Source organism: Netta rufina (assembly GCF_964035555.1).
Source record: "Netta rufina genome assembly, chromosome: W".
Taxonomy (NCBI): domain Eukaryota; kingdom Metazoa; phylum Chordata; class Aves; order Anseriformes; family Anatidae; genus Netta; species Netta rufina.
In genome coordinates this window covers 3,579,069-3,867,426 of record NC_140139.1, presented here as the reverse complement: position 1 = coordinate 3,867,426, position 288,358 = coordinate 3,579,069, and the positions used below count along the sequence as shown (strand labels likewise).

General features: G+C 44.9%; 3 protein-coding genes across 11 annotated transcripts in view; 1 reads left to right on the top strand and 2 right to left on the bottom strand.

The window, feature by feature from the left end:
* LOC311220826 (ubiquitin-associated protein 2-like) overlaps positions 1 to 14,446 on the bottom strand; it is a 114,500-nt gene extending 100,054 nt beyond the window's left edge. For 3 of the 5 annotated variants that reach the window (XM_084304452.1, XM_084304453.1, XM_084304454.1), the window contains exon 1: positions 14,223 to 14,285. The gene's annotated coding sequence lies outside the window, so the exon portion shown is untranslated. Of the gene's footprint in view, positions 1 to 14,222; positions 14,286 to 14,420 lie in introns of those variants that run through there. The other 2 variants (XM_084304455.1, XM_084304456.1) reach the window with 1 other exon arrangement.
* A 77,873-nt stretch (positions 14,447 to 92,319) lies between these two features.
* LOC311220815 (DDB1- and CUL4-associated factor 12-like) lies at positions 92,320 to 186,376 on the bottom strand. Of its 2 annotated transcripts, XM_084304428.1 has the most exons (9): positions 186,178 to 186,376; positions 176,518 to 176,772; positions 129,561 to 129,767; positions 128,384 to 128,444; positions 102,387 to 102,580; positions 101,228 to 101,293; positions 99,911 to 100,073; positions 93,286 to 93,470; positions 92,322 to 92,585 (listed from the first exon to the last, which is right to left on the bottom strand). In XM_084304428.1, the coding sequence occupies exons 1-9, from the start codon at positions 186,253 to 186,255 to the stop codon at positions 92,427 to 92,429; spliced, it is 1,368 nt and encodes a 455-aa protein (XP_084160554.1). In that variant the 5' UTR covers positions 186,256 to 186,376; the 3' UTR covers positions 92,322 to 92,426. The 2 variants fall into 2 exon arrangements, with proteins under 2 accessions (XP_084160555.1, XP_084160554.1); XM_084304429.1 differs by lacking the exon at positions 101,228 to 101,293 and having other exon boundaries at positions 92,320 to 92,585.
* A 21,250-nt stretch (positions 186,377 to 207,626) lies between these two features.
* On the top strand, positions 207,627 to 283,951 carry LOC311220814 (ubiquitin-associated protein 1-like). Of its 4 annotated transcripts, none has more exons than XM_084304425.1 (8): positions 207,627 to 207,765; positions 222,610 to 222,650; positions 248,025 to 248,149; positions 259,415 to 260,344; positions 275,842 to 275,877; positions 276,334 to 276,531; positions 277,317 to 277,418; positions 279,145 to 283,951. In XM_084304425.1, exons 2-8 carry the CDS (start codon positions 222,617 to 222,619, stop codon positions 279,283 to 279,285), a joined length of 1,566 nt encoding a protein of 521 aa, XP_084160551.1. In that variant the 5' UTR covers positions 207,627 to 207,765; positions 222,610 to 222,616; the 3' UTR covers positions 279,286 to 283,951. The 4 variants fall into 4 exon arrangements, with proteins under 4 accessions (XP_084160551.1, XP_084160553.1, XP_084160552.1 ...); XM_084304426.1 differs by lacking the exon at positions 207,627 to 207,765 and adding an exon at positions 219,458 to 219,765; XM_084304427.1 differs by lacking the exon at positions 248,025 to 248,149 and having other exon boundaries at positions 207,691 to 207,765.
* The last annotated feature ends 4,407 nt before the right edge of the window (positions 283,952 to 288,358 follow it).

The window sequence follows — 288,358 nt, the reverse complement described above, 5'->3', positions numbered from 1 at the left end:
CCACCTGAGCACACTGCTGGCTCATTCAGCCGACTATCCACCAATACTCCCAGGTCCTTCTCTGCCTGGCAGCTTTCCAACCATTCCTCTCCCAGCCTGTAGTTCTGCTTGGGCTTATTGTGCCCCAGGTGCAGGACCCGGCACTTGGCCTTGTTGAACTTCATGCAGTTGACCTCAGCCCATCAGTGCAGCCTATCCAGATCCTCCTGCAGAGCCTTCCTACCCTCAAGCAGATCGACACACGCACCTAACTTGGTGTCATCTGCAAACTTACTGAGGGTGCACTCGATCCCCTCGTCCAGATCATCGATGAAGATATTAAAGAGGACCGGCCCTAATACTGAGCCCTGGGGAACGCCACTACTGACTGGCCTCCATCTGGATTTGACTCCATTCACCACAACTCTTTGGGCCCAGCTATCCAGCTAGTTTTTAACCCAACAAAGCATATGCCAGTCCAAGCCAAGAGCAGCCAGTTTCTTGAGGAGAATGCTGTGGGAGACGGTGTCAAAAGCCTTGCTGAAGTCAAGGTAGACCACATCCACAGCCTTTCCCTCATCCACCCAGTGCGTCACTTTGTCATAGAAGGAGATCAGGTTCGTCAAGCAGGACCTGCCTTTCATAAACCCATGCTGACTGGGCCTGATCGCCTGCTTGCCCTGCAAGTGCTGCATGATGACTCTCAGGAGGATCTGCTCCATGAGCTTCCCTGGCACTGAGGTCAAACTGACAGGCCTATAGTTCCCCAGGTCCACGCTCTGGTCCTTCTTGTAGATGGGCGTCACATTTGCTAGCCGCCAGTCAACTGGGACCTCCCCCGATAGCCAGGACTGCTGGTAACTGATGGTAAGCGGCTTGGTCAGCTCCTCTGCCAGTTCTCTCAGTACCCTTGGGTGGATCCCATCCAGCCCCATCAACTTGCGTACATCTGAGTGCTGTAGCAGGTCACCAACCATTTCCTCATGGATAGCGAGGGCCACATTCTGCTCCCCATCCCCTTCCATCGGCTCAGGGTACTGGGCATCTAGAGAACAACTAGTCTTGCCGCTAAAGACTGAAGCGAAGAAGGCATTAAGCACCTCAGCCTTTTCCTCATCTTTTGTAACTAGGTTTCCCCCTGCATCCAGTAAAGGATGGAGATTCTCCTTAGTCCTCCTTTTTGTGTTGATGTATTTATAAAAACATTTTTTGTTATCTTTAACGGCAGTAGCCAGATTGAGCTCCAGATGAGCTTTGGCCTTTCTAATTTTGTCCCTGCACAGCCTCGCAACATCCTTATAGTCCTCCTGAGTGGCCTGCCCTCTGTCATAAACCCTCTTTTTTCTTTCTAAGCTCAAGCCACAACTCTGTTCAGCCAGGCCGGTCTTCTTCCACACTTGTTTGTCTTTGATCCTTATTTCATCCCCATCCCCCTTCTTACCTAGTTTAAAGCCTTATATATCACAATCTTATACTGTATACAGTCTTTGGATCATCAGTGGGAAAACAGATATGTATCACCTTTCCTGAGGAGCAGTCCTTGATGCCCAGCCTCCTGGATGCTTGTTATCATTCACTTGTTATGAAGAAGGACCTTATAAATCTTTGGAGGTGCTTTTATCAAACAGGAAAGGAAGGTATTATCAACCAACATCAGGACAGTTTGCCTACCGCAGCATACATCTATCTAGAAGTCATCTGGTCATCTTAATATTTCCCTTTCACAGGCCAAACATGTAATATCCACCCCTCCTCTACCAACAGCCCTACCTTGGAAAGGCTCGCTTCCTCCACCAGCTCATTAACTCAATGCAGGTCCTGCATGGGGAAGAAGCAGCAAGCCAGACATTTGTCTTGCAAGACAGGGCCGGCTGCCTTGGAAGATCTTCACATGGCTCCTTCCACCAAAGGCAGCTTACTGCAGACTAATAATTTGTACAGCTTTCTCTGAAATGAGCTCAGGGGTCAGCTAAAAGCCTGGGTGAACTCAGGACACACGCACAGAGGTGAGGAGATAGCTGTAGAGTATGAATCAAACAAGTTATGGAGGTTCTCTTCAAAGACTACATGGAAAGGACATATGATCTCAGGTCACGCTCTGGTTAAGCTATCAATACCACAAGGAAAAAAATATCTAAGCAGCCAAAGTACTTCAAATAAGACTGGTGTCGACCACTAAAGCTGCACCGTGGTGTGTATTCTTCTATTAACCGCAATTGACTTGTCTCAAAACCCCTGTTCCCCACACCTCTAGTAACAGTGTCAGGAAGATACGTAAACCACAGTTAAACTGTTCTGAAAGTATGTACAACACTAGACATGTGCACGCATCAAGGACATGTCAGGCTTGCATCTGTCAGTCCCACCAACTGGAAGGCACAGGAGTTAAAACCAAGCTTTCAGTGTATCTCCTACCTATCAATCACTACCATTACCACCAGGTTAGCTATACCCACAAGATGAGTCATCCATGCAACAGCAAAAACAAAACGTCAGCTATTAAATCACACAACAAAAAAACAACTTACTAGGAAAGTTAATCATAGTTTAAACTGGTACCAGAACTAAAGATGCTGAACTGCCGGGGTGCAGCTTTGGCTACTGAACTAAAAAAGGTGTATTGCAGCGATTTGCTCTGGTATAACCACCCATATCTACACAGCCCCCCCAGATTAACCCCATTTTACACATTCAAACAGCCCCGTAAGATTCAGGCTGAAAGCCAGGTGCTCCAAGCAGCAGAAATCAACAGCTAACACAAGCTGGGAGACAGGCCACCATGCAGACCCCAGCATTTGCTCTGAACAGGGTCCCATCACCACGGTGGCACACAGAAAGCGGCACTGGGTGCAGGGCATGGTAAAATCACAACCTCACTCCCTTCTCCCCCAGCTCCCTCCCACATCACTGCACTTCTCCTGGAACAGCTTCCAAAGGAATTCTCTGAATAGAAACAGATACAAGCAGCAGGGCTAAAAATAGCCAAGTAGGAGCTGAGACATTTATGACATCCTCAAACTGGTGGAAATGCACTCAACTGCCTCAAAGAATGGCACCAAGTTGTTTCACACTATGGCAGACACTGAGGAACAAAGTAGGGAGTGCCACCACGAAGCAAACTGGAAGGGGAGGGGGCAATTCTGACTTGCAACACCATCATCAGATCACATTACAGCACTACAAAAAGCAATGGTTAGATTACAAGCCACAAATGAAATAAAAGCAAATGCATGAAGTAACCCGTAAGGCTGCTCCTCTGAAAAGGCATTAAAACCTCCTAATATCAGATTTTGGAGCCTACTTTCAGAGTTTTGTTGGCAACACTGAAGAGCTCAGATACCATTCCTATGCTTCTACCAAGCCCTGCTTCTTGAACTAGATCCTCAGGGAAAAAACTGCAAGACTGATAACTTGTGGACACTCGCATTGACAAAAACAATGTAAACCAGAAGTCTCACTGACATAAAAATCCTTTAAATATAGCAGGATATTCCTGAATATCTTCCTGTAACTTCCCCAAGATCATATTTCACAGGGTTCATCTTAAGCAAGATAAGAATCCACCAAAATAAAAACTTTTGACTGACATATACCATACGTCACTCAATAAAAAAATAAAGTAACAGTAAAAAGTTTTACCATCTGGAATAAAAAATTCTAGAAAGAAGAAACAATAGTTTTAAGACAGCATTGAAAGTTCCCTTCCTTAACCATCTTAAGTTTTTACTGTGCATAAAAACTTGATGAAAACTCATGGCTGTTTGATCCAACTGGAAAAAAAAACACCACCTTTGGGAGTCTTTTAGCTGTCTTTCAGCCCCACACTCACTGTTCCAGTCTCCCACTATTTTTATTTATTTTACCTGGCTTGGCTGCCACTCACTTTCTGCCAGCAGCAGGAGGCTCTCACTCCCCTCACCAAACCTCCCAGAGCCGCACCAGTTTATAATACAGGTGAATCTGCACAGAATCTCTTATGATTTTGAAAAACATGTTTTTCTTCCTTCCAGAACATCCTTCCTATCAATGGACCATTAAGAAATCTGTTTTTGCATTAATTTATTCACTTGTTTTCATAAAGCTTACTTTTTATTTCAAATGTGTCTTCTCGTATTTCGCAGGGTCATTTATCACTGTGCTGTACTAAACAGCCCCTGGTTCTGCAGAGGTATGCCAACTTCTCACTGTACAACACATTAGAAACCCCCAAAATGTGTTTTCTGGAATATCCTCAGAAAGCATTAGCTACCTGTCTATTTTACCAACCATCCAAGAGACCAAGCACTGCGCTGCAAGATCAAGTCACTTTTGACAGAAGTGGGCTCTTCACATCTCAGTTTCTGAACCAGCTAGCTTATTTATATTAATTGTAGCACCTCACCCTTAGTGCACGTGTGAGCCCTGAGATTGCATCTGGAATACACACACAGCATACAACTCTAACAGCAGCATTAAAATATTACAACTATCAGCTTTAGCGATTACACTGTACTTATAAAAACACTACTGAACAAATGCTTTGGCAGTGACAGCCTTAAAGGTTTAAACCATTTCAGCAGATGTGTTGTAAACACCAATTTCACCCTAACAAAACAAAAAGCTGTATGGATGTGAGTGGCAAGCAAGGGATGAGCAAGGGATAAGATAAAACATTACAAGTTTTAGAAGTTGCATTACAAGCTTAAGTAACAGTTGTTTAATCACAATAATAATTTTCAGCCATTTACAGAATGTTACGTAGAAATCCTAGCACAACAGGGGACTGTTACTTTCTGTAAAAGCCATGATGACACTGTAAATAAATTAAGAAAGCAGCAGTAGGCAAGTTTAAAATGCAGAACATTTTAAAGATGGTCTCAATTTAACACGAGGGCCGTTTTCATATTCAATGAGCACGCTGCGCAAAACATGGGTTTTTGAAAACTAGTGAGGAGAAGCTGACACACGGGTACAAGGTGAACATAAGTCATAATCAAGAACAAAAAAACACAGCAACTCACCATTTCACATTCCTCCTCTGATAACAGCAAGAACCCTGAAAAGCCCACTCATCTAAGAGGGCAGCATTCACCCAAAGTTGCTATCAGCAGCAAGTGAACCGCTAAAAAGCCGCTCACCATCACCACTTGGGCACCTGCAGGGGTTTGGGGGTGTTCACAAGGATGGGGGCCTCTGACATGCAGGTATTGCCATTTTGGTCCCTTCGCTTTCCCTCGTCTAAAACCTGGACAACAATACTTGCCAACCCTTCTGCTGTGCTCTAAAACTACAGGGAAGAAGGTATTAGCATACACAGAGTTCTGATGTGCCCAAAAAAGAATCTTGAGTTTTTCAGATTGGTTGTCATAGAAGTTCCTGTGAGATCACAGCTACATCACAGGAAATTTCTCCCCAGGATCGAATACAAGAATGGTTGAATGCGATGAAGCCACTCTCAATACGTTGCATTTAAACGTCACTCAATACAGCACCTGAAAACAGCAATTTTAAGGAGAAATAAGTTTTACTTCCACTTATTCATGCAAGCCATTTGAAGAGTTATGAACACATCCAACAGAAACATTATGCCCTTTCCAGATTTTTTTTTTTCAGAAAAAGAAGAGAAGGAAAAAGCATGTTTAAATAGATTATCTTGTTCCCAAAGCCAGAGACATAAAATGATTCAAGGGAAGTTCCCTTAAGTTGTTCAATATTCTACACATGATGAATAAAAGCCAGAAAATTCCCAGAACGTGAAGCTTCAAGAGTAAGGCCTTCCACATGAGTTAGGCATTAACATATATTCAAATGTGCAAGAACTTTTGACAACAAAACCCTTTGTCCAGTTGAATTGTCACAATCCCCATCAAATTAAAAAAGTAAAACATAGCCCAAAGAATGCAACTGAATTGGGTCAGAAGAAAAACTAGGATTAAGCCTGAGGAGTCAAAAATCAACCTTACACACTTGTGGATCCATAACAGTCTGTAATTTTAGTTTATAGGCAACTAAAAATAATCCAATGTTTATCTGGGTCTCACTTGTCAGTGGAGATTTCAACATAGTGAAATACAAGTTGTTGTTTAAAAGCTAAAGTATACTGGTGTCAATCTAAAGTTCTTTCACTGTAAAGAAGTATTTCTTTGGCCAAACTTCCCAAATCTTCAGTCAAACATCCAATTGCTGCATAAGATTTGAAAGCCTAAGTTCAAAAAAAGTGTAATCCTCATTACCAGAAACCACCTTTTGTCATCACAAAAACAGGCATTTTAAAGGCACAATTTAATATTTGTTCTATTTTTTTTTTATTATTATTACCTTTGGTTTCAGTTACAGCACAGTACGATAGCGTTTTAGTTAGCTTTCAGATTCTTGGAGCCAAAATGTTTTGGATTTAAATACAGTTAGAAAATATTCCTGGCATCATGGAAATTTTTATTTTATTTTTTTACACCTGTACTAAGCATACTAGTCTTCATTTTATACAGCCTTAGAAAAAAAATAAATCAATGTCTTCCTTCCACTTTTTTTTTTTTTTTTTTTTTTTTTTAATTTTGGTCATTTCAAAAATAATACAACATCTGAAACAAAGGAGTAGATGCTAAATACAGCAGGTCAATATTTTCACAGATACATCCCAGAAGCTGAACTACTTGGAAATTCAATTTAAAATAGGCCCTGGAAGAGTTAAGCACGCCACTTCCCAACTGGTCTTTGAGATTTCAAGACAGTAGAGCTCCCCTCTTCTCTAGTCATAAAATCCCATACTGGTATAAATATATCCCAACGCACCTTTGGAAAAAACAGCTTAGTGTAAAGCTCTATTTTCTGTCTTTCATGCATTGCCTTCAGCTGGATGTTTTTAGACCTCAACTAAAATAAAGCAGATAGCATTTAGATATGCATTTTGGCAAAGCTTTGCAGTTTGAGCTCTGCTTATGTGAGGTCACTTCGCCTGGCAGAGAAGTTCCAAAGTACAAAGTTGAGATTCTTCAGGAAACGTAAGAGGTGGTTAAGGTCTCAGCATAGTAAACAGAAGGACTATGTGAGTCAGTCTCTAAACAGAGATGGCTTTCCCCACTACGAGAATGCCAGGAGAGAGAGCTTATCCTTTCCCTTTCAACATTTCTCCCTCAAAAGAAAACAAATATTATCTTTTATATATATATATATATATATAAAATGTATTTCACAGTATGTCTGTTCATATACAAACTTCTAGGAAAAAGGCAACTCAGTGCTGCACTACACAGACAAAAGCAGAACAAAAATGCACTTACAGGAGTACCAGGAGAAATAAGGTGCAAACCAAGCCCTTAACTTTCCAGCTGGCATTACTGCAGTCCAGCTGCTACACACTGAGCAACACCAGTTCATTGCTCTCTTACAATTACCTGAAAGGAAGGTGTGGGGAGCTGGGGGTCAGCCTCTTCCCACAGCTAACCAGGGATAGGACTAGAGGGAATGGCCTCAAGCAGCACCAGGGGAGGTTCAGGTTGGAAATGAGGAGACATTTCTTCTCAGAAAGAGCAGTCAGGCATTGGGACAGGTTGCCCAGGGAGGTGGTGGCATCACTGCCCCTGGGGGCGTTTAAGGAAAGGTTGGACGTGGTGCTTAGTGACAGGGTTTAGTGGGAGATATTGGGGGTAGGGAGGTGGTTGGAGCAGATGATCACAGAATTGTAGGGGTTGGAAGGGACCTCGAAAGATCATCGAGTTCAACCCCCCTGCCAAAGCAGGTTCCTTAGAGCAGGCTGCCCAGGTAGGCATCCAGACGGGCCTTAAATATCCCCAGAGAAGGAGACTCCACAACCTCCCTGGGCAGCCTGTTCCAGTGCTCTGTCACCCTCACTGTGAAGGTCTTTCGCATGTTGGTGCGGAACTTCCTGTGCTCTATCTTGTGGCCATTACTCCTTGTCCTCTCCCCACAAACCACTGAGAAGAGGCACTGAGAAGAGGTTGGCCAAATCCCTCTGATCCTGGAGGCCTTTTCCAACCTTACTGAGTCTCTGATTCAGAGACACAGTTGCAGGACCAAGTATTTTGCTGGGCCGACGTAAGAAGGGGTACAGAGAAGAGGTTCCCCTTCCTCCTCCCTGGATGTACCAGCAGGGTTCCCTATTCCTGTATTATTTCATTACTAACTTTCAGGGCAACTCAAAGCAGGAATTTTGTTTTCAAAGCAAATCAAAGGAGAAACCCATCCTATCAGCGCTCAAACCAAACTCTTCCCCCTTCCCAAACCTGTTGCGTAACCACCCCAAGCCACATCCTCCTCCTGTTCACCCACACTCCACAGGCCACTTTTTGCCTCTCTCCCCCAACACATTGCCTTAAGACCTGTTTAGTCAGAAGGAAAACACCATCAAAAGAGCATGCCAGCGACAGACCCCAACTTCTCTCTTATACAGTGCAGCAACTGGAAGGGGCGGAAGAGCCGCATGTCAGCATCTATTGATAAAGGGACCTATGACCATAAAACCAGTTCCCTACCACCCACCTCTCCCTCAGGTCCTGATGAGGGAACCAATGACAGCTCCAGCTGCCACGCTCTCCCATTTGTTCTCTCCTGCAGCCAGTTCCCATCCCAAACAGCCACTTAGCCTCTGCTAGGTGAAAAAGCTTTTCGTTACCACAGCCTGACTCAATGTTCAAAACCTGCTTGTTCTGGCCTGCAACGTAAGATGCATCACGCAGTGTGTTTTTATGCTCAAATTTTGCTTAGATATTAAAATCAGCTGAAAAGGGAGAGTTCTGGGGTTCCTTGCCCTATGTTTGATCATATTTTCCAATAAGCAGGTCATTTCACAACTACAGAAACTTAGAATGCCTTCTATTGACAATTTTAATGGATTTGTTTACTGAGATGAAATATACAAGTTAAATTTTCTCTTCCCTCACTCCCATGACTCAAGCATTCAAAGCACTCCCCAGTAATGAACAGAATCAGCAAGGGAGATGAGTCATAATTATTTGAGGTAAATATCCTAGCAAAAAAATAAATTTTACCGAGGTTTCGTTTCAGAAGACTGCACAAAAAGAGCTGTCCCAGCTTCTCTCAGATTCAAGATCCCCAACTATGAAATACTTTTAGCCATCTAACTTTATTTTAACCTTTGTCTACAGCTGGGGGGGGGTCTTGGGGTTTGATGGAAGACGGCTGGATTTGCAAGAACTGGAAGAATAGGTAGATCTAGTTCACTCGTATTTTACCAGGACTTGTCTAATTCCAGAAAGTTTCAGCTTTACACTCATTAAAAAGTAATTCCAAAAACCACATTGACGCACAGAGCTTCATAAAATGGACTGCTCGGTATACAGAAGTACAAAAAGACCTTTTGTGAAAGGTTAGGGTGAGTTAAGTGCACATTAAACCCTCGTTTACAATCCGTGCAATTCCTAGACAGAACATACGTGGGACTTTGGCAATATTATCACTCCCAGATGATCAAATGTTTGACCCATTTCCCTCACAGAACTGATGAATTACAGCCCTCAGTTCAGCTAGCACCAAGACACCCAATTACCCCTTATTTACAAGCAAAGAAATCACTCTGATTTAAAATACCTTATTGCATTTTCACAGCATTTCCCTACGCACATCTCCAGCGCCCACTCAACTTTCAACCTGCAAGCAGTCACGGATGACTGTTACCTCCGCCCCTCCTAAACTCCATCCCTAATCCACCGCCTTCTCAAAGGCGCGCAGGAACAGATGGCCTTGGGTTTGCCCAAAGGACTATGGATTTGTCAAGCAGTTGAACCCAGAGAAGGCAAAGCTCAAGGGGGATCTCATCACTGTGTACACAAACCTGAAGGGATGGTGGAAAGACAGAGCTAGGCTCTTTTCGGTGCCCAGTGCCAGAACAAGAGGGAATGGGCACAAGCTGGAACACAGGAGACTGTCTGCACAAAATGAAATGGGTTTTCACTGCACAGGTGCTGGAGCACGTGACCCCAAGAGGTTGTGGAGCCTCCCTGCTTGGAGACCTTCAAAAGCCACCTGGACGTGGTCCTACCAGCCTGTTGTAGGTGACCTGCTTCAGCAGGGGGTTGGACCAGGTCATCTCCAGACACTCACTGCCAACCTCAGCCAGTCTGTGGCTGGGTGAAGAAAAAAAGGAAGCAAATCTTAAAACTAGAAAGCTGTATTAGAAACACCCCACAAGCAGCTTCATTTGGGACAACTCTTAAGCTCCAGCAACTCTGCTCAGACAGTCATAAAGAAAAGTGAAAGCTTAATCATTCCTGCAATTAAACCAGGCAGTGAGAGAGTCATTAGGACTTCAATCCAGCAACACATCAAGAGATGAAACGGTAGTCAATGAAGACTGGAGTATACGTATACAGTTGCAAGCAATTTCGTGTTTGCAATCATAGCAGAGACCTATTCAATAAAGATAACATCTTTTCCTAAGATGCAAAGAGAAGTTCCTGGATATGGCTGTTATCTGAACATCAAGAAGCAGCAAAGAAACCCAACAGGTTGAGGATGTGTATCAGGAGCCAGAAACTTTTCTCAAACACTTGAAACAACTTTTGCATGTTAGTTAACTTGCCTCCACCGAGCTCATAACACTGGATTTTGATTTTAACACTGAATTTCAGACAGCTACCCCTTGGCACCTCACCACATTCAAAACACTCAAATCCATTCAGTGGCTATCGAAATGAAGCAAAACACAAGGTCGGGAAGCACAGTGCTGCTCCTCCTCATCACATTCAGGCACCCAAGGTTAACAACGATAAGCCAGGTCATTCATATTCATCTTAAAATGGATCACAAGTCAGTGCTCTGAAGAATGTGGGACTGAAAGCTAGAATTAAAGCCCAGCAGAAGACATCTGACCCTTGGGGTACCCCCCCCCTCAAAAGGATGGAGCACAATTTCTCAAATGCAGCGCCGTACATACAGCCCAATAGCAGAGCAGGGTTTAGCACCGGGATGCCTCACACATCCACATTGCTAAAACAGCATCTAAGACAATAAGCACTTCTAAAAAGTGAGGATGAAAACACAGATTTTCAAAGAAAAAATAAATCAGTGGTTGCCTCCAAGAACAGGGCAACAGGCACTGTGTGATAATACAAAATATCAGTCCCATGTTTACCATAAAACAGCCATGATTCAGTTAACATTTAAAACCAGAGAGGAAACAAAAGATTTAAGAACTATATGCTCTATTCTACATTATTTTATCCACCACTCTCAAAACACCTGTCATTAAATAGTTTTCTCAAAAGGAATCTCAATGTGGTCTCTAAAGCAGCTTCCACAAAGACAACTGGACAAAAGAGAATTATTGCAAAGGAATTGAGAGTTACAAGAGTTACAAACAACTCTGCCCAAAGGAGCTGTGCAAAGTTGGTCACATAACCTATATCTTGCCAGCTCTACAACCTGGAGAGAACACCAACAAAACAACGTGCTCAGCAAGAGTTAAGATGCAGTAAAAGCAAGCCATGAGATCTCAGGCAGAGTGTATCAGCTTTAGTCTGCCTGTCTTCAGCCACTGTTCACTCCTCACAGTATTGAGAAGTCATGGGGGGAAAAAGGGCTGAAGGTAACACACTTGTGAAACAGATTGCAAGAGCCCCCAGATGGACTGGGAGCTCTGACAGTTGGTTGGCCAAAATTAAAGAGTGTCCTTTCACATTAGAGCAAAGCAGAGAAACCTTTTGTACAATTTTTTGGAATATGTGAACCTTAAGTAATTGCAGAGGAGCTTCTTTACAACCTTTCATCCCAACTCACACTTTAAAGAGCATAAGTTGTTTAGGGAAGCTGTATGAAAAACAATACAAGCCCAAACTGGGTCCCTGAAAAGCAAAGAGGACGCAATGGGCTACCAGTGAGCAGACTGCAACAGAAAAATAAATAAAAGCTCCAGCAGAAGGACAACACTGAAGTAGGTATTACTTGTATTTCCTCTAGCACCTTCTATTCACTAGTTTTGAAGCATACAAATATAACACCAAGTTTCTTTCAATCTATCATCTAATGAAGGGGACAAGTCACTGGGCTTCTCTTTTACCAAGGTCATATAAGGCTGCTGCAAGTCTGAAAGCAGGACACACTTTTTCAGAGTCCTGCTCCTGTGCTTTTATCAAACAAGAGGCAAAGATAAAAAGATTAATAAAATATAGATATTTATTTTCTTACTCTTTGACAAATAACCTATTCCAAGTATGGTATTAAACAGTACCAAAACTATAAGTAAACATTACTAGTAATGCTAATTATCAGAATATTAACATTCTATGATACACGCATTTCTGAAGCACTATTAAACAGCTTATTATTCTGCTATGATCACTATCACTAGAGGGACATCAGCAACAAAAATAGAACAGAGCAAAAATGTGATGATTACTTCATTTAGGACCATAAGTCCATGGAAGAAATAGAGAACATCAGAAATTGCTTCCACAATTGCAAAAAAGACAGCTAATAATAATAATAATAAAAAAAAAATATAAACCCAAGAAATAGTAGATTCTAGTAACTGGCAAGACTTCGTTGATAGGATTTTTCTTAGCTTCCCCTACACTGTAGCAGCAAATTTAACTCCTATCTGGAATGGTCAAATCCTTTTGTAATTCATGGCACCAGGAGCTTTTTTGAAGCCTAGCCAAAACAATGCAAGTGAACCTGCCTAAATGTCTGAATTTCCCTGCATTTGATTTTATTACTATAAACAAATTTGTAATCAATACACTGATAGAAGTGCAGCTAGAACAAAGAAGAACAGAGATTGCCCAATTCCCACTCCTCCCTCCCTCCTTGAAGTTACCAAATGCTCACCCATTTTCCAGACTACACATCAAAATCAGTTTACACCAGTTAATCCAGTTTCTTCGTGTAACCCTCCAGGAGTCCCAAAACATCATTAATGCTACAAACTGATTTAGTTTAGCTTGCTTCAAAGTTACCTAGGATAAGATTAAAAATAAATTCTTTCAACAAGTTAGGTCAAACCACCAGAGATCAGGCTGAGGTATAAACACTGAATCAGTCAGGTAAGAATTCAAACCCATACTCCTCTGGAGAACATGATACAACTGAGAGAATTGCTGAAAGGGCCTGGTAAATACAAGAAAAAAAATAAAATTGAGCTGCTGCCCTTTGCCGTACAGGGCTCCATTTCATTGGAAAGTGCAGTTCCGCCAGGCCTGGCACATCCTCCCCCTCCCCTCTCTCACACTCAGCTCCAATTTTTTTTTTTTTTTTTTTTTTTTTGGGGGGGGGGGGGGGGGGGAGTGGACAAAACAAACAAACAAACAAAAAAAAACACACTGCTCTCACACCAGGACAGCCCCTCCATTTCGCCAGCCACCACAGAGGGGATCACCTTGATCTGCTGTTTTGTTCTGAGCAAACATCACTTAAATTGAGAGATCAAACATCACTCGAATTGAGAGATGACTGGGGCCTGAGTGCTGCTGGAGAATGGAAAAGCAGGCTGGTCTCACGACCTTCCTCAGGCAGAGCCCAGCACAAAGCCCTCAGTTTCCGTTTCACACGGCTCTGCACGCTCCTCCCAACACCACCAAGAGCCCTGTGCCTCCACACACGCCTGTAAGAGATCGACCTCACACCTAGCTCCCCCTGAACGAGCCTCATGTGCATTAGAACTGCACCACGGGCATAGCAGCACTTATTTTTTAGTATTTATTGCAGATTTTGGAGTTGAGCTCCTCACCATCACACACAGCAGGCCTGATCTCCACCCAGCCTCTTCTAGAAGGACTCACTTTCCTGCTGTAAATTTTTTTTTTTTTTAATATAACATAAGCAAGACTGACAGCAAAGCCCTGCCTTGCCGCCCCCCCCTCCTCACATAGGGGCTGGGTGAAAAGCCAGAGGAGACCCCCAGCGAGCAGAACTCCTTCCCCAGGTAACCCCCCGGTGATCGGGGACACCTCGTCGTGCCACCACCGTCCCCCTGAGCACCAAGTGGGCACCCAGCAAGAGAAACAAGGAAGGCGACACCGAGGCGAGACCAGGCACAGGCCGCCAGAACGGGTGCGGAGAAGGCCCGGATGGCCCACGGGGACCATGAGGCACAAAAGGAAGGGGGGGCAGGCAGCGGCGCGGCGCCGCCCCCGCATTGCCCCGGTCGGGCCCGAAGAGCTGAGAGCCTCCGGGCCAAGCCCGAGCGCTGCCGAACCGCCCAACGGTTACAGTGGAGGAAAAAATGGGGGGGGGGGGGGGGGGGGGGGGGTTGTTTGGCGCGCGGGCTCCCCCCCGCCCTCCGCCGGTACCTGCCCAATGTGCTCACAAAGCAGCAGCATCCACGGCCGTCACGTGACTGACCCCTACTCGCCTCCGCGCGCGCCAGGCCGCTACCCCCAACCCCCACGCACTCCCCGCCACGTGACGCCGCGGACGCCCACCCACCGCCTTTTTTTTTTTTCTTTCTTTTTCTCTACCCTCCCCGCGCGCCGCAGCCCTACACCCACCAGCAGCGCGCACCCATCCGCTAACCCTTCCACCTAATTTCCCCACCTTTCCCCCCCCCCCCACGTGAGCAGGACGAGGGAAGTCGGCCGCTTCCCCCTCACGTGACCGGGACACCGCCTCCCCGCACGGCGGAAGAGGAGGGGTGACCACGCCTACACGGAGGGAAGGGGCGCTGGAGAGGGGCTTGGCCCCGCCCCATTCCGGTTTCGAGGGGGGCGGGGGAGGGAGTTGGATGCGCGATAACCACAAAGTACGTTATCACCCGTAAGGTCAGCGTAGTTACATGCCTTCAAGAGTCCTACTTGAAACCGTTTCTTATCACTATTGTCACCACCTAAACCCTGTCCCAAAGCACATCGTCCAACCTTTCCTTAAACACCCCCAGGGACGGTGATACCACCACCTCCCTGGGCAATGTGTCCCAATGCCTGACTGCTCTTTCTGAGAAGAAATGTTTCATCATGTTATATATGGAGTGGTAATTCGTATCGAGAAAATGGTTGATGTTAATAAAGAAGGGGGAGATGTGGGAGTGTGGCCATGGGGGTCGGAAAGCCCCATGGTTGATGATAACATCAGACTTAACGATGAGGCCATCAGGAATGTAAAAGAGTTTAGAGGGAACAAAGAAGGGTGATTCAGGAGACTCCATGCAGTCTCAGGGTTGCTTGTTCTCCAGCTATTACGGCATGGAAGTTTCTGGGGGTTTGCTGTTGTTGTTACATCAAAGTTGTTTGAACAATGAAAAGTTGTTTTGAAAAGAACTGCTGTGGAGAGAAAGGTATAAGAGGGGAGCCTGCCCTCAAGATAAAAAAGGCAACACGATGAAGTTACGTCATCAATAAAGAAGCAACAAGAAGGAATGAAAAGGAACAGGCTAGCAGAACGGAGACCAGGATGGGAACAGGCACGTTGATCACCTCATGAAGATAGGTTTGGACAGACTCAGCAAACTGCTCAAAGAAGCTCGTACAGAAAGTCGTTGGAAACGGGCACACCGGAGCTGGGAAGAAGCTCAAGCTGAGAGAAGCAGACGCGCACACAACTGCCCCTCGCTGGTAAGCAGTTGTGCATTATGGGGAATCAAACGTCCTTAGAAACAAAGACTGTCCTGGTAACCTTACAGCTTATTCTTCTTATTAACAATCAGACAGTTTATGATCCTGAAATATGGGACCAAATTGAGGTCAAAGTGTGGGACTCTGCAACTAAAAATTACAAGGTTGCAGTGGGATTGGTCGGCACTGGGCGAGCAATCTCTGAGGCCTTGAAGAGCCGTGTGGGACCACAGTCAGAAACATGTGGTTTGCCAGACAGTGAGGGAGCTGCGGGCTCCTTTACTGATCCAGCTGCTACGCCATCAGCCCCTCCACTGCTACTTCCATCGAAGGCTTTTGCTGTTACGCCCCCAGGTGACCTGGACATCCCTTTTGACCCAGGCCCTATTGGCCTTGAAAAGGAGATGGATATGCATTTCTTCGATCTGGGAAGAACAGGATACATAAGGCCCGAAGACTGAGTTGCTTGACAACTTAAAGCAAGACATATTGTTCAAAAGGAATGGAAAATTGAGACTTGTTTCTAGTCAAGAAAAAGAATGGAAAATGAAGACAGTTAAGTCATGGAACTTAAAGGATTGTTTGTTACCTTTCCTGATTGTACATATGTATAGGCATACTCGGGTTTAGCATGTAAAAGCAATGTTCTATATATTTAGAATGTTTGATATTCGTGTGTGTGTGTTGGTGGAGCGTAGACTCCCTGCACACCCAGTGCTGTTTACTTGCCTTTTATACCTTTTATAAATATTTATTTTATAAATATTACTAGATTCAGATTGAGTTGAGACTTCATTTATAACAGTCATTTCCAACCTGAACCTCCCCTGGTGCTGACATGCGGAAAGCAAACTCCACAATCAGTAAGATTGTAAAGTAGGTATGTTTATTCAGCGCTGGGCAGCACAGAGGGGTAGACCCACCAAAGTCGTGTGCACCCCAACACAGCACTTGCCTTGTTTATATGTGGTGAAGAGTTACATATGCATGAAGTTTCTTGAGACTGTGGGAATAGAAATGTTGTTTTTGCAGAGTTACATTGTTTAAAGTTAAGGAATGTGGTATTGAGATATGCTTACAGTGATAAGAAAGCTTAGCAGGCGACCTTGTAAAATGCAGACAACCAGACTCCTTAGGACAATTAGGTGAAACTCAGGGTGTGTGAGAAACACTCCATAGCCAATAACTTAGGCTCAGGCGAGGATCTCAGTGAAGTAGTAATTTATTCGCGATTGCAATGGCGGGCGCCCCACAAGCAGGAGAGAGCGCATCTACTAGTTCCAAAACACAGTTTATATACCTTTTGATGGCAGGACCCTCCCCTGTTTCCCCACTGAGTGGGTAATCCAGATTCACAATCTATCTGATGCTTCACAAACAATGCATGGCCTTCAGTCGCCAGCCTGTTAAATTTCAAATTTCTTTTGACATTTTTACTGCTTGAAGTGGTAATGTTTCTTCACTTATCTGACTTGACTTGACACCATGATTTTCACCTAATTGTCCTAAGGAGTCTGATTGTCTGCATTTTACAAGGTTGCCTGCTAAACTTTTCTTATCACTGTAAGCATATCTCAGTACCACATTCCCTCCTTCTAAACAATGTAACTCTGCAAAAACAACATTTCTATTCCCACAATTCCCCCCTTTTCTTTTTTTTTATAAACTGTTGATTTTTGCAAAAACTCTTTTTATTTTTATTTATTTATTTATTTTAAGTGTAATTTGGTAAATATCTTCCTGTTCCTCACTTTCTTTGCTCTCCATTTCCTCTAATATCATTTTATCTGAGTAGGGTGGTGGATCTATGGTCATTTGTTTCAATAATGTGGTTTCAATTCACCGCTGGACAAGTCCCCTTACACAGGGGATAATGCAACAGCCAATAGCTGTCAAAACTCCTGCTACTATAATTGAGGATGTAAATATGGACATTACCATCCCTTTCCATTTACCAAACCAAGATTTCAACCATCCTGTGATGGAAGTGTCTGCTCCCGAATTTTCTGCCAATTCATTGGCAAGGGTGGTAAGCCCTTGCAATGCTCTTGTTACTGTGCCATCCGGGGCAGTATTGTTACGGATAAAAGTATAACAGTTGCCCAGCATCACGCATACACCACCCTTCTCCACAAGCATCATATCTAATGCTATCCTGTTTTCCCAAGCCATTTTGCTGATGGCATCTAGTTGTTCAACGATTCCTCTCATCGCATCCTTGGTATAATTGATGAATCTCTGCTGATTATAATAGAAATAATTAATCCAATCCACATTTTTATTGATTGTTACCCACCAGAACAGTAACTCAAACCCTGCAGCAATTTAATTTCTGGCTTTATGTTCATCCCGAACTCCTCTAGGTACCCCAATAGAATCTATGTATACTCTATCATCAAATGATATTCCTAAGCCTCCTTTACTTCTTCTGGGTATTTGTGATGTTTCTCTTTCAAATGCCAGGGTGAAGGGTATAGCTGATTGAACAAGTGCACAAGTGCCTTCCCAATTAGATGGTAGGGTGGACCGTAAGATCTTCCCTCCACCGTACCACCAGAGATCTGCCCTGGGGATCTCTAGTCTTGAGCAGTTTCCCATCAAGTCCTTGGTAGCACAAGGTAAATTCTCCCAGATGCCAGGTAGCACTCACACCCTGCCGTGAGAGGCAAGCTGTATGGTTACCTATAGCTGTAGAGAATGCAGGGGGAACTGTGATATTGTTATCATGCAAGAAACAGCAAAGAGAGACTTACAGGCCTCATTTCCCCAGGCAGTCTTTTCTTGGTACAATGCAATCATACATCGCATCCCTTGGGAGTCTTTGGTCCACCCCCATGGGAAGGGCACTATCTGGGCAATCGGTCATCCCGAGGCACAAGCATAGCAGTAGCTACGGTTGAGACTCTGGACAGTATATTTGACCCATTCTATCCAGGCATTCACGTCCCCATACCCTGTTTGAATCTCAAATGTTTGAACTGCCACATTTCAGAGGGCCTCCTGTTTACTCTCCTGTTTTCTCCTTGAGTTTCTCCCTTTCTCTGATGGCAATAGAGGATTGTTTCCATACAGCTATTCTCAATCTGGCTGTTGTGTCTCTCCCAGTTATTTGTTCTTTCTGCTCAATTGTCATTGGGCATTTAAATCTCCACAAGCTAACACCTCACAAGCATCAAACGTGACGGCTTGTGGTACATAACCCTCTGTCACAGTCACCCATATTTTGATGGGGTATCCCGTTTTTGCTATTATCTGGTCATGCCTTTTCCAGGTTACCAATTGACCAAGGCCTTCTCTGAGGCCTAGAATCACTAAAAACAAAATTAATAATCAATTTTCCTCTGTCATTATTTTTAAACCTTAGGTTTCCAAATAATTATCGATACAAAAATAAGATGTACACTACTACTATAACAACCCCCCCTTGGGAGCACTGAAATTTGCTATAGGTCTGTCCTTTCTCTCAATCACAAGTCACACTCGTTAGTTACCTGTGAAAATAAAAGGTTAGTTTACAATTGTAAGCTCTTATCCTGCTCAGAGTCCACTATGAGATTTTTCTCTTCAATTTCAACTTCCAACAAGTCTTTTGTAGGAACAGCTTCCCAGGTACTTAGCGTCGATGGATGCCTTCACTCGAGTATAGTGAGTCCAACCTTTTTCCACAATTCTTATGGCTGTTTCAGTGGTCAGTAATTGTCCTTCCCATTCAGGCCGGAGTTGACTCTTTCCAGGTCCGAATCAGGACCCGGTTTCCTGGGTGATGGTGGTGAATGGGGAATTCCAAAGGTGGGGTTTGAGCCAACAACCCACAGGTCCTGAGAGATGACAAAGAAGAAGACAACCCCAGAATACAGTTCTTAAGGAAACTCTCTTATTTTGAATTGTGGTATCTCATCCCTTCTGCCCAGATAGGGCAATCTGAACAGCATCTCATATGGTGAAATTCCTATATCCTTTCTTGGTGCTGTTTAAACCTGTAGGAGTAAGCATTTTACCCAAGGAAGTTGGGTTTCTAACACTAGTTTAGTTAATTGCTTCTTTAATGTCTGATTCATTCGCTCCACCTTCCCAGAAGGGGAGGGGTGCCAGGGGCTGTGAAAATCCCACTCAATCTCTAAGGCCTGCTTTAACCCTTGCAGTAAAGCTTACACCCATCTAGTCACGTGGTCAATTAGGACAAACAAGTAACTCAGTAAAGTTTTCCTGTATACTTTGGAAAGGTCAAAGCCCTGGCTCCCGTCCCCCTCTAGATGGGTTACAGAACACCTTTTTATTTACCTTTTGACATATGGTACATCCTCTACATATGTGCTTCCCTAAAGTGTATATTCCTACACAGACATACTTTCTTAGCACAACATCACACATTGCTTGCACCTCCCAATGACTCTTCTGATGTAAAACAGTTAATATTTGCCTCATTATCACTTTATTCAGCATTTCTCTCCCATCAGGGAGTATCGATTTTCCTTCAGACTTCATGGCTCCTGATTCCTTAAAAAAAAATCTTTCTTTTAAAACTTTTTAGTTCTTTCTTAATTTTCAACAATTCCCTGAATCCTCTCTGCATTTATTCTGTTTTCCTTCAGACATTAGATGCCTTAAATACCTGACTTCTTTCTCCATATTGTAATTTATTTATTTATTTATTTATTTAATACTCCCAAGCCCTGCTTTCCCAGAAAGTTGAATAGCTTGTTAGTAGCTTTCTTCACAACTCTTTTCTCCTGTCCTGACAATAGAAAACGATCCACGTATTTGTTAACATTAATACCTCCTTGGGAGGTTGTAATTGCTCCAAAATCTTTTTTTTTTTAGAACTTACCCAAATAGATAGGTGGCCCTGTAAACCCCTGAGGTAAAATTGTCCACCTATATTGTTGCTTCCGCCCCCATTTCAGGGTCTTTCCAGTCAGAGGTGAATATACATGTATGTTTGCTCTCAGGGCCAGAGAGCACTCCATTAATAACACTGTTATTCCAGTCTAACAATTTACTATTTGAATGCCCAATTTAATCATCAAATCCCTTCCCAACAAATTAGTCCTTGCCTTGGGTACATACAATAATTACCCAGTGATCATTTTATCCCCTAGTCTCAGCTTGGTATCCCCCCCAAAGTGGCACTGTTATCCCAGCCCCACTTTTTAGGGTTTCATTAGTTAATTTAATCCCTGATACTTTACAGGTCAGTAATGACCTAGCTGTTCCCCAGTGTATTGGGTTTGATGGCAAGGTTCGGGGGCTGTGAGCAGGGGGGTGGGAAACTGCAGTGGCAGCCCCCGTGAGAAAAAAAAACCCGGAAGCCTCCCCGTGGCAGATAAGGGACAATTTCATCTGGCCCTAAGGGGCCCACTGCTGCCCAGAGCCAAGCCATGAGCAACACAGTCCGTGCCTCTGTGAGAACACATCCACGAAAACAAACAAACAAAGAAACAAACAAAAGCCTGCTGCTCAACAGCAGTTGGGAGAGCGAGAAACCCCCCCGCAGACACCAAAGTCAGTGCAGAAGGAGGGGGAGGAGGCGCTCCAGGCGCTGGAGCCGAAGCCCCCCCTGCGGCCGCTGGAGAGGCCCCTGGCGGAGCAGGCTGTTCCCCCCTCCCCGATGCTTGGGAAACTGAACAAACACCACACCAAATATGCAAATATACCATAACTTCTAGACTGTTACTTAGATAATGCCTACATCCTCTTTCCCTGCTCATTCAACTTCAAACAGCTCTGTTAAATATTACATGCCACACCTTTAACACCTTCAGCAACTCTTTTAACACTTCCTTTATCTTTTTCCAGCCTGTACTTTTCTAATACCAGCACCAAAGGCTCAGTCAGGGTCCAACTTAATTCCATACCTTTTCCCTCCAAGATACTGAAACAACATATCAATATAGCATATTTCATCCCATTTTCCTTCTTTCCTCCTTCTTCCGCTCCAGATATTCCCATTCGAAGTGGCCAGCCTGGCCACACTTAAAACATCTTATCAAAGCCTGTCTCTGCTAGGACTCGGGCCACAACACAGGCAGCCTTCTTTGCCTGCCATTCCTTCATCTCTCTTCTTCTCCTTTCCATCCTGGCCCTGACTCCCCCTGAAGATTTTCTTCATCTTTCTCCAACCCTTTGCCTCACTACCCGCTGCACTGTCAATACCATTAGTTTCGATCTTTTTTTTTTTTTTTTTTTTTTTTTTCCCTTCTTATCTCCCCTCCAGACACACCCCTCCAGGGCCTCCCGCAGGAGGGTCCCCCAGTGACTGTTCACTACATTCCCCCACCTTCTGAAGCATTTTCTGCGTATTTTGCCAGGCTTTAATCACACAATGAACTTTCAAGAGCCCTTGGGATACTGGGTCCTCAGGTCTCATCCCCAAGTACTTTCTCATTCTGACACTAAGTCTCTCATATAATTTCTGTGTTGCACACTATTATTATTCCAGCCAGGATTGGCAAGTGGGTATTTCTGCCCTGCCGGTATTAGCCCTGGTCCTGGAGGATGAGCTCTTTCCCATTCTTGTATAGCAGCTCTCCTCCTGATCATTCCCATTTCTTTCCCTGTAAACAACATACTTATAGACATAATTCCCTCCCCCAAGAGTATAAATCAGGTCGTAGGAACTGGTCTAATTGTTCAGCTAGGCTGTTGGGGTCCTTGAATAAAGACTTCCTCTCCTTCTTAAAAGTCCTAACCTCTCTGCTGGTAAGGAGGAGGGGGTAGTTCACCTAAGAGGATACACAGTTAGTGTTAGTACTGTTAGTATCAGGGAAGGCAAAATTCTCAACATATCTTCTACCTTGTTCTAATTCTTGCCAGAGCCTAGAGTACGATCCTTCTTTAGGGACAGTGTTAATTCCAGTCCCTGTCTCCCTTCCTGGAGTGACTGCTGCTGCCACCAGTTCAATATTAAGATTATAGGGAGCATAACTTGGCTCCTTCTCTGAAAAAGGAATCTTATTGTTTACACATAAATTTAAAGCCTGAATTTTCATCAGACCCGTATTTTGGCCAAAATACTGCTGTTTCCTTAATTGATTCTTTTGTCCAGACTGATACACAATGTTTAACCTTTTTTTTTTTTTTTTTTTTTTTAATTACTTTTATTTTACAATCCCTCTAATTTTGGGATTATGTTTCCAATTTCTTATCATTTTTCAGGAAGAACTATTAGTAGGCACTCCCCCAGGGATATCTCCCTGTCCCCTGGAACTCATATTTTCCCATTTTTCCTAACCCTCGCCAGTATTGATTTAAAGATCAAAGCCGAATTTCCTTAAGTGGTATATTCTTTATTGCAGCGCTGGATGCACGGGGGATCCTTCCGCCTATCGTGCATGTTTGAAGTGACAAACTATCTCGTATTTATACAGCGAAACAATGAATATTCAATCAGCACCTATACATATTCATTACCTAACCCCGCCTACCCTCGCTTCGTATGCTAATCAGCTTATCAGTCCTTGCGCTTGTGCAAAGCCTTCCAAGAATTGTGGGCCAGGGTCTCCAGGATGTGGGCAGTGGTCTTTGGGAGGAAGGCCGTAGGTCTTCCTCGTAATGCACTTTCTTAATCAGTTGTTTTCCAGGCTGTAAAAATGCTGAGTTGTCTTTCGGTTTAACTGGGGGGGTCGGCGGATAACAGGATGTCTCAATTAACAAGACATAACAGACAGTTGACTCAAGTTATCTCAAGTCTTAGCCTGACTGAGTGTTAACGGATAATGGGGTGTTTTCAAATAACAAAATGCTTAAACATAACAGAAGGTCTACAGATAACAAGATGTTGTTTACTTTGTCCTTGCTAACTTTTAATCACAAGTTCTATTCTATCCTAAAGTAAGTTTATACAATATCAAACCACAAGCTTTATTCTATCCTAAAGTGAGTTTATACTATATCATTCCCCCCTTTTCTGGAAAATCTAGTAAATTCTTTTACTTAATACGAAAATTTTCTTCCCAGTCTTTATGATATGTACCCCTCAATACCTTACCATGCACATTTGTCAAGGAGGTTAACATGGACATTCGTCGTAACAATTTCCAATTCCAAACAAGTAACACAAAAGACAATATTAAACTTATACCAACTAATATCAATAAAACAATAATTGGGTGACTCAATGTGTTCAAAATTCCAGTTACAGTTGGCGACCATCCAAAAAGTGTATCCCACCAGTTGTGACTTGTGTCCCGTTTTACCCTTTGCAAAACTCTGCTTATTTCCTTTGTATCATGATGGACAGTAATTAGAGTCTTCTCTCCACTTTCCTGAATACCTTTTAAAATTCTAATCAGGTCTTGGTGTCTAACTAGTTGCTTCACTAGTGTGAGGTTTATCCCAATAGGTGTAGGTAGTAACTTATGATACATTGTGTTGTTAGACTTGATCAGCTGGTGGGATACCACTGGTGCCAAATATAGAAAATCACACCCGACGATTCTAACAAAGTTACAAATACAAAAATTAGAATGATTTCTGTTATGGAGAGTTATATTCTCCTTGTCTATTTCTACAAAATCACAAGCAGTTCTTAAACACACGCACCCTTGACCAACATATACAAGCACAGTCTTTAGACTAGTATTTGGATGAATTTCAAAGTGGCAGATACCTTGCTCTGTGTCAAAACATACATCCTGAGCATCAATTGTATTACTTTCACAAATAAATCCTTGTTGTTCCCGTGTAACACATGATTCTAGATTTACAGACTGCCATTTCCCATTCTCCATCCGTGCCCATGTTCTATGCTCCGAAGGATAAAGCACTGTCTTCTCATGGTTTAATCCTAGTGCAAGGATCGGGTGAATAACATGAACTGTGGCATTACGTATAGTAAGCACGAAGGCAGTAGCCATGTTAACAACGGGATCATAAGTAAAATTCACCAGGGTCCACCAAGACTGGAACTTCTTTTCAAAATCATTGGTATTGTCCCAGACTGCCTTTCGGACTTCAGCTGGAAAAATGCCTTCACTTCCTTCCCTAATGATCAAGGCAGCCATTGCCTGTAACCATAACTGTGCTTGCATACAACTAAGAGCTAAGGATACATTATCTTGTGCTCCTAATTTTTGCCATTCTGATGGTTTACATAAATAGTTACCATTTGTTCGCCAGATGACCATAACTGCTAACTTTCCATTAAAGTTCTTATCCTCTGTTGTTACGGCTTTAGTTCAAGGCTACCCTCCATTCTCTATTATCACAGAGGCACCTTCTTGAATCACAATTACAACTATAAGCCATAAAAACAAAACAATTCTATGAACAAATTTTCTGCCAACCATATTACCAAATACTCCCGACCATAATGTCCTCATTTTGTTCGACTAAGCTTTAGTTTCAGTTCATCGTCACCTAGTGTTACTTTCCAAGGAGCTCCTGGAGCCTTCTTCACTCGGGAATAGTGGATCCAAGCAGCTTGTTCTCTAATCTTGATAGCAGTGTGAGTTGTCAGCAACACTTGATACGGTCCATTCCATTTTTCCTCTAGGGGTTGTCCTGAAAAAGTCTTTATATATATATAGTCCCCAGGCTTAAAGGGGTGGATTGGTTGATCCAACCCTCTAGCCCTGGTCCCTAAAACAAATTTATGTACTTTATTTAATTGTTTTTGAAGTGCAGTTATATAAGTATATAAATATTCTGATCCCAGCTGCGTTAGATCCTCTCCGCTAAACAGAAATTGATATGGCCTTCCATACAAAATTTCAAAGGGGCTCAAATTCTCTTTTACTCTAGGTTTAACTCTAATTCTGAGTAATGCTAAAGGGAGGGATTGAGGCCATGACAAATTAGCCTCTTGTCCAATTTTAGCTATTTGTTGTTTAATTAAATGGTTCATTTTTTCTACCTGTCCACTTGCCTGTGGTCTATAAGGAGTATGCAGTTGCCAATCTATCTTTAAGATCTTACTTATCTGTTGCACCACTTGTGCACAAAAATGTGAACCTCTATCAGAAGACATTGCTACTGGAATCCCGTAGCGTGGTATTATTTCATTTAACAAGACTTTAACCACTTCTCTTGCTTTATTTGTTCGACAAGGAAAAGTTTCGGGCCATCCTGAAAACGTGTCAGTCAGAACCAGAAAATAACAATACCCCCCTTTTCTAGGGAGTTTCGAAAAAATCAATTTACCACTGTTGTCCCAGATAAATTTCCTTTACTGATTATTCCAAATTTTATTCTATTCCTGGTATTGGGGTTATTAAATAAACAGATGCTACATTGTTGAGTTACTTGTTTTCCCCAATGTGTTTTATTGTGTTCCGTAAGAACTATGGGCCATGTCAAATTAGAGGGTATTATTACACAGTTATCTTTTAAATATACTCATCTATCTGGTTTCATTTTACCTTTCAAATGTTCATGTATATAGTTTGGATTTTACTGTCTGGTATTAAAGACGATGTCTTCACCTCAGTTATTTCAGCTGCCTGTTTAGCCTCCTGATCTGCCAATCGATTTCCAATTTCAAAGTCAGCGTTCCCTTTTGGTGTCCTTGACAATGAATGATAGCTACCTTTTCTGATTGTTTTACAGCCTCTAACAATTTTAAAATTTCTTCAGCATGGGTTTTTTTTTTTTTTTTTTTTTTTTTTTTTTCTGTTTTCCCTGAGCAGTCAGCAATCCACTTTCTTTCCAAATTGCTCCATGAGCATGTACCACGCCGAATGCATATTTAGAGTCTGTCCAAATATTTATTTTCCTTCCTGCTGCTAGTTCCAGTGCTCGTGTAAGAGCAATTATCTCTGCTTTCTGGGCGGATGTCCCAGGGGGTAATGGTTTAGATTCGATTACCTGTTGAGCAGTTGTAACAGCATATCCTGCCTTACGTTGTCCTTGTTTTACAAAGCTGCTCCCATCAGTATACCAAGATTCATCAGCATCTTCTAAAGGTTCTTCCTTAAGATCGGGTCAACTAGAATACACAGTCTCCATTGTTTCTATACAATCATGAGTTATAGGTTCATCCAGAGTTCCGCTAAGGAAAGAAGCTGGATTTACGATGTTAGTGACCACAATTTCCACATCATCTTGTTCTACTAATATTGCTTGATAATTTAAAAATCTTTGTGGTGAAAGCCAATGGTTTCCTTTTTGTTCCAAAAACTGTTGAGACCATATGGGAGACTAACACTGTCATTTTCTGTCCCATTGTAAACTTCCGAGCTTCTTGTATATTGATAACAACAGCTGCAACAGCTCGAAGGCATCCGGGCCATCCTTTACTTACTTCATCTAATTGTTTAGAGAAGTAAGCTACTGCTCGTTTATAGGGACCCAATCTTTGTGCTAGTACTCCCAAAGCTATCCCTTGTCTCTCATGAGAAAACAACCAAAAGTGTTTCGAGAGATCCGGTAATCCCAAAGCCGGAGCTTGCGTCAATTCTCGTTTAAGTTGTTTAAAGGCATTTCGTGCTTCTCCAGTCCAGACTAACTTTGACTGATTACTCTTTATCAATTCATATAGAGGCTTTACCATTAGTCCATAATTATAAATCCAAAGGCGACACCAACCTGTCATTCCTAGAAAGGTTCGTAGCTCCTTTACCGTTTGGGGTTCTGGAGTCCGGCAAATGACTTCCTTATGTTCAGTTCCTAGTTCTCGCTGACCTCCCGAAATTCCAAATCCCAGATAGGTCACACTTTGTTGAACCAGCTGGACTTTCTGTTGAGAGACTCGATATCCATTTAAACCCAGAAAATTAAGGAGACTTATAGTCCATTGAATACAACTCTCTTTAGTCTTGGTAGCTATTAAGAGATCATCTACGTATTGTAACAAAGCCCCTTCAGTGTCCGGAGGTATCCAAGTTTCAAGTTCCTTTGCTAATTGGTTTCCAAAAATAGTGGGGCTATTCTTGAATCCTTGAGGTAGCACTGTCCATTGTTAGCTGCGTCTTTCTGCCTGAGTCAGGGTTTTCCCATTCAAAGGCAAATAGATTTTGGCTTTCAGTGGCTAAAGGCAGGAAGAAGAAGGCATCTTTTAAATCCAGTACGGTAAACCAGACTTGACTATTCCTTAATTTAGTCAGCAAAGTATAAGGGTTTGCCACTACTGGATGTATATCCTCAGTGATCTTATTTATGGCCCTCAGATCCTGAACTAGCCTATATCTTTTTCCATCTGCCTTTTTAATTGGCAATATGGGTGTACTATATTCTGATTCACATTCAATCAATAATCCATACTGTATAAATCTATCAATTATCTCTTTAATTCCTTTCCTATCTTCTATCCTCAAAGGATATTGATTAAACTTAACAGGTTTCTCTCCTGGCTTTAATTTAACAATTATTGGGGTCACATTTTTAGCTCTTCCAGGAACTTCAGTGGCCCAAACTCCTGGATATACTTTATTTATGATCTCTAAGGGTATTTCACTTTTAAGGTCTGTTTATATTAGTGCCAGGCTTAACACATTTATTAGTTGTTCTTCTCCTATCCTTAATTCCATTTTCCCTTTTTCAAAGATAATTTCTACTTCTAATTGTTCTAACAAATCTCAACCTAATAGAGATTTTGGAGATCCAGGTGGATATAAAAACCTATGTATCCCCATTTGTTTCCTGTTATAAATGAGGTCTGAATTTTGTAATATTTATAAAACAAATATTTCTAAAAGGTATATAAAAGGCAAGTAAACAGTGCTGGATGTGCAGGGAGTCTATGCTCCACCAACACGCACACACAAACATCAAACGTTCTAAATACATGTATACAGAGTATACAGATATTATATATTATATATTATTATTACAATATATTATATATATATTATATATTGTTTATATATTATATAGTATTATTGCAGATTATTATTATATAATATATATATCATATAATATACAATATACAATCATATATATATATATATAATTATATATTATATATTATACATCACATATTATACATTATATATTGCTTTACATAATAACCCGAGTATGACTATACATACATACAATCAGGATAGGTAACAAACAATCCTTTAAGTTCCATAACTTAACAGTCTCTATTCTCCCAGCCTGTTCCTCTTCACTTCTTTTTCCTGCTTCTTTACTGATGTAACTTCATAGTGTTGCTTTTTTTTTTTTTTTTTTTTTTTTTTTTTTTTTCTCCTTTGAGGGCAGGCTCCCCTCTTATACCCTTCTCTCCACAGCAGTTCTTTTCAAAACAGCTTTTTTTATTGGTCAAACAACTTTGAATGTAACAACAACAGCAAACACCCAGAAACATCCATGCCTTATGGACTGGAGAACAAGAGAACCAGCTGGAGAACAAGAAACCGGAGACTGCATGAAGTCTCCTGAATCACCCTTCTTTGTTAATATCAACCATTTTCTCGACACGAATTACCACTCCATATATAGCATTTCCCCAAATTGTACTTCAAAGGTTCACGAAAATAAGCCTTTTTGGTTGCACCCTTTTGCCCTAACATAATCATTCCATAAAGGCATTAATGCTTGATTTAGAACTGAATACGTTGCCCCATATCAATAAAAAATTCACTTCTGTTCCTCTCCTAACTTCATTATAATCAGTGGAGGATTTGCTAGGGTAGATACCCCAGGTCCCCCTTAGACCTGTTGAAATCAGGGGCCGATGATTACCCTAGAAACAGGCTAGTCAATTTGTCGTCCGAAGCCAGGTCCAAACCATTGTTTTTTTGTTGTTGTTGTTGTTGTTTTTTTTTTTTTTTTTTTTTTCTCCTCCTTCCCCATTATATTTCAGAGTTGGTTCAAAAATTCCACAGGGGTTTCTTTTAGACCTTATTGGAAGCATATTCTCAATTCCCAATTCGTCCAGATTTTAGTATTTACTTAACTGTTCATAATTTTCAGGATGATTAGGGTTTTAGTGGGGGTCGGTCAGGGAAATGCAATTGTCCACAGTTCCCTGAGCGATCCCATCGGCAATCTGAGCTCACACATGAACTCAGGTTGTTTTAAGAGTTAACTGCTTTTCTGTTTCTGTGACAACTCTCTGGGACCCATCATGATCCCTTTGCCCCAGAGGGCTAACACCCAAGATTTTAAGATCTCAGCCCCGGGCTGAGGCAGAACTGTTAACATTCCTACATCCTCTTTCCCTGCTCATTCAACTTCAAACAGCTCTGTCAAATACTACATGCCACACAACCTTTACCACCTTCAACAACCCTTTTAACACTTCCTTTATCTTTCTCCAGCCTGTACTTTTCTAATGCCAGCACCAAAGGCTCAGTCAGGGACCAACTTAATTCCGTACCTTTTCCCTCCAAGATGCTGACAACATTCCATTCTATTTTCCTTCTCAAAAACAACATTGACTGTAGCAACGTATTATGGTTTAAGGCTCCATTAAAAGGCCACTTTTTTCCATATTACAACTTATAAAGCAGCCACCATTGATAACAATATTTTATCAGAGTTTTCTTATTTTCACCTCCACCCGGGACCCCTCCTATATCCTTCCAATGACTTAAAATACAGCCCAACGTACTTTTCTTAGGAATTTCACTGCTTTCTCGCCCCCCCATTTTCTAATTCACAATTTCAGAATATATGTATCACTTACAAAAATGTGGGCACGCAGGTATCTTTCAATAGCGATGTCACAAAACTACTATTATTACCAGGAGATATTGCCAAAGTCACAATAACAATAATCAGAGTCAAATTCCACATGCGATAGGTCAGAAAACCAAAATATGTAACACTGTAACGATATCTTTCTTATAACAACGTCACAAAACTTATTATTATCACCAAGAAAATAGACAAAATCGCAGTAACAATAACCAGAGTTAAATACCACATTCCATGAGTCAGAAAACCAAAATAGGCAACACGATTCCAGATGGACCTTAAAGCGAGCTCTTTCCTTAAGGTCCCCAAATATACTTATGGTTCTTACCACAAAGTATATACCAAATACTGCCTTGCAGAAGATCACCTTCCGACTTACAGACAGTTCCAGATCCAGATGGACCTCAAGGTCCCCAGATATACTTGTGGTACTAACCACAAAGTATATACCAAATACTGTCCTGCAGAAGATCACCTTCCGACTTAACGGACAGTTCCAGATGACCGGTCTACCAGAAAACCAAACCAGAATAAAGAATATACTCACTTACAATGATGGGGTCCTTGTCTGCCTCTGCAGTGATCCAGTGAGTCGAGGAGTCCCTCCGGGAAATCCCGGGGGTACCCTAGGGAGTCCTGTCCCCAGCGGGTCCTGCAGACTGGCAGAGAGGTTGTCCCATCTGGGGTGCCAAATTGATTTAAAGATCAAAGCCGAATTTCCTTAAGTGGTATATTCTTTATTGCAGCGCTGGATGCACGGGGGATCCTTCCGCCTATCGTGCATGTTTGAAGTGACAAACTATCTCGTATTTATACAGCGAAACAATGAATATTCAATCAGCACCTATACATATTCATTACCTAACCCCGCCTACCCTCGCTTCGTATGCTAATCAGCTTATCAGTCCTTGCGCTTGTGCAAAGCCTTCCAAGAATTGTGGGCCAGGGTCTCCAGGATGTGGGCAGTGGTCTTTGGGAGGAAGGCCGTAGGTCTTCCTCGTAATGCACTTTCTTAATCAGTTGTTTTCCAGGCTGTAAAAATGCTGAGTTGTCTTTCGGTTTAACTGGGGGGGTCGGCGGATAACAGGATGTCTCAATTAACAAGACATAACAGACAGTTGACTCAAGTTATCTCAAGTCTTAGCCTGACTGAGTGTTAACGGATAATGGGGTGTTTTCAAATAACAAAATGCTTAAACGTAACAGAAGGTCTACAGATAACAAGATGTTGTTTACTTTGTCCTTGCTAACTTTTAATCACAAGTTCTATTCTATCCTAAAGTAAGTTTATACAATATCAAACCACAAGCTTTATTCTATCCTAAAGTGAGTTTATACTATATCAGTATGTGCTACAGAATTTTCCCTTCTGCAGTGTGCCACACACCAACGTACTGAAAAATGGGGGTGTACCGCAAAGCACTTCCCCGTGCAAGCGTTACCGCACACCTATGAGTTTACCAGATTCCCTGGAACTCGTACTTCCCATCTTTCCTAACCCTCGCCAGTATGTGCTACAGAATTTTCCCTTCTGCAGTGTACCACACACCAACGTACTGAAAGATGGGGGTGTACCGCCAAGCACTTCCCCGTGCCAGCGTTACCGCACACCTGAGTTTACCAGATTCCCTGGTGTACTTCCAAGCACTTCCCCGTGCAAGGATTACCGTACACCAGATTCCCCTGGTGTAGTGCCAGCACTTCCCCGTGCAAGGGCTTACCATACACCAGATCACCCGACCCCCAAGGCAATACTTAATATTTCTTACCTTGGTCTGTGCACAGAGTTACCGGATCGATTCTTAAAAACCCGGAGTGCCTACCTTCTTCCTTTCCCCACTACTTCACGGATCCTGCCTCTTTAACCAGTCTCGGGCCCTCTGTCAGCTTTCCGCAGAACCGCCACCGTCGATGCACAGGACCGCTGAAATCAGCGGGGCATGCCTTCCTGCTGCTGCGGCGGTGGGGCTCCCCAGTAGGTGACCGGATCCCGGACGAGCCCCCAAATTGTGAGAAACACTCCATAGCCAATAACTTAGGCTCAGGCGAGGATCTCAGTGAAGTAGTAATTTATTCGCGATTGCAATGGCGGGCGCCCCACAAGCAGGAGAGAGCGCATCTACTAGTTCCAAAACACAGTTTATATACCTTTTGATGGCAGGACCCTCCCCTGTTTCCCCACTGAGTGGGTAATCCAGATTCACAATCTATCTGATGCTTCACAAACAATGCATGGCCTTCAGTCGCCAGCCTGTTAAATTTCAAATTTCTTTTGACATTTTTACTGCTTGAAGTGGTAATGTTTCTTCACTTATCTGACTTGACTTGACACCATGATTTTCACCTAATTGTCCTAAGGAGTCTGATTGTCTGCATTTTACAAGGTTGCCTGCTAAACTTTTCTTATCACTGTAAGCATATCTCAGTACCACATTCCCTCCTTCTAAACAATGTAACTCTGCAAAAACAACATTTCTATTCCCACAGGTGTCAAGTCAAGTCAGATAAGTGAAGAAACATTACCACTTTAAACAGTAAAAAAGTCAAAAGAAATTTGAAATTTAGCAGGCCAGCAACTGAAGGCCATGCATTGTTTGTGAAGCATGGGATAAACTGTGAACCTGGATTACCCTCTCAGTGGAGAAACAGGGAAGGGTCCTGTCATCAAAAAGTATATAAACTGTGTTTTGGATCTAGTAGATGTTATAAGTTAGACCACACAATTTACTGGTCTATTGAAATTATTTTATTAATCAAATAAGCAGACACAAGCAAAACAGCGCTGGGGGAGTCTCCGCTCCACCACGGCACGCAACTTCCCCTTTCCAGTGTTGCTGTTTCATAGCATTGAAGTTCCGGCTTGTCAAGACTTGTCGAGACCTGTCGACTTGTCGAGACCTGTCCTGAGACTGCGCAGTCTGTTGTTGGGGGTCGTTATTCTTCCTCCGGTGATCATGCGTTGTGCTTGTGTTCAGGTGGGGGCAAAACAGGATATCTTGCGGTGGGTGGGTGGTATCTTACAAAATCTTTGTTTTAACAAGGATGTTCACCCAACCCCCCTTCCCCATTTGTCCCCATGTTACAATGCCGTGAGTTGTGAAACCTTATCTCCTCAGTAGATTCTTTAAATTCTCAAGGACAATGAACAAACCCCTACTAATTTATCACAATCCCTCCTTTTTCTTTTTCTAACATATTTTGTTCATTGAATTTTTGCAATATCTGCTTGCTGAGCATCAAAGTTTCTGCGTCGTCCTCCTCCTGCTCAAGAGATTCATACTTATCATGCACGAGCATAAGATGAGCAGCTTCTAATCGACTTTTCACAATTGCGATTACTTGATTGAATATACATGGTCCAAAAGTCAGTGTTAATATAAGTAACAACAAGGGGGCCCTGCTATGGTTGATAGCAGGGTAGTAAGCCAAGGTGAGTAATTAAACCAGGATTCATACCAATTCTGACGAGCCTCATTTTCCCTTTTGCGTTTTTCTAATCCTTCCCGCAATTTAGTCATTGTATCTCTTACCACCCCAGTATGATCTTTACCAGATGGTATTCAGCCACTGTGTGATGGGTATATGTATACTCTTCAGTGTGGTATAGAATCCTTGGTATAATGACCACCTGTACACAAAAATCATGAGATGTGTTAAAAAATTTTAAAGATAGGCAAGGAATGACTCCCAACAATGAACATACCCACCTAGTGTTATTTGCAGGAATTTGTGTGTTTGGTACTTTTTTTTTTTTTCAGTGGCATGGTGCAGATCATTTTTATCTCTTGGAACTGTGCCGATACATCTACCTTTTCCCGTAACTTGGGTCAAAGTTATCCCGATTTCCTGACCCCAACTGCACTTGGAAGAATTTGAATATGGGGGCTTAACACTTACACATAGCCAGCACCCTTCAGTTATCTCCTCGGGTACAACCCCTTTCTTTTTTCACAATGCTTGGAAGCAGCGTGGGAAAGGATAACTCTGTCGACTTATTAGAAAACACTGTAGTAGGTTGGGCAGTCCCAGGTATCTTTACAGTCTGGACAACCAAACCTTCCCCTATTAACTCTTTATTAGGCCCGACTACCTTGGAAGTCTCAGGTTTTTCCTTCTTTATTAGTATGAGTCCTCCCCTATCTGTTCCGTGTTTGTAAAATCTGACATTTTTCCTAGTACTCAGCTAGTATCGTCCGAGTTTGTTATATTTATATATAGAACCTTGCAAATTTCTTTATTTCCGTGGAAGGTTCCTGTATACCCTATACCATGCCCTCGCCACCTGTAACAAGGATCCAATTGTTGGTTACAACCTTGCAGCCCATATTCCACTTGTAAGAATTTATCCCGACCAGCCCCGAGTGTCCAGTCTGTAGCAATGGTTTCACACCCCCGGTATGCACAATAATACACGTTCAGGCATTTACAGTATCCCTTTCCCGGGTTAGAACTTGGGCAGAAATAAAATCCCATATATTCCCAGCATCGGGGCCTCGAGATCAGCTGACATAGTGTAGAAGTAAAGCTTGCCCCCCCCCCGATGTTATCTGGGTTGCAATAACCTGTTGATCTTCGAATCGACTTAAAGTCCATTTAAAAGGTTGGTGGGGGTGGTGTTGAGTCGCTATGCAGGATGAAATTACTGCGAGAACCCCCAAATACCGATAGGAATGGCTGAGGCCCATTTCTTTCCCCACTTATTCACTCCTCTGCCTCATTCGTCAGTTGGGTTGCAGCCAACTACGAGGTTTTAGTTCTTCTCGGCAGCAGTAGTGATCTTCAGGGGAGAGCCTCTACCTTAACCCATGATACCTATCGAGTTCGTCGCAATGTGAGCTTCAGGTCTTTGTTTCCTGGAGCGATCTCCCACTTCTCATCACAGATGGGTCCTTTAACACGGCTGGCATGTGTCCATCCTTTCTCCGCAGTCCGGACGACTGTTTCTGTAGTAAGCAAAACAACATAGGGGCCTTCCCCATCGTGGTGTTAAAATAAAAGTCTCTTTCCAAGTCTTAATTAGAATTGAGGGTGATCAAGTGGCAATTCCAAGTCATAGGGCATACCATATAGCATTTCAAAAGGAGAAATTCCTACATCAGTTCTGGGCTGCATCCATATGTTTAACAGTGCAAGGGGTAAGCATTTTACCCAAGAAGCCTTAGTTTCCAGCATAAGTTTTGTTAGTTGTTTCTTAATTTCACCATTCATTCGCTCTACCTTCCCAGAAGAGGAGGGGTGCCAGGGGCTGTGAAAATCCCACTCAATCTCTAAGGCCTGCTTTAATCCTTGCAGTAAAGCTTTACACCCATTCAGTCACGTGGTCAATTAGGACAAACAAGTAATTCAGTAAAGTTTACCTGTATACTTTGGAAAGGTCAAAGCCCTGGCTCCCGTCCCCCTCTAGATAGGTTACAGAAGACCTTTTTATTTACCCTTTGACATATAGTACATCCTCTGCATGTGTGCTTCCCTAAAGTATATATTTCTACACAGACATGCTTTCTTAGAACATCACACATTGCTTGCACCTCCCAATGACTCTTCTGATGTAAAACAGTTAATATTTGCCTCATTATCACTTCATTCAGCATTTCTCTCCCATCAGGGAGTATCGATTTTCCTTAAAATGATCCACATATTTGTAACATTAATACCTTCTTGGGAGGTTGTAATTGCTCCAAAATCTTTTTTTAGAATTTACCCAAATAGATAGGTGGCCCTGTAAACCCCTGAGGTAAAATTGTCCACCTATATTGTTGCTTCCGCCCCCATTTCAGGGTCTTTCCAGTCAGAGGTGAATATACACGTATGTTTGCTCTCAGGGCCAGAGAGCACTCCATTAATAACACTGTTATTCCAGTCTAACAATTTACTAGTTGAATGCCCAATTTCATCATCAAATCCCTTCCCAACAAGTTAGTATCCGCCTTGGATACATACAATAATTGCCCAGTGATCATTTTATCCCCTGGTCTCAGCTTAGTATTCCCCAAAAGTGGCACTGTTATCCCAGTACCTTCTACCCCCATCACATTTAGGGTTTCATTAGTTAATTTAATCCCTGAAGCTTTACAAGTCAGTAATGACTTAGCTGCCCCAGTGTACTGGGTTTGATGGCAGGGTTCGGGGGGGGGGGGGGGGGGGGGGGGGGTGAGGGGTATGGGAGTGGGAAACTGCAGTGGCAGCCCCCGTGAGAAAAACCCAGAAGCCTCCCCGTGGTAGATAAGGGACACTTTCATCTGGCCCCGAAGGGGCCCACTGCTGCCCAGAGCCAAGCCATGAACAATACAGTCCGTGCCTCTGTGAGAGCACATCCACGAAAACAAACAAACACAGAAACAAACAAAAACCTGCCGCTCAACAGCAGTTGGGAGAGCGAGAAACCCCCCCCACCCGCAGACACCAAAGTCAGTGCAGAAGGAGGGGGAGGAGGAGCTCCAGGCGCTGGAGCCGAAGCCCCCCTGCGGCTGCTGGAGAAGCCCCTGGTGGAGCAGGCTGTTCCCCCCCTCCCCGATGCTTGGGAAACTGAACAAACACCACAGCAAATATGCAAATATACCAAAACTTCTTAGACTGTTACTTAGATAATGCCTACATCACCTTTCCCTGCTCATTCAATTTCAAACAGCTCTGTTAAATACTACATGCCACACCTTTAACACCTTCAGCAACCCTTTTAACACTTCCTTTATCTTTCTCCAGCCCGTACTTTTCTAATACCAGCACCAAAGGCTCAGTCAGAGTCCAACTTAATTCCATACCTTTTCCCTCCCAGATACTGAAACAACATATCAATCAATATACCATATTTCATCCCATTTTCCTTCTTTCCACAAAAACAACATTGACTGTAATATGGTGTTATAATTAATAGTTCCATTTAGGGGCCACTCCGCTCCATCCTCTAGTTTATAAAGTGGCCACCATTGATTACAATATTTGATAAGAGTTCTTTACTTTCTGTACCCTCTCACCCCACTATATCCCTCCAATGTGTTAGTATACATCCTAGAAGGCTTTTCCTCGGGATTTCTTTGCTTTGAACTTTTCCTATTGTAATCTACAGTGGTTAATATTCCACTGTTTTCCTAGAAGCTCTTTACTAGTCAATCCCAATCCCTCCAAAATCCACAATATATAGATACACAAGTAAAATCAGACCACTGTAAATTAACTGCCTGTTGACAATTATACTGAGGACATTTAAACCTGATGAGCCGATAATATGCCTGGGCAAATTTTGTTCCCTTAGATATACACCTCAATGGCAGTTCTTATATTTACATATTTACATATTAACATATGAATAAAAGAATACTTTAACAAATATGCCCGGGCTTTTATATATATAATATAAAATGTACAGTTATTATTCCAGTTAGAATTATTCCTCAGCAGCTGCAAACATTATGCCAGTTGCCATTAAAGCTCACTTACCCTCCTCCTGTCCTTTTCTTAAAATCTCGGACATCCCCAGAGTTAATGGGGATGGCCACATATTCCATTCCTTGCTGGGGTCCCCCCATCGCTATTTCTCGTAGGGGATATAATCCCTCCCTTAAAGCAGATTTCTGATTTCTTGCCCTGCTTCTGGTTACCGGCCCCTGTGTTTCATGATCCGATTCCAATTCTCCTGGGTTAGCTAATTCGTGGAGTCCATTAAGGACGGGAGCCGTTGATGTGGGCGGTGGAATATAGGGCGGGGGCGGTGTCGGGACTTCCAAGTCCTTTCTCTTTTTATCCCGCCCTCCTTTTTCTTTTAGAGGACATAGATGCATCCTCGTATCTGAATTTATCCAGAGGTGCGCATACTCACTTTCTTCCAGACTAAAGGGTTCCTTTGAGTTTACATAAATATTTAGGCCTGACAAACCCAATCTTTAAAAGACCCAAATACAGGCCAGTAAAGGTGGTCTCCTTGAATCTGTTTACCACCCCAAACTTCAACACAATAATGTATCATTTTTACTTTATTCCTTCCCCGCCTAAAAGGGGAATCCTCCCAATTTTTAATCATTAATCCCGGGGTAACCTAACATCAGACGTTACCCCACCCATGGGACCAGAAGGCTTACTCTTCTTCTGTCCCATCTTCCGGAACACCTTCACACACACACACATGGATCGCTTCCCCCTTTTCGTGGCCCAGTCCCTCGCGGGATGTGGGAACCGCACTACCGAGGGGTCCACACTCGCTTCGTCCGCAATTGGACGTCTCGTTTGTTGTGTTCCGGGATACCCAACCCCAACCGAATGGATCACCGGCCTATACTTACCCACCCTGTGGGTCTTCGTTCGGGCTTCGTGTACAAAGGTTGCCTGGGGTTTACCGGTTTTATTTGCTTGTGTCTAATTTTGGGTTTGTCGGTGAAGGATTTGAATGAAAGTAGTCCTAGCGAAGGCCGCTGAAATCAGCAGGGCGCCCCCTCCGAAGATCTTTCAGCACACTGACAAGGGCTGGGAAAAATGGGACATATGAGTTCCAGGAGACAGGGAGATATCCCTGGGGGAGTGCCTACCGACAGTTCTTCCTGAAGAATGATAAGAAATTGGAAAAATAATCTCAAAATTAGAGGAGATGATAAAAGAAAAAAAAAAAAAGGTCAAATATTGTGTATCAGTCTGGACAAAAGAACCAATTAAGGAAACAGCAGTATTTTGGACAATATATGGGTCTGATGAAAATTCAGGCTTTGTTGCAGGAAGAACAGCCAAAAACACAGCAGACACCAGTATGGTAAGATCATGCTCTTTCTTTATTACCCTAATAGCCTGACTATTTTTATAGCCAATTTAATAGGGGCGGATAGTGTCTCACACAAGATTATTGGTCAAAAGCACTCAGACAAACAACTGCAAGAAAACAACCCCACCTGCAAGAAAACAACCCCCTTGTGATTAGCAGTCACGTAGATCTTGTCCTTGAAGCCAGCTGCTGGCAACAATATTTTTTAATTCCTCAATCGGGTGATATGGGAACACTGTCATGGGAACTCCTCGTAGTCGTCCAGGTAGCTTGGTTTACTCAGCTGCAGCAAGTCATGGCCTCCTTGCTGTTTCAAAAATCCCTCAACAATTCCCCCTTTTTCTTTTTGAGCAAACCAAGCCCGATGTAACACTTTTGCAAGTAACCTTTTAACCACATTTATTACAATACAACACGCAATGATGATTAACACCACAACAAACAGAATCCTTAATCCGTCTTTGATTAATCCCAGTAACCATCTAGGCATCGTTCCAAACAAATCAGTGAGCCATTGATTGAAAGGATTGATATCATATTGAATCTTTCTCATGTGCTCTTTCAGGAAAGTAATGGATTTGTGAATTGACTCATTATGATCAGAAAGGTTCATGCAGCACATTCCCTCAAAGTCATCACACCCATGCCCTTGAGCCAAGAGCAAGAAGTCAATAGCAGCTTGATCCTGTAAGAGCGCATGGCGCAGACTATTTTGATCTGGTAACATCTCCTCAAGTATCTCTGTCATGGCATTGGCTTATTTCTTGGCCCAGCATGCCAATTTTTCTAAAGTATCAAGTGCGGCCGCAGCTGCTGCTCCTAAAACAAAAATTGCCAATGCTGCTCTAGCTGCAACACCAAGCAACTCAACATTATCATTGCAATCTGGTGTGAGCAATGCCTATTTATGTGTGGTGATATCACGCAACTGTGAAAAGCTAGGAGCAAACATAGTAAGTTTACCTAAGTAACATGGACCTCCGATAGCATTTGCAGGGATACCTTGTGTGTTGGGTCTTTCTGAGTGTTGTGTCTATTGCTGCGTAGTGCTGGCACAGCATCAGGACTCCTTCCAAGCCCCCAAGAGCCAGCAGGCTGGGGGTGGGCAAGTGATGGGGAGGGGACATTGCTGGGGCAGCTGACCTAAACCAACCAAAGGGATATTCCATAACACCTGATGTCACACTCAGCAATAAAAGGGGGGGGCTCTCGTGGGGGAGGGGGCTGTTCCTCCTGAACAACCACTACGCGTTTTGAGGCCCTGATTCCCAGGACGTGGCCGAACACCGCTCACTGATGGGAAGTAGAGAATAATTTTTTTCTCTCTCTGTGCTTCCGCGCGGACTGATTGTTTCTTTTGTCTCTGTTTTTCCTCCCCATTCCCTTTTCCTTTAATTAAACCTTTCTCATCTCAAACCTCGAGTTCTCTGTGTTGTATTTTCTCCCCCTTCCTCTTTGAGGAGAGGGGGAGTGAGAGAGCGGTTGTGGTGGAGCACGGCTGCCCACCTGAGTAAAACCACCACAGTCCTTTTTGGCGCCCAACGTAGGGCTCGAGGGTTGAGATAACAATAGCATTGATTGAAGGATTTACAACTAACATATTGGTAGTCATAATGCTCGGTTTTCTGGTAATACTTTTCTGTGTGGATATGTTGTATGTAGCCCACTCTCTGTTTTCTTTTTTCCTTTACATCCGATCGGAGAAAGTGTTGAAGTCTGTGCTTGTTTTTTTTATCATGTTGTGCTGTAACATACTGGCCTTCAGTTTTGTTTGGTATTCAGGCCCGGCATTGTTATCCTCCCGGTCTCATGGAGATTATCGTATTGAAAATATTAAGAATTACAGCGCCTTCTTTTTTGCCCCCAGCAGTCAATCAGTGAATAATATCGGGTGTGGTGCCTTCTACTTTTCTCCCTGTGGGCTAATTACAGCAGCCTTTCAGTATCTTGGATACCCCTGGTCAGATATTATCCTCCTATTACTAGGTCTAGTGTTTGTCTTCTTCCCCAAGGTAAAGTAATTTATTAAGAATATTATCCAAGGACCTGTCCCCAGACAAAGTTGTGGGTGGCAAGGTGTGTGTGGGGATTTGGGCAGGTACCTATCACGGTTTTCTCCTCCAATGGTTCTAAATTTCACCCCTGAACAAGTACAAAATCCAAGAAAACTGGTGGAATGTTTGAAAGACGTATGCCCTGACCCTGGCAATACTAGAGAACTCCACCAGCTTGCTGCGCTCTGCTGGGGTCTGGCTTATGCCTATCAGATGTCAATTAACATTGCCCAGCACTCTCAAGGGGATAGGGAGGTTCTTGAATTTGATGATGAGACAGCACACATTGTGACCACCCCAGAGGACCGACCATCTATGGTATCAGTCGCCCCTATAGTAAAGACAAAACAGTGGAAATGGAGATCAGGTCGTTTAGTAAGGGAAGAAGCTCCTCCTACAGATGAGGGAGAAGAGGAAAAGGCAAGCGGCTCTAAAGCAGCGTTATCACGGCAACATCACGAAGAAGAGACTGAAATCATAGATGAATCAGAAACTACTCGGTCTCTATCCTTGAGTGAGCTGCGAGAAATACGAAAAGACTTCAGTCGTCATCCAGGTGAGCACATCCTCACTTGGCTGCTTCGATGCTGGGATAGTGGGGCCAATACCCAACAGCTAGAAGGCAATGAAGCCAAGCAGCTGGGATCCCTTTCTAGAGAAAGGCTCATTGATAGAGTAATTGGAAGAGAGGCACAAGTTATCAGCCTCTGGAGGCGAATCCTAACAGCTGTGAAAGTGTGTTGGGTCTGTCTGAGCTGGAGTCACCTTTTCCCTGCAGCAGCCCACACAGTGCTGTACTCTGCACTCATAGCTGGAACAGCACTGATATCACTCCAGTGTTGTGTCTATTGCTGCATAGTGCTGGCACAGCATCAGGACTCCTTCCAAGCCCCCAAAAGCCAGCAGACTGGGGGTGGGCAAGTGATGGGGAGGGGACATTGCTGGGGCAGCTGACCTAAACCAACCAAAGGGATATTCCATAACACCTGATGTCACACTCAGCAATAAAAGGGGGGGCTCTCGTGGGAGAGGGGGCTGTTCCTCCTGAACAACCACTACGCGTTTGGGGCCCTGCTTCCCAGGACGTGGCCGAACACCGCTCGCTGATGGGAAGTAGAGAATAATTTTTCCTCTCTCTGTGCTTCCGCGCGGACTGATTGCTTCTTTTGTCTCTGTTTTTTTTTCTCCCATTCCCTTTCCCTTTAATTAAACCTTTCTTATCTCAAACCTCGAGTTCTCTGTGTTGTATTTTCTCCCCCTTCCTCTTTGAGGAGAGGGGGAGTGAGAGAGCGGTTGTGGTGGAGCTCGGCTGCCCACCTGAGTAAAACCACCACAATCCTTTTTGGCGCCCAACGTGGGGCTCGAGGGTTGAGATAACAATAGCATTGATTGAAGTATTTACAACTAACATATTGGTAGTCATAATGCTCGGTTTTCTGGTAATACTTTTCTGTGTGGATATGTTGTATATAGCCCACTCTCTGTTTTCTTTTTTCCTTTACATCCGATCGGAGAAAGTGTTGAAGTCTGTGCTTGTTTTTTTATCATGTTGTGCTGTAACATACTGGCCTTCAGTTTTGTTTGGTATTCAAACCCGGCATTGTTATCCTCCTGGTCTCCTGGAGATTATCTTATTGAAAATATTAGGAATTACAGTGCCTTCTACTTTTCTCCCTGTGGGCTAATTACAGCAGCCTTTCAGTATCTTGGATACCCCTGGTCGGATATTATCCTCCTGTCACTAGGTCTAGTGTTTGTCATCTTCCCCAAAGTAAAGCAATTTATTAAGAATATTATTCAAGAACCTGTCCCCAGACAAAGTTGTGGGTGGCAAGGTGTGTGGGGGGATTTGGGCAGGTACCTATCACGGTTTTCTCCCCCAATGGTTCTAAATTTCACCCCTGAACAAGTACAAAATCCAAGAAAACTGGTGGAATGTTTGAAAGACGTATGCCCTGACCCTGGCAATACTAGAGAACTCCACCAGCTGGCTGCACTCTGCTGGGGTCTGGCTTACGCCTATCAGATGTCAATTAACATTGCCCAGCACCCTCAAGGGGATAGGGAGGTTCCTGAATTTGATAATGAGACAGCACACACTGTGACCACCCTAGAGGACCGACCATCTATGGTATCAGTCGCCCCTGTAGTAAAGACGAAACAGTGGAAACGGAGATCAGGTCGTTTAGTAAGGGAAGAAGCTCCTTCTACGGATGAGGGAGAAGAGGAAAAGGCAAGTGGCTCTAAAGCAGCGTTATCACGGCAACATCGCGAAGAAGAGACTGAAATCATAGATGAATCAGAAACTACTCGGTCTCTATCTCTGAGTGAGCTGCGAGAAATACGGAAAGACTTCAGTCGCCATCCAGGTGAGCACATCCTCACTTGGCTGCTTCGATGCTGGGATAGTGGGGCCAATACCCAACAGCTAGAAGGCAACGAAGCCAAGCAGCTGGGATCCCTTTCTAGAGAAAGGCTCATTGATAGAGTAATTGGAAGAGAGGCACAAGTTATCAGCCTCTGGAGGCGAATCCTAACAGCAGTGAAAGAAAGGTATCCCCACAAAGAGGATATTGTCTACCAAGTAAACAAATGGGCCACTATAGATAAGGGCCTCCAGCAGCTGCGGGAATTAGCTGTGCTGGAGATGCTTTATAGTGATTTAAACAACGCCCAGACACCTAAAGACCCCGATGAAGTGCAATGCACAACGTCCATGTGGCGGAAGTTTGTACGAGCTGCACCCCCAACACATGCCAGCACACTGGCAGTCATGGGTTGGGACGAGGGGATGGGGCCAACTGTGGATACCGTGTCCAACCAGCTTCATAAGTATGAAGAAAATCTCTCTCCCCCAGTACGGGGCTGCATTTCAGCTGTGGAGAAACTGTCCCAACGGTTAGATGAACACATAGCTTCGTCCTCACCTAAACGGAAAAATCTTTCGGCCATCAAGCGCCAGCAGTCCCCAGCTCAAACAAGGGAGAATCCGGGACGCACACCGCGAGGTACCTTGTGGTTTTATTTACGTGACCACGGGGAAGATATGAGGAAGTGGGATGGTGAACCGACCTTGGCCCTAGCTGCTCGGGTACGTGAGCTACGGAAAGATACAACAGCAACAAAGAGGGCCCCTAGGAGGATTGCTGCCCCAGTTTCTGTTGAACAGTCCCCCAGAGGCAGTAGAAGGAATAGTATTACTCCTGACCCTGATGAAGAGATTTCTGCTTCACGTTTGGAAGAAATAATTGATAGATACTCCGACCAGGACTAGTGGGGCCCTGCCTCTGGCCAGGTAGAGGAGAGGGACAACCGGATTTACTGGACTGTGTGGATTCGATGGCCTGGCACACCGGAACCGCAAAAATATAAAGCTTTAGTGGACACAGGCGCACAGTGTACCCTAATGCCGTCAGGCCACCAAGGGGCAGAACCCATCTCTATCTCCGGAGTGACGGGGGGATCCCAAGAGCTAACCATATTGGAAGCTGAAGTGAGTCTAACTGGGAATGAGTGGCAAAAGCACCCCATCGTGACTGGCCCAGAGGCTCCGTGCATCCTTGGCATAGACTACCTCAGGAAAGGGTACTTCAAGGATCCAAAAGGGTACCGGTGGGCTTTTGGCATAGCTGCCTTGAGCACAGAGAAGATTAAGCAGTTGTCTACCCTGCCTGGTCTCTCACAAGACCCTTCTGCTGTAGGATTGCTGAGGATTGAAGAACAGCAAGTGCCAATTGCGACTACAACTGTGCACCGGCGGCAATATCGCACCAACCGAGACTCCCTGATTCCTATCCATGAGTTAGTTCACCATCTGGAGAGCCAAGGAGTGATCAGCAAGACTCATTCACCTTTTAACAGTCCTATATGGCCAGTGCGGAAGTCCAATGGCGAGTGGAGGCTAACAGTGGACTATCGGGGCCTGAATGAAGTCACACCACCACTAAGTGCAGCAGTGCCAGACATGCTAGAACTCCAGTACGAACTAGAGTCAAAGGCAGCTAAGTGGTATGCTACAATTGATATTGCTAATGCATTTTTCTCTATCCCTCTAGCAGCAGCATGCAGGCCACAATTTGCTTTCACTTGGAGGGGCATTCAGTATACTTGGAATCGACTGCCCCAGGGGTGGAAACATAGCCCTACCATCTGCCATGGACTGATCCAGACGACACTGGAACAGGGGAACGCTCCTGAACACCTGCAGTATATCGATGATATCATCGTATGGGGTAACACAGCAGAAGAAGTTTTTGGGAAAGGGAAGAAAATAATTCAAATTCTTCTGAAAGCTGGATTTGCCATTAAACAGAATAAAGTCAAGGGACCTGCACAGGAAATCCAGTTCTTGGGGGTAAAATGGCAGGATGGACGTCGCCACATTCCGACGGATGTGATCAACAAAATAACAGCAATGTCTCCACCAACTAGCAAAAAAGAAACACAAGCTTTCCTAGGTCTTGTGGGATTTTGGAGAATGCATGTGCCAGGCTATAGTCAGCTTGTGAGTCCTCTATATCGAGTGACTCGAAAGAGGAACTCTTTCGAGTGGGGCCCCGAGCAACAACAGGCCTTTGAACAACTCAAACAAGAAATAGCTCGTGCAGTAGCCCTTGGGCCTGTCCGTACTGGACCAGCTGTGCAAAACATACTGTACACTGCAGCTGGGGAGCATGGGCTCACCTGGAGCCTCTGGCAGAAGACCCCAGGAGAAACTCGAGGCCGACCTTTGGGGTTCTGGAGCCGGGCCTATCGAGGATCAGAAGCCAATTACACCCCAACTGAAAAGGAAATATTAACAGCATATGAGGGGATTAGAGCAGCTTCAGAAGTTGTTGGTACAGAAGCACAACTTCTCTTGGCCCCACGGCTACCTGTGTTACATTGGATGTTCAAAGAGAAAATCCCCACTACACATCATGCAACCGATGCTACGTGGAGTAAATGGGTAGCGTTAATTACACAGCGGGCTCGAATGGGGAAACCCAATCGCCCGGGAATCCTGGAAGAGATTATGGACTGGCCAGAGGGCAGGGATTTCGGAGCACCGACAGAAGAAGTAACGCGTGCTGAAGAGGCACCACCATACAATGAGTTGCCAGAAGACAGAAAGCAATATGTGTTGTTCACTGATGGATCCTGCCGTGTGGTAGGGAGCCATCGGAAGTGGAAAGCTGCTGTGTGGAGTCCCACACGACAAGTTGTGGAGGCCATGGAAGGGGAAGGTGAGTCAAGTCAGTATGCAGAAGTGAAAGCTATACAACTGGCCCTAGAAATTGCTGAAAGAGAAAAGTGGCCGGTACTGTATCTCTACACTGACTCATGGATGGTGGCAAATGCGCTGTGGGGGTGGCTGCGACAATGGAAACAGAACAACTGGCAGCGCAGAGGTAAACCTATCTGGGCTGCTACCCTGTGGCAAGATATTGCTGCCCGGGTAGAAAACCTGGCTGTAAAGGTACGTCATGTAGATGCCCATATGCCTAAGAATCGTGCTACCGAAGAACATCAGAACAACGAAGAAGTAGATCGAGCTTCAAAAATTGAAATAGCTCAGGTGGACCTGGACTGGTGACATAAGGGTGAACTGTTTGTAGCTCGATGGGCTCATGAAACATCAGGACATCTGGGGAGGGACGCCACATATAGATGGGCTCGTGATCGAGGGGTGGACCTGACCATTGAGGCCATCACACAGGTTATCCATCAGTGTGAGACCTGTGCTGCAATTAAACGAGCCATGAGGGTAAAGTCTCCCTGGAACAGGGGGAGATGGCTTGGATTTCGATATGGTGAGGCCTGGCAGATTGACTACATCGGACCACTTCCACAAACCCGCCAAGGCAAACGGTACATACTCACCATGGTAGAAGCAACTACTGGGTGGCTGGAAACATACCCTGTAAACCATGCCACGGCCCGAAACACTATCTTGGGCCTGGAAAGGCAAGTGCTGTGGCGACATGGTACACCGGAGAGAATAGAGTCCGACAATGGGAGTCACTTCCGAAACAATTTGATCACTTCCTGGGCCAAGAGACATGGCATTGAATGGGTGTATCACATCCCTTATCACCCACAAGCCTCTGGGAAGGTTGAGAGGTACAATGGACTGTTAAAAACTATGCTGCGAGCATTGGGTGCTGGGACATGGAAACATTGGGATATAAATCTACCAGAGGCCACTTGGCTAGTTAACAACAGGGGGTCTGAAAACCGTCCTGGTCCTGCTGAAACAAAACCCCTACACACTGTGGGAGAAGCTAAAGTCCCTGTAGTGCGTGTGGGGAAGTGGATGGGGAAGGCGGTGTGGGTTGCCCCTGCCTCGGGAAAAGGCAAACCCACTCGTGGGATTGTCTTTGCCCAAGGACCAGGGTATACCCGGTGGGTAATGCAGAAAGATGGGGATATCAAGTGTGTGCCTCAAGGAGATTTAACACTGGGAGAAAATTAATCTGTCATCCAAGTTATGTGTTGTAGGAGGACACTGCAGAACCAATGACAGGTCAACTTTGCAAGGAACCGGGCAAGTGCAACACTGATGTGAGCTAAGCTGGTGCTGGTGTCAAGAAAACCAACTTCGCCTGCCCTGAGTGACCACTTTGACAGATGAAGGCGAAACCATCAACAGTTTTTATGAGCATTTTGGGAAAAGACCTATAGAATAAAGAGAAGTACAGACATAAAAATGCTTCAATGGACAGAAAACAATGGTGATGAGAACATCTATATACTAAACTGTACCTGATTGTGACACAAATGTTATGGAATAAGGGGTGGAAGTTGTATTGGGTCTGTCTGAGCTGGAGTCACCTTTTCCCTGCAGCAGCCCACACAGTGCTGTACTCTGCACTCATAGCTGGAACAGCACTGATATCACTCCAGTGTTGTGTCTATTGCTGCATAGTGCTGGCACAGCATCAGGACTCCTTCCAAGCCCCCAAAAGCCAGCAGACTGGGGGTGGGCAAGTGATGGGGAGGGGACATTGCTGGGGCAGCTGACCTAAACCAACCAAAGGGATATTCCATAACACCTGATGTCACACTCAGCAATAAAAGGGGGGGCTCTCGTGGGAGAGGGGGCTGTTCCTCCTGAACAACCACTACGCGTTTGGGGCCCTGCTTCCCAGGACGTGGCCGAACACCGCTCGCTGATGGGAAGTAGAGAATAATTTTTCCTCTCTCTGTGCTTCCGCGCGGACTGATTGCTTCTTTTGTCTCTGTTTTTTTTTCTCCCATTCCCTTTCCCTTTAATTAAACCTTTCTTATCTCAAACCTCGAGTTCTCTGTGTTGTATTTTCTCCCCCTTCCTCTTTGAGGAGAGGGGGAGTGAGAGAGCGGTTGTGGTGGAGCTCGGCTGCCCACCTGAGTAAAACCACCACAGAAAGAAAGGTATCCCCACAAAGAGGATATTGTCTACCAGGTAAGCAAATGGACCACTATGGATAAGGGCCTCCAGCAGCTGCGAGAATTAGCTGATGTGTGGAGGAATGGTTAAGTGAAATAGGACACGAGGATGTTGGGCAGTTAAGAGGCAATGGGCTAGTAAAGTACCGTACTCAACTCACAAGAGTCTGGGCACATACGCAGCTGGCTGAGAGACAATCAGGCTCAAGGACACGATGCCCTTGAGCGATTGGGAAAGTCCCTAAGGCGGGACGGTAGCTAAAAGAAGGAGAAACTACCTGAATGTTAGCCAATCCTGAGCTTAGTTTTTGCAATATGTATGAGTTGATTATGTTCGAACTAGATAAAAGGCGACTGAGCTATCCGTTAAAGTTGAAGTTCACTGTTCACTCATATTGAGCGTCTGTGTCTTCCTTTCGTCAACAACACTGATGCTTTATAGTGATTTAGACAACGCCCAGGCACCTAAAGACCCCGATGAAGTCCAATGCACAGCGTCCATGTGGCAGAAGTTTGTACGGGCTGCACCCCCAACACATGCCAGCACACTGGCAGTCATGGGTTGGGAGGAGGGGATGGGGCCAACTGTGGACAACGTGTCCAATCAACTTCATAAATATGAAGAAAATCTCTCTGCTCCAGTACGGGGCTGCATTTCAGCTGTGGAGAGACTGTCCCAACGGTTAGATGAACACATAGCTTCGTCCTCACCTAGACGGAAAAATCTTTTGGCCATCAAGCGCCAGCAGTCTCTGGCTCAAACAAGGGAGAATCCGGGACGCACACCGCGAGGTACCTTGTGGTTTTATTTACGTGACCACGGGGAAGATATGAGAAAGTGGGACGGTGAACCGACCTCGGCCCTAGCTGCTCGGGTACGTGAGCTACGGAAAGATACAGCAGCAACAAAGAGGGCCCCTAGGAGGATTGCTGCCCCAGTTTCTGTTGAACAGTCCCCCAGAGGCAGTAGAAGGAATAGTATTACTCCTGACCCTGACGAAGAGACTTCTGCTTCACATTTGGAAGAATTAATTGATAGATACTCCGATCAGGACTAGTGGGGCCCTGCCTCTGGCCAGGTAGAGGAGAGGGACAACCGGATTTACTGGACTGTGTGGATTCGATGGCCTGGCACACCGGAACCGCAAAAATATAAAGCTTTAGTGGACACAGGCGCACAGTGTACCCTAATGCCGTCAGGCCACCAAGGGGCAGAACCCATCTCTATCTCTGGAGTGACGGGGGGATCCCAAGAGCTAACCGTATTGGAAGCTGAAGTGAGTCTAACTGGGAATGAGTGGCAAAAGCACCCCATCGTGACTGGCCCAGAGGCTCCGTGCATCCTCGGCATAGACTACCTCAGGAAAGGGTACTTCAAGGATCCAGAAGGGTACTGGTGGGCTTTTGGCATAGCTGCCTTGAGCACAGAGAAGATTAAGCAGCTGTCTACCCTGCCTGGTCTCTCACAAGACCCTTCTGCTGTAGGATTGCTGAGGATTGAAGAACAGCAAGTGCCAATTGCGACTACAACTGTGCACTGGCGGCAATATCGCACCAACCGAGACTCCCTGATTCCTATCCATGAGTTAGTTCACCATCTGGAGAGCCAAGGAGTGATCAGCAAGACTCATTCGCCTTTTAACAGACCTATATGGCCAGTGCGAAAGTCCAATGGCAAGTGGAGGCTAACAGTGGACTATCGGGGCCGGAATGAAGTCACACCACCACTAAGTGCAGCAGTGCCAGACATGCTAGAACTCCAGTACGAACTAGAGTCAAAGGCAGCCAAGTGGTATGCTACAATCGATATTGCTAATGCATTTTTCTCTATCCCTCTAGCAGCAGCATGCAGGCCACAATTTGCTTTCACTTGGAGGGGCATTCAGTATACTTGGAATCAACTGCCCCAGGGGTGGAAACACAGCCCTACCATTTGCCATGGACTGATCCAGACGACACTGGAACAGGGGAACGCTCCTGAACACCTGCAGTACATCGATGATATCATCGTATGGGGTAACACAGCAGAAGAAGTTTTTGGGAAAGGGAAGAAAATAATTCAAATTCTCCTGAAAGCTGGCTTTGCCATTAAACAGAATAAGGTCAAGGGACCTGCACAGGAAATCCAGTTCTTGGGGGTAAAATGGCAGGATGGACGTCGCCACATTCCGACGGATGTGATCAACAAAATAACAGTTATGTCTCCGCCAACTAGCAAAAAAGAAACGCAAGCTTTCCTAGGTCTTGTGGGATTTTGGAGAATGCATGTGCCAGGCTATAGTCAGCTTGTGAGTCCTCTATATCGAGTGACTCGAAAGAGGAACTCTTTTGAGTGGGGCCCCGAGCAACAACAGGCCTTTGAACAACTCAAACAAGAAATAGCTCGTGCAGTAGCCCTTGGGCCTGTCCGTACTGGACCAGCTGTGCAAAACATACTGTACACTGCAGCTGGGGAGCATGGGCTCACCTGGAGCCTCTGGCAGAAGACCCCAGGAGAAACTCGAGGCTGACCTCTGGGGTTCTGGAGCTGGGGCTATTGAGGATCAGAAGCCAATTACACCCCAACTGAAAAGGAAATATTAACAGCATATGAGGGGATTCGAGCCGCTTCAGAAGTTGTTGGTACAGAAGCACAACTTCTCTTGGCCCCACGGCTACCTGTGTTACATTGGATGTTCAAAGAGAAAATCCCCACTACACATCATGCAACCGATGCTACGTGGAGTAAATGGGTAGCGTTAATTACACAGCGGGCTCGAATGGGGAAACCCAACCGCCCGGGAATCCTGGAAGAGATTATGGACTGGCCAGAGGGCAGGGATTTCAGAGCACCAACAGAAGAAGTAACTCGTGCTGAAGAGGCACCGCCATACAATGAGTTGCCAGAAGACAGAAAGCAGTATGTGTTGTTTACTGACAGATCCTGCCGTGTGGTAGGGAGCCATCGGAAGTGGAAAGCTGCTGTGTGGAGTCCCACACGACAAGTTGTGGAGGCCATGGAAGGGGAAGGTGAGTCGAGTCAGTATGCAGAAGTGAAAGCTATACAACTGGCCCTAGAAATTGCTGAAAGAGAAAAGTGGCCGGTACTGTATCTCTACACTGACTCATGGATGGTGGCAAATGCGCTGTGGGGGTGGCTGCGACAATGGAAACAGAACAACTGGCAGCACAGAGGTAAACCTATCTGGGCTGCTACCCTGTGGCAAGATATTGCTGCCCGGGTAGAAAACCTGGCTGTAAAGGTACGTCATGTAGATGCCCATATGCCTAAGAATTGTGCTACCGAAGAACATCAGAACAACGAAGAAGTAGATCGAGCTTCAAAAATTGAAATAGCTCAGGTGGACCTGGACTGGTGACGTAAGGGTGAGCTGTTTGTAGCTCGATGGGCCCATGAAACATCAGGACATCTGGGGAGGGATGCCACATACAGATGGGCTCGTGATCGAGGGGTGGACCTGACCATTGAGGCCATCACACAGGTTACCCATCAGTGTGAGACCTGTGCTGCAATCAAACGAGCCATGAGGGTAAAGTCTCCCTGGAACAGGGGGAGATGGCTTGGATTTCGATATGGTGAGGCCTGGCAGATTGACTACATCGGACCACTCCCACAAACCCGCCAAGGTAAACGTTACATACTCACCATGGTAGAAGCAACTACTGGGTGGCTGGAAACATACCCTGTAAACCATGCCACGGCCCGAAACACTATCTTGGGCCTGGAAAGACAAGTGCTGTGGCGACATGGTACACCAGAAAGGATTGAGTCCGACAATGGGAGTCACTTCCGAAACAATTTGATCACTTCCTGGGCCAAGAGACATGGCATTGAATGGGTGTATCACATCCCTTATCACCCACAAGCCTCTGGGAAGGTTGAGAGGTACAATGGACTGTTAAAAACTATGCTGCGAGCATTGGGTGCTGGGACATGGAAACAATGGGACATAAGTCTACCAGAAGCCACTTGGCTAGTTAACAATAGGGGGTCTGACAGCCGTGCTGGTCCTGCTGAAACAAAACCCCTACACGCGGTGAAAGAAGCTAAAGTCCCTGTAGTGCATGTGGGGAAGTGGATGGGGAAGGCGGTGTGGGTTGCCCCTGCCATGGGAAAAGGCAAACCCACTCGTGGGATTGTCTTTGCCCAAGGACCAGGGTATACCCGGTGGGTAATGCAGAAAGATGGGGATATCAAGTGTGTGCCTCAAGGAGATTTAACACTGGGAGAAAATTAATCTGTCATCCAAGTTATGTGTTGTAGGAGGACACTGCAGAACCAATGACAGGTCAACTTTGCAAGGAACCGGGCAAGTGCAACAGTGATGTGAGCTAAGCTGGTGCTGGTGTCAAGAAAACCAACTTCGCCTGCGCTGAATGACCACTTTGACAGATGAAGCTGAAGCCATCAACAGTTTTTATGAGCATTTTGGGAAAAGACCTATAGAATAAAGAGAAGTACAGACATAAAAATGTTCAATGGACAGAAAACAATGGTGATGAGAACATCTATATACTAAACTGTACCTGATTGTGACACAAATGTTATGGAATAAGGGGTGGAAGTTGTGTTGGGTAGCCCTAGTGTGGAACGCCTCTGGCCATCCTGAAAAGGTATCTTCATCACCCTAGAAGATGTGAAGAATTGGTATATAGATGGTAGCAGCTTCGTCCACCAGGGATTTCGCCTCACAGGATATGCGGTAACAAACATCAGCCCAAAAGGTGGAAATCATTGCCTTGATAAGAGCTCTTGAGCTGGCAAACATTTGGACAGATTTGAAATATGCCTTTGGTGTGGTGCATGGACACAGGTCAATTTGGAAGGAGAGTGGACTTTTATCTTGCTCAATTAAACATGCAGAAGAGGCTGATAGCAGTTATTAGGGAAGAAGGAAAAAGGAGGCCCAGACAGGAACAGCCCCGGCTAGGCAAGGATCAATGTGCCCTATGTAAGAAATTTGGGCATTGGACAAACGAATGCCCAGAACGGAAAAGAAATGGAAAAGGGAACCAGGGAAGGGAGGTGGTGGTCGCACGTGCAAAAGACGACTGAAGAGCTCTGGGGAAATCTACCCCAGCAGATCCACTGGTTATAAAAATGAAGCTGGAGAAGGAGGGAAAAGAGGTGGAACTTATGGTAGAAGCATGGGCAATATATTCAGTTTTAAATAAAGCATTAGTATCAGTGGGGAATGATTACATTGTAGTGAAGGGGGCAACTGGCCAATCTGAAATAGCATATTTCTGCAAACCATTGAAATATAAATATGGGAAACAGTGGGGCATTCACAAGTTCCTAGACATGCCCAACTCCCTGGAGTCACTCCTAGGGAGAGATTTATTGGAAAGATTACAAGCAACCATTTCATTTAAAAATGGGGAGACTATTCTGGAGGTAAATGATCAAAGATATGTGGAAGTGTTGAGTTTGATATTGACAGCTATTGAGACCAAAGAGGAAATTAGTGAGGAAATCCTAAGTCAAGTGTTTTCTGGAGTATGATCTTCTAATGTACCAGGGAAGGTGAAAAATGCACTTAAACAGTACCCCTTGAAAAAGGAAGATAGAGAAGGAATTAGCCCGATAATTGATTAACATGCTTAACACCAGAGCTAACTTGGTTTACTGTTTTAGACCTGAAGGATGCCTTCTTTTGCCTCCCTCTCCATGAAGCCAGCAAGAAAATATTTTCATTTGATTGGAAAAGCCCAAAGAGTGGGTGCAAAACACAGATCACATGGACAAGGCTGCCTCAGGGCTTTAAGAACTCACCCACCTTGTTCAGAGAACAACTTACAAAGGACTTGGAGACCTGGGAAGCCCCATCAGGAGAAGGAAGGCTGTTGCAGTATGTAAATGACCTCCTAATAGCCACCCAGACAGAAGAAGCATGTGTGGCCTGGACGGTAAGCCTCCTAAACTTTCTGGGACTCCAGGGGTACAGGGTATTGAAGAAGGCTCAGGTGGTAAAGCAGAAGGTGATCTATGTGGGTTATGAGGTTAGTGCTGGACAACGGATCTTGGGGCAAGATCGTAAAGAAGCGATATGTCAAACCCCCAAACCTGAGACAATAAAAGAACTATGAACCTTTTTCGGAATTATGTGGTGGTGCAGATTGTGGATCTATAATTACAGATTGCTTGTAAAACTGCTGTATGTGCTCATTGCAAATGGGAACAGGGACCTCCAATGGACAAAGGAGGCCACGCGAGCCTTTGACCAACTAAAGAAGGCTCTCATGTCAGCTCCAGCTCTGGGACTTCCAGATGTGAATAAGCCATTCTTCCTCTTCTTCCATGAGAAACAGTGGATTGCCCTAGGAATACTAGAACAGGACCTGGGCCCATATCGAAGGGCAGTTGCTTATTTTTCTAAGCAGCTGGATGCTGCCGCCAAGGGATGGCACGCAAGTTCACCTTGGGACAGAAAATAACTGTGCTAGTGTCTCACACAGTGTCCACAGTGCTGGAAGTGAAAGGTGGTCACTGGCTTTCCCCACAAAGGGTCCTGAAATCAGCAGAAACCAAGGGGAGCCAGTACACCATGACTGCCTGGAGACCATTGAAGCTACCTACTCCAGCCATCCAGATCTGAAGGACACTCCTTTTGATGATGTGGAAATATGGGAGCAGCTATGCCATCAGTGGAAAATGACATGCTGGGTATGCAGTTACCACTTGCAAAGACATAATAGAATCTGGAAAATAAACATCTATAGGGACTAAATAATTAGATTATTGGAAGCAGTTCAGCTGCTTGAAAAGGTAGCAATCATGCACATTAAGGCACGCCAGAAGGTGAGCTCAGCATTGGAGCAACAATTCCGGGCAACAGTGGCAAATTGACTTTTCTGAACTTCCAAGAAAAGGGGGGTGTCGATATTTACTGGTGTTAACAGATACCTTTTCAGGATGGCCAGAGGCTTTCCCCACTAGGGCTACCAAAGCCTGAGAGGTAACTAACTCTCTTGTAGAGAAAACTTTGAAACTACAGTAGGAAGGACTATATCACCTGCTTCTTACTACCTTCACTGCAATTAAGATCAAGGAACAGAGTGCCTGGATTCACCATTCTCAAGTGAAGAAAGCTCTAGAAACCCCCTGGAAAGTAAAGCTGGGTAACAGTGAACTGAAACTAAAGCTCAGTCGAGCAAAATGAGGACATTACTGTCAGGAGTATTTAGTAATATAATTTGCATAAAATTTAGTTAGCAGAATTGTTTTAGTTTTGTGGCTTATAGTCGTAATTGTGATTCAAGAATTGGAAGGTGCCTCTATGATAATAGAGAATGGTGAGTGGCCTTGGTCCAAAGCCGTAACAACAGAGGATAAGAGTATTAATGGAAAGTTAGCAATTGTGGTTATGTGGTGAACAAATGGTAACCATTTATATACATTATAAGAATGGCAAAAAAATAGGAGAAGAATGAACACACCGAAGAACCATAGGGGATGAAATTAAAATAGGGTGCCAAATGATTAACAGCCCCTACAACCATCCTTATTGGCATTGGGAACTAGCCAATGGCAAGTTTCAAAGGTGTTACTGAGATGGGATGTTGTCGACGGAAGGAAGACACAGACGCTCAATATGAGTGAACAATGAACTTCAACTTTAATGGATAGCTCAGTCGCCTTTTATCTAGTTCGAACATAATCAACTCATACATATTGCAAAAACTAAGCTCAGGATTGGCTAACACTTCCCGCTCTTTTCAGTTAGTTCCTCCTTCTTTTAGCCACCGTCCCCCTTAGGGACTTTCCCAATTGCTCAAGGGCATCGTGTCCTTGAGCCTGATTGGCTCTCAGCCAGCTGCGTACGTGCCCAGACTCATGTGAGTTGAGTACGGTACTTCACTAGCCCATTGCCTCCTAACTGCCCAACATCCACATGTCCTATTTCACTTAACCATTCCTCCACAATGGGAAAAGGCTGAAGACCGAGACCACAAACTAATGATAGATTCAATTAGTATGGTTCAAGATAACATATCTTTAGCTCTTAGTTGTATGCAAGCACAGTTATGGATGCAGGCAATGGCTGCCTTGACCATTAGGGAAGGAAGTGAAGATATTTTTCTGGCTGAAGTCCGAAAGACTGTTTGGGACAATGCCAATGATTTTGAGAAGAAGTTCCAATCTTGGTGGACTCTGGTAAATTTTACCTATGATCCCATTGTTAACATGGCTACTGCCTTCATGCTTACTATACGTAATGCCACAGTTTATGTTATCCACCTGATCATTGCACTAGGATTAAACCATGAGGAGACAGTGCTCTATCCTTCGGAGCATAGAACATGGGCACGGATGGAGAATGGGAAATGGCAGTCTGTAAATCTAGAATCATGTGTTACCCGGGAACAACAAGGATTCATTTGTGAAAGCAATACAATTGATGCTCAGGACGTATGTCTTGACACTGAGCAAGGTGTCTGCCATTTTGAAATTCATCCAAATACTAGTCAAAAGACTGTGCTTGTATATATTGGTCAAGGCTGTGTGTGTTTAAGAACTGCTTGTGATTTTGTAGAAGTAGATAAGGAGAATATAACTCTCCCTAGCAAAAATCATTCTAACTTTTGTATTTGTAACTTTGTTAGAATCGTCGGGTGTGATTTTCTATATTTGGTACCAGTGGTATCCCACCAGTTGATCAAGTCTAACAACACAATGTATCACAAATTATTACCTACACCTATTGGGATGAACCTCACGTTAGTGAAGCAACTAGTTAAACACCAAGACCTGATCAAAATTTTAAAAGGCATTCAGGAAGACTCTAGTCACTGTCCATCATGATACAAAGGGAATAAGCAGAGTTTTTCGAAGAGTAAATCAAGACACAAATAGCAACTGGTGGGACACGCTCTTTGAATGGTCGCCAACTGCAACTGGGATTTTGAACACACTGAGTCACCCAATTATTGTTTTATTGATATTAGTTGGTATAGCTCTATTAGCTTCCTTGACGAAAGTACATGGCAAGGCATTGAGGGATACATATCATAGAGATTGGGAAGAATTTATGTATTAAGCAAAAGAATTTACTAGATTTTCCAGAAAAGGGGGGACTGGAACAAGGGATTAGAAATTAGAGAGCGATTGATTAAGAATGAATAAATGCTACATTTGTGATTGTGGGAATAAAAGTGTTGTTTTTGCAGAGTTACATTGTTTAAGGAATTGTGTAAGGAATGTGGTATTGAGATATGCTTACAGTGATAAGAAAGCTTAGCAGGCGACCTTGTAAAATGCAGACAACCAGACTCCTTAGAAAAATTAGGTGAAAATCAGGGTGTCAAGTCAGATAAGTGAAGAAACATTACCACTTCAAACAGCAAAAAAAGTCAAAAAAATTGAAATTTAACAGGCCCACCACAATCGTGCACACCCACCACGGTAGTTCATCTTCTATTTTCACAACCTGTAAGGATGTAAAGTAGGTATGTTTATTCAGCACTGCGCAGCATGGGGGGGGGGGGTAGTTCCACCACAATCCTGCGCACCAACCACAGTAGTTCATCTTGTATTTTGTTGTGGTTTAAACTGGTCGGCAGCTGTTAGAGGACGCACAGCCGAAAGCACGACAGACACCAGCAGAGTCAGATCATGCTCCATTTTATTGCCCGAATAGCCTAACTTTTATAGTGAACTTAACAGGGGCGGACAGTGTTTCACACAAGATTATTGGTCAAAAGCACTCAGACAAACAACTACAAGAAAACATCCCCACCTGCAAGAAAACAACCCCCCTTGTGATTAGCAGTCATGTAGATCTTGTCCTTGAAGCCGGCTGCTGGCAACAATATTTTTCTGAATTCCTCAATTGGGCGATGTGGGAATCATTGTCGTGGGAGTTTCTCATAGTTATTCTGGTAGCTTGGTTTACTCAGCTACAGCAGGCCATGAGATTTTCTAAGGCCTACTCCTGGTTGCTTAAGGCAAGCTCAGATCGAACAATTGTTCCACGGACTCATGTCCACGCCCTGTATGCCAATTCCCAACAGGCAGCTAAACACCACATAGGTGTTCAATCACCCTCCCCCCTCCCTCTCTGGGATGGGGGACAGAAATGGGAAAGTGAAGCCTGTGGGTTGAGATAGAGACAGTTTATTAAGACAGGAAAATAATGATAACAGTAATAATAGTACTACTACTAATAATGTGTACGAAACAAGTGATGCACAATGCAATTGCTCACCACCTGCTGACTGATGCCCAGCCTATCCCCGAGCATCCGGCCCCCCCACCCTGGCTAGCCACCCCTATATATTGTTCAGCATGATGTCAGATGGTATGGAATACCCCTTTGGCCAGTTTGGGTCAGCTGTCCTGGGTCTGTCCCCTCCCAGCTCTTGCTGCACCCCTAGCCTTCCCACTGGCAGGACAAAGAGAGAAGCTGAAAAGCCCTTGGCTTGGTGTAAGCACTGCTCTGCAACAATTAAAACATCAGCGTGTTATCAGCACTCTTCTCATCCTAAGCCAAAACATAGCACCCTACCAGCTACTAGGAGGAAAATTAACTCTATTCTAACTGAAACATAGGACATATATCCACCCCTTATTCCATACCATTTATGTCAAGCTCAGATTACACTCTTTCCCATACATTCTAATTAATCACCATTTTCATCTAGGGTATATAGCAGTCATGGTAGTGATGACATACAGTATTATATAATAATTAACATGATACAATTCAACTCATGGGCTATTCTTACCCAGTATTAAATCCCCTTGAGGTACACACTGGACCTCCCCATTCTTTTGCATTACCCACCAAGTGCATCCAGGTCCGTGAGCAAAAGCAATTCCACGAATAGGTTTGCCTTTTCCTGAGGCAGGAGTAGCCCAGACTGCTTTACCCAGCATGTTTCTGACGTGCACTACAGGAACTTTGTCCCCTTCTACAGTACGTAGCAAGTTTGATTGGACAGGTCCAGCTAGGTTGGCAGATCCTCTAGAATTGACTAACCAGGTGGCCTTTGCCAAATGTGTATCCCAATTTTTGAATATCCCAGCACCCATTGCTTTCAGTGTAGTCTTTAACAGTCCATTGTATCGCTTGATTTTCCCAGAGGCTGGTGCATGATGGGAGATGTGATACACCCACTCAATGCCATGTTCTTTGGCCCAAGTGTCTAAAAGGTTGTTTCGGAAATGAATCCCATTGTCTGACTCTATTCTTTCTGGGGTGCCATGTCGCCATAGGACTTGCTTTTCAAGGCCCAGGATAGTGTTCCGGGTGGTGGCATGGGGCACAGGATATGTTTCCAGCCATCCGGTGGTTGCTTCCACCATTGTAAGTACGTAGCGCTTGCCGTTGTGGGTTTGAGGGAGTGTGATGGAGGACTCATGGTCCTGAGCTGGAGGACCATGATGGTGGGAATGACAAACTCCCAACCGACCCTGAACGTGTGCAGGATTTGCTGCTCCACCTGGATCCATACAAGTCTGTGGGTCCGGATGGGATTCACCATAGTGTGCTTAAAGAGCTGGCTGACGTCATTGTGGGACCTCTTTCAATTATTTTTCAATTATTTTTCAATTATTTTCCTTGGGAATCTGGAGAGGTCCCAATAGACTGGAAGGTGGCAAATGTGGTGCCAGTTTTCAAGAAGGCTAAGAAAGAAGACCGTAGCAATTACAGGCCTATCAGTCTCACGTCAGTGCCTGGTAAAATTATGGAGAAGATGATCCTTGAAGTTACTGAAGTTCCCCTGGGGGACAATGCAGTCATTGGTCCCAGCCAACATGGGTTCACGAGGGGTAGGTCCTGCTTAACAAATTTGATTTCCTTTTATGATAAGATTACCCATCTAGTTGATCAAAGGAAACCAGCTGATGTGATCTTTTTGGACTTCAGCAAGGCTTTTGACACAGTTTCCCATAGGATCCTACTGGACAAAATGTTCAGCATACAACTTAACAAAAATATCATATGATGGGTGAGCAATTGGCTGACAGGCAGGGCTCAAACAGTTGTGGTAAATGAGGCCACATCTGGCTGGCGGATAGTCACTAGTGGGGTCCCTCAAGGCTCCATTTTAGGGCCATTCCTCTTCAATGTTTTTATAAATCATTTGGATGTAGGACTAGAAAGTGTTTTGAGCAAATTTGCCAATGACACCAAACTTGGAGGAGTTGTGGACTCTGCTGAGGGTGGAAAGGCCTTGCAGAGATATTTGGACAGATTGGAGAGCTGGGCAATCACTAACTGCATGAAGTTTAACAAAAGCAAGTGCCGGGTCCTGCACCTGGGACGAGGCAACCCTGGCTATATATACAGACTGGGTGACGAGACGCTGGAGAGCAGCCCCACAGAGAAGGATCTGGGGGTTGTGGTTGACAGCAAGTTGAATATGAGCCAGCAGTGTGCCCTGGCAGCCAGGAGGGCCAACCGTATCCTGGGATGCATCAAGCACAGCATTGCTAGTCGGTTGAGGGAAGTGATTGTCCCACTCTACTCTGTGCTGGTGCGGCCTCACCTCGAGTACTGTGTGCAGTTCTGAGCACCACAGTACAAAAAGGACATTAAACTGTTGGAGAGTGTCCAGAGGAGGGCGACGAAGATGGTGAAGGGCCTAGAGGGGAAGACATATGAGGAGCAGCTGAGGTCACTGGGCCTGTTCAACCTGAAGAAGAGGAGGCTGAGGGGGGACCTCATTGCAGTCTACAACTTCCTCGCGAGGGGGAGTGGAGAGACAGGTGACCTCTTATCCTTAATCCTTAGGTGACCTCTCCTCCTTAATCCTTAGGACCCGCGGGAACGGTGTTAAGCCAAGGCAGGGGAAGTTTAGGCTGGACATCAGGAAGAGGTTCTTCACCGAGAGGGTGGTTGCACATTGGAACAGGCTCCCCAATGAAGTAGTCACTGCACCAAGCCTGTCTGAATTTAAGAAGCGATTGGACTGTGCACTTAGTCACATGGTCTAAACTTCTGGGTAGACCTGTGCGGTGCCAGGACTTGGATTTGATGATCCTTATGGGTCCCTTCCAACTCAGGATATTCTATGATTCTATGATGTAATCAATCTGCCAGGCCTCTCCATATTTATATTTCAGCCATCATCCTCCATACCAAAGAGGCTTTGACTGTTTGGCTTGCTTGATTGCAGCACATGTTTCACAGTCATGAATAACCTGTGCTATAGTGTCCGTGGTCAGGTCCACCCCTTGATCACGAGCCCATCTGTATGTTGCATCTCTACCTTGATGGCCTGAGGTGTCATGGGCCCATAGAGCTATAAATAATTCACCTTTATGTTGCCAGTTAAGGTCCACCTGAGCCACTTCAATCTTAGCAGCCTCATCCTCCTGCTGGTTGTTTTCATGTTCTTCAGTAGCTCGATTCTTGGGCACATGAGCATCTACGTGGTGTACCTTTACAACCAGGTTCTCTACCTGGGCAGTAACATCTTGCCACAATGCAGCAGTCCAGATGGCTTTGCCCCTGTGCTGCCAGTTGTTCTGCTTCCGTTGCTGTAACCACCCCCAGAGGACATTTGCTAATGTTATACTATTATAAATGAAGTCTAAACTCAATCTGAATTTAGTAATATTTATAAAAGACAAGTAAACAGTGCTGGGTGCGCAGGGAGCCTATGCTCTACCAACACACACACACGAACATCAAACTTTCTAAATATACAGAACATTGCTTTTACATACTAAACCAGAGTATGCCTATACATATGTACAATCAGAAAAGGTAACAAACAGTTCCTTAAGTCTATTACTATTAATGTCCATGACTGGGAAGCACAGTTGGAGTTGGTAATCCTGGTTGAAGTGCTCCCATATCTTCCATGGCTTCATTAATTTTTCTCAGATCATATAGCAGTCTCCATTTTCCATTCCTTTTCTTGATTACAAACACCGGAGAATTCCAGGGCTAGTCGTGGGAACAATATGTCTCGCTTTAAGTTGTCAAGCAACTCGGCCTTCGGGCCTTATGTATCCTAATCATCCTGGATCGAAGAAAAACATATCCATCTCCTTTTAAAGGCCAATAGGGCCTGGGTCAAAAGGCACGTCCAGGTCACCAGGGGATGTAACAGCAAAAGCCTTCAATGGCAGTAGCGGTGGGGGGGCTGATGGTGTAGCAGAAGGATCAGTAAACGAGCCCGCAGCTCCCTCACTGTCTGGAAAAACACACGTTTCTGACTGTGATCGCACAGGGCTCTTCAAGGCCTCAGAGACTGCTTGCCAGGTGCCGAGTAATCCCAATGCAACCTTGTCGTTTTTAGTTGCAGAGTCCCACACCTTGACCTAAGTTTGGTCCCATGTTTCAGGATCATAAACGGTCCGATTGTTAATAAGGAGAATAAGCTGTAAGGTTACCAGGACAGTCTTTGTTCCTAAGGACGTATGATTCCCCATAATGCACAACTGCTTACCAGCAAGGGGCAGTTGTGTGTGCAGGTCCGCTTCTCTCAGCTTGAGCTTCTTTCCACCTCCGGTGTGCCTATTTCCAGCGACTTTCTGTGCGAGCTTATTTGAGCGGTTTGCTGAGTCTGGCCGAACCTATCTTCATGAGGCGATCAATGTCCCTGTTTCCATCCTTGTCTCCATTCTGCTAGCCAGTCCCTATTCCTTCCTTATTTTGCTTCTTTATTGATGACGTAACTTCATCATGTTGCCTTTTTTATCTTGAGGGTAGGCTCCCCTCTTATACCCTCCTCCCCACAGCAGTTCTTTTCAAATCAACTTTTCATTGGTCAAACAACTTTGCATATAACAAAAACAGCAAACACCCAGCAACTTCCATGCCTTTATGGCTGGAGAACAAGCAACCCTGAGACTGCATGGCATCTCCTGAATCACCCTTCTTTGTTCCCTCTAAACTCTTTTACATTCCTGATGGCCTCATCGTTAAGAGTCTGATGTTATCATCAACCATGAGGCTTGCCGACCCCCATGGCCACGCTCCCACATCTCCCCCTTCTTTATTAATATCAACCGTTTTCTCGACACGAATTAGCACTCCATATATCACACTACCATCCATGAATCAGTGTAGAGATAGAGAACTGGCCAATTTTCTCCTTCAGCAATCTAAATCTAAAGCCAGCTGAATGGCTTTCACTTCTGCAAACTGACTCGATTCACCTTCTCCCTCAGCAGCTTCTGCAACTCGTCGTGTAGGGCTCCATACAGCAGCCTTCCATCTCCGATGCTTCCCCACAATAGGACAGGACCCATCAGTGAACAGGGCATATTGCTTCTCATTCTCTGGTAGCTTGTTGTACAGTGGGGCTTCTTCAGCACGGGCCACCTCCTCCTCTGGTGATATCCCAAAATATTTGCCTTCTGGCCAGTCTATAATCACTTCCAGGATTCCTGGGTGACTGGGTTTTCATATTCGAGCCCACTGAGTAATCAGTGCAACACACTTGCTCCATGTAGCATCAGTTGCATGATATGTAGAGGGGACCCTTCCTTTGAACATCCAGCCTAGTACCGGCAGTTGGGGTGCCAGGAGGAGCTGTGCTTCAGTACCGACCACTTCTGAAGCAGATTGAACTCCTTCATATGCTGCCAATGTCTCCTTTTCAGTTGGAGTGTAGCAGGCCTCAGATCCTCTGTATCCCCGACTCTAAAACCCTGGGGGTCGACCTCGAGTTTCCCCAGGTTCTTCCTGCCAGAGGCTCCAGGTGGGGCCATTCTCCCCGGCTGCAGTGTAGAGCACATTCTTTACATCTGGTCCTGTTCGAACTGGCCCAAGGGCTACTGTATGAACTATCTCCCATTTAGTCTGTTCAAAGTGTGATATATGGAGTAATAATTCGTGTCAATTAGATGGTTGATGTTAATAAAGAAGGGGGAGATGTGGGAGTGTGGCCATGGGGTTCGACAAGCCCCATGGTTGGTGCTAACATCAGACTCTTAACGATGAGGCCATCAGGAATGTAAAGACTTTAGCGGGAACAAAGAAGGGTGATTCAGGAGATGCCTTGCCCTGTCGGGTTGCTTGTTCTCCCACCCTTAAGGCATGGAAGTTGCTGGGTGTTTGCTGGTTGCTAAGCAAAGTTGTTGACCAATGAATAATTAGTGGAAAAGAACTGCTGTGGGGCGAAGGGTATAAGAGGGGAGCCTGGGACTACTAACAATCCCGTGCTTAATTCCTCGAATTACACTCCTTGTACAGAGAATAATCCAAGGAATGCAGTTTACCACAATCCCGGTGGAAAGTCCTCAAGAAGACAGAGTCTCTGTTATGGTTCAATTGGCCTTGGCCAAATTCGAAGCCAAGACATGAATTAGTGACATTCAAAATAAGAGGAGGGATTGTGATATTGCCGGTGTCTACTAAAGCATTATACTTCTGTGCATCTGACATGCCAGGCCATCGAATCCACATAGTCCAATAAACTCGATTGTCCCTCTCCTCCCCCTGGCTGGAGGCAGGGCCCCTCTAGTCCTGGCCAGAATCTTCTTTTCCGTGTCTAAAGGACTGCCTGCTGAAAGTTGGAGCAGCAAACTTTTCAGAGAACTCCTTTTTTCTGATTTCTTTTGCAACTCGTGTACCTGTGCCTCTAGGGTCAAGGTAGATTTTCCATCCCATTTTCTCATATCTTCTCCATGGTCACGTAGGTAAAACCACAGGGTGACATGGGGTGTGTACCCACCATATTGTCTTCCTTGCACGGATGAATGCTTACCCCTGATAGCTGAAACACCGGTTTGTACAGGTGGGGAGGAAAATAATCTCTCTTCAAGTTGGTGGAACTTTTCAGAAAGTTTCGCCACAGCCAAGACGCAGGCCTGTAAGGAAGAGGAGAGACTTTCTTTACACTGCCGGAGCTGTTTAGCCACTTCATCCACTGTGGGTTCCTCCTCCTCTTTCCAGGCCATTATTGCCAATGAGCTGGCATATGATGATGGTGTACTCCGTACAAACTTCCGTCACATGCATTGTGTACACTTGACTTTATCTGGATCTGTGGATGTTTGTCTGAGGTCTGGGTCCTCATAAATCACCTCCCGTACGGCTAATTCCCTCAGGTACTGGATTCCCTTCTCCATAGTGGCCCACTTACTGGTAGACATACAAGTTCTTCCTTGAAGGGATACCTTTCCTTCACTGCTGAGAGGAGATGCCTCCAGAGGCTGTGAGGTCGTGCTCCATCTGCAAGTGCTTTGTCAATGCCTGCGTCTCTAGCAAAGGATCCCAGCTGCCTGGATTCCCTGCCCTCTAATTCCACACAATTGGCTCCGGTGTCCCAGCACTGGAGCAGCCAGGTGACAAGCTGCTCACCTATTCAGTGACCAAAATCTTTTCGCACATCTCGTAGCTCAGGCTGGTATAGGTTTCGGGTAATTACTGTTGAAGTTTTGACATCTTCATCTTCATCCTCCTCCTCTGATGGCCCAGCCTCATCTTCTCTATACCTAGACCTAGCAGAAGACTCTTTGCATTCTAAACGACCTGAATCTCTATATCATTTTTTCACCTTGTCTACAGGGGCAACTTGCACTGCTACAGCTCATTTCTCTGACCCAGCCACAGGGCCTGTCACAGGTGTTGGAATACACGCTGGGCCCATCACAGGGGTTGGAGTGGCTGCAGGAGCTGGAGAGGCTGCGGGGTCCATCGTAGGGGTTGGAGTGGCCGTTGGGCCTGTCACAGGACTTGGAGTGGCCGCAGGGTCTGTCACTAGGTTGATAGTAGCATCAATTGCAGCTCAATAGGCATAGGCCAGACCCCCAGCACGCTACAGTGATTTGTGTCTCTTTGGAACTGCCAGAGTCACAACACCCCTTTTTCAAGCAGCAAGTCATGTCCTCCTTGCTGTTTCAAAAATCCCTCAACAATTCCCCCTTTTTCTTTTTGAGCAAACCAAGCCCGATGTAACACTTTTGCAAGTAACCTTTTAACCACATTTATTACAATACAACACGCAATGATGATTAACACCACAACAAACAGAATCCTTAATCCGTCTTTGATTAATCCCAGTAACCATCTAGGCATCGTTCCAAACAAATCAGTGAGCCATTGATTGAAAGGATTGATATCATATTGAATCTTTCTCATGTGCTCTTTCAGGAAAGTAATGGATTTGTGAATTGACTCATTATGATCAGAAAGGTTCATGCAGCACATTCCCTCAAAGTCATCACACCCATGCCCTTGAGCCAAGAGCAAGAAGTCAATAGCAGCTTGATCCTGTAAGAGCGCATGGCGCAGACTATTTTGATCTGGTAACATCTCCTCAAGTATCTCTGTCGTGGCATGGGCTTGCTTCTCGGTCCAGCATACCAATTTTTCTAAGTTATTAAGTGTGGCCGCAGATGCCACTCCTGGCACTAAAATTGCCAATGCCACTCTAGCTGCAACACCAAGCAATTCAACATTATCATTGCAATCCGGTGCAAGCAATGCCCATGTATGTCTGGTGATCTCACGCAACTGTGAAAAGCTAGGAGCAAATATAGTAAGTTTACCTAATGGACCTCCGATAGCATTTGCAGGGATACCTTGCCAGGCCCTATCCCCACAAATCAGAAAAACATCAGGAGGTAAGGCCATAGCTGTACGATTGTTCCAAATGCTGTAGTTGTTACCTCTTGTCTCCGCGCCTTAAGCCCCTAAACCCTGCCTAGCAGTGTCATTGTAACCACAGGTGTTTCTGTACCCGTATGGCCCTTTCCAAGTTCCTGTGGCAGGACCTCAGTAATTCATTCTTATTTGTGGTAACACATTTGGTGCTGCTATATTTATTGTTTGAAAATGAATACTCGCAGGAGGGTCTTCTCGGTCACTAGTCAAACATAAGTGATTCAAGACAAACACCGTCTCGGACAATCGCTCATCGATGTTTGTGGAGGAATGGTTAAGTGAAATAGGACATGTGGATGTTGGGCAGTTAGGAGGCAATGGGCTAGTGAAGTACCGTACTCAACTCACATGAGTCTGGGCACGTACGCAGCTGGCTGAGAGCCAATCAGGCTCAAGGACGCGATGCCCTTGAGCGATTGGGAAAGTCCCTAAGGTGGGACGGTGGCTAAAAGAAGGAGGAACTAACTGAAAAGAGCGGGAAGTGTTAGCCAATCCTGAGCTTAGTTTTTGCAATATGTATGAGTTGATTATGTTCGAACTAGATAAAAGGCGACTGAGCTATCCATTAAAGTTGAAGTTCATTGTTCACTCATATTGAGCGTCTGTGTCTTCCTTCCGTCGACAACAGATGTTCTTGATCTCTTTTAACCTCACTAATTGTTCCTTTAAAACCTGATGTGATTGTTCAACCATCACTTGGCCCGTGGGAGAATATGGAACACCTGTGATATGCTTTACTCCCCACATTTTCATAAATTTTCTAACCCTTTTGCTGACATACGCTGGACCATCGTCCGTCTTGATCTGCTGTGGCACTCCCATAATGGCCACACACACCATCAGATGTCTACGCACAAGGTGTGCTTTTTCTCCCCCCTGTGCCGTTGCCCATATGAATCTTGAAAAAGTATCAATACTCACATGCACATATATTTTAGTACTATATTCCGGCACATGCGTTACATCCATTTGCCATACCTCAAGTGCCTTAATACCCCGTGGGTTAATTCCCAAACCTAACCCTGGTCCATGATGACTACAGGAAGCACACGCTCTTACTATTCCTTTCGCCTCTGTCCAAGCAAATCCAAGCATTCTCCGAAGACCCTTTGCATGCTGATGGAACATTTTGTGCAACACTCGCGCATGTGCAAAATCACTCTCAGGCCCCTCTGTGACTATACTCACCTACTTGTCTGCTTGTGAATTACCTTCTATTAACTCAATTGAGAACTGGTGACTACGTATATGGATAACACAGTAAGGTGCAGTTCTCCCCTGAATGGCATCTCGCAGCTGCAGAAACAATAACAATCTGTCCCTCTTAGTTTGCCATATCAAGGCATCCTCTATCCATTTTACCATGTTGACAACATACAGAGAGCCTGAGACGAAATTAATTGGCTCATGCATCCAGCACTGACAAGCCCAAACAACTGCAGACAATGCCAATGTTTGTAATGAATCCCCTGTCTCCCCCGGAATTATGTATTTCTCCCAACTTCCGTTCTCGTACCACACACACACAGCCTTCCTACTTGCTGCACCTGCATCAGTGTATACAGTGCGACCCACCACTGGTCGGGACGAAAGCCGTGGTACTATCTGCCATTTATATGATCTTATAACTTGCCAGAGAGGCCCCTTTGGAGTTCAGGAATGTACCAATCCCGGGTAATCTAACACAGCTTCTTGTAGTGGCATGGACTGCTGTAAACACCATTCCAAATGATCCTAAGTCATCGGCAGACTAATATCTCCTGGTTCATGCCCGCTGATCTCAATACTTTGAGAGCGACCCTAACGTACTAATTCTGCAATAACTTCTGCCCATGTTTGAACACTCATTTTTGGCTGAATCGGTAGGAAAATCCATTCCAGAACTCGAAAATGCTGCCCTATCATTCCACCCTTGCCATCACCTTTTTCACTTATGCCATTCCTACTTTCAGTGCTGTTAGTGTCAGTGGCATCCTCCTGATACTGTTTCTGTCTTTGTCACCCCTTACTCTCCCCCTTTTCTTTTTGCCACTGACCAAGCACCGCAAATGGATGAGACTTGCTAATGGATGAGATTGCTAATTAGGAAGGAGAGTGCAACGTCTGCTATACATCTGCAAGCAGTGCCAGCTGCAACCTTAAAAGCTATTTGTGAAAGAGCCTGCCGGTGGTCATTTGTTAGTGTAAACTTGTCGTGGTTTAACCCGGCTGGCAGCTAAACACCACGCAGCCGTTCGCTCACCCTCCCCCCTCCCTCTCTGGGACGGGGGAGAGAAATGGAAAGTGAAGCCCGTGAGTTGAGATAAAGACAGTTTAATAAGACAGGAAAATAATAATAACAAAATAATAATAACAATAATAACAATAATGTTACAATGGTGATAATAGGAAAGTAATAATAATATGTACAAACAAGTGATGCACAATGCAATTGCTCACCACCCGCTGACCGATGCCCAGCCTAACCCCGAGCAGTCCGGCCCCCTCCCCCCGGCTAGCCACCCCTATATATTGTTTAGCATGACATCAGATGGTATGGAATACCCCTTTGGCTAGTTTGGGTCACCTGTCCTGGGTCTGTCCCCTCCCAGCTCTTACTGCACCCCCAGCCTGCCTGTTGGCAGGACAGAGCAAAAGGCTGAGATGTCCTTGGCTTGGTATAAGCACTGCTCTGCAACAATTAAAACATCGGGGTGTTATCAGCACTCTTCTCATCCTAAGCCAAAACACAGCATTCCACCAGCTACTAGGAAGAAAATTAATTCTGTTCTAACTAAAACCAGGACATCTATCCACCCCTTATTCCATACCATTTATGTCATGCTCAGGTTACACTCTTTTCCATACATTCTAATTAGTCACCTATAGTAGTCATAGTAGTGATAACATACAGTATTATATAGTAATTAACATGGTACAATTCAGTTCATGGGCTATTCTCACCCAGTATTAAATCTCCTTGAGGTACACACCGGACCTCTCTGTTCTTTTGCATCACCCACCAAGTGTATCCAGGTCCCTGAGCGAAAACAATTCCACGAATAGGTTTGCCTTTTCCTGAGGCAGGAGTAGCCCAGACTGTTTTACCCAGCATATTTCTTACATGCACTACAGGAACTTTATCCCCATCTACAGTACGTAACAGGTTTGATTGGGCAGGTCCAGCTCGGTTGGCAGATCCCCTAGTATTGACTAACCAGGTGGCCTTTGCCAAATGCGTATCCCAATTTTTGAATGTCCCAGCGCCCATTGCTTTCAATGTAGTCTTTAACAGTCCGTTGTATCGTTCAACTTTCCCGGAGGCTGGTGCATGATAGGGGATGTGATACACCCACTCAATACCATGCTCTTTGGCCCAAGTGTCTATAAGGTTGTTTCGGAAATGAGTTCCATTGTCTGACTCTATTCTTTCTGGGGTACCATGTCGCCATAGTACTTGCTTTTCAAGGCCCAGGATAGTGTTCCGGGCGGTGGCATGAGGCACAGGATATGTTTCCAGCCATCCGGTGGTTGCTTCCACCATTGTAAGTACGTGGCGCTTGCCATTGCGAGTTTGAGGGAGTGTGATGTAATCAATCTGCCAGGCCTCTCCATATTTATATTTCAGCCATCGTCCTCCATACCAAAGAGGCTTTGACCGTTTGGCTTGCTTGATTGCAGCACATGTTTCACAGTCATGAATAACCTGTGCTATAGCGTCCATGGTCAGGTCCACCCCTCGATCACGAGCCCATCTGTATGTTGCATCTCTACCTTGATGGCCTGAGGTGTCATGGGCCCATCGGGCTATAAATAATTCACCTTTATGCTGCCAACCCAGGTCCACCTGAGCTACTTCAATCTTAGCAGCCTGATCCACCTGCTGGTTGTTTTGATGTTCTTCAGTAGCCCGATTCTTGGGCACATGAGCATCTACGTGACGTACTTTCACAGCCAGGTTCTCTACCCGAGCAGCAATGTCTTGCCACAAAGCAGCAGCCCAGATGGGTTTGCCCCTACGCTGCCAGTTGTTTTGCTTCCACTGCTGTAACCATCCCCACAGGGCATTTGCTACCATCCATGAATCGGTGTAGAGATAGAGAACTGGCCATTTCTCTCGTTCAGCAATGTCTAAAGCCAGCTGAATGGCTTTCACTTCTGCAAACTGACTCGATTCACCTTCTCCCTCAGCAGCTTCTGCAACTCGTCGTGTAGGGCTCCATACAGCAGCCTTCCATCTCCGATGCTTCCCCACAATACGACAGGACCCATCAGTGAACAGGGCATATTTCTTTTCATTCTCTGGTAACTGGTTGTACAGTGGGGCTTCTTCAGCACGACCCACCTCCTCCTCTGATGATATCCCAAAGTATTTGCCTTCTGGCCAGTCCATAATCACTTCCAGGATTCCTGGGTGACTGGGGTTTCCTATTCGAGCCCGCTGAGTAATCAGTGCAACCCACTTGCTCCACGTAGCATCAGTTGCATGATGCGTAGAAGAAACCCTTCCCTTGAACATCCAGCCTAGTACTGGCAATAGGGGTGCTACGAGGAGCTGCGCTTCAGTACCGACCACCTCCGAAGCAGATCGAACTCCTTCATATGCTGCCAATATCTCCTTTTCAGTTGGAGTATAGCGGGCCTCAGACCCTCTGTATCCCCGGCTCCAAAACCCCAGGGGCCGACCTCGAGTTTCCCCAGGTTCTTTCTGCCAGAGGCTCCAGGTGGGGCCGTTCTCCCCGGCTGCAGTGTAGAGCACATTCTTTACATCTGGTCCTGTTCGAACTGGCCCAAGGGCTACTGCATGGACTATTTCCTGCTTGATTTGTTCAAACGCTTGTCGTTGTTCAGGGCCCCATTCAAACTCATTCTTCTTACGGGTTACTTGGTAGAGCGGGTTTACAATCAGACTGTAATTTGGGATGTGCATTCTCCAAAACCCCACAACACCTAGGAAAGTCTGTGTTTCTTTTTTGTTAGTTGGTGGAGACATAGCTGTTATTTTGTTGATCACATCCATTGGGATTTGACGACGTCCATCTTGCCATTTTATTCCTAAAAACTGGATCTCTCGTGCAGGTCCTTTGACTTTATTTTGTTTTATGGCAAAACCGGCTTTCAGAAGGATTTGGACTATTTTCTTCCCTTTCTCGAAAACTTCCTCTGCTGTGTCACCCCACACAATAATGTCATCGATGTACTGCAGGTGTTCAGGAGCTTCCCCCTGCTCTAGTGCAGACTGGATCAGCCCATGGCAAATGGTAGGGCTGTGTTTCCACCCCTGGGGCAGCCGATTCCAAGTATATTGGACTCCCCTCCAAGTGAAGGCAAATTGTGGCCTGCACTCTGCTGCTAGAGGGATGGAGAAAAATGCATTAGCGATATCAATTGTGGCGTACCACTTGGCTGCCTTCGATTCAAGTTCGTACTGAAGTTCCAGCATGTCCGGCACTGCAGCACTCAGTGGTGGCGTCACTTCGTTCAGGCCACGATAGTCCACTGTTAGTCTCCACTCGCCACTAGACTTTCGCACTGGCCATATGGGACTATTGAAAGGTGAATGAGTCTTGCTGATCACTCCTTGGCTCTCCAATTGACGAATTAGCTTATGTATGGGAATCAGGGAGTCTCGGTTAGTGCGATATTGCCGCCGGTGCACAGTTGTGGTAGCGATTGGCACTTGCTGTCCTTCGACCCTCAGCAACCCCACAACAGAGGGGTCCTCTGAGAGACCAGGCAAGGTAGATAATTGTTTAATGCCTTCTGTCTCTAAGGCAGCTATACCAAAAGCCCACCGGAACCCTTTTGGGTCCTTGCAATATCCTCTTCTAAGATAGTCTATGCCAAGGATACATGGAGCATCCGGGCCAGTCACAATGCGGTGCTTTTCCCACTCATTCCCAGTCAGACTCACTTCAGCCTCCAATACAGTCAACTGCTGAGATCCCCCTGTCACTCCACAAATATAGATGGGCTCTTTATATCTCGATGGCATTATAGTACATTGTGCACCGGTGTCTACTAAAGCCTTATACTTCTGTGCGTCTGACGTGCCAGGCCATCGAATCCACACAGTCCAATAAACTCGATTGTCCCTTTCCTCCCCCTGGCTGGAGGCAGGGCTCCCCTAATCCTGGTCAGAATCTTCTTCATTTCTGTGTTTGAAGGACTGTCTGCTGGAAGTTGGAGCAGCAAACTTTTCAGAGAATCCCTTTTTCTTGATTGTTTTCTTTTGCAACTCACGTACCCGTGCCTCTAGGATCGCAGTAGATTTTCCATCCCATTTTCTCATGTCCTCTCCATGGTCTCGTAAGTAAAACCACAGGGTGGCACGGGGTGAGTACCCACCATATCGTCTTCCTTGTGTGGATGAACGCCTACCCCTGATAGCTGAGACACTGCTCTGTACAGGTATGGAGGAGAATAATCTCTCTTCAAGTTGGTGAACCTTTTCAGAAAGTTTCTCCACAGTGTTCTCTTTTGGTCGGTGGACACTGGTTGGTTCAGGTGGGGAGGATGATAGATTCTCTTCAAGTTGGTGAACCTTTTCAGAAAGTTTCTCCACAGCTGAGACGCAGGCCTGTAAGGAAGAAGAGAGACTTTCTTCGTACTGCCGGAGTTGTTTAGCCACTTCATCCACTGTGGGTTCCTCCTCCTCTTTCCAGGCCATGATTGCCAATGAGCTGGCATATGATGATGGTGCACTCTGTACAAACTTCCGCCACATGGGTCGTGTACACCTGACTTCATCTGGATCTTTGGATGTTTGTCTGAGGTCTGGATCCTCATAAATCACTTCCCGTACGGCTAATTCCCTCAGGTACTGGATTCCCTTCTCCATAGTGGTCCACTTGCCTGGTAGACATAAAAGTTCTTCCTTGAAGGGATACCTTTCCCTCACAGCTGAGAGGAGACGCCTCCAGAGGCTGTGAGATTGTGCTCCATCTGCAATTGCTTTGTCAATGCCTGCGTCTCTAGCAAGGGATCCCAGTCGCTTGGCTTCCCTGCCCTCTAATTCCACACAATTGGCTCCAGAGTCCCAGCATCGGAGCAGCCAGGTGACAAGCTGCTCACCTATACAGCGACCAAAATCTTTTCGCACATCTCGTAACTCACGCTCGTTTAGGCTTCGGGTAGTTACTGTTGATTTTTCGGCATCCTCATCTTCCTCCTCCTGAACCCTTGATGGCCCAGCGTCGTCGTCGTCTCCGTCGTCTCTATACCTAGATTTGGCAGAAGACTCTCTGCGTTCTAAACGACCTGAATCTCTATACCATTTTTTCACCTTCTCTACAGGGGCAGCTTGCACTGCTACTGCTCGTTTCTCTGACCTTGTTACAGGGTCTGCCACAGAGGTTGGAATACCCTCTGCAGGGTCGACTTGCACTGCTACAGCTCGTTTCTCTGACCTTGTTACAGGGTCTGCCACAGAGGTTGGAATACCCTCTGCAGGGTCGACTTGCACTGCTACAGCTCGTTTCTCTGACCTTGTTACAGGGTCTGCCACAGAGGTTGGAATACCCTCTGCAGGGTCAACTTGCACTGCTACAGCTCGTTTCTCTGACCCCGTTACAGGGTCTGCCACAGGGGTTGGAATACCCTCTGCAGGGTCAACTTGCACTGCTACAGCTCTTTTCTCTGACCCAGCCACAGGAGCTGGAGCGGCTGCGGGAGCTGGAGCAGCTGCAGGAACCGGAGCTGGAGTGGCTGCAGGAACTGGAGTTGGAGCAGTTGCAGGAGCTGGGACTGGAGCGGCTGCAGGAGCTGGAACTGGAGCGGCTGCAGGAGCTGGGACTGGAGCGGCTGCAGGAGCTGGGATTGGAGCATCTGCAGAAGCTGGGACTGGAGCGGCTGCAGAGTCCACCGTAGGGGTCACAGTGGCCGTTGGATCTGTCACGGGACTTGGAGTGGCCGCAGGGTCTGTCACTAAGTTGATAGCAGTATCAATGGCAGCTCGATAGGCGTGAGCCAGGCCCCAACATGTTACAATGATTTGTGTTACTTTGGAACTGCCAGAATCATGACACCTTTTTCTCAAGCATTCTGCCAGTTTTTGAGGATTTTGCAGTTGTTCAGGGGTGAATTTCCAAAACACTGGGGGTGCCAACTGCTCTAGATGCCTGCCCATATCCTCCCATACTCCCTGCCACCCACAACTATACTGCCTCCGGGCAGATCTCCGGATGAGCTTCCTAAGTAGTTGTTTAACTTTAAGCAGAATCTGAAGTGCATTCAGGAGGCAGAACAACAAGACTATGCTGGTCTGAGTATCCCAAGGATATTCAATATCTTAGAGAGCTATTGTAGCAAGCTCGGAGGATAAGAGGGTGGTGAAGGAGGAAGGCATAGTGATCCAGGAGGATACAGGGGTGGTGAAGGAGAAAGGGAGAGTAATCAAGTAAGAAAAAATATCTTCCCCTTTCCCCTCCACAGATTGACTCCCTAATGGAAAAAAACAATAGGTATAATTGCTAATAGTTTCCAAGATACAGTTTCCAAAATACAGAGTCGACGATGTTACTGAGTACAAATACCAAGTTAGAGTCATGGCCAGATATCTCATCGTCTCATAAGCCATTGCTACAACACTCAGTACCATAATGATCTGAAACCAGGGCCCGGAGAGGATAAACAACATGACAGAGAGCAAATACGGAAAATAATGTACTATAATACTCAATTTGGAAAACAGGCGCAGCAGAGTTGAGATTAAAGCAATCAGCATTATGACAAGTGACTATTAAGCAGGTCTAATACTTACACCAATTTTAGTTTAACACACTGTGGTCAGATCTGCCGTTATCTCAACCTTTCGAGCCCCACGTTGGGCACCAAAAAGACTGTCGTGGTTTAACCCGGCTGGCAGCTAAACACCACGCAGCCGTTCGCTCACCCTCCCCCCTCCCTCTCTGGGACGGGGGAGAGAAATGGAAAGTGAAGCCCGTGAGTTGAGATAAAGACAGTTTAATAAGACAGGAAAATAATAATAACAAAATAATAATAACAATAATGTTACAATGGTGATAATAGGAAAGTAATAATAATATGTACAAACAAGTGATGCACAATGCAATTGCTCACCACCCGCTGACCGATGCCCAGCCTAACCCCGAGCAGTCCGGCCCCCTCCCCCCGGCTAGCCACCCCTATATATTGTTTAGCATGACATCAGATGGTATGGAATACCCCTTTGGCTAGTTTGGGTCACCTGTCCTGGGTCTGTCCCCTCCCAGCTCTTACTGCACCCCCAGCCTGCCTGTTGGCAGGACAGAGCAAAAGGCTGAGATGTCCTTGGCTTGGTATAAGCACTGCTCTGCAACAATTAAAACATTGGGGTGTTATCAGCACTCTTCTCATCCTAAGCCAAAACACAGCATTCCACCAGCTACTAGGAAGAAAATTAATTCTGTTCTAACTAAAACCAGGACAAAACTTCAGCTCTGCACTCCTGCACTGCAATAAAGGTAGTAATATAGCTAAGTTGTCATTAATAAACCGTACAATGTGGCAACCCCTCTGAATATTATTCAGGAACATTTGTACATTTATCAAATTATGTAACACCATAGTGTTATAAGTTAGACCACACAATTTACTGGTCTATTGAAATTATTTTATTAATCAAGTAAGCAGACACAAGCAAAACAGCGCTGGGCAGCTGGGGAGTCTCCGCTCCACAACAGCACGCAACTTCCCCTTTCCAGTGTTGCTGTTTTATAGCATTCAAGTTCTGGCATGTCAAGACTTGACTTGTCGACTTGTCGAGACCCGTCGACTTGTCGAGACCTGTTGACTTGTCGAGACTAGTTCTGAGGCTGCGCAGTCTGTTGTTGGGGGTCGTTCTGGCCCACCAAACCGAATGTCATCCATATAATGGTAAATAATTATGTCACACCACGCTGTCCGAATTGGTTGTAATGCCAAGGCCACATATAATTGATCTCCACCCCTCTGCTATGTGCCAACTCGCCACACGGTGGCGGTCGTCTGCCGTTTCCGCTGACGCCTCCGATGTCCCAAAGCAACTCGACTCCGGATGTCCCGCGTCTCACCGTGATACGTCACTTCACGTCTCACCGCGATACTTCACTGCTATGCGTCTCACCGCAAAACCTCTGTCTCTGCGTCTCACCACGTCTGTCCGGGTCTGTGCTCCGAGTCTCTCAGCGTCCCGCATGTAACTGCGTCTCTGTTCCTAGGCTCTCTGCGTCTCTCTGCATCTCTCAGCGTCTCTCACGTCCCTCAGCGTCTCCGTGTCTCGCCGGGTCTCAGCCTGTTCGGGCGCCATTTGTTGCAGGAAGAACGGCCGAAAAAACGACAGACACTAGTATGGTCAGATCATACTCTCCCTTTATTACCCGAATAGCCTAACTTTTATAGCAAACTTAACAGGGGCGGATAGTGTCTCACACAAGATTATTGGTCAAAAGAACTTAGACAAACAACTGCAAGAAAACAACCCCACCTGCAAGAAAACAACCCCCTTGTGATTAGCAGTCACGTAGATCCCGTCCTTGAAGTCAGCTGCTGGCCACAATATTTTTTAAATTCCTCAATTGGGAGATGTGGGAACACTGTCATGGGAACTTCTCATAGTCCTCCTGGCAGTTTGGTTTGCTCAGCTGCAGCAAGTCATGGCCTCCTTGCTGTTCCAAAAATCCCTCAACATAACACCATGCTAGTCTGAACATCCCAAGGATATCCAACATCTTGGAGAACTATTGTAAGTATCTCAGAGGATAAGAGGGCGGTGAAGGAGAAAGGGAGAGTGAACAAGTAGGAAAAAATATCTTCCCCTGTCCCCTCCACAGATTGGCTCCCTGAAGAAAAAAAGCAATAGGTGTAATTGTTAATAGTTTCCAAGATATGGTTTCCAAAGTAGAGTTGATGACAGTGCTGAGTACAAATACCAGGTTAGAGTCATGACCAGAAATTTCATCATATCATAAGCCACTGTTGCACTGCACAGTACCATAATGATCTTAAACCAGGGCCTGGAAAGGATAAACAGCACAACAGGGAGCACATACAGAAAGTAACGTGCTATAATACTCAATTTCGAAAACAGGCACAGCAGACCTGAGATCAAAGCAATCAATGCTGTGACTAGCAACTATTAAGCAGGTCTAATACTTATACCAATTTTAGTTTAACACACTCTGGTCAGATCTGTCATTATCTCAACCCTTCGAGCCCCACGTTGTGCGCCAAAAGGACTGTTGAGGTTTAACCTGGCCGGCAGCTCAGCACCACACAGCCGTTTGCTCCCCCTCCCCCCTCCCTCTCTGGGAATGGGTAGGGTGTCAGAAAGAAATGTAAACCTGTGGAGCAAGTAAGTGGAGCAGAGAGATTGTCTTCATATTTTTGAAGTTGGCAGGAGACATCATACATTGTTGGTCCCATCCCCTCATCCCAGTGAATTGCTGCCAGGGTACTGGCATGAGCTGCTGGTGCACTCCGCACAAATTTACGCCACATGGATGTTGTGCACTGGACTTCATCGGGGTCTTGAGGTGTCTGGGCATTGTCCAAATCACTATAAATCATCTCCCGCACAGCTAATTCCCGCAGATGTTGGAGACCTTTATCCACAGTGGTCCACTTGCCTATGTGATATACAATATCTTCCTTATGGGGATATCTTTCTTTGATAGCTGCCAGGAGTCGTCTCCAGAGGCTGAGGGCCTGTGCTCCTCTCCCGATTACTTTGTCGATTACCCTTTCTCTAGAGAGGGATCCCAGCTGCTTGGCTTCATTGCCTTCTAATTGTAGGCTACTGGCCCCAGCATCCCAGCATCGGAGCAGCCAAGTGAGGATGTGTTCACCTGGGCGTCGACCATAATCCTTTCGTATTTCTCGCATCTCACTCAGGGATAAGGATCGAGTGATTTCTGATTCCTTTATGATTTCTGTCTCGTCTTCCTGCTGTTTTTGTGATGGCTCTGCTTTAGAGGTGCCTGCCAATTCCCCTTCTCCCTCCTTCTTAGGAGAGCCTTCTTCCCTTACTAAACGAGCTGACCTCCGTTTCCATTGTTTTGACTTGACTATGGGGGCGACTGATACCATAGTTGGTTGGTCCTCTGGGTCAGCCACAGCATGTGTTACTTGGTCATCACATTCAGAGACTTCCTCCCTCTCTTCAAGTTGCTGGATGATGTTAAACAGTGTTTGATAGGAATAAACCAGGACCCAGCACAATGCTGCAAGCTGTTGTTCTCCGGCATTATCAGGATCAGGACATACAACTCTCAAACATTCTACCAAGTTTTTAGGATTTAGCACTTGCTCAGGGGTGAAGTTCAAAACTATTGGAGGAGACACTCGTGACAGGTATCTGCTAACATCATCCCACACACCGTGCCACTCACCACGAGACTGTTTCGGGACAGATTCCCAAATAAGTTTTCTAAACAATCGACTAATCTTAGAGAGAAAATGAAACCTGTTATTCAGAATTAGAAATAGCAATACATGGGTTACAGATGGATCTTCAAAATACTCCCAAACTGTTGTAATTATCCCACTGTGAAAGAAGGGAAAGGTACCATTCCTGATATTATTAATAAACTGGTGTCCAGATGAGAAAAGGAAGGCAGTGTAGTTCTGAATATTCTCTGAAAGATAGTTTCCATGGGACCCAAATGATAACAGCGCAGAGCCTGAATTCCAGAGTAAAACCAAGGTCAGTGCTTGGCAGCACAACGAATTAAAAAAAGTGAACACAGATTGTAGCACTTTGTCGGATCGGATATATAGGAGAAAGGAGAATATGACACGAATTGCATGACATATGAACAAAGCCATTATTATTAACAGGGCAAGGAACATGGTTACTAGCAAGCAAGTGTGTTAGTTGTATGCGTTTAATCAATTCTATTGTTATCTCAACCCTTCGAGCCCCACGTTGGGCGCCAAAAAGGACTGTGGTGGTTTTACCGTGCTGGGCAGCTAAACCCCACAACCGCTCTCTCACTCCCCCTCCTTTAGATAAGGAGGGGGAGAAGTAAAGCAAAGAACAACTCACGGGTTGAGATGAGGATAATTTAATTAAAGGGAAATAATTATAATAATTAAATAAAGACTACCATGAACTAAACAATTTAACTAAGGGGAAATAAAAGGGAAAGGGGAAAAAGGGAGGAAAACAAACAAACAAAATAAATGAAAGCGATATGGAAGTGCAGAGGAAAGAAATTACTCTCTACTTCCCACAAATGAGCGATGATTGACCACGTCCTTGAAGCAAGGCCTCAACGCACGCAGCCGGTGTTCGAGAGGAGGACCGACGTCTTCTCAACGAGAGCCCACCCCTCCCCTCTTCTTCCTGTTTCCACCTTTTATTGCTGAGTGTGACACCACATGGTATGGAATATCCCTTTGATTGGTTTAGGTCTGCTGCCCTAGTGATGTTTCTCTCCTCACTTTTTTGCCCACCCCCTAGGAGGGTTAGAGAAAGGCCCGATGCTGTGCCACTGCTGCTCAGCAGTAGACACAACACTGGTGTGATAACACTGCTGTTCCAGCTACAAGTACAGAGTACGGCACTGAATGGGCTGCTGCCGGGAAAGTTAACATTCCAGCCAGACCCAGTACAACTTCCACCCCTTATTCCATAACATTTGTGTCACACTCAGATCCCCATACTTTAGCATACAAGCATTCTCATCATTATCCCTTGTCCTTTAACAGGACAAGGATTTAACAGGACAGGATTAATAGGCAGATGTATCTTTTCATTCCATAGGTCTTTCTTGGAAAATGTTCATAAGAACTGTTGATGATTAGGTCTTCATCTGCCAAAGTGGCCACTCAAGGCAGGCGGAGTTGGATGTCTGGACACCAGCACCAGCTTAGCTCAAGTCCTTGTTGCACTGCCCGGCTCCTTGCAAAGTTGACCTGTCGTTGATCCTACAACATCTTCCTACAACATATAACTTAGATTATAGATTAGTTTTCTCTCAATGTCAAATCTCCTTGAGGCACACACTTGATATCCCCATTCTTTTGCATGACCCACCAGGTATACCCTGGTCCTTGGGTGAAGACAATCCCACGAGTGGGTTTGCCTTTTCCCGAGGCAGGAGCAACCCACACTGCCTTCCCCATCCACCTTCCTATATGCACTACGGGAACCTTAGCTCCTTTCACAGTGTGTAGGGGTTTTGTTTCGGCAGGACCAGCACGGCTGTCAGACCCCCTATTGTTAACTAGCCAAGTGGCTTCTGGTAGATTTGTGTCCCATTGTTTCCACGTCCCAGCACCTAATGCTCGTAACATAGTCTTTAACAGTCCATTGTACCTCTCAACCTTCCCAGAGGCTTGTGGGTGGTAAGGGATGTGGTACACCCACTCAATACCATGCCTCTTTGCCCAGGAGGTAACAAGATTGTTTCGGAAATGACTCCCATTGTCAGACTCAATTCTCTCTGGTGTACCATGACGCCACAATACTTGTCTTTCCAGGCCCAAGATAGTGTTTCGGGCTGTGGCATGGTTTACAGGGTATGTTTCCAGCCACCCAGTAGTTGCTTCTACCATGGTGAGTATGTACCGTTTGCCTTGGCGAGTTTTTGGGAGTGGTCCGATATAGTCAATTTGCCAGGCCTCACCATATTGAAACCCTAACCATCTCCCCCTGTTCCAGGGAGATTTTACCTTCATGGCTTTCTTGATTGCAGCACAGGTCTCACACGCATGGGTAACCTGTGTGATGGCCTCAATGGTCAAGTCCACCCCTCGATCACGAGCCCATCTGTAAGTGGCATCTCTCCCCAGATGTCCTGATGTTTCATGGGCCCATCGAGCTACGAACAGCTCACCCTTACGTTCCCAGTCTAGGTCCACCTGAGCCACTTCAATTTTCGAAGCTCGATCCACTTCTTTGTTGTTCTTATGTTCTTCGGTAGTGCGACTCTTGGGCATGTGGGCATCTACATGACGTACTTTAACATCCAGGTTTTCTACCCGGGCAGCAATATCTTGCCACAGGGTAGCAGCCCAGATAGGCTTACCTCTGCGCTGCCAGTTGCTCTCTTTCCATTGCTGCAGCCACCCCCACAGAGCATTTGCCACCATCCATGAGTCAGTATAAAGATACAATACTGGCCAATTTTCTCTTTCGGCGATATCTAGGGCTAGTTGTATGGCTTTTACTTCTGCATACTGACTCGACTCACCTTCCCCTTCCATGGCTTCCACAACTCGTCATATGGGATTCCACACAGCAGCTTTCCATTTCCGATGGCTCCCTATCACACGGCAGGATCCGTCAGTAAACAACGCATACTGCTTTCTGTCTTCTGGCAACTCATTGTATGGTGGTGCCTCTTCAGCACGGGTTACCTCTTCTGTTGGCACTCCGAAATCTCTGCCTTCCGGCCAGTCCATAATCTCTTCCAGGATTCCTGGGCGATTGGGTTTTCCCATTCGAGCCCGCTGTGTAATTAACGCTATCCACTTACTCCATGTAGCATCAGTTGCATGGTGTGTAGTGGGAATTTTCTCTTTGAACATCCAATGTAACACAGGTAGCCGCGGTGCCAAGAGGAGCTGTGCCTCTGTACCCACAACTTCTGAAGCAGCTCGAACACCCTCATATGCTGTGAGTATTTCCTTTTCAGTTGGGGTGTAATTGGCTTCTGATCCTCGATAGCCCCGACTCCAGAAGCCCAGAGGTCGACCTCGAGTTTCTTCTGGGGTTTTCTGCCAAAGGCTCCAGGTGAGCCCATGCTCCCCAGCTGCAGTGTACAGTATATTTTGCACAGCTGGTCCAGTACGGACAGGCCCAAGGGCTACTGCACGAGCTATTTCTTGTTTGATTTGTTCAAATGCCTGTTGTTGCTCAGGGCCCCACTCAAAATAGTTTCTCTTTCGAGTCACTCGATATAGAGGACTCACAAGCTGACTATAGCCTGGCACATGCATTCTCCAGAATCCCACGAGGCCTAGGAAAGCTTGCGTTTCCTTTTTGCTAGTTGGCGGAGACATTGCTGTTATTTTATTGATCACATCCATTGGAATATGGCGACGTCCATCCTGCCATTTTACCCCCAAGAACTGGATTTCCTGTGTAGGCCCCTTGACCTTGCTCTTTTTAATGGCAAAACCAGCTTTCAGGAGAATTTGGATTATTTTCTTCCCTTTCTCAAAAACTTCTTCTGCTGTGTTGCCCCACACGAGGATGTCGTCAATGTACTGAAGATGCTCAGGAGCTCCCCCTTGCTCCAGTGCAGACTGGATCAGTCCATGGCAAATGGTAGGGCTGTGTTTCCACCCCTGGGGCAGCCGATTCCAGGTGTATTGGATGCCCCTCCAAGTGAAGGCAAACTGCGGCCTGCATGCTGCTGCTAAAGGGATGGAGAAAAATGCATTAGCAATATCAATTGTGGCATACCACTTGGCTGCCTTTGACTCTAGTTCGTACTGAAGTTCTAGCATGTCTGGCACTGCAGCACTCAGTGGTGGCGTGACTTCATTCAGGCCTCGATAGTCCACTGTTAGCCTCCACTCGCCATTAGACTTTCGTACTGGCCATATAGGACTATTAAAGGGTGAGCGAGTCTTGCTGATTACTCCCTGACTCTCCAGTCGGTGAACCAACTCATGGATGGGAATCAGGGAGTCTCGGTTGGTGCGATATTGCCGTCGGTGCACCGTTGTGGTAGCAATTGGTACCTGTTGTTCTTCAACCTTCAGCAATCCTACAACAGAAGGGTCTTCTGAAAGGCCAGGCAGGGTAGACAGCTGCCTAATCTTCTCTGTGCTCAAAGCAGCTATGCCAAAAGCCCACCGGTATCCTTTTGGATCCTTGAAGTACCCTCTCTTGAGATAGTCTATGCCAAGGATGCACGGAGCCTCTGGGCCAGTCACAATGGGATGCTTTTGCCACTCATTCCCAGTTAGACTCACTTCAGCTTCCAGTACAGATAGTTGTTGGGATCCCCCTGTCACTCCAGAGATACAGGTGAGTTCTGTACCTTGGTAGCCTGATGGCATTATGGTACATTGTGCGCCAGTGTCCACTAAAGCTTTGTATTCCTGTGGTTCTGATGTGCCAGGCCATCGGATCCACACAGTCCAATAAATCCGGTTATCCCTCTCCTCTACCTGGCCAGAGGCAGGGCCCCTCTAGTCCTGGCTGGAGCGTCTGCCACTTAATTCTTGCAAATGCACAAATTCTGGCAAATGAGAGGTAGAGGTCCCTTCATCGTGGTCAAGAATAACATCAGCTCTTCTACTGCCTCTGGGGTACTGCCCAATAGAAACTGGAGCAGCATTTCTCTTAGGAGCCCCTCTTCTTGCTGCTGTATTTCCTTTCAGTTCACGTACCCGAGCAGCTAGGGTTGAAGTAGGTACACCATCCCATTTCCTCATATCTTCCCCATGGTCACGCAGATAAAACCACAAGGTGCCACGTGGTGTACGTCTTGGGTACTCTCTCTCTTGAGCAGGCGAATGCTGATTCTTAGTGGCTGAAGTATCACTCTGTCTAGATGAGGGGGAATATACTTTCTCCACAAGCTTGTCAAGTCCTTTAGACAATTTCTCCACAGCTGAGACACAGGACTGTAGTGGAGCAGAGAGATTGTCTTCATATTTTTGAAGTTGGCAGGAGACATCATACATTGTTGGTCCCATCCCCTCATCCCAGTGAATTGCTGCCAGGGTACTGGCATGAGCTGCTGGTGCACTCCGCACAAATTTACGCCACATGGATGTTGTGCACTGGACTTCATCGGGGTCTTGAGGTGTCTGGGCATTGTCCAAATCACTATAAATCATCTCCCGCACAGCTAATTCCCGCAGATGTTGGAGACCTTTATCCACAGTGGTCCACTTGCCTATGTGATATACAATATCTTCCTTATGGGGATATCTTTCTTTGATAGCTGCCAGGAGTCGTCTCCAGAGGCTGAGGGCCTGTGCTCCTCTCCCGATTACTTTGTCGATTACCCTTTCTCTAGAGAGGGATCCCAGCTGCTTGGCTTCATTGCCTTCTAATTGTAGGCTACTGGCCCCAGCATCCCAGCATCGGAGCAGCCAAGTGAGGATGTGTTCACCTGGGCGTCGACCATAATCCTTTCGTATTTCTCGCATCTCACTCAGGGATAAGGATCGAGTGATTTCTGATTCCTTTATGATTTCCGTCTCGTCTTCCTGCTGTTTTTGTGATGGCTCTGCTTTAGAGGTGCCTGCCAATTCCCCTTCTCCCTCCTTCTTAGGAGAGCCTTCTTCCCTTACTAAACGAGCTGACCTCCGTTTCCATTGTTTTGACTTGACTATGGGGGCGACTGATACCATAGTTGGTTGGTCCTCTGGGTCAGCCACAGCATGTGTTACTTGGTCATCAGATTCAGAGACTTCCTCCCTCTCTTCAAGTTGCTGGATGATGTTAAACAGTGTTTGATAGGAATAAACCAGGACCCAGCACAATGCTGCAAGCTGTTGTTCTCCGGCATTATCAGGATCAGGACATACAACTCTCAAACATTCTACCAAGTTTTTAGGATTTAGCACTTGCTCAGGGGTGAAGTTCAAAACTATTGGAGGAGACACTCGTGACAGGTATCTGCTAACATCATCCCACACACCGTGCCACTCACCACGAGACTGTTTCGGGACAGATTCCCAAATAAGTTTTCTAAACAATCGACTAATCTTAGAGAGAAAATGAAACCTGTTATTCAGAATTAGAAATAGCAATACATGGGTTACAGATGGATCTTCAAAATACTCCCAAACTGTTGTAATTATCCCACTGTGAAAGAAGGGAAAGGTACCATTCCTGATATTATTAATAAACTGGTGTCCAGATGAGAAAAGGAAGGCAGTGTAGTTCTGAATATTCTTTGAAAGATAGTTTCCATGGGACCCAAATGATAACAGCGCAGAGCCTGAATTCCAGAGTAAAACCAAGGTCAGTGCTTGGCAGCACAACGAATTAAAAAAAGTGAACACAGATTGTAGCACTTTGTCGGATCGGATATATAGGAGAAAGGAGAATATGACACGAATTGCATGACATATGAACAAAGCCATTATTATTAACAGGGCAAGGAACATGGTTACTAGCAAGCAAGTGTGTTAGTTGTATGCGTTTAATCAATTCTATTGTTATCTCAACCCTTCGAGCCCCACGTTGGGCGCCAAAAAGGACTGTGGTGGTTTTACCGTGCTGGGCAGCTAAACCCCACAACCGCTCTCTCACTCCCCCTCCTTTAGATAAGGAGGGGGAGAAGTAAAGCAAAGAACAACTCACGGGTTGAGATGAGGATAATTTAATTAAAGGGAAATAATTATAATAATTAAATAAAGACTACCATGAACTAAACAATTTAACTAAGGGGAAATAAAAGGGAAAGGGGAAAAAGGGAGGAAAACAAACAAACAAAATAAATGAAAGCGATATGGAAGTGCAGAGGAAAGAAATTACTCTCTACTTCCCACAAATGAGCGATGATTGACCACGTCCTTGAAGCAAGGCCTCAACGCACGCAGCCGGTGTTCGAGAGGAGGACCGACGTCTTCTCAACGAGAGCCCACCCCTCCCCTCTTCTTCCTGTTTCCACCTTTTATTGCTGAGTGTGACACCACATGGTATGGAATATCCCTTTGATTGGTTTAGGTCTGCTGCCCTAGTGATGTTTCTCTCCTCACTTTTTTGCCCACCCCCTAGGAGGGTTAGAGAAAGGCCCGATGCTGTGCCACTGCTGCTCAGCAGTAGACACAACACTGGTGTGATAACACTGCTGTTCCAGCTACAAGTACAGAGTACGGTACTGAATGGGCTGCTGCCGGGAAAGTTAACATTCCAGCCAGACCCAGTACAACCAATTTTAGTTTAACACACTCTGGTCAGATCTGTCATTATCTCAACCCTTCGAGCCCCACGTTGTGCGCCAAAAGGACTGTTGAGGTTTAACCTGGCCGGCAGCTCAGCACCACACAGCCGTTTGCTCCCCCTCCCCCCTCCCTCTCTGGGAATGGGTAGGGTGTCAGAAAGAAATGTAAACCTGTGGGTTGAGATAGAGACAGTTTATTAGGACAGAAAAGAAAGGGAAATGATAATAATGATAACAGTACTACTACTACTGTGTACGAAACAAGTGATACATAATGCAATTGCTCACCACCCGCTGACTGATGCCCAGCCTAACCCCGAGCAGCCGGCCCCCCCACCCTGGCTAGCCACCCCTATATATTGTTCAGCATGACATCAGATGGTATGGAATACCCCTTTGGCCAATTTGGGTCAGCTGTCCTGGGTCTGTCCCCTCCCAGCTCTTGCTGCACCCCCAGCCTGCCTGCTGGCAGGACAGAGCAAGAAGCTGAAAAGTCCTTGTCTTAGTGTAAGCACTGCTCTGCAACAGTTAAAACATCAGCATGTTATCAGCACTCTTCTCATCCTAAATTCAAAACACAGCACCCTACCGTCTACTAGGAGGAAAATTAACTATCCTATCTGAAACCAGTTCAGTATGCAGTACTGAGTGATTAAGAGAAAGCAGAAGTGTGCCACAGGATGCAATTCGGGACACATCCCTGCTGGAATTGCTTTGCTTCTCAGTTGCTAATCTGTGCTTGCCGAAGTGTTTGTAAACTTTCATTTGGAAAGGAGTCAAGGAACTTGGGTTTTGTAACGTCGCCTTCCCGTCTGTCTTTCCACAAATGAATTTATTGAATGAGCTTGATTTTGCTGTTAGAAACATACTATAATGGTGATTGATAATTGTATCAAAGTGATTATATTTGATGGTTATGTCTTCAAGACTCTTTATTCTTGAAACATTCCCTTTATTTGTGTTTCAGACAGCTGCAGTGCTATATATAAATTAAAGAACTATATAGGCACAATAGTTCTTGATGTTTCTGTTTGGTACTATTCCCTCATTTTCAGTTTTAAGTGCAGGTCTGGTTGTCCCCCTCTCTTCTACCCCATGTTAAAAAGGGAATGGTAGAGCAAGAAAAAAGACTTTGAAAGGTACTGGGAAGATTGCTTTTATGGGATGTAAGGAATAAGCAAAGTATCACAGAATCACAGAATTGTAGGGGTTGGAAGGGACCTCATGAGGTCATCGGGTCCAACTCCCCTGCCAAAGCAGGTTCCCTAGAGCAGGCTGCTCAGGTAGGCATCCAGACGGGCCTTGAATATCTCCAGAGTAGGACTTCGCAGACTGCAAAACAGAGGGTTGTGGTAGACATCTGTAAAGTTTCTAGCGAGAAAGTTCTGTGGGGAAATGAGTTCATCACTCATGCAAATATGAGTGAGGGGATATTAAATCAGTAAGTTATAGGTTCAGAACGAATGTAAGGAAGTGGTTTTAATATATGAAGTTAACCTGAGAAACTCTTTACTTAAGGTCTTGTGGATGCTGAAAATTTATATGTGGGGTGTTTTGACAAATGTATTCAAAAAAAATCACAGTAAAAAAAAAAAAAAACAAAAAAAACCCACAAAAAACAACAAACATAAAAACAAACTAACTAACCAAATTGAAAAACAATGCTGAATGAACAAGGCTGGTGAATTATGTAAATTGTTTGGCTCAGGAAGTGTCTGAGCTACAAATGGCTGAAGATCAGGATTGTGTCCAGAGGAATGGTGTTGTGGTTTCAACTCTTATACGTTTCCACAGACTTTGATGGTAGTCAATGACAAGATTGTATGTAGATCTACTTCTCGGCTTCATTCAGCACATAAATTATTAGATTCATGTGTAGCAATTCAACTCGTTTGCAAAGTGAAAGTGGATTTATCACTTGTACTTCTGTTCCTGAATTCCTTTCCTTTTCATTCTTTCAGAGCAATGTGCACATGGCAAAAATGTGGAGACCAACACCAAATTAAATCTAGCGAAACAGAAATAAAAGTGAAAGGGGAAAACATGAGGTTTTAATTTTGGATTTAAAGTACCTGACAAGGAACCTTTCAAACATTTCCTGGCTACGTAAGAAAATAGAGCAGTGTGCCTTTTTCGTAAATATCAGACTAGTCCAAATTGTGTTTGTGATAGCCTATTTTTTATCTTAAAAAGTTAAGAAGAAAAGATATCTGGAAGAAAATGAGCTTCTGTAACCAGAATTGCATATCTAAACATTTTCTTGTTTTAAAACCTTAGCACAGTTGGAAAAGAACATATTTGAATTTGCTTTGCCAGAACTAGTAAGGATGTTGGTTTTTCTAAAACAAGAATGCAGAGCAGACCTTCTTGAGGTCACAGTTTGAAGTCTGTTTAGTTTCGCTGTAGTTAGCATTATGTGATTTTTTTTTTTTGAGATTAACCAGAACTTAGGTTTAACATAGTGTGGTGGTTCCGCTCGAGTGGGCAGCCGAGCTCCACCACAGCCGCTCTCTCACTCCCCCTCCTCAAAGAGGAACGGGGAGAAAATACGATGAAAAGGGCTCAAAGGATGAGATAAGGACGAGATAAGCTTGGTTTGCTCAGCTGCAGCAAGTCATGGCCTCCTTGCTGTTCCAAAAATCCCTCAACATAACACCATGCTAGTCTGAACATCCCAAGGATATCCAACATCTTGGAGAACTATTGTAAGTATCTCAGAGGATAAGAGGGCGGTAAAGGAGAAAGGGAGAGTGAACAAGTAGGAAAAAATATCTTCCCCTGTCCCCTCCACAGATTGGCTCCCTGAAGAAAAAAAGCAATAGGTGTAATTGTTAATAGTTTCCAAGATATGGTTTCCAAAGTATAGAGTTGATGACAGTGTTGAGTACAAATACCAGGTTAAAGTCATGACCAGAAATTTCATCATATCATAAGCCACTGTTGCACTGCACAGTACCATAATGATCTTAAACCAGGGCCTGGAAAGGATAAACAGCACAACAGGGAGCACATACAGAAAGTAACGTGCTATAATACTCAATTTCGAAAACAGGCACAGCAGACCTGAGATCAAAGCAATCAATGCTGTGACTAGCAACTATTAAGCAGGTCTAATACTTATACCAATTTTAGTTTAACACACTCTGGTCAGATCTGTCATTATCTCAACCCTTCATGCCCCACATTGGGTGCCAAAAAGGACTGTTGTGGTTTAACCTGGCCGGCAGCTCAGCACCACACAGCCATTTGCTCACCCTCCCCCCTCCTTCTCTGGGATGGGGGACAGAAATGGGAATGTGAAGCCTGTGGGTTGAGATAGAGACGGTTTATTAGAACAGAAAAATAATAATAATAGTACTACTAATAATAGTACTAACAATAACGTGTACGAAACAAGTGATGCACAGTGCAATTGCTCACCACCTGCTGAACGATGCCCAGCCTATCCCCAAGCAGCTGGCCCCCCCACCCCGGCTAGCCACCCCTATATATTGTTCAGAATGGCGTCAGATGATATGGCATACCCCTTTGGCTAGTTTGGGTCAGCTGTCCTGGGTCTGTCCCCTCCCAGCTCCTGCTGTACCCCCAGCCTGCCTGCTGGCAGGACAGAGCAAGAAGCTAAAAAGTCCTTGGCTTTTGAAATGAGTTCCAGGAAATCATTTCCATTGTCTCAGTCCTGTCCTGATTAGTTCACAATACCTATAGAAATCCCTTATCTTCCAGAGCCCTCCTGTCTCAGTCCTGATTAGTTTACATTACCTATAGAAATCCCTTTAGCATCTATTTCGTACTTCAATCTCTTTTGAAGGAAAAATGGGCCTAAAAACTGTAGTTAAAACTTTAATTACGGATGGAAGACGATAGGGATTAGGGATAGGAAGAAGACAGAGTAAAGGCTCATAATCAGACCCCAAAACCAACGGAGATTCAATTGGCCTTGGCCAAATTTGAAGCCAAGACACGAATTAATGACATTCAAAAGAAGAGGAGGGATAATATTGTGATATATGGAGTAATAATTCATGTCAAGAAGATGGTTGATATAGAACAATGAAAAACACTGAGTAAACTGTTAAAATTTGTTGTTTAATGTTATATGATAATCATATCATTAGTGCAGTTTCAAGGGTTAACGAAACGTGGGAAAAGATGGCCTGGCATAAGTTAGTGTCAATCACATTTTGTTACATTCGGGAACCTTGTGGAGGGCAGAGCATGGGCAGAGGTGGAAGCTACACCCTGCAGTCTGGACAAGATCCAGGAACCCACGGAGTCTGCGCAGGAACAAAAAGTTACTAGCGGTGATGAAGAAGAACCGTGAGCCTTCATCCCCACGACCCGCAACGACCACCACCAAGAGATAATGCACAGGCGCCAAAAGGAGGAGTTTGTGAAAATACTAATTATAATACGAAGTGGGGATAGGTCATACATATGTATAGGCGTACTCGGATTTCTCATGAATATGTAAAAGTGATGTTCTATATATATATTTAGAAAGTCTGACGGTTGTGCGCGCATGTTGGTAGAGCATAAGCTCCCCATGCACCCAGCGCTGTTTACTTGCCTTTTATAAATATTACTAAATTCAGATTGAGTTGTATCTTCATTTATAACAATATAAACTGTACTATGTGACTAGTAGGCGTGCTCCTGCTTGTGGGATGCCCGCCATTGCAATCGCAAATAAAAATGCTACTTCACTGAGATCCTTGCCTGAGCCTGTTATTGGCTACAGAATGTTTCTCACACTACCACAGCAGCATACCTGGGAACCTTGTCTCACCTTCAAAATGGTTAGATACAGTTCATTTTTTAATAATAAGAAAAAAAACTCACGGTCCCTAGCCCCCCTCCCCCCCCCCCCGGTTTCTTTCATCACCTCTGCAGGCCCTCAGAGTAATGTTACCCTGCCATGCAGGACAGCCTACTCAAACTCCAGCTGCACGAGCTGATACCTGGGACAGGCAGAAAAGGAACAAAAGACTTTTTCTTTTTTTTCTCCTGGCACTGCTGAAAACTACTATTCAAATGCAAACGCACTTCTGAGAACTCCTGTGCTTCTCCAGTTTGGGCTTGATGGGCAATACCTTGGGGAAGCTGTCCCCGGGGCTCCGATGACTACAGTTTAAAATTACTGTATTCCTTTACATATAAACAGTGTCATTAGACTTGTACTTTTAAAAAATAAGATCAACCAAGGCCAGGGCCAGGCTCTGCAGATAAAGTAGTAGCTTATCTCTTACAAATATTTTTAATATTTTTTAATTACAAGTAGTCCTCTCTCCAGGTAATGTAACTGACACAAAGTACCTGCACACACTCAGCCCCTAGACTTTCACAGAAAGCCCAGGAGCAACCACTCTAGTAGAAAGGAATCCTACCTCACAGCAAAGTAGGGGAGGGGGCACATGGCCAAGATAGCATAAAAACAGGGGAAAAGTCATTTGGAGCAAATATAATAAAAAGGGATTTCAAAAACCCTTCATGTAAAGGATCAAGGAGGTTAAAGCAAAAACTGGTTCAAAAAGATGTACAAAACTGTTGGAGACCAACAGAAAACTGCCAAAAATAACTTGTGTTTAAATCATAACTCAATGGCATCACACAATTTCATAGAAAAGAAAAGAAAAGAAAAGAAAAGAAAAGAAAAGAAAAGAAAAGAAAAGAAAAGAAAAGAAAAGAAAAGAAAAGAAAAGAAAAGAAAAAAAGAAAAGAAAAGAAAAGGAGTGGAAATCTGTGTAAAGATCAGCATTTGTAAAGAGTTATCATTAGCTCCAGAGACCAGCGTAATTCCCATGAAGTCCTGATGGAAGGGGGCCTCCTGCCACAAAGAGTTTTGTTCCAGACGAGTCGTAGCAGTGGGTGTAAACAGCATTTGGGAAGAAATTAATTTCAGAAAAATAATTCCTCCAGGTTTCATCATGATTCTGTTAAAGAAAAGTTCAGACGGTTACTGATGCCAAACAAACAGGAAGCCTTGTTTCACAGAAGCAGAATGTAGTTTCCAGAGCCTAAGAGGGATCTTTTCCTTTGTTAATACTACCTGAAGCTTCAGACAGAACAACTTGAATTGGAAGATACCAGATCCTTCCTGAAGCTTTTTCTGAGGAGGTTTGAACCAAACAGTGGAGGTGGGGAGGGTGAAGGGTAGGGAAGATAGCAAGTCCGATTAATTTTTAAAGTTGCAACACAACGATAAAAAAGATAATGAAGTTAGACATAGCCATTAACTGCTTTATAGAAACATAAATGGACATTGAACTCAAGTGCCTGCCATGGCATTATTTCAGGAAACCAGAGTTTCTAAAATTGTATAAAGTTAAACTAAATCTCTCAGATTACCACATTAAATTATCACACTTTTAAGGTAGACAACATAACTTGTTTGATGTACTAACAACTAGAAGATAGACTACAATCAAAACTATGAAGAGGGAAAAAAAACTAGTTAATTTATGGATCAGTGGATAAGCAGAGTAGTCAGTACGCCTTACATTCAAGCAGCTGGCCACTCAATACCTTTGTGAAAACAATCTTGCAGCATTTCTTGATTTTCATTATTACAGATAGCTCCCATTACTATAAAAGCAGCTTGTTCAAGCCCTATAGCTACAAGCTACTACTCACCAGCCAACCTTTCCCCGTAGTCAACTTCAAAATTTCACTTCCTCCTAATTTCTGCTTCTGTCCATAGCAGGCACGTGGGGGCTTTTCATCCAGGAACCTCTGGGCTCTGATATCATAGAACAGTAAGGAGCCGTGTCCTGTTCCCACTGTGATGATGTGTTCGTAGAAGCTCACTGATCGAATACCTGACAAACAGAGAAAGGACACACAATCCAGTGAGGACCAGGCACGCTTTGGCTCTGCAGCGCTGCTGCTTGATGCCTAATGCTTTCTTCAACAAAAACTACCTTCTAGTTTTCTCCACATCAGTTTTCCCATTTCTATGGAGCAGTGTAGATAAATCCCATTTATACTACTGAAGCAGCAGCTTCAATTGTATACGTAATATAATATACATAATTTATAATATATGTAAAATTGTAAAATATAATATACATAATATATAATATATGTAAAATTGTATGTATGTATGTGTATATACACACACACACTATTCCCCTTCTCCTCTGAGGCCATCTACTCCACTGATGGTGCATAGCAAGAAGCTTCATTCTCAGCAGGCCCCAGCTCTGCCAGATAAGCAAAGATCTAAGATGTTTAAGATCAAGAGCAAGCTTGTTCTGTCTGCAACGAGCTTCTAAGTGAACCAGCAGGAGCGAGTGCATGGCAGCACATAGCGGAAAGGATGCATATTGGTGTCTCCCACGAGCTCACCCTTATCTAGCTACCTGCCAAGCTGGGAGAAAGAGCCAATGAGAAAAATTACTCTGCTTCCACCACATGCATCTTGCAGATCTAGAGCAACAAAAGTAGTTCAAAGTAGTAGGCCAAAAAAAATAATGGTCCATTGTGGCTGGCCCAGAGGCTCCATGCATCCTTGGCATAGACTACCTCAAGAGAGGGTACTTCAAGGATGCAAAAGGGTACCGGTGGGCTTTTGGCATAGCTGCTTTGAGCACAGAGAAGATTAGACAGCTGTCTACCCTGCCTGGCCTTTCAGAAGACCCTTCCGTTGTAGGATTGCTGAAGGTTGAAGAACAGCAGGTACCAATTGCTACCAGAACAATGCACCGACGGCAATATCGCACCAACTGAGACTCCCTGATTCCCATCCATGAGTTGGGAGAGTCAAGGAGTGATCAGCAAGACTCGCTCACCCTTTAATAGTCCTATATGGCCAGTGTGAAAGTCTAATGGCGAGTGGAGGCTAACGGTGGACTACTGCGGCCTGAATGAAGTCACGCCACCGCTTTGTGCTGCAGTGCCGGACATGCTAGAACTTCAGTACGAACTAGAGTCAAAGGCAGCCAAGTGGTACGCCACAGTTGATATTGCTAATGCATTTTTCTCCATCCCTTTGGCAGCAGCATGCAGGCGGCAGTTTGCTTTCACTTGGAGGGGCACCCAATACTCCTGGAATCGACTGCCCCAGGGGTGGAAACACAGCCCTACCATTTGCCACGGACTAATCCAGTCTGCACCGGAACTAGGGGGAGCTCCTGAACACCTGCAGTACATTGATGACATCCTCGTGTGGGGCAACACAGCAGAAGAAGTTTTTGAGAAAGGGAAGAAAGTAATCCAAATTCTCCTGAAAGCTGGTTTTGCCATTAAACAGAGTAAGGTCAAGGGGCCTGCACAGGAAATCCAGTTCTTGGGGGTAAAATGGCAGGATGGACGTCACCATATTCCGATGGATGTGATCAATAAAATAACGGCAGTGTCTCCGCCAACTAGCAAAAAAGAAACGCAAGCTTTCCTAGGCCTTGTGGTATTCTGGAGAATGCATGTTCCAGGCTATAGTCAGCTTGTGAGTCCTCTATATCGGGTGACTCGAAAGAGGAACTCTTTTGAGTGGGGCCCCGAGCAACAACAGGCCTTTGAATAAATCAAACAAGAAATAGCTCGTGCAGTAGCCCTTGGATGTTCGTAGGAAAATTCCCACTACACACCATGCGACTGATGCTACGTGGAGTAAGTGGATAGCGTTAATTACACAGCGGGCTCGAATGGGAAAACCTAATCACCCAGGAATCCTGGAAGAAATGGACTGGCCGGAAGGCAGAGATTTCGGAATGCCGACAGAAGAGGTAACCCATGCTGAAGAGGCACCGCCATATAATCAGTTGCCAGAAGACAGAAAGCAGTATGTGTTGTTTACTGACGGATCCTGCCATGTGGTAGGGAGCCATCCGAAATGAAAACCTGCTGTGTGGAGTCCCACACGACGAGTTGTGGAGGCCATGGAAGGGGAAGGCGAGTCGAGTCAGTATGCAGAAGTAAAAGCCATACAACTAGCCCTAGAGATTGCTGAAAGAGAAAAATGACCAGTACTGTGTCTCTACACTGACTCATGGATGGTGGCAAATGCTCTGTGGGGGTGGCCGTAGCAATGGAAACAGAGCAACTGGCAGCGCAGAGGTAAAACTATCTGGGCTACTACCCTGTGGCAAGACATTGCTGCCCGGGTAGAAAACCTGGATGTAAAAGTACGTCATGTAGATGCCCACATGCCCAAGAGTCACGCTACCGAAGAACATCAGAACAACAAAGAAGTGGATTGAGCTTCAAAAACTGAAGTGGCTCAGGTGGACCTACACTGGGAATGTAAGGGTGAGCTGTTTGTAGCTCGATGGGCCCATGAAACATCAGGACATCTGGGGAGGGATGCCACATACAGATGGGCTCGTGATCGAGGGGTGGACCTGACCATTGAGGCCATCACACGGGTCACCCATGAGTGTGAGACCTGTGCTGCAATCAAACGAGCTATGAGGGTAAAATCTCCCTGGAATAGGGGGAGGTGGCTAGGGTTTCAATATGGTGAGGCCTGGCAAATTGACTATATCGGACCACTCCCACAAACCTGCCAAGGCAAACAGTGCATACTCACCATGGTAGAAGCAACTACAGGGTGGCTGGAAACATACCCCATAAACCATGCCACGGCCCGAAACACTGTCTTGGGCCTAGAAAGGCAAGTGCTGTGGCGTCATGGTACACCAGCGAGAATTGAGTCTGACAATAGGAGTCATTTCCGAAACAATCTTGTCACCTCTTGGGCCAAGAGGCACGGTACTGAGTGGGTGTATCACATCCCTTATCACCCACAAGCCTCTGGGAAGGTTGAGAGGTACAATGAACTGTTAAAGACTATGTTACGAGCATTGGGTGCTGGGTCATGGAAACAATGGGACATAAGTCTACCAGAAGCCACTTGGCTAGTTAACAATAGGGGGTCTGACAGCCGTGCTGGTCCTGCTGAAACAAAACCCCTACACGCGATGAAAGAAGCTAAAGTTCCCGTAGTGCATGTAGGAAAGTGGATGGGGAAGGCATTGTGGGTTGCTCCTGCCTCAGGAAAAGGCAAACCCACTCGTGGGATTGTCTTCACCCAAGGACCGGGGTATACCTGGTGGGTCATGCAAAAGAATGGGGATATCAAGTGCGTGCCTCAAGGTGATTTAACCTTGAGAGAAAACTAATCTGTAATCTCAGTTATATGTTGTAGGAAGACACTGCAGGATCAACGACAGGTCAACTTTGCAAGGAACCGGGCAATGGAACAAGGACTTGAGCTAAGCTGGTGCTGGCGTCCAGACATCCAACTCCGCCTGCCCTGAGTGACCACTTCAGCAGATGAAGGCCAAATCGTCAACAGTTCTTATGAACATTTTCTGAGAAAGACCTATAGAATGAAAAGATATACCTGCCTATTAATCTGTTAAAGGACATGGAATAATGGTGATGAGAATACTTAAATGCTAAAGTATAGGGGAATTTGAGAGTGACACAAATGTTACGGAATAAGGGGTGGAGGTTGTACTGGGTGTGGCTGGGACGTTAACTTTCCCTGCAGCAGCCCACATAGTGCTGTGCTCTGTACTTGTAGCTAGAACAGCAGTGGTATCACACCAGTGTTGTGTCTGCTGCTGAGCAGTGCTGGCACAGCATCAGGACTCTCTCTAACCCTCCTAGGGGGTGGACAAAAAAGTGAGAAAAGAAACATCACCAGGGCAGCTGACCTAAACCAGCCAAAGGGATATTCCATATCATATGATGTCACACTCTGCAATAAAAGAACCCAACAGAACACTTACTTACAGAAACAGGTGGAGTATCAGTGCACATGGCATACTTTTCAGTGCTATTTATTAATAAAAAAGCGCTCTGAAATGCAGAAGTGTGGATCTTTCTCTAATAAAAAAAAAAAAAAGCTGAAGGAAACAGTGGTGTATCCATTACTAAGATGTTTAGAACACATTTTGAAGAACAGCGCTTCACATTGGCTCCTGAAGTACCACCTCAGATTATCCACAAACTAGCAGCACAACCTGTGCCTAGAACTGATCAAGGCAAGCTCTCTAACATTCCCAACACTGTACCATGGAATATTTGGGTCAGCAAATTGAGTTTTACTCCTGAAAGACAGGGAGGCCCTACATATTGCATAAGGAAATGAAGATGCGGTAGCATGTCCTAAGCAAAGAACAAGCACAGAGTCTGTGCGTCACAAGCTCTGTCCACTACATTAACATTGCTGTCTTCAGGGTGTGAAGTCAAGGGCATAAAACAATTTACTACATGCCAGCCAAGCAGAAAGCAGTTCTTGCTGATCAAGAACTAGAGTACAGGGCCCTACATATTCCTGTACAGCTAAGAAAAGCAACACTTACCAGATGCACTGAAAAGCATTAATTGCCTTCTTATGTACAGCAGCTAGGGTTACATTGGGTAAAAAAACAGATTCTAGGTTGGTAAGACTGGAAATGGTGCTCACTCTAACCTGCTCATATATACACAACACTAATAACCTGAAGTTTGTGCAAACTTCCCACATTCGTTGTGAATTCGTTTGGAAGCTGACAGCACATTCAGATAACACTTCAGAGAACTTACAAGTCAACCCAAATTTTAGTCCACAAATCACCAAACAGACTTCAATTAATTTATTTTATTTTATTTTATTTTATTTTATTTTATTTTATTTTATTTTATTTTATTTTATTTTATTTCATTTCATTTCATTTCATTTCATTTCATTTCATTTTATTTTCCTTTTCTCTTCTCCTTTCTGCAGCCTGTGCTGCCCCACAGCAAGTCCCAGGGAAAAGAAAGCCGAAGCACTCAGCAACTCAGGAAGCAATATTACTTCAGTGCCCCCACCAGTGCCCTAAGTGGCAGAATACCACAGTGAACCTGTAGAAAATGAGAAAGAGTAACCATACGCGCTTTGACTACACATGCCAGAAGGTGAAGCCATTTGATCCACATCTGTGACACATCATTTCTTTGGGGAAGTACCCTTCTCTTTGTGGGTTTTTCTTCGTCTTTTCATTTTGGAACTATGAAGACTAAAGAGCTTGGCCTTTTTTCTTTTTAAATTTGGCAGCAAGGAAGAAAGAAGATGAAAGAAGGAATGTCTTTTTGTTTTTCCACTTGTTTGCACTGTGGATTGAACATTAGTTGCACTAATTGTTGAACAAAGGCTCTGAGACACAGGCTCAAGCCAGTGTCTCAGAAATGCTACCTACACACAGATCATGCCCAGCAGGATCACAGACTCAGGGCAGAAACTTCCAGCCACCACTGATTGGGCGATACACTCCCGTGTCTTGGTACCTCTTCCCTATGACGCTGAAGAGTAACAGCACCAGAGGACCTCCAGAGAGCCCTGGCTGGCTGTGATTCAGGGCAAAGGCTGGTGCTGGAAAGCTGTTCAGGGCTGGTGAACCATTATTTCTCATTCTAAAGAAAATTCTCCCATATCTCAAAGAAACAGACCCTGACATTTATCTGGACAACACCACACAAACTCCAGTAAAGGCAGACAAGGGCTAGGGAAGTTTTATTTACATGCATCCTCTTTTGATAACTTGCCCAATGAAGAGACTGACACTCAGAGCTGAGCTAAACAAGGACTGCAACTTTTTAGCCTTAGATTAATATGTTTTAAGATGGAAAATCTCAACACAATGCCTCCTTTTCATGGTTTAATTAAAGGACATGGAAAGAAGCATATAGGATCATGCTGACAGTGCTTACATTTGGTCCTGGCATAAGGTTAAATTGAACAGACTACAGAAGAAAAAGAAACAGTACTCATATCTATAATCATTCTATGACTACTATTGTTACCTTTTTTTGAGTGAGCTTTTGTATATTTAAACAAAGACACACTGAAAGTTAGAAATCTCACTCGTCTTCAACATTAGAGTAAGCATTCACTCACAACACAGACTCCAAATAGGATAGCAAAGAGCAGAAACATGCATTTTACTTCCGGTCCCAGAGAAAAATGCAAATTGGTAGTGGTAAGATAACTGGCTTTGCTGTATGATGAAGTAAAATAGAGAAATACATTTTTAAAAAGTAGATGTAGACTTTAAAGAGCTCAGTACTATTTGGATGGTATATAGTTTGGCTGTTCTTAAGAAATCATCTAGTTTCAGAGTTGCTTTTAGCTTGTCTTATGCCAAGACAAGTGGCCTAAAACCAAAATCTACATATACTGTTAGTGATTTAATATATCACATGAAAAACCTCTTATTTGTTTAAAAAGCTTATCTTAAATTGTTACTCCTGAAAGGAAACAGTTTGAAGCACTCTTTGACAAGTTTCTTACCACTGCCTTGTTCTTTGGAACAGACGGATTTAACATTGTGAGATGGCTGCCTCGGATCCAGAAAGGAGACGTGTGCCTGCGATCCTACAGCATACACTGACCACTCCTGACCGTAAGCCAAACACACATTCTCCCTGCAGTATGGCAACTTTGTGGAGAGTAACTGGAAACAGAGGAAAGACAAAAAAAAGAAACACAACCCATTACAATAAAAGAGGAAGAAGTTACAGATTTTTTCTGTTAAGCTACGTTCAATGCAAGTTGCAGTGGGGAAAAAAAGCAGCTAAAAAAGTTCAGCACAAAACCAGAACTTTAAGAGAAAACCAAAAACCTGACCAACAGAAAAAAAAAAAAGCCATGGAAGAGATGGGATGCCTTATCAAACCAAACTAGGATGCTAAAGGCTGAAGTATGCGAAGGACAAAGGACATTTTTGGTAAATTGTTTTAAATTCTTTTAAGCTGCTGTTACTACTTCTACAGGTGTAGAGGCACCAGTTCTCTGAAAAAGCTTACCTCATATACCAGCAGAAACATGCCTGATTTTAATCTGCAATTACACTTCAACAAGTATAACTTCCTATATGAACACTTGAGACAGGGAACAAGATGAGGCATGTTGATTCCTAGGCTTTAGCTAGCACAATTGTATGTTAACGACCCCAAGGATAAGGGAGTAAAAGACTGTATGTATAGATAATAGAACCAGCAAGAACTGGCTTGATTGCTTGTCTGTCAAAGACAGGAAAGGCCAGAAGATTAGCAGCGAGGAAGACTTCTGGCCTTCATCAAAAGACCACCAGAGTACGCCAGATGACCACCCAAGGACTCCAGTACACATACAAATAGAGACAGAACCTACGTTAATGATTCTTCAGAGACCTGATGAATATGCAAGAGCCTTAAGGGAAATGAAATGAATATGTATTTGTCCCACTAATATAAGCACATTGCCAGTAACCCTTGGTACACAAGTTAGGTGGAGCGATCCCACTCGTGTCCGGTGTGTGTGTGCAGAGCCAAATAAACATACCTGCTTTATAACCATTCCAAGGTTATAGAGTCTGATTTCCGCAAATCACCCTGCTAAAAAAAGTATCCATGTTCTATGCAGCAGGGCACTCAGCTCATGCAGAGCTGGTAGAAGGTTAAGAGTAGTGAGTTTCTCTCCTCAAGTTCTATTTTTAGTAATTTTATACAAAGCTTATGTGTTTTACAAACTGCTGTTTTCTTCAAGCATTTAAAGGAAATGAAGAAATAGTGAACAGCAATAAACGCTAGGCAATTTTCCAAGTTTAACACCAAAACAGAAAAGCACCTTTGATAGCGCGTGCTCTGCTTTCCAAAGATGAAAATACCCATCTAGGGACACAGCTCCCAGCTCCTGTTAAGATTAAAAAAAAAAAAAAAAAAGTTTCTGTATTATAAATGTCCTTATAAACCTCACACTCTACTAGGCAAGCTACATCCTCCAGATTGAGCTCATCTGTAATCCTGTATGTGCTTATCAAGATAGCCTTTCATTTCACATTGATCTTGAGAGAACACAATATATCATAAAAGTGCCAGATAGAATAAGAATTATTAAAACAAATAACCAAAAATAACTTTCAATGTATGGATCTTGTTAGACAAACAAATAATGACTTATTAGGCAGTACAACCTAGTTAGCAACTAGCAGCTCCCACATTGATACTGACTCCGTAGTAATAATTTATTTCCAGGCACTACTGTATAGGAAAAAGCTGTATGAAGTCTTCATTGCAAAGGAGTAATTAACATGGTGAAAAATAAAGCCAACAGGAGCACTGTGTTGCTGAGAGCACACTTGCTTTGGCTTCAAACCTCCTCTGTTCTGTGAGGACAGAAACAAAAGCAGTAGAAGATGAATTGCTACTCCTACTTGCTCCAGTAAGTTTCATCTCTAGTAATAGAAAGAGATCAGCGTGAGGGGAGCTTAATATTTTCTGTTTGTCAAATGCCAACAAAATAACACCGGAGCAAGCACTGGTGCCTGCCCTGTGTGTCAGTTACCTCTCTTGCTGAGCAATCCAGTAACAACTCAGCCATCAAAACAGGAACTACCTGAATGTCAGCTGGTCTTCATTAAGTGTGAAGGAAAGCAACAACTGTGCCCAAGAGTGGGATTCAAGCTGCAAGGGGGTGTTTTGGTACTTTCTTTGCTTCTTGTAAACATTCCCCCTTGCTCCCTTAGAGTGCAAGTCTAAACATCAAACCCACAGTGATATTGTTCCTTTTCATAACAATACATGACTTCCCTGCCTCCAGCTTTTCTGAATTCACTTGGGGGCAGAGGTAGACATAGCAGATGAAGGCGACCATTTCACATGAGAAGGACGCAAAAGGATTGGGAAAAATATGTTAGGCTGCCTCTCCGATATATTTCATTTATATTTTTTTCTAGTACATCTGGACAGTTTCAGGACTTCTTATCTGTCTTGAGTAGCTTACTGACCTTGTTTATATTGTTGAAAGCCAGTGCTCGGACTTTGCAATTGTCAGGATTGGTGTTCTCCTTGGGGATATCCTTCAGAGCACGGTGTGTTATGTGGGCATAGACAGGAACTTGAGACAGGTTGTGCCTGGCATTGCTTTTGGACAGCACATCCTCTGTGACTTCCCAGAGACCCATCGAACCATCCCGAGAACCTGGATGAATAGTCCAAAACAGCATTTCATATAGACATAATTGCGCTTTTTTAAAGAAGGAACTGCAATAAACAATAGAGGCTGGAAACAGGAAAGCATACTACTGCTATTAGTTTAACTGAAAACACTGCTGGGCGTCATTAATTAGGATTAACAACATGATCTTCCTAAGCTATAAAGTTAGTAATATTGTGACCTCATTATTAAGGGTTTTTTTTTGTGTATGGTTTCTAAGCATTGAATTGATTTTCAAACTGAACATTAAAAAAAAATAATATCACCATTAGAGATTCACACATGGAATACACTCAGAGGTGACAGAAAAGCCAACACATTTAGCTCAGTTTACCAATTTGGGAACAAAAATGTAGTTTTTGCACAGAGTTACATTGTTTAGAGGGAAGGGATGTGGTATTGAGATATGCTTGCAGTGATGACAAAGCTTAACAGACAACCTTGTAAAATGAAGACAACCAGACTCCCTAGTGCAAATTAGGTGAAATTCATGGTATCAAGTCAAGCCAGATAAGGGAAGAAACATTACCACCTCACAGATTAAAAAAGTCAAAAGAAATTTAAAAAATACCAGGCTGGCAACTGAAAGCCATTCATTATCTGTGAGGCATCGGATAGGTTGTGAACCTGAACTACCCAGTCAATAGGGAAACAGGGGAGGGTCCCGGTCGTCGAGAGATAAAATATATAAACTGTGTTATAGGACTAGTAAGTGCACTCCTGCTTGTGGGATGCCCACCATTGCAATCGCGAATAAAAATGCTACTTCACTTGAAGCCAGGGATAGAAGAATGGGGGCTTGCTTAGTTGCATGTTGCTGAGTGTCTTTGCTTACTACTGGGCAAATCAACTGAAACAAGGAGTCTTGGGGCCTCTCACAAAGGATGGTTCTCATTAAAAACAGAGACAAGGTTGCAGTGGAATTGCTCGGCACCTGGCGAGCAATCCCTGAGGCCTTAAAAAGCCATTTTGGACTTTAGTCAGACACGTGTGGTTTGCCAGATAGTGAGGGATCTGTGGGCTTGTCCACCGATCCTTCTGCTACACCATCGGCCCCTCTGCTGCTACTGCCATCGAAGGCTTTTGCTGTTACGCCCCCAGGTGACCTGGAAGTGCCTTTTGACCCAGGCCCTATTGGCCTTGAAAAGGAGATGGATATGCTTTTCTTCGATTCGGGAAGAATGGGATACATAAGGCCCAAAGACTGAGTTGCTTGACAACTTAAAGCGAGACATATTGTTCAAAAGGAATGGAAAATGGAGACTTTTAAGTCATGGAACTTAAAGGATTGTTTGTTACCTTTTCTAATTGTACAAATGTATAGGCATACTTGGGTTTAGTATGTAAAAGCAATGTTCTGTATATTTAGAATGTTTTATGTTTGTTTGTGTGTGTTGGTGGAGCGTAGACTCCCCGCACACCCAGTGCTGTTTACTTGCCTTTTATACCTTTTATAAGTATAAATATTACTAGATTCAGATTGAGTTGAGACTTCATTTATGACATGATGAAGAAGAGTTATCAGCCTTCATCCCCATGACCCCCGGAGACCACCACCAGGAGACACTGTGCAAGCGCAGATGGGAGGAGTTTATGGAAATGATTTATTGGAACTAATTTTAATACTAAGCAGGGATATGTCATGCATATGTATAGGTACATTGGGAAACTTCATGCATATGTAACTCTTCACTGCATATAACCAAGTCAAGTTACCACGTTGGTGTGCGCATGCCTTTGGGAGCTATCCCCACATATACCCGGTGCCAAAATAAACCTCATACCTAATTTATAACTCATTTGCTTTGAGCTGTAGAGTTCTTCCATGAATCACACTGAGATCCTCACCTGAGCCTGAGCCTCTGTTATTGGCTACAGAGTGTTTCTCACACCAAGGCTGAGATCAACTCAGTCTGCCAAGCCATTGCAAAAGCCTCTCAAAAAATTTCGTTAGGTTTATGCAGATTTTGGGTCATTTGATTTCTGCCAGTATCCCAGTATCCCAGTATACACGTATATCACATATAATTGCACATGAAACTGTGCGATTTCTTGTTTAAAGAACAAAACAAGGAACTGAAGCTGAACTAGCAAAAATTCACATTTTCCTATCGAATTTAGAGATATTAAGCCAAAATACGAAACAAAAAGAGTAGGCAAAGAAGGACGAACTTCTTTGGTTCGCAGATTAGTGCAGACTTAGCCAAAGCCTCATGCCCATCCCTTCTGGTGTTTAGACAACTCAATTCCATCTAAGTCATCTCTGACAGACTTAACACATACCTCTTTCTTCCCTACACTATGAAAACCACATCCCTTCTCACACAAGGAAAGTATAAGATGTATTTCGTATCTTGAAGATGCTAGAAAAGACTAAATATCTACATCAGCCTATTTATAGACTTTGCTACCTCATAAATGTTATATATGGAGTGGTAATTCATGTCGAGAAAATGGTTGATATTAATAAAGAAGGGGGAGATTTGGGAATGTGGCCATGGGGGTTGGAAAGCCCCATGGTTGGGATAACATTACACTCTTAACGACGAGGCCATCAGGAATATAAAAGAGTTTAGAGGGAACAAAGAAGGGTGATTCAGGAGACTCCATGCAGTCTGGGGTTTCTTGTTCTCCAGATGGTTTCTTGTTCTCCAGCCCTTAAGGCATAGATGTTTCTGGGTGTTTGCTGTTGTTGTTACATTCAAAGTTGTTTGACCAATGAAAAGTTGTTTTGAAAAGAACTGCTGTGGAGAGAAGGGTATAAGAAGGGAAACTGCCCTCAAGATTAAAAAAAAAAAAAAGAAAAAAAAAAAAGAAAAAGGCAACACTATGAAGTTACATCAATAAAGAAGCAGGAAAAAGAAGTGAAGAGGAACAGGCTGGCAGAATGGAGACCAGGACGGGAACAGGCACTTTGATTGCCTCATGAAGATAGGTTCGGCCAGACTCAGCAAACTGCTCAGAGAAGCTCGTACAGAAAGTCGCTGGAAACAGGCGCACTGGAGCTGGAGAGAAGCTCGAGCTGAGAGAAGCGGACCTGTGCACACAACTGCCTCTCACTGGTAAGCAGTTGCGCATTATAGGGAATCATACGTGCTTAGAAACAAAGACTGTCCTGGTAACCTTACAGCTTATTCTCCTTATTATCAATCAGACAGTTTATGAGCCTGAAATATGGGACCAAACTGAGGTCAAGGTGTGGGACTCTGCAACTTTAGGAAGGCTCTGCAGGAGGATCTGGATAGGCTGCACCGATGGGCTGAGGTCAACTGCATGAAGTTCAACAAGGCCAAGTGCCAGGTCCTCCACCTGGGGCGCAATAACCCCAAGCAGAGCTACAGGCTGGGAGATGAGTGGTTGGAGAGCTGCCAGGCAGAGAAGGACCTGGGAGTGATGGTTGATAGTCGGCTGAATATGAGCCAGCAGTGTGCTCAGGTGGCCAAGAAGGCCAACAGCATCCTGGCTTGCATTAGAAACAGTGTGACCAGCAGGGCTAGGGAGGTGATCGTCCCCCTGTACTCGGCTCTGGTGAGGCCGCACCTCGAGTACTGTGTTCAGTTTTGGGCCCCTCGCTACAAGAAGGACATTGAGGTGCTTGAGTGAGTCCAGAGAAGGGCGACGAAGCTGGTGAGGGGCCTGGAGAACAAGTCCTACGAGGAGCGGCTGAGGGAGCTGGGCTTGTTCAGCCTGGAGAAAAGGAGGCTCAGGGGCGACCTTATCGCTCTCTACAGGTACCTCAAAGGAGGCTGTAGTGAGGTGGGGGTTGGTCTGTTCTCCCACGTGCCTGGTGACAGGACGAGGGGGAATGGGCTTAAGTTGCACCAGGGGAGATTTAGGTTGGATCTTAGGAAGAACTTCTTTACCGAAAGGGTTGTTAGACATTGGAACAGGCTGCCCAGGGAAGTGGTGGAGTCACCATCCCTGGAAGTCTTTAAAAGATGTTTAGATGTAGAGCTTAGGGATATGGTTTAGTGGGGACTGCTAGTGTTAGGTCAGAGGTTGGACTCGATGATCTTGAGGTCTCTTCCAACCTAGAAATTCTGTGATTCTGTGATAACTAGAAACGACAAGGTTGCAGTGGGATTGCTCGGCACCTGGCGAGCAATCTCTGAGGCCTTAAAGAGCCATGTGGGGCCACAGTCAGAAACATGTGGCTTGCCAGATAGTGAGGGAGCTGTGGGCTCCTTTACTGATCCGACTGCTACAACATGGGCCCCCCTGCTGCTACAGCCATCGAAGGCTTTTGCTGTTACGCCCCCTGGTGACCTGGACGTGCCTTTTGACCCAGGCCCTATTGGCCTTGAAAAGGAGATGGATATGCTTTTCTTCGATCTGGGAAGAACGGGATACATAAGGCCTGAAGACCGAGTTGCTTGACAACTTAAAGCAAGACATATTGTTGAAAGGGAATGGAAAATGGAGACTTGTTTATAATTAAGAAAAGGAATGGAAAATGGAGACTGTTGAGTCATGGAACTTAAAGGATTGTTTGTTACCTTTCCTGATTGTACATATGTATAGGCATACTCAGGTTTAGTATGTAAATATTCTGTATATTTAGAATGTTTGATGTTCATATGTGTGTGTTGGTGGAGCATAGACTCCCCGCACACCCAGTGCTGTTTACTTGCCTTTTATACTTTTAGAAATATTTGTTTTATAAATATTACAAAATTCAGATTGAGTTGAGACCTCATTCATAACATAAAGAATAAACTGCAAAGGCACATAAGGAAAACATCTTGTTGCAGTAGTGTTGCAGTACTAATGGTGCAGCACAGCAGAGATGGCTTTGCCCCCTCGCAGATGATTTGGTCATTTGCCACCATCACCCAGCAGACAAATACAAAAGGAGCTTCCTAATGGCACTGAAACAGCAGGCAGCATGCCTCATTACATCCTGCTACTCAGTTTACATGCTGATGGTTTCTAATGGCACCCAATCTTTTTATGGAGGCTGAATGCTCAGCAGTAGAATTTCTAAACATCTTGACAGACTTTAGGAGGAAGCTGTCCCTTTTAATAGCCCTAACAGGGGAAAAAGAAAATGTATGGTGTTTAACTGGTTAGCCCTGAAGCCAAGGAGAGCATCATTGGTTACCGTAGGCTCATCCTGGGAATTATTCATCTTAGGTTGAAACTTTTGACATGGAAATCATTGTCTAGTCAGTACAGCAATTGTTGCATTCTCCCTCAGTCACAGCTGCTCACCGTTAGGATTTTTCATTTTATGCTTATTGACTACTGAAATACGCTGCTGCCTGGTTTAGAGGCAAGCCTTTGCCATGTTCTGGTTGAAGCTAACATAGGCAAGAATAATCAAGCCCGTGGCCCACTTTGAACTCTCCACAGTTTTGACAGCAATGAGATAATGTACTGCTGAAGCTCAAACGTTGAGCTGTACAAGAGTGCTGTTGTCTGTCATGGGAAAAAATGCCCACCTCTTTCTTCCTGTGGCACTTGTGGGAACAAAAATGTTGTTTTTGCACAGTTATATTGTTTAAAAGGAAGGAATGTGGTACTGAGATATGCTTGCAGTGATAAGAAAGCTTAACAGATGACCTTGTAAAATGCAGACAACCAGACTCCTTAGGACAATTAGGTGGAAATCATGAGAGGACAACACCAGAATGAAGTTCTTAAGAAAAATTCTCTTGTTTTGAATTGTGGTATCTCATCCCTTCTGCCCAGATAAGGCAATCTGAACAGCATCTCATATGATGAAATTCCTATATCCTTTCTTGGTGCTGTTTGAATCTGGAGGAGTGCTAAAGGTAAGCATTTGTCTGAGCTGGAGTCACCTTTTCCCTGCAGCAGCCCGCACAGTGCTGTACTCTGTACTCGTAGCTGGAACAGCACTGATATCACTCCAGTGTTGTGTCTATTGCTGCGAAGTGCTGGCACAGCATCAGGACTCCTTCCAAGCCCCCAAGAGCCAGCAGGCTGGGGGTGGGCAAGTGATGGGGAGGGGACATTGCTGGGGCAGCTGACCTAAACCAACCAAAGGGATATTCCATAACACCTGATGTCACACTCAGCAATAAAAGGGGGGGCTCTCGTGGGGGAGGGGGCTGTTCCTCCTGAACAACCACTACGCGTTTTGAGGCCCTGATTCCCAGGACGTGGCCGAACACCGCTCACTGATGGGAAGTAGAGAATAATTTTTTTCTCTCTCTTTGCTTCCGCGCGGACTGATTGTTTCTTTTGTTTCTGTTTTTCCTCCCCATTCCCTTTCCCTTTAAACCTTTCTCATCTCAAACCTCGAGTTCTCTGTGTTGTATTTTCTCCCCCTTCCTCTTTGAGGAGAGGGGGAGTGAGAGAGCGGTTGTGGTGGAGCTCGGCTGCCCACCTGAGTAAAACCACCACAGCATTTTACCCAAGGAAGTTGGGTTTCTAACACTAATTTAGTTAATTGCTTCCTTAATGTCTTGTTCATTCGCTCTACCTTCCCAGAAGGGGAGGGGTGCCAGGGGCTGTGAAAATCCCACTCAGTCTATAAGGCCTGCATTAACCCTTGAAGTACTTGTGAAGTGAAATGACTTTCTTGATCTGAATCAATGTTTTCAACTATCCCATATCTAGGGACTATTTCACAGACACACAGGGGTTGGAAGGGACCTCGAAAGATCATCGGGTCCAACCTCCCTGCCAAAGCAGGTTCCTTAGAGCAGGCTGCCCAAGTAGGCATCCAGACGGGCCTTGAATATCTCCAGAGAAGGAGACTCCACAGCCTCCCTGGGCAGCCTGTTCCAGTGCTCCATCACCCTCACTGTGAAGAAGGTCTCTCGCATGTTGATGCGGAACTTCCTGTGCTCCAACTTGTGGCCATTATCCCTTGTCTTGTCCCCACAAACCACTGAGAAGAGGTTGGCCAAATCCCTCTGTCTCCCACACCTCAGGTATTTATACACATTGATGAGATCCCCTCTCAGTCTTCTTTTCTCCAGGCTGAACAGACCCAGGTCTCTCAGCCTTTCCTCATAAGGAAGATGCTCCAGGCCCCGTATCATCTTTGTGGCCCTCCGCTGGACTCTTTACAGGAGATCCCTGTCTTTTTTGTACCAGGGAGCCCAGAACTGGACACAGTACCCCAGGTGAGGCCTGCCCAGGGCAGAGTAGAGGGGGAGGATCACCTCCCTTGACCTGCTGGCCACACTCCCTTTTAATGCACGACAGGATGCCATTGGCCCTCTTGGCCACCAGGGCACACTGCTGGCTCATGGTCAACCTGTCGTCCACCAGGACCCCCAGGTCCTTCTCCTCAGAGCTCCTCTCCAGCAGGTCGTCCCCCAGCCTGCACTGATAGATGCGATTGTTCCTTCCCAGGTGCAGGACTCTACACTTGCTCTTGTTAAACCTCATTTGGTTTCTTCCTGACCAGCTCTCCAGCCGGTCCAGGTCTCATTGAATGGCAGCACAGCCTTCTGGCATGTCAGCCACTCCTCCCAGCTTTGTGTCATCGGCGTACTTGCTGAGGGCGGACACTATTCCCTCATCAAGGTTGTTGATGAAGATGTTGAACAAGACCGGACCCAGCACCGACCCCTGGGGAACACCGCTAGTCACAGGCCTCCAGCCGGACTCTGTGCCGCCGATCACCACCCTCTGAGCTCAGCCAGTTCTCAACCCACCTCACTGTTCACTCCTCTATCCCATACTTTCTCAGCTTTGCTAGCAGGATGTCGTGGGAGACAGTATCAAAAGCCTTGCTAAAGTCAAGGTAGATGACATCCACTGCTCTCCCCCCATCTACCCAGCTGGTGATGCCATCATAGAAGGCAACGAGGTTGGTTGAGCACAACTTCCCCTTGGTGAATCCATGCTGACTACTCCTCATAACCTTCTTCTCTTCCAATTGCTTGGAGATGGCATCCAGAACAAGCTGTTCCAACACCTTTCCAGGGACAGAGGTGAGACTGGCCTGTAGTTTCCCGGATCCTCCTTCTTGCCCTTCTGGAAGACCGGAGTGACATTGGCTATCCGCCAGTCTTCAGACACCTCTCCTGTTCTCCAGGACCTTTCAAAGATGATAGAGAGCGATTCGGCAATCACCTCTCCCAACTCCCTCAGCACACGTGGATGCATCCCATTGGGACCCATGGATTTGGGTGCGTTGAGCCCGCTCAGACACTCCCGAACCACTCTCTCGTCAACAAGGGGGGAACCCTCCATTTCCCAGACCCTTTCTCCTTCCTCCAGGGTCAAGGAGTCCCAGGGGGGAGTCCTTGAAGCAAAGACTGAAGCAAAGAAAGCACTCAGTATCTCCGCCTTCTCAATGTCTCCCATTACCAGGACACCCCCCTCGTTCAGCAAGGGACCCACATCATCCCTAGTCTTCCTTTTACCGTTTACATACTTAAAAGATAAAAAGAAGGGTTTCTTTTATCTCTTTTGCAAACCTCATCTCTAGGTGGGCTTTAGCTTTCCTCGTCACATCCCTGCAGGCTCTGACAACACTTCTGTACTCCTCCCAAGAGGACAGGCCGTTTTTCCACATTTCATAGAATTTCCTCTTCCTTTTGATCTTATCGATGAGCTCCTTGCTCATCCACGCAGTTTTCCTGACCCCCTTACCCAGTTTCCTACTCTTCAGGATGCACTGATCCTGAGCTTGGAAGAAGTGCTGTTTAAATGTTGCCCAGAATGTTTGCTCCAGTGATACCTTAGCCACCATGTTCGCAGTGGCAGATACCAAGGGGAAAGCTTACACCCATCCAGTCACGTGGTCAATTAGGACAAACAAGTACTTAAGTCTCCCTACTTCAGGTAACTCAGTGAAGTCTACCTGTATCCTTTGGAGAAGTCAAATCCCTGGCTCCCGTCCCCCTCTAGGTGGGTTACCTTTTTATTTACCTTTTGACATATGGTACATCCTCTGCATATTTGTTTCACTGAAGTGTATATTCCTACACAGACATACTTTCTTAGCGCAACATCACACATTGCTTGCACCTCCCGATGACTCTTGATGTAAAACAATTAATATTTGCCTCTTTGGTGCTTTATTCATCATTTCTCTCCCATCAGGGAGTATCCATTTTCCTTCAGACTTCGTGGCTCCTGATTCCTTAAAAATATCTTTCTCTTAAAACTTTTTAGTTCTTTCTTAGTTTTCAACAATTCCCTGAATCCTCTCTGGATTTATTCTTCATTTTCCTTCCGACATTAGATGCCTTATATACTCGACTTCTTTTTTCTGCATCTTGAGAGGAGGCTGAAAGAATTTTAGTAGATAAGACAGGTAAGGGACATGTACTATATCTTCCGCTACCTATTGTGCAAAGAAATTGAGGCAGGAAATTCTGGGATTCCTCACGAAAAACAGTTCCTGACAGAAAACAGGAAACATTTCAAGAACCAACTCAAACCGAATCTGCAGTTTAAGCAGAAGCTGAGAAGCTTATGAATCTGCGCTGAGATGAGGGATCAACCAGTGGTGACGAGGAAGACTCACTAATCTTCATCCCCATGACCCTCAGCGACCAGTACCAGAAAACACTGCGCAAGCGTGGATAGGAGGAATCTATGAAAATGACTCTCTGGAACAAAGCAGGGATAGGTCATGCATATGTATAGGCGTCTTGAGAAACTTCATGCATATGTAACTCTTCACCACATATAGCCGAGGCAACTGCCGCGTTGGGGTGCACACGACTTTGGTGGGACTACCCCCAGTGCCAGCCAGTGCTGAATAAACATACCTACATTACAATCTTACTGATTGTGGAGTTTGCTTTCCGCACATCAGTTTGGCAAGCCAGCCAGGAGACGCTCTGCTCAGCTGTGGGATTGCCTGCGGAGCAGGTGCCCCTAGGTGCACCCTGAGTATTTTCCTCGGAGGGGACTCCACTCTCAGCCGCTCACTGAAGAAGTAGACAAGGACCTCCTGAAGCTGCAGATAAATGGTATGTTTTACAGTACAGGAAGGGCCTGTAAGTCATATGCATGGCTGGGGCAGCTGGTAAATTGTGCAGAGATATCTGGAGTGCAGCATAGTCCCCATATGGGAGGAGGGTACCCTACAGGCTGACCGATAGAGCAGTCAAGGGAGATTTGGTGACCGACAGAGTGGTCAAGGGGCATTTGCTGACCGATAGAGTGGTTGCTAGCGATCTTGGGAGTAGATCGAGCAAATCCGAGCTTACTGCTGCATCCCAGTTTTGGGAGCCAGGACGGACCTGCTAATGACTATAAGAAGCAGAAGAAGGGTAAGCGGGCCTCTCAAAATTGTGATTTATTGGAGTGTTAATAATTGAATGTCTTATTTGTGGATGTCTGGGTATCTCATGTTGAAAGCATCTGTGTAAGTGTATGCGTTTGAAACAAAGTATCGTTGTGGAGTGAGTCACTCCACAAAGAACACAGTCAGAAACCATACTTGTTTGGTTGGTTATCATTCTAAATTATATATTCTTGTAGTATGAACGAGAAGTGCAAGGGGCCGCTCTGTGTGATTGCGTGATTGTGCTGTGAGTGAGACGCAGCATCGCTGTGAAGCGAGTGCGAAGTTCCAATACACGGTTCCGTATTCTCCACGAGGGGAATGGCCGGAGGCGAACGAAGTGCTGTTTTATCCAAGTTTTGGTTGGTGATGCCCAATACATGGGCCCGGTGGTGTATCTTGTAATCCTATTTTGTTCTTAAATGTTTTGAGTGTAACAAGGAGGAAGGCGGGAGCATTATCTTAGCATGTCCAAAACTGGACATGCATTTAGCTAAGGAAGGGGGACTATGTACAGTAATAAATCAGACTTGTGTATATATAAAAAAGCAAAAACAGATAGAGACAGATTTGGGAAAAATTTGTGGGAAAAAAAAAATCCTACATGCAGTAGCTCAGGATGATTCCTCTTGGGGAATTCCCCCTTGGGGGATTAGAGATTTGTTAGAAAAATCAACTTCCTGGCTACCGAATTTAACTTGGCTGAAACAGCTATTTGTCACAATAATCATAGTCGTAATTTGTCCATTGCACCCTGCAATGGACAGTACTCATTCTGTTAGTACTGTTAGTATCAAGGAAGGCAAAATTCTCAATATTCTCAATATCTCTTCTACCTTGTTCTAATTTTTACCAGAGCCTAGACTATGCTCCTTATTTTCTTATTCTCAGATAGCGGATGTCCTCTTGATCATTCCCCTTTCTTCCCCTGTAAACAACATACTTAGTACTGCCAAGCACTTCACCATGCAAGGGGTATCGTACACCAGATTTCCCGAGACTCTTCCTTTCTCTCTCTTATCTCATGCTTCATCCATCTACAGACGGGCCCCTTGCAGATCTACAGAACCACAGGTCAAGACTCCACACTTGCTTCGTACAAAAGTACGTCTCAATCACACATCACACAGAGTCTCACCCGACCCCCAAGGCAATACTTAATATTTCTTACCTTGGTCTGTGCACAGAGTTACTGGGTCAATTCTTAAAAAACAGAGTGCCTACCTTCTTCCTTTCCCTAATATTTCATGGATCCTGCCTCTTTAATCAGCCTTGAGCCCTCTGATAGCTCTCCGCAGAACCGCCACTGTCGATGCACAGGACCGCTGAAATCAGCGGGACATGCCTTCCTGTTGCTGCGGCGGTGAGGCTCCCCGGCAGGTGACAGGATCCCGGATGAGCCCCCAAATTGTGAGAAACACTATGTAGCCAATAACTTAGGCTCAGACGAGGATCTCAGTGAAGTTGCATTTTTATTCGTGATTGCAATGGTGGACATCCCACAAGCAGAAGCGCGCCTACTAGTCACATAGTACAGTTTATATACTTTGTTTCTCAACAACCGGGACCCTCCCGTTTCCCCATTGACTGGGTAGCCCAGGTTCACAACCTATCTGACGTTTCACAGATAATACATGGCTTTCAGTTACCAGACTGTTATTTTTTAAAATTTCTTTTGACTTTTTTAATCTGTGAGGTGGTAATGTTTCTTCCCTTATCTGGCTTGACTTGACACCATGAATTTCACCTAATTTGCACTAGGGAGTCTGGTTGTCTGCATTTTACAAGGTTGTCTGTTAAGCTTTGTCATCACTGCAAGCATATCTCAATACCACATCCCTTCCCTCCAAACAATATAACTCTAAACAATGTAACATCTCTAGAAAAAAAACACCTCTTTCTTACACGGTCACCTGCACCCAGTAAATGCTTTTCTGTTGAATATTTATTTAGTACTTGTCTTTCTTCCCCCTCCTGCCCCCCATACATTGGGCATTCCCAAGAAGCAGCATGTCTGGTACTTCCTGTGCTTATGTTACCAATTCTGGTGCAAAACCAACATTTTTGGTCCCACAATTCCTCCCTTCTCTTCTTTATAAGTTGTTGATTTTTGCAAAACTTCTCTAAGGTGTAATTTGGAAGATAACTTCCTCTTCTTCACTTTCTTTGCTTTCCATCTCCTCTAATATCATCATCTTATCTGAGTAAGGTGGTGACTCCATGGTCATTTGTTTCAATAGTGCAGTTTCAATTAACCCCTGGACTAGTCCTCTTACACAGGGCATAGTGCAACAACCAATGGCTGTCAAAACTCCTGCTACTATGATAAAGGATGTAAATATGGACATTACCATCCCTTTCCATTTACCAAACCAAGATTCCAACCATCCTGTGATGGAAGTATCTGTTCCTGAACTTTCTGCTAATTCATTGGAAAGGGTGGAAAGCCCTTGCAATGCTCTAGTTACTGTGCCATCCGGGGCAGTATTGTTGGGTATAAAAGCGCAAGAAGGGTTCCCAGAATCACGCACAAACCTCCTTTCTCCGCGAGCATCATATCCATTTTGCTGGTGTCATCTAGTTGCTCAGCTCTTTCTTACACAGTCACCTGCACCCAGTAAATGCTTTTCTGTTGAATATTTATTTAGTACTTGTCTTTCTTCCCCCTCCTGCCCCCCATACATTGGGCATTCCCAAGAAGCAGCATGTCTGGTACTTCCTGTGCTTATGTTACCAATTCTGGTGCAAAAAAACCAACATTTTTGTTCCCACAACTGAGAAGGTGGCTGGGCACTGGGACACGCTCCACGGGGAAGCGGTCATGGTGAGAGAGGGAGTTAAGAGAATCCTAGTAGACAGAATGCTGACTAATGAATACCTAGATTATTGTATTAAAAACAGATGCTGCTTAATGTCTTTGCTTACTACTGTGCAAATCAACTGAAACAAGGAGTCTTGGGGCCTCTCACAAAGGATGGTTACCGATAAAAACAGAGATCCTGTCTCAAGAACAGGCTGAGACCGACCCTGTGGTTTGGACAAGAGCCAAGAGCAGCTGAGTCTGCACAAAGGCAGGGGGTCAACTAGTGGTGATGAAGAAGAGTTATCAGCCTTCATCCCCACGACCCCCGGAGACCACCACCAGGAGACACTATGCAAGTGCAGATGGGAGGAGTTTATGGAAATGACTTCTTGGAGATAATTTTAATATGAAGCCAGGATAGGTCATGCATATGTATACACACATTGGGAAACTTCATGCATATGTAACTCTTTACTGCATATAACCAAGGCGAGTTCACAGAATCACAGAATCATCTAGGTTGGAAGAGACCTCCAAGATCACCTAGTCCAACCTCTGACCTAACACTAACCAGTCCTCCACTAAACCATATCACTAAGCTCTACATCTAAACGTCTTTTAAAGACCTACAGGTGACTCCACCACTTCCCTGGGCAGCCCATTCCAATGCTTAACAACCTTTTCGGTAAATCATTTTTTCCTAAGATCCAACCTAAACCTCCCCTGTTGCAACTTTAGTCCATTCCCCCTCATCATATCACCGGGCACATGGGAGAATAGACCAACCCCCACCTCACTGCAGCCTCCTTTAAAGTACCTGTAGAGTGTGAAAAGGTCACCCTTGAGCCTCCTCTTCTCCAGACTGAACAACCCCAGCTCCCTCAGCCACTCCTCGTAAGTCTTGTAAGAGAACTGGCTCTAGTACTGAGCCCTGGGGAACGCCACTAGTGACCGGCCTCCAGCTGGATTTGACTCCTTTCACCACAACTCTTTGGGCCCAGCTATCCAGCCAGTTTCTAAACTAATGAAGCATACGCCAGTCCAAGCCAAGAGCAGCCAGTTTCTTGAGGAGAATGCTGTGGGAGACGGTGTCAAAAGCCTTGCTGAAGTCAAGGTAGACCACATCCACAGCCTTTCCCTCATCCACCCAGCGCGTCACTTTGTCATAGAAGGAGATCAGGTTCGTCAAGCAGGACCTGCCTTTCATAAACCCATGCTGACTGGGCCTGATCACCTGGTTGCCCTGCACGTGCTGCGTGATGACACTCAAGATAATCTGCTCCATGAGCTTCCCTGGCACTGAGGTCAAACTGACAGGCCTATAGTTCCTTGGGTCTGCCTTCCGGCCCTTCTTGTAGATGGGCATCACGTTTGCTAGCCGCCAGTCAACTGGGACCTCCCCCGATAGCCAGGACTGCTGATAAATGATGGTAAGCAGCTTGGCCAGCTCCTCCGCCAGTTCTCTCAGTACCCTTGGGTGGATCCCATCCGGCGCCATCGACTTGCGTACATCGGAGTGCTGTAGCAGGTCACCAACCAGTTCTTCGTGGATAGTGAGGGCCACATCCTGCTCCCCATCCCCTTCCACCAGCTCAGGGTACTGGGTATCCAGAGAACAACAGGTATTGCCACTAAAGACTGAGGCAAAGAAGGCATTGAGCACCTCCGCCTTTTCCTCAACTCTTGTAACTAAGTTTCCCCCCGCATCCAGTAAAGGATGGAGATTCTCCTTAGTCCTCCATTTTGCGTTGATGTATTTGTAAAAAGATTTTTTGTTATCTTTAACGGCAGTAGCCAGATTGAGCTCCAGATGAGCTTTGGCCTTTCTAATTTTGTCCCTGCACAGCCTCGCAACATCCTTATAGTCCTCCTCAGTGGCCCGCCCTTTTTTCCAAAGATTATAAACCCTCTTTTTTTCTCTTAATCTCAAGATGCAACTCTTTGTTGAGCCAGGCCGGTCTTCTTTCACGCCGGCTTGTCTTTGGGCACGTGGGGATGGACCGATCCTGTGCCATTAAGCAGTACAACAGTCAGGAATGATGGGGACCTGGGGCATCTACCCCAGCAGGTCCACTGGTTGAAATAAAGCTAGGGAACAAAGGGAGAGGCTTGAATTTTTTGTTGGTTAAGGGAGCTTCTTTCTCTGTGTTAATTCAAAAATTGACTCTGGAAAAGCGCTGAGTCTGTAAATGTAATAGGAGCAATTGGCAAACAGGAAAAGGCATTTTTTTGCAATGCTTGAAATTTAAATTGGGAAAAATGATTGGAATTCATCAATTTTTATACTTACACAATTTGCCAAGGTCCTTCTTAGGAAGGGACTTGCTGGAAAAACTGGATGCAAAAATTTCTTTTGAACAAGGAAAACTGGAAATAACCTTTTGACAAAATTAGAGAACAGTCACGTTTGGTTCATGGTACTAGATTGAAAGGATGCCTTTTTCTGCCTGCCCGTGGCAACTGAAAGCCAGAAACTCTTTTCCTTTGAATGGGAAAATCCTAATAGAGGATGGAAAACTCAGCTTACTTGGACTGTGTTACCACAGGGGTTCAAGAATATCCCTGTGTTATATATGGAGTGGTAATTCATGTCCAGAAAATGGTTGATATTAATAAAGAAGGGTGAGATTTGGGAGTGTGGCCATGGGGTTCGGAAAGCCCCGTGGTTGATGATAACATCAGACTCTTAACGATGAGGCCATCAGGAATGTAAAAGAGTTTAGAGGGAACAAAGAAGGGTGATTCAGGAGACTCCACACAGTCCCAGGTTTCTTGTTCTCCAGCCGTTAAGGCGTGGAAGTTTCTGTGTGTTTGCTGTTGTTGTTATATTCAAACTTGTTTGACCAATGAAAAGTTGTTTCGAAAAGGACTGCCGTGGAGAGAAGGGTATAAGAGGGGAACCTGCCCTCAAGATAAAGAAAAAAAAAGGCAACACGATGAAGTTATGTCATCAATAAAGAAGCAAAAAGAAGGAATAAAAAGGAACAGGCTAGCAGAACGGTGTCCAGGATGGGAACAGGCACATTGATCACCTCATGAAGATAGGTTTTGATATTGTATAGACTCACTTTAGGATAGAATAAATCTTGTGGTTAAAAATTAATGAGAACAAAATATACGACATCTTGTTATCTGTCGACCTTCTGTTATGTTGAAGCATCTTGTTAATTGAAACATCCCGTTATCTGTCGACCCTCAGTCAGGCTGAGACTTGAGATAACTTGAGTCAACCTTCTGTTATGTCTTGTTAACTGAGACATCCCCGTTATCTGCCAACCCTCAGTTAGGCCGAAAGCCAACTCAGCTTGGAAAACAACTGATTCATCCTACCTGGCATTTTTTAAGCAAAAGGTGAAAAGTGCATCACGAGATCCCAAAGACCACTGCCCACATCCTGAAGACCCCGGCCCACAATTCTTGGAAGGCTTTGCACAAGCGCAAGGACTGATAAGCTAATTAGCATACGAAGCGAGAGTAGGCGGGTTTAAGTAATGAATATGTATAGGCGTTAATAGAATTCCCTTGGGAGAATAGAATTTTCCCTTGGGAGGCGGTTCTGAAGGGCAGAGGAGTCCAGGAAGGCTGGGCGCTCTTCAAGAGGGAAATCTTAATGGTGCAGGAACGGTCTGTCCCCACGTGCCCAAAGACGAGCTGGCGGGGAAGAAGACCAGCCTGGCTCAACAGAGAATTGTGGCTTGAGCTTAGGAGAAAAAAGAGGGTTTATAATCTTTGGAAAAGTGGGCAGGCCACTAGGGAGGACTATAAGGATGTTGCGAGGCTGTGCAGGGACAAAATTAGGAAGGTCAAAGCTCATCTGGAGCTCAATCTGGCTACTGCCATTAAAGATAAAAAAATACGTTTTTATAAATACATCAGCACAAAAAGGAGGACTAAGGAGAATCTCCATCCTTTACTGGATGCGGGGGGAAACTTAGTTACAAGAGTTGAGGAAAAGGCGGAGGTGCTCAATGCCTTCTTTGCCTCAGTCTTTAGTGGCAATACCTGTTGTTCTCTGGATACCCAGTACCCTGAGCTGGTGGAAGGGGATGGGGAGCAGGATGTGGCCCTCACTATCCACGAAGAACTGGTTGGTGACCTGCTACAGCACTCCGATGTACGCAAGTCGATGGCGCCGGATGGGATCCACCCAAGGGTACTGAGAGAACTGGCGGAGGAGCTGGCCAAGCCGCTTACCATCATTTATCAACAGTCCTGGCTATCAGGGGAGGTCCCAGTTGACTGGTGGCTAGCAAACGTGATGCCCATCTACAAGAAGGGCCAGAGGGCTGACCCGGGAAACTACAGGCCTGTCAGTTTGACCTCAGTGCCAGGGAAGCTCATGGAGCAGATTATCTTGAGTGTCATCACGCAGCACGTGCAGGGCAACCAGGTGATCAGGCCCAGTCAGCATGGGTTTATGAAAGGCAGGTCCTGCTTGACGAACCTGATCTCCTTCTATGACAAAGTGACGCGCTGGGTGGATTATTTGGAATAATCGGTAAAGGAAATTATCTGGGACAACAGTGGTAAATTGATTTTTTCAGAACTCCCTAGGAAAGGGGGGTATTGTTATTTACTGGTTCTGACTGACACGTTTTCAGGATGGCCCGAAGCTTTTCCTTGTCGAACAAACAAAGCAAGTGTTATAAATGATGAGAACTGATCTAAATGAGTTATAAATGAGTTATGAGAACTGCTTTGTATCAAAATTGCCTAGCTTTGGATTATTTACTAGCACAAGAAGGAGAAGTCTGTGGAAAATTTAGCTTTAGTAATTGCTGTTTAAAGATTGATGAAAAGGGTGTTTCTTCCTAGTAGCTGATAGAATGTTATGTTCTGGTTTAGGATGAGAAGAATGCTAATAATATGCTGATGTTTTAATTGTTACAGAGCAGTGCTTACACCAAGCCAAGGATGTTTCAGCTTCTCACTGTCCTGCCAGCAGGCAGGCTGGGAGGAGGGCCGGACTGATCGGGGTTAGGCTGGGCATCGCACAGCAGGTGGTGAGCAATTGCATTGTGCATCACTTGTTTTGTACACATTATTACTAGTAGTAATATTATTATCATTATTATTATTATTGTTTTTATTTTCTTGTTTTTATCTCAACTCACAGGCTTCAATTTCCCATTTCTCTCTCCCATCCCAGAGAAGGAAGGGGGGAGGTGAGCGAGCGAGCACAAACCTAGAAGGATATGGAATGGGATTTATTTTCATGGCAGCCTGGTGGACCATGGGTTAAAAGGGTGTTATTTTTATTGTTATGTGGTGTAATGATGTTATTGTTTATACCTTGCATGATACCTTGCCTTACATTATTAATACACCGGGTGATAAATAGTACATTGGTAATAACTTCATTAAAAAAGGAAGGGGATATGTCAATTATGATGCTTAAGAATTGGACCCTCCAAGAACGGACTGATGAAATCCAGTTATTAACAACAGAAGAGACACGAATTGTTGATATTAAAAAGAAGATAAGGGATTGTTAGGAATGTTTTAACAATTCGTGTCCATAAAGAACAGTCCTGTCTGCCTCTGGGTCCTGCACTGGCAATTTAATTCTTGAACCACAGATGCAGTGTGTCCCAGTCTCCCCCTCATTCTAGTCAATTTATCAAGTCTTCAGAAAATACTCCTCAAATTTATGGACCTGTTTGCTTTTGTTATTCCGGACTTCTATTTCTAACAGTTACAGCCTTTTTTCTGTCTTCTTCGAGATTAACTTAACACTGCTATAGGTGTGACTGTCCCTGTGAATGGCTGGTGAAGAATGTTTTAATTACTGGTGAAGTGTCAATAAGAAAGCTATTTGTGTTTGTATGAAGTCTTTGATGTCTGGGGGTTTCAGAACAACTGATAACAACTAGTGACTGTTATGGGATACTATGCAGGCCTCTGATATCTGGCCAGGTGGCCAAGAGATTAAGAAGAAGAAAAAAGAAGCTGAAGGACGGCTGGGAGACAAGACCTGCAGAAAATGTTCTATAAACTTGGTACGGTGCCAAAGGAGTACAAAGGGGAAGGACGAGAAAAAAACTTGGAGAGGAAGACTACGAGCCTTCAGCATGAAAGACCCCTAGAGACCCCCAGAGGAGACTGATGCGCATGCTCCAGTAGGAGGGACTGGACCCCAGAAGCTAATTATAATAACCTGTTTTTTTTTAGAAGTAGTAATGAATATGTATTAGTCTAGGAGCATAAAAATCAGCTACTTGATGTAACTGGTGTGCGTCCTGGTGGAGCGGAGACTCCCGGTGCACCCAGCGCTGTTTGCTTACCTCTATTCTTTTATATTCTTTTAATAAATCCTATTTTTTTATTTAATCCTATTTTGAAGATTGAGCCATTTCTAACACCCTCAATACCTTGCCATGCACATTTGTCAAGGAGGCTAACATGGACATTCATTGTAACAATTTCCAATTCCAAACAATTGGCCTCCAACTGGACTTGACTCCATTTACCACGACTCTTTGAGCCCGGCTATTCAGCCAGTTTGTAACCCAACGAAGCGTGCGCCAGTCCAAGCCAAGTGTTGTTAAATGAAATAATACCATGCTTTGGGATTCCAGTAGCAATGTCTTCTGATAGAGGTTCACATTTTTGTGCACAAGTGGTACAACAGAAAAGTAAGATTCTAAAGATAGATTGGCAACTGCATACTCCTTATAGACCGCAGACAAGTGGATAGGTAGAAAAAATGAACCATTTAATTAAACAACAAATAGCTGAAATCGGACAAGAAGCTAATTTGTCATGGCCTCAATCCCTCCCTTTAGCATTACTTAGAATCAGAGTTAAACCTAGAGTAAAAGAGAATTTGAGCCCCTTTGAAATCTTATATGGAAGGCCATATCAATTTCTATTTAGTGGAGAGGATCTAATGCAGCTGGGATCAGAATATTTATATACTTATATAACCGAACTTCAAAAACAATTAAATAAAGTACATAAATTTGTGTTAGGGACCAGGGCTAGAGGGTTGGATCAACCAATCCACCCCTTTAAGCCTGGGGAATATATATATATAAAGACTTTTTCAGGACAACCCCTAGAGGAAAAATGGAATGGACCATATCAAATGTTGCTGACAACTCACACTGCTATCAAGATTAGAGAACAAGCCTCTTGGATCCACTATTCCCGAGTGAAGAAAGCTCCAGAAGCCCCCTGGAAAGTAACGCCAGGTGACGATGAACTGAAACTAAAGCTTAGTCGAACAAAATGAGGACATTACGGTCGGGAGTATTTGGTAATACAGAATCACAGAATCACAGAATTTCTAGGTTGGAAGAGACCTCAAGATCATCGAGCCCAACCTCTGACCTAAAGTAAAACTGTTAATAAACTGATTTCCAAAAATGGCCAACGAGAAGGCTGTATTCGCCCAGGTAAATTGGACTACAACAAACTAATAATAGATGCACTTAGTATGGTTCAAGATAATGTATCCTTAGTATGTATCTCTTAGTTGTATGCAAGCACAGTTATGGTTGCAGGCAACGGCTGCCTTGATCATTAGGGAAGGAAGTGAAGACATTTTTCCAGCTGAAGTCCGAAAGACTGTTTGGGACAATGCCAATGATTTTGAGAAGAAGTTCCAGACCTTGTGGACCCTGGTAAATTTTACTTATGATCCCATTGTTAACATGGCTACTGCCTTCGTGCTTACTATACGTAATGCCACAGTTTATGTTATCCACCCCATCATTGCACTAGGATTAAACCATGAGGAGACAGTGCTCTATCCTTCGGAGCATAGAACATGGGCACGGATGGAGAATGGGAAATGGCAGTCTGTAAATCTAGAATCATGTGTTACCCGGGAACAACAAGGATTTATTTGTGAAAGCAATACAATCGATGCTCAGGATGTATGTTTTGACACGGAGCAAGGTGTCTGCCACCTTGAAATTCATCCAAATACTAGTCAAAAGACTGTGCTTGTATATATATTTGTCAAGGCTGTGTGTGTTTAAGAACTGCTTGTGATTTTGTAGAAGTAGACAAGGAGAACATAATTCTCCCTAGCAAAAATCATTCTAACTTTTGTATTTGTAACTTTGTTAGAATCGTCGGGTGTGATTTTCTATATTTGGCACCAGTGGTATCCCACCAGCTGATCAAGTCTAACAACTAATCACTGTCCATCATGATACAAAGGAAATAAGCAGAGTTTTGCAAAGAGTAAAACAAGACACAAGTCACAACTGGTGGGATAAATTCTTTGGATGGTCGCCAAATGCAACTGGGATTTTGAACACATTGAGTTACCCAATTATTGTTTTATTGATATTAGTTGGTATAAGTTTAATATTGTCTTTTGTATTACTTGTTTGGAATTGGAAATTGTTACAATGAATGTCCATGTTAGCCTCCTTGACAAATGTGCATGGCAAGGTATTGAGGGGTACATATCATAAAGACTGGGAAGAAAAATTTTCGTATTAAGTAAAAGAATTTACTAGATTTTCCAGAAAAGGGGGGAATGATATTGTATAAACTCACTTTAGGATAGAATAAATCTTGTGGTTAAAAATTAATGAGAACAAAATAGATGACATCTTGTTATCTGTCGACCTTCTGTTATGTTGAAGCATCTTGTTAATTGAAACATCCTGTTATCTGTCGACCCTCAGTTAGGCTGAAAGCCAACTCAGCTTGGAAAACAACTGATTCAGCCAACCTGGCATTTTTTAAGCAAAAGGTGAAAAGTGCATCACGAGGAAGATCTACGGTCTTCCTCCCAAAGACCACTGCCCACATCCCAAAGACCCCGGCCCACAATTCTTGGAAGGCTTTGCGCAAGGACTGATAAGCTAATTAGCATACGAAGCGAGAGTAGGTGGGTTTAGGTAATGAATATGTATAGGCGTTAATAGAATATTCATCGTTTTGCTGTATAAATATGAGATGGTTTGTTACTTCGAACATGCACGATTGGTGGAGAGATCCCCCATGCATCCAGCGCTGCAATAAAGAATATACCACTTAAGGAAATTTCGGCTTCAATCTTTAAACCAGTTTGGACAGACTTAGCAAACTGCTCAGAGAATCTCGTACAGAAAGTCGCTGGAAATGGGCGCACTGGAGATGGGAAGAAGCTCAAGCTGAGAGAAGCAAACCCGCGCACACAACTGCCTCTCACTGGTAAGCAGCTGCGCATTATGGGGAATCATACGTCCTTAGAAACAAAGACTGTCCTGGTAACCTTACAGCTTATTCTCCTTATTAACAATCAGACAGTTTATGATCCTGAAACATGGGACCAAATTGAGGTCAAGGTGTGGGACTCTGCAAATAAAAACGACAAGGTTGCAGCGGGATTGCTCGGCACCTGGCGAGCAGTCTCTGAGGCCTTAAAAAGCCATGTGGGACCACAGTCAGAAACGTGTGGTTTGCCAGACAGTGAGGGAGCTGTGGGCTTGTCCACCGATCCTTCTGCTACACCATCGGCCCCTCTGCTGCTACTGCCATCGAAGGCTTTTGCTGTTATGCCCCCTGGTGACCTGGACATGCCTTTTGACCCAGGCCCTATTGGCCTTGAAAAGGAGATGGATATGCTTTTCTTCGATCCGGGAAGAACGGGATACATAAGGCCTGAAGACCGAGTTGCTTGACAACTTAAAGCAAGACATATTGTTCAAAAGGAATGGAAAATGGAGACTGTTAAGTCATGGAACTTAAAGGCTTGTTTGTTACCTTTCCTGATTGTACGTATGTATAGGCATACTCGTGTTTAGTATGTAAAGCAATGTTCTGTATATTTAGAATGTTTGATGTTTGTGTGTGCGTGATGGTGGAGCATAGACTCCCCGCTCACCCAGTGCTGTTTACTTGCCTTTTATACCTTTTATACCTTTTATAAATATTCCTTTTATAAATATTACTAAATTCAGATTGAGTTGAGACTTCATTTATAACACCTGGAATATAGAAACAATAGCCCTGTAATAATACAATATTTGGGAAACAACTATCCTGTGACCTTGAAGCTTGAAAGACCAAACAGGAAATGAGGACACTGTTGCAATACACACAAATGATAGCTACTAAAGAAGAAAAGAAATGTGTAGCATTGACTATTATTTTACTAAATTTTTTTTCGGCACTAATACTGTGAACCCAGCCTCTTTCCTGAGTAACAGAGTTTCCAGATCACCCATTCATGATTGCATCAAGACCATGGACACAGTATACTCCAGCTGACCAGAATTAAAAGATGTACCCCTAGAAGATGCGGAGGATTGGCATTTAGATGGCAGCAGCTTCGTCTGCCAGAAAATTTTCCTCACAGGATATGCGGTAACAAACATCAGCTCAAAAGGTGGAAATCATACCCTTGGTAAGAGCTTTTGAGCTGGCAAAAGGCAAAAGAATTAACATTTGGACAGATTTGAAATATGCCTTTGGTGCGGTGCATGCATATGGGGCAATTTGGAAAGAGAGAGCACTTTTATCTTCCTCAGTTAAACATGCAGAACAGGTACTGAAGGTATTCCAAGCTGTATACCTGCCTACTAAAGTTGCCATTATGTACTGTAAACGACATCAAGCAGGGGATACTGATATTGGAAGAGGAAATAGACTGGCTGATGCAGAAGCCAAAGGGGAGGCAGAATGGGCATCTGAGAGTCAAATTTTGGCACTAGTACCAAGAACAGAAAAACAGGCATTAACAAAAGCCTTAGAAAATGATTTAGAGAACATAATAAAGCATGCTGGGGAGCTGAAGTAGTATAACAGTTTTAGAAAATGGATGGGACCTAATTTGTATACCACTGTTAGACAGGTATAAAAGTAAACCATAGACAGGAATCAAGCTCCAAACAGTGGTAAATTATTTTTTCAAACTCCCAAGAAAATGGGGGTATCAGTATTTATTGGTATTAACTAACACCTTTTCAGGATGGCCAAAAGCATTCTCAACCAGAACAGCCGAGGCTTGGGAGGTAACTAAGATATTACTACAAGAAATAATACCTCATTTTGGGGTTCCAGTAACTATATCCTCTGACAGGGGACCACACTTTATCTCAAAGGTGGTACAACAAATTAGCCGCTATTCGGGTACAGACTGGCAACTTCACATACCCCATATCGCCCTCAGTCGAGTGGCCAAGTAGAAAAAAAAAAGAACAGCAAATTGCGAAATTGGAACAAGAAGCAAATTTGGTGTGGCCTCAGTCTCTTCCTTTAGCCCTTTTGCATATACAAACTAGACCAAGGGCAAAGGAAGGGCTAAGCCCCTTTGAAATCTTATATGGACAACCCTATGGAATACAAAGAGGAATATCCATGCAAGTTGGGGATGAAATTATGACCTCCTATAATGGTGGCCTTAGGTAAACAGCTCAATGAAATTGGAAAGCATGTGAGTGGGACTCGGGGTAGAGGATTAGGTGGACCAGTGCACAATATAGCAGAACGCCTGGATCCATCACACCAGAGTGAAAAAGACACCCAAGACCCCATGGAAGGTTACTCAGGTGCAACCTGGAAGGTTACATTTTTCACGGTCTTAATGGTATCATTGGTCAAGGAAACTGAACAGTGGGAGCACAATACCTATGTGAAACTCACCCAGGCAGTGAGTGATAGTTTACCTAAGAAATGGAACATGTCCATTTGGCAAGGACGATTGTGAACATCTAGGGGAGAGATTTGAACTACTCCCATGCGAAAATGTTAACATATACACCAGATGCTAACTTGCTGTGTATATGTTAACAAACAAAAACAGACTGAGACTGACCTGGAGAAAATAATAAAATTTTGCATGCAGTAGCTCAGGATGATACATCCTGGGGATTTACACACTTGGTAGAAAAATTGACTTCCTGGTTGCCAAACCTAACATGGCTGAAGCAGTTGTTTATCACAATAATCGTGGTCATAGTTTTGTCCATGGTTCTTTGCGTGGTGAACTGATGTACCTTATGGTGTTTTAAGAATACAGGAAACTCCTACAGCAAGTAGAAAAAGAACCAACTGGAAACTGGAGTCTAACAAATACTTTGAAAGAGTGTTAGATAGGGAAACACTATATTGAACCCAGAAATAGTAAAAGAATTTATTAACTTTTTAGAAAAGGGGGTACTGCTAGAGGGAGTTAGGAGAATCTTAGCAAATAGAGATAGAGCGCTGACAGTATCAAACTAGTGGATACTGCTTAATGTCTTTGCTAACTATTGTGCATTGTACAAATTAACTAAAGCAAGAAACCTTGGGCCCCTTACCAAGGTTAGTCCCTTGATAAGAATGTGAGCCTGTCTTAAGAAAATGGTAGAAACTGGTCCTGAGGATGGACAAGAGTCAAGGAGCAACTGAGACTGCGCAAAGACAAGAGGTCAACTAGCGGTGACGAGGAAGAGTCGCCAACCTTCATCCCCACACTCCCGGCAACCACAACCAGGAGACAGTGCGCAAGCACAGATGGGAGGAGCTTATGGAAATGACTTATTGGAATTAATTTTAATATGAAGCCAGGACAGGCTATGCATATGTATAGGTGCATTGTGAAACTTCATGCATATGTAACTCTTTACTGCATATAACCAAAGCAAACGCCGTGTTGGGGTGCGCATGACTTTGGTGGGACTAACCCCCGTACCACCCAGCACTGAATAAACATACCTACCTACTTCACAATCTTACTGATTGTGGAGTCTGCTTTCCGCAAGTCAGATAAAGGTGATTCCCTAAGACTTATCAAGTGCTGCACATCAGTATAGTAAAATAATGACAAAAATATTACCAGAAACAGCCATAGTATCACTGATCCACGCAACTGAAAATATCCAGTCCTTATGTCCATCCTAAAAGGAAAAAAAAAAAGTCAGATTAGCTGTGCCATTATACTCTTGAGCAGTCTCTCAAAGCAGACAAGTATTCTCCACTTTGAATTTTAGTACAAGCACAAAAAGGACAGACGTATGTTAGAAACATTATACAGGTGAAATTCCAGTATCAGTCCGGAGCAGTTTAAGTATCCAGCAGCAATTTTAACTTTTTTGTCAGTTTGATTAAACTAAGTGTATAATTAATATATATATTGTGTATATATATGTATATATACATACATATATATGTGTATATATGTATGCATAATTAATATATATTAATTATATTAATATATCTGAGAGGGTGGTCGCACACTGGAACAGGCTCCCCAGCAAAGTAGTCACTGCACCAAGTCTGTCTGAATTTAAGAAGCGACTGGACTATGCACTTAGTCACATGGTCTAAAATTTTGGGTAGACCTGTGCAGTGCCAGGAGTTGGACTTGATGATCCTTATGGGTCCCTTCCAAGTCGGGATATTCTATGATTCTATGAATAGTTAGAGAGCAATTAAGTGATGGAAAAACAGGTCTTAAACCAAAGACAAATTGACCTTAAATCTAAGTGCTTAGAATTTCCATTTTGAAAGCAGTGTTTTTTGCAGAATAGTCACACGCTTCCTCAGAGACATGTCCTTACTATAAATGGTAACTAAAACATTATGTTTGCAATTGATAAGCTATAGAATAATTTTTCAAGACTACTACTTCAAGTACCTTTTCCCCTGGGGGGGATCCCTAAACCTGCAGTTCTGTTTGAAAAGCTGCAGGTACAGCAGCATGCTAGTGAACAGCAAGTCATGTAGATCTTCAGAGTCAAGCCTTTTCAGCAGTAGCAGATAGCCAGCTGCAGAACTCTGACCTCTGCTGTTGTCAGTAACATCTACATGAAGGCCTGAGTCAAAAGGAAGGAGAAATATTTAAGGCATCTTGTCAAGAAAGACCACTTCATCGGGAATGTTTTAAACGTTTCAGGAATTCTTCACTCTTCACCACAAGACTCCCAAATCTAACCTCACTCTGACCTTAGGCACTTCAAAGTAGTAATTCTTTTAAGTGACAGAATAAACCTTCCCCAAATATTCCCACTTACATCTCCCACACAGACAGGATCAAGTGTAGGCAGACGATAAATTGCAAGACTGTTGGGGTTGTCTCCACCTGTGGCCAGAAGGGTCCTTGAGGGGTTGAGCTCAATGGCGTGAATACCACAGCCCTGTTGGTTCACCATGCCAGGTTCACGGTCTTTCAGAATAGGAATCTTGGTAATTTGACCAGTCTGGACATCTACCACAAATAACTGGGAAAAAAACAAAAAACAAACAGAAGATGCAAGTCATTGCTGAACAAAGATCAGAAAAACAAGATGATCAAAGATGCACTCTATTATGAATTACTCTTTCTCCACAAATCCTGCAAGTATGACTGAAAAAAAAAAAGTATAAATTAATTCTTAAAATTAGTGAACTGACTTAATTACAGAGGGGTTTATTTCAATGATCCCATTTGGTTTTGAATGCAATGGAAGAGAAAGGAGAGAATTGTCATGGCATGTTTCCCATTTAACCAAACATTCAAATTTGAAGTTTATTGCCCTGTTTGTTACTTTGACAAAACAAAATTGTTTTCCAGTTTCTCTTAACACCAGGGAGAAAGACAGACCCACCTTCAAACAGTGAGTAAGCCCAAGAGTACTTCGCCCAAGTCTCCTGCAGCCCAGATAAGAATACTTATCATTAAGTTTTGGCTTTGACAAAGTGATACCTTATAAGTTTATTTAATTAGAGTTTATTTTCTGGTGTAGTGGGTTTACGTGGCAAGGTTTTGGTAGCAGGGGGCCATAGGGGTGGCTTCTGTGAGAAGAAGCTGCCCCATGTCAGGTAAGGGCCCCACTGCTGACCAAAGCCGAGCCAGTAAGTGATGTTTGTGCCTCTGTGAGAGCATATTTAAGGGGAAACAAACAAACAAAAAAACAAACAAAACCTGCTGCTACACAGCAGCTGGGAGAGTGTTCCGGAGCAGAAGTTCCCTGCGGCCTGTGGTGAGGACCATGGTGAAGCAGGCTGTCCCCCTGCAGCCCATGGAGTACCACGGTGGAGCAGGGTTCCACGCTACAGCCCATGGAGGAGACCATGTTGGAGTAGGTGGACCTGCACCGACGGAGGCTGCGGTCTGTGGAGGACCCCCACCAGAGCAGATTCCGGGCCAGACCCGTGGCCCATGGAGAGGAGCCCACACAGGAGCAGGTGACCTGGCAGAAGCTGCTGCCCGTGGGGGACACAGGTTGGAGAAGTGTGCTCCTGAGGGATGGACCCCGTGGTACGGACCCATATCTGGAAGTTCTGGAAGAGCTGCTGCCTGTGGGAAGCCCATACAGGATCAGTTTGGGAAGGACTGCATCCCATGGGAGGAACCCCATGTGGAGCAGGGGAAGAGAGTGACTGAGAAGGAGCGGTGGAGACGAAGCGCAGCCCCCTTTCCCCCATTCCCCTGCGCCGCTCAAGGGGAGGAGGTGGAAGAGGGCGGATGGGGGGAAGGCGTTTTTGGTTTCTGTCCTTTGTTTCTTGCTTCTCTAACTTATTAGTAATAGACAATAAATCTTACTATCTCCCTACTCTGAGTTTTGCCTGTCACGATAATTGTTGAGCGATCTCCCCATTCTTATCTCAACCCTTGAGCCCTCTGCATTGTATTTTCTCCCCCTTTCCCTTTCAGGACGGGTGTGGCATAAGACCACATGGACACCAGGGTTCTTTCAGGATCAGTAACTTCTACTACTTTATTGATGACATAACTTCAACTCTCTCCTATTGAGGACAGGCTCCCTTCTTATACCATTATACTTCTTATACCTCTACAACAGTACTTTTCCACCAACTATTCATTGGTCAATAACTCTGCCCAGCAACAGCAAACACAAAGCAACTTCCATGTCTTAACGACTGGAGAACAAGCAGTACATAGTTTTTGGGAAAAATATCTTTAGTTTCAAAAGTAGATATCTCACCACTTCTACTTTTTCACCAGGTACTCCAAACAACATCTCATATGGTGAAACTCCTACATCTTTTCTAGAAGCAGTTTGAATTCTGAGAAGTGCTAAAGGTAAACACTTTGTCCAGGGAGGCTTAGTCTCTGAAACCAGTTTTGACAGATCTTTCTTTAATGTCTGATTCATTCACTCCACTTTCCCAGAGGAGGAAGGATGCCATGGGGTATGAAACTCCCATTTTATTCCTAAGGTTCTCATTAATCCTTGTAAAACAGATGAAGTAAAATTACTTCCTTTATCTAAGTCTATATTTTCAACAACCCCATATCTAGGGATTATTTGTTCCAGGATTATCTTTATTGCCACACTAGCTGTTGCTGTTACTGAAGGAAAAGCTTCTACCCATCCTGACAAATGGTCAATTAATACCAGCAAGTACTTAAATCTACCTACTTCAGGTAACTCAGTGAAGTCTACCTGTATCCTTTGGAGAAGTCAAATCCCTGGCTCCCGTCCCCCTCTAGGTGGGTTACCTTTTTATTTACCTTTTGACATATGGTACATCCTCTGCATATTTGTTTCACTGAAGTGTATATTCCTACACAGACATACTTTCTTAGCGCAACATCACACATTGCTTGCACCTCCCGATGACTCTTGATGTAAAACAATTAATATTTGCCTCTTTGGTGCTTTATTCATCATTTCTCTCCCATCAGGGAGTATCCATTTTCCTTCAGACTTCGTGGCTCCTGATTCCTTAAAAATATCTTTCTCTTAAAACTTTTTAGTTCTTTCTTAGTTTTCAACAATTCCCTGAATCCTCTCTGGATTTATTCTTCATTTTCCTTCCGACATTAGATGCCTTATATACTCGACTTCTTTTTTCTGCATCTTGAGAGGAGGCTGAAAGAATTTTAGTAGATAAGACAGGTAAGGGACATGTACTATATCTTCCGCTACCTATTGTGCAAAGAAATTGAGGCAGGAAATTCTGGGATTCCTCACGAAAAACAGTTCCTGACAGAAAACAGGAAACATTTCAAGAACCAACTCAAACCGAATCTGCAGTTTAAGCAGAAGCTGAGAAGCTTATGAATCTGCGCTGAGATGAGGGATCAACCAGTGGTGACGAGGAAGACTCACTAATCTTCATCCCCATGACCCTCAGCGACCAGTACCAGAAAACACTGCGCAAGCGTGGATAGGAGGAATCTATGAAAATGACTCTCTGGAACAAAGCAGGGATAGGTCATGCATATGTATAGGCGTCTTGAGAAACTTCATGCATATGTAACTCTTCACCACATATAGCCGAGGCAACTGCCGCGTTGGGGTGCACACGACTTTGGTGGGACTACCCCCAGTGCCAGCCAGTGCTGAATAAACATACCTACATTACAATCTTACTGATTGTGGAGTTTGCTTTCCGCACATCAGTTTGGCAAGCCAGCCAGGAGACGCTCTGCTCAGCTGTGGGATTGCCTGCGGAGCAGGTGCCCCTAGGTGCACCCTGAGTATTTTCCTCGGAGGGGACTCCACTCTCAGCCGCTCACTGAAGAAGTAGACAAGGACCTCCTGAAGCTGCAGATAAATGGTATGTTTTACAGTACAGGAAGGGCCTGTAAGTCATATGCATGGCTGGGGCAGCTGGTAAATTGTGCAGAGATATCTGGAGTGCAGCATAGTCCCCATATGGGAGGAGGGTACCCTACAGGCTGACCGATAGAGCAGTCAAGGGAGATTTGGTGACCGACAGAGTGGTCAAGGGGCATTTGCTGACCGATAGAGTGGTTGCTAGCGATCTTGGGAGTAGATCGAGCAAATCCGAGCTTACTGCTGCATCCCAGTTTTGGGAGCCAGGACGGACCTGCTAATGACTATAAGAAGCAGAAGAAGGGTAAGCGGGCCTCTCAAAATTGTGATTTATTGGAGTGTTAATAATTGAATGTCTTATTTGTGGATGTCTGGGTATCTCATGTTGAAAGCATCTGTGTAAGTGTATGCGTTTGAAACAAAGAATCGTTGTGGAGTGAGTCACTCCACAAAGAACACAGTCAGAAACCATACTTGTTTGGTTGGTTATCATTCTAAATTATATATTCTTGTAGTATGAACGAGAAGTGCAAGGGGCCGCTCTGTGTGATTGCGTGATTGTGCTGTGAGTGAGACGCAGCATCGCTGTGAAGCGAGTGCGAAGTTCCAATACACGGTTCCGTATTCTCCACGAGGGGAATGGCCGGAGGCGAACGAAGTGCTGTTTTATCCAAGTTTTGGTTGGTGATGCCCAATACATGGGCCCGGTGGTGTATCTTGTAATCCTATTTTGTTCTTAAATGTTTTGAGTGTAACAAGGAGGAAGGCGGGAGCATTATCTTAGCATGTCCAAAACTGGACATGCATTTAGCTAAGGAAGGGGGACTATGTACAGTAATAAATCAGACTTGTGTATATATAAAAAAGCAAAAACAGATAGAGACAGATTTGGGAAAAATTTGTGGGAAAAAAAAAATCCTACATGCAGTAGCTCAGGATGATTCCTCTTGGGGAATTCCCCCTTGGGGGATTAGAGATTTGTTAGAAAAATCAACTTCCTGGCTACCGAATTTAACTTGGCTGAAACAGCTATTTGTCACAATAATCATAGTCGTAATTTGTCCATTGCACCCTGCAATGGACAGTACTCATTCTGTTAGTACTGTTAGTATCAAGGAAGGCAAAATTCTCAATATTCTCAATATCTCTTCTACCTTGTTCTAATTTTTACCAGAGCCTAGACTATGCTCCTTATTTTCTTATTCTCAGATAGCGGATGTCCTCTTGATCATTCCCCTTTCTTCCCCTGTAAACAACATACTTAGTACTGCCAAGCACTTCACCATGCAAGGGGTATCGTACACCAGATTTCCCGAGACTCTTCCTTTCTCTCTCTTATCTCATGCTTCATCCATCTACAGACGGGCCCCTTGCAGATCTACAGAACCACAGGTCAAGACTCCACACTTGCTTCGTACAAAAGTACATCTCAATCACACATCACACAGAGTCTCACCCGACCCCCAAGGCAATACTTAATATTTCTTACCTTGGTCTGTGCACAGAGTTACTGGGTCAATTCTTAAAAAACAGAGTGCCTACCTTCTTCCTTTCCCTAATATTTCATGGATCCTGCCTCTTTAATCAGCCTTGAGCCCTCTGATAGCTCTCCGCAGAACCGCCACTGTCGATGCACAGGACCGCTGAAATCAGCGGGACATGCCTTCCTGTTGCTGCGGCGGTGAGGCTCCCCGGCAGGTGACAGGATCCCGGATGAGCCCCCAAATTGTGAGAAACACTATGTAGCCAATAACTTAGGCTCAGACGAGGATCTCAGTGAAGTTGCATTTTTATTCGTGATTGCAATGGTGGACATCCCACAAGCAGAAGCGCGCCTACTAGTCACATAGTACAGTTTATATACTTTGTTTCTCAACAACCGGGACCCTCCCGTTTCCCCATTGACTGGGTAGCCCAGGTTCACAACCTATCTGACGTTTCACAGATAATACATGGCTTTCAGTTACCAGACTGTTATTTTTTAAAATTTCTTTTGACTTTTTTAACCTGTGAGGTGGTAATGTTTCTTCCCTTATCTGGCTTGACTTGACACCATGAATTTCACCTAATTTGCACTAGGGAGTCTGGTTGTCTGCATTTTACAAGGTTGTCTGTTAAGCTTTGTCATCACTGCAAGCATATCTCAATACCACATCCCTTCCCTCCAAACAATATAACTCTAAACAATGTAACAACTCTAGAAAAAAACACCTCTTTCTTACACGGTCACCTGCACCCAGTAAATGTTTTTCTGTTGAATATTTATTTAGTACTTGTCTTTCTTCCCCCTCCTGCCCCCCATACATTGGGCATTCCCAAGAAGCAGCATGTCTGGTACTTCCTGTGCTTATGTTACCAATTCTGGTGCAAAAAAAACAACATTTTTGTTCCCACAACTGAGAAGGTGGCTGGGCACTGGGACACGCTCCACGGGGAAGCGGTCATGGTGAGAGAGGGAGTTAAGAGAATCCTAGTAGACAGAATGCTGACTAATGAATACCTAGATTATTGTATTAAAAACAGATGCTGCTTAATGTCTTTGCTTACTACTGTGCAAATCAACTGAAACAAGGAGTCTTGGGGCCTCTCACAAAGGATGGTTACCGATAAAAACAGAGATCCTGTCTCAAGAACAGGCTGAGACCGACCCTGTGGTTTGGACAAGAGCCAAGAGCAGCTGAGTCTGCACAAAGGCAGGGGGTCAACTAGTGGTGATGAAGAAGAGTTATCAGCCTTCATCCCCACGACCCCCGGAGACCACCACCAGGAGACACTATGCAAGCGCAGATGGGAGGAGTTTATGGAAATGACTTCTTGGAGATAATTTTAATATGAAGCCAGGATAGGTCATGCATATGTATACACACATTGGGAAACTTCATGCATATGTAACTCTTTACTGCATATAACCAAGGCGAGTTCACAGAATCACAGAATCATCTAGGTTGGAAGAGACCTCCAAGATCACCTAGTCCAACCTCTGACCTAACACTAACCAGTCCTCCACTAAACCATATCACTAAGCTCTACATCTAAACGTCTTTTAAAGACCTACAGGTGACTCCACCACTTCCCTGGGCAGCCCATTCCAATGCTTAACAACCTTTTCGGTAAATCATTTTTTCCTAAGATCCAACCTAAACCTCCCCTGTTGCAACTTTAGTCCATTCCCCCTCATCATATCACCGGGCACATGGGAGAATAGACCAACCCCCACCTCACTGCAGCCTCCTTTAAAGTACCTGTAGAGTGTGAAAAGGTCACCCTTGAGCCTCCTCTTCTCCAGACTGAACAACCCCAGCTCCCTCAGCCACTCCTCGTAAGTCTTGTAAGAGAACTGGCTCTAGTACTGAGCCCTGGGGAACGCCACTAGTGACCGGCCTCCAGCTGGATTTGACTCCTTTCACCACAACTCTTTGGGCCCAGCTATCCAGCCAGTTTCTAAACTAATGAAGCATACGCCAGTCCAAGCCAAGAGCAGCCAGTTTCTTGAGGAGAATGCTGTGGGAGACGGTGTCAAAAGCCTTGCTGAAGTCAAGGTAGACCACATCCACAGCCTTTCCCTCATCCACCCAGCGCGTCACTTTGTCATAGAAGGAGATCAGGTTCGTCAAGCAGGACCTGCCTTTCATAAACCCATGCTGACTGGGCCTGATCACCTGGTTGCCCTGCACGTGCTGCGTGATGACACTCAAGATAATCTGCTCCACGAGCTTCCCTGGCACTGAGGTCAAACTGACAGGCCTATAGTTCCTTGGGTCTGCCTTCCGGCCCTTCTTGTAGATGGGCATCACGTTTGCTAGCCGCCAGTCAACTGGGACCTCCCCCGATAGCCAGGACTGCTGATAAATGATGGTAAGCAGCTTGGCCAGCTCCTCCGCCAGTTCTCTCAGTACCCTTGGGTGGATCCCATCCGGCGCCATCGACTTGCGTACATCGGAGTGCTGTAGCAGGTCACCAACCAGTTCTTCGTGGATAGTGAGGGCCACATCCTGCTCCCCATCCCCTTCCACCAGCTCAGGGTACTGGGTATCCAGAGAACAACAGGTATTGCCACTAAAGACTGAGGCAAAGAAGGCATTGAGCACCTCCGCCTTTTCCTCAACTCTTGTAACTAAGTTTCCCCCCGCATCCAGTAAAGGATGGAGATTCTCCTTAGTCCTCCATTTTGCGTTGATGTATTTGTAAAAAGATTTTTTGTTATCTTTAACGGCAGTAGCCAGATTGAGCTCCAGATGAGCTTTGGCCTTTCTAATTTTGTCCCTGCACAGCCTCGCAACATCCTTATAGTCCTCCTCAGTGGCCCGCCCTTTTTTCCAAAGATTATAAACCCTCTTTTTTTCTCTTAATCTCAAGATGCAACTCTTTGTTGAGCCAGGCCGGTCTTCTTTCACGCCGGCTCGTCTTTGGGCACGTGGGGATGGACCGATCCTGTGCCATTAAGCAGTACAACAGTCAGGAATGATGGGGACCTGGGGCATCTACCCCAGCAGGTCCACTGGTTGAAATAAAGCTAGGGAACAAAGGGAGAGGCTTGAATTTTTTGTTGGTTAAGGGAGCTTCTTTCTCTGTGTTAATTCAAAAATTGACTCTGGAAAAGCGCTGAGTCTGTAAATGTAATAGGAGCAATTGGCAAACAGGAAAAGGCATTTTTTTGCAATGCTTGAAATTTAAATTGGGAAAAATGATTGGAATTCATCAATTTTTATACTTACACAATTTGCCAAGGTCCTTCTTAGGAAGGGACTTGCTGGAAAAACTGGATGCAAAAATTTCTTTTGAACAAGGAAAACTGGAAATAACCTTTTGACAAAATTAGAGAACAGTCACGTTTGGTTCATGGTACTAGATTGAAAGGATGCCTTTTTCTGCCTGCCCGTGGCAACTGAAAGCCAGAAACTCTTTTCCTTTGAATGGGAAAATCCTAATAGAGGATGGAAAACTCAGCTTACTTGGACTGTGTTACCACAGGGGTTCAAGAATATCCCTGTGTTATATATGGAGTGGTAATTCATGTCCAGAAAATGGTTGATATTAATAAAGAAGGGTGAGATTTGGGAGTGTGGCCATGGGGTTCGGAAAGCCCCGTGGTTGATGATAACATCAGACTCTTAACGATGAGGCCATCAGGAATGTAAAAGAGTTTAGAGGGAACAAAGAAGGGTGATTCAGGAGACTCCACACAGTCCCAGGTTTCTTGTTCTCCAGCCGTTAAGGCGTGGAAGTTTCTGTGTGTTTGCTGTTGTTGTTATATTCAAACTTGTTTGACCAATGAAAAGTTGTTTCGAAAAGGACTGCCGTGGAGAGAAGGGTATAAGAGGGGAACCTGCCCTCAAGATAAAGAAAAAAAAAGGCAACACGATGAAGTTATGTCATCAATAAAGAAGCAAAAAGAAGGAATAAAAAGGAACAGGCTAGCAGAACGGTGTCCAGGATGGGAACAGGCACATTGATCACCTTATGAAGATAGGTTTTGATATTGTATAGACTCACTTTAGGATAGAATAAATCTTGTGGTTAAAAATTAATGAGAACAAAATATACGACATCTTGTTATCTGTCGACCTTCTGTTATGTTGAAGCATCTTGTTAATTGAAACATCCCGTTATCTGTCGACCCTCAGTCAGGCTGAGACTTGAGATAACTTGAGTCAACCTTCTGTTATGTCTTGTTAACTGAGACATCCCCGTTATCTGCCAACCCTCAGTTAGGCCGAAAGCCAACTCAGCTTGGAAAACAACTGATTCATCCTACCTGGCATTTTTTAAGCAAAAGGTGAAAAGTGCATCACGAGATCCCAAAGACCACTGCCCACATCCTGAAGACCCCGGCCCACAATTCTTGGAAGGCTTTGCACAAGCGCAAGGACTGATAAGCTAATTAGCATACGAAGCGAGAGTAGGCGGGTTTAAGTAATGAATATGTATAGGCGTTAATAGAATTCCCTTGGGAGAATAGAATTTTCCCTTGGGAGGCGGTTCTGAAGGGCAGAGGAGTCCAGGAAGGCTGGGCGCTCTTCAAGAGGGAAATCTTAATGGTGCAGGAACGGTCTGTCCCCACGTGCCCAAAGACGAGCTGGCGGGGAAGAAGACCAGCCTGGCTCAACAGAGAATTGTGGCTTGAGCTTAGGAGAAAAAAGAGGGTTTATAATCTTTGGAAAAGTGGGCAGGCCACTAGGGAGGACTATAAGGATGTTGCGAGGCTGTGCAGGGACAAAATTAGGAAGGTCAAAGCTCATCTGGAGCTCAATCTGGCTACTGCCATTAAAGATAAAAAAATATGTTTTTATAAATACATCAGCACAAAAAAGGAGGACTAAGGAGAATCTCCATCCTTTACTGGATGCGGGGGGAAACTTAGTTACAAGAGATGAGGAAAACGCGGAGGTGCTCAATGCCTTCGTTGCCTCAGTCTTTAGCGGCAATACCTGTTGTTCTCTGGATACCCAGTACCCTGAGCTGGTGGAAGGGGATGGGGAGCAGGATGTGGCCCTCACTATCCACGAAGAACTGGTTGGTGACCTGCTACGGCACTTGGATGTGCTCAAGTCGATGGCGCCGGATGGGATCCACCCAAGGGTACTGAGAGAACTGGCGGAGGAGCTGGCCAAGCTGCTTACCATCATTTATCAACAGTCCTGGCTATCAGGGGAGGTCCCAGTTGACTGGTGGCTAGCAAACGTGATGCCCATCTACAAGAAGGGCCAGAGGGCTGACCCGGGAAACTACAGGCCTGTCAGTTTGACCTCAGTGCCAGGGAAGCTCATGGAGCAGATTATCTTGAGTGTCATCACGCAGCACGTGCAGGGCAACCAGGTGATCAGGCCCAGTCAGCATGGGTTTATGAAAGGCAGGTCCTGCTTGACGAACCTGATCTCCTTCTATGACAAAGTGACGCGCTGGGTGGATTATTTGGAATAATCGGTAAAGGAAATTATCTGGGACAACAGTGGTAAATTGATTTTTTCAGAACTCCCTAGGAAAGGGGGGTATTGTTATTTACTGGTTCTGACTGACACGTTTTCAGGATGGCCCGAAGCTTTTCCTTGTCGAACAAACAAAGCAAGTGTTATAAATGATGAGAACTGATCTAAATGAGTTATAAATGAGTTATGAGAACTGCTTTGTATCAAAATTGCCTAGCTTTGGATTATTTACTAGCACAAGAAGGAGAAATCTGTGGAAAATTTAGCTTTAGTAATTGCTGTTTAAAGATTGATGAAAAGGGTGTTTCTTCCTAGTAGCTGATAGAATGTTATGTTCTGGTTTAGGATGAGAAGAATGCTAATAATATGCTGATGTTTTAATTGTTACAGAGCAGTGCTTACACCAAGCCAAGGATGTTTCAGCTTCTCACTGTCCTGCCAGCAGGCAGGCTGGGAGGAGGGCCGGACTGATCGGGGTTAGGCTGGGCATCGCACAGCAGGTGGTGAGCAATTGCATTGTGCATCACTTGTTTTGTACACATTATTACTAGTAGTAATATTATTATCATTATTATTATTATTGTTTTTATTTTCTTGTTTTTATCTCAACTCACAGGCTTCAATTTCCCATTTCTCTCTCCCATCCCAGAGAAGGAAGGGGGGAGGTGAGCGAGCGAGCACAAACCTAGAAGGATATGGAATGGGATTTATTTTCATGGCAGCCTGGTGGACCATGGGTTAAAAGGGTGTTATTTTTATTGTTATGTGGTGTAATGATGTTATTGTTTATACCTTGCATGATACCTTGCCTTACATTATTAATACACCGGGTGATAAATAGTACATTGGTAATAACTTCATTAAAAAAGGAAGGGGATATGTCAATTATGATGCTTAAGAATTGGACCCTCCAAGAACGGACTGATGAAATCCAGTTATTAACAACAGAAGAGACACGAATTGTTGATATTAAAAAGAAGATAAGGGATTGTTAGGAATGTTTTAACAATTCGTGTCCATAAAGAACAGTCCTGTCTGCCTCTGGGTCCTGCACTGGCAATTTAATTCTTGAACCACAGATGCAGTGTGTCCCAGTCTCCCCCTCATTCTAGTCAATTTATCAAGTCTTCAGAAAATACTCCTCAAATTTATGGACCTGTTTGCTTTTGTTATTCCGGACTTCTATTTCTAACAGTTACAGCCTTTTTTCTGTCTTCTTCGAGATTAACTTAACACTGCTATAGGTGTGACTGTCCCTGTGAATGGCTGGTGAAGAATGTTTTAATTACTGGTGAAGTGTCAATAAGAAAGCTATTTGTGTTTGTATGAAGTCTTTGATGTCTGGGGGTTTCAGAACAACTGATAACAACTAGTGACTGTTATGGGATACTATGCAGGCCTCTGATATCTGGCCAGGTGGCCAAGAGATTAAGAAGAAGAAAAAAGAAGCTGAAGGACGGCTGGGAGACAAGACCTGCAGAAAATGTTCTATAAACTTGGTACGGTGCCAAAGGAGTACAAAGGGGAAGGACGAGAAAAAAACTTGGAGAGGAAGACTACGAGCCTTCAGCATGAAAGACCCCTAGAGACCCCCAGAGGAGACTGATGCGCATGCTCCAGTAGGAGGGACTGGACCCCAGAAGCTAATTATAATAACCTGTTTTTTTTTAGAAGTAGTAATGAATATGTATTAGTCTAGGAGCATAAAAATCAGCTACTTGATGTAACTGGTGTGCGTCCTGGTGGAGCGGAGACTCCCGGTGCACCCAGCGCTGTTTGCTTACCTCTATTCTTTTATATTCTTTTAATAAATCCTATTTTTTTATTTAATCCTATTTTGAAGATTGAGCCATTTCTAACACCCTCAATACCTTGCCATGCACATTTGTCAAGGAGGCTAACATGGACATTCATTGTAACAATTTCCAATTCCAAACAATTGGCCTCCAACTGGACTTGACTCCATTTACCACGACTCTTTGAGCCCGGCTATTCAGCCAGTTTGTAACCCAACGAAGCGTGCGCCAGTCCAAGCCAAGTGTTGTTAAATGAAATAATACCATGCTTTGGGATTCCAGTAGCAATGTCTTCTGATAGAGGTTCACATTTTTGTGCACAAGTGGTACAACAGAAAAGTAAGATTCTAAAGATAGATTGGCAACTGCATACTCCTTATAGACCGCAGACAAGTGGATAGGTAGAAAAAATGAACCATTTAATTAAACAACAAATAGCTGAAATCGGACAAGAAGCTAATTTGTCATGGCCTCAATCCCTCCCTTTAGCATTACTTAGAATCAGAGTTAAACCTAGAGTAAAAGAGAATTTGAGCCCCTTTGAAATCTTATATGGAAGGCCATATCAATTTCTATTTAGTGGAGAGGATCTAATGCAGCTGGGATCAGAATATTTATATACTTATATAACCGAACTTCAAAAACAATTAAATAAAGTACATAAATTTGTGTTAGGGACCAGGGCTAGAGGGTTGGATCAACCAATCCACCCCTTTAAGCCTGGGGAATATATATATATAAAGACTTTTTCAGGACAACCCCTAGAGGAAAAATGGAATGGACCATATCAAATGTTGCTGACAACTCACACTGCTATCAAGATTAGAGAACAAGCCTCTTGGATCCACTATTCCCGAGTGAAGAAAGCTCCAGAAGCCCCCTGGAAAGTAACGCCAGGTGACGATGAACTGAAACTAAAGCTTAGTCGAACAAAATGAGGACATTACGGTCGGGAGTATTTGGTAATACAGAATCACAGAATCACAGAATTTCTAGGTTGGAAGAGACCTCAAGATCATCGAGCCCAACCTCTGACCTAAAGTAAAACTGTTAATAAACTGATTTCCAAAAATGGCCAACGAGAAGGCTGTATTCGCCCAGGTAAATTGGACTACAACAAACTAATAATAGATGCACTTAGTATGGTTCAAGATAATGTATCCTTAGTATGTATCTCTTAGTTGTATGCAAGCACAGTTATGGTTGCAGGCAACGGCTGCCTTGATCATTAGGGAAGGAAGTGAAGACATTTTTCCAGCTGAAGTCCGAAAGACTGTTTGGGACAATGCCAATGATTTTGAGAAGAAGTTCCAGACCTTGTGGACCCTGGTAAATTTTACTTATAATCCCATTGTTAACATGGCTACTGCCTTCGTGCTTACTATACGTAATGCCACAGTTTATGTTATCCACCCCATCATTGCACTAGGATTAAACCATGAGGAGACAGTGCTCTATCCTTCGGAGCATAGAACATGGGCACGGATGGAGAATGGGAAATGGCAGTCTGTAAATCTAGAATCATGTGTTACCCGGGAACAACAAGGATTTATTTGTGAAAGCAATACAATTGATGCTCAGGATGTATGTTTTGACACGGAGCAAGTTGTCTGCCACCTTGAAATTCATCCAAATACTAGTCAAAAGACTGTGCTTGTATATATATTTGTCAAGGCTGTGTGTGTTTAAGAACTGCTTGTGATTTTGTAGAAGTAGACAAGGAGAACATAATTCTCCCTAGCAAAAATCATTCTAACTTTTGTATTTGTAACTTTGTTAGAATCGTCGGGTGTGATTTTCTATATTTGGCACCAGTGGTATCCCACCAGCTGATCAAGTCTAACAACTAATCACTGTCCATCATGATACAAAGGAAATAAGCAGAGTTTTGCAAAGAGTAAAACAAGACACAAGTCACAACTGGTGGGATAAATTCTTTGGATGGTCGCCAAATGCAACTGGGATTTTGAACACATTGAGTTACCCAATTATTGTTTTATTGATATTAGTTGGTATAAGTTTAATATTGTCTTTTGTATTACTTGTTTGGAATTGGAAATTGTTACAATGAATGTCCATGTTAGCCTCCTTGACAAATGTGCATGGCAAGGTATTGAGGGGTACATATCATAAAGACTGGGAAGAAAAATTTTCGTATTAAGTAAAAGAATTTACTAGATTTTCCAGAAAAGGGGGGAATGATATTGTATAAACTCACTTTAGGATAGAATAAATCTTGTGGTTAAAAATTAATGAGAACAAAATAGATGACATCTTGTTATCTGTCGACCTTCTGTTATGTTGAAGCATCTTGTTAATTGAAACATCCTGTTATCTGTCGACCCTCAGTTAGGCTGAAAGCCAACTCAGCTTGGAAAACAACTGATTCAGCCAACCTGGCATTTTTTAAGCAAAAGGTGAAAAGTGCATCACGAGGAAGATCTACGGTCTTCCTCCCAAAGACCACTGCCCACATCCCAAAGACCCCGGCCCACAATTCTTGGAAGGCTTTGCGCAAGGACTGATAAGCTAATTAGCATACGAAGCGAGAGTAGGTGGGTTTAGGTAATGAATATGTATAGGCGTTAATAGAATATTCATCGTTTTGCTGTATAAATATGAGATGGTTTGTTACTTCGAACATGCACGATTGGTGGAGAGATCCCCCATGCATCCAGCGCTGCAATAAAGAATATACCACTTAAGGAAATTTCGGCTTCAATCTTTAAACCAGTTTGGACAGACTTAGCAAACTGCTCAGAGAATCTCGTACAGAAAGTCGCTGGAAATGGGCGCACTGGAGATGGGAAGAAGCTCAAGCTGAGAGAAGCAAACCCGCGCACACAACTGCCTCTCACTGGTAAGCAGCTGCGCATTATGGGGAATCATACGTCCTTAGAAACAAAGACTGTCCTGGTAACCTTACAGCTTATTCTCCTTATTAACAATCAGACAGTTTATGATCCTGAAACATGGGACCAAATTGAGGTCAAGGTGTGGGACTCTGCAAATAAAAACGACAAGGTTGCAGCGGGATTGCTCGGCACCTGGCGAGCAGTCTCTGAGGCCTTAAAAAGCCATGTGGGACCACAGTCAGAAACGTGTGGTTTGCCAGACAGTGAGGGAGCTGTGGGCTTGTCCACCGATCCTTCTGCTACACCATCGGCCCCTCTGCTGCTACTGCCATCGAAGGCTTTTGCTGTTATGCCCCCTGGTGACCTGGACATGCCTTTTGACCCAGGCCCTATTGGCCTTGAAAAGGAGATGGATATGCTTTTCTTCGATCCGGGAAGAACGGGATACATAAGGCCTGAAGACCGAGTTGCTTGACAACTTAAAGCAAGACATATTGTTCAAAAGGAATGGAAAATGGAGACTGTTAAGTCATGGAACTTAAAGGCTTGTTTGTTACCTTTCCTGATTGTACGTATGTATAGGCATACTCGTGTTTAGTATGTAAAGCAATGTTCTGTATATTTAGAATGTTTGATGTTTGTGTGTGCGTGATGGTGGAGCATAGACTCCCCGCTCACCCAGTGCTGTTTACTTGCCTTTTATACCTTTTATACCTTTTATAAATATTCCTTTTATAAATATTACTAAATTCAGATTGAGTTGAGACTTCATTTATAACACCTGGAATATAGAAACAATAGCCCTGTAATAATACAATATTTGGGAAACAACTATCCTGTGACCTTGAAGCTTGAAAGACCAAACAGGAAATGAGGACACTGTTGCAATACACACAAATGATAGCTACTAAAGAAGAAAAGAAATGTGTAGCATTGACTATTATTTTACTAAATTTTTTTTCGGCACTAATACTGTGAACCCAGCCTCTTTCCTGAGTAACAGAGTTTCCAGATCACCCATTCATGATTGCATCAAGACCATGGACACAGTATACTCCAGCTGACCAGAATTAAAAGATGTACCCCTAGAAGATGCGGAGGATTGGCATTTAGATGGCAGCAGCTTCATCTGCCAGAAAATTTGATGAATTGATGAGCATCAATACATCCTGAGCATCAATTGTATTGCTTTCACAAATAAATCCTTGTTGTTCCCGGGTAACACATGATTCTAGATTTACAGACTGCCATTTCCCATTCTCCATCCGTGCCCATGTTCTATGCTCCGAAGGATAGAGCACTGTCTCCTCATGGTTTAATCCTAGTGCAATGATGGGGTGGATAACATAAACTGTGGCATTACGTATAGTAAGCACGAAGGCAGTAGCCATGTTAACAATGGGATCATAAGTAAAATTTACCAGGGTCCACAAGGTCTGGAACTTCTTCTCAAAATCATTGGCATTGTCCCAAACAGTCTTTCGGACTTCAGCTGGAAAAATGTCTTCACTTCCTTCCCTAATGATCAAGGCAGCCGTTGCCTGCAACCATAACTGTGCTTGCATACAACTAAGAGCTAAGGATACATTATCTTGAACCATACTAAGTGCATCTATCATTAGTTTGTGGTCTTGGTCTTCTGCATTTTCCCATCTCGGTAACACCTTTGAAACTTGCCATTGGCTAGTTCCCAATGCCAATAAGGAAGATTGTGGGGGTTGTTTTAGTTTTGTCAAATCACTTGTTGCTGTGGCTAGCTTATTCATTAATATTTCTGAATCAATTCCATTTAAAACTCCTAACCCTGTTCCTAGCCTTCCAGTTAAGTCTCTTTGTGTCCTGCCCCTGAAGTGTGCTTGCTTTTGTGACCATATTGTCCAGTCTTCAAATTATGTCTTTAGGAAAGGAGAACAGGCTGGTTGAACTGCCGAGATGTTAATTTGTATTAGCAATTCAACACGCTTGAGTGACCATTTTGGATTAAATTGCTGTTGGCCTGTGTTCCTTACTACATATGGGCCTGTTTCATAAATTTTGGGTTCCAGTTTGATTGGAGGTGGGGCATGGGTTGTAGAGGGTCTCACTGTTGTAGGAAGTGCCGAATATGAGGCCCTCACCCTTCTTGACTTTGAACTTTTGGCCATTATTAGTCCAAAAACAGCTGATTACTACATTTTGTGTTAATATAAAATTATACCAGCAATCCAATTTACCTGGGCGAATACAACCTTCTCATTGGCCATTTTTGGAAATCAGTTTTACTAAAATCCCCGTTACTTTCTCATGGGTCATTCCATTAATCATTTGGCACTCTATTTTAATTTCATCCCCTATGGTTCTTTGGTGTGTCCACTCTTCCCCTAATTTTTGCCATTCTGATGGTTTATATAAATAGTTACCATTTGTTCACCAGATGATCAGAAATGCTAACTTTCCATTAAAGTTCTTATCCTCTGTTGTTACGGCTTCAGTCCAAGGCCACTCACCACTCTCTGTTATCACAGAGGCACCTTCCTGAATCACAATTACAACTATAAGCCATAGAAACAAAACAATTCTATCAACAAATTTTCTGCCAACCGTATTACCAAATACTCCCGACCGTAATGTCCTCATTTTGTTCGACTAAGCTTTAGTTTCAGTTCATCGTCACCTGGCGTTACTTTCCAGGGGGCTTCTGGAGCTTTCTTCACTCGGGAATAGTGGATCCAAGAGGCTTGTTCTCTAATCTTGATAGCAGTGTGAGTTGTCAGCAACATTTGATATGGTCCATTCCATTTTTCCTCTAGGGGTTGTCCTGAAAAAGTCTTTATATATATATAGTCCCCAGGCTTAAAGGGGTAGATTGGTTGATCCAACCCTCTAGCCCTGGTCCCTAACACAAATTTATGTACTTTATTTAATTGTTTTTGAAGTTCGGTTATATAAGTATATAAATATTCTGATCCCAGCTGCATTAGATCCTCTCCACTAAATAGAAATTGATATGGCCTTCCATATAAGATTTCAAAGGGGCTCAAATTCTCTTTTACTCTAGGTTTAACTCTGATTCTAAGTAATGCTAAAGGGAGGGATTGAGGCCATGACAAATTAACTTCTTGTCCAATTTCAGCTATTTGTTGTTTAATTAAATGATTCATTTTTTCTACCTGTCCACTTGTCTGCGGTCTATAAGGAGTATGCAGTTGCCAATCTATCTTTAGAATCTTACTTATCTGTTGTACCACTTGTGCACAAAAATGTGAACCTCTATCAGAAGACATTGCTACTGGAATCCCAAAGCGTGGTATTATTTCATTTAACAAGACTTTAACCACTTCTCTTGCTTTGTTTGTTCGACAGGGAAAGGCTTTGGGCCATCCTGAAAAAGTGTCAGTCAGAACCAGTAAATAACGATACCCCCCTTTTCTAGGGAGTTCTGAAAAATCAATTTGCCACTGTTGTCCCGGATAATTTCCTTTACCGATTATTCCAAATTTTATTCTATTCTTGGTATTGGGGTTATTGTGTAAACAGATGCTACATTGTTGAGTTACTTGTTTTATTGTTGTATATAAATTTTGTCCCACTATTGTCTGAGTCAGGTTCTTATGCAATGTGTCAGCTCCCCAATGTGTTTTATTGTGTTCTGTAAGAACTATGGGCCATGTCAAATTAGAGGGTATTATTACGCAGTTATCTTTTAAATATACTCATCCATCTGGTTTCATTTTACCTTTCAAATCTTCAATTAATTTTAAGTCTTCTTTTGTATAATTTGGCTTTTGGTTCATGTATATAGTTTGGATTTTACTGTCTGGTATCAAAGACAATGCCTTCACCTCAATTATTTCAGCTGCCCGCTTAGCCTCCTGATCTGCCAATCGATTTCCAATTTCAAAATCGGCATTCCCCTTTTGGTGTCCCCGACAATGCATGATAGCTACCTTTTCTGGTTGTTTTACTGCCTCTAACAACCTTAAAATTTCTTCAGCATGCTTTATCTGTTTTCCTTGAGCGGTCAGCAATCCACGTTCTCTCCAAATCGCTCCATGAGCATGTACCACGCCGAATGCATATTTAGAATCTGTCCAAATATTTATTTTCCTTCCTGCTGATAGTTCCAGTGCTCGCGTAAGAGCAATTATCTCTGCTTTCTGGGTGGACGTCCCAGGGGGTAATGGTTTAGACTCGATTATCTGTTGAGCAGCTGTAACAGCGTATCCTGCCTTACGTTGTCCTTGTTTTACGAAGCTGCTTCCATCAGTATACCAAGATTCGTCAGCATCTTCTAAAGGTTCTTCCTTAAGATTGGGTCGACTAGAATACACAGCCTCCATTGTTTCTATACAATCATTGGTTAAAGGTTCATCTAGAGTTCCGCTAAGGAAAGAAGCTGGATTTACGATGTTAGTGACCACAATTTCCACATCATCTTGTTCTACTAATATTGCTTGATATTTTAAAAATCTCTGTGGTGAAAGCCAATGGTTTCATTTTTGTTCCAAAACTGTTGAGACCGTATGGGAGACTAACACTGTCATTTTCTGTCCCATTGTAAGCTTCCGAGCTTCTTGTATATTGATAACAACAGCTGCAACAGCTCGAAGGCATCCGGGCCATCCTTTACTTACTTCATCTACTTGTTTAGAGAAGTAAGCTACTGCTCGTTTATAGGGACCCAATCTTTGTGCTAGTACCCCCAAAGCTATCCCTTGTCTCTCATGAGAAAACAACCAAAAGGGTTTTGAGAGATCCGGTAATCCCAAAGCCGGAGCTTGCATCAATTCTTGTTTAAGTTGTTTAAAGGTGTTTCGTGCTTCTCCAGTCCAGACTAACTTTGACTGATTACTCTTTATCAATTCATATAGAGGCTTTACCATTAGTCCATAATTATAAATCCAAAGGCGACACCAACCTGTCATTCCTAAAAAGGTTCGTAGCTCCTTTACCGTTTGGGGTTCTGGAGTCTGGCAAATGACTTCCTTACGTTCAGTTCCTAGTTCTCGCTGACCTCCCGAAATTCCAAATCCCAAGTAGGTCACGCGTTGTTGAACCAGCTGAGCTTTCTGTTGAGAGACTCAATATCCATTTAAACCCAGAAAATTAAGAAGACTTATAGTCCATTGAATACAACTCTCTTTAGTCTCGGTAGCTATTAAGAGATCATCTACGTATTGTAACAAAGCTCCTTCAGTGTCCATAGGTATCCAAGTTTCAAGTTCCTTTGCTAATTGGTTTCCAAAAATAGTGGGGCTATTCTTGAATCCTTGAGGTAGCACTGTCCACGTAAGCTGCGTCTTTCTGCCCGAGTCGGGGTTTTCCCATTCAAAAGCAAATAAGTTTTGGCTTTCTGTGGCTAAGGCTAGGCAGAAGAAGGCATCTTTTAAATCCAGTACAGTAAACCAGACTTGACTATTCTTTAATTTAGCCATCAAAGTATAAGGGTTTGCCACTACTGGATGTATATCCTCGGAGATTTTATTTATGGCCCTCAGATCCTGAACTAGCCTATAGCTTTTTCCATCTGCCTTTTTAATCGGCAATATGGGTGTATTTTATTCTGATTCACATGCAATCAACAATCCATACTGTAGAAATTTATCAATTATCTCTTTAATACCTTTCCTATCTTCTATCCTCAAAGGATATTGCTTAACCTTAACGGGTTTCTCTCCTGGCTTTAATTTAATAATTATTAAGGTCACACTTTTAGCTCTTCCAGGGACTTCAGTGGCCCAAACTCCTGGATATACTTGATCTGTGATCTCTAAAGGTATTTCACTTTTAGGGTTAGTTTGTAGTATTGCCAGGGTTTCTTTTGGATGTTGTTGGAAGCATATTCTCAATTCCCAATTCATCCAGATTTTAGTATTTACTTAACCGTTCATAATTTTCAGGATGATTAGGGTCTTAGTGGGGCGTCGGTCAGGGAAATGCAATTGTCCACAGTTCCCTGAGCGGTCCCATCGGCAATCTGAGCTCGCACATGAACTCAGGTTGTTTTAAGAGTTAACTGCTTTTCTGTTTCCATGACAACTCTCTGGGACCCATCATGATCCCTTTGCCCCAGAGGGCTAATACCCAAGATTTTAAGATCTCAGCCCTGGGCTGAGGCAGAACTGTTAACATTCCTACATCCTCTTTCCCTGCTCATTCAACTTCAAACACCTTTAACACTTTCAACAACCCTTTTAACACTTCCTTTATCTTTCTCCAGCCTGTACTTTTCTAATGCCAACATCAAAGGTGCAGTCAGGGACCAACTTAATTCAGTACCTTTTCCCACCAAGATGCTGATACAACATTCCACCCTATTTTCCTTCTCAAAAACAACATTGACTGTAGAAAAGTATTATAGTTTAAGGCTCCATTAAAAGGCCACTTTTCTCCATGTTCCAGCTTATAAAGCGGCCACCATTGATTACAATATTTTATCAATGTTTTCCTGTTTACACTTCCACCGGCATATCCTCCAATATCCTTCCAATGACTCAAAACACATCCTAAAGTGCTTTTCTTTGGAATTTCACAGCTTGTTTGCACCCCCATATTCCAGTTCACACTTTCAGAATACAAGTATCACTTACAAAAATGCGGGCACGCAGGTATCTTTCAATAGTGATGTCATGAAACTACTACTATTACCAGAAGATATTGCCAAAGTCACAATAACAATAATCAGAGTCAAATTCCACATGTCAGATAACCAAATATGTGATATTTGTATATCACATATTATATGTATACGGAATATGTGATAACCAAAATATGTAACACTGTAATGATATCTTTCTTATAACAACGCCACAAACCTATTATTATCACCAGGAATATTGCCAAAATCACAGTAACAATAACCAGAGTTAAATACCACATTCCATGAGTCAGAAAACCGAAATAGGCAACACAATTCCAGATGGACCTTAAAGCGAGCTCTTTCCTTAAGGTCCCCAAACATATACTTATGGTGCCAACCACAAAGTATATACCAAACACTGCCTTGCAGAAGATCACCTTCCGACCTACAGACAGTTCCAGATGACCGGTCTACCAGACAAACAAACCAAAATAAAGAATATACTCACTTACAATGATGGGGTCCTTGTCTGCCTCCGCAGTGATCCGGTGAGTCGAGGAGTCCCTCCAGGAAATCCCGGGGGTACCCTAGGGAGTCCTGTCCCCAGCGGGTCCTGCGGTCTGTCAGAGAGGTTGTCCCATCTGGGTCGCCATATTGATTCAAAGATCGAAGCTGAAATTTCTTTAAGTGGTATATTCTTTATTGCAGCGCTGGATGCACTGGGGATCTCTCCACCTATTGTGCATGTTTGAAGTAACAAACTATCTCATATTTATACAGCAAAACAATGAATATTCTATTAACGCCTATACTTATTCAATACCTAAACCCGCCTACTCTCGCTTCGTATGCTAATTAGCTTATCAGTCCTTGCGCTTGCGCAAAGCCTTCCAAGAATTGTGGGCCGGGGTCTTCGGGATGTGGGCAGTGGTCTTTGGGAGGAAGACCGTAGATCTTCCTCGTGATGCACTTTTCACTTTTTGCTTAAAAAATGCCAGGTTGACTGAATCAGTTGTTTTCTAAGCTGCAGAAATGCCGAGTTGGCTCAAGATATCTCAAGTTTCAGCCTAACTGAGGGTCGGCAGATAACGGGATGTTTCAGTTAACAAGACATAATAGAAGGTTGACTCAAGTTATCTCAAGTTTCAGCCTAACTGAGGGTCGACAGATAACGGGATATTTAAATTAACAAGATGCTTCAACATAACAGAAAGTCGACAGATAACAAGATGTCATCTATTTTGTTCTCATTAATTTTTAACCACAAGATTTATTCTATCCTAAAGTGAGTTTATACGATATCAGTGGAGAACCTGGTTGTAAAAGTACGCCACGTAGATGCTCATGTGCCCAAGAGTCAGGCCACTGAAGGACATCAAAACAACCAGCAGGTGGATCAGGCTGCTAAGATTGAAGTGGCTCAGGTGGACCTGGACTGGCAGCATAAAGGTGAATTATTTATAGCTCGATGGGCCCATGACACCTCGGGCCATCAAGGTAGAGATGCAACATACAGATGGGCTCGTGATCAAGAGGTGGACCTGACCATGGACACTATTGCACAGGTTATTCATGATTGTGAAACATGTGCTTCAATCAAGCAAGCCAAACAGTCAAAGCCTCTTTGGTATGGAGGACAATGGCTGAAATATAAATATGGAGAGGCTTGGCAGATTGATTACATCACACTCCCTCAAACCCGCAATGGCAAGCGCCACATAAATACAATGGTGGAAGCAACCACCGGATGGCTGGAAACATAGCCTGTGCCCCATACCACTGCCCGGAACACTATCCTGGGCCTTGAAGAGCAAGTCCTATGGCGACATGGCACCCCAGAAAGAATAGTCAGACAATGGGACTCATTTCCGAAACAACCTTTTAGACACTTGGGCCAAAGAACATGGCATTGAGTGGGTGTCTCACATCCCCCATCATGCACCAGCCTCTGGGAAAATCAAGTGATACAATGGACTGTTAAAGACTACATTGAAAGCAATGGGTGCTGGGATATTCAAAAATTGGGATACGCATTTGGCAAAGGCCACCTGGTTAGTCAATACTAGGGGATCTGCCAACCGAGCAGGACCTGCCCAATCAAGCCTGTTATGTACTCTATGTGAGGAATGTTTTAACAATTCGTGTCCATAAAGAACAATTCTGTTTGAATTGTTTGAATCCTGTCTGCCTCTGGGCCCTGCACTGGCAATTCAATGCTTGAACCACAGCTGCAGTGTGTCCCAGTCTCCCCCTCATTCCTCATTCTAGCCAATTTATCACTTCTTAAATTTATGAACCTGTTTGCTTTTGTTATTCCGGACTTCTATTTCTAACACTGCTATAGATGTGTCTGTGAATGGCTGGGGAAGAATGTTTTAATTACTCGTGTGTCTGGGAGTTTCAGAACAACTGATAACAACTAGTGACTGTTATGGGATACTATGTGGATCTTTGGTATCTGGTTAGGGGGGGGCCGAGAAAGAAGCTGAAGGGCGGCTGGGAGACAAGATTTGAAGAAGGTGTTTTGAAGAAGGTGTTCCGTAAACTTGGGATGGTGCCCAGTAAGTACAAAGGGGAAGAGGAAGACTGCGAGCCTTCAGCATGGAAGACCCCTAGAGACCCCCAGAAGAGACCCCAGAGGAGACTGCGCATGCTCCAGTAGGAGGGACTGCACCCCGGAAGCTAATTTTAATAATCTATTTTTTTTAGAAGTAGTAATGAATATGTATTAGTCTAGGAGCATAAAAATCAGTTGCTTGATGTAATTGGTGTGCATCCTGGTGGAGCGGAGACTCCCGGTGCACCCAGCGCTGTTTGCTTACCTCTATTCCTTTATATCCTTTAATAAATCCTATTTTTCATTTAATTCTAATTTGAATCCTGAGCCATTTATAACAATTTGGGGGCTCGTCCGGGATGGCTATAGTTCCTGAATTCTGATTTAATCTAGGAGGGGCGCCCCACCATTTGGTGGCTCCTGTTTGAGTCAGATCGGGACTAATGCCATCCTGAACCTGAATAAAGGTAAGCAAAGAATTTTGATTTTTTTGAGCTCCCTTGCCGGCTGTGTTTTTGTGCCCGTAATTCTGCGCGCGAAGATCCGGACGAAGACGACAGGGTCGTTTGGATACCGTCTGGTTGGGTTCCGGTGTCCGGGATCGAACCGGACGAAGACGACAGTCGTTTGGATACCGTCTGGTTCGATCCCAGACGAAGACGCTTGTGGATACCGTCCGCTTGGACTCTGGACGAAGACGACTGATTCGTAAGATACCGTCCGGTTGGGTAAAGGTACGGTTGCCCATGTTTGTGTGTGAGAGTGTAACTGAGGCTTCTAAAGTCTGAGGCGTAGAAGTCTTTTTGTTTTCTCACTGGTTCTAATCTCCTGTCGGGGGGGCTGGGCTGGTGAATGGAGTGATACGTGGGTGGGTGATAGGTCCTAAGCCCCCTGAAAGACACTCTCACTCGGGGCAACCAAGGGCTGTGGGAATTGCCACTAGTAAAATTCCCAGATGGTTCAGATAAAATCAAAGACCAAGGACCAGAAAGGGAGCGAAATACCAGATATACCACCAGAAAGTCCATTAGGAATAATGATTGGAAATTGGAACAATAGGGGCCCCAGAAAAGGAAAAAATAAATTAAAATTGGTTCATTACTGTATGATAGAATGGCCAAAAAAACCTTTAAGACCATGTGTTTTCTGGCCTGTTTTTGGATCTTTTGATGATTGGATTTGTCAGGCTTTGAATATATTCGTTAATTCAAAAGAGCCTTTCTGTCAGGAAGAAAGTGAGTATGCAGAATTGTGGATTGGGACTCCACGTCCAGCCTCAATATTAGCACTAAAAACAAATGAGGATTCTGGAGGGGAGGAAAAGCAGGAAAAAGGAAAGAATGATGAATGGGAGCCGCTGGATAATTTACCACCACCACCACCACCTCTGGGTCCTAATAACACACTCCCGGCTCTCCCGGCTCCCCCTCCGGTAATCTCTCCGGCAGTGCAGCCATGGTCCCTGCCTCCACCACAAACAGCACCAGAATTAGACCTGCCTCCGGCTGCATGCACAAGAAGTAAGACTGCCGTACCTGAAGAAACCTCTCTATATCCATTAAGAGAAGTACCCCTTGGAGGCAATCAGGGAGGATTTGGGTTCGTGGCAGTCCCTTTAAACACCACAGAGGTGAGATCTTTTAGGAAAGAAATGGGGACTCTGTTAAATGACCTCCTCGGAGTAGCCGAAAGACTAGATCAATTCCTGGGTCCTAACACTTATACCTGGGAAGAAATACAATCCATTTTAGGAATCTTATTTACTGTTGAGGAAAGGGGAATGATTAGGCAAGCTGGAATGAGGATTTGGGAAAGACAAAATCAAGCTGGACCCCCAGGAGATCAAAAATGGCCAAATGTGGATCCCCACTGGGATCACCAGCAACCCCAGGGAAGACAAAACATGAGAGATTTGAGAACAATGATTATACAAGGGATCAGAGAAGCGGTTCCACGAGGAAAAAACATTAATAAAACATTCAATGAACAACAAGGAAAAGAGGAATCTCCAACAGAATGGTTGGAGAGATTAAAGAAAAGTTTACAAATGTATTCGGGGATCGATCCGAATACAGCAATTGGAACCGCACTCCTTAGAACACAATTCGTAGCCAAATCCTGGGTGGACATAAGAAAGAAATTAGAAAAGTTAGAAAATTGGCAAGAGAGAGGATTAGAAGAGTTACTTAGAGAAGCGCAAAAAGTATATGTCAGGAGAGATGAGGAGAAACAAAAAACAAAAGCCAAGATCTTTGTAGCAGCAGTAAAAGAAAGTCAGAAAAAGCCCTTGTTAGGAGAGAGGGAGAAGAGAAGAAGTATAGAAGAAACCCCTAGAGGTCAGCCTTCTCAAGGGAATTCAGCGATCCCCGCTTGTTACTATTGTCAAAAAAGAGGACATTTACAGAAGAATTGTCGTAAGCGGGAACAAGACGAGAAAATGTTTAAAGAAGAATAGGGGTGTCAGGGGCTATATCTTCTGGGGACTTCAACATCAACAGAGCCCTTGATAAAACTATTAATTGGTCCCCATAAAGAAGAAGTACTATTTTTAGTAGATACAGGAACTGAAAGATCCACTATTCAAAAGCTCCCAGAGGGAATAAAAGAAGGGAAGAGTTATACGTCTGTAATAGGGGCAAGAGGGGAGCCCTTTAAGGTTCCTGTTTTAAAAGATGTGGAAATAGAAACTGATCAAAAGATTTGTCTTAATGATTTACTTTTGCTTCCTGAAGCGGGCTACAATTTACTAGGAAGGGATTTGATTTTAAAATTGAACTTAAGCATTCAGAGTCAAGGGGATAAATTGCAAATCAAATTATACACTTTAACCCAAAAAGATGAAGAAGTTATTAACCCTTTAGTGTGGTATAAGGAGGGAGAAATTGGAAAAATGGAAATGGACCCCATAAATGTTCAGATAATGGATCCACATCGTCCTATTCGAATTAAACAATATCCTATACCAATGGAGGGTCGAAGGGGATTAAAACCTATAGTTGATAGACTTTTGGAGGAAGGGACTTTAGAACCGTGTATGTCACCTCACAATACACCCATCCTCCCTGTGAAGAAATCGGATGGGTCATACAGACTGGTACAGGATCTGAGAGCTGTAAATCAGCGAACAATCACTAAATTCCCTGTGGTAGCAAATCCTTACACCCTGCTGAGTCATGTCTCTCCCAAATATACTTGGTATAGTGTAATAGATCTGAAAGATGCTTTTTGGACCTGTCCTTTAGATGAAAATTCCAGGGATTACTTTGCTTTCGAGTGGGAAGACCCGGAGACAGGACGAAAACAACAATTAAGGTGGACTGTGCTACCACAAGGGTTTACTGAGTCACCGAATCTATTTGGACAAACTTTGGAAAAAGTTCTACAAGATTTTACATTACCTGGGGAGGTAAAGTTATTGCAATATGTGGATGATTTGTTAATAGCTGGAGAGACTGAAGAAGGAACCCGAAAAGCCACTATTAATTTGTTAAATTTTCTGGGGGAAAAGGGATTAAAAGTGTCCCGATCAAAGTTACAATTTGTGGAACAGGAGGTAAAATACTTAGGACACTGGTTAAGCAGGGGAGAAAAGAAATTGGATCCTGACAGGGTATCTGGGATCCTCTCCTTAAGACCCCCACAAACTAAAAAGGAAATTCGGCAAGCATTGGGATTATTAGGATATTGTAGACCGTGGCTTGAAGGCTACAGTGAAAAAGTTAAATTTTTATATGAAAAACTAATAGATAATCGATTCAAGTGGTCCACAGAAGATGATCAAAAATTTGAAGAAATAAAAAAAGCATTAATACAAGCACCTGTATTAAGTCTCCCAGATCTAGAGAAACCCTTTTATCTCTTTGTGAACACATCAAACCAGACAGCATATGGAGTCCTTACTCAAGATTGGGCAGGAATTAAAAAACCCGTGGGGTATTGTTCCAAATTAATTGATCCAGTAAGTAGGGGGTGGCCTGCTTGTCTTCAAGCCTTGGTTGCTACAGCATTATTGATAGAAGAAGTGAGAAAGATTACTTTTAGTGCTCCCTTAAAAGTGTATACTCCACACAATGTCAGAAGTGTCTTACAACAGAGAGCGGAGAAATGGTTAACAGACAGCCGGATCCTAAAGTATGAAGCTATACTAATTGACTCCCCTGATTTAGAACTGAAGGTAACCTCTGCTCAGAGCCCAGCACAATTTTTATTCGGAAAACCCTCAGAGGAACTACAACATAATTGTTTGGAGGTAATCGAGACCCAGACTAAAGTGAGACCCGATTTGAGAGATACTGAATTAGAAAAGGGAGAGATACTATTCATAGATGGTTCCTCTCGAGTAGTAGAGGGAAAAAGAAAAACAGGGTATGCCATAATTAATAAACACCTGGAATCTGTGGAATCAGGCCCCCTGAGTCCATCATGGTCAGCTCAGGCTTGTGAGCTGTATGCCCTATACAGGGCCCTGGAACTATTAAAGGGAAAAAGTGGAACTATATATACAGATTCTAAATATGCATATGGAGTGGTTCACACCTTTGGAAAAATTTGGGAGGAAAGAGGTTTAATTAATACTCAAGGGAAGAATCTTATACATCAAGAATTAATAAGGAAAATTTTAAAAGCTTTAAGGGAACCTAAAGAAATAGCAGTAGTACATGTAAGAGGGCATCAGAAAGGATTGGAATACCACACTAGGGGAAATAATCTAGCAGATAAAGAAGCTCAGGAAGCAGCTTTAAGAATTCAGGCTGCTAAAATTAATATAGTACAGGAAGAAGTAAGACAAGAAGAAGAAAAACAAGAAGAAGAAAAGAAGTTTACTCCTGAAGAACAAACAAAACTGGAGAAAATAGGTGCTAAATTAGAACAAGGAAAATGGACATTGCCAGATGGGCGAGAAATGTTACCAAAAGCTTATGCAAGACAAATATTGGAACGTTTGCATACCCAAACACACTGGGGTACAAGAGCATTAAGTAATCACTTACTTAAACAATTTGGTTGTATAGGGGTTTTTGAAATAGCAAAGCAAATCACACAAGGTTGTTTAACTTGTCAGAAAATAAATAAGAAAATATTTCGACAGGCGGCAGCGGGAGGAAGAAAAACAGCATATCGGCCTTTTGAGAGAGTACAAGTTGATTTTACTGAATTGCCTAAAGTAGGGAGAATCAAGTATTTATTGGTAATTGTTGATCATTTAACACAATGGGTGGAAGCTTATCCTGTGGCACGAGCTACGGCACAAACGGTGACAAAAATTTTATTGGAACATCTGATACCTAGATATGGGATAATCCAGTACATTGATTCTGACCAAGGCACACACTTTACTTCTAAAATAATAAAATTATTATGTCAATCATTAGGTATTCAGTGGGAATATCATACTCCATGGCACCCACAAAGCTCAGGGAAAGTAGAGAGAATGAATCAAACAATAAAACAGCAATTGGCTAAATTAATGATTGAGACACAATTGCCCTGGACTCGATGTTTACCATTGGCACTTTTAAACATAAGAACTAAATCACACAGTGAGACTGGATTATCACCATATGAAATGTTATACGGTATGCCTTACTCACAGGGAATGCCCCTGGGGGATAATGTAGTTGAGGATCGAAGTATCCAGAAATATATAATTACTATTGGGAAGAGGTTGCAAGAACTAAGAGAAATTGGAATACTGGTTCAGACACCACCTTTAGGATTTACCATCCATCAAATACAACCAGGGGATAAGGTCTTAATAAAAACTTGGAAAGAAGAATCCTTGCAACCCCGGTGGGAGGGACCGTATCTTGTTTTACTTACCACTGAAACAGCTGTGAGAACAGCAGAAAGGGGTTGGACCCATGCATCCAGAGTGAAAGGACCAATAAATACCAAAACCTGGAAGGTTGAGTCCGCTCCTGGGGAACTGAAGTTAAAACTAAAAAGAACTAATGTTCCGGAAATAGGGCCTGCTCTGCATGAAATACCAGAAGAAGGGGACAAGCCTGCAATGAAGAAAGGGGAGAAGGCAAGACCGGGGCAGGACTCTCCACTGCGGTGTGTATAGTGTGTATAATCTACCGAGGGAGGCAACCCCTACGGGTATTGACTGCCGAGTGTGAGGGCCTCGACCGGACTTCTCCCGCACTGAAATCAAGCTGTCCCAGAAAAAGAAACAAGCGATCAGACGAAAAATGTATGTATGTAGTAAGAGGTTTTTTTTAACCTATTGTAATTAGTTTTCCAGGAGCTGAACCACCCTCGAAGGCTGAACAGTGACACCAGTTTAAGTAGATTCTGGAAGTGGATCCAACCCCTTGATTGAGGACATTTCTCACACCCCTACATACCCCCCCCAGACGACGTAGAAGGATGAGAAGGATGCTATACTTCCTGGTACTATTCTTACAAGGGCAATTGAGCCATGGGAATAACTTTTTTATTCTGGGGGAGGAAGTGGCTAAGACTTTTAATCTTAGCAATTGCTGGGTTTGTGGGGGACCAAGAGGAGCTGAAAGTTGGCCTTGGGTAGCTGGCCCAGTCGAACCTAAATGGTGGGTTAGTAATTTAAGTGAAGTTCATAATGGAACACAATTCTGGAAAGAGGAAGAAGGCCCGTGGCAATTGTATTCATCAGAAAAAGGTATATATTGTTTAAACAGAACAGGGACAGTAAAGGTGGGAGAAAGCATTTGTAAATGGACTCTGTCCCCTGGATATGAATGTACTGATCCTGAATGTAGACCTATAAACTGTACAGCAAGTAAAGGAAAATGGAATGCTACACATGTCCAGCTGAAAAATGGGACTTGGCTGAAATGCTCATCTAAGGAATTCTTTGGACCTGGGTGTAAAGCCATGGCAAGAGCACAATCAAAAGGACAATTCGATGTTCAAATCTTGAGTTGTCAGCGTGATAACACCACTAGGGAACAGCATGTGGTAAAAATCTATCGCTGGAGGTGGCAAAATGAGAACGGGACGCAAGTGTTTTTTAAACATTTCTGGTCAGCCAATAATATGACAAGTCGTGAAGGAGAAATTAGCTGTAATTGTGAGTGGGAATCTAGTGTAGGGGCTTGGAAGTGTATATATACGAGTATTAAGGAAGCAAACATTGTAACTGGGCCACTTGGTAACGAAAACACCTTGTATTTTCATGCCCCAAGGAATAGAAAAAACTGGGATGGTCCTTTTCCAAATGGGACGTGGGCTTTAAAAGGACATTATTGGATATGTGGCAAACGGGCCTATAAAAGGTTACCAAAAGATTGGTCAGGAATATGCTACGTGGGATACATAAGACCTTTATTCTTTTTATTATCTCAAATACAAGGGAATCACTTAGGAGTAAAATTATATGATGATCTCAATAGGGAGAAACGATATATTGATACCTCTTTAGCTGGAGGTAGTGCTCAAAAATGGAGAGAAAATGAATGGCCCCCTGAAAGAATCATACAGTATTATGGACCAGCTACATGGAATCCGAATGAAGTAATATCTGGAGCTCGATAACCTATTTATAATTTGAATCGCATAATTAGGTTACAAGCAGTTCTCGAAATAATAACTAGCAACAGCTCTGGATCTCCTAGCTGACCAATCTACCCAGATGAGGAATGCTATTTTCCAACATAGAATGGTCTTGGACTATTTACTAGCAGAAGAAGGGGGTGTGTGTGGTAAACTAAATTATTCTAATTGTTGCTTACAAATTGACGATAATGGGAAAGTAGTTAAAAAGATAACCAAGGAAATTAGAAAATTAGCCCACGTCCCAACACAAACCTGGAAGGATATGGAATGGGATTTATTTTCATGGCTGCCTGGTGGACCATGGGTTAAAAGGGTGTTATTTTTATTATTATGTGGTATAATGACGTTATTATTTGTACCTTGTATGATATCTTGTCTTACACTATTAATACGCCGGGTGATAAATAGTACATTGGTAATAACTTCATTAAAAAAAGAAGGGAGTATGTCAATTATGATGCTTAAGAATTGGACCCTCCAAGAACAAACTGATGAAATCCAATTATTAATAACAGAAGAGACACGAATTGTTGATATTAAAAAGAAGATAAGGGATTGTGAGGAATGTTTTAACAATTCGTGTCCATAAAGAACAATTCTGTTTGAATTGTTTGAATCCTGTCTGCCTCTGGGCCCTGCACTGGCAATTCAATGCTTGAACCACAGCTGCAGTGTGTCCCAGTCTCCCCCTCATTCCTCATTCTAGCCAATTTATCACTTCTTAAATTTATGAACCTGTTTGCTTTTGTTATTCCGGACTTCTATTTCTAACACTGCTATAGATGTGTCTGTGAATGGCTGGGGAAGAATGTTTTAATTACTCGTGTGTCTGGGAGTTTCAGAACAACTGATAACAACTAGTGACTGTTATGGGATACTATGTGGATCTTTGGTATCTGGTTAGGGGGGGGCCGAGAAAGAAGCTGAAGGGCGGCTGGGAGACAAGATTTGAAGAAGGTGTTTTGAAGAAGGTGTTCCGTAAACTTGGGATGGTGCCCAGTAAGTACAAAGGGGAAGAGGAAGACTGCGAGCCTTCAGCATGGAAGACCCCTAGAGACCCCCAGAAGAGACCCCAGAGGAGACTGCGCATGCTCCAGTAGGAGGGACTGCACCCCGGAAGCTAATTTTAATAATCTATTTTTTTTAGAAGTAGTAATGAAAATGTATTAGTCTAGGAGCATAAAAATCAGTTGCTTGATGTAATTGGTGTGCATCCTGGTGGAGCGGAGACTCCCGGTGCACCCAGCGCTGTTTGCTTACCTCTATTCCTTTATATCCTTTAATAAATCCTATTTTTCATTTAATTCTAATTTGAATCCTGAGCCATTTATAACATCTAGAAGGGAATAAAGGTCCTGTAGTGCACGTCAGAATCATGCTGGGGAAGACAGTCTGGGCTACTCCTGCCTCAGGAAAGGCAAACCCATTTGTGGGATTGCTTTTGCTCAGGGACCTGGATGTACTTGGTGGGTAATGCAAAAGAATGGGGAGGTCTGGTGTGTACCTCAAGGGGATTTAATACTGGGAGAGAATAGCCCATGAGTTACATTATATTATGTTAATTATTATATAATACTGCATGTCATCACTACCATGATTGCTATATACCCTAGATGAATATTAATTAGAATGTATGGGAAAGAGTGTAACTTGAGCATGACATAAATGGTATGGAATAAGGGGTGGATATCTGTCCTGGTTTCAGTTAGGACAGAGTTAATTTTCTTCCTAGTAGCTGGTAGAATGCTATGTTTTGGCTTAGGATGAGAAGAGTGCTAATAACATGTCAATGTCCTATTAATGGTAACAGCCATGCAGACAATGATGAATGAATTTTGATAGAATTGGACAAGCACAGTGGTGTGATGCAACGAGAAAAGGCCTCAACGTGTGACGATCCAACATCACACACCATTTCTTCTGCCCTGAAAGACTGGTGCGACAGATGGAGCACGAAGTCAGTCACAAAAGGGAGAGAAGGGACAGGCAGCACAGAAGGGGTGGTGGTGTGGCTCTCTATATTAGAGAGTCTTTCAATGTTGTAGAACTCGAGGCTGGGAATGACAAGGTCAAGTCCCTTTGGGTTAGGATCGGCAGAGACAACAAGGCTATAGACCGCCGAACCAGGATGAGGAGACGGATGAGGAGTTCTACAGGCAGCTGACAGAAGTTGCAAACTCATCAGCTCTTGTACTCGTGGGGGACTTCAACTTCCCTGACATATTCTGGAAGCACAACACAGCCCAGAGAAAGCAGTCTTAGGAGGTATCTGGAGAGCGTGGAAGATAACTTCCTGACGCAGCTGGTTAGTGAACCTACCAGGGGTGGTGCCCCGCTAGACCTTCTCTTCACAAACAGAGAAGGACTGGTAGAGGATGTGATTGTTGGGAGCTGTCTTGGGCAGAGTGACCACGAAATGGTGGAGTTCACTATTCTTGGCGAGGCCAGGAAGGGGACCAGTAAAACCACTGTATCGGACTTTCGGAGGGCTGACTTTGAGCTGCTCAGGACACTAGTTGGTGGAGTCCCTTGGGAGGTGGTTCTGAAGGGCAGAGGGGTCCAGGAAGGCTGGGCGCTCTTCAAGAGGGAAATCTTAATGGCGCAGGAACGGTCTGTCCCCACGTGCCCAAAGACGAGCTGGTGGGGAAGAAGACCAGCCTGGCTCAACAGAGAATTGTGGCTTGAGCTTAGGAGAAAAAAGAGGGTTTATAATCTTTGGAAAAGTGGGCAGGCCACTAGGAAGGACTATAAGGATGTAGTGAGGCTGTGCAGGGACAAAATTAGGAAGGCCAAAGCTCATCTGGAGCTCAATCTGGCTACTGCCATTAAAGATAAAAAAATACGTTTTTATAAATACATCAGCACAAAAAAGGAGGACTAAGGAGAATCTCCATCCTTTACTGGATGCGGGGGGAAACTTAGTTACAAGAGATGAGGAAAAGGCGGAGGTGCTCAATGCCTTCGTTGCCTCAGTCTTTAGCAGCAATACCTGTTGTTCTCTGGATACCCAGTACCCTGAGCTGGTGGAAGGGGATGGGGAGCAGGATGTGGCTCTCACTACCCACGAAGAACTGGTTGGTGACCTGCTACGGCACTTGGATGTGCACAAGTCGATGGGGCCGGATGGGATCCACCCAAGGGTACTGAGAGAACTGGCGGAGGAGCTGGCCAAGCCGCTTACCATCATTTATCAGCAGTCCTGGCTATCGGGGGAGGTCCCAGTTGACTGGCAGCTAGCAAACGTGATGCCCATCTACAAGAAGGGCTGGAGGGCAGACCCGGGGAACTATAGGCCTGTCAGTTTGACCTCAGTGCCAGGGAAGCTCATGGAGCAGATCCTCCTGAGAGTCATCACGCAGCACTTGCAGGGCAAGCAGGCGATCAGGCCCAGTCAGCATGGGTTTATGAAAGGCAGATCCTGCTTGACGAACCTGATCTCCTTCTATGACAAAGTGACGTGCTGGGTGGATGAGGGAAAGGCTGTGGATGTGGTCTACCTTGACTTCAGCAAGGCTTTTGACACCGTTTCCCACAGCATTCTCCTCAAGAAACTGGCTGCTCTTGGCTTGGACTGGCGTACACTTCGTTGGGTTAGAAACTGGCTGGATAGCCGGGCCCAAAGAGTCGTGGTGAATGGAGCCAAGTCCAGTTGGAGGCCAGTCACTAGTGGCGTTCCCCAGGGCTCGGTGCTGGGGCCGGTCCTCTTTAATATCTTCATCGATGACCTGGATGAGGGCATTGAGTGCACCCTCAGTAAGTTTGCAGATGACACCAAGTTAGGTGCGTGTGTCGATCTGCTTGAGGGTAGGAAAGTTCTGCAGGAGGATCTGGATAGGCTGGACCAATGGGCTGAGGCCAACTGCATGAAGTTCAACAAGGCCAAGTGCTGGGTCCTGCACCTGGTGCGCAACAACCCCAAGCAGAGCTACAGGCTGGGAGATGAGTGGTTAGAGAGCTGCCAGGCAGAGAAGTACCTGGGAGTGATGGCTGATAGTCGGCTGAATATGATCCAGCAGTGTGCTCAGGTGGCCAAGAAGGCCAAGAGCATCCTGGCTTGCATAAGAAACAGTATGACCAGCAGGTCTAGGGAGGTGATCGTCCCCCTGTACTCGGCTCTGGTGAGGCCGCACCTCGAGTACTGTGTTCAGTTTTGGGCCCCTCACTACAAGAAGGACGTGAAGGTGCTTGCGCGGGTCCAGAGAAGGGCGACGAAGCTGGTGAGGGGCCTGGAGAACAAGTCCAACGAGGAGCGGCTGAGGGAGCTGGGCTTGTTGAGCCTGGAGAAAAGGAGGCTCAGGGGTGACCTTATTGCTCTTTACAGATACCTTAAAGGAGGCTGTAGCGAGGTGGGGGTTAGTCTATTCTCCCACGTGCCTGGTGACAGGACGAGGGGGAATGGGCTTAAGTTGCACCAGGGGAGTTTTAGGCTGGATGTTAGGAAGAACTTCTTTACCAAAAGGGTTGTGAGGCATTTGAACAGGCTGCCCAGGGAAGTGGTGGAGTCACCATCCCTGGAAGTCTTTAAAAGACGTTTAGATGTAGAGCTTAGGGATATGTTTTAGTGGGGACTGTTAGCGTTAGGTCAGAGGTTGGACTCGATGATCTTGAGGTCTCTTCCAACCTAGAAATTCTGTGATTCTGTAAAATATGAAAACTCAGTGGACATTCTATATATCATAAATGAAAATGGTGATTAATTGGATTGTATCGGAAATGGTGTAACCTCAGCTTGACATAAATGGTATGGAATAAGGGGTGGATATATGTCCTCGTTTCAGCTAGGACAGAATTAATTTTCCTCCTAGTAGACGGTAGGGTGCTATGTTTTGAATTTAGGATGAGAAGCGTGTTGATAACATGCTGATGTTTTAATTGTTGCAGAGCAGTGCTTACACCAAGCTGAGGACGTTTCAGCTTCTTGCTCTGTCCTGCCAGTGGGCAGGCTATGGGTGCAGCAATAGTTGGGAGGGGACAGACCCAGGACAGCTGACCCAAACTGGTCAAAGGGGTATTCCATACCATCTGACGTCATGCTGAACAATACATAGGGGTGGCTGGCCAAGGCAGGGGGACCGGCTGCTCGGGGATAGGCTGGGCATCGGTCAGCGGGTGGTGAGCAACTGCATTGTGCATCACTTGTTTTGTACATATTATTATTAGTACTATTATTATTATTATTATTATATTTTCTGTCCTAATAAACTGTCTCTATCTCAACCCACAGGCTTCATTTTCCTGATTGTTTTCCCACAGCCCAGAGAGGGAAGAGAGAGGCTGAGCGAACGGCTGTGTGGTGCTTCGCTGCCGGCTGTGTTAAACCACAACATGGGCATATGCGACCACCCTTTATGACTGGTTGTCTACCATACATACCTTACGTCCTTCCATACCTTTTTCCCTCCTGGATGCTGAAACAACATATCAGTATAACATATTTCATCCCATTTTCCTTCTCTCCTCCTTCTTCCACTCTGGATATTCCTATTTGATGTGGCCAGCATGGCCACACTTAAAACATCTTATCAAAACCTGCCCCTGCTGGGATTCAGGCTGCAACACAGGCAGCCTTCCTTGCCTGCCATTCCTTCATCTCTCTTCCTCTCCTTTCCATCCTGGCCCTGACTCCCCCTGAAGATTTTCTTCCTCTTTCACCAACCCTCTGCCTCATTACCTGCTGCACTGTCAATGCCATTAGTTTTGCTCTCTGCTTTTCCTTCTCATCTCCCTTCCTGGCATACACCTCCAGGGCCTCCCGCAGTAGGGCCCCCAGTGACTGTTCACTACATCCTCCCACCCTGCGGAGCCTTCCCCCGCTATGTATATGGCCAGGCTCCAACCACCAAATGAACTTTCAAGAGCCCCCAGGACACCGGGTCCCCGGGACTCACCCCCGAGCACTCCCCCACCCCGACCCCAAGTCTCCCACATGACCCCTGTGCTGCACACTACCACCACTCCAGCCAGGATCGGCAAGTGGGCACCCCTGCTCTGCCGGTATTACCCCTGGTCTTGGAGGATGAGCTCCTTCCCATTCTTGTATAGCAGCTCTCCTCCTGATCATTCTCATTTCTTCCCCTGTAAACAACATACATAGTATACACATCATTTCCCTGAGAGAGGGAGTTAGGAGAATACAATAAATCACTAACTTTTTAAAAAAGAATTTACTAACTTTTATAAAAGGGGGAACAGATAGGAAGTTAGGGGAATCTTATCAAGTAGAGATAGAGTGATAGCATGAAACTGGGATGCTCAAATTAATTAAAGCAAGAAGCCTTGGGCCCCTTTACCAAGGTCAGTCTCCTGATAAGAGTGTGAGCCTATCTTAAGAAACTGGTCCTGCAGATGGACAAGAGCCAAGGAGCAACTGAGTCTGCGCAGAGACAAGAGGTCAACTAGTGGTGACGAAGAAGAGTCATCAATCTTCATCCCCACGACCCCCAACGACCAACACTAGAATACACTGCGCAAGCGCAGATGGGAGGAGTTTATGGAAGTGACTCCTTAGAACTAATTTTAATACGAAGCGGGGACAGGTTATGAATATGTATAGGCGTAGTGTGAAACTTCATGCGTATGTAACTCTTTACTGCATATATCCAAGGCAATTTGCTGTGTCAGGTGCGCACGACTTTGGCGGGACTACCTCCCGTGCTGCCCAGCGCTGAATAAACATACTTTACAATCTTACTGATTGTGGAGTCTGTTTTCCGCAAGTCATCCCCCCAAGAGTATAAGTTAGGTGTTGAGGGATTTTTGAAACAGCAAAGATCCCACAGCTTGCTGCAGCTGAGCAAACCAAGCTACCAGGGCAACTATGAGAAGTTCCCATGACAGCGTTCCCACATCACCCAATTGAGGAATTTAGAAAAATATTGTTACCAGCAGCTGGCTTCAAGGACAAGGTCTACGTGACTGCTAATCACAAGGGGGTTGTCTTCTTGCAGGTGGGGTTGTTTTCTTGCATCTGTTTGTCTGAGTGGTTTTGACCAATAATCTTGTGTGAGACACTATCCGCCTCTGTTTAGTTCACTATAAAAGTTAGGCTATTCGGGCAATAAAATGGAGCATGATCTGACCATACTAGTGTCTGTCATGTTTTCGGCCATTCTTCCTGCAACAGTTAGGCCCTAGGAATTGGTGTAATAGTTCAGTTAGCCTTATGGGGTCCTCAATTAAAGACTTCATCTCCTTCTTAAAACTCCTAAGCTCTCTGCTGTAGGGAGGGGGGGAGTTCACCTAAGAGGATAAACAGTTAGTATTAGTATTGTTACTATTTGGTAAGGCCAAAAAGGAATCTTATTGTTTACACAAATTTAAAGCCTGAATTTTCATCAGACCTGTATTTTAGCCAAAATACTGCTGTTTCCTTAATTGGCTCTCTTGTCCAGACTGATACACAATATTTAACTATTTTCTTCTTTTATCATCTCCTCTAATTTTGGGGTTATTCTTCCAATTTCTCAGCATCCTTCCTATAGGACTGTTAGTAGGCACTCCCCCAGGGATATCTCCCTGTCCCCTGGAACCCATATTTCCCATTTTTCCTAGCCCTTGTAGGTGTGCTGCTACAGAATTTTCCCTCCTGCAGTGTACCACACACTAACATTCTGATTCTGGAAAATGGGGGTGTACTGCCAAGCACATCACAGTACAAAGGGTACAGCACACCTATTAGTTTACCAGATTCCCTGGTGTACTTCCAAGCACTTCCCCGGGCAAGGATTACCGTACACCAAATTTCCCAAGTCTCTTCCTTTCTCTCCCTTATCTCACGCTTCATCCGTCTCCGGCCGCGCACCTCGTGGAGCTACGGAACCGTGGATCAGGACTCCACACTCGCTTCGTACAAAAGTATGTCTCAATCACACATCACAGAGTCTCACCAAAACCCCTGTGAGGAATGTTTTAACAATTCGTGTCCATAAAGAACAATTCTGTTTGAATTGTTTGAATCCTGTCTGCCTCTGGGCCCTGCACTGGCAATTCAATGCTTGAACCACAGCTGCAGTGTGTCCCAGTCTCCCCCTCATTCCTCATTCTAGCCAATTTATCACTTCTTAAATTTATGAACCTGTTTGCTTTTGTTATTCCGGACTTCTATTTCTAACACTGCTATAGATGTGTCTGTGAATGGCTGGGGAAGAATGTTTTAATTACTCGTGTGTCTGGGAGTTTCAGAACAACTGATAACAACTAGTGACTGTTATGGGATACTATGTGGATCTTTGGTATCTGGTTGGGGGGGGCCGAGAAAGAAGCTGAAGGGCGGCTGGGAGACAAGATTTGAAGAAGGTGTTTTGAAGAAGGTGTTCCGTAAACTTGGGATGGTGCCCAGTAAGTACAAAGGGGAAGAGGAAGACTGCGAGCCTTCAGCATGGAAGACCCCTAGAGACCCCCAGAAGAGACCCCAGAGGAGACTGCGCATGCTCCAGTAGGAGGGACTGCACCCCGGAAGCTAATTTTAATAATCTATTTTTTTTAGAAGTAGTAATGAATATGTATTAGTCTAGGAGCATAAAAATCAGTTGCTTGATGTAATTGGTGTGCATCCTGGTGGAGCGGAGACTCCCGGTGCACCCAGCGCTGTTTGCTTACCTCTATTCCTTTATATCCTTTAATAAATCCTATTTTTCATTTAATCCTAATTTGAATCCTGAGCCATTTATAACAATTTGGGGGCTCGTCCGGGATGGCTATAGTTCCTGAATTCTGATTTAATCTAGGAGGGGCGCCCCACCATTTGGTGGCTCCTGTTTGAGTCAGATCGGGACTAATGCCATCCTGAACCTGAATAAAGGTAAGCAAAGAATTTTGATTTTTTTGAGCTCCCTTGCCGGCTGTGTTTTTGTGCCCGTAATTCTGCGCGCGAAGATCCGGACGAAGACGACAGGGTCGTTTGGATACCGTCTGGTTGGGTTCCGGTGTCCGGGATCGAACCGGACGAAGACGACAGTCGTTTGGATACCGTCTGGTTCGATCCCAGACGAAGACGCTTGTGGATACCGTCCGCTTGGACTCTGGACGAAGACGACTGATTCGTAAGATACCGTCCGGTTGGGTAAAGGCAATACTTAGTATTTCTTACCTTGGTCTGTGCACAGAGTTACCGGATCAATTCTTAAACCTGAAGTGCCTACCTTCTTCCCTTCCCCACTACTTAATGGATACTGCCTCTTTAATCAGTCTCAGGCCCTCTATCAGCTCTCTGCAGAACCACCACCGTTGATGCACAGGACCGCTGAAATCATCAGGGCATGCCTTCCTGTTGCTGCGGCAGTGGGGCTCCCCAGTAGGTGACAGGATCCCGGAGGAGCCCCCAAATTGTGAGAAACACTCTGTAGCCGATAACTTAGGCTCAGGCGAGGATCTCAGTGAAGTTGCATTTTTATTCGCGATTGTAATGGCGGGCATCCCACAAGCAGGAGCGCACCTACTAGTCACATAGTACAGTTTATATACTTTATTTCTTGACGGCCGGGACCCTCCCGTTTCCCCATTGACTGGGTAGCCCAGGTTCACAACCTATCTGACGTTTCACAGATAATACATGGCTTTCAGTTACCAGCCTGTTATTTTTTACATTTCTTTTGACTTTTTTAATCTGCGAGGTGGTAATGTTTCTTCCCTTATCTGGCTTGACTTGTGTCGTGGTTTAACCCGGCTGGCAGCTAAACACCACGCAGCCGTTCGCTCACCCTCCCCCCTCCCTCTCTGGGACGGGGGAGAGAAATGGAAAGTGAAGCCCGTGAGCTGAGATAAAGACAGTTTAATAAGACAGGAAAATAATAATAACAAAATAATAATAACGATAATAACAATAATGTTACAATGGTGATAATAGGAAAGTAATAATAATATGTACAAACAAGTGATGCACAATGCAATTGCTCACCACCCGCTGACCGATGCCCAGCCTAACCCCGAGCAGTCCGGCCCCCACCCCCCGGCTAGCCACCCCTATATATTGTTTAGCATGACGTCAGATGGTATGGAATACCCCTTTGGCTAGTTTGGGTCACCTGTCCTGGGTCTGTCCCCTCCCAGCTCTTACTGCACCCCCAGCCTGCCTGTTGGCAGGACAGAGCAAAAGGCTGAGATGTCCTTGGCTTGGTATAAGCACTGCTCTGCAACAATTAAAACATCGGGGTGTTATCAGCACTCTTCTCATCCTAAGCCAAAACACAGCATTCCACCAGCTACTAGGAAGAAAATTAATTCTGTTCTAACTAAAACCAGGACAACTTGATACCATGAATTTCACCTAATTTGCACTAGGGAGTCTGGTTGTCTGCATTTTACAAGGTTGTCTGTTAAGCTTTGTCATCACTGCAAGCATATCTCAATACCACATCCCTTCCCGCTAAACAATGTAACTCTAAACAACGTAACATCTCTAGAAAAAAACCACCTCTTTCTTACATGTTCACATACATCCAGGAAACACTTTTCTGTTGAATACCAATTTGGTACTTGTCTTTCTCCCCCTTCCCCCCCCATATATTGGGTATTCCCAAGTAGCAGTATGTCTGGTACTTCCTGTCCTGGTTTCAGTTAGGACAGAGTTAATTTTCTTCCTAGTAGCTGGTAGGGTGCTATGTTTTGGCTTAGGATAAGAGTGCTTATAACATGCTGATGTTTTAATTGTTGCAGAGCAGTGCTTACACCAAGCTGAGGACGTTTCAGCTTCTTGCTCTGTCCTGCCAGCGGGCAGGCTATGGGTGCAGCAATAGTTGGGAGGGGACAGACCCAGAGCAGCTGACCAAACTGGCCAAAGGGGTATTCCATACCATCTGATGTCATGCTAAACAATATATAGGGGTGCCTAGCTGGGGGAGGAGGGCTGGACTGCTCAGGGTTAAGCTGGGCATCGGTCAGCGGGTGGCGAGCAATTGCATTGTGCATCACTTGTTTTGTACGCATTATTAGTAGTATTACTATTACCATTATGTTACAAATGAAGTCTCAACTCAATCTGAATCTAGTAATATTTATAAAAGGTATAAAAGGCAAGTAAACAGCGCTGGGTGTGCGGGGAGTCTATGCTCTACCAACACACACACACAAACATCAAACATTCCAAATATATAGAACACTGCTTTTACATACTAAACCCAAGTATGCCTATACATACGTACAATCAGGAAAGGTAACAAACAAGCCTTTAAATTCCATGACTTAAAAGTCTCCATCTTCCATTCCTTTTGAACAATACGTCTTGCTTTAAGTTGTCAAGCAACTCGGTCTTTGGGCCTTATGTACCCCACTCTTCCCGAATCGAAGAAAATCCATCTCCTTTTCAAGGCCAATAGGGCCTGGGTCAAAAAGCACGTCCAGGTCACCAAGGGGTGTAACAGCGAAAGCCTTCGATGGCAGTAGCAGCAGAGGGGCCGATGGCGTAGCAGAAGGATCGGTGGACAAGCCCACAGCTCCCTCACTGTCTGGAAAACCACACGTGTCTGACTGTGGTCCCACATGGCTCTTTAAGGCCTCAGAGACTGCTCGCCAGGTGCCGAGCAATCCCGCTGCAACCTTGTCGTTTTTAGTTGCAGAGTCCCACACCTTGACCTCAGTTTGGTCCCATATTTCAGGATCATAAACTGTCTGATTGTTAATAAGGAGAATAAGCTGTAAGGTTACCAGGACAGTCTTTGTTCCTAATCCCCATAATGCACAACTGCTTACCAGCGAGGGGCAGTTGTGTGCGTGGGTTTGCTTCTCTCAGCTCGAGCTTCTTCCCAGCTCCAGTGCACCTGTTTCCAGCGACTTTCAGTATGAGCTTCTTTGAGCAGTTTGCTGAGTCTGGCCGAACCTATCTTCATGAGGCGATCAAAGTGCCTGTTCCCATCCTGGTCTCCATTCTGCTAGCCTGTTCCTTTTCATTCCTTCTTTCTGCTTCTTTATTGATGACATAACTTCATTATATCGTGTTGCCTTTTTTTTTTTTATCTTGAGGGCAGGCTCCCCTCTTATACCCTTCTCTCCACAGCAGTTCTTTTCAAAACAACTTTTCATTGGTCAAACAACTTTGAATGTAACAACAACAGCAAACACCCAGAAACTTCCATGCCTTAACAGTTGGAGAACAAGCAACCTGAGACTGCATGGCATCTCCTTAATCACCCTTCTTTGTTCCCTCTAAACTCTTATATTCCTGATGACCTCATCGTTAAGAGTCTAATGTTATCTCAACCACGGGGCTTGCCCACCCCCATGTTTTCGGATAGAAAGTTGCCCAAAATAATGAAACAAGCTATAACACTCATTAAAAGTGAACTACTGACTGAGAGCTCCATATTCTCTTCAACGTTTATGATGACCAGTACTGTGAGGTGACTAAAAAAGCAAAGCTCCTCCTCTTATGACAAGAGCATATTTTTGTTTTGTTATTAAAAACAGTGAATGTAATAATTATTGTATAATAAGTTTGTTAATCTAACCAGTGGGGAAGCTTGTGGGGGCTGTGACAACCCTGTATAGCTGGAAAGTCTCCAGCTGCCCATCCTGATAAGAACACGTATAGTGCTTGCTCAGCAAGATCGCAAACCCGCAACGCAGAGGAAGACTACGGCCTTCATCCTCACGACCACCAAGAGCTCCGAGATGACCCCCTAGCAACAGTACGTGCAACCGCAGGACATACCAGGATATGCCACGTACACCCAGAACAACCAAGCTATAAAAAAGGGGACTCTGGCGGGGGTGAGGTGCGTGTCTTGGTGGAGCAGAGACTCCCGGCGCACCCAGCGCTGTTTGCTTACCTCTATTCCTTTAATAAATTGTAAACTTTGATTGTAACCCTATTTGGGACTCAGTCATTTATAACAGTGAATACCTCTGGCACAGCATAGCCAAAGGCAATTTATAAATGAACTGCTCAAAGTTCCCCATGCCACGCTTAAGCTTTGATTAAAACAACTGCTTTGGTTTATGTTTTTCTGTTGCATTACATGCAACACCAGTGCAGCTCCATTAAAGTTAGACAAGTTGTTTTAGATTCACTCCCAGCTTAAATGCCACAGCTTCACTGCAGGAGATTAGGCAAAAGAATTCATCTTTATTAGGTTGCTTACTCAGGAGATGAGAGAGAAACTCTTGTACTTGAAGTGTTGTTTAATGCTCTACTTAAAAATGAGCGCAAAGCAAGTGAGCTAGAGCTACTACACTATTCCTATTTAATATATTTTTCACCATGAAGTCGATTTTTGCCATCAGTACATTTTGCCTAACAAAAGGCAACATCCATCTGTAACATAAGCCTAGCTGCAGAAGCACATACCTCCCTGCAGCATTTGCAGAGCTAACGACAACGTGCTTGAATCCCTCTTCAGTTCCGTGATTATTTGGTCACCAACAATTTCTGCAAGGTTGCGTTCACAACACACTTGCCCATTTATCTTTGCTGCAGCTGCTGTGGAACTAAGCAAGTTACAGAACACAGCAAAAGTGTTGTGGTGCTACAAAGCCTGCAATGATCTCGTTAGGGCAAACGAGATTTTGAGAGCTGGTGTTTCAGCAGGTGTTTGTCCCCTGGAAGCTGTTCCATGAAGGGTGCTGGCTGCTGACCAGCTGAGGTGACGACCACATGTGGAGAAAGAAGGCAGAGAGATTCTACTTCAGGCTTATTCCTGTTATAAGGTGTGTTGGGTCTGTCTGAGCTGGAGTCACCTTTTCCCTGCAGCAGCCCACACAGTGCTGTACTCTGCACTCGTAGCTGGAACAGCACTGATATCACTCCAGTGTTGTGTCTAATGCTGCGTAGTGCTGGCACAGCATCAGGACTCCTTTCAAGCCCCCAAGAGCCAGCAGGCTGGGGGTGGGCAAGTGATGGGGAGGGGACATTGCTGGGGCAGCTGACCTAAACCAACCAAAGGGATATTCCATAACACCTGATGTCACACTCAGCAATAAAAGGGGGGGCTCTCGTGGGGGGACGGGGCTGTTCCTCCTGAACAACCACTACGCGTTTGAGGCCCTGCTTCCCAGGACGTGGCCGAACACCGCTCGCTGATGGGAAGTAGAGAATAATTTTTCCTCTCTCTGTGCTTCTGCGCAGACTGATTGCTTCTTTTGTCTCTGTTTTTTCCTCCCATTCCCTTTCCCTTTAATTAAACCTTTCTTATCTCAAACCTCGAGTTCTCTGTGTTGTATTTTCTCCCCCTTCCTCTTTGAGGAGAGGGGGAGTGAGAGAGCGGTTGTGGTGGAGCTCGGCTGCCCACCTGAGTAAAACCACCACATAAGGCTGTTTATACAACTAGGCCTTGCTTTTTAGTGCTGCTGCACAAAACACTCCTGCTGTGCAACTATAAATAATTATAGAACATCCAAAACAAAACAAAAAAAAAATCTCTGTCCCTTGCAAGTCAGACCACAGAGTGCAGCTTCTGCTCAGAAGTCATGAAAGCAAAGAGACAATCCCATCAACTCATACGCTTTGAGGATTATAAGATGCTGGATCTATACATTTCTTAAACACTTGATTCATTTCAGCAGAACTAACCAACCTGCAGAGAATAAATTCTGGATTCCACACTAATTTAATCAGAAATAAATACGTGAAATTGCAGCCTTAGCCAATGAGGCCAGACCACTAACTCCAGGAGAAAAGATTTACCGGTTTGTATGATCTCCAGTTATTAATCACGAGACACCATTTTTATATTCCCCTATAACTTCTCAAATCCAAAAATCAGTTTCAGAGCCTGCCATTTCAGCATTCGTTAAAACATATAAAACTATGTGAACAAGGTAAGTTACCTAAACATCAGGACAGAACAACACGTAAAACCAAAATAGAGGATGATGAATAAGAAAAAAACATCTTATGAGCAAATTCTGTCCGACATTATATTTATCATTTAGAAATCATAGAGACAGTCACTAACTCCCTGTTTGCATGGCAAGAGGAAAGATTCAACCCCCCGTTGCACTCCATCCCCCCAAAAAGTCAATTGCCCTGTGCAGATTAGAGAGATGCTGAGCACAGGCACAAGCCTTACGGTCTGGTTCACAGCCATACATGTACATGTATGTGCAGAACCATGCTTTCAGATGAGAATGGGCCACAGATAAATAATACGTTAATTCAAAATTCACCATGTATCATTTTAACTCTGCTCATAATTACTTCCTAACATTTTCCTTGTCAGCCCACATGCTTGGACTATAGACAAATGGAAGAAGAGAAAGTAACAAGCAAGGGAAAGAGGAGCAAGTGAGGTGGCACTTACTGTGTTGCATTTTGTCCCGCACACCACTTGTCGGTGGTTCAGCCACTGGGAAGCAAACACTTTATTAAGGGTTCCAAGGTGAAACTCTCTCTCCTTCAGAACACTGGGAAGCTGCTGGGCTGCATATTCATGCAACAAGCGGTGATAGCTGGACTCATTCTGCATCCACACCTCTCTACCTTTCAGGTAGTACACCAAGGACCGCTTCACCAGGGGGAGCCTTTTCCTTTTGTGAACAGAGTGATCCCACCCATACTGTGAAAAATAAACGTGGAAGTTAGAGGAACTTAAAGCAGCACCCTTCACAGAGTCACAGAATCGTAGGGGTTGGAAGGGTCCTGTCCTGGTTTCAGTTAGAACAGAATTAATTTTCTTCCTAGTAGCTGGTGGAATGCTGTGTTTTGGCTTAGGATGAGAAGAGTGCTGATAACACCCCGATGTTTTAATTGTTGCAGAGCAGTGCTTATACCAAGCCAAGGACATCTCAGCCTTTCGCTCTGTCCTGCCAACAGGCAGGCTGGGGGTGCAGTAAGAGCTGGGAGGGGACAGACCCAGGACAGGTGACCCAAACTAGCCAAAGGGGTATTCCATACCATCTGACGTCATGCTAAACAATATATAGGGGTGGCTAGCCGGGGGGTGGGGGCCGGACTGCTCGGGGTTAGGCTGGGCATCGGTCAGCGGGTGGTGAGCAATTGCATTGTGCATCACTTGTTTGTACATATTATTATTACTTTCCTATTATCACCATTGTATCATTATTATTGTTATTATTATTATTATTATTTTGTTATTATTTTCCTGTCTTATTAAACTGTCTTTATCTCAACTCACGGGCTTCACTTTCCATTTCTCTCCCCTGTCCCAGAGAGGGAGGGGGGAGGGTGAGCGAACGGCTGAGTGGTGTTTAGCTGCCGGCCGGGTTAAACCACGACAGTCTTTTTGGTGCCCAACGTGGGGCTCGAAAGGTTGAGATAATGGCAGATCTGAACAGAGTGTGTTAAACTAAAATTGGTGTAAGTATTAGACCTGCTTAATAGTCACTTGTCATAATGCTGATTGCTTTAATCTCAACTGTGCTGCGCCTGTTTTCCAAATTGAGTATTATAGTACATTATTTTCCGTATTTGCTCTCTGTCATGTTGTTTATCCTCTCCGGGCCCTGGTTTCAGATCATTATGGTACTGAGTGTTGTAGCAATGGCTTATGAGACGATGAGATATCTGGCCATGACTCTAACTTGGTATTTGTACTCAGTAACATCGTCGACTCTGTATTTTGGAAACTGTATCTTGGAAACTATTAGCAATTATACCTATTGTTTTTTTCCATTAGGGAGTCAATCTGTGGAGGGGAAAGGGGAAGATATTTTTTCTTACTTGATTACTCTCCCTTTCTCCTTCACCACCCCTGTATCCTCCTGGATCACTATGCCTTCCTCCTTCACCACCCTCTTACCCTCCGAGCTTGCTACAATAGCTCTCTAAGATATTGAATATCCTTGGGATACTCAGACCAGCATAGTCTCATTGTTCTGCCTCCTGAATGCACTTCAGATTCTGCTTAAAGTTAAACAACTACTTAGGAAGCTCATCCGGAGATCTGCCCGGAGGCAGTATAGTTGTGGGTGGCAGGGAGTATGGGAGGATATGGGCAGGCATCTAGAGCAGTTGGCACCCCCAGTGTTTTGGAAATTCACCCCTGAACAACTGCAAAATCCTCAAAAACTGGCAGAATGCTTGAGAAAAAGGTGTCATGATTCTGGCAGTTCCAAAGTAACACAAATCATTGTAACATGTTGGGGCCTGGCTCATGCCTATCGAGCTGCCATTGATACTGCTATCAACTTAGTGACAGACCCTGCGGCTATTCCAACCCCTGTGGCAGACCCTGTAACGGGGTCTGAGAAACGAGCTGTAGCAGTGCAAGTTGACCCTGCAGAGGGTATTCCACCCTCTGTGGCAGACCCTATAACAAGGTCAGAGAAACGAGCAGTAGCAGTGCAAGTTGACCCTGCAGAGGGTATTCCAACCTCTGTGGCAGACCCTGTAACAAGGTCAGAGAAACGAGCAGTAGCAGTGCAAGCTGCCCCTGTAGAAAAGGTGAAAAAATGGTATAGAGATTCAGGTCTTTTAGAACGCAGAGAGTCTTCTGCCAAATCTAGGTATAGAGACAACGGAGACGACGACGACGCTGGGCCATCAACGGTTCAGGAGGAGGAAGATGAGGATGCCGAAAAATCAACAGTAACTACCCGAAGCCTAAACGAGCGTGAGTTACGAGATGTGCGAAAAGATTTTGGTCGCTGTATAGGTGAGCAGCTTGTCACCTGGCTGCTCCGATGCTGGGACTCTGGAGCCAATTGTGTGGAATTAGAGGGCAGGGAAGCCAAGCGACTGGGATCCCTTGCTAGAGACGCTGGCATTGACAAAGCAATTGCAAATGGAGCACAACCTCACAGCCTCTGGAGGCGTCTCCTCTCAGCTGTGAGGGAAAGGTATCCCTTCAAGGAAGAACTTGTATGTCTACCAGGCAAGTGGACCACTATGGAGAAGGGAATCCAGTACCTGAGGGAATTAGCCGTACGGGAAGTGATTTATGAGGATCCAGACCTCAATCAAACATCCACAGATCCAGATGAAGTCAGGTGTACACGACCCATGTGGCGGAAGTTTGTACAGAGTGCACCATCATCATATGCCAGCTCATTGGCAATAATGGCCTGGAAAGAGGATGAGGAACCCACAGTGGATGAAGCGGCTAAACAACTCCGGCAGTACAAAGAAAGTCTCTCCTCTTCCTTACAGGCCTGCGTCTCAGCTGTGGAGAAACTTTCTGAAAAGGTTCACCAACTTGAAGAGAATCTATCATCCTCCCCACCTGAACCAACCAGTGTCCACCGACCAAAAGAGAACACTGTGGAGAAACTTTCTGAAAAGGTTCACCAACTTGAAGAGAGATTATTCTCCTCCATACCTGTACAGAGCAGTGTCTCAGCTATCAGGGGTAGGCGTTCATCCACACAAGGAAGACGATATGGTGGGTACTCACCCCGTGCCACCCTGTGGTTTTACTTACGAGACCATGGAGAGGACATGAGAAAATGGGATGGAAAATCTACTGCGATCCTAGAGGCACGGGTACGTGAGTTGCAAAAGAAAACAATCAAGAAAAAGGGATTCTCTGAAAAGTTTGCTGCTCCAACTTCCAGCAGACAGTCCTTCAAACACAGAAATGAAGAAGATTCTGACCAGGATTAGGGGAGCCCTGCCTCCAGCCAGGGGGAGGAAAGGGACAATCGAGTTTATTGGACTGTGTGGATTCGATGGCCTGGCACGTCAGATGCACAGAAGTATAAGGCTTTAGTAGACACCGGTGCACAATGTACTATAATGCCATCGAGATATAAAGAGCCCATCTATATTTGTGGAGTGACAGGGGGATCTCAGCAGTTGACTGTATTGGAGGCTGAAGTGAGTCTGACTGGGAATGAGTGGCAAAAGCACCGCATTGTGACTGGCCCGGATGCTCCATGTATCCTTGGCATAGACTATCTTAGAAGAGGATATTGCAAGGACCCAAAAGGGTTCCGGTGGGCTTTTGGTATAGCTGCCTTAGAGACAGAGGGCATTAAACAATTATCTACCTTGCCTGGTCTCTCAGAGGACCCCTCTGTTGTGGGGTTGCTGAGGGTCGAAGGACAGCAAGTGCCAATCGCTACCACAACTGTGCACCGGCGGCAATATCGCGCTAACCGGGACTCCCTGATTCCCATCCATAAGCTAATTCGTCAATTGGAGAGCCAAGGAGTGATCAGCAAGACTCATTCACCTTTCAATAGTCCCATATGGCCAGTGCGAAAGTCTAATGGCGAGTGGAGACTAACAGTGGACTATCGTGGCCTGAACGAAGTGACGCCACCACTGAGTGCTGCAGTGCCGGACATGCTGGAACTTCAGTACGAACTTGAATCGAAGGCAGCCAAGTGGTACGCCACAATTGATATCGCTAATGCATTTTTCTCCATCCCTCTAGCAGCAGAGTGCAGGCCACAATTTGCCTTCACTTGGAGGGGAGTCCAATATACTTGGAATCGGCTGCCCCAGGGGTGGAAACACAGCCCTACCATTTGCCATGGGCTGATCCAGTCTGCACTAGAGCAGGGGGAAGCTCCTGAACACCTGCAGTACATCGATGACATTATTGTGTGGGGTGACACAGCAGAGGAAGTTTTCGAGAAAGGGAAGAAAATAGTCCAAATCCTTCTGAAAGCCGGTTTTGCCATAAAACAAAATAAAGTCAAAGGACCTGCACGAGAGATCCAGTTTTTAGGAATAAAATGGCAAGATGGACGTCGTCAAATCCCAATGGATGTGATCAACAAAATAACAGCTATGTCTCCACCAACTAACAAAAAAGAAACACAGACTTTCCTAGGTGTTGTGGGGTTTTGGAGAATGCACATCCCAAATTACAGTCTGATTGTAAACCCGCTCTACCAAGTAACCCGTAAGAAGAATGAGTTTGAATGGGGCCCTGAACAACGACAAGCCTTTGAACAAATCAAGCAGGAAATAGTCCATGCAGTAGCCCTTGGGCCAGTTCGAACAGGACCAGATGTAAAGAATGTGCTCTACACTGGAGCCGGGGAGAACGGCCCCACCTGGAGCCTCTGGCAGAAAGAACCTGGGGAAACTCGAGGTCGGCCCCTGGGGTTTTGGAGCCGGGGATACAGAGGGTCTGAGGCCCGCTATACTCCAACTGAAAAGGAGATATTGGCAGCATATGAAGAAGTTCGATCTGCTTCGGAGGTGGTCGGTACTGAAGCGCAGCTCCTCCTAGCACCCTGATTGCCGGTACTAGGCTGGATGTTCAAGGGAAGGGTCTCTTCTACGCATCATGCAACTGATGCTACGTGGAGCAAGTGGGTTGCACTGATCACTCAGCGGGCTCGAATAGGAAACCCCAGTCGCCCAGGAATCCTGGAAGTGATTATGGACTGGCCAGAAGGCAAATACTTTGGGATATCATCAGAGGAGGAGGTGGGTCGTGCTGAAGAAGCCCCACTGTACAACCAGTTACCAGAGAATGAAAAGAAATATGCCCTGTTCACTGATGGGTCCTGTCGTACTGTGGGGAAGCATCGGAGATGGAAGGCTGCTGTATGGAGTCCTATGCGACGAGTTGCAGAAGCTGCTGAGGGAGAAGGTGAATCGAGTCAGTTTGCAGAAGTGAAGGCCATTCAGCTGGCTTTAGACATTGCTGAACGAGAAAAATGGCCAGTTCTCTATCTCTACACCGATTCATGGATGGTAGCAAATGCCCTGTGGGGATGGTTACAGCAATGGAAGCAAAACAACTGGCAGCGTAGGGGCAAACCCATCTGGGCTGCTGCTTTGTGGCAAGACATTGCTGCTCGGGTGGAGAACCTGGAAGAGGAAAGTACGTCACGTAGATGCTCATGTGCCCAAGAATCGGGCTACTGAAGAACATCAAAACAACCAGCAGGTGGATCAGGCTGCTAAGATTGAAGTAGCTCAGGTGGACCTGGACTGGCAGCATAAAGGTGAATTATTTATAGCCCGATGGGCCCATGACACCTCAGGCCATCAAGGTAGAGATGCAACATACAGATGGGCTCGTGATCGAGGGGTGGACCTGACCATGGACGCTATAGCACAGGTTATTCATGACTGTGAAACATGTGCTGCAATCAAGCAAGCCAAACGGTCAAAGCCTCTTTGGTATGGAGGACGATGGCTGAAATATAAATATGGAGAAGCCTGGCAGATTGATTACATCACACTCCCTCAAACTTGCAATGGCAAGCGCCATGTACTTACAATGGTGGAAGCAACCACCGGATGGCTGGAAACATATCCTGTGCCTCATGCCACCGCCCGGAACACTATCCTGGGCCTTGAAAAGCAAGTCCTATGGCGACATGGTACCCCAGAAAGAATAGAGTCAGACAATGGGACTCATTTCCGAAACAACCTTTTAGACACTTGGGCCAAAGAACATGGTATTGAGTGGGTGTATCACATCCCCTATCATGCACCAGCCTCCGGGAAAGTTGAACGATACAACGGACTGTTAAAGACTACATTGAAAGCAATGGGCGCTGGGACATTCAAAAATTGGGATACGCATTTGGCAAAGGCCACCTGGTTAGTCAATACTAGGGGATCTGCCAACCGAGCTGGACCTGCCCAATCAAACCTGTTACGTACTGTAGATGGGGATAAAGTTCCTGTAGTGCATGTAAGAAATATGCTGGGTAAAACAGTCTGGGCTACTCCTGCCTCAGGAAAAGGCAAACCTATTCGTGGAATTGTTTTCGCTCAGGGACCTGGATACACTTGGTGGGTGATGCAAAAGAACAGAGAGGTCCGGTGTGTACCTCAAGGAGATTTAATACTGGGTGAGAATAGCCCATGAACTGAATTGTACCATGTTAATTACTATATAATACTGTATGTTATCACTACTATGACTACCGTAGGTGACTAATTAGAATGTATGGAAAAGAGTGTAACCTGAGCATGACATAAATGGTATGGAATAAGGGGTGGATAGATGTCCTGATTTCAGTTAGAACAGAATTAATTTTCTTCCTAGTAGCTGGTGGAATGCTGTGTTTTGGCTTAGGATGAGAAGAGTGCTGATAACACCCCGATGTTTTAATTGTTGCAGAGCAGTGCTTATACCAAGCCAAGGACATCTCAGCCTTTCGCTCTGTCCTGCCAACAGGCAGGCTGGGGGTGCAGTAAGAGCTGGGAGGGGACAGATCCAGGACAGGTGACCCAAACTAGCCAAAGGGGTATTCCATACCATCTGACGTCATGCTAAACAATATATAGGGGTGGCTAGCCAGGGGAGGGGGCCGGACTGCTCGGGGTTAGGCTGGGCATCGGTCAGCGGGTGGTGAGCAATTGCATTGTGCATCACTTGTTTGTACATATTATTAGTAGTAGTAGTATTATCATCATTGTATTATTATTATTATTATTATTATTATTATTATTATTTTCCTGTCTTATTAAACTGTCTTTATCTCAACTCACGGGCTTCACTTTCCATTTCTCTCCCCCGTCCCAGAGAGGGAGCGGGGAGGGTGAGCGAACGGCTGCATGGTGTTTAGCTGCCGGCCGGGTTAAACCACGACAGGTCCTCAAAGATCATCAAGTCCAATCCCTCTGCCAAAGCAGGTTCCTTAGAGGAGGCTGCCCAAGTAGGCATCCAGACAGGCCTTAAATATCTCCAGAGAAGGAGACTCCACAACCTCCCTGGGCAGCCTGTTCCAGTGCTCCATCACCCTCACTGTGAAGAAGGTCTCTCGCATGTTGATGCGGAACTTCCTGTGCTCTATCTCGTGACCATTACTCCTTGTCCTGGCCCCACAAACCACTGAGAAGAGGTTGGCCAAATCCCTCTGTCTCCCACACCTCAGGTATTTATACACATTGATGAGATCCCCTCTCAGTCTTCTTTTCTCCAGGCTGAACAGACCCAGGTCTCTCAGCCTTTCCTCATAAGGAAGATGCTCCAGGCCCCGTATCATCTTTGTGGCCCTCCGCTGGACTCTTTCCACGAGATCCCTGTCTTTTTTGTACCAGGGAGCCCAGAACTGGACACAGTACCCCAGGTGAGGCCTGACCAGGGCAGAGTAGAGGGGGAGGATCACCTCCCTTGACCTGCTGGCCACACTCCCTTTTAATGCACGACAGGATCCCATTGGCCCTCTTGGCCACCAGGGCACACTGCTGGCTCATGGTCAACCTGTCGTCCACCAGGACCCCCAGGTCCTTCTCCTCAGAGCTCCTCTCCAGCAGGTCGTCCCCCAGCCTGTACTGATACTTCGGGTTGTTCCTTCCCAGGTGCAGGACTCTACACTTGCTCTTGTTAAACCTCATTTGGTTTCTTCCTGACCAAATTGGTTTCTTCCTGACTCCAGCTGGTCCAGGTCTCATTGAATGGCAGCACAGCCTTCTGGCGTGTCAGCCACTCCTCCCAGCTTTGTGTCATCGGCGTACTTGCTGAGGGCGGACACTATTCCCTCATCAAGGTTGTTGATGAAGATGTTGAACAAGACCGGACCCAGCACCGACCCCTGGGGAACACCGCTAGTCACAGGCCTCCAGCCGGACTCTGTGCCACCAATCACCACCCTATGAGCTCAGCCAGTTCTCAACCCACCTCACTGTTCACTCCTCTATCCCATACTTTCTCAGCTTTGCTAGCAGGATGTCGTGGGAGACAGTACCAAAAGCCTTGCTAAAGTCAAGGTAGATGACATCCACTGCTCTCCCCCCATCTACCCAGCTGGTGATGCCATCATAGAAGGCAATGAGGTTGGTTGAGCACAACTTCCCCTTGGTGAATCCATGCGGACTACTCCTCATAACCTTCTTCTCTTCCAATTGCTTGGAGATGGCATCCAGAACAAGCTGTTCCAACACCTTTCCAGGGACAGAGGTGAGACTGACTGGCCTGTAGTTTCCCGGATCCTCCTTCTTGCCCTTCTGGAAGACCGGAGTGACATTGGCTATCCGCCAGTCTTCAGACACCTCTCCTGTTCTCCAGGACCTTTCAAAGATGATAGAGAGCGATTCGGCAATCACCTCTCCCAACTCCCTCAGCACACGTGGATGCATCCCATCGGGACCCATGGATTTGTGTGCTTTGAGCCCACTCAGACGCTCCCGAACCACTCCCTTGTCAACAAGGGGGGAGATCTCCACTTCCCAGACTCTTTCTCCTTCCTCCAGGGTCGAGGAGTCCCGGGGGGGGGGGTCCTTGAAACAAAGACTGAGGCAAAGAAAGCACTCAGTATCTCCGCCTTCTCAATGTCTCCCATTACCAGGACACTCCCCTCGTTCAGCAAGGGACCCACATCATCCCTAGTCTTCCTTCTACCGTTTACATACTTAAAAGATAATAAGAAGGGTTTCTTTTATCTCTTTTGCAAACCTCATCTCTAGGTGGGCTTTAGCCTTCCTCATCCACAAGCTCTCCACTTGTGCTTCACCCTCCCCCAGGTGGAGCTGGGTACACTCTAATTGCTCCCTCACATAAAGGGCAACCCCACCTCCTCACTACCCTTGTAAATTCAGAATGCTGAAATTGAGGTGGCTACCCTAGTGAATACCATAGCAGATTAGCTTGGATTTGCCAGTCTCCAAAAGTTTATAGAAATAACAAATGTTTGCTACAGAAGCAACACCACAGCGATACCCCCATCACTCCACAGGGGTTTACTGATGTCGTTGCTTACGGATACAGGAGAAAAGAAGGGGGGAAACAACAGTTTAAACAGGCGAAGACCGCCCCCCCCCCCCCCCCAGCCCCAGCCACACCGTTTTGGGGTCACAGCTAAGAGAGGGGGCTGGAGACGGACCAGGGCAGGGGGGCCGTGGGTCTCCTGCAGCCAGCCTTGGGGTCGGCCCAGTGTATGGCTGCAGAGCTGGGGGCGGCGGGCACGGTGGTTACATGTCGAGCAGCGGCACCCAACGGGATCGGGGCGGGGGGGCAGAACCTCATGACGTCTCCCCCAACAGGGCACCCTCACACCACGGCCCCCCCCTCAGGGCCCCTCCGGCCACCTCCCCAATCCCAGTGTCCCTCTCCTCTCACACCGCCCACCCCCCCAAAGCCTACCTGTTCCCCATGGAGCCCCCCGGGCCCCGCGGCAGTCGCCGCCGCTTTTCGCTTCCTGCTAACTGTTTTCCGGGCCATAGTAGAATGAGGGGAAGGAAGAGAAGCCGAGAACCCGGCCCGAGCCCCACATGGAGCAGGTGGTCTCCAGGGCTAGGGGCATAAGCGTGAGGGAGCCGGGTCGGGCCGCGCCTTACGACATTGCCCCAACGTCTTTGCGACAGCCGCGATGCCGCTTGACGGCAGCTCCTCGGTTTCCTAGCACTACCCTCCCTCCCTCCCTCCCTGCCCCCGCCCGTTGGGGGTTGCTAGGCAACTCGCGCCGTCAGGGCGGAGCGGCGCAACCCCGCGGTGGCTGAGGGGAGGCGGCCCGGAGAACCCATCATCGGGCCCGGATCTCTCTCGGTGCCAGTCCGCAGGGCCTCTGCCGCTGCTGAGGGGCCACAGGTGCACCGACAGAGTGTTCCCAGCTGGAAGGGACCCAAGGGTCACCCAGTCTGGCTCCTCACAGGACCACCCAAACCCTATGTCTAGGAGCCTTGTCCAAGCGCTCCATGACCTCCACCAGGCTCGGTGACATTGACATGCAGAAAACGGACTCCACAATCAGTAAGATTGTAAAGTAGGTATGTTTATTCAGCGCTGGGCAGCACGGGGGGTAGTCCCACCAAAGTCGTGTGCACCTCAACGCGGCAACTTGCCGTGGTTATATGCAGTAAAGAGTTACATATGCATGAAGTTTCCCAATATGCGTATACATATGCATGACCTATCCTGGCTTCATATTAAAATTAGCTCCAAGAAGTCATTTCCATAAACTCCTCTCATCTTGCATAGCGCTTGCATAGTGTCTCCTGGTGGTGGTCTCTGGGGGTCGTGGGGATGAAGGCTGATAACTCTTCTTCATCACCACTAGTTGACCCCCTGCCTTTGTGCAGACTCAGCTGCTCTTGGCTCTTGTCCAAACCACAGGGTCGGTCTCAGCCTGTTCTTGAGACAGGATCTCTGTTTTTATCGGTAACCATCCTTTGTGAGAGGCCCCAAGACTCCTTGTTTCAGTTGATTTGCACAGTAGTAAGCAAAGACATTAAGCAGCATCTGTTTTTAATACAATAATCTAGGTATTCATTAGTCAGCATTCTGTCTACTAGGATTCTCTTAACTCCCTCTCTCACCATGACCGCTTCCCCGTGGAGCGTGTCCACGCCCAGCCACCTTCTCAGTTGTGGGAACAAAAATGTTTTTTTTGCACCAGAATTGGTAACATAAGCACAGGAAGTACCAGACATGCTGCTTCTTGGGAATGCCCAATGTATGGGGGGCGGGAGGGGGAAGAAAGACAAGTACTAAATAAATATTCAACAGAAAAGCATTTACTGGGTGCAGGTGACTGTGTAAGAAAGAGCTGAGCAACTAGATGACACCAGCAAAATGGATTGGGAAAACAGAATAGCATTAGATATTGTGAGAAACACTCTATAGCCAATAACTTGGCTCAGGTGAGGATCTCAGTGAAGTAGTAATTTATTCACGATTGCAATGGCAGGCATCCCACAAGCATGAGCACACCTACTAGTTCCTAAACTAGCAGGTTCAAGTTCTACAAGTAGGTTCAAGTAGGTTCATTCAAAAATCAAGGATGTAAATATGGACATTACCATCCCCTTCCATTTACCAAACCAAGATTCCAACCATCCGGTAGTGGAAGTGTCTGTTCCTGAGTTTTCTGCCAATTCACTGGCAAGGGTGGTAAGCCCTTGCAATGCTCTAGTTACTGTGCCATCCGGGCAGTATTGTTGGGTATAAAAGTGCAACAGTGGTTGCTCAGTATCACACACACACCTCTAAACTTGAGTACGCCTATACATATGTACAATCAGAAAAGGTCCTTTAAGTCTATTACTATCAGTGTCCATGCTATTCCTATCAATGTCCATGACTGGGGGAGCATAGCTGGAGTTGGTAATCCTGGCTGAAGTGCTCCCATATCTTCCATGACTTATAACATGTCCTGGTTTCAGTTAGCACAGAATTAATTTTCTTCCTAGTAGCTGGTGGAATGCTGTGTTTTGGCTTAGAATGAGAAGAGTGCTGATAACACCCCGATGCTTTAATTGTTGCAGAGCAGTGCTTATACTAAGCCAAGGACATCTCAGCCTTTGCTCTGTCCTGCCAACGGGCAGGCTGGGGGGTGCAGTAAGAGCTGGGAGGGGACAGACCCAGGACAGGTGACCCAAACTAGCCAAAGGGGTATTCCATACCATCTGACGTCATGCTAAACAATATATAGGGGTGGCTAGCCGGGGGGAGGGGGCCGGACTGCTCGGGGTTAGGCTGGGCATCGGTCAGCGGGTGGTGAGCAATTGCATTGTGCATCACTTGTTTGTACATACTATTATTACTTTCGTATTATCCCCATTGTATCATCATTATTATTCTTGTTATTATTATTTTTGTTATTTTTTTTTTCCTGTCTTATTAAACTGTCTTTATCTCAACTCACGGGCTTCACTTTCCATTTCTCTCCCCCGTCCCAGAGAGGGAGGGGGGAGGGTGAGCGAACGGCTGCGTGGTGTTTAGCTGCCGGTCGGGTTAAACCACGACAGTCTTTTTGGCGCCCAACGTGGGGCCCGAAAGGTTGAGATAACGGCAGATCTGATCAGAGTGTGTTAAACTAAAATTGGTGTAAGGATTAGACCTGCTTAATAGTCACTTGTCATGATGCTGATTGCTTTAATCACAACTCTGCTGCGCCTGTTTTCCAAATTGAGTATTATAGTACATTATTTTCCGTATTTGCTCTCTGTAGTGTTGTTTCTCCTCTCCGGGCCCTGGTTTCAGACCATTATGGTACTAAGTGTTATAGCAATGGCTTATGAGACGATAAGATATCTGGTCATGACTCTAACTTGGTATTTATACTCAGTAACATCGTGGACTCTGTACTTTGGAAACAGCATCTTGGGAACTATTAGCAATTATACCTATTGTTTTTCTCCATTAGAGAGTCAATCTGTGGAGGGGAAAGGGGAGGATATTTTTCCTTACTTGCTTACTCTCCCTTTCTCCTTCACCACCCCTGTATCCTCCTGGGTCACTCTGCCTTCCTCCTTCACCACCCTCTTATCCCCTGAGCTTGTCACAATAGCTCTCCAAGATATTGAATATTTCTGGAATACTCAGAATACCATAGTCTTGTTGTTCTGCCTCATGAATGCACTTCAGATTCTGCTTAAAGTTAAACAACTACTTATGAAGCTCATCCGGAGATCTGCCCGGAGGCAGTATAGTTGTGGGTGGCAGGGAGTATGGGTGGATATGGGCAGGCATCTAGAGCAGTTGGCACCCCCAGTGTGTTGGAAATTCACCCCTGAACAATGGCAAAATCCTCAAAAACTGGCAGAATGCTTGAAAAAAAGGTGTAATGATTCTGGCAGTTCCAAAGTAACACAAATCATTGTAACGTGCTGGGGCCTGGCTCATGCCTATCGAGCTGCCATTGATACTGCTGTCAACTTAGTGACAGACCCTGCGGCCACTCCAAACCCTGTGACAGATCCAACGGCCACTGTGACCCCTACGGTGGATTCTGCAGCCGCTCCAGTCCCAGCTCCTGCAGCCACTCCAGTCCCAGCTCCTGCAGCCGCTCCAGTCCCAGCTCCTGCAGCTGCTCCAGTCCCAGTTCCTGCAGTCGCTCCAGTTCCAGCTCCGGCCGCTACTCCAGTCCCAGTTCCTGCAACTGCTCCAGCTCCAGCTCCTGAAGCCGCTCCAGCTCCAGCTCCTGCAGCTGCTCCAGTCCCAGTTCCTGCAGTCGCTCCAGTTCCAGCTCCGGCCGCTACTCCAGTCCCAGTTCCTGCAACTGCTCCAGTCCCAGCTTCTGAAGCCGCTCCAGCTCCAGCTCCTGAAGCCGCTCCAGCTCCAGCTCCTACTGCTGCTCCAGTCCCAGCTCCTGCAACTGCTCCAGCTCCAGCTCCAGCTCCTGTAGCCGCTACAGCTCCGGTTCCTGCAACTGCTCCAGCTCCTGTAGCCGCTCCAGCTCCTGTGGCCGTGTCAGAGAAACGAGCTGTAGCAGTGCAAGTTGACCCTGCAGAGGGCATTCCAACCCCTGTGGCAGACCCTGTAACAAAGTCAGAGAAACGAGCAGTAGCAGTGCAAGCTGCCCCTGTAGAGAAGGTGAAAATATGGTACAGAAATTCAAGTCGTTTAGAACGCAGAGAGTCTTCTGCCAATCCAGGTAAGGCTTCTGCCAAAACTAAGTATAGAGATGACGAAGATGATGACGACGCTGGGCCGTCAAGGATTCAGGAGGAGGAAGATGAGGATGCCGAAAGAGCAACAGTAACTACCCGAAGCCTAAACGAGCGCGAGCTACGAGATGTGCGAAAAGATTTTGGTCGCTGTATAGGTGAGCAGCTTGTCACCTGGCTGCTCCGGTGCTGGGACTCTGGAGCCAATTGTGTGGAATTAGACGGCAGGGAAGCCAAGCGGCTGGGATCCCTTGCTCGAGACGCCGGCATTGACAAAGCAATTGCAGATGGAGCACGACCCACCAGCCTCTGGAGGCGTCTCCTCTCAGCTGTGAGGGAAAGGTATCCCTTCAAGGAAGATATTTTATGTCTACCAGGCAAGTGGACCACTATGGAGAAGGGAATCCAGTACCTGAGGGAATTAGCCGTACGGGAAGTGATTTATGAGGATCCAGACCTCAATCAAACATCCACAGATCCAGATGAAGTCAAGTGTACACGACCCATGTGGCGGAAGTTTGTACGGAGTGCACCATCATCATATGCCAGCTCATTGGCAATAATGGCCTGGAAAGAGGATGAGGAACCCACAGTGGGTGAAGCGGCTAAACAACTCCGGCAGTACGAAGAAAGTCTCTCCTCTTCCTTACAGGCCTGCGTCTCAGCTGTGGAGAAACTTTCTGAAAAGGTTCACCAACTTGAAGAGAATCTATTGTCCTCCCCACCTGAACCAACCAGTGCCCACCGACCAAAGGAGAACACTTGGGAGAAACTTTCTGAAAAGGTTCACCAACTTGAAGAGAGATTATTCTCCTTCGCACCTGTACAAAGCAGTGTCTCAGCTGTCAGGGGTAGGCGTTCACCCACACAAGGAAGACGATATGGTGGGTACTCACCCCGTGCCACCCTGTGGTTTTACTTACGAGACCATGGAGAGGACATGAGAAAGTGGGATGGAAAATCTACCGCGACCCTAGAGGCACGGGTACGTGAGTTGCAAAAGAAAACAATCAGGAAAAAGGGATTCTCCGAAAAGTTTGCTGCTCCAACTTCCAGCAGACAGTCCTTCAAACACAGAAACGAGGAAGATTCTGACCAGGATTAGGGGGGCCCTGCCTCCAGCCAGGGGGAGGAAAGGGACAATCGAGTTTATTGGACTGTGTGGATTCGATGGCCTGGCACATCACGCGCACAGAAGTATAAGGCTTTAGTAGACACCGGTGCACAATGTACTATAATGCCATCGAGCTATAAAGGACCAGAGCCCATCTATATTTGTGGAGTGACAGGGGGATCTCAGCAGTTGACTGTATTGGAGGCTGAAGTGAGTCTGACTGGGAATGAGTGGGAAAAGCACCGCATTGTGACTGGTCCGGATGCTCCATGTATCCTTGGCATAGACTATCTTAGAAGAGGATACTGCAAGGACCCAAAAGGGTTCCGGTGGGCTTTTGGTATTGCTGCCTTAGAGACAGAGGGCATTAAACAATTATCTACCTTGCCTGGTCTCTCAGAGGACCCCTCTGTTGTGGGGTTGCTGAGGGTCGAAGAACAGCAAGTGCCAATTGCTACCACAACTGTGCACCGGCGGCAATATCGCACCAACCGAGACTCCCTGATTCCCATCCATAAGCTAATTCGTCAATTGGAGAGCCAAGGAGTGATCAGCAAGACTCATTCACCTTTCAATAGTCCCATATGGCCAGTGCGAAAGTCTAATGGCGAGTGGAGACTAACAGTGGACTATCGTGGCCTGAACGAAGTCACGCCACCACTGAGTGCTGCAGTGCCGGACATGCTGGAACTTCAGTATGAACTTGAATCGAAGGCAGCCAAGTGGTACGCCACAATTGATATCGCTAATGCATTTTTCTCCATCCCTCTAGCAGCAGAGTGCAGGCCACAATTTGCCTTCACTTGGAGGGGAGTCCAATATACTTGGAATAGGCTGCCCCAGGGGTGGAAACACAGCCCTACCATTTGCCATGGGCTGATCCAGTCTGCACTAGAGCAGGGGGAAGCTCCTGAACACCTGCAGTACATCGATGACATTATTGTGTGGGGTGACACAGCAGAGGAAGTTTTCGAGAAAGGGAAGAAAATAGTCCAAATCCTTCTGAAAGCCGGTTTTGCCATAAAACAAAATAAAGTCAAAGGACCTGCACGGGAGATCCAGTTTTTAGGAATAAAATGGCAAGATGGACGTCGTCAAATCCCAATGGATGTGATCAACAAAATAACAGCTATGTCTCCACCAACTAACAAAAAAGAAACACAGACTTTCCTAGGTGTTGTGGGGTTTTGGAGAATGCACATCCCAAATTACAGTCTGATTGTAAACCCACTCTACCAAGTAACTCGCAAGAAGAATGAGTTTGAATGGGGCCCTGAACAACGACAAGCCTTTGAACAAATCAAGCAGGAAATAGTCCATGCAGTAGCCCTTGGGCCAGTTCGAACAGGACCAGATGTAAAGAATGTGCTCTACACTGCAGCCGGGGAGAACGGCCCCACCTGGAGCCTCTGGCAGAAAGAACCTGGGGAAACTCGAGGTCGGCCTCTGGGGTTTTGGAGTCGGGGATACAGAGGGTCTGAGGCCCGCTGTACTCCAACTGAAAAGGAGATATTGGCAGCATATGAAGGAGTTCGATCTGCTTCGGAGGTGGTCGGTACTGAAGCGCAGCTCCTCCTAGCACCCCGATTACCGGTACTAGGCTGGATGTTCAAGGGAAGGGTCCCCTCTACGCATCATGCAACTGATGCTACATGGAGCAAGTGGGTTGCACTGATTACTCAGCGGGCTCGAATAGGAAACCCCAGTCGCCCAGGAATATTGGAAGTGATCATGGACTGGCCAGAAGGCAAATACTTTGGGATATCATCAGAGGAGGAGGTGGGTCGTGCTGAAGAAGCCCCACTGTACAACCAGTTGCCAGAGAATGAAAAGAAATATGCCCTGTTCACTGATGGGTCCTGTCGTATTGTGGGGAAGCATCGGAGATGGAAGGCTGCTGTATGGAGCCCTACGCGACGAGTTGCAGAAGCTGCTGAGGGAGAAGGTGAATCGAGTCAGTTTGCAGAAGTGAAAGCCATTCAGCTGGCTTTAGACATTGCTGAACGAGAAAAATGGCCAGTTCTCTATCTCTACACCGATTCATGGATGGTAGCAAATGCCCTGTGGGGATGGTTACAGCAATGGAAGCAAAACAACTGGCAGCGTAGGGGCAAACCTATCTGGGCTGCTGCATTGTGGCAAGATATTGCTGCTCGGGTAGAGAACCTGGCTGTGAAAGTACGCCACGTAGATGCTCATGTGCCCAAGAATCGGGCTACTGAAGAACATCAAAACAACCAGCAGGTGGATCAGGCTGCTAAGATTGAAGTAGCTCAGGTGGACCTGGATTGGCAGCATAAAGGTGAATTATTTATAGCCCGATGGGCCCATGACACCTCAGGCCATCAAGGTAGAGATGCAACATACAGATGGGCTCGTGATCGAGGGGTGGACTTGACCATGGACGCTATAGCACAGGTTATTCATGACTGTGAAACATGTGCTGCAATCAAGCAAGCCAAACGGTCAAAGCCTCTTTGGTATGGAGGACGATGGCTGAAATATAAATATGGAGAGGCCTGGCAGATTGATTACATCACACTCCCTCAAACTCGCAATGGCAAGCGCCACGTACTTACAATGGTGGAAGCAACCACCGGATGGCTGGAAACATATCCTGTGCCTCATGCTACCGCCCGGAACACCATCCTGGGCCTTGAAAAGCAAGTCCTATGGCGACATGGCACCCCAGAAAGAATAGAATCAGATAATGGGACTCACTTCCGAAACAACCTTTTAGACACTTGGGCCAAAGAACATGGTATTGAATGGGTGTATCACATCCCCTATCATGCACCAGCCTCCGGGAAAGTTGAACGATACAATGGCCTGTTAAAGACTACCTTGAAAGCAATGGGCGCTGGGACGTTCAAAAACTGGGATATGCATTTGGCAAAGGCCACCTGGTTAGTCAATACTAGGGGATCTACCAACCGAGCTGGACCTGCCCAATCAAACCTGTTACGTACTGTAGATGGGGATAAAGTTCCTGTAGTGCATGTAAGAAATATGCTGGGTAAAACAGTCTGGGCTACTCCTGCCTCAGGAAAAGGCAAACCTATTCGTGGAATTGTTTTCGCTCAGGGACCTGGATATACTTGGTGGGTGATGCAAAAGAACGGAGAGGTCCGGTGTGTACCTCAAGGAGATTTAATACTGGGTGAGAATAGCCCATGAACTGAATTGCACCATGTTAAATAGTATATTATACTGTATGTTATCACTACCATGATTACTATAGGTGACTAATTAGAATGTATGGAAAAGAGTGTAACCTGAGCATGACATAAATGGTATGGAATAAGGGGTGGATAGATGTCCTGGTTTCAGTTAGCACAGAATTAATTTTCTTCCTAGTAGCTGGTGGAATGCTGTGTTTTGGCTTAGAATGAGAAGAGTGCTGATAACACCCCGATGCTTTAATTGTTGCAGAGCAGTGCTTATACTAAGCCAAGGACATCTCAGCCTTTGCTCTGTCCTGCCAACGGGCAGGCTGGGGGGTGCAGTAAGAGCTGGGAGGGGACAGACCCAGGACAGGTGACCCAAACTAGCCAAAGGGGTATTCCATACCATCTGACGTCATGCTAAACAATATATAGGGGTGGCTAGCCGGGGGGAGGGGGCCGGACTGCTCGGGGTTAGGCTGGGCATCGGTCAGCGGGTGGTGAGCAATTGCATTGTGCATCACTTGTTTGTACATACTATTATTACTTTCGTATTATCCCCATTGTATCATCATTATTATTCTTGTTATTATTATTTTTGTTATTTTTTTTTTCCTGTCTTATTAAACTGTCTTTATCTCAACTCACGGGCTTCACTTTCCATTTCTCTCCCCCGTCCCAGAGAGGGAGGGGGGAGGGTGAGCGAACGGCTGCGTGGTGTTTAGCTGCCGGTCGGGTTAAACCACGACAAACAGTCTCCATTTTCTTGATTACAAACACTGGAGTATTCCAGGGCTAGTCGTGGGAACAATATGTCTCGCTTTAAGTTTTCAAGCAACTCGGCATTTGGGCCTCATGCATCCCACTCTTCCCGGATCGAAGGGAAACATATCCATCTCCTTTTCAAGGCCAATAGGGCCTGGGTCAAAAGGCACGTCCAGGTCACCAGGGGGCGTAACAGCAAAAGCCTTCGATGGCTGTAGCAGCAGAGGAGCCGATGGCGTAGCAGTCGGATCAGTAAAGGAGCCCGCAGCTCCCTCACTGTCTGGGAAAACACAAGTGTCTGACTGTGGTCCCACATGGCTCTTTAAGGCCTCAGAGACTGCTCGCCAGGTGCCGAGCAATCCCACTGCAACCTTGTCATTTTTAGTTGCAGAGTCCCACACCTTGACCTCAAATTGGTCCCATATTTCAGGATCATAAACTGTCTGATTGTTAATAAGGAGAACGAGCTGTAAGGTTACCAGGACAGTCTTTGTTCCTAAGGACGTGTGATTCCCCATAACGCACAACTGCTTACCAGCAAGGTGCAGTTGTGTGCGCGGGTCCGCTTCTCTCAGCTTGAGCTTCTCTCCAGCTCCGGTGCGCCTATTTCCAGCGACTTTCTGTACAAGCTTCTCTGAGCGGTTTGCTGAGTTTGGCCGAACCTATCTTCATGAGGCGATCAATATCCCTATTCCTGTCCTCGTCTCCGTTCTGCCAGCCTGTTCCTTTTCATTCCTTCTTTCTGCTTCTTTACTGATGACATAACTTCATTATATTGTGTTGTCTTTTTTCATCTTGAGGACAGGCTCCCCTCTTATACACTTCTTCCCACAGCAGTTCTTTTCAAAAACAACTTTTCATTGGTCAAACAACTTTGCCCTGCAACAGCAAACACCCAGCAACTTCCATGCCTTAATGGCTGGAGAACAAGCAACCTGAGACTGCATGGCATCTCCTCAATCACCCTTCTTTGTTCCCTCTAAACTCTTTACATTCCTGATGGCCTCATCATTAAGAGTCTGATGTTATCATCAACCATGGGGCTTGCTGACCCCCATGGCTACACTCCCACATCTCCCCCTTCTTTATTAATATCAACCATCTTCTTGACACAAATTATTACTCCATATATAACAATAATGTAAGTTATTTTTCAATACTCCTGTGGGAATAGAAATGTTTTTGCAGTTACATTGTTTAGAGGGAAGGAATGTGGTATTGAGATATGCTTGCAGTGATTAGAAAGCTTAACAGACAACCTTGTAAAATGCAGGTAAACAGATTCCTTAGAACAATTAGGTGAAAATCACGGTGGTAATTCAAGTGAGTAAAGTGAAGAAACCTTACCACTTTAAACAGTTAAAAAAAAAAGTCAAAAGAAATTTGAAATTTAACAGGCCAGGAACTGAAGGCCATGCATGGTCTTTGAAGCATCAGATCGATTGTGAACCTGGATTAACCACTCAGTGGGAAACAGGGGAGGGTCTTGTCATCAAAAAGTATATAAACTGTGTTTTGGAACCAGTAGGCACACTCTCCTGCTTGTGGGGTGTCTGCCATTGCAGTCGTGAATAAATTACTACTTCACTGAGATCCTCCCCTGAGCCTAAGTTGTTGGCTACGGAGTGTTTCTCACACTCCCAAGCCCTGCTTTCCCAGAAAGTTGAATAGCTTGTTAGTAGCTTCCTTCACAACTGTTTTCTCCTGTCCTGACAATAAAAGATCATCCACATATTGTAACAGTAATACCTCCTCGGGAGGTTGGAATTGCTTCAAAATCTGTTCTAGAACTTGCCCAAATAAATTGATGGCCCTGTAAACCCCTGAGGTAAAACCATCCATTTGTATTGTTGCTTCCACCCCCATTTCAGGGTCTTTCCAGTCAGAGGTGAATGTATCATTGCTCTCAGGGCCTGAGAGCACCCCATTAATAACACTGTTATTCTAGTCTAACAATTTACTAGTTGAATGCCCAATTTCATCATCAAATCCCAGAATCACAGAATTGTCTAGGTTGGAAGAGACCTCAAGATCATCGAGTCCAACCTCTGACCTAACACTAACAAGTTCTCCACTAAACCATATCACTAAGTTCACCATCTAAATGTCTTTTAAAGACATCCAGGGATGGTGACTCAACCACTTCCCTGGGCAGCCTGTTCCAATGTCTAACAACCCTCTCGGTAAAGAAGTTCTTCCTAATATCTAACCTAAAACTCCTCTGGTGTAACTTTAGCCCGTTCCCCCTCGTCCTGTCACCAGGCACGTGGGAGAATAGACTAACCCCCACCTCGCTACAGCCTCCTTTAATGTACTTATAGAGAGCGATAAGGTCACCCCTGAGCCTCCTCTTCTCCAGACTAAACAACCCCAGCTCCCTCAGCCGCTCCTCATAAGACTTGTTCTCCGGACCCCTCACCAGCTTTGTTGCTTCTCTGGACTCGCTTGAGCAGCTCCACGTCCTTCTTGTAGCGAGGGGCCCAAAACTGAACACAGTAATCGAGGTGCGGCCTCACCAGAGCCGAGTACAGGGGGACAATCACTTCCCTAGACCTGCTGGCCACACTGCTTCTTATGCAAGCCAGGATGCTGTTGGCCTTCTTGGCCACCTGAGCACACTGCTGGCTCATATTCAGACGACTATCAACCAATACTCCCAGGTCCTTTTCCGCCAGGCAGCTTTCCAACCACTCATCTCCCAGCCTGTAGCTCTGCTTGGGGTTATTGCGCCCCAGGTGCAGGACCCGGCACTTGGCCTTGTTGAACTTCATACAGTTGGCCTCAGCCCATTGGTCCAGCCTATCCAGATCCTCCTGCAGAGCCTTCCTACCCTCAAGCAGGTCGACACACGCACCTAACTTGGTGTCATCTGCAAACTTACTGAGGGTGCACTCAATCCCCTCATCCAGATCATCGATAAAGATATTAAAGAGGACCGGCCCCAGTACTGAGCCCTGGGGAACGCCACTAGTAACTGGCCTCCAACTGGATTTGACTCCATTCACCACAACTCTTTGGGCCCGGCTATCCAGCTAGTTTTTAACCCAATGAAGTGTACGCCAGTCCAAGCCAAGAGCAGCCAGTTTCTTGAGGAGAATGCTGTGGGAGACGGTGTCAAAAGCCTTGCTGAAGTCAAGGTAGACCACATCCACAGCCATTTCCTCATCTACTAAGCGCGTCACTTTGTCATAGAAGGAGATCAGGTTCGTCAGGCATGACCTGCCTTTCATAAACCCATGCTGACTGGGCCTGATCACCTGGTTGCCCTGTAAGTGCTGCGTGATGACACTCAAGATAATCTGCTCCATGAGCTTCCCTGGCACTGAGGTCAAACTGACAGGCCTATAGTTCCCCGGGTCTGCCCTCCTGCCCTTCTTGTAGATGGGCGTCATGTTTGCTAGCCGCCAGTTGACTGGGACCTCCCCCGATACCCAGAACTGTTGATAAATTTTGGAAAGCAGCCTGGCCAGCTCCTCCACCAGTTCTCTCAGTATCCTCGGGTGGATCCCATCTGGCCCCATCGACTTGCGTACATCTAAGTGCTGTAGCAGGTCGCCAACCATTTCCTCGTGGATAGTGAGGGTCACATTCTGCTCCCCATCCCCTTCCACCAACTCAGGGTACTGGGTATCCAGAGAACAACTGGTTTTGCCGCTAAAGACTGAGGCAAAGAAGGCATTAAGCACCTCCGCCTTTTCCTCATCTTTTGTAACTAAGTTCCCCTCCGCATCCAGTAAAGGATGGAGATTCTCCTTAGTCCTCCGTTTTGCATTGATGTATTTGTAAAACCATTTTTTGTTGTCTTTGATGGCAGTACCCAGGTTGAGCTCCAGATGAGCTTTGGCCTTTCTAATTTTGTCCCTGCACTGCCTCGCAACATCCTTATAGTCCTCCCGAGTGGCCCGCCCTCTTTTCCAAAGATTATAAACCCTCTTTTTTTTTCTCCTAAGCTCAAGCCACAATTCTCTGTTCAGCGAGGCTGGTCTTCTTCCACACCAGCTCGTCTTTGGGCACGTGGGGACAGACCGCTCCTGCACCATTAAGATTTCCTTCTTGACGAGTGCCCAGCCTTCCTGGACTCCTCTACCCTTCAGAACCGCCTCCCAAGGGACTCTACCAACCAGTGTCCTGAACAGTTCAAACTCGTCCCTCCGGAAGTCCAATACAGCAGTTTTACTGGTCTCCTTCCTGGCTTCTCCAAGAATGGAGAACTCTACCATTTCATGGTCACTCTGCCCAAGACAGTTTCCAACCACCACATCTCCCACCAGTCATCTCCCACAAGCATCAGATAGATTGGGAACCTGAATTACCCACTCAGTGGGGAAACAGGGGAGGGACCTGTCATCAAAGAGTATATAAACTGTGTTTTGGAACCAGTAGGCACGCTCTCCTGCTTGTGGGGTGCCCGCCATTGCAATCGCGAAGAAATTACTACTTCACTGAGATCCTCGCCTGAGCCTAAGTTATCGGCTACAGAGTGTTTCTCACAATTTGGGGGCTCGTCCGGGATCCAGTCACCTACTGGGGAGCCCCACCACTGCAGCAGCATGAAGGCATGCCCCGCTGATTTCAGCGGTCCTGTGCATCCACGGTGGCGCTTCTGCGGAGAGCTGACAGAGGACCCGAGACTGGTTAAAGAGGCAGGACCCTTGAAGTAGTGGGGAAGGGAAGAAGGTAGGCACTGCGGGTTTTAAGAATTGACCCAGTAACTCTGTGCACAGACCAAGGTAAGAAATATTAAGTATTGCCTTGGGGGTCGGGTGAGACTCTGTGTGATGTGTGATTGAGACGTACTTTTGTACGAGTGTGGAGTCCTGATCCACGGTTCCGTAGCTCCGCAAGGGGCGCAGCCGGAGACGGACGAAGCATGAGATAAGGGAGAGAAAGGACGAGTCTCGGGAAATTTGGTGTACGATACCCCTTGCACGGTGAAGTGCTTGGCAGTACACTCCCATTTTCCAGAATCGGAACGTTAGTGTGTGGTACCCTGCAGGAGGGAAATTTCTGTAGCAGCACACCGACGAGGGCTAGGAAAAATGGGGAATATGAGTTGCAGGGGACAGGGAGATATCCCTGGGGGCGTACCTTCCTTTGGGAAGAACCTCCTGGGGAATTCCTCAAGAAATGCCGGGAAACATGAAAAATTGGACAGACAGTAACCAAATACAGAATGGGTGGCCAGCACCCAATGGATATTATTGGATCGGTGGTAAACTAGCATATACTAAATTACCTAAAAATTGGACGGGATCATGCGTATTGGGAACAATAGACTCTAGGGCTCACCCCTAGACTTGGCAGAACTGGCACCTGAACTGGTAAGGCATGAGACGTCTCAAACGTCAGCTCATCTGCATGTAGCCAGCCCTTAGTATTACTGCTATCTAAAGCTAATTATAACAGCTGTTGCCTTCTGAGCACAGGGCTAGAGTTCTGCTCATAGTATAGCAATTTTTTTTTCCACAATACATCAAATGCACATGATAGAATATGCAGAGAAAGACTCTAAATGGGATAAAAAGTCAGCAGTAAGTCAGTGATGCACCTCCCTGCCTTTGTCCTCAAAGGATTTTTAGTTATGATTAGCGTCATGTTTAGCATGACGTCAGGTATGGAATACCCCTTTGGCCACTTTGGGTCAGCTGTCCTGGGTCTGTCCCCTCCCAGCTCCTGCTGCACCCCTAGCCTGCCCGCTGGCAGGACAGAGCGAGAAGCTGAAGAGTCCTTGGCTTTTGAAATGAGTTCCAGGAAATCATTTCCATTGTCTCAGTCATATACATATACATACATATACAATTGTATATGTAATATAATATACATAATATATAATATATGTAAAATTGTATGTATGTATGTGTATATACACACACACACTATTCCCCTTCTCCTCTGAGGCCATCTACTCCACTGATGGTGCATAGCAAGAAGCTTCATTCTCAGCAGGCCCCAGCTCTGCCAGATAAGCAAAGATCTAAGATGTTTAAGATCAAGAGCAAGCTTGTTCTGTCTGCAACGAGCTTCTAAGTGAACCAGCAGGAGCGAGTGCATGGCAGCACATAGCGGAAAGGATGCATATTGGTGTCTCCCACGAGCTCACCCTTATCTAGCTACCTGCCAAGCTGGGAGAAAGAGCCAATGAGAAAAATTACTCTGCTTCCACCACATGCATCTTGCAGATCTAGAGCAACAAAAGTAGTTCAAAGTAGTAGGCCAAAAAAAATAATGGTCCATTGTGGCTGGCCCAGAGGCTCCATGCATCCTTGGCATAGACTACCTCAAGAGAGGGTACTTCAAGGATGCAAAAGGGTACCGGTGGGCTTTTGGCATAGCTGCTTTGAGCACAGAGAAGATTAGACAGCTGTCTACCCTGCCTGGCCTTTCAGAAGACCCTTCCGTTGTAGGATTGCTGAAGGTTGAAGAACAGCAGGTACCAATTGCTACCAGAACAATGCACCGACGGCAATATCGCACCAACTGAGACTCCCTGATTCCCATCCATGAGTTGGGAGAGTCAAGGAGTGATCAGCAAGACTCGCTCACCCTTTAATAGTCCTATATGGCCAGTGTGAAAGTCTAATGGCGAGTGGAGGCTAACGGTGGACTACTGCGGCCTGAATGAAGTCACGCCACCGCTTTGTGCTGCAGTGCCGGACATGCTAGAACTTCAGTACGAACTAGAGTCAAAGGCAGCCAAGTGGTACGCCACAGTTGATATTGCTAATGCATTTTTCTCCATCCCTTTGGCAGCAGCATGCAGGCGGCAGTTTGCTTTCACTTGGAGGGGCACCCAATACTCCTGGAATCGACTGCCCCAGGGGTGGAAACACAGCCCTACCATTTGCCACGGACTAATCCAGTCTGCACCGGAACTAGGGGGAGCTCCTGAACACCTGCAGTACATTGATGACATCCTCGTGTGGGGCAACACAGCAGAAGAAGTTTTTGAGAAAGGGAAGAAAGTAATCCAAATTCTCCTGAAAGCTGGTTTTGCCATTAAACAGAGTAAGGTCAAGGGGCCTGCACAGGAAATCCAGTTCTTGGGGGTAAAATGGCAGGATGGACGTCACCACCCTTCCAAAGGGGAAGGACGAGAAAAAAACTTGGAGAGGAAGACTACGAGCCTTCAGCATGAAAGACCCCTAGAGACTCCCAGAGGAGACTGATGCGCATGCTCCAGTAGGAGGGACTGGACCCCGGAAGCTAATAACCTGTTTTTTTTTGAAGTAGTAATGAACATGTATTAGTCTAGGAGCATAAAAATCAGCTGCTTGATGTAACTGGTGTGCGTCCTGGTGGAGCGGAGACTCCCGGTGCACCCAGCACTGTTTGCTTACCTCTATTCCTTTATATTCTTTTAATAAATCCTATTTTTTTATTTAATCCTAATTTGAATCCTGAGCCATTTCTAACACGCGAGAAGAATCCAGAAGCCACCCTGTGGCAGATAAGGGACAATTTTGTTATAAATGAAGTCTCAACTCAAGCTGAATTTAGTAATATTTATAAAAGAGAAGTTAACAGCGAGGGGTGCACGGGGAGTCTATGCTCTACCAACAGGCACACACGAACATCAAACATTCTAAATATATACATAAGTACAATCAGAAAAGGCAACAAACAATCCTTTAAGTCAATTACTATCAATGTCCATGACTGGGGGAGCATAGTTGGCCTGGTTGAAGTGCTCCCATATCTTCCATGACTTATAACAGTCTCCATTTTCCATTCACTTTCTTGATTACAAACACCGGAGAATTCCAGGGCTAGTCGTGGGAACAATATGTCTTGCTTTAAGTTGTCAAGCAACTCATCCTTCGGGCCTTATGTATCCTAATCTTCCTTGACCGAAGAAAAACATATCCATTTCCCTTTCAAGGCCAATAGGGCCTGGGTCAAAAGGCACGTCCAGGTCACCAGGGGGCGAAATACCAAAGGCTTGCGATGGCTGTAGCAGCAGAGGGGCCCATGGCGTAGCAGTCGGATCAGTAAAGGAGCCCGCAGCTCCCTCACTGTCTGGCAAACCACACTGTGTCTGACTGTGGTCCCACATGGCTCTTCAAGACCTCAGAGACTGCTCGCCAGGTGCCAAGCAATCCCACTACAACCTTGTCATTTTTAGTTGCAGAGTCCCACACCTTGACCTCAGTTTGGTCCCATATTTCAGGATTATAAACTGTTCGATTGTTAATAAGGAGAATAAGCTGTAAGGTTACCAGGACAGTCTTTGTTCCTAAGGACGTATGATTCCCCATAATGTGCAACTGCTTACCAGCAAGGTACAGTTGTGTGCGCGGGTTCGCTTCTCTCAGCTTGAGCTTCTTCCCAGCTCCGGTGTGCCTATTTCCAGCGACTTTCAGTATGAGCTTCTTTGAGCGGTTTGCTGAGTTTGGCCGAACCTATCTTCATGAGGCGATCAATATCCCTGTTCGTGTCCTGTTAGCTGTTCTGCTAGCCTGTTCCTTTTCATTCCTTCTTTCTACTTCTTTATTGATGACATGACTTCATTATATCGTGTTGACTTTTTTTCATCTTGAGGACAGACTCCCATCTAATACCCTTCTCCCCAAGGCAGTCCTTTTAAAAAACAACTTTTCATTGGTCAAACAACTTTGAATATAACAGCAAACACCCAGCAACTTCCATGCCTTAATGGCTGGAGAACAAGCAACCCTGAGACTGCATGGCATCTCCTGAATCACCCTTCTTTGTTCCCTCTAAACTGTTTTACATTCCTGATGGCCTCATCTTTAAGAGTCTGATATTATCATCAAACATGGGGTTTCCAATCCCCATGGCCACACTCCCACATCTACCCCTTCTTTATTAATATAAATCATCGTCTTGACATGAATTATTATGCCATATATCACAATCCCTCCTCTTCTTTTGAATTTCATTAATTCGTGTCTTGGCTTCAAATTTGGCCAAGGCCAATTGAACCAGAAGAGAATGCCTTCGCAATATTCTCTGCAAGATTTATAAACAATTTTTTAGCAATGGTTGGAATCCCATATCTAGAATATTTCACCCAACTTATTATTCCACATGGTGTATAATAATCGTCACTAGCAGCATCACACACATCAAATTTGATTGATCAAAGTAGATAACCAATCCTCTAGGAATCTTTCCCACCTATTATTTCGATCACTACAATTAGAATCCAATGGGGGAAGCTATGCCCTGATATAATTCAAGTTCTTTTAAGCCTAACTTTCAAATCTCCAGGAGTAGACTCAGTCTTCAAAGTTCCTGTTATGGGTCCCTTTTCACCTGACCCATCCTGGAACCTTCAAAGAAGTTCCGAATCCCTGGCACCCTCAAAGAGGTTCCGAATCCCTGGCCGAATCCCTGGAACCTTCAAATAAGTTCCGAATCCCTGGAACCCTTAAAGAGGTTCTGAATCCCTGTCTGTGTCTGTGTCTGGAGGTGTCTTGCAAGTGGTTAACCCACCCACGAATTCCTAGAGCAATCGTTTCGGTCCTTAACCGGCCGAGTCCCTCACAGAAGACTGGAACCGCGGTTAGAAGACCTCCGCACTGACTTCGGAACTAAGTTCTGTCTCAGTCACACCCTTATACACGGTCACACAGCTGAATCCCACCCAACCGAACGGTATCTTCGTTCAGGTCTTTGCGCGCAGGATTACGGGTCACAGAGGGAGAGCTCTTGGTTCTTTACTTGCCTCTTATCTTCGAAATCTTGTTGGACTCTAGCACCACTATCGGCAAGGGCCACTGTGTGGGGCGCCTCCCTTTACTGGTCGCAGATCCAAAGTTCAAGAAGATCACGTCAGGGTCACCAATTTGTTATAAATGAAGTCTCAACTCAATCTGAATTTAGTAATATTTATAAAAGGCAAGTAAACAGAGCTGGATGCACAGGCAGTCTATGCTCTACCAACACGCACCAACGAACATCGAACATTCTAAATATATACATATGCACAATCAGAAAAGGCAACTGTTATAAATGAGGTCTCATCTCAATCTGAATTTTGTAATATTTATAAAACAAATATTTCTAAAAGGTATAAAAGGCAAGTAAACAGCGCTGGGTGTGCGGGGAGTCTACGCTCCACCAACACGCGCACACAAACATCAAACATTCTAAATATACAGAACATTGCTTTACATACTAAACGCAAGTATGCCTATACATACGTACAATCAGGAAAGGTAACAAACAATCCTTTAAGTTCCATAACTTACTAAAATCGAGTACACCTATACATATTCACGATCAGAAAAGGTAACAAACAATCCTCCAAGTTCCACGACTCAACAGTCTCCATTTTCCATTCCTTTTGAACAATATGTCTCACTTTAAGTTGTCAAGCAACTCGGCCTTCAGGCCTTATGTATCCCGTTCTTCCCAGATCGAAGAAAACCATATCCATCTCCTTTTCAAGGCCAATAGGGCCTGGGTCAAAAGGCACGTCCAGGTCACCAGGGGGCGAAACAGCAAAGGCCTTCGATGGCTGTAGCAGCAGAGGGGCCCATGGCATAGCAGTTGGATCAGTAAAGGAGCCCACAGCTCCCTCACTATCTGGCATATTTCAGGATCATAAACTGTCTGATTGTTAATAAGGAGAATAAGCTGTAAGGTTACCAGGACAGTCTTTGTTCCTAAGGACGTATGATTCCCCATAATGCACAACTGCTTACCAGCAAGGGGCAGTTGTGTGCGCGGGTCCGCTTCTCTCAGCTTGAGCTTCTTCCCAGCTCCGGTGTGCCCATTTCCAGCGACTTTCTGTACGAGCTTCTTTGAGCAGTTTGCTGAGTTTGGCCAAACCTATCTTCATGAGGCGATCAAAGTGCCTGTTCCCGTCCTGGTCTCCGTTCTGCTGGCCTGTTCCTCTTCACTCCTTTTTCCTGCTTCTTTATTGATGATGTAACTTCATCGTGTTGCCTTTTATCTTGAGGACAGGCTCCTTTCTTATACCCTTCTCTCCACAGCAGTTCTTTTCAAAACAACTTTTCATTGGTCAAACAACTTTGCATGTAACAGCAACAGGAAACACCCAGAAACATCCATGCCTTAATGGCTGGAGAACAAGAAACCAGCTGGAGAACAAGAAACCGGAGACCGCATGGAGTCTTTTGAATCACCCTTCTTTGTTCCCTCTAAACTCTTTTACATTCCTGATGGCATCATCGTTAAGAGTCTGATGTTATCATCAACCATGGAGCTTTCCGACCCCCATGGCCACACTCCCACATCTCCCCCTTCTTTATTAATATCAACCATTTTCTTGACACGAAATATTATTCCATATATAACAAACTGCTAGACCATTCCTTTGCAAGACACAAGAACTATATACATTAACCACTCTGTTTTTCTTAGACTTGTGGTTATACAAGGGTATGTAAGACAGAAGGTCACATTTCATCATGCGGCCCTAGCATTGTTCCATATTGACACGAATCAGATGAACATATTTCACACTGTCTTAAGAAACTGGCAGAAACTGGTCCTGCCGATGGACAAGAGCCAAGGAGCAACTGAGTCTGCGCAAAGACAAGAGGTCAGCTAGCGGTGACGAGGAAGAGTCATCAACCTTCATCCCCACGACCGCCGATGATCACCACCAGGATACATTGTGCAAGCGCAGATGGGAGGAGTTTATGGACTCCTTGGAACTAATTTTAATACGAAGCGGGTTATGCATATGTATAGGCGTATTGTGAAACTTCATGCATATGTAACTCTTTGCTGCATATAACCAAGGCAAGTTGCCTCGTCAGGTGCGCACGACTTTGGTGGGACTACTCCCCCGTGCTGCCCAGCGCTGAATAAACATACCTACTTTAAATTTTACTGATTTTCTGCAAGTCAACTCAGCCTCGGGGACAAGGTGCCCTGTTGTATCACCAAACTTCCGCATTTCAGGGCAACCAAAGGGCAGATGGAGGTATTTACGGTTATTTATTCCTTTATTAAACCCGAGGTGGCTGTACTTTTTATTATGTGTGCTTTTAGCGTCTGTGCCTCTAGCAAGAAAACCTAGTAGTCCCCCACGCCGCTCAAGAGAGCCCGGCCTCCGCTCCCTCCCACCCCGCCCCGCCCCGCCGCTATTTCACCGCCGCCATCCCTCTTCCCACCCCGCCTCGTGGCGTCACCGGCAGTGTGACGCTAGCGAGTCACCGGGGCGGAGGCGGCGGTCAGGCAGACAGATAAGATGGCAGCGCTCGGTGGTGGGGCCGGCGGCGGAGGGGTGCGGCGAGCCTAGCCTAGCGGCCAGCGACGAGCCTAGGGGCCAGCGGTGGGCGGCCGGCCGTCTGGGGGCCGCAAGGTAACGGTTAAGGTTGAGGGAAGGGGAAGGGTGTGTGTGGGGGGGTCCGTCGCCGTTATGGGGCCGGGGGGGTGGGGAGGTGGGGATCCGTCGCCGATATGGGGCCGGAGGGGGGGGGGTGCCGATTGCTTGCTTGGGGGGGCTCTTGGGAACATGCGGTGGAGGGGAGCGGGACGGCAGTGCTGCCTGGCCCGGGGCGAGGCAGTGCGTGTGCTCAACCCCTGGGGAGTTCGCCTTTCCGGAAGCTATGAAATCCAAGTGAACAGAAGTAATCTTCTTTCCTCCAGTACCGAAATCCTTGTTGGAGAGCTCCCAGCTTCTGTTTTGGGGGTTTGGGGGTCAAGTGTTTGGCTTCCTCTTCCCTATGCCGCTCCTGATTTTATATTTCCACTGTATTATCTTGAATCTTTATACGCTGAAGAGTTAAAGTCTTCTTTATAGGTGGTAGTCCTCTGTGGGAATAGAAGTGTTTTTGCGGAGTTACATTCCTTAGAGTAAAGGAATGTGGTATTGAGATATGCTTGAAGGGATAAGAAAGCTTAGCAGGCAACCTTGTAAAATGCAGACAACCAGAATCCTTAGGACAATTAGGTGAAAAATCACGGTGTTAAGTCAGATACATGAAGAAACATTACCACTTCAAAGTGTAAAAACATCAAAATAAATTTGAAATTTAACAGGCCGGGAACTGAAGGCCATGCATGGTCTGTGAAGCATCAGATAGACTGTGAATCTGGATTACCCACTCAATGGGGAAACAGGGGAGGGTTCTGTCATCAAAAGGTATATGAACTGTGTTTTGGAATTAGTAGGCGCTCTCTCCTGCTTGTGGGGCACCCGCCATTGCAATCATGAATAAATTACTACTTCACTGAGATCCTCGCCTGAGCCTAAGTTATTGGCTACGGAGTGTTTCTCACAATTTGGGGGCTCGTCTGGGATCCAGTCACCTACTGGGGAGCCCCATTGCCGCAGCAGCAGGAAGGCATGCCCCGCTGATTTCAGCGGTCCTGTGCATCGACAGTGGAGTCTCTGCAGAGAGCTGACAGAGGGCCCGAGACTGGTTAAAGAGGCAGGATCCGTGAAGTAGTGGGGGAAGTAAGAAGGTAGGCACTTTGGGGTTTAAGAATTGACCCAGTAACTCTGTGCACAGACCAAGGTAAGAAATACTAAGTATTGCCTTGGGGGTTGGGTGAGACTCTGTGTGATGCGTGAGTGAGACGTACTTTTGTATGAAGCGAGTGTGGAGTCCTGATCCGCAGTTCTGTAGCTCTGTGAGGGGTGCGGCTGGAGATGGACGAAGTGTGAGATAAGGGAGAGAAAGGAAGAGTCTCGGGAAATTTGGTGTATGGTAAGCCCTTGCACGGTGAAGTGTTTGGCAGTACACCCCCATTTTCCAGAATCAGAACGTTAGTGTGTGGTACCCTGCAGGAGGGAAATTTCTGTAGCAGCACACCAACAAGGGCTAGGAAAAATGGGAAATATGAGTTCCAGGGGACAGGGAGGTATCCCTGGGGGAGTGCCTACTGACAGTTCTTCCTGAAGAATGATAAGAAATTGGAAACATAATCTCAAAATTAGAGGAGATGATAAAAGAAAAAATTAGTCAAATATTGTGTATCAGTCTGGACAAAATTTCCAATTAAGGAAACAGCAGTATTTTGGCCAAAGTATGGGTCTGATGAAAATTCAGGCTTTAAATTTATATGTAAACAATAAGATTCCTTTTTTGGAGAAGGAGTCAAGTTATGCTCCCTATAATCCTAGTATTGCACCGGTGGCAGCAGCAGTCGCTCCAGGAAGGGAGACGGGAACTGCAATTAACACTGTCCCTAGAGAAGAGTGCGCTCTAGGCTCTGGCAAGAATTAGCACAAGGTAGAAGAGATACTGAGAACTTTGCCCTCCCTGGTAGGCAAAATTATTGTGGTTAGTAACGGTCCTTCCCATTCAGGCCGGAGTTGACTCTTTCCAGGTCCGAATGAGGACCCAATTTCCTGGGTGATGGTGGTAAATGGGGAATTCCAAAGGTGGGGTTTACCAACAGCCCATGGGTCCTGAGAGATGACAAAGAAGAGGACAACCCCAGAATACAGTTCGTAAGAAAACTCTCTCGTTTTGAATTGTGGTATCTCATCCCTTCTGCCCAGATAGGGCAATCCAAACAGCATCTCATATGGTGAAATTCCTATATCCTTTCTTGGTGCTGTTTGAACCTGTAGGAGTAAGCATTTTACCCAAGGAAGTTGGGTTTCTAACACTAGTTTAGTTAATTGCTTCTTTAATGTCTGATTCATTCGCTCCACCTTCCCAGAAGGGGAGGGGTGTCAGGGGTGTGTGAAAATCCCACTCAGTCTCCAAGGCCTGCTTTAACCCTTGCAGTAAAGCTTACACCCATCCAGTCACGCGGTCAGTTAGGACAAAACTAACTCAGTGAAGTCTACCTGTATACTTTGGAAAAAGTCGAATCCCTGGCTCCCGTCCCCCTCTGGGTGGGTTACAGAACACCTTTTTATTTACCTTTTGACATATGGTACATCCTCTGCATATGTGCTTCACTGAAGTGTATATTCCTACACAGACATACTTTCTTAGCGCAACATCACACATTGCTTGCACCTCCCGATGACTCTTGATTGTTGCAGGAGGCAGGGCCGAAAGCACAACAGACACCAGTACGGTCAGATCATGCTCCATTTTATTGCCTGAATAGCCTAACTTTTATAGTGAACTTAAAAGGGGCAGATGGTGTTTCACACAAGATTATTGGTCAAAAGCACTCAGACAAACAACTACAAGAAAACAACCCCACCTGCAAGAAGACAACCCCCTTGTGATTAGCAGTCACGTAGATCTTGTCCTTGAAGCCAGCTGCTGGCAACAATATTTTTAATTCCTCAATCGGGCGATAAAGGAACATCATCATGGGAACTCCTTGTAGTCCTGGTAGCTTGGGTTTGCTCAGCTGCAGCAAGTCATGGCCTCCTTGCTGTTTCAAAAATCCCTCAACAATTCCCCCTTTTTCTTTTTGAGCAAACCAAGCCTGACATAACAGTTTTGCAAGTAATCCTTTAACCACATTTATTACAATACAACACGCAATGATGATTAACACCACAACAAACAGAATCCTTAATCTGTCTTTGATTAATTCCAGTAACCAACTAGGCATCATTTCAAGCAAATCAGTGAGCCATTGGTTGAAAGGATTAATATCATATTGAATCTTTCTCATGCGCTCTTTCAGGAAAGTAATGGATTTATGAATTTACTCACTGTGATCAGAAAGGTTTAAACAGCACATTCCCTCAAAGTCCTCACACCCATGCCCTTGAGCCAAAAGCAAGAAGTCAATAGCAGTTTGATCCTGTAAAAGCGCATGTCGCAGACTATTTTGATCTAGTAACATCTCCTCAAGTATTTCTGTCGTGGCATGGGCTTGCTTCTTGGCCCAGCATGCCAATTTTTCTAAATTATTAAGTGCGGCCACAGCTGCTGCTCCTGGAACGAAAATTGCCAATGCTGCTCTAGCTGCAACACCAAGCAACTCAACATTATCATTGCAATCTGGTGTGAGCAATGCCCATTTATGTCTGGTGATCTCACGCAACTGCGACAAGCTAGGAGCAAACATAGTAAGTTTACCTAAGTAACATGGACCTCCGATAGCATTCGCAGGGATACCTTGCCAGGCCCTATCCCCACAAATCAGAAAAACATCAGGAGGTAAGGCTATAGCTGTACGATTGTTCCAAATGCTATAGTTGTTACCCCTTGTCTCTGTGCCATAGGCCCCCAAACCCTGCCTAGCAGTGTCATTGTAACCACAGGTGTTACTTGTATTTCTGTACCCGTATGGCCCTTCTAAAGTCGCATTTGTCCATCTTGTTGGATTGTGTTTTTTGACAGAATTTAATCTTTGCTGTAAATTTCCGAACACAAAATATGTTTGAGTCCAATTCTGTGATGTGTTTCTGATCCTCTGAGACCCAACTGTAACTCTTGTGGATCCCAAGGCAGCGGGACAGTAAGCGAATTTATTAATTTAATTGAGCACACAGCTACAGATGAGGCACTGCAGCAATTGTTGGTAGCATACTGGCCAAAATCAGAAGTGTCATACACAGGTATACCTATGAGGCAAGTCCTGAATGGATCTGTGGACAATGCCATGGACAGATGAAATTCTGATATACCAGTCTGATCAGCCCATGTCACCCAGAGATTTTGTTGCGGCTCAATCTTGGTCACGAGCGCAAGCACTGCTGGCGGTATTAGAATCACCATCAGCAACTTCCCCATCCCTTGAGACATCTTGGGCGGCCTTCAAAAATTGGCTTGTTACCCAAACTGGTCCTGCTCAGCATACTGTGAGTCTGATACAATATTGCGTCCCGCGTCTATCCGCGTCTCTGTTCAGCATCTCACTGCGTAGCACAATCACACAGTCACACAAAGAGGCCTCTTGCACTTCTCATTCATACCACAAGAAAATATCGCTTAAAATGATTTGTCCACGGCTTCAGGAGGTCCTTGTCTACTGCCTTGGTGAGCGGCTGAGAGTGGAGACCCCTCCGAAGAAAATGCTGGGGGTGCACCTAGGGGCATCCGCTCCACAGTCGATCCCGCAGCTGAGCAGAGCGGCTCCTGGCGCAAGGAATGATGCTATTATAGTTTTGTATAATTGCACCAAAGAGATACATTGCAATAGGGAGCAACTGTGGCTTTGACGATTTGTTTCATGGTTTGTTTTTTTTCACAAGCAATTGAACCTTACACATGTTGTTGCTGTTACGCTTCCCAGGATATCTAATTCCTGTGGCTCTGCATGTGAATAATACAATACAGGTGCACTCGCTGCTCTACCGAAAATAACAGCTCCTTAAATTTTAGAAACAAGTTTTCCTTTGGGATATGTCTCAAATGCGCCCTCTCAATGCGCTGAGCAATGTCTATAGCATACTGCGAGTGATACAATATTCAAAGGTACTAGGTTTTTCTTTTTCTTTTAATGCGTCTCTCTGCGTCCCGCGTCTCACTTTTTTTTTTTGTCCATTATATTCAGAATCAATTATCCTCTGCAAAATAAACAATCTGGTTAAAGTTGTACTTGATCGACCTAACAGCAATACACTACAGTCATTCCCAATTGGTCCTTTGACATTCAATGGAACTTTATGAATGCGAGTACCCCACAAAGTGGTGTCTGTTACTGTGGAGACATCCACTCCAGCACTCCCTCTGGTTCTTGCTGAGAGGGTGTCCACGGTGGTAACCGTGGCAGCAGGGCTGCAGCATGGAATCTTACCCCATGGGCTGCAGGGGGACAGCCTGCTTCACCATGGTCCTCATCAAAGGCCACAGGGGACTTCTGCTCCGGCGCTTGGAGCACCTCTCCCCCTCCTTCACTGACCTTGGCACCTACAATGCTGTTCCTCACTCCTCTCACTCTCCCAGCTGCTATGAAGTGCAGCACTTTTGTTGTTATTGTTGCTTTCTCTCCCTTTCTTAAATATGCTCTTACAGAGGCGCAAGCAACATCACTTATTGGCTCGGCTCTGGTCAGCACCAGGGTCCTTACCTAACATGAAGCAGCTTCTAGATTCTTCTCACAGAAGACACCCCTATGGCCCCCTGTTACTAAAAGCTTGCCACGTAAACCCACTACATTCCACCCCTCGCCTTTCTGAAAAGCATATTTAGAATAATCACAATATACTCTTTACAGTTATCACAAACTTCACTTCCATCAAAACGAAAAGGAATTCCCCACACCAAAATGAAAATAACATCATTACAACACCGACGAGGTGGACAATTTACACACACCCCACCCCTCGTCCCTTCACCACACTAATATGAAACATATTCCTCACAATTGCTGCTTTCTTAAATTCTGCACAACTAATATGTTCATAAAAAAAAATCCATTCCATGTTTTGCCTGTTACTTCTCTTGACTGTCACCCTTATTTCAATTTCCTTGAGCCTGTTATAAATGAAGTCTCAACTCAATCTGAATTTTGTAATATTTATAAAAACAAATATTTCTAAAAGGTATAAAAGGCAAGTAAACAGCACTGGGTATGCGGGGAGTCTACGCTCCACCAACACGCACACACGAACATCAAACATTCTAAATATACAGAACATTGCTTTACGTACTAAACCCGAGTATGCCTATACATACGTACAATCAGGAAAGGTAACAAACAATCCTTTAAGTTCCATAACTTACTAAAATCGAGTACGCCTATACATATTCACGATCAGAAAAGGTAACAAACAATCCTCCAAGTTCCACGACTCAACAGTCTCCATTTTCCATTCCTTTTCTTGATTACATACTAGTCTCCATTTTCCATTCCCTTTGAACAATATGTCTCACTTTAAGTTGTCAAGCAACTTGGCCTTCAGGCCTTATGTATCCCGTTCTTCCCAGATCGAAGAAAAGCATATCCATCTCCTTTTCAAGGCCAATAGGGCCTGGGTCAAAAGGCACGTCCAGGTCACCAGGGGGCGAAACAGCAAAAGCCTTCGATGGCTGTAGCAGCAGAGGGGCCCATGGCGTAGCAGTCGGATCAGTAAAGGATCCCACAGCTCCCTCGCTGTCTGGCAAACCACACGTGTCTGACTGTGGTCCCACATGGCTCTTCAAGGCCTCAGAGACTGCTCGCCAGGTGCCGAGCAATCCCACTGCAACCTTGTCATTTTTAGTTGCAGAGTCCCACACCTTGACCTCAGTTTGGTCCCATATTTCAGGCTCATAAACTGTCTGATTGTTAATAAGGAGAATAAGCTGTAAGGTTACCAGGACAGTCTTTGTTCCTAAGGACGTGTGATTCCCCATAATGCACAACTGCTTACCAGCAAGGGGCAGTTGTGTGCGCATCTGCTTCTCTCAGCTTGAGCTTCTTCCCAGCTCCGGTGCGCCCATTTCCAGTGACTTTCAGTATGAGTTTCAGTCATGGTTTAATCTGGCCGGCAGCTTAACACCACACAGCCGTTTGCTCACCCTCCCCCCTCCCTCTCTGGGACGGGGGAGAGAAATGGAAAGTGAAGCCCATGAGTTGAGGTAAAGACAGTTTAATAAGACAGGAAAATAATAATAATAATAATAACAATAATAATACAATGGTGATAATAGTAATAATAATGTGTACAAACAAGTGATGCACAATGCAATTGCTCACCACTCACTGACCGATGCCCAGCCTAACCCCGAGCAGTCCGGCCCCCCTCCCCCAGCTAGCCACCCCTATATATTGTTTAGCATGACGTCAGATGGTATGGAATACCCCTTTGGCTAGTTTGGGTCAGCTGTCCTGGGTCTGTCCCCTCCCAGCTCTTGCTGCACCCCCACCCTGCCCGTTGGCAGGACAGAGCTTCAACTTCAAACAGCTCTGTCAATCACTACATACCACACCTTCTACACCTTCAGTAACCCTTTTTAACACTTCTTTTGATCCTTCTCCAGCCTGTACTTTGACCAAAATCTCAGTCATCGGCCAACTTAATTCCATACCTCTTTTCCCTCCAGGATGCTGAAACACCATATCAGTATATCGTATCCCATCCCATTTTCCTTCTCTCCTTCTTCCACTCCGGATATTCCTATTGTGAGAAACGCTCCGTAGCCAATAACTTAGGCTCAGGGGAGGATCTCAGTGAAGTAGTAATTTATTTGCGATTGCAATGGTGAGCGCCCCACAAGCAGGAGAGCGCGCATCTACTAGTTCCAAAACACAGTTCATATACTTTTTGATGACAGGACCCTCCCCTGTTTCCCCACTGAGTGGGTAATCCAGGTTCACAGTCTATCTGATGCTTCACAGACCATGTATGTCCTTCAATTCCCGGCCTGTTAAATTTCAAATTTATTTTGAGTTTTTTACTGTTTAAAGTGGTAATTACCTCTTTTGAAGAGGTAATGTTTCTTCAGTTATCTGACTTGACACCATGATTTTCACCTAATTGTCCTAAGGAGTCTGGTTGTCTGCATTTTACAAGGTTGCCTGCTAAGCTTTCTTATCACTGCAAGCATATCTCAATACCACATTTTTTACATTTAAACAATGTAACTCTGCAAAAACAACATTTTTATTCTCACCCTATTTGAAGCGGCCAGCCTGGCTGCAGTTAAAATATCTTAAAGCCTGTCCCTGCTAGGATTCAGGCTGCAACACAGGTGGCTTTCCTTGCCTGCCATTCCTTCATCTCTCTTCCTCTCCTTTCCATCCTGGCCCTGACTACCTGCTACACTGTCAATACCATTAGTTTCACTCTCTGCTTTTCCTTCTCATCTCCCCTCCGGACACACACCTTCAGGGCCTCCCGCAGGAGGACCCCCCAGTGACTGTTCACAACATCCCCCCACCCTCCGGAGCATTTTCCTTGTATCTTGCCAGTCATTAATCACACAATGAACTTTCAAGAGCCCTTGGGATACTGGCTCCTCAGGATTCATCCTTGAGTACTTTCATATCAAGCATATCTCAATACCACATTGTCCTTACCTTTAAACAATGTAGCTCTGCAAAAACAACACTTTTATTCCCACAGAAGCTACAGCTATGTGAATCACAAGTTTTAAAATCCTTTAGGAGAGGAGCACTTGGCTTTCAGTCTGTGGTAGTAGCTAGAAGAAAGCAGGGTTGAGAGAAATGCACTGAAGTGTGTAGAGACCCTGCCCCAGTTCATCGTGGACAAGTGGCTGCAGCACATGCTTGTAGTATGTGAAAACTGTGACTTTGCAGGTGGCCTGGCTGTCTTAGTAACAGCAGATCAAATTGGCATCTTAATTGCTACTCCCACAGAGATCTAGCAAAGTAGCAGGTTGTCTGACCCTGTGATCTGGGCCCAAAAGGTGTAGCTGGCTTCATGCTCTGCAGTCTGATCTCCTCCTCTGTGGTGCTGTGACCAGTAAAGCCCTTTCAACACCAGTAGTTCATGTACAACTGTACTGTCTGGTTTTGTGGCTTTGCCCTCAGCCTTCCCGAATGCCCTCTGAGAGGGCAACAGAGCTCAGCACTGTTCCATCTCCTTCCCTCTTTGAAATCTCCATGTGTTGTTTCCTTCTGAGAAGCAGCTGTCGGCTGGTGCCGAAGCTAGCTCAGTGGCCGAGAGGAGCGCTTTGGGGCATACGTCCAATGCCTAGAGAGAGGTTGTGATATATGGAATAATATTTTGTGTCAAGAAGGTGGTTGATGTTAATAAAGAAGGGGTAGATGTGGGAGTGTGGCCGTGGGGGTCGGCAAGCCCCATGGTAGGTGATGACATCAGACTCTTAACGATGAGGCCATCAGGAATGTAAAGAGTTTAGAGGGAACAAAGAAGGGTGACCCCCTTGCTGTCTGGGGTTGCTTGTTCTCCAGCCATTAAGGCATGAAAGTTGCTGGGGGGTTTGCTGGTTGGAACTGTTAAAATTTGTTGTTTAATGTTATATGATAATTATATTATTAGCGTGGTTTCAAGGGTTAACGAAACGCGGGAAAAGCAATCACGTTTTGTTGCTTTTTCGGAACCTTGTGGAGGGCAGAGCATGTGCAGAAGAAGAGGGAGGCAGTCAAAACTGCCAAGATCCAGGAACAAAAGGTTGCTAGAGGTGATGGGGGGAAACCCTGAGCCTTCATCCCCATGACCCCCAATGACCACCACAAAGAGAATTATAATACAAAGCGGGGATAGGTTATACATATGTATAGGCATAATTGAGTTTCTTATGCATATGTAAAAGCAATGTTCTATATATATTTAGAAAGTTCGATGGTTGGGTGTGCATGTTAGTAGAGCATAGACTCCCCACACACCAAGCGCTGTTTACTTGCCTTTTATAAATATTACTAAATTCAGATTGAGTTGTATCTTCATTTATAACAAGGGTGAGACATGCAGCGAGAAACCTGACACACACCAAGCAGAGTGATGTGCAGCTCTTCTGTGTAAAGTGTATGGGAACAAAAATGTTGTTTTTGTGCAGAGTTACATTGTTTAGAAGGAGGGGGCTGCCACAGTTTCCCACCCTCCCACTCACAGCCCCCGAACCTTGCCATCAAACCCAATACAGTGGGGAACAGCTAGGCCATTACTGACCTGTAAAGTATCAGGGATTAAATTAACTAATGAAACCCTAAAAAGTGATGGGGGTAGAAGGGGCTGGGATAACAGTGCCACTTTTGGGGGATACCAAGCTGAGACTAGGGGATAAAATGTTCACTGGTTAATTATTGTATGTACCCAAGGCAGGGACTAACTTGTTGGGAAGGGATTTGATGATGAAATTGGGCATTCAACTAGTAAATTGTTAGACTGGAATAACAGTGTTATTAATGGAGTGCTCTCTGGCCTTGAGAGCAAACATACATGTATATTCACCTCTGACTGGAAAGACCCTGAAATGGGGGCGGAAGCAACAATATAGGTGGACAATTTTACCTCAGGGGTTTACAGGGCCACCTATCTATTTGGGTCAGTTTAAATAACAAAAGATTTTGGAGCAATTACAACCTCCGAAGGAGGTATTAATGTTAACAAATATGTGGATCGTTTTCTATTGTCAGGACAGGAGAAAAGAGTTGTGAAGAAAGCTACTAACAAGCTATTCAACTTTCTGGGAAAGCAGGGCTTGGGAGTATTGAAAAATAAATCACAATATGGAGAAAGTGTCGGATAACCCGACCGAAAGCCCCGGGACAAACGGACACAACGACCAGCTTTCTGTGCCGTAAGCCAATTTATTGCTGCGTGACAGTATCTTATATAGTGTCAAAGCGTCCCACCCAGGAACCCAGGACCCCAACCACTGTGCTTGCAGGCACCCACAAACCCCTCCCTTCGTGCGCGCAGGCACAACCCAGAATAATCCAACAGAAAGAGAAGTCAGGTATTTAAGGCATCTAATGTCTGAAGGAAAACAAAGAATAAATGCAGAGAGGATTCAGGGAATTGTTGAAAATTAAGAAAGAACTAAAAAGTTTTAAAAGAAATATTTTTTTTAAGGAATCAGGAGCCACAAAGTCTGAAGGAAAATGGATACTCCCTGATGGGAGAGAAATGCTGAATAAAGTGATAATGAGGCAAATATTAACTGTTTTACATCAGAAGAGTCATCGGGAGGTGCAAGCAATGTGTGATGTTGTGCTAAGGAAGTATGTCTGTGTAGGAATATACACTTTAGTGAAGCACATATGCAGAGGATGTACCATATGTCAAAAGGTAAATAAAAAGGTCTTCTGTAACCCATCTAGAGGGGGACGGGAGCCGGGGGTTTGACCTTTCCAAAGTATACAGGTAAACTTTACCAAGTTACTTGTTTGTCCTAATTGACCACGTGACAGGATGGGTGTAAGCTTTACTGCAAGGGTTAAAGCAGGCCTTAGAGAGTGAGTGGGATTTTCACACCCCCTGACACCCCTCCCCTTCTGGGAAGGTGGAGCGAATGAACCAGACATTAAAGAAGCAATTAACTAAACTGGTGTTAGAAACCCAACTTCCTTGGGTAAAATGCTTACTCCTACAGGTTCAAACAGCACCAAGAAAGGATATAGGAATTTCACCATATGAGATGCTGTTTGGATTGCCCTATCTGGGCAGAAGGGATGAGATACCACAATTCAAAACAAGAGAGTTTTCTTACGAACTGTATGCTGGGGTTGTCCTCTTCTTTGTCATCTCTCAGGACCTGTGGGTTGTTGGCTCAAACCCCACCTTTGGAATTCCCCATTCACGACCATCACCCAGGAAATCGGGTCCTGATTCGGACCTGGAAAGATTCAACTCCGGCCTGAATGGGAAGGACAATTACTAACCACTGAAACAGCTGTAAGAACTGCGGAAAAAGGTTGGACTCACTATACTCGAGTGAAGGCATCCATCGACGCTAGTACCTGGGAAGCTGTTCCTACAGAAGACTTGTTGGAAGTTGAAATCGAAGAGAAAAATCTCATAATGGACTCTGAGCGGGATAAAAGCTTACAACTGTAAACTAACCTTTTATTTTCACAGGTAACTAACTAGTGTGACTTGTGATTGAGAGAAAGGACAGACCTATAGCGAATTGCAGTGCTCCCAAGGGGGGGTTGTTATAGTAGTAGTGTACATCTTATTCTTTGTATAGATAATTATTTGGAAAACTAAGGGTTAAAAATAATGACAGTGAAAAACTGATTACTAATTTTGTTTTTAGTGATTCTAGGCCTCAGAGAAGGCCTCGGTCAATTGGTAACCTGGAAAAGGCATGACCAGATAATAGCAAAAATGGGATACCCCATCAAAATATGGGTGACTGTGACAGAGGGTTATGTACCACAATCCATCACGTTTGATGCTTGTGAGGTGTTAGCTTGTGGAGATTTAAATGCCCAACGACAATCGAGCAGGGAGAACAAATAACTGGCAGAGACCCAACAGTCAGATTGAGAATAGCTGTATGGAAACAATCCTCTATTGCCATCAGAGAAAGGGAGAAACTCAAGGAGAAAACAGGAGAGAAAACAGGAGGCCCTCTGAAATGTGGCAGTCCAAACATTTGAGATTTAAACAGGGTATGGGGATGTGAATGCCTGGATAGAATGGGTCAAATATACTGTCCAGAATCTCAACCGTAGCTACTGCTATGCTTGTGCCTCGGGATGACCGATTGCCCAGATAGTGCCCTTCCCATGGGGGTGGACCAAAGACTCCCAAGGGATGCGATGTATGATTGCATTGTACCAAGAGAAGACTGCCTGGGGAAATGAGGCCTGTAAGTCTCTTTTTGCTGTTTCTTGCATGATAACATTATCACGGTTCCCCCTGCATTCTCTACAGCTATAGGTAACCATACAGCTTGCCTCTCACGGCAGGGTGTGAGTGCTACCTGGCATCTGGGAGAATTTGCCTTGTGCTACCAAGGACTTGATGGGAAACTGCTCAAGACTAGAGATCCCCAGGGCAGATCTCTGGTAGTACGGTAGAGGGAAGATCTTACGGTCCACCCTACCATCTAATTGGGGAGGCACTTGTGCACTTGTTCAATTAGCTATACCCTTCACCCTGGCATTTGAAAGAGAAACATCACAAATACCCAGAAGAAGTAGAAGAGGCTTAGGAATATCATTTGATGATAGAGTATACATAGATTCTATTGGGGTACCTAGAGGAGTTCGGGATGAACATAAAACCAGAAATGAAATTGCTGCAGGGTTTGAGTCACTGTTCTGGTGGGTAACAATAAATAAAAATGTGGATTGGATTGGATTAATTATTTCTATTATAATCAGCAGAGATTCATTAATTATACCAAGGATGCGATGAGAGGAATCGCTGAACAACTAGATGCCATCAGCAAAATGGCTTGGGAAAAGAGAATAGCATTAGATATGATGCTCGCAGAGGAAGGAGGTGTGTGTGTGATACTGAGCAACCATTGTTGCACTTTTACACCCAACAATACTGTCCCAGATGGCTCAGTAACTAGAGCATTGCAAGGGCTTACCACCCTTGCCAGTGAATTGGCAGAAAAAGTAGGTATATTTACATCCTTGATTGTAGTTGTAGGAGTTTTGACAGCCATTGGTTGCTGCATTATCCCCTGTGTAAGAGGACTAGTACAGTGGTTAACTGAAACCACACTATTGAAACAAATGACCATGGAGCTACCACCTTACTCAGATAAGGTGATAATGAGGAGATAGAAAGCAAAGAAGAAATCTACCAAATTACACCTTAGAGAAGGATTTTGCAAAAATCAACAGTTTATAAAAAAAGAAAAGGGGGGAATTGTGGGAATAGAAATGTTGTTTTTGCAGAGTTACATTGTTTAGAAGGAGGGAATGTGGTACTGAGATATGCTTACAGTGATAAGAAAGCTTAGCAGGTGACCTTGTAAAATGCAGACAACCAGACTCCTTAGGACAATTAGGTGAAAATCACGGTGTCAAGTCAAGTCAGATAAGTGAAGAAACATTACCACTTCAAGCAGTAAAAATGTCAAAAGAAATTTGAAATTTAACAGGCCGGCAACTGAAGGCCATGCATTGTTTGTGAAGCATCAGATAGATTGTGAACCTGGATTACCCACTCAGTGGGGAAACAGGGGAGGGTCCTGCCATCAAAAGGTATATAAACTGTGTTTTGGAACTAGTAGGCGCTCTCTCCTGCTTGTGGGGCGCCTGCCATTGCAATTGCGAATAAATTACTACTTCACTGAGATCCTCGCCTGAGCCTAAGTTATTGGCTACGGAGTGTTTCTCACATAGCCATGTAGGATTTACATTGACTTCTCAAATTAAAAACAAACAAACAAAAAACATACACACAGATGTTGTTGATTAAATTCTGTGGTTGCTGGATGAAGACTCTGGTTAGCATTGTTTCCTTGTGCATATCCAAAAACTTGAGGTCTTCCTACCAGTTACTGTGTACCAGCATTGTGTATTGTTATTGGTGTACTACCCAGCATATCTAGACAAGTGCCATGCTGGCTGTGCATACCCAATATCATAGTATCCCTTTTTAGAGCAACAGGGATTAAACTGAAGAGGATCAGTGTGGTATTTCCAGTGGGAAGGGTTATTAATGCTACGGGAGGCAGGATGTGCTCGGTGAGGCTGGGAAGGAGCAGTCTCGGAGTGCTATAATCTATAGCCTGGCCTTCCTAATCAACCTGGCTGCTTCTTGGCTATTTGGATTGTCAGACTCTGAGCAAAGTTATTTATTCACTCGGTCAGTTCTCGGTGCTATAAAATACGTTTTGCTGTCTAACATAGCAAGTGTCAGCAGCTTGTCCAATACTACAGAGATAAGATTGTAGGCTTATGCAGTGCTATATGTATTAAGTTGCTAAATCAATTTTAAAATGTTTTTCAGGTTCTAAATGGCTTCTAAGAAGTTGGGGTCTGACTCTCATGGTAAGTGGAATTTGATATCCTTGTCCTATCAGTAGGATGAATTTTACTGTTGCTGCTGAGTAATGTCCTGGCCATCAAGGCTAATCTGTTCATCCCCCGACTGGCTTTTTTGTTAGGAATGAAGTGCCTTGGCTTCCTTCTTGCATAGCTGCTTGCTAATGCTGTGCCCATTCTCTAGTTAAACTGAAGTTCAGCATATGACTATCCCCCATTATCCCTGCCCCTCTCTTATGGCCGAATAATACCTCCTGAGAAATCCCCTTCAAAATCAAAGCTGAACTGTAGTTTTGGTGCTCATGTGATGCTCGCTGTAGCAGATGCTAGATCTGCAGCCTCTTACTATGAAAGTAAAGTGAGAAGCTGGATTGCAAGTCAAGCTTTCAATATATCATTGTGATGTTTTTTGCTCAGCAATTAATTTATTCCTAAATTGGACTCATCTGGCTTAGTAGCCTGCAGTTGGGTGAGTGATCTTTCCTACATCTGAGATGTGTAATGTCATGCAGATGATTAGTGTCATAAGAATTTTGCGCTGCAATGTGTGTTTCTTTTAGAAAATGGGGTATCAGATTGAGAGGACTCATTTCCCTGAAGCTCATTTTTTGTATGTGTAACGTAGATTATTAAAATGAGTAATCAATTAAAGCCATGCTGGGTGGTTCAAATGAAATTTCTAAAAATCAGCCTATTAAATAACAGTTAGAAAATCTTTAATTGCTTTGCTTAATGTAGTGGGTTTATGTGGCAAGGTTTTTGTAGCAGGGGGCCATAGGTGTGGCTTCTGTGAGAAGAATCTAGAAGATATTAGCTTATGTTAGATAAGGGCCCTGATGCTGACCAGAGCTGAGCCAATAAGCAATGGTGTTTGCGCCTCTGTGAGAGCATATTTAAGAAAGGGAGAAAAAAACAACAACAAAACACGCTGCTACACAGCAGCTGGGAGAGTGAGAGGAGTGAGGAACAGCCTTGCAGGCACCAAGGTCAATGAAGAAGGCGGGGGAGAGGTGCTCCAGGTGCCGGAGCAGAAGCCTCCGGCGGCCTGTGGTGAGGACCATGGTGAAGCAGGATGTCCCCCTGCAGCCCATGGAGTACCACGGTGGAGCAGGGTTCCATGCTGTAGCCCGTGGAGGAGAGCACGGTGGAGCAGGTGGACCTGCACCGATGGAGGCTGCCACCTGTGGAGGACCCCTGCTGGAGCAGATTCTGGGCGGGAGCTGTGGCCCGTGGAGAGGAGACCACACAAGAGCAGGTGACCTGGCAGGAGCTGTTGCCCGTGGGGGACCCAGGTTGGAGCAGTTTGCTCCTGAGGGATGGACCCCGTGGTACGGACCCATATCTGGAAGTTCTGGAAGAGCTGCTGCCTGTGGGAAGCCCATGCAGGATCAGTTTGGGAAAGACAGCATCCCATGGGAGGAACCCCATGTGGAGTAGGGGAAGAGAGTGACCGAGACAGCTCTTCATCTCCACCACTCTATAGACTGACCATAACCCCCATTCCTCTGTGCTGCTCGCGTGAAGGAGGTGGAAGAGGGCGGATTTGGGGGAAGGTGGTTTTGGTTTCTTTCCTTTGTTCCTCACTTCTCTAGCTTGTTAGTAATAGGCAATAGATCTTACTGTCTCCCTACTCTGAGTCTGTTTTGCCCGTCATGATAACTGTTGAGCGATCCCCCGTCCTTATCTCAAACCCTTGAGCCCTTTGTGTTGTATTTTCTCCTCCTCCTCAAAGAGGAAGGAGGGAGTGAGAGTGGCTGAGGTGGAGCTCAGCCTCCCACCTGAGTAAAACCACCACGTTACCATCGAAACAGTGGCTTGGGTGTTACTTTGTATATGTTGGTTTTGCTTTTTGTATTGAATTTACTGTTAGAAGACATTGTGTATTCAGGTAGTAAGGTCATCTATTTAAAAAAAAAAAAAGGTGAAGGATTCTTTACTTTCTGGGTCAGTTTTCAAGTTTTCCTAGACTAGTACTGTTGTGATTGGGCTGAATGCTATGAGCATCAGTGTTTTTGCTTCAGAAACACTTTTTTATTCTATGAACTGTCCTAAAACAGTTGGTGTCTCAGCACGCTTGATGTTTTTGTAGCAGGATTGTATTCAAGAGAAGGTTATAGCAGTGTATTAGAAAATTAACATACTGGGAAGAAACAAGAAAGTTTTTATTCCTTAGTCTAGGTGCTGAGGTTAAACTGACAGCCGTCAGTTCAGCTCATCTAGTCTGGGTGCACTTAGTTTTTTTACTATCCCAAAAAAAGGGATGTTGCTCTGTAAATACCACAGCATGTGCTCTATGGCTAGTGTGTATTTCAGGCAAACAAGAGGGCTGTGGAAGGGGAGGTGTCTCCTACTTACTGTGTCAATAGGTCTAATAAGACAAGTATTTGCATACTGAGCAATTTGGGCTGTGAGATTGGTGCAAAGAGGTAATCGTGCTTGGCTTGTGTGCTTGGATCATCCCAGTTAGAGCAGGACTTGTAGCAGCGGGACTAACCAGGGCATGGTAGCAGCAGGCTAGCTTGACTCTGAGCGTTTAGGAGGGGATAAGGCTGTCTCTGACCTGGCCATGATGTAAGTATAAGTGCAAAGGCTGCCACAATTGCTACTTCTGCATAAACACACACGGTTGTATCCAAGTTCTCACACTGCCAGCTCAAATACTGTTTGGGTGTTGTGGTGGTGGCTAGCAAGTTGCAGTTTGGATGCTGTGCTGTGTACTGCTTCTCAGTAAGGACCAGTGAAAATACTATTATATTCTGCCTGGAGCGCTCTTTTGTTTTGGTAGTGTAATAAATGTCTCAGTCTTCAAAATAGGACTATAATCAAAGTTTACAATTTATTAAAGGAATAGAGGTAAGCAAACAGCGCTGGGTGCGCCGGGAGTCTCTGCTCCACCAAGACGCACACCAGTTATATCAAGCAGCTGTTTTTTATGCTCCTAGGCTGATACATATTCATTACTACTTCTAAAAAAAAAACCACAGGGTTATTATAATTAGTTTCCGGAATCCAAACCCTCCTACTGGAGCATGCGTATCAGTCTCTGGTGGTCCCTCTGGGGGTCTCTCGTGCTGAAGGCTCATAGTCTTCCTCCCTCTTGTCCTTCTCCTTTGTCCAACTTGGCTGTATGTCAGAGACTTGAGCAACATCCCCTGCAAGCTTTGTCTTTTAGTTGTTCTTCAGCTCTCCCCGTCTCCTTAATCTCCTGGCCAGATATCAGAGACTTGCATAGTGTCCCATGCAATAGTCATAATAGTTAGCAGTTATTCTGAAACTCCCCAGATATCAGAGACTTCAAGGAAAAGCCTACAAATACATTTCCCTTCAAGCTCTCTATTGACACGAATTGCTAAAACATTCCTTTGCAAGATACAAGAACTATATACATTAACCACTCTGTTTTTCTTAGACTTGTGGTTATACAAGGGTATGTAAGACAGAAGGTCACATTCATCATACCATGTTGCCCTAGCACTGTTCCATACTGACACAAATCAGATGAACATATCTCACAATCCCCCATCTCCTTTTTCATGGCATTGATTCGTGTTTTCCTTTCTAATCAAGTTAATACTTGCCGAATTGATGACAATTGATACCAATTCTGGATCTTTATTTGTTTTTATTATCATCAGAGAATGGGTTTTCTCTTTCCCTGGTGCTGGGTCAACAGATACCATAGATATTTGCTTTCCTTGTATAACCGAGTGTATTAGTCTGGTAATACAGGGTATTAAACATGGAATTATTAACAATCCTCCACATATTCCCAATACAACCACCCTTATTTTAGCAAACCAATAACCACCCATAAACCCCCCTCCATAATCCTCTTAGATCGATTCCATTCCAAATTTGAACTGGGACATGTGCAATTTTCTTCATTTCCTTTACAAGTTCATTTACAGCATTTCTTTCTGTTGTGGTTTAACCCAGTGGGCAGCTAAACAACACACGGCCACTCGCTCACCTCCCCCCCTCCTCCTCTGGGATGGGAGAGAGAAATGGGAAAGTGAAGCCTGTGAGTTGAGATAAAGACAAGAAAATATTAATAACAATAATAATAATGACAATAATTATGATAATAGTACTTCTAGTAATAATGTGTACGAAACAAGTGATGCACAATGCGATTGCTCACCACCTGCTGTCTGATACCCAGCCTAACCCCGAGCAGTCCGGCCCTCCTCCCAGCTCTTGCACCCCCAGCCTGGCCACTGGCAGGACAGAGTGAGAAGCTGAAACATCCTTGGCTCGCTGTAAGCACTGCTCGGCAACAATTAGAACATCAGCATATTATCAGCACTCTTCTCATCCTAAGCCAGAACATAGCATTCTACCAGCTACTAGGAAGAAACACCCTTATCATCAATCTTTAAACAGCAATTACTAAAGTTAATTTTTCCACAGACTTCTCCTTCTTGTGCTAGTAAATAATCCAAAGCTAGGCGATTTTGATACAAAGCAGTTCCTGGAAAACGAATCACAATTTTATATGGGTTTAAAAAAAGAGGTTCTTATGTTATTTTCTCGGGACAACCCGACCTTAGTGTGGGAGAAGTCCGGTCGAGGCCCTCTCACTCGGCAGTCAATACCCATAGGGGTTGCCTCCCTCGGTAGACCATACACACCTCAGTGGAGGGTCCTGCCCCGGTCTTGCCTTCTCCCTTTCCTCCCTTCAGGGTTGTCCCTTTTATTTGGCATCCTTAATTCATGCAGAGTCTCGTTGCCAGAATATTAGTTCTTCTTTAGCTTGAGTTTCAGAAGCGGACTCAACCCTCCAGGTTTCGGTAGTTACTGGTCCTTTTATTCTGGATGCGTGGGTCCAACCCTTTTCTGCGGTTCTCACAGCTGTTTCAGTAGTAAGTAAAGCAAGGTACAGTCCCTCCCATTGGGGGTTCAATGATTCTTCCCTCCAGGTTTATTTATTAAGATCTTGTCTCCTGGTTGTGTCTTATGAATAGCAAATCCTAAAGATGGTGTTTGAGCCATCATTCCAGTTTCTCTTAGCTCTTGTAATCTCCTTCCAATAGTAATTATATATTTCTGGATGCTACGATCCTCAACTACATTGTTCCCTAGAGGCATCCCTTGAGAATAAGGCATAGCATATAACATTTCATATGGTGATGTGGGAATAGAAATGTTGTTTTTGCAGAGTTACATTGTTTAGAAGGAATGTGGTACTGAGATATGCTTACAGTGATAAGAAAGTTTAGCAGGCAACCTTGTAAAATGCAGACAATCAGACTCCTTAGGACAATTAGGTGAAAATCACGGTGTCAAGTCAAGTCAGATAAGTGAAGAAACATTACCACTTCAAGCAGTAAAAATGTCAAAAGAAATTTGAAATTTAACAGGCCGGCGACTGAAGGCCATGCATTGTTTGTGAAGCATCAGATAGATTGTGAATCTGGATTACCCACTCAGTGGGGAAACAGGGGAGGGTCCTGCCATCAAAAGGTATATAAACTGTGTTTTGGAACTAGTAGATGCGCTCTCTCCTGCTTGTGGGGCGCCCGCCATTGCAATCGCGAATAAATTACTACTTCACTGTGATCCTCGCCTGAGCCTAAGTTATTGGCTACGGAGTGTTTCTCACAATTTGGGGGCTCGTCCGGGATCCAGTCACCTACTGGGGAGCCCCACCGCCGCAGCAGCAGGAAGGCATGCCCCGCTGATTTCAGCGGTCCTGTGCATCGACGGTGGCGGTTCTGCGGAAAGCTGACAGAGGGCCCGAGACTGGTTAAAGAGGCAGGATCCATGAAGTAGTGGGGAAAGGAAGAAGGTAGGCACTCCGGGTTTTTAAGAATCGATCCGGTAACTCTGTGCACAGACCAAGGTAAGAAATATTAAGTATTGCCTTGGGGGTCGGGTGATCTGGTGTATGGTAAGCCCTTGCACGGGGAAGTGCTGGCACTACACCAGGGGAATCTGGTGTACGGTAATCCTTGCACGGGGAAGTGCTTGGAAGTACACCAGGGAATCTGGTAAACTCAGGTGTGCGGTAACGCTGGCACGGGGAAGTGCTTGGCGGTACACCCCCATCTTTCAGTAGGTTGGTGTGTGGTACACTGCAGAAGGGAAAATTCTGTAGCACATACTGGCGAGGGTTAGGAAAGATGGGAAGTACGAGTTCCAGGGAATCTGGTAAACTCATAGGTGTGCGGTAACGCTGGCACGGGGAAGTGCTTGGCGGTACACCCCCATTTTTCAGTACGTTGGTGTGTGGTACACTGCAGAAGGGAAATTTCTGTAGCACATACTGGCGAGGGTTAGGAAAAATGGGAAAATATGAGTTCCAGGGGACAGGGAGATATCCCTGGGGGAGTGCCTACTAATAGTTCTTCCTGAAAAATGATAAGAAATTGGAAACATAATCCCAAAATTAGAGGGATTGTAAAAGAAAAGTAATTAAAAAAAAAAAAAAAAAGGTTAAACATTGTGTATCAGTCTGGACAAAAGAATCAATTAAGGAAACAGCAGTATTTTGGCCAAAATACGGGTCTGATGAAAATTCAGGCTTTAAATTTATGTGTAAACAATAAGATTCCTTTTTCAGAGAAGGAGCCAAGTTATGCTCCCTATAATCTTAATATTGAACTGGTGGCAGCAGCAGTCACTCCGGGAAGGGAGACAGGGACTGTAATTAACACTGTCCCTAAAGAAGGATCGTACTCTAGGCTCTGGCAAGAATTAGAACAAGGTAGAAGATATGTTGAGAATTTTGCCTTCCCTGATACTAACAGTACTAACACTAACTGTGTATCCTCTTAGGTGAACTACCCCCTCCTCCTTACCAGCAGAGAGGTTAGGACTTTTAAGAAGGAGAGGAAGTCTTTATTCAAGGACCCCAACAGCCTAGCTGAACAATTAGACCAGTTCCTACGACCTGATTTATACTCTTGGGGGAGGGAATTATGTCTATAAGTATGTTGTTTACAGGGAAAGAAATGGGAATGATCAGGAGGAGAGCTGCTATACAAGAATGGGAAAGAGCTCATCCTCCAGGACCAGGGGTAATACTGGCAGGGCAGAAATACCCACTTGCCAATCCTGGCTGGAATAATAATAGTGTGCAACACAGAAATCATATGAGAGACTTGGGGTTAGAATGAGAAAGTACTTGGGGATGAGACCTGAGGACCCAGTATCCCAAGGGCTCTTGAAAGTTCATTGTGTGATTAAAGCCTGGCAAAATACGCAGAAAATGCTTCAGAAGGTGGGGGAATGTAGTGAACAGTCACTGGGGGACCCTCCTGCGGGAGGCCCTGGAGGGGTGTGTCTGGAGGGGAGATAAGAAGGGAAAAAAAAAAAAAAAAAAAAAAAAAAGATCGAAACTAATGGTATTGACAGTGCAGCGGGTAGTGAGGCAGAGGGTTGGAGAAAGATGAAGAAAATCTTCAGGGGGAGTCAGGGCCAGGATGGAAAGAAGAGAGATGAAGGAATGGCAGGCAAAGAGGGCAGCCTGTATTGTGGCCCGAGTCCTAGCAGAGACAGGCTTTGATGTTTTAAGTGTGGCCAGGCTGGCCACTTCGAATGGGAATATCTGGAGTGGAAGAAGGAGGAAAGAAGGAAAATGGGATGAAATATGCTATATTGATATGTTGTTTCAGTATCTTGGAGGGAAAAGGTATGGAATTAAGTTGGACCCTGACTGAGCCTTTGGTGCTGGTATTAGAAAAGTACAGGCTGGAAAAAGATAAAGGAAGTGTTAAAAGAGTTGCTGAAGGTGTTAAAGGTGTGGCATGTAATATTTAACAGAGCTGTTTGAAGTTGAATGAGCAGGGAAAGAGGATGTAGGCATTATCTAAGTAACAGTCTCGAAGTTATGGTATATTTGCATATTTGCTGTGGTGTTTGGTCAGTTTCCCAAGCATCGGGGAGGGGGGAACAGCCTGCTCCACCAGGGGCCTCTCCAGCGGCCGCAGGGGGGTTTCGGCTCCAGCGCCTGGAGCGCCTCCTCCCCCTCCTTCTGCACTGACTTTGGTGTCTGCGGGGGGGTTTCTCGCTCTCCCAACTGCTGTTGAGCAGCAGGTTTTTGTTTGTTTCTTTGTTTGTTTTCGTGGATGTGTTCTCACAGAGGCACGGACTGTATTGCTCATGGCTTGGCTCTGGGCAGCAGTGGGCCCCTTAGGGCCAGATGAAATTGTCCCTTATCTGCCACGGGGAGGCTTCCGGCTTTTTTTCTCACGGGGGCTGCCACTGCAGTTTCCCACCCCCCTACTCACAGCCCCCGAACCTTGCCATCAAACCCAATACGCTGGGGAACAGCTAGGTCATTACTGACCTGTAAAGTATCAGGGATTAAATTAACTAATGAAACCCTAAAAAGTGATGGGGCTGGGATAACAGTGCCACTTTGGGGGGGATACCAAGCTGAGACTAGGGGAAAAAATGATCACTGGGTAATTATTGTATGTACCCAAGGCAAGGACTAATTTGTTGGGAAGGGATTTGATGATTAAATTGGGCATTCAAATAGTAAATTGTTAGACTGGAATAACAGTGTTATTAATGGAGTGCTCTCTGGCCCTGAGAGCAAACATACATGTATATTCACCTCTGACTGGAAAGACCCTGAAATGGGGGCGGAAGCAACAATATAGGTGGACAATTTTACCTCAGGGGTTTACAGGGACACCTATCTATTTGGGTAAGATCTAAAAAAAAAAAAAAAAAAAAAAAAAAAGAGATTTTGGAGCAATTACAACCTCCCAAGGAGGTATTAATGTTAACAAATATGTGGATCGTTTTCTATTGTCAGGACAGGAGAAAAGAGTTGTGAAGGAAGCTACTAACAAGCTATTCAACTTTCTGGGAAAGCAGGGCTTGGGAGTATTAATAAATAAATAAATAAATAAATTACAATATGGAGAAAGAGAAGTCAGGTATTTAAGGCATCTAATGTCTGAAGGAAAACAGAATAAATGCAGAGAGGATTCAGGGAATTGTTGAAAATTAAGAAAGAACTAAAAAGTTTTAAAATAAAGATTTTTTTAAGGAATCAGGAGCCATGAAGTCTGAAGGAAAATGGATATTCCCTGATGGGAGAGAAATGCTGAATAAAGTGATAATGAGGCAAATATTAACTGTTTTACATCAGAAGAGTCATTAGGAGGTGCAAGCAATGTGTGATGTTGTGCTAAGAAAGTATGTCTGTGTAGGAACATACACTTTAGTGAAGCACATATGTAGAGGATGTACCATATGTCATAAGGTAAATAAAAAGGTCTTCTGTAACCCATCTAGAGGGGGACGGGAGCCGGGGGTTTGACCTTTCCAAAGTATACAAGTAAACTTTACTGAGTTACTTGTTTGTCCTAATTGACCACGTGACTAGATGGGTGTAAGCTTTACTGCAAGGGTTAAAGCAGGCCTTAGAGATTGAGTGGGATTTTCACAGCCCCTGGCACCCCTCCTCTTCTGGGAAGGTGGAGCGAATGAATCAGACATTAAAGAAGCAATTAACTAAACTAGTGTTAGAAACCCAACTTCCTTGGGTAAAATGCTTACTCCTACAGGTTTAAACAGCACCAAGAAAGGATATAGGAATTTCACCATATGAGATGCTGTTCAGATTGCCCTATCTGGGCAGAAGGGATGAGATACCACAATTCAAAATAAGAGAGTTTCCTTAAGAACTGTATTCTGGGGTTGTCCTCTTCTTTGTCATCTCTCAGGACCTGTGCGTTGTTGGCTCAAACCCCACCTTTGGAATTCCCCATTCACCACCATCACTCAGGAAACTGGGTCCTGATTTGGACCTGGAAAGAGTCAACTCCGGCCTGAATGGGAAGGACAATTACTGACCACTGAAACAGCCGTAAGAACTGCGGAAAAAGGTTGGACTCACTATACTCGAGTGAAGGCATCTGTCGACGCTAGTACCTGGGAAGCTGTTCCTACAAAAGACTTGTTGGAAGTTGAAATTGAAGAGAAAAATCTCGTAGTGGACTCTGAGCAGGATAAGAGCTTACAATTGTAAACTAACCTTTTATTTTCACAGATAACTAACTAGTGTGACTTGTGATTGAGAGAAAGGACAGACCTATAGCGAACTGCAGTGCTCCCAAAGGGGGGGGTTGTTATAGTAGTAGTGTACATCTTATTTTTGTATCGATAATTATTTGGAAACCTAAGGTTTAAAAATAATGACAGGGAAAAATTGATTACTAATTTTGTTTTTAGTGATTCTAGGCCTCAGAGAAGGCCTCGATCAATTGGTAACTTGGAAAAGGCATGACCAGATAATAGCAAAAACGGGATACCCCATCAAAATATGGGTGACTGTGACAGAGGGTTATGTACCACAAGCCGTCACGTTTGATGCTTGTGAGGTGTTAGCTTGTGGAGATTTAACTGCCCAATGACAATTGAGCAGAAAGAACAAATAACTGGGAGAGACCCAAGAGCCAGATTGAGAATAGCTGTATGGAAACAATCCTCTATTGCCATCAGAGAAAGGGAAAAACTCAAGGAGAAAACAGGAGAGTAAACAGGAGGCCCTCTGAAATGTGGCAGTTCAAACATTTGAGATTCAAACAGGGTATGGGGATGTGAATGCCTGGATAGAATGGGTCAAATATACTGTCCAGAGTCTCAACCGTAGCTACTGCCATGCTTGTGCCTCGGGATGACCGATTGCCCAGATAGTGCCCTTCCCATGGGGGTGGACCAAAGACTCCCAAGGGATGCGATGTATGATTGCACTGTACCAAGAAAAGACTGCCTGGGGAAATGAGGCCTGTAAGTCTCTCTTTGCTGTTTCTTGCATGATAACAATATCACAGTTCCCCCTGCATTCTCTACAGCTATAGGTAACCATACAGCTTGCCTCTCACGGCAGGGTGTGAGTGCTACCTGGCATCTGGGAGAATTTGCCTTGTGCTACCAAGGACTTGATGGGAAACTGCTCAAGACTAGAGATCCCCAGGGCAGATCTCTGGTGGTACTGTGGAGGGAAGATCTTACAGTCCACCCTACCATCGAATTGGGAAGGCACTTGTGCACTTGTTCAATCAGCTATACCCTTCACCCTGGCATTTGAAAGAGAAACATCACAAATACCCAGAAGAAGTAAAGGAGGCTTAGGAATATCATTTGATGATAGAGTATACATAGATTCTGTTGGGGTACCTAGAGGAGTTGGGGATGAATATAAAGCCAGAAATTAAATTGCTGCAGGGTTTGAGTTACTGTTCTGGTGGGTAACAATCAATAAAAATGTGGATTGGATTAATTATTTCTATTATAATCAGCAGAGATTCATCAATTATACCAAGGATGCGATGAGAGGAATCGCTGAACAACTAGATGCCATCAGCAAAATGGCTTGGGAAAACAGGATAGCATTAGATATGATGCTCGTGGAGAAGGGTGATGTATGCGTGATGCTGGGCAACCGTTGTTGTACTTTTATCCCTAACAATACTGCCCCGGATGGCACAGTAACAAGAGCATTGCAAGGGCTTACCACCCTTGCCAATGAATTAGCAGAAAATTCGGGAGCAGACACTTCCATCACAGGATGGTTGAAATCTTGGTTTGGTAAATGGAAAGGGATGGTAATGTCCATATTTACATCCTTGATTATAGTAGCAGGAGTTTTGACAGCTATTGGCTGTTGCGTTATCCCCTGTGTAAGGGGACTTGTCCAGCGGTTAATTGAAACCACATTATTGAAACAAATGACCATAGATCCACCACCCTACTCAGATAAAATGATATTAGAGGAAATGGAGAGCAAAGAAAGTGAAGAACAGGAAGATATTTACCAAATTACACTTAAAATAAATAAAAATAAAAAGAGTTTTTGCAAAAATCAACAGTTTATAAAAAAAGAAAAGGGGGGAATTGTGGGAATAGAAATGTTGTTTTTGCAGAGTTACACTGTTTAGAAGGAGGGAATGTGGTACTGAGATATGCTTACAGTGATAAGAAAGTTTAGCAGGCGACCTTGTAAAATGCAGACAATCAGACTCCTTAGGACAATTAGGTGAAAATCACGGTGTCAAGTCAAGTCAGATAAGTGAAGAAACATTACCACTTCAAGCAGTAAAAATGTCAAAAGAAATTTGAAATTTAACAGGCCGGCGACTGAAGGCCATGCATTGTTTGTGAAGCATCAGATAGATTGTGAATCTGGATTACCCACTCAGTGGGGAAACAGGGGAGGGTCCTGCCATCAAAAGGTATATAAACTGTGTTTTGGAACTAGTAGATGCGCTCTCTCCTGCTTGTGGGGCGCCCGCCATTGCAATCGCGAATAAATTACTACTTCACTGAGATCCTCGCCTGAGCCTAAGTTATTGGCTACGGAGTGTTTCTCACAAAAGGACAGTAACTAGTAAGGAATAATAATAAATAAATAAATAAACAAACAAATAAAAGGGAATGGGAAATCAAGGAAATGGGTAATATCCAAAACAAAGATGTTTTAAAGAAAGCCTCCTCGGGTGCATATTGGCACATTGGAAGGATATTGTTAGAACTGGGGGCACAGAAAGTAAGAGGACTTTCACTAAGTATTGCAATCAGTGGTGGCCACTATATAAAGTGAATGACCACTTTATAGATCAATCGACTATAACACTATCTTGCAATTAATGTTGTTTCTGAGGAGAGAAGAAAAATAGGATGAAATGTAGTATACTGATATGTTGTTTCAGCATCTTAGAGGGAAAAGGAGTGGAATTACATGCAAGTTGGCCCCTGACTTAGCCTTTGGTGTTGGCATGAGAAAAGTACAGGCTGGAGAAAGATAAAGGAAGGGTTAAAAGAGTTGTTGAAGGTGTTAAAGGTGTGGCATGTAGTATTTAACAGAGCTGTTTGAAGTTGAATGAGCAGGGGAAGAGGATGTAGGAATGTTAATAGTTCTGCCTCAATAGGAGGCTGTGATCTCAAAATCACCGGTGTGAACACTTTGGGGCAGAGGGACCATGATGGGTCCCAGAGAGTTGTCATGGAAACAGAAAAGCAGTTAACTCTTAAAACAACCTGAGTTTATGAGTGAGCTCAGATTGCCAATGGGACCACTCAGGGAACTGTTGACAATTGCATTCCCCTGACCGACCCCAGGCTGAGACTATTGTCACCCCGGAAATAATGAACGGTAAATACCAAAATCTGGTTACATTGAGAATTGAGAATCTGTTCCAACAAAATCCAAAAGAAACCCCTATGGAATTTTTGGACCGACTATGAAATGCAATGGAAAACAAAACAAAACAAACAAACGAAACTGGAGAAAATAGGGGCTAAATTAGAACAAGGAAAATGGACACTGCCAGACAGGCGAGAGATATTGCCAAAAGCTTATGCGAAGCAAATATTGGGACGTTTGCATGCACAAACACATTGGGGTACAAAGGTGTTAAGTGATCATTTACTAAAACAATTTGGTTGCATTGTTTTTTTTTGAAATAGCAAAGCAAATTACATAACTGTTGCTTAACTTGTCAGAAGATAAATAAGAAAGTGTTTCAACAAGCAGCCACGGGAGGGAGAAACAAAACAAAACAGTTTATAGGCCTTTTGAGAAAGTACAAGTTGATTTCACTGAATTGCCCAAAGTAGAGAGGATAAAATATCTATTGGTAATAGTAGATCATTTAACACAATGGGTAGAAGCTTATCCCGTAGCATGAGCTACAGCACAAATGGTGGTAAAAATTCTATTAGAACACCTGATACCTAGATTTGGGATAATCCAGTACATTGATTCTGACCAGGGCACACACTTTACTTCTAAAATAATAAAATTATTATGGCAATCATTAGGTATTCAGTGGGAATACCATACTCCGTGGCACCCACAAAGCTCGGGGAAAGTAGAAAGACTGAATCAAACAATAAAACAACAATTGGCTAAGTTAATGATCAAGACAAAAATGCCCTGGACGAAATGCTTACCATTGGCACTTTTAAACATAAGAACTAAACCACACAGTGAGACTGGATTATCACTGTGAGAAACACTCCGTAGCCAATAACTTAGGCTCAGGCGAGGATCACAGTGAAGTAGTAATTTATTCGCGATTGCAATGGCGGGCGCCCCACAAGCAGGAGAGAGCGCATCTACTAGTTCCAAAACACAGTTTATATACCTTTTGATGGCAGGACCCTCCCCTGTTTCCCCACTGAGTGGGTAATCCAGATTCACAATCTATCTGATGCTTCACAAACAATGCATGGCCTTCAGTCGCCGGCCTGTTAAATTTCAAATTTCTTTTGACATTTTTACTGCTTGAAGTGGTAATGTTTCTTCACTTATCTGACTTGACTTGACACCGTGATTTTCACCTAATTGTCCTAAGGAGTCTGATTGTCTGCATTTTACAAGGTCGCCTGCTAAACTTTCTTATCACTGTAAGCATATCTCAGTACCACATTCCCTCCTTCTAAACAGTGTAACTCTGCAAAAACAACATTTCTATTCCCACAATTCCCCCCTTTTCTTTTTTTATAAACTGTTGATTTTTGCAAAAACTCTTTTTATTTTTATTTATTTTAAGTGTAATTTGGTAAATATCTTCCTGTTCTTCACTTTCTTTGCTCTCCATTTCCTCTAATATCATTTTATCTGAGTAGGGTGGTGGATCTATGGTCATTTGTTTCAATAATGTGGTTTCAATTAACCGCTGGACAAGTCCCCTTACACAGGGGATAACGCAACAGCCAATAGCTGTCAAAACTCCTGCTACTATAATCAAGGATGTAAATATGGACATTACCATCCCTTTCCATTTACCAAACCAAGATTTCAACCATCCTGTGATGGAAGTGTCTGCTCCCGAATATTCTGCTAATTCATTGGCAAGGGTGGTAAGCCCTTGCAATGCTCTTGTTACTGTGCCATCCGGGGCAGTATTGTTAGGGATAAAAGTACAACAACGGTTGCCCAGCATCACGCATACATCACCCTTCTCCACGAGCATCATATCTAATGCTATCCTGTTTTCCCAAGCCATTTTGCTGATGGCATCTAGTTGTTCAGCGATTCCTCTCATCGCATCCTTGGTATAATTGATGAATCTCTGCTGATTATAATAGAAATAATTAATCCAATCCACATTTTTATTGATTGTTACCCACCAGAACAGTAACTCAAACCCTGCAGCAATTTAATTTCTGGCTTTATATTCATCCCCAACTCCTCTAGGTACCCCAACAGAATCTATGTATACTCTATCATCAAATGATATTCCTAAGCCTCCTTTACTTCTTCTGGGTATTTGTGATGTTTCTCTTTCAAATGCCAGGGTGAAGGGTATAGCTGATTGAACAAGTGCACAAGTGCCTCCCCAATTCGATGGTAGGGTGGACTGTAAGATCTTCCCTCCACAGTACCACCAGAGATCTGCCCTGGGGATCTCTAGTCTTGAGCAGTTTCCCATCAAGTCCTTGGTAGCACAAGGCAAATTCTCCCAGATGCCAGGTAGCACTCACACCCTGCCGTGAGAGGCAAGCTGTATGGTTACCTATAGCTGTAGAGAATGCAGGGGGAACTGTGATATTGTTATCATGCAAGGAACAGCAAAGAGAGAGACTTACAGGCCTCATTTCCCCAGGCAGTCTTTTCTTGGTACAGTGCAATCATACATCGCATCCCTTGGGAGTCTTTGGTCCACCCCCATGGGAAGGGCACTATCTGGGCAATCGGTCATCCCGAGGCACAAGCATAGCAGTAGCTACGGTTGAGACTCTGGACAGTATATTTGACCCATTCTATCCAGGCATTCACATCCCCATACCCTGTTTGAATCTCAAATGTTTGAACTGCCACATTTCAGAGGGCCTCCTGTTTACTCTCCTGTTTTCTCCTTGAGTTTCTCCCTTTCTCTGATGGCAATAGAGGATTGTTTCCATACAGCTATTCTCAATCTGGCTCTTGGGTCTCTCCCAGTTATTTGTTCTTTCTGCTCAATTGTCATTGGGCAGTTAAATCTCCACAAGCTAACACCTCACAAGCATCAAACGTGACGGCTTGTGGTACATAACCCTCTGTCACAGTCACCCATATTTTGATGGGGTATCCCGTTTTTGCTATTATCTGGTCATGCCTTTTCCAAGTTACCAATTGATCGAGGCCTTCTCTGAGGCCTAGAATCACTAAAAACAAAATTAGTAATCAATTTTTCCCTGTCATTATTTTTAAACCTTAGGTTTCCAAATAATTATCGATACAAAAATAAGATGTACACTACTACTATAACAACCCCCCCCTTGGGAGCACTGCAGTTCGCTATAGGTCTGTCCTTTCTCTCAATCACAAGTCACACTAGTTAGTTATCTGTGAAAATAAAAGGTTAGTTTACAATTGTAAGCTCTTATCCTGCTCAGAGTCCACTACGAGATTTTTCTCTTCAATTTCAACTTCCAACAAGTCTTTTGTAGGAACAGCTTCCCAGGTACTAGCGTCGACAGATGCCTTCACTCGAGTATAGTGAGTCCAACCTTTTTCCGCAGTTCTTACGGCTGTTTCAGTGGTCAGTAATTGTCCTTCCCATTCAGGCCGGAGTTGACTCTTTCCAGGTCCGAATCAGGACCCAGTTTCCTGGGTGATGGTGGTGAATGGGGAATTCCAAAGGTGGGGTTTGAGCCAACAACCCACAGGTCCTGAGAGATGACAAAGAAGAGGACAACCCCAGAATACAGTTCTTAAGGAAACTCTCTTATTTTGAATTGTGGTATCTCATCCCTTCTGCCCAGATAGGGCAATCTGAACAGCATCTCATATGGTGAAATTCCTATATCCTTTCTTGGTGCTGTTTAAACCTGTAGGAGTAAGCATTTTACCCAAGGAAGTTGGGTTTCTAACACCAGTTTAGTTAATTGCTTCTTTAATGTCTGGTTCATTCGCTCCACCTTCCCAGAAGAGGAGGGGTGCCAGGGGCTGTGAAAATCCCACTCAATCTCTAAGGCCTGCTTTAACCCTTGCAGTAAAGCTTACACCCATCTAGTCACGTGGTCAATTAGGACAAACAAGTAACTCAGTAAAGTTTACTTGTATACTTTGGAAAGGTCAAACCCCCGGCTCCCGTCCCCCTCTAGATGGGTTACAGAAGACCTTTTTATTTACCTTTTGACATATGGTACATCCTCTACATATGTGCTTCCCTAAAGTGTATGTTCCTACACAGACATACTTTCTTAGCACAACATCACACATTGCTTGCACCTCCTAATGACTCTTCTGATGTAAAACAGTTAATATTTGCCTCATTATCACTTTATTCAGCATTTCTCTCCCATCAGGGAATATCCATTTTCCTTCAGACTTCATGGCTCCTGATTCCTTAAAAAAATCTTTATTTTAAAACTTTTTAGTTCTTTCTTAATTTTCAACAATTCCCTGAATCCTCTCTGCATTTATTCTGTTTTCCTTCAGACATTAGATGCCTTAAATACCTGACTTCTCTTTCTCCATATTGTAATTTATTTATTTATTTATTTATTAATACTCCCAAGCCCTGCTTTCCCAGAAAGTTGAATAGCTTGTTAGTAGCTTCCTTCACAACTCTTTTCTCCTGTCCTGACAATAGAAAACGATCCACATATTTGTTAACATTAATACCTCCTTGGGAGGTTGTAATTGCTCCAAAATCTTTTGTTATTTACACTGACCCAAATAGATAGGTGGCCCTGTAAACCCCTGAGGTAAAATTGTCCACCTATATTGTTGCTTCCACCCCCATTTAAGGGTCTTTCCAGTCAGAGGTGAATATACATGTATGTTTGCTCTCAGGGCCAGAGAGCACTCCATTAATAACACTGTTATTCCAGTCTAACAATTTACTATTTGAATGCCCAATTTAATCATCAAATCCCTTCCCAACAAATTAGTCCTTGCCTTGGATACATACAATAATTACCCAGTGATCATTTTTTCCCCTAGTCTCAGCTTGGTATCCCCCCCAAAGTGGCACTGTTATCCCAGCCCCATCACTTTTTAGGGTTTCATTAGTTAATTTAATCCCTGATACTTTACAGGTCAGTAATGACCTAGCTGTTCCCCAGCGTATTGGGTTTGATGGCAAGGTTCGGGGGCTGTGAGTAGGGGGGTGGGAAACTGCAGTGGCAGCCCCCGTGAGAAAAAAAGCCGGAAGCCTCCCCGTGGCAGATAAGGGACAATTTCATCTGGCCCTAAGGGGCCCACTGCTGCCCAGAGCCAAGCCATGAGCAATACAGTCCGTGCCTCTGTGAGAACACATCCACGAAAACAAACAAACAAAGAAACAAACAAAAACCTGCTTCTAACAGCATTTGAGAGAGCGAGAAACCCCCCCGCAGACACCAAAGTCAGTGCAGAAGGAGGGGGAGGAGGCGCTCCAGGCGCTGGAGCCGAAACCCCCCTGCGGCCGCTGGAGAGGCCCCTGGTGGAGCAGGCTGTTCCCCCCTCCCCGATGCTTGGGAAACTGACCAAACACCACAGCAAATATGCAAATATACCATAACTTCGAGACTGTTACTTAGATAATGCCTACATCCTCTTTCCCTGCTCATTCAACTTCAAACAGCTCTGTTAAATACTACATGCCACACCTTTAACACCTTCAGCAACCCTTTTAACACTTCCTTTATCTTTTTCCAGCCTGTACTTTTCTAATACCAGCACCAAAGGCTCAGTCAGGGTCCAACTTAATTCCATACCTTTTCCCTCCAAGATACTGAAACAACATATCAATATAGCATATTTCATCCCATTTTCCTTCTTTCCTCCTTCTTCCACTCCAGATATTCCCATTCGAAGTGGCCAGCCTGGCCACACTTAAAACATCTTATCAAAGCCTGTCTGCTAGGACTCGGGCCACAACACAGGCAGCCTTCTTTGCCTGCCATTCCTTCATCTCTCTTCCTCTCCTTTCCATCCTGGCCCTGACTCCCCCTGAAGATTTTCTTCATCTTTCTCCAACCCTCTGCCTCACTACCCGCTGCACTGTCAATACCATTAGTTTCGATCTTTTTTTTTTTTTTTTTTTTTTTTTTTTCCCTTCTTATCTCCCCTCCAGACACACCCCTCCAGGGCCTCCCGCAGGAGGGTCCCCCAGTGACTGTTCACTACATTCCCCCCACCTTCTGAAGCATTTTCTGCGTATTTTGCCAGGCTTTAATCACACCATGAACGTTCAAGAGCCCTTGGGATACTGGGTCATCAGGTCTCATCCCCAAGTACTTTCTCATTCTGACACTAAGTCTCTCATATAATTTCTGTGTTGCACACTATTATTATTCCAGCCAGGATTGGCAAGTGGGTATTTCTGCCCTGCCAGTATTACCCCTGGTCCTGGAGGATGAGCTCTTTCCCATTCTTGTATAGCAGCTCTCCTCCTGATCATTCCCATTTCTTTCCCTGTAAACAACATACTTATAGACATAATTCCCTCCCCCAAGAGTATAAATCAGGTCGTAGGAACTGGTCTAATTGTTCAGCTAGGCTGTTGGGGTCCTTGAATAAAGACTTCCTCTCCTTCTTAAAAAGTCCTAACCTCTCTGCTGGTAAGGAGGAGGGGGTAGTTCACCTAAGAGGATACACAGTTAGTGTTAGTACTGTTAGTATCAGAGAAGGCAAAATTCTCAACATATCTTCTACCTTGTTCTAATTCTTGCCAGAGCCTAGAGTACGATCCTTCTTTAGGGACAGTGTTAATTACAGTCCCTGTCTCCCTTCCCGGAGTGACTGCTGCTGCCACCAGTTCAATATTAAGATTATAGGGAGCATAACTTGGCTCCTTCTCTGAAAAAGGAATCTTATTGTTTACACATAAATTTAAAGCCTGAATTTTCATCAGACCCGTATTTTGGCCAAAATACTGCTGTTTCCTTAATTGATTCTTTTGTCCAGACTGATACACAATGTTTAACCTTTTTTTTTTTTTTTTTAATTACTTTTCTTTTACAATCCCTCTAATTTTGGGATTATGTTTCCAATTTCTTATCATTTTTCAGGAAGAACTATTAGTAGGCACTCCCCCAGGGATATCTCCCTGTCCCCTGGAACTCATATTTTCCCATTTTTCCTAACCCTCGCCAGTATGTGCTACAGAAATTTCCCTTCTGCAGTGTACCACACACCAACGTACTGAAAAATGGGGGTGTACCGCCAAGCACTTCCCCGTGCCAGCGTTACCGCACACCTATGAGTTTACCAGATTCCCTGGAACTCGTACTTCCCATCTTTCCTAACCCTCGCCAGTATGTGCTACAGAATTTTCCCTTCTGCAGTGTACCACACACCAACCTACTGAAAGATGGGGGTGTACCGCCAAGCACTTCCCCGTGCCAGCGTTACCGCACACCTGAGTTTACCAGATTCCCTGGTGTACTTCCAAGCACTTCCCCGTGCAAGGATTACCGTACACCAGATTCCCCTGGTGTAGTGCCAGCACTTCCCCGTGCAAGGGCTTACCATACACCAGATCACCCGACCCCCAAGGCAATACTTAATATTTCTTACCTTGGTCTGTGCACAGAGTTACCGGATCGATTCTTAAAAACCCGGAGTGCCTACCTTCTTCCTTTCCCCACTACTTCACGGATCCTGCCTCTTTAACCAGTCTCGGGCCCTCTGTCAGCTTTCCGCAGAACCGCCACCGTCGATGCACAGGACCGCTGAAATCAGCGGGGCATGCCTTCCTGCTGCTGCGGCGGTGGGGCTCCCCAGTAGGTGACTGGATCCCGGACGAGCCCCCAAATTGTGAGAAACACTCCGTAGCCAATAACTTAGGCTCAGGCGAGGATCTCAGTGAAGTAGTAATTTATTCGCGATTGCAATGGCGGGCACCCCACAAGCAGGAGAGAGCGCATCTACTAGTTCCAAAACACAGTTTATATACCTTTTGATGGCAGGACCCTCCCCTGTTTCCCCACTGAGTGGGTAATCCAGATTCACAATCTATCTGATGCTTCACAAACAATGCATGGCCTTCAGTCGCCGGCCTGTTAAATTTCAAATTTCTTTTGACATTTTTACTGCTTGAAGTGGTAATGTTTCTTCACTTATCTGACTTGACTTGACACCGTGATTTTCACCTAATTGTCCTAAGGAGTCTGATTGTCTGCATTTTACAAGGTCGCCTGCTAAACTTTCTTATCACTGTAAGCATATCTCAGTACCACATTCCCTCCTTCTAAACAGTGTAACTCTGCAAAAACAACATTTCTATTCCCACACTTTGTTTCAATTTCCACGCAATCCTTTTTACTGCAGGTTTTTACTATCTTTTCCTAATCTCCTTCCCAAATGTCCCAATTCTCTGGGATTAAACTCTTTTTCCCACATACAAACTTCACTATTTCAAATTATTAACGAGCCCCGTTTCAATCATAAATCCACGGAACTTCAGGAAAACAGCTGAAGCACGCAGCCTTCAGTCTTCTAGACAAACATTACCACCTTCTCCACAAAAAATTACATTTCAACAGGACCGAATTTCAAGCCAAATGCCAATTTTTCTCATGCACTTTGTTAGTAAGCCCATACAAAACAAGGAATCACTCCTGTGTATCCGTCAATATGGGGGTTTAAAAGGTATTGAGGCCTAAATAAATTCGCTCCCCCCCCTTCTTACCAAATTCCTAGGGCTCAAGCCCGAACCACCAAAGAAATGAATCTCTCAGTTCTGCTTTGATAATCAGTCAACCCCCTTCTCCCCCCCGCCAGTACTTGGGAAACTGACCAAACACCACAGCAAATATACCAACACTTCTCAACTGTTAGTTACTTAGATAATGTTTCCGCCTTTTTCTTGTCACACTCAAAGCATTTAAGAGCAAAAATAGGATCACAAGATACACCGCCAGGCCCATATATTAGGCACCACCACTCAAAACTTTAATAAAACAACACTTCTTTTCGATCTGTCACGCACTTTGTTCATCTCCGCCCACTCCCCTCGCGGAGAACACGGAACTGTGGATCGGGACTCCGCACTCGTTTTGCAGCGACGCTGCGTCTCACTCACACAGCACAATCACACAATCACACAGAGAGGCCTCTAGCACATCTCATTCATACCACAAGAATATAATTTAGAATGATAACCAACCAAACAAGTATTGTCTCTGACTGTGTTCTTCATGGAGTGACTTATTCCACTTTGTTTCAAACCCTTCCACTTACACAAATACTTTCAACACAAAATACCTGGACATTTAAGAATAAGACATACAATTATTAACACTCCAGTTAGTATCCCTCCAGCAGCTGAAAACATACCGTTTGTCCGCCGCCTCAGGAGATCTTTGTCTGCTCCTGCAGTGAGTGGCTGAGAGTGGAGTCCCCTCCAAGCAAAACGCTCAGGGTGCACCTAGGGGCATCTGCTCTGCAGCCAATCCTGCAGCTGAGCAGAGTGTCTCCTGCCTGGCTCACCAAAATGACTCACAGAAAACTGACTCCACAATCAGTAAGATTGTAAAGTAGGTATGTTTACTCAGTTCTGGGCGGCACATGGGGGTAGTCCTGCCAAAGTCGTGCACGCCTAATGTGACAACTTGCTTTGGTTATATCTAGTAAAGAGTTACATATACATGAAGTTTCCCAACACTCCTATACATATGCATAACCTGTCCCTTTGTGAACAGTCCTCCTTATCTCAGACCCCTTGGTTAAAGTCCAAACCATGAGGTTGTTTTGATCTGGTTCTCGGGGTCCAAGAGGCTCCTGTTATCTGGAGGTCTAAGCGCAGCACAGGCACAGTACATCAGAAATGTAGCACATACTCATTCTTAATCAATTCCTCTCTAATTTCTAATTCCAATGTTTCAGCTGCAGCATACTTGCTCTCTTCCGGATCCACGGGTATTCTACTATTAACATTAATGTTCAAAGCCTGACAGACCCTGTCCACCATGGACCCAAATATCAACCAAAATACATGGGGTCTTAAAGGTTCTTTTGGTGTTTCTATCATATAATACTGGACCATTTTTAATTTACTCTTTCATTTTCTGGAGCCCCTATTGTTCCAATTTCTAATCATTATTCCTAATGGACTTTCTGGTAATTTGCTCCCTTTCTCTGGTCCTTGGTCTTCAATTCTGTCTGACCCATCTAGGAATTTTACTATGGCAATTCCCACAGCCCTTGGTTACCTTAGTAAGAGTGTCTTGCAGGGGGTTTAGGACCTATCACCCATCCACGAATCCTATAGGAATCACTTCCTTCACTGGCCAAGTCCCTCACGGGAGATTGGAACCGCGGTTAGAAGACCTCCACACTGACTTCGGAAGTCTAAGTTACACTCTTACACACAGGCAACCGAATCCCACCCAACCAAACGGTATACTCCTTAAACACTTATGACTCCGTCGTCTTCGTTCGGATCTTTGCGCGCAGAATTACGGGCAAAATACAGTGCTGCAGCCAGCAAGGGAGCTCATAAAAAAATCAAATTATTTGCTTACCTTTATTCAGGTTCAAGATGGCATTAGTCCCGACCTGACTCAAACAGGAGCCACTAAATGGTGGGGTGCCTCTCCTAGATCAAATCAGAATACAGGAACCAAAGCCATCCCGGACGATCCCCCATTTGTAATAAATGGCTCAGTCGTCAAAATAGGACTATAATCAAAGTTTACAATTTATTAAAGGAATAGAGGTAAGCAAACAGCACTGGGTGCGCCGGGAGTCTCTGCTCCACCAAGATGCACACCAGTTATATCAAGCAGCTGTTTTTTATGCTCCTAGGCTGATACATATTCATTACTACTTCTAAAAAAAAACCCAGGGTTATTATAATTAGTTTCCGGAATCCAAACCCTCCTACTGGAGCATGCGTATCAGTCTCCGGTGGTCCCTCTGGGGGTCTCTCGTGCTGACTCCCCAGATATCAGAGACTTCAAGGAAAAACCTACAAATACATTTCCCTTCAAGCTCTCTATTGACACGAATTGCTAAAACATTCCTTTGCAAGATACAAGAACTATATACATTAACCACTCTGTTTTTCTTAGACTTGTGGTTATACAAGGGTATGTAAGACAGAAGGTCACATTCATCATACCATGTTGCCCTAGCACTGTTCCATACTGACACAAATCAGATGAACATATCTCACAGTAGTATGGGTGCCATGTAGGTTGTTCAGCCTGAGGGTGTCAGGGCTAGGGGAAATGCCCTCTGTGTCCCGACAGGGCTCTGGGACCAGCCAATGCAGTTTATAGCATGAGAGGTCAACTGATGACAGCACATAAACATTTGATTCCAAATTAACAGGATATTCCTGTTCTCAAAAGCTGCTTGTCCTCTTGGAGCTTGTGGCTGTGTTATTGTAAATTAGTCAACAGTGAAGGAGCACAAATAGTACTTAAACTGTCATCCAAGTATGAAAATGGGTCAGATAAAAATGGCAAGTCACAGCTCACTTAGCAAGAGGTTAGTCACTAAACATCTCACGTTGTCACTAATGTCTTGTCGGATCTGTAGCATTCAGAGCGAAGTTCCAAATGATAACAACAATTTGAAGTTTTTGTCTAGTAATATACAGTCAAAAACCTTGCCTGTAATTCCAAAAGGTTAGACCAGTTAATCTAGAAACTGGCTACAATTTACGTTATGGGTTTTCTCACACTTCTTCACAGCAGCTTATGGAAAAAACAACAACTTTAGTCTGGCTTCTTGGAGGAGCTTGAGTTGTTGGTGATTCTGCCTAGTGAGCTTGCAGGGTGCTTGAAAAGTTTTTGTCCTAAAACACTATAAATGCTACACGTAAGTGACAGATGTAAAGTACAGATGGAGGACCATGGAATAAGTTTGTGGCCCCTCACTGGAGTGATCACAAATCAGACTGGATCCAGTTAGATTGCCTTGTTTGAAAAGTCAGAATTGCTACACTCAATATTCTTGAGCTATTTCACTGTGTTTTGTTTAAAGCGGATCTCCTGGACCGCTTTGTCCTTGTGACCACTTCTGTCCAAATGTTACTTTTCACTTGTATGTCAAAACTTTTTTTGTTTCTTAGCTGCTCTAGAGCTGGGTCATTTTAAAACTTGCTTTGAATATAACAAAAACTGATGGCTCCTTCTATAGAGGCATAACAGAACGCAACATTCAGGAGAGCTTCAATTTCTGGTTGTGTAGGCAGTGTTGTCATGAGGGAAGCTAAGATGCTGGAATATTAACTTCAAGATCTGCTTAGCAATTGGAATGTTTTAAAATATAGTTATGGACTAGAATATTCTTTTAAAAATAATAAAACTGAAGCAATGAAGTCTAGGCATATTCAGTGTGTTTCTTATCACGCAACTTCCTTTGTATTGAGTCAAATTGTGTGGTTGGGGTAGCAGAGAAAGAGTAGCTGCCACATACAGAAACATGAGATTTAACTGAATGCATCAAATTTGTAAGGTTCTTGATACAATTTCTTCTTGTGATCTTAGGGCCTTTCAGTTATCTCGACGACGTCCCATTTAAGATAGGAGACAAATTTAAAACCTCTTCGAAGGTTGGATTACCCATTGGTTTCTGCCTGCCTGATTCTTCTCAGCTTGTCAGAGAAGCCCAGGTAAGGATGGTTTGTGCACTTCTGCTCTTTCCTCTGTGACCCTAGGTCTTCAACATGTGATGCTGTGAACTATATTTTGTTCAGGTGTTAGTCTTCACCGTGCTATACTGTTATTTCATAGTCTGCTAGAATGTAGAGGAAGATAATATTGTAAGCCATGCAAAAAGTTTGTACTACTTATCACTATAAAAAGTCTGATGGCATTTATTTTAATGTATCTACTCCAAAAAAAACCACAGTGTTCTTGTGTAACAGATAAAGGTTTAAATGCTACCCTGACATTGCTAAACTAAGTTGTATTTTTAAGAGGAAAGATGGTAAGAATTGAAACACCAATGCTATGGCATACCCTCAAACAGGGTTCTACAAGTATGAACATATTCTGTGCTATCTCTGTTTTCCAGCCAAGCTGGGGTTCAAATACAGTACGCCTGGTTGGATTGCAATGCCTCAAATAAAATGATGTGATCATGTAGGCTATGCCTTGCACAGAACTACTTGGCTTTTTTTACAGTTCTGGTGGGAGCTATTCAAAATAGTAAAAGTGCATGGAGGCTAAATTGACCAAAGCCATGTACCTAGTATTTCATGCGTCTAAACATGTGTGTTTGTAAGTATACAGCTATGATAGCTCTGCTCAGATGGCAAAGTGTGGAATGAATAGTGCCCAGCACTTCTGCCAGTGAGTTGTGTTTCAAAATCACCTTGTTGATAAATTGCATGTCCCATCTCTTAGAGCTAAGGGAAGGGAAAACTACTTAGTATAGAGTTGAGATAGGTCTCCAGGTTCTCTCTGGAGCCTGCTATGGGATGGATAGCACAGTGTGAGTCCCAGAAAAGCCCAGCAGAGGCGTAGCAAACCTTCCGACTTGTTGCTCTTCAGAGCTAGGATAGGATGTCTTATTACCCCTTCGGTTATGTGACATCATCCTGGCAAGCAGGCTGTAATTCTTGTGAGTCACAGGTAGGTTACACCCTGGACTTAGCTTTGTAGGCTGTGTTCTCTGAATGTTTTGTCATGATATGGAGGGCACTAAGGGTGTTTGGTCTCTGTAAGATATTAAAGCTTCACATATATTTAGTGTGTTCAGAATTTTGTCCTCTCAGTCAGGCTACCAGAATGGCCTGTGCGCTGGTAGTGAGTAGCTTATCTAAATGTCTTATGTGCTAACCCAACTCTGAAGGAGCTGATGTCAAATGAGAAAAGCTTGTGGGATCCAGTCATGCCAAGAACAGTGGCAAAATCTGCTACTATTGAAAGTTGTTCTCAGAGTAGCCAGCACATCCCCTTTGGCTGGTGAGTCCTTAGCACAGGTATGAGAATGCTGATACCTCTCCAACCAGTGGGTCTAAAGTTAGTGTCAGGTCCCTTAGGAATCTTTTAGGGGGAACTGATAAATACATTAATGCTCTTTGGAGGCAAAAGTTACTCTGCTGTAGTATTGAATGCCTTGTTCAGTGGCGCCAGATCTGGGTGTGACTGTCTATCACGCATGACATCGCTGTCACTAACACTTCAGGCTTCCACTTATGAGAAACATCTCAAATAATTTTCTTCAGACAGGATCTTCTGTGAAGCTATTTCATTTGTGATTGCAATGGTGGGCGTCCTGTCAATCAGGAGTGCATTTTAGTAAACAAATCATAACCTTTTATTCCCCATTATCCAACACCTGATCACCTCCGATGTTTCCTCATTGGCTGAGTACTACAGGTTCACAAGCTACTCGATGCTCCTCTATACCATATATGTACAATTTTTCTTTTTTTCAACCCTTTAATTTCTCCTTTCTTATGCTTTGAGAACTTGTGATCTTTGTTTTACTGTTCTCAAACTGCTCATCCTGTTTTTCTCAAGCTTCTGCCTTATTTTGGAACAGTGAGGCCTCCTGCTGTCCACTTATCTACTTTTCTACATTTCTCCTTATTATGACTACACAACTACCTTTGAATACAGAAGGTTAGTTTTCTACTGCAAAAAAAAACAACTTAGTTTCTCGCAATTCCCCCCTCTTCTTTTCTTACTCCTCTTGTTGTTTTTGTACCTCTTCACATACCGCACTCTTGAGTTTTTCCAACATTGAGGTGCAATATTCTTCTTCGGATGTCACGGGAGATGATAGATATACAATGCCATTATTATTACAATACCAACAAATAGTTGTCTGATCCAATTCTATTCAGGTAACTGCGAAATTAGCTTCTCCCAAATGTTTCTAAATCCCCAGGAATTGGCATCTTGAGCTACTCGATGTAGGATTTTGTGCTTTTTTTCCCCCCGAATATTTTTGAGATCAGTCAAATCTGTCCCATTTGATCTACATATATACAGCAACTAGTATTAATTACAGTGCACACTCCTCCTTATGAGGTTATTAATAAATCTAATGCTATTTGATTCTAGAGTACTATTTTTGCAAACTTATCAAACTTATTTTCTAGTTCTTCAATATATTTACAATACTTTTGTATTTGGAGATATTTACAATGTCTTTTTCTAATTCACTCACCCCTAAACAAGATAAAAAACACTTTGCAAAACTGTGAAATGCTAGAGAATTTTACTAAAGGATTATCTGGAATCCGCTTAATTCCACATGTGGTCTCAAGGGGGCTTCGGCTTTGTGGGTGTTCAATAATAGTTACATTTGGAATGATTGCCTCCAGGGTGCAATCTCCCTTCCATCCTAGGGGCAACACCTTCCTGGATTTATTGCCACATAGCCAGTACCACCCCTTGATATTTGGAACAGGCCTTCTGGTTACAGGATTCTCATGTTGTATCTGGTGTGCACTATGTATATTAGCATTCCCGTAGCTGCCATATTCGGTATACAGTATAGATTATTCCCTACTTCATGGATATTTCCACACCCAGGGTCAGTAATATTGCCTCCTGAGTTTTCTATCATTGTTTAAAAGGCACCTTTGATAACACAGTATGTTGTAGCCAGGACTATGCGTAGGGAGCTCAACTTCAAAATCTATTCCTTCCCGGGACTGAGTAAGATCTGTCGTTTTTAGAAATCTAGAGAATCCAGACAGAGTTGCTGCTGGAAATAGCAATCAGGGACAAGGCGTTTTCAGTCTTTCTAGGCATCTGGGTACAAATCCAACAATTATTTCACTTGAGAGATGTTCTGGATTAATTGGAAATGCCGAACTTTCCCTCCATCCTATCACTAATCCACTGAGAACAGGTATTACTAAGATGAACTTAAAATACATCATTTCTATATGTATATATACACCCCTATAATAATTAAGAAATAATAATTAAGAAACAATAAAAATCACAAACTGATAAGGATTCTTCTGGTGGGGATCGAATATCCCCCTTTCTTTTTCTCCCACTTCCAGGGAGTGTTCCCTGGAAACACTCCAATTCTGTGTAATTCAATCCCTTTTGCTCAATAATTCATTAAGAATTCTTCTAAGGAGAAGTTAAAGGTTTACAATAGATACTTTCAACAGTTTTAACCTTAAAAGTCTTTGTTAATGCAGTCTCTCAGGTATCAGGGTTAACTGATGCTTTTATCTAGGAATGAGTCCACCCTTTCTCAGCTGTTCTTACTGTTGTCTCAGTAGTCAGGAGCACTTGGAACAGTCCGTTCCACTCAGGTTGCAGCTTCGATTCTGCAGTTTGCATCAGATCCCAGTCTCCACGGGTCCTGAGAGATGACAAAAAGGATGACAGCCCGAGTATATAGTTCTTAAGAAAAGCATCTTTTGTCTCAATTTGAGGTAATCCATTCCCTTTGTCCAGGTACAGCAATCCAAATAGTATTTCATATGGTGAAACTCCCACATCTTTTCTTGGTGCAGTTTGAATTCGGAGAAGTGCCAAAGGTAAGCACTTTGTTTGGGGAAGCTGAGTTTCCAGAACTTAGTCAATTGCTTCTTTTCTGTCTGCTCCACCCTTCCAGAAGAGGAAGGATGCCAAGGAGTATGAAATTTCCACTTCATTCCTAGAGCCCTTGCAATATTTCTGACATAAAGTGATTTCCTTGATCAGAGTCAATATTTTCAACAATTCCATACCTGGGAGTTCTTAGAATTACTTTAGTTACTATGTTCACAGTAGCAGATACTGAAGGGAAAACTTCCACTCACCCTGACAAATGATCGACCAAGACTAATAAGTATTTACATCTACCTACTCTAAGGAGCTCTGTAAAATCTACCTGTACATTTTGGAAGCATTGAATTCATGATTCTCGCCCCCCCCCCCCCCCCCTTGGGCTGACTGTGGATAATTTTCCTATTTACCTTTTGACATATTATGTAACTGCTGCATACTTGTTCAGCCACAGTATATATATATTCCTACGCATACATATTTCCATAGCACAGCGTCACATATTGCTTGAGTTCCCCAATGACCCTCTTGATGTAAAACTGTTAATATTTGCCTCATTAGCACTTTATTCAGCATTTTTCTCCCCTCAGGGAGTATCTATTTTAGTTCAGATTTTGTGACTCCTAATTCCTTAAAAACCTCTTTCTCTTAAAACTTTTTACTTCTTTTTAGTTTTGTGTAGGGGTAGCTCAACAATTCCCTCAATCTTCTCTGGATTTTCTCTTCATTCCCCCCCAGACAGTAGATGCCCTAAGTACTTGACTTCTCCTTCTATATATTGTAATTTTTTTTCCAATACTCCCAAGCCTTGTTTTCCCAGAAAGTTGAATAGTTTGTTAGTGTCATCTTTCATGATTGTTTTCTCTTGTCCTGACAATAAAAGATCATCCACATATTGTAACATTAACACTTCCTTTGGAGGTTGGAATTGCTCCAAAATTTCTTTTAGAATGTGCCCAAATAAATTGGTGGCCCTGTAAACCCTCGAGGTAAAATTGTCCATCTGCATTGCTGCTTCCGCCCCATTTCAGGGTCTTTCCACTCAAAGGCAAATATATCTTTGCTCCCAGGGTCTGAGAGCACCCCATTAATAACACCGTTATTCCAGCCTGACAATTTGCTATTTGAATGCCCATTTTCATTATTAAATCCTTTCCCAACAAGTTAGTCCCTGCCTCGGGTGCATACAATAATTGCCCAATGATCTTTTTATCCCCTAGTCTCAGCTTGGTGTCCCCAAAAAGTGGCACTGTTATTCCAGCCCCTTCTACCCCTATCACATTTAGGGTTTCATTAGTTAATTTAACCCTTGATACTTTACAGGCCAGTAATGACCTAGCTGCCCCAGTGTATTGGGTTTGCATGGCAAGGTTCTGGTAGTGGGGGGGCTGCAGTGGGAAGAATCCAGCAGCTGCCCCAGGTTAGATAAGGGCCAGTTTCAGCTGGCTCCAAAGGGGCCCACCACTGCCCAGAGCCAAGCCATGAGCAATGCAGTTTGTGCCTCTGTGAGAGCGCATCCAAGAAAAAGGAGAACTGCTGCACAACAGCAGCTGGGAGAGTGAGGAGTGAGAAACCTCCCAGCAGACACCAAGGTCAGTGCAGAGGAGGGGGGAGTGCAGTGCAGAGGTGCTCCAGGTGCCAGAGCCGAAGCCCCCACCGCGGCCTCCTTCTTCCACTCCAGATACACCTATTTGAAGTGGCTAGCCTGGCCGCAGTTAAAACATCTTCTCAAAGCCTGTCCTTGCTAGGATTCAGGCTGCAACACAGGTAGCTTTCCTTGTCTGCCATTCCTTCGTCTCTCTTCCTCTCCTTTCCATCCTGGCCCTCTATCTCTAGCCCTCTGCCTCACTACCCAGTACGCTGTGAATACCATTAGTTTCGCTCTCGGCTTTTCCTTCTCTTCTCCCCTCTTGGTGTACACCTTCATACTACCTGCACTGTTCACTCCATCCTCCCACCTTCTGGAGCTTTTTCTGTGTATCTGGCCAGGCTTTAATGACAAAATGAACTTTCAAGAGTCCTTAGGCTACTGGGTCCTCAGGTTTCATCCCCGAGTACTTTCTAATTCTGACCCAGAGTCTCTCATATGATTTCTATGTCATGCATTGTTATTATTTCAGATGGGTAAGCGGATATTTCTGCTCTATTGGAATTACTCTTGGTCAGAGGGGGTGGGGGAGTGGGGGTGGTGTTAGTTCTTTCCCATTCTTCCATAGCTGCCTGGCAAATCATTCCCCTCCTAAACATTCTTCTCCAGTGAATAACATACTCAAGATTGACATTTTTCCCCCCAGGAATACAAACTAGGCCTTATAGACACATTTGACTGTTCTGCTAGGCCCTCAATTAAAGACTTAATTTCCTTCATAAAACTCCTAACCTCTCTGCTGGTAAGGGAGGAGTGGCACTGGCCCTGCATGGCCAGAGGCCCCACCGGGACACCCCCCCCCTCTGCTCCCGCTGCTCCGCACTCCCTGGCACGACTTCTCCAGCTTGGTGTCCCCAAAAAGTGGCACTGTTATCCCAGTCCCGTCTACCCCCATCACATTTAGGGTTTCATTAGTTAATTTAACCCTTGATACTTTACAGGCCAATAATGACCTAGCTGCCCCAGTGTATTGGGTTTGCATGACAAGGTTCTGGTACCGGGGGGGCTGCAGTGGTAGCCCCTGTGAGAAGAATCCAGCAGCTGCCCCAGGTTAGATAAGGGCCAGTTTCAGCTGGCTCCAAAGAGGCCCACCACTGCCCAGAGCCAAGCCATGAGCAATGCAGTTTAAATCTCTATGAGAGCACATCAAAGTAAAGGAAAAGAAAACTGCTGCACAACAGCAGCTGGGAGAGTGAGGAACCTCCCAGCAGACACCAAGGTCAGTGCAGAGGAGGGGGGAGTGCAGTGCAAAGGTGCTCCAGGTGCCAGAGCCGAAGCCCCCACCGCGGCCCACAGAGAGGCCCCTAGTGGGGAAGGATGACCCCCTCCCACAGCCCATGGTGTACCACGGCAGAGCAGATGTCCATGCAGCAGCCTGTGGAAAGGAGCCCATCCAGGAGCAGGTGATGGGGGTGGGGTGGGGGGGTGGACCCCAGGGGGTCCCAAGGTGGACCTACTCACTCCTGACAAATAGACCCCACGGCACAGACCCACACCTGGAGCAGCTCCCAAAGAGCCCATTTCTCGCTGCCCATGGAGAAACTCACGCAGGACCAGCCCAGGAAGGTCAGCACACCACGAGAGGAACCCCACACCAGAGCAAGGGGGACGGAGTGGTGGAAACGAAGCACCATGGGCCGACTGCAGCCCCCACTCCTGGCCCCCTGTGCCACTCAGGGCAAGGAAGAGGTGGAAGAGAGTGGATGGGGGGAAGGTGCCCCCAGCTTGTTTCTGTTTCTTACCGCTCCAGCCCATCAGCAATAGGTAATAAATTTTATTAATCTTCCTATGCTAAGTCTGTTTTGCCCACAATGATAATTGTAGAGTAATCCCCATTGAGGTACACTTTGAGGAACTCTTGAGGTATACTTTTTCCTTTATCAGGGAACTAGCTTTCCGAGAAGCCCCGACTCCCCTATTCTGAATTTAGAACAGCAGTCTTTCCTCCTTCTTCCACTCCAGATACTCCTACTTGAAGTTGCCGGCTGTACTGGGTCTGGCTGGGATGTTAACTTTCCCTGCAGCAGGGAAAGTTAACAAGTGCTGTGCTCTGCACTTGTAGCTAGAACAGCAGTGGTATCACACCAGGGTTGTGTCTGCTGCTGAGCAGTGCTGGCACATCAGGACTCTCTCTAACCCTCCTAGGGGGTGGACAAAAAAGTGAGAAGAGAAACATCTCCAGGGCAGCTGACCTAAACCAACCAAAGGGATATTCCATACCATGTGATGTCACACTCAGCAATAAAAGGTGGAAACAGGAAGAAGAGGGGAGGGGTGGGCTCTCGTTGTGAAATCGTCGGTCCTCCTCCTGAACACCAGCTACGTGCGTTGAGGCCCTGATTCAAGGACGTGGTCAAGCATCGCTCATTTGTGGGAAGTAGAGAGTAATGTCTTTCCTCTGCTCTTCCATATAGCCTTTATTTATTTTTTTTTCCCTTTTGCCCTCCATTTTCCACTTTTCCTTTTTTTTCCCCTTTAGTTAAATTGTTTAGTTAATAATAATATTTCCTTAATAATTTTTTCCCTTTAATTAAATTATCCTTATCTCAACCCGTGAGTTGTTCTTTAATTTACTTCTTCCCTTCCTCATCTAAGGAGGGGGAATGAGAGAGTGGTTGTGGTGTTTAGCTGCCTAGCATGGTAAAACCACCACACCGGCCTGGCCACACTTAAAACATCTTCTCAAAAAGCCTGTCCTTGCTAGGATTAAGGCTGCAACACAGGTAGCTTTCCTCATCTGCCATTCCTTCTTCTCTCTTCCTCTCCTTTCCATCCTGAGCCTGATTTCTCCCAAAAGTCCCTCTATCTCCAACTCTGCCTCACTACCCGGTATGCTGTGTTCGCTCTCTGCTTTTCCTTCTCATCTCCCCTCCTGGCATACACCTTCATAATACCTACGCTGTTTACTCCATCCTCCCACCTTCTAGAGCTTTTTCTGTATATCTGGCCAGGCTTTAATCACAAAACAAACTTTCAAGAGCCTTTGGGCTACTGGGTCCTCAAGATTCATCTCCAAGTACTTTCTCATTCTGACCCCGAGTCTCTCATATGATTTCTGTGTTGTGGGTTGTTATTATCTGTTGTGGTTTAACCTGGCCGGCAGCTAAACACCACACAGCTGTTCGCTCACCCTCCCCCCTCCCTCTCTGGGATGGGGGAGAGAAACAGGAAAGTAAAGTCTGTGAGTTGAGATAAAGACAGTTTATTAAGATAGAAAAAATAATAATAACAATAATAATAATAATAGTACTACTACTAATAATGTGTACGAAACAAGTGATGCACAGTGCAGTTGCTCACCACCCGCTGACCGATGCCCAGCCTATCCCCGAGCAGCCCGGCCCCCCCAGCCCTGGCCAGCTACCCCTATATATTGTTCAGCATGACATCAGATGGTATGGAATATCCCTTTGGCCAGTTTGGGTCATCTGTCCTAGGTCTGTCCCCTCCCAGCTCCTGCTGCACCCATAGCCTGCCCGCTGGCAGGACAGAGCAAGAAGCTGAGACGTCCTTGGCTTGGTGTAAGCCTAGGCCTTATAAACGGATTTGACTGTTCTGCTAGGCCCTCAGTTAAAGACTTCATTTCCTTCTTAAAACTCCTAACCTCTCTCCTGGTAAGGGAGGAGTGGCACTGGCCCCGCATCGGCACTCCCTGGTGCGACTTCTCCAGGCACAGCATCAATTGCAGTCCCTGCTGCTTAGCTGCAGACTGGGTTAAACCACAGCAGGGGGAGTTCACATAATGTATTTGTCCTTGTCCCACTGGAACCTCCCTAAGAGGATACACAGTTAGTGTTAGTACTGTTAGTATCAGGGAAGGCAAAACTCTCAGTATATCTTCTACCTTGTTCTAATTCTTGCCAGAGACTAGAGTGCGCTCCTTTTCCAGGGACAGCGTCAATTGCAGTCCTTGTGTCCCCTCCTGGAGCAGCTGCCACTGCCTCTGGTGCAATATTAGGATTATAGAGAGCATAACTTGATTCCTCCTCTGAAAACAGAACCTTATTGTTTATATATAATTTTCAAGCCTGAATTTTCATCAGACCTGTATTTTGGCCAAAATACTGAAGTTCCTTTTATTGGCTTTTTAGGCCAGACAATTACGCAATATCAAACCATTTTTAAATTATATATATATTTTTAAATCTTTTTCCTTAGTTTTTGGGTTGTTTTTCCAAATCTTTATCATTCTCTCCAAAGGACTGTCTTTAGGCACAATCCCAGGGTCTCCAACCCCACCCTGTTGACTCTTGGAACCCTTAATCCCCAGCTCTTCCTGACGTGCTGCTGTGGACTTTACCACCCACAGGGTACTACACGCCTTCACCTAGGATTAGGACAGAGGTGGGGTGTACTACCAAGCACCTCACTTCACCGTGCTCGAGGTACCGTACACCTAAGGGCCCAAACCCCCGAGACTCTCTTTCACTCCTCTCCTCTCTCTTTCGCTTTGTCCCTCTCCAGCCGAGGGGACTTCGTTCGTCCCCTTGCAGGACCACCGAGCCTCACGGATCGGGACTTCACGTTCGCTCCACACTAAAAGTATGTCTCATTCACACTCACACTCATTCATACCAGAGTCTCTCCAAACCCAACTCGAGGCAAGATACGGTAAAGTTTCCCTTATCTCAGTCCATGCACGGCTTCCTGGTCCAGGTTATCAGCAGTAGTAATCCCTGTGCCTGTTCCCGATCTGGGCTGGACTATCTCTGGGCTGTGTCTGTGTATGTTTGTGCTGGCCTCCCTTCTCCCCAGAGCTTCGCAGAGCCTGTCTTCAGACTAACAGTCTCGGTCCTTTGCTGGCCATACCGAGACAACCCACCACCCCCAACGGGACTGCTGAAATCAGCGGGGTGCACCTTCCTGTCTGTGGTGGCAAGAACTCTTCGGTAGGCGACAAGATCCCGGACGAGCCCCCTAATTGTGAGAAAAATCTCAAATAATTTTCTTCAGACAGGATCTTCTGTGAAGCTATTTTATTTGCGATTGCAATGGCGGGCGTCCTGCCAATTAGGAGTGCATTTTAGTAAACAAATCATAACCTTTTATTCCATACTACCCGACACCTGATCACGTCCCCTGTTTCCTCATTGGCTGAGTACTACAGGTTGAAAACCTACTCGATGCTCCTCTATACCATATATGTACATTTTTTCTGTTTTTCAACCCTTTAATTTCTCCTTTCTTATGCTTTGAGAACTTGTGATCTTTTTTTTTTTTTTTTTTTTTTTTTACTGTTCTCACACTGCTCATCCTGTTTTTCTCAAGCTTCTGTCTTATTTTGGAACAGTGAGGCCTCCTACTGTCCACTTATCTACTTAGCATTTCTCCTTATTATGACTACACAACTACCTTGGAATACAGAAAATTAGTTTTCTACTGCAAAAACACAACTTTGTTTCTCACACTCTGACTGCATCTATTTTCTTGTTGGAAGAGGGGGAGAGAGTTGTGAAACTGATCTTGTGATCATCAGTAGCTCTAAACAAAACTAAGTGTAGGATGGACACAAAATATGAGATTCTGATCCAGACTATAGCCAGGTTTTGCTGCAAGAGGTAAAACGAACTACTGTTGGTGTCTCCTGGTTTTGCCATTCTATAGGTTGTAAGAGATGCTGGGGAAAAATTGTCTGTCTGTGATGATTCATGTAGTTCTTGCTCTGTGTTACTTGTGTTACTTCTGCTGTAAAGTAGTAGCTGTGATTCTTATAACTTGTCTTTATTTTTTCCCTCTTTCCCTCTCTACCACCGGTCAGTATGACTTCTCCCTGGAAAAGAAAACAATCGAGTGGGCTGAAGATATCAAAAAAATTCAAGCTGCCCAGAAAGGAGCTGAACGAAAGGCAGAAGAAGCAATAGGAAACTCAAAAGCAGCCCCAGAGGACAGCAACAGACTGGGGTTCTCAGAGGGACCTTGCCCTGAGGCCATGCCTCCTCCTATTAACCCCATCCTCGCTGGTCTGCAGCACAATAACATTCTTACTCCCATGCCAGCCGACAGCAGTGCTGTGAAGCAAAAAGTTCTTAGTCCACCTCGCCCCAAAGCAGACTTCAACCCAGCTGATTTTGAAAGTGAAGAAGACCCATTTGACAAACTGGAATTAAAAACTATCGATGATAAGGAGGAGTTAAAAAACATTCTGGAAATCCATGTCGGTACTACTGGGCCGATTGTTGCCCAGCTGTTAGATAGCAGTTTGCCCAAAGGAGGGTCTGAGTCTGTGTTGCAAGATCAGGAGGTTCTGGCATCCATAGAAAGGGCCACGTTGGACTTCAAGCCCCTTCACAAACCCAATGGCTTTATCACTTTACCGCAGTTGGGAAACTGTGAAAAGATGTCCTTGTCTTCCAAAGTGTCCCTGTCCCCTATCACTTCAGTGAGCAATATCAAATCCCTATCCTTTCCTAAACTTGACTCCGATGAGAGTGATCAAAAATCACCAAAGCTCATGAGCACTTTTCACAGCACTACCTGTCTCCACAACAGCACTTTTCTCAGCTCTTTGCAGGCCTGTGCTCAGGCTAAAGCTAGCGAACTGAACGGACACCATGTGGTTGGTCTGTCTGCTTTAAATGAGGACAGTGGCATGGAGACATCAACGTTATCCTCTCCAACCAGGCTGCCTTCCCTGGCTGTGTCAACAGTTTGTACGGAAGAAGAATTGTCTCAAAGCACAGTGACCACGGTAAACACACGGTGGATTAAAATTGAGTTCGTGGGGGAGATGTGGAGGTGTGGAGGCAAATGTTGATTCTAAAATGTCCCGTGGCTTTGTATTTAGTTTCATTTAATGTGTGGTGTGTAGATAGGACAGATCATGTACAGTAATTCTTTTATGTGGCAAAATCATCAGCTCAACAGGTCTTCATGCTGACAGTTGTGAACCTCAGACTACTGCTCACAGGCTTCTTCTCCCTGCTCCCCTCCCATCTCTGAATTTGAAACCAATTCTGGTGACTTTTTTCAGCTTCTCAGCTCTTGTTGTTCACAGTTATACATAGCTGCATGCCTTTTGAGGTAACTGTAAGATTTCTTCCATGGTTTCTTACCTGTGAGGGTGGGAGGATTGCTTTTTGGATACCAAAAGCAGTTTTGAAGACCATCTCAGATTTACAGATTTTGGTTGCTGTACGGCTCTGAGACAGGAGTTTGAAGCTTTGTTGCTTCTAACTTATAGCAAGTTCTGAGAGTACTTCAGGGACACCTAACTTGATGCCATCTTGTGGTTTTGTGAGTGGGAGTTCAGATTTGAGTGAACTTGGGCACTTTTTTCCAAAGAACCTAAGATCTGGACACCAATACTTATGAATTCTAATGGAAACTGTATAGCCAAATCTTCTAATTAGCTCTAAAATGTGAGATTTGGAAGGCGGCTTCTGTCCTGTGCACGGTGGTTCTGCGTTCTTGCTGGTGTACTGTAGGTTTTTGTGACACCATGTGCTCTAAAACTGGTGACAGTCCTTCTCTTCCCACTGTTCTTTCATCTCTCTTAAGGCTTAAGTAAATGCAGTATTATTGGAGAAATGCAGTATTCTGGCATCTAGCGTATCCCTCAGAATAGGTGCTTATGGATCACTAGAGCAAATTCAATGCTGTAAGCTTTGTCAGGAGCAGCGGTGTGCTGAGCAAGTGCTTGCTGCTACAAATCACAGGTTTGAGGGGAGATTGCCTCATTGTATGAGGCTCAGAGGTGAAGCCTTGAAGCATGATGTCTCTAGGGATTAACGTGAAAGATCACCTACCACTAGGTAGATGGGCCTTAAGATAACCAAAGTCTCACTGCAAGTACTTAAATCTCTGTGCTAGATTAAATCCTAGTGAAGACCGATAGAGGAGGTGTGTTCTCGACAATGCTGTAAGGGAAGGTACAAAAGGTTTTAAAAACTAAAAAAGGAATTTCATGGGCTAGGTTGCTAGAAGGCAAGGGTGCATGTGAGAGCTGGGCTACATTTAAACAGCACTTCTTCCAAGCTCAGGATTAGAGAGTACCCAGCTCCACCTGGGGGAGGGTGAAGAACAAGTGGAGAGCTTGTGGGTGAGAATTAAGGGGTGGGATGGTATGGGGGACACTGTTGTGGGGGTATACTACAGGTCACCAGATCAGGAGGAGGAGGTCAACGAGGCCTTCTACAAGCAGCTGGTAGTAGCCTCACGATCCTGGGCACTGGTTCTCATGGGGGACTTCAATTATCCAGACATCTGTTGGGTAAGCAACTTGGCCAGGCACGCGCAGTCCAAACGGTTCCTACAATGCGTTGAAGACAATTTTCTGACACAGGTGGTGGAGGAGCCGATGAGGAGGGGGGTGCTTCTGGACCTTGTCCTTACCAACAGGGATGGGCTTGTTAGGGATGTGAAGGTTGGGGGAAGCTTGGGATGCAGCGACCATGAGATGGTGGAGTTCAAGATGGAACTTGGTGGAAGAAGGCTAAAAGCAGGTTTGCTACCCTGGAGCTTCGGAGAGCCAACTTCGACCTCTTCTGGGACCTGCTTGGGAGTATCTCATGGGCTAGGTTGCTAGAAGGCAAGGGTGCATGTGAGAGCTGGGCAACATTTAAACAGCACTTCTTCCAAGCTCAGGATCAGTGCATCCCTAAGAGTAGGAAATCAGGGAAGGAGGGCAGGAAAACTGCATGGATGAGCAAGGAGCTCAAAAGGATCCAAAGGAATCAGGATCAAAAGGAAGAGGAAGGTCTATGAAATGTGGAAAAAGCACCTGTCCTCTTGGGAGGAGTACAGAAGTGTTGTCAGGGCCTGCAGGGACGCAACGAGGAAGGCTAAAGCCCACCTAGAGATGAGGCTTACAAAAGAGATAAAAGATAATAAGAAGGTTTTTTTTTTTAAGTACGTAAACAGTAAAAGGAAGACTAGGGATAATGTGGGTCCCTTGCTGAACAAGGGGGGTGTCCTGGTAATGGGAGACACTGAGAAGGCAGAGAGATACTGAGTGCTTTCTTTGCTTCAGTCTTTGCTTCAAGGACTCTCCCCCGGGACTCCTCGACCCTGGAGGGAGGAGAAAGAGTCTGGGAAGTGGAGATCTCCCCCCTTGTTGACAAGGGAGTGGTTCGGGAGCGTCTGAGTGGGCTCAACGCACACAAATCCATGGGTCCCGATGGGATGCATCCACGTGTGCTGAGGGAGTTGGGAGAGGTGATTGCCGAATCGCTCTCTATCATCTTTGAAAGGTCCTGGAGAACAGGAGAGGTGCCTGAAGACTGGCGGATAGCCAATGTCACTCCGGTCTTCCAGAAGGGCAAGAAGGAGGATCCGGGAAACTACAGGCCAGTCAGTCTCACCTCTGTTCCTGGAAAGGTGTTGGAACAGCTTGTTCTGGATGCCATCTCCAAGCAATTGGAAGAGAAGAAGGTTATGAGGCATAGTCAGCATGGATTCACCAAGGGGAAGTTGTGCTCAACCAACCTCGTTGCCTTCTATGATGGCATCACCAGCTGGGTAGATGGGGGGAGAGCAGTGGATGTACCTTGACTTTAGCAAGGCTTTCGATACTGTCTCCCATGACATCCTGCTAGCAAAGCTGAGAAAGTGTGGGATAGAGGAGTGGACAGTGAGGTGGGTTGAGAACTGGCTGACTGGCCGAGCTCAGAGGGTGGTGATCGATAGCGTGGAGTCCGGCTGGAGGCCTGTGACTAGCAGTTTTCCCCAGGGGTCGGTGCTGGGTCCAGTCTTGTTCAACATCTTCATCGACGACCTTGATGAGGGAATAGCGTCCGCCCTCAGCAAGTACGCCGATGACACAAAGCTGGGAGGAGTGGCTGACACGCCAGAAGGCTGTGCTGCCATTCAATGAGACCTGGACCGGCTGGAGAGCTGGTCAGGAAGAAACCAAATGAGGTTTAACAAGAGCAAGTGTAGAGTCCTGCACCTGGGAAGGAACAACCGCATCTATCAGTACAGGCTGGGGGACGACCTGCTGGAGAGGAACTCTGAGGAGAAGGACCTGGGGGTCCTGGTGGATGACAGGTTGACCATGAGCCAGCAGTGTGCCCTCATGGCCAAGAGGGCCAATGGGATCCTGGCATGCATTAAAAGGAGTGTGGCCAGTAGGTCAAGGGAGGTGATCCTCCCCCTCTACTCTGCCCTGGTCAGGCCTCACCTGGGGTACTGTGTCCAGTTCTGGGCTCCCCGGTACAAGAAAGACAGGGATCTCGTGGAAAGAGTCCAGCGGAGGGCCACAAAGATGATACGGGGCCTGGAGCATCTTCCTTATGAGGAAAGGCTGAGAGACCTGGGTCTGTTCAGCCTGGAGAAAAGAAGACTGAGAGGGGATCTCATCAATGTGTATAAATACCTGAGGTGTGGGAGACAGAGGGATTTGGCCAACCTCTTCTCAGTGGTTTGTGGGGCCAGGACAAGGAGTAATGGTCACGAGATAGAGCACAGGAAGTTCCGCATCAACATGCGAGAGACCTTCTTCACAGTGAGGGTGACGGAGCATTGGAACAGGCTGCCCAAGGAGGCTGTGGAGTCTCCTTCTCTGGAGATATTTAAGGCCTGTCTGTATGCCTTCCTGGGCAGCCTGCTCTAAGGAACCTGCTTTGGCAGGGGGGTTGGACCCGATGATCTTTCGAGGTCCCTTCCAATCCCTTCAATTCTGTGATTCTGTAAATTAATAAATAGACTTACTAGGAGACGTAATAAAAATCATCACTTGAAACTGTGTGTTTTGGAAGTAGCAAGCCAAGAAATGGGTATGTTGACAGAACTAGTTCTTTCTATTGAATTTCCAAGGCTTTTGAATATGCTTGTTTCCTATTTCCACAATAAAGGTCCCAGTGGCTGGAAAAGGACAGCAGAGTTGCAAGAAGTTGAAGTATAGGCAAGGACCGTAACAAAAATCCTCAGAGTATGAAAAGGATAGAGAAGGAAATCAGAGTAACCCATGTGGCCGACAGAAGGAGGACACAATCCTCCTACTGCAAGATTGCATGAGAAGAAGCCTGGTGATTTTATAAAGCTTCAATACACTTCTGTCCCAGTGTGTTGCACAGTGCTGTTTACATACACATTTTCCCTCACAAGTTCAGAAATCATAACTTTGGATTTGGAGTTACCACTGGAGCATGTTTTACCAGTAAATTGGATCTAAGGTTTTTTTGGATGCAAATAAACTTGTGATTTCTCTGCTGCACTGATTCTGGCCTGGGTGGTTCCCTTTTTCCTCACAGTATTTCTTGAAGCTCACAGGTTTACTTTTTGCAACTTTGGCAGAGGAAGAAATGACTAGAGAAGACAACCAGTTGAAATTAAACAATTGTTTAGAGACCTGAATTTGTATGGAATGTCTTATTTGTGGAAATATTTGGTTATGGGCACTCCCGATTCAGAATGGACATGCTCCCAGATGGTGTACTGTAGTGGGTTTACGTGGCAAGGTTTTGGTAGCAGGGGGCTATAGGGGTGGTTTCTGTGAGAAAGATCTAGAAGCTGCCCCATGTTTGGGAAGGGCCCCATTGTTTTCCAGATACCTTGCCACGTAAACCCACTACATGTACAAAGTCCCTAAAAGTAGGAACAGTGTGCAAGCATGGGCTGAAAGCACTGCATGCCTTCTTGAAAGGCACTGAAATGCAGGCTTGAGTCTTAAGGGAGCACAGCTTCTGAGTGGCCAGCTCTGGCTTTGTCTCCTGCAGTTCCTTTAGGTGATTCTGTCCTCCACTGGAAGTCCTTTGATCATGAGCACAGGTTATCAAGCTCAAGTAGATCAAGGAGCTGCTTTTCTGTGACTTGAATCCCTGGTGTCAGAAACAGTTTGGGTTCTTCTCGCTGTTGCATTAATAACAGAACATCGTTCATTTGGAGTATTTGATAACCAGCTGATTTTAGGGCTATTCCAGACTCCTTTTTCACTGTATCCCATATTCTAGTGCTTTATGCTCTGCCAAAAGAGTCTGGAATTTGAAGAGCTTTCAAACCCCTCTTATGACCATCGGGACCAGGTTCTTAGGTAAACCAGTCTATCAGACTGCATGTGATTTCTTGTGCTTTGTCTCCTGGAAGAGAAATTGAGTGACAATGTAGAACAAACCCCCTTGCCTCCCCCAGTCCTTCTTGGGGCCCAAAGAAGGACTTTGAAAGAAGTGGGCAAGTTTTCAAGCAATTGATGTTGGCTGAAAAATATTAAGAAAGGCCATATACTGAGGGTTTTGGCAAAGTGATTTATTGCAGCTTCTTCTAATTCTATTTATTTGATTCTATTTAAGTCTTCCTGCATTTTAAATGTGCAGACCTTGGGCAAAGTAAAATAGAGCTGTTGGTTGGTTGTCCCCCTTGGCAGACCAGTTCTGCAGAAATGGAGCAGGTGTACAGCCCTGACACAGGTGGGTTTCCTTGCCAGGCTGATTTGGAAACTGAACAGGCAGGACAGAGGAGGCTTCTCTGAACTAGATGTGCTACTGAAAATGGGTAATTTCTGTGCTGGCTGGCTGGAACTTCTCAAAGAAGGGCCTGCTCCCCATTGCTTACTTTTCTGCCAGCTGTTTAATTAGCAATTAACAGCCCAAGTTGGATATGAGAAGTTTGATATGAGTGATGTGAAACAGCACTTCAAGGTGGCTACTTTAAGGTTCCTCTTGAAGTAAGAGCATTTAGCTCCTTTTCAACCCAGCAAAAAGTTTACTAAGGGAAATGTTGTGGTTTAACCCGGCCAGCAGCTAAGCACCACACAGCTGTTCACTCACCCTCCCCCCTCCCTCTCTGGGATGGGAGAGAGAATCAGGAAAATGAAGCCTGTGAGTTGAGATAGAGACAGTTTATTAGGACAGAAAAGAAAGGAAAATAATAATGATATGTATATACAATGTCCAACTCAGTTTGTGTAGCCCATGACTGACTTCGGGCTCCATCTGTCACAGCAGTCTTTTTAGAGCAGAAGAGATGGTGTGTGATGTTGGATTGTTGCACACTGAAGCCCGTTCTCGATCCATCACACCACTGTGCTTGTCCAATTCTATCAAAATTCATTCATCATTGCCTGCGTGCCTGTTACTGTGATACCATTAATGGGACATTGACATATAGCAATCACAACGGTGATGGCATGCAGTATTATATAATAATTAACATAATACAATTCAACTCATGGGCTATTCTCACCCAGTATTAAATCCCCTTGAGGTACACACCGGACCTCCCCAGTCTTTTGCATTACCCACCAAGTGCATCCAGGTCTCTGGGCAAAAGCAATCCCACGAATGGGTTTGCCTTTTCCTGAGGCAGGAGTAGCCCAGACTGTTTTCCCCAGCATGTTTCTGATGTGCAGTACAGGAACTTTATCCCCTTCTAGAGTACGTAGCAGGTTTGATTAGGCAGGTCTAGCTCGGTTGGCAGATCCCCTAGTGTTGACTAACCAGGTGGCCTTTGCCAAATGCGTATCCCAATTTTTGAATGACCCAGCATCCATTGCCTTCAGTGTAGTCTTTAACAGTCCATTGTATCGCTCCACTTTCCCAGAGGCTGGTGCATGATGGGGGATGTGATACACCCACTCAATACCATGTTCTTTGGCCCAAGTGTCTATAAGGTTGTTTTGGAAATGAGTCCCATTGTCTGACTCTATTCTTTCTGTAGCCATAGGACTTGCTTTTCAAGGCCCAGGATAGTGTTCCGGGCGGTGGCATGGGGCACAGGCTATGTTTCCAGCCATCCGGTGGTTGCTTCCACCACTGTAAGTATGTGGCGCTTGCCGTTGCGGGTTTGAGGGAGTGTGATGCAATCAATCTGCCAGGCCTCTCCATATTTATATTTCAGCCATCATCCTCCATACCAAAGAGGCTTTGACTGTTTGGCTTGCTTGGTTGCAGCACATGTTTCACAATCATGAATAACCTGTGCTATAGCGTCCATGGTCAGGTCCACTCCTCGATCATGAGCCCATCTGTATGTTGCATCTCTACCTTGATGGCCCGAGGAGTCATGGGCCCATCGGGCTATTAATAATTCACCTTTATGTTGCCAGTCCAGGTCCACCTAAGCCACTTCAATCTTAGCAGCCTGATCCACCTGCTGGTTGTTTTCATGTTCTTCAGTAGCCTGATTCTTGGGCACATGAGCATCTATGTGGTGTACCTTTACAACCAGGTTCTCTACCCGGGCAGCAATATCTTGCCACAATGCAGCAGCCCAGATGGCTTTGCCCCTGTGCTGCCAGTTGTTCTGCTTCCATTGCTGTAACCACCCCCACAGGGCATTTGTTACCATCCATGAATCCATGTAGAGGTAGAGAACTGGCCATTTTTCTCGTTCAGCAATATCTTAAGCCAGCTGCATGGCTTTCACTTCTGCAAACTGACTCGATTCACCTTCTCCCTCAGCAGCTTCTGCAACTCGTCGTGTAGGACTCCATACAGCAGCCTTCCATCTCCGATGCTTCCCCACAATAGGACAGGACCCATCAGTGAACAGGGATTATTCTCATTTTCTGGTAGCTTGTTGTACAGTGGGGCTTCTTCAGCACGGGCCACCTCCTCCTCTGGTGATATCCCAAAATATTTGCCTTCTGGCCAGTCTACAATCACTTCCAGGATTCCTGGGTGACTGGGTTTTCGTATTAGAGCCCACTGAGTAATCAGTGCAACACACTTGCTCCATGTCGCATCAGTTGCATGGTGTGTAGAGGAGACACTTCCTTTGAACATCCAGCCTAGTACTGGCAGTCGGGGTGTCGTCGGGGTGGCAGTCAGTGTTTAATGTCCTCTGTCTCTAAGGCAGCTATGCCAAAAGCCCACCGGAACCCTTTTGGGTCCTTGAAATATCCTCTTCTAAGATAGTCTATGCCAAAGATGCACAGAGCATCCGGGCCGGTCACAATACGGTGCTTTTGCCACTCAATCCCAGTTAGACTCACTTCAGCCTCCAATACAGTCAACTGCTGGGATCCCCCCGTCACTCCATAAATACAGATGGGCTCTGGCCCTTTATAGCTTGATGGCATTAGAGTGAGTACATTGTGCACCAGTGTCTACTAAAGCCTTATACTTCTGTGCGTCTGACATGCCAGGCCATCGAATCCACACAGTCCAATAAACTCGATTGTGCCTTTCCTCCCCCTGGCTGGAGGCAGGGCCCCTCTAGTCCTGGCCAGAACCTTCTTCGCTTCTGTGTTTAAAGGACTGCCTGCTGGAAGTTGGAGCAGCAAACTTTTCAGAGAACCCCTTTTTTCCAAATGTTTTCTTTTGCAACTCACACACCTGTGCCTCTAGGGTCAAGGTAGATTTTCCATCCCATTTTCTCATGTCCTCTCCGTCGTCACGTAGGTAAAACCACAGAGTGGCATGGGGTGTTTACCTACCATATCGTCTTCCTCGCATGGAACGACACTTAACCCCTGATAGCTGAGACACCAGTTTGTACAGGTGGGGAGGAAGATAAATTCTTTTAAAGATGGTAGACCGCTTCAGAATGTTTCTCCACAGCTGAGATGCAGGCATGTAGGGAAGAGGAGAGACTTCCTTCACACTGCCGGCGTTGTTTAGCCACTTCATCCACTGTGGGTTCCTCATCCTCTTTCCAGGCCATTATTGCCAATGAGCTGGCATATGATGATGGTGCACTCCGTACAAACTTCCGCCACGTGGGTCGTGTACACCTGACTTCATCTGGATCTTTGGATGTTTGTCTGAGGTCTGGGTCCTCATAAATCACCTCCCGTATGGCTAATTCCCTCAGGTACTGGATTCCCTTCTCCATAGTGGCCCACTTGCCTGGTAGACATACAAGTTCTTCCTTGAAGGGATACCTTTCCTTCACAGCTGACAGGAGACACCTCCAGAGGCTGTAGCCTGGTGCTCCATCTCCAATTGCTTTGTCAATGCCTGCACCTCTAGCAAGGGATCCCTTCTGCCTGGCTTCCCTGCCCTCTAATTCCAGACTATTGGCTCTGGTGTCCTAGTACCGGAGCAGCCAGGTGACAAGCTGCTCACCTATACAGCAACCAAAATCTTTTCGCACATCTTGTAGCTCACGTTGGTATAGGTTTCAGGTAGTTACTGTTGTTTTTGTGACATCTTCATCTTCATGCCCTGACACTGGTACAGTTTGTTTCCCTGGCTCATCCTTGGGGCCCATTGTAGGGCTTGGAGTGGCTGCTGGGCTTGTCTCAGGGGTTGAAGTGGCCGCAGGGTCTGTCACTGGGGTTATATTGGTATTGAATGCAGCTCGGTAAGCATAGGCCAAGCCCCAGCACATTACAGTGATTTGTGTGTGTCTGGTACTGCCAGGGCGATGACACACCTTTTTCAAGCACTCTACCAGTTTTTTAGGATTTTGAAGTTGTTCGGGGATACATTTCCAAAGCACTTGAAGGTGCCCACTGCTCTAGATGCCTGACCATATCCCCCCACTCTCCCTGCCACTCATAACTATCCTGCCTCAGGGCAGATCTCTGGATGACACTCTTAAGTATTTATTTAACCTTAGACAAAACCTGAAGTGCATTCAGGAGGCATAACAATAAAGAACATGCTGGTCAGAATATCCCAAGGATATTTGAAGTTTTGGAAAGCTACCATAACTTGCCTGGAGGAGAAGAAAGGGGTAGAGGAGAAAGGGATCGTGAACACGTGGGAAAAAAACATCTTCCCCTGACCCCTCCATAGACTGATTTATGAAGGGGGGTGGGGGCGGAACCGGGGACACTAGAAAGGAGCCTGAATGTGACATGCCAGTTCTTCTGGGTGAGGAATGTGCTAGCAAGACCTCTCAGTCTTGTGCCTTTGTGAAGGATGAGGATGACAGAACATTTTTCAGGAAGGACACAAGGGTTGGTGAGAGGTTCGTAACTATGGAAACACCTGAGTATGGTCAAGAGGGTATTAGGGCTTCTCCCTCCCAAAAGGTGACCCAGCTGAGGTGCATTGACACTAATGCATGCAGTATAGGTAACAAACAGAAGGAGCTAGAGGCCACCGTGCTAGTAGGAAACTATGATGTAGTTGCTATCATGGAAACCTGGTGGGATGATTCCCACGACTGGAGTGTGGCCGTTGATGGCTACAAACTGTTCAGAAGGGTGTCGCGTTAAGGGGTGTAGCTGATTAACCGTTACGGGCCCGGTCGGATTCAGGGTACTGAACCAGTCGGACATTCACCAACAACGCGTTAACCGTCTGGGGGTCCGTTCAGACATTCACCAACAACGCATTAACCGTCTGGGGGGTCTGGTTGGATTCAGGACCCTGAACTATCACGGATAACCACCCTTACCCTAGTTGCATTTAATGAGAGCTATCACAATGCAATCAAGTATGGTTTATTACAGCAACAGATAACCAGGTTCTTTGGATTGCCGGCGATAGTGACTGTCTGCAAAAGCAAGCTAGCATGCATGAAATACACAGGTGTTACAGGTGTTACAGGTGCGCAGCCTAGAAATAAACACGTTAAAAAGATCAAAGACTCTAGAGAGATTTATAAGCAAGTATTCAGATCTCACACAAAGGCGTCCCAATGGAGGGGGAAGAGAGGCTCAGCCCGTCGACTGATCCCAGGAGTCAGGAGGTCCTAAGTATGTTGTATTTCCTTGGGATGGTATCTCCCCTGATGGTGGTATCTTCCCTAACATCCCCTCTCTCGGGCCAATTTATATTATTTTCTATCTTTTAGGTGGAGCTTGAGTGGCTCTAGTCAAGCATATCTTAGTTATGATTGGTGAAAAGTTTTCCCGTCTCCGTTTAAAGTAATAGGCTCCGAGAAATTCAGAGTGCATGCTCAGTGAGGGGTGGTCGCACCTTGGAGGCAGGTAGCTTTTGGGATGGAGGTGTGTTTTGGTATTATAATGATAATAATATAATGAGCAAAAAGTACACTAGGGTACAGCATTTGTCAAAACATGACAGGTCCTTGGCTCAGGGTGGCAAAAAGTACAGCTTATCGGTCTCGGTGTGCACAAGAACAATAGAGTCCTTAGGGCTAGCACACCAAGTTTCCCCAGCGCGATAGCATCTAAGGTTGGGAGCCTAGGGAACACTCAGGTAATGCAGCTATGCCCTACCCTGAAAGCCTCTTCAATGCTGTACATTTTCCTTAAAAAATGTGAATGTTAGTCTTATTTTCCTAGTTACTTCAGGCAATTACACCACAAAGGGATAGGGGAGGAATGAGGGGAAGAGGAGTTGCCCTCTGTGTTAGGAAGTGGATAGATTGTGAAGAGCTGTGCCTGAGAAACAGCCATGACCAGGTTGAGAGCTTGTGGGTGAAAATCAAGGATCAGTCCAGTAGAGGACATCTAGTGGTTGGGGTCTGCTACAGGCCACCTGATCAGGGGGAGTCTGTTGACGAGGCCTTCTTGCTTCAGCTGCAAGAACTGTTGCACTCACAAGCTCTTGTCCTGATGGGGGATTTCAACCATCCGGGTATCTGCTGGGGTAGTGGCACTGTGGGTTCCAGGCAATCCAAGAGATTCCTGGAGTCTGTTGAGGATAACTTCCTGGTCCAGGTAATAGACGGACCGACCCGAGGTGAAGCCTTACTAGACCTGGTGCTCACCAATGTGGAAGAGAGCATTAGAGAGGTTAAGATTGGAGGCTGCCTGGGCTGTAGCGACCGTGCCCTGGTGGAGTTTGTGATCTTGAGGAATATGGGTCTGGCAAAAAAGCAGAGTCAGGACCCTGAACTTGAGGAGAGCAAACTTCTGGCTGCTCAAGGAATTACTGGCTGGGATCCCCTGGGAAACTGTCCTTGAGGGCATAGGAATGGAACAGAGTTTCAGGACACCCTTCTGAGAGCGCAAGAGCTCTCCATCCCCCAGCAGAAGAAATCGAGCAGAGGAGACGGGCTACCGGTGTGGCTTAGCAAGGACCTGCAGCTTTAACTGAGGGAAAAGAGGGAAATGTACAGGAAGTGGAAGCAGGGTTGTGTAGCCTGGGAGGAACACAGGGGTGTCATCCGGATGTGTAGAGATAGGATCAGGAAAGCCAAGGCACAGATGGAGCTGAACTTGGCAAGGGATGTGAAGAATGACAAGAAGGGGTTCTACAGATACATAGGCAGGAGGAGACAGGCCAAGGAGAGTGTTCCCCCTCTGATAAACGAGACGGGAGAACTGGCTTCCTCAGACATGGAAAAAGCTGAGGTACTCAATAAGTGCTTTGTCTCAGTCTTCACTGGTCTGTCAGGACCCTGAACCTCAAGGAGAGGGTGAGAGGAGCAGATTCCATCCTACTGTGACAGTGGAACAAGTCCGGGACCACATAAGGAAATTGGATGCGTATAAGTCCGTGGGTCCAGATGGTATACATCCCAGGGTGCTGAGAGAGATGGCTGATGTGGTTGCCGAGCCGCTCTCCATCATATTTGAAAAATCATGGCTGTCGGGTGAAGTCCCTGGTGACTGGAAAAAGGGAAACATTACTCTCGTTTTTAAGAAAGGGAGAAAGGAAGACACGGGGAACTACAGGCCGGTGAGCCTCACCTCTGTGCCTGGGAAGATCATGGAGCAGATCCTCCTGGAAGACATGTTAAGGCATGCACGAGCTAAAGAGGTGATCCGAGACAGCCAGCACAGCTTCACCAAAGGCAGATCTTGCCTAACCAATCTGGTGGCCTTCTATGATGGAGTGACAGCATCGGTGGACAAAGGAAGGGTGATGGATATCATCTACCTGGACTTGAGCAAAGACTTTGATATTGTCCCTCACCACAATCTTCTCTCTAAATTGGAGAGGTATGGATTTGAAGGATGGACTGTTAGGTGGATAAAGAATTGGTTGGCTGGTCGCAGCCAAAGGGTTGTGGTCAACGGTTCTATGTCTGGGTGGAGGCCAGTCACAAGTGGTGTCTGTCCCTCAGGGGTCAGTCTTGGGACCAGTGCTCTTCAACATTTTTATCAATGACATAGATGGAATCAAGTGCACCCTCAGCAACTTTGCAGATGACACCAAGCTGAGCAGTGCAGTCGATACAGTAGAGGGAAGGGTTGCCATCCAGAGGGACCTGGACAGGTTGGAGAGGTGGGCCCATGAGAACCTAATGAGGTTCAACAAGGCCAAGTGCAAGGTGTTGCACTTGGGCTGGGGCAATCCCAGGTATTTATATAGACTGGGCGAAGAAGAACTTGAGAGCAGCCCTGTGGAGAAGGACTTGGGGGTCCCGATGGACGAGAAGCTGGACATGAGCCGGCAGTGCGTGCTTGCAGCCCAGAAGGCCAACTATGTCCTGGGCTGCATCAAAAAAGGGGTGGCCAGCAGGGAGAGGGAGGTGATTGTCCCCCTCTACTCTGCTCTTGTGAGACCCCACCTGGAATACTGCGTGCAGGCCTGGGGCCCCCAGCACAAGAAGGATGTGGAGCTCTTGGAACAGTCCAGAGGAGGGCCACTAAGATGATCAGAGGGCTGGAGCACCTCTCCCATGCAGAAAGGTTGAGGGAACTGGGCTTGTTTAGCTTGGAGAAGAGAAGGCTCCAGGGAGACCTCATTGCGGCCTTCCAGTACTTGAAGGGAGCGTATAAACAGGAGGGGGAACGCCTGTTTACATGTGTTGGTAGTGATAGGACAAGGGGAATGGTTTTAAATTAAGACAGGGGAGATCTAGGTTAGATATTAGGAAGTTTTTCACTCAGAGGGTGGTGAGGCACTGGAACAGGTTGCCCAGAGAGGTTGTGGATGCCCCATCCCTGGAGGCATTCAAGGCCAGGATGGATGCAGCTCTGGGCAGCCTACTCTAGTGGTTGGCAACCCTGCCCAGAGCAGGGGGGTTGAAGCTAGATGATCTTTAAGGTCCTTTTCAACCCAGGCCATTCTATGATTCTATGATTGGCTCCCTGAAGAAAAAGCGTGAAAGGTGTAATTAGTAATAGTTTCTGAGGTAGGGTTCCCAAAGTATGGAGTTGACGGCAATGCTGAGTATAAATACCGGATTAGTCTCATGGCCAGTAATTTTATCATATCGTAAGCCAGTGTTACACAGCACATCAAAATAATAACCCTATACCAACCCCCAGAAGTGATAAGCAACACAACAGGGAACACATACACTAAGTAATGTGCTATATAACTCAGTTTGGAAAGCAGGCATGGCAGACTTGAGATCACAAAAATCGGCATTGTGATTAGCAACTATTAAACTGATGTAATGCTTATAAGAATCTTGTTTTAACACGCTCTAGTCAGATCTGTTGTTATCTCAGTCCCTCATGCCCCACGTTAGGTGCCAAAAGGACTGTTGTGGTTTAACCCGGCCGGTAGCTAAGCACCACACAGCCATTAGTACACCCTCCCCCCTCCCTCTCTGGGATGGGGGAGAGAATCAGGAAAATGGAGCCTGTGGGTTGAGATAGAGACTACTAATAATGTGTGCAAAACAAGTGATGCACAATGCAATTGCTCACCACCCGGTGAGAGACGGGCTACCGGTGTGACTTAGCAAGGACCTGCAGCTTTAACTGAGGGAAAAGAGGGAAATGTACAGGAAGTGGAAGCAGGGTTGTGTAGCCTGGGAGGAACACAGGGGTGTCATCCGGATGTGTAGAGATAGGATCAGGAAAGCCAAGGCACAGATGGAGCTGAACTTGGCAATATGGAGCTGAACTTGGCAAGGGATGTGAAGAATGACAAGAAGGGGTTCTACAGATACATAGGCAGGAGGAGACAGGCCAAGGAGAGTGTTCCCCCTCTGATAAACGAGACGGGAGAACTGGCTTCCTCAGACATGGAAAAAGCTGAGGTACTCAATAAGTGCTTTGTCTCAGTCTTCACTGGTCTGTCAGGACCCTGAACCTGAAAAATTAACTCTATCCTAACTCTATCCTAACTCTATCCTAACTCTATCCTAACTCTATCCTAACTCTATCCCAGCTGAAACCATGACCAATTTTTACTGTCAGAGATAGGTGTTGTTAGCCCAGTGCTGGGCATGGGACAGTATTGGATGCTGGTGAGAAACCACGTGTGTTTAGCCATTGTGCCATTTTGCTCATATACAGCATGCAAAGTGCATTGCTTTGAGAGCAGAACAAACAATCCTTATGATTATCTTATAACTACACACAACTGCATAACCTCTACTGCATAACCACTACTGCATAGCCTCTGTGGATTACTGATCAGGCCACAGGTCTCTCCAGTACGGTAGACACAGTCCGCAGTCTCTTCCCTGAAACCTTTTTCTCCAGCTGTAGCAAACTCTGCTTGTGTGTAATGTTCATCACCTTGTTCATGTGTTGTCCAACAGGTACACCCAGACAACAAGGAAACAGAAATGCCTATGGTAAGTTCCCACCTTCCTGTGTGCTTGCATTGCGTGGTATTTGTAAAATGCTGCTGGGGCGTTTCCAGAGGTAACATTCCTCTGAGTACAGAAAATCATAGGTGATGAGTGAACTGCAGGGTGAGGGAAGCAATCCCTTGCTTCTTCCAGGGTAAAGGGCTTTCCCATATCATAAGGACCTTTACTGTTGGAAAGGTTGGGTGTGAGAAAGTTTCAGTCCTGGCAGTATGTATGTAACAAGAAATCTAGGTAATCAAATGTCTTTTTGAGGGTAAAAAGGGTGTGGTAGGAGTCAGACTACATAAAATGCTTGGTTTCATCCTACCAATGAGCAACTTCCCCAGCACAGCCTTGGTTACCTAATTTTGTGGGGTGTCCTAGTCCTGAAGTAGCCAGGAATGGGGACATGGATGCAAAAGATGACCATCACCTAAGCCTCTGGGTTTTCCCTTGTAGGTAATGCACCAAAACTTCCCAGTGTCTCAAGTGCCCAATAACACCAGCTGCGCAAAGCAGTCAGGTGGCCCTGCTCCTGACATACAGCAGGCCCTCTCCGCTAGCGAGAGGCAGTGCATAGAGACCATCGTCAACATGGGGTACTCGCCTGAGAACGTCCTGAAAGCCATGAAGAAGAAGGGACAGAACATAGACCAGGTAAGAGTTTTTGCAGGAAGAGAGAAACCTTTGAGTGGGTGCTGATTCTGCTGAGAAACAGCCTTAGCTTTGCAAAATGGAGAGGGAGGGCACTTTATTCTAACAGCGGATTGCAGAACTGCCCCAGAAGTTTTCACCTGGCAGAAAAGGCTTCCCAAACCAAAGAACATCTGCATAAGTTTCTGTTAATCTGCTTCAGTCAGCACAGTCTTCCTCGAGTCACAGAACAATCCTTGGGAAGCTTGGTATGGATCCATGCCTTTAGTGCTGCGTGACCAAAAAGCAAAGCACCTTCCCTTTTTGGAGCACAAGGGGTTACTCTGATGATGCCTCTCCCTGTAGAGAGACAGGCCCCTGCAGGCTTACTACAGCCATGAAAGCCTCGTGAGGCACCAGTGACTGACTTTTTGTGTGCTCTGACTGTGGTGTTTCTTGCCATGTGTTGCCTCAAACGCTTGCTAAAACCATGTCACGGAGCTTTTCTGCTCTGAGTGATTCAGAATGGAATGCTAGAGAAGGAAGGCTGTTTGACTGGAGTGAAAGATGAAGTTGATGGGAGAGCACAAAGACAGAAGGACTTGTTTGCTGTTTTTTTGAACAAGCTCTTGCACAAAGAGCGTCTCAAGATAGAGTAAGAAGAGCTTTGTTTCGGTTCCTGGTGATAGAGTTGTGCTGGTCCCCCTGGTCTGGGATAGAGTTGTGCTCAGTTCCTCTGCACGTACCAAGGTGTACGACTCTGTGCTGTGAATGCAGCTCTGCAAACTTCTTTGTTTTGTTCCCTGCAGGTTTTGGATTACCTGTTTGCACACGGACAGCTTTGTGAGAAGGGCTTTGATCCACTTCTTGTTGAAGCAGCTTTGGAAATGCATCAGTGTTCAGAGGAGAAGGTGAGAGTGCCGTGTGCTCTGCAATAGTGAGAATGCACCACAAAGGGAAATTCCAGCACTATGAAGTGGTTGGTGTAATTCTATCTCCATGGTAATGTTGCCTTGTTGTCAAAACTGGCTGCCAAAGAACATTCTTGTGGTGATGAAGGGAATATGTTAAAACATTAGATTTCTTCTGCATTGGTTTATTGGTTTATTACCCTTACTCACATGCATTTTTATGAGGACAAGCTCTTTTTAAAGACCCCGCTTATTTTGATGGCAATGTTCCAAACACAGTGTTGTCTTTTGAGCAAGGTGCTCGGTACAGAGAGAGTTAACTTCAGAAGCAGCAAATTATCATCAAAACCCTTCCAGCTTACCCTGGCTGTAAATGTTCTCCACTGTACAAATTGGGTTAGGACTCTGTCTGAAAGAAGCTGGAAAAAAACAGTTTTTGTGGTTTATGGTGTGGCTGCTTTGCCAGCACCAAAGGTACAGAGGACAGCAGAACTGCTTTTTAGTGCCTGTTGTGTGCTGAGTTATAATGGGAATTCTTTGGAGGTGCAATTCACCCACCTTCCCCCCGACATATACATACAGCTAGTGATGAGCTTGCAAACAGAGAAGCAACAGTGTGAAGATAAGGGAAGTGACAGTGTTTCGGAAACACATTTGCTAGTGGCTTAACCCCCAAATTGGAAATGACTGCTCTCCTGGTTGTCTGTTTTAACCTGGTTTTCCCCTCTGGAGTGGAGGCACTGTAAGTAGCAGAGGGTTCATAAACATTTGAGTTGATTTACTAGTTGTCACTGTTTTAAGAGCTTGGGAAGGATTTGTTTGGTGTTGGTAGTATAGCACATGGTGTTGTGGTGGCTTTACCCCGCTGGGCAGCTGAACTCCATCACAACAGCACTCTTACTCGCCCTCCTCAAAAGAAGAGGGGGAGAAGAAAGTATCCTTCCCCTTTCCCAGCTCTTATTGCTGTGTGACATCACATGCTATAGAATATCCCTTTGTTTGGTTTAGATCAGCTATGTGATGTCCCCTCCCCACCTCTTGCCCACCCCCAGCTTGCTGGCTCTGGGGGCCTTGGAGGAAGTCCTGATGCAGTGCCAGTATTGTGCAGCAATAGACACAACACTGGTGTGATACCAGTGCTGTTCTAGCTACAAGTGCAGAGCACAGCACTGTATGGGCTGCTGCAGGGAAAGTTAACTCCATCCCAGCCAGACCAAGTACAAGTGTCCAGTAGGATTTTTCATAATAGCCCCATTTTGCCCTAGATCTGAAGAGTCATTTTATAGTGAGGGCTGTTGTACTGTTCTTCTCAAAGTCAAAGTAACTTGAAAAAACTTCGTATGCAGCTGGAGCTGCTGGATGGGGGAGCAAAGTGATATTAATCAACCTTTCTGGGAGTCTGAATTGGGACAGGCTGATTAATTTCTACTGAGAGAGACTACCCCAGACTAGGCTTTGGTGTGTTTACTGAAGAGGGTTTGGGAGATGCAGGACTGCAAATGCTGGGAACTGAAAGTGAGGCCCAGAGGGCTGCTGCATGCAGAGCCCTGCCAACTCTTGTTGGAGTGGATTTGCTTCAAACTGAGCGTGTATGGGCTGTGCATGGGAGTGGGATTGTCCCCATGGGGTGCCCAGTCGCTGAAGACCATCTCTGTGCTAAACCCCAGCTCTGAGTAAGACTGAGCCCTGATCTTTTCTCTTGCAAATAATCGTCTGTCTCTTTCAGATCACAGAACTTCTCCAACTAATGAGTCAATTTAAAGAAATGGGCTTTGAACTAAAAGACATTAAGGAGGTCTTATTATTACATAACAGTGACCAACACAATGCTTTGGAAGATCTAATGGCCCGTGCAGGAGCCAGCTGAAAACACATTCCTGGGATCTCGCATGCCAACTTCACATCCAATGTGACTTGGTCTCGGCAGGAAGGAGTCCAGCTTTTCACACACATGGGAGCGTTACTGGGCAAGCCTACCTGCGTGCATCACTCCAGCATTTCTCTTTCCACTGGGAGACAACTTTCTTTCTTACTTTAAATTTTTAAAGTGTCCTTTCCTAAGTTTCCTTTTTTTCCAGCTTGGCCATGGAGAGTTTAAACTGCCCAGCCTCTACTGGAATTGTACATAGGCAGAGACTGGAGTGGTTCCTCCCACTGTTGCAGTGGAGTTGGACAGAAGAATATGAAGTTGGTTCTGAAACCTAGGATGCTTTGGTTCTTTGAAGCTGCTTTCATGGTGTCTGCTTGTACTGAATTACTTGACTGTGTCACAGTCCAAATTATCTGGTTAAATTTGACCTTCAGTGCAATGGAATTTAATTTTTTGGTTGAAAGTTAGCCTATAACTTAGTAAAAACACTGGTTCAGAAACTGTCACTATGCATAAAGAGAAGCTGTTCCTCTTGTGATTGTTTTTAACCCATGCATCCAACACTTCTGCCAGACATGAGTGTCCAATGCTGAGCGGTGTATGCGTTCACTTGGAACAGGTAAACCATGAACTCGGCCTGGCCCTGCAACTGCTGTTGGTTCTTGAACCCGAAGGCAGAGAGCTGGGGCTCAGTATTCTTAATCCCCCAGGCTTGTAGAATATTTAAGAAAATGTTCTGCTAGGAAATCAATCATCTTTTGTTTTAAATAATACTCAGTGTGATGCAGGAGGTTTCTTTCAAGCACTTTCTTTAAAACAAATATACTCACTGCATTAGTTCCATTTTCCACATTGCTGTAGAATTACATAATAACATCTAGTACTAGAAATCAGGTTTTGAGTTGTTTTTGATAGTACCGAGTATTATGTTATACATTGTTCAAGTTCTAAATACATAAAATATCATCAGTCTTGAGGAATCTTTAAAGTAATTTGCTAAATATTTTGATTCTGCAGAAGAACAACTAATAAAACACTCAAATGTAGCTCCCAATGGCATGGTTCCCATCTCTCATGCTCTTTGGCTTCAGCAGATGAAGAACTTGCTAGATCCTGCAAGCCCAGGTGCTGCTATCTCCTGGTTTCAGAAAATAAAAATGTATAAGATTCCTGCTATCACCTTTCTACACAGGTTAGCTTTTTAAGGGTTAGGTATAGAGACTGGTGATCTGATGTACAGTTTTACAATGTACTGAGCTGTGTTCCAGACACTTCTTGTGTTGCATTTAACAGTCATGAAGATAAATAGTGAGCTGGGCACCTCATTGATCAGACATAATAGCCCATTTTACAGAGAAACGAGAGGGAAGGGATTATTTCACATCAGGTCATAGGGCTTGTCCAACTTCTGCCTGGCTACAAGTCTGCCAGGTTGTACATGAGAAACAGCAGCAGTGTGTAGCCCAGGCCAAGTGGAACCTCACCTTCTTGTATTAATAATTGTTCTCCACCTGAGAGCAGAGCTTGCTGCATTTATTCCCAGGTCAGTATCTAAGAAGTTGGGAAGTGTCGGTATCCTTGGGGCTAGGGGCTACAACTACTACCACAGAAAAACGAATCATTCACAAGCTAATTTGGCAGAACTCCAGCTATCTTGTGCATTGTATCTTTGTCCTGCACGGACATCAGCACTAATGAAGATCAGCTCAGCTGCCCTAGCTTATGTTTCTTAAGCGCTTTAAACACTGTGTGGTTCAGTGTGTGGCTTGGCAGGAATCTCTCCTGCAGCCACAGTTTCATGTCTGGAGAAGTTGCAACCGTCTGAAAGTAGGAGAGAAACTGATATGGGAAGTCCAAGCTAATTGCATTGCTCTAAGCAAGGTCATGCTGTGAAATATACTCCGTAGCGTTAAGTTATTCACTCACCGCTGGGAGGCCTGCCATGATTGTCAGAATTCTGCTAGCCAGAAAATGATTGCCTGCTACAAGGGGCAAATAATGGCAGGGTGTGACCAACAATTAGCAAGAAAAAATCTCAAATACAATAAAATAATAATAATAATAATAATAATAATAATAATAATAATAATAATAATAATAAAGGTTGCTTTGTATCATTGCATTCTCTGCCACAAAACTACTACAGCTTATGGCTCTTATGCTGCTTTATGAACTTGTGTGTTATCTGGTAATACAGCGCATGCAGCTGTGTAAGAAAAATCTCAATAATTTTCTTCAGACAGGATCTTCTGTGAAGCTATTTTATTCGCGATTGCAATGGTGGGCGTCCTGGCAATTAGGAGCGCATTTTAGTAAACAAATCATAACCTTTTATTCCATACTACCCGACACCTGATCACGTCCCCTGTTTCCTCATTGGCTGAGTACTACAGGTTCACAAGCTACTCGACGCTCCTCTATACCATATATGCACAATATTTTTGCTCAACCCTTTAATTTCTCCTTTTTCCCTTTAATTTCTCTTTCTTATGCTTTGAGAACTTGTGATCTTTGTTTTACTGTTCTCAAACTGCTCATCCTGTTTTTCTCAAGCTTCTGCCTTATTTTGGAACAGTGAGGCCTCCTGCTGTCCACTTATCTACTTTTCTACGTCTCCTTGTTATGACTACACAACTACCTTTGAATACAGAAGGTTATTTTTCTACTGCAAAAACACACTCTACTTCAAAAACATGTTCTACTGCAAAAAAAACAACTTAGTTTCTCACAATTCCCCCCTCTTCTTTTCTTACTCCTCTTGTTGTTTTTGTACCTCTTCACATACCGCACTCTTGAGCTTTTCCAACATTGAGGTGCAATATTCTTCTTCGGATGTCACGGGAGATGATAGATATACAATGCCATTATTATTACAATACCAACAAATAGTTGTCTGAGCCAATTCTGTTCAGATAACCACGATGTTAGTTTCTCCCAAATGTTTCTAAATCCCCAGAAAGTGTCATCTTGAGCCACTCTACGTAGGATCTTGTTTTGCTTTTTTTCCCCCCGAATATTTTTGAGATCAGTCAAATCTGTCCCATTTGATCTACATATATACAGCAACTAGTATTAATTACAGTGCACACTCCTCCTTATGAGGTTATTAATAAATCTAATGCTATTTGATTCTAGAGTACTATTTTTGCAAACTTATCAAACTTATTTTCTAGTTCTTCAATATATTTACAATACTTTTGTATTTGGAGATATTTACAATGTTTTTTTCTAATTCACTCACCCCTAAACAAGATAAAAAACACTTTGCAAAACTGTGAAATGCTAGAGAATTTTACTAAAGGATTATCTGGAATCCGCTTAATTCCACATGTGGTCTCAAGGGGGCTTCGGCTTTGTGGGTGTTCAATAATAGATACATTTGGAATGATTGCCTCCAGGGTGCAATCTCCCTTCCATCCTAGGGGCAACACCTTCCTGGATTTATTGCCACATAGCCAGTACCACCCCTTGCCATTTGGGACAGACCATCTGGTTACAGGATTCTCATGTTGTATCTGGTGTGCATTATGTATATTAGCGTTCCCGTAGCTGCCATATTCGGTATACAGTATAGATTATTCCCTACTTCATGGATATTTCCACACCCAGGGTCAGTAATATTGCCTCCTGAGTTTTCTATCATTGTTTAAAAGGCACCTTTGATAACACAGTATGTTGTAGCCAGGACTATGCGTAGGGAGCTCAACTTCAAAATCTATTCCTTCCCGGGACTGAGTAAGATCTGTCATTTTTAGAAATCTAGAGAATCCAGACAGAGTTGCTGCTGGAAATAGCAATCAGGGACAAGGCGTTTTCAGTCTTTCTAGGCATCTGGGTACAAATCCAACAATTATTTCACTTGAGAGATGTTCTGGATTAATTGGAAATGCCGAACTTTCCCTCCATCCTATCACTAATCCACTGAGAACAAGTATTACTAAGATGAACTTAAAATACATCATTTCTATATGTATATATACACCCCTATAATAATTAAGAAATAATAATTAAGAAACAATAAAAATCACAAACTGATAAGGATTCTTCTGGTGGGGATCGAATATCCCCCTTTCTTTTTCTCCCACTTCCAGGGAGTGTTCCCTGGAAACACTCCAATTCTGTGTAATTCAATCCCTTTTACTCATTAATTCATTAAGAATTCTTCTAAGGAGAAGTTAAAGGTTTACAATAGATACTTTCAACAGTTTTAACCTTAAAAGTCTTTGTTAATGCAGTCTCTCAGGTATCGGGGTTAACTGATGCTTTTACCCAGGAATGAGTTCACCCTCTCTCAGCCGTTCTTACTGTCGTCTCAGTAGTCAGGAGCACTTGGAACAGTCTGTCCCACTCAGGTTGCAGTTTCAATTCTCTCCATCAGATCCCAATCTCCTGTTCGGAATGGATGGATCAGGACTTCCAAGTGTGGGAATATAAATATTGTTTTTGCAGTGTTACATTGTTTAGAAGGAAGGAATGTGGTACTGAGATATGCTTACAGTGATAAGAAAGCTTAGCAGGCGACCATGTAAAATGCAGACAACCAGACTCCTTAGGACAATTAGGTGAAAATCATGGTGTCAAGTCAGATAAGTGAAGAAGCATTACCACTGCAAGAAGTAAAAATGACAAAAGAAATTTGAAATTTAACAGGCTGGCAACTGAAGGCCATGCATTGTTTGTGAAGCATCAGATAGATTGTGAACCTGGATTACCCACTCAGTGGGGAAACAGGGGAGGGTCCTGCCATCAAAAGGTATATAAACTGTGTTTTGGAACTAGTAGATGCGCTCTCTCCTGCTTGTGGGGCGCCTGCCATTGCAATCGCGAATAAATTACTACTTCACTGAGATCCTCGCCTGAGCCTAAGTTATTGGCTACAGAGTGTTTCTGACAATTTGGGGGCTCATCCGGGATCCAGTCACCTACTGGGGAGCCCCGCCGCCGCAGCAGCAGGAAGGCATGCCCCTCTGATTTCAGCGGTCCTGTGCATCGACGGTGGCGGTTCTCTGGAAAGCTGACAAAGGGCCCAAGACTGGTTAAAGAGGCAGGATCCGTGAAGTAGTGGGGAAGGGAAGAAGGTAGGCACTCCAGGTTTTTAAGAATCGATCCGGTAACTCTGTGCACAGACCAAGGTAAGAAATATTAAGTATTGCCTTGGGTGTTGGGTGAGACTCTGTGTGATGTGTGAGTGAGACGTACTTCTGTACGAAGCGAGTGTGGAGTCCTGATCCGCGGTTCCGTAGCTCCGCGAGGGGTGTGGCTGGAGACAGACAAAGTGTGAGATAAAGGAAAGAAAGGAAGAGTCTCAGGAATTTTGGTGTATGGTAAGCCCTCGCACGGGGAAGTGCTGGCACTACACCAGGGGAATCTGGTGTACGGTAATCCTTGCACGGGGAAGTGCTTGGAAGTACACCAGGGAATCTGGTAAACTCAGGTGTGCGGTAACGCTGGCACGGGGAAGTGCTTGGCGGTACACCCCCATCTTTCAGTAGGTTGGTGTGTGGTACACTGCAGAAGGGAAAATTCTGTAGCACATACTGGCGAGGGTTAGGAAAGATGGGAAGTACGAGTTCCAGGGGACAGGGAGATATCCCTTGGGGGAGTGCCTACCAAGAGTTCTTCCTGAAGAATGATAAGAAATTGGAAACATAATCCCAAAATTAGAGGGATTGTAAAAGAAAAATAATTAAAAAAAGGTTAAATATTGTGTATCAGTCTGGGCAAAAGAATCAATTAAGGAAACAGCAGTATTTTGGCCAAAATACGGGTCTGATGAAAATTCAGGCTTTAAATTTATGTGTAAACAATAAGATTCCTTTTTCAGAGGAGGAGCCAAATTATGCTCCCTATAATCCTAATATTGTACACGTGGCAGCAGCAGTCACTCCAGGAAGGGAGACAGGGACTGTAATTAACACTGTCCCTAAAGAAGGATCGTACTCTAGGTTCTGGCAAGAATTAGAACAAGGTAGAAGATATATTGAGAATTTTGCCTTCCCTGATACTAACAGTACTAACACTAACTGTGTATCCTCTTAGGTGAACTACCCCCCCTCCTTACCAGCAGAGAGGTTAGGACTTTTAAGAAGGAGAGGAAGTCTTTATTCGAGGACCCCAACAGCCTAGTTGAACAATTAGACCAGTTCCTACGACCTGATTTATACTCTTGGGGGAGGGAATTATGTCTATAAGTATGTTGTTTACAGGGAAAGAAATGGGAATGATCAGGAGGAGAGCTGCTATACAAGAATGGGAAAGAGCTCATCCTCCAGGACCAGGGGTAATACCGGCAGGGCAGAAATACCCACTTGCCAATCCTGGCTGGAATAATAATAGTGTGCAACACAGAAATCATATGAGAGACTTGGGGTCAGAATGAGAAAGTACTCGGGGATGAGACCTGTTATAAATGGCTCAGTCTTCAAAATAGGATTAAATAAAAAAAAATAGGATTTATTAAAAGAATAGAGGTAAACAAACAGCGCTGGGTGCACTGGGAGTCTCCGCTCCACCAGGATGCACACCAGCCACATCAAGTAGCTGATTTTTATACTCCTAGACTAATACATATTCATTACTACTTATAAAAAAAAAATGGTTATTATAATTAGCTTTCGGGGTCCAGTCCCTCCTACTGGAGCATGCACATCAGTCTCCGGTGGTCCCTCTGGAGGTCTCTAGGGGTCTTTCATGCTGAAGGCTCGTAGTCTTCCTCTCCAAGTTTTTTTCTTGTCCTTCCCCTTTGTACTCCTTGTCAGCGTGTCAAGTTTACACAGCATCCCCTGCAGGTCTTGTCTCCTAGCCTTCCTGCAGCCTCTTTTTTTTTTTCTTCTTAATCTCTTGGCCACCTGGCCAGATATCAGAGGCCTGCATAGTATCCCATAACAGTCACTAGTTGTTATCAGTTGTTCTGAAACTCCCAGACATCAAACACAAATAGCTTTCTTATTGACACTTCACGAGTAATTAAAACATTCCTCACCAGCCATTCACAGGGACAGTCACACCTATAGCAGTGTTAAATTAATCTCAAAGAAGACAAAAAAAGCCTGTAACTGTTAGAAATAGAAGTCCGGAATAACAAAGGCAAACAGGTTCATAAATTTGAGGAGTATTTTCTGAAGACTTGATAAATTGACTAGAATGAGGGGGAGACTGGGACACACTGCATCTGTGGTTCAAGAATTGAATTGCCAGTGCAGGACCCAGAGGCAGACAGGACTGTTCTTTATGGACACGAATTGTTAAAACATTCCTCACAGACCTGAGGACCCAGTATCCCAAGGGCTCTTGAAAGTTCATTGTGTGATTAAAGCCTGGCAAGATATCAGGGATTAAATTAACTAATGAAACCCTAAAAAGTGATGAGGGGTAGAAGGGGCTGGGATAACAGTGGCGCTTTTGGGGGATACCAAGCTGAGACTAGGGGATAAAATGATCACTGGGCAATTACTGTATGCACCCGAGGCAGGGACTAACTTGTTGGGAAAGGATTTAATAATGAAAATGGGCATTCAAATAGCAAATTGTTAGACTGGAATAACAGTTAATGGAGTAATTATTAATGGAGTGCTCTCAGGCCCTGAGAGCAAACATATACTCACCTCTAACTGGAAAGACCCTGAAATGGGGGCGGAAGCAACAATACAGATGGACGGTTTTACCTCAGGGGTTTACAGGGCCACCTATTTATTTGGGCAAGTTCTAAAACAGATTTTGGAGCAATTCCACGCTCCTGAGGAGGTATTACTGTTACAAATATGTGGATGATCTTTTATTGTCAGGACAGGAGAAAACAGTTGTGAAGGAAGCTACTAACAAGCTATCCAACTTTCTGGGAAAGCAGGGCTTGGGAGTATTGAAAAACAAATTACAATATGGAGAAAGAGAAGTCAGGTATTTAAGGCTTCTAATGTCTGAAGGAAAACAAAGAATAAATGCAGAGAGGATTCAGGGAATTGTTGAAAATTAAGAAAGAACTAAAAAGTTTTAAAATAAAGATTTTTTTAAGGAATCAGGAGCCACAAAGTCTGAAGGAAAATCGATACTCCCTGATGGGAGAGAAATGCTGAATAAAGTGATAATGAGGCAAATATTAACTGTTTTACATCAAAAGAGTCATTAGAAGGTGTAAGCAATGTGTGATGTTGTGCTAAGAAAGTATGTCTGTGTAGGAATATACACTTTAGCGAAGCACATATGCAGAGGATGTACCAGGATGTACCTGTCAAAACGTAAATAAAAAGGTCTTCTGTAACCCATCTAGAGGGGGGCAGGAGCCAGGGATTTGACCTTTCCAAAGTATACAGGTAGACTTTACTGAGTTACTTGTTTGTCCTAATTGACCACGTGACTGGATGGGTGTAAAGCTTTACTGCAAGGATTAAAGCAGGCCTTAGAGAATGAGTGGGATTTTCACAGCCCCTGACACCCCTCCCCTTCTGGGAAGGTGGAGCGAATGAATCAGACATTAAAGAAGCAATTAACTAAATTAGTGTTAGAAACCCAACTTCCTTGGGTAAAATGCTTACTCCTACAGGTTCAAACAGCACCAAGAAAGGATATAGGAATTTCAGCATATGAGACGCTGTTCAGATTGCCCTATCTGGGCAGAAGGGATGAGATACCACAATTCAAAACGAGAGAGTTTTCTTACGAACTGTATTCTGGGGTTGTCCTCTTCTTTGTCATCTCTCAGGACCTGTGGGTTGTTGGCTCAAACCCCACCTTTGGAATTCCCCATTCACCACCATCACCCAGGAAACTGGGTCCTGATTCGGACCTGGAAAGAGTCAACTCCGGCCTGAATGGGAAGGACAATTACTGACCACTGAAACAGCCGTAAGAACTGCGGAAAAAGGTTGAACTCACTATACTCGAGTGAAGGCATACGTCGACGCTAGTACCTGGGAAGCTGTTCCTACAGAAGACTTGTTGGAAGTGGAAATCAAAGAGAAAAATCTCATGGTGGACTCTGAGTGGGATAAAAGCTTACAACTGTAAACTAACCTTTTATTTTCACAGGTAACTAATGAGTGTGACTTGTGTTTGAGAGAAAGGACAGACCTAT

Coding starts and splice junctions, on each gene's coding strand:
- LOC311220815 (XM_084304428.1), bottom strand. CDS start 186,255: ATGGCCCGGAAAACAGTTAGCAGGAAGCGAAAAGCGGCGGCGACTGCC. Junction 176,773..186,177: donor GGGGGCTCCATGGGGAACAG/GTAGGCTTTGGG, acceptor TATTTTTCACAG/TATGGGTGGGATCACTCTGT. Junction 102,581..128,383: donor TGATACTATGGCTGTTTCTG/GTAATATTTTTG, acceptor CTATTCATCCAG/GTTCTCGGGATGGTTCGATG.
- LOC311220814 (XM_084304424.1), top strand. CDS start 223,812: ATGGAGGCTGCCACCTGTGGAGGACCCCTGCTGGAGCAGATTCTGGGC. Junction 275,878..276,333: donor AGGAAACAGAAATGCCTATG/GTAAGTTCCCAC, acceptor TTTCCCTTGTAG/GTAATGCACCAAAACTTCCC. Junction 276,532..277,316: donor AGGGACAGAACATAGACCAG/GTAAGAGTTTTT, acceptor TGTTCCCTGCAG/GTTTTGGATTACCTGTTTGC.